At 36.5% G+C, this 288,358-nt stretch overlaps 3 protein-coding genes across 3 annotated transcripts; 1 reads left to right on the forward strand and 2 right to left on the reverse strand.

Moving 5' to 3' along the window:
* Positions 1–52,618: 52,618 nt before the first annotated feature.
* On the reverse strand, positions 52,619–66,169 carry LOC138718736 (protein-glutamine gamma-glutamyltransferase 5-like). Its single transcript, XM_069853260.1, has 13 exons — positions 65,532–66,169; positions 63,003–63,182; positions 62,460–62,702; positions 61,388–61,506; positions 60,762–60,890; positions 60,350–60,527; positions 59,276–59,408; positions 58,740–58,843; positions 58,395–58,637; positions 56,540–56,866; positions 55,966–56,123; positions 55,523–55,656; positions 52,619–54,555 (listed from the first exon to the last, which is right to left on the reverse strand). The coding sequence occupies exons 1-13, from the start codon at positions 65,536–65,538 to the stop codon at positions 52,842–52,844; spliced, it is 3,669 nt and encodes a 1,222-aa protein (XP_069709361.1). The 5' UTR covers positions 65,539–66,169; the 3' UTR covers positions 52,619–52,841.
* A 20,429-nt stretch (positions 66,170–86,598) lies between these two features.
* TMX3 (thioredoxin related transmembrane protein 3) lies at positions 86,599–110,373 on the reverse strand. The gene is made up of 16 exons (XM_069853261.1): positions 110,296–110,373; positions 110,088–110,142; positions 105,447–105,486; positions 104,079–104,202; positions 103,045–103,090; positions 102,276–102,356; positions 101,278–101,377; positions 100,951–101,028; positions 99,857–99,923; positions 98,727–98,825; positions 96,662–96,719; positions 95,767–95,820; positions 95,399–95,455; positions 91,227–91,356; positions 89,216–89,284; positions 86,599–88,035 (listed from the first exon to the last, which is right to left on the reverse strand). The coding sequence occupies exons 1-16, from the start codon at positions 110,342–110,344 to the stop codon at positions 87,769–87,771; spliced, it is 1,374 nt and encodes a 457-aa protein (XP_069709362.1). The 5' UTR covers positions 110,345–110,373; the 3' UTR covers positions 86,599–87,768.
* Positions 110,374–145,332: 34,959 nt separating this feature from the next.
* On the forward strand, positions 145,333–231,509 carry CCDC102B (coiled-coil domain containing 102B). The gene is made up of 5 exons (XM_069853028.1): positions 145,333–145,938; positions 147,401–147,615; positions 151,498–151,606; positions 159,988–160,197; positions 231,283–231,509. The coding sequence occupies exons 1-5, from the start codon at positions 145,333–145,335 to the stop codon at positions 231,370–231,372; spliced, it is 1,230 nt and encodes a 409-aa protein (XP_069709129.1). The 3' UTR covers positions 231,373–231,509.
* The last annotated feature ends 56,849 nt before the right edge of the window (positions 231,510–288,358 follow it).

A 288,358-nucleotide genomic window follows, 5' to 3' on the forward strand; every position in this document is an offset into this window, starting at 1 on the left:
GAAGAAGAAGAAGAAGAAGAAGAAGAAGAAGAAGAAGAAGAAGAAGAAGAAGAAGAAGAAAATAAAAGAACCACAATCACCTGGATGTGCCATATTTAGAATACACTAAGCAGTTGCCAAGACGTTCCCTTTTCCAAGTAAAAAATGTAGTAAATTCAGCATCATCTATGTATTTTAGCTAATTTATAACTGTTAAGCTTCTGTAACTCAGCAAAGAAAGGCTGTTTCATGGAGATTGTTTTTACGAAGCACCCAAGAGCAACATTTTATTTGTGCCTGCTATGGTTGTGATTATTGACAGTGTTCTCCTAAAATAAGCAGCAACTAACAAGGCTTGAAGTTGGATTTGACCAGGGTTTAGGAAGTCTCACCACCTGTCCATTTTGTCATATTCACAGCTTGCTCTGACACGCACTGAAAGTGAATATGCTGAAGAAAAAAATACCAGAACAGTGTCATGTACCCATTTCAGATCCTTAAGGACCAGCAGCAGCACCTTAGACACTAACCTGCTTTTGTCTTAACAGCCATCTAGACCCCTTTTCTGCACTATCTTACATCAAAATCAGTGTTTACTGCACTAACCTAAGACCAGTTTTATCCTGAGATGCAGTAGCCTATCTAATCCTGAAAACTGTAAATAAAAAAAGAAACGAAACCTTTAGGGTATCTTTATAGAATTGGCTTGTTCAAACTCAACAAAACTTGTTTGGCCTGGAAATTCTTAAATATTTCCCTTTGTCCATTCCTAAATTGCTCTATTGCTGTAACTCAAGTTTTAAGTATAACTGGATAAAACAACAATACTTGAATGCTATTTGGTTAAGCATCAGAGTAATAAATAATAGAACTTTGTGCAGGGAAAGTCATGAAAACACCTAAGCTTTTTACTCAGTGTCCTGAGAAAATATGCAGACTGTTTTGAGGGCTTTGAATGACTGATTCTTATTATCTAAATGGTAAGGCACATACACAGGAATCAGGTGAACAAAGTGCTTAGAGTTTTGATGACTTAAAGCTTAACAGTTATAAATTAGCTAAAATACATAGATGATGCTGAATTTACTATATTTTTTACTTTGATGACTTTTGCTGAAATATACAGATTATAGATTTTAAGGGTAAGTTCTGCAGACAATACATCACTGACCATTAAGAAAAGTGCTAGATGGTATTTCAGACAGTATCATACTTGGTCCTGTGCTTTGGTCTACATACTTTTGAAAGCTTAAGGTTCCTGCAAAAAGTAAAGACTTGCCACTGACTGTAAGTCCTGATTAGAGAATTTTCATCTGCATCTCTGCCTGAACACCATTGCATAAGATGGAGAAGCTGTTATGATAGGTTGCTCTCTAGATTCCCTATATTTAAGCCTTAGCTTAAAAATTCATCTCTTCTCTTCTTCAGCTTGGTCCTCCAAATTCCAGTGCTGTTTCTCTCAGTGCTTCATTAGTTCATTAGTTAATAGCAACTGCTATTAACAAGTGTGTTAATAACATGAATATTCTGCAAGGAGATTGAAAACATTTTTTGCTGGCACTAGTCTCTTTCAGATATTTTCTTTCTTTGTATGCTGATGGTATTTCACATTTGTGTTATTCGCAGGAAAAAAGGTTAAATGAAGTACTGTTCACTTTCCTGACATGTACTAGAGAATTGGCTTTTACTGCACTGTGTCTCGGCACTTGTGTAATAAAAAGGCTAGTTTGGGGTTGGCCTATTCAAATTGGCCTTTAGAGCCTCTACATGTGTTCTTGATATTTCTATAGAAATATCAATTATCTATAGATTTTCCATACTTACCTTCTAAATAAAATGTAAAATAAAACTTGTTTAATTTAGCTGAAGCTAAATTTAATGCTGCAAAATCATTGACTTGAGAATTTAAATTTAAAAGCTCTCATCAGAGAAGAAGTACAAGCATTTTAGCAAAATTCTGCCTGTGATTGAAGCATGTGACAAACTGAAAAGTGCTTTCCAGTCACTTTATGTTTTATGTGGATAATAATTCTATATGATCAATTTCCCCTCACTTATCTTGGTCTCCCTAATATATGCATCCTGGCTACTCTTTCTCTTGCACCTTTTGCCTAGAATCTCCATTTTTTCCATGGCATTTGGTTTCAGTATTATTAAAATTAATGGACTATTGAAAAGTATTTCAGACTACACCCTTTCCTCAGTTTGCCACAATGGTATGCATGAATATATATTCAAATGATTTATGCTAAAAGGTTTCCTAAAATATCAAATTATGCTCCCTACTCAGAAACACTGCCTTCCATTAATTTTAAAGATTGCTTTCTGCTGAAGATGCGGCTCTAATGTTTTACTATAGCCAAATTTACAGTATTAAAAAGAAAAGTATTCATTATGGTAATAAGGTTATGGAGACATGGAAGAGAGGTAATCAACATGCTTAGATTTACTGAACTCAAGTACCTGTACCTCCAGTACCATTATTAACTATGGAAGAGAATCATAATTATGTATCTAAACTGATAAATAATAACATTATTATACTTCCATAGAAAATACAGGTCTTCACAAGCTTGCTCATCCTGCATGATCTGTTGCGAATATTTCTACACACGTGAAAGCTGGAGAATATTTTCCTTATATTTATGGTCAAATAAATTAAAGATATCAAAGGAATTTAAATACTCTATCATCCAAGGGCAGCTAACCACCTAGAGTAAGATGCTTACATGAATCGGAGAATAAGGCATATAAATAAGAAATGTTTCATTCCACTTTTTTTCTGACACTTTTTTTCCTTCAAAGTAAGTGCAACCCATCCCAAAACAGAATCATCAGCTTTTATGAGGCTGTGGTCTATTCAACTATCAAACCATTACCTAAAAATACTTGTGGATTTGTCTTTTCCTAGATACACTTAAACTGTATATTAATCTGTTTATAAGATTATGTGTAGTCAGGTTTAAGCAGTCAATCACATCTTGGGGACCCTGAGCACGAGACTTCTTACAAAATTAGTTATACGATGTCACTGAAGTCCCACTCAAACATTACTTGGTGTTTTTTCTGCTCCTGCTAGGAGTAGAAAAAAAATGGGTCATGAATGTCCATAAGTAGTTCAGCAAAGCAAGAACTTGTACTCGCATTAACTAACAAAGCGTTCACCTTCTTGTCTTAGGCCAGGTATAAAGAATGCAATTTACCATTTGTCTTCAGATTTTGATACTCAGTCATGGCTTCAGGATACAAATTATTAGTATAGTAAGTCTCAGGATATATTTAAAGGGCTCTACCAAAAAATGAAAGCAACATTGCTAGGAGGTTGCAGAAAAAACATGAAGAGTTTAGTTTAATGGAGAAATTCTAGTCCAAGTAGAAAACATGTTCATTTTATAAACAGAAAATTATCCTGATTTCTTATTTAAAAAATTAAGCACCCAGTGAGACACAATAGTAACAACAGATGCAATAACATTCAGCAGAATATTCTTTGTAGACTGAATTCATTATGAGTGCTCTGTCCTTATATCACAGCAAAGGAAAGACAAAACAAAACACTTAGATATGAACAACAGTCTGGTGTTTATTTCAAAAATAATTTACTTCAATTAATAGTGGAATTACCTGTGATTCAGAAATTACTTGACTTGAAATGTAATAATTTCATTAGACAGTCAGGACTTCACTAATGTACTTAATAGAGATGCTTCTTTATAGCTTTTAGAAAAGACTTTAAAATTGATAACTTTGTTCAGACCTCTTCCAGTCATTCCAGTGTGCTGCTGCCTTTGGAAATTCTTTCTCCATTATCTTCCACATTGTCAACATTTCATTTAACATCTGATCAATTTTTAAATAGTCTTTTATCACCAATTATATTCAGTACAATTGCATGTTCAGAGAATAATCTCAATTTTTGTTACCTTTATTTAAGTGAGCTACATTACCTTACTTTACGAGCAGGATAGCTGATACGTTTTATTTTTCTGGGGTAAGAATGAAAAATCTAGGCTGAAATGCAATCTTTATTTGGTGAAATTTATTTGTTTATTGCTGTGTCTGTGTGTTTTGGTTTGTATGTTGCTTTTTCTCCTCCATCTGTTAGAGATCATGGTTACCTAAACCCAAGCTTTTTCAGTTGAAATGCAGCTAATTTTCAGTGGCTCAAAAGCAGACGTATGCTCTGTAGTGACACTTAGTTCTCAGTCTTGTTCTTCTTATCACTTGCTACTACAAAAGATATTTTATGAGAGATGAGGGGAAGCTTTTTTCCTCTTCACATAGACTGAAATTTTAAAGCTTCACTTTTGAAACAGCAGCTGTCTCTTTGATCTTGTACTTTGGCAGGTGTTTTCATACTTTGTATTGAGTCAACCTTAGGATTATCTTTCCCTTCAAAGTTTTGAAATTTTAAAGAGAAAGAAGGCAGTCCACTTTTGAAATTTGAATTGGAAGACAGAAAGCAGGAGCAAAACCTCTAAAAATATTATCACTGGGAGGCTGAAAGGAAGACCTTATTCCAATTTCATAAGAATCAATGACATCAAGTAAACATTGCATTTGTTTAGAAAGGCAGATGATGATCAGACATCAAAATGATGATGATTGACATCAAAAGGTTATTTTGTATTTTGCATCAAACAAACTGAAGGTATCTTCAACAGTTATTTAGTTTAAATAGATATAATACTGTTTTCTCATGCAAATGTATTAGTAGTGTGGGTTATTTTTTTGTGTTTAGCTCGTTACACATCTATACCACAAAAGATATATAAATGACAGTAACAATTAGATTTGCAGTGACATAATACTATTTCTAATTGCCTCTGAAAAAAAAATCTGCTTTTAAAATACTTGGTTAAGGTAAGCTTAAGCATCTAAAGTCTTATCCTTGCTGGTTTTTTGGAAAGTATTCTCAATAGAAGGAAGGAAGGAAGGAAGGACACCTTCAAAATCCCAATTTCTAATTTGGTTTTCTACTCTCAGAAAAACTTTTCTTTCCATTATTCATCTCTGTGGGCTCCTGAGACTGCTTTTCAAATTTCCAGAGAAGTAGAGCTGGAATTCAAAAAAAAAAAAAAAAAAAGATGATACAGAATCTACAAATAATAGGAAGCATTCAGTTTTACAGTAATTGCAGTAATTGAGTAACTAGCTTTGTCAGTCTCAATTTAAATGAGATTAATTATGGGTGAGGTTTTTTCCTCACCTTTAGTACTATGAAAATAAGCCCCATGTTTCTTTAAATGAAGCTTACTGATAATACATACCTGTCATGCCATTCCCTTTGAGTGCTTGGGGAAATAAAAATTCATAGCGATTGATTGTCCTGTGTAGCCATGGATCCAGATGCCCTTTCAAATATTCATAAAGATCCTAAAGGAGTCCCTGTGGTTCCTATTTTTCTGCTGTATATTTATATATCACTCCAGTCTTCAGGAAAATTGTCAAACAGAAGTCACTTTTGCAGCTAGATATTATTGACTCTTTCTGTCTTGTATATTTCTTAGGTGCTCGTGCTGTGTGCTGTGGGTGAAAACTAGAACAAAATTAAGAAATGTTTATGAATATCATATACCTAGTCTTAAAATTTCATCATTAAAGCCTGGGATTTAAAAGCTCCTATTGATCATAAATAGATAAAAGAAAAGGACAAAAGTTAAAATTGGCATCAAGTAGAGCAAAATAATAATAAAAATGGGTGAAAATGTCACATTTGCACTCAAAGTCAGACCACTAAGTTCAGAGCTACATGCCTGCTGAGCATTCAAAACCTCTCACTGCGATCAATGTAAAGATTGAGTACAAATATAAAGCAATGTTTTTTATTTAAGTTTAGCTCTCTTTCAGAACATATTTCCATGGTATTAAGTGTGTGGAACGTAGGTTATTGAACTGACAATTTAAAGGAATCTTCATTTGCAGAATCCCAAGAAACTTGGGAACAACTTTTAAGCCCTTCTGTAAATGTTTTTTCTTATCTGTTCCATTCAAAATGTGATGAAATAGAAGGTGTTCAGTCAGTCTCACAGAAAAATCCACAGCAGTTTGCAGGATAAAGTTTTGGCCACATAATGATTTAAGAGTTAGCAGCCAGTTTCCATTTCCAACTTTCATATTTATGGAGATTTTCAGTTTCTATTTTTCTCTATTTTAAGATGATATTTCAAAACAATATTAAAAAAATACTCTAAACAGAAGACAGTGGAAACTCAGAGTGTCCTCTGAACAGTTCCATCCTTACCCAGCTCTGCAACAGCTGCAATTAACTTGAACAAACCACTGCCATTGACACTGCTCCCATATAGAAAGGTTTGGGATGGAAGGGACCTTAAAGATCATTTAATTCCACCCCTCCTGCCATGAGCAGGGGCACCTCCCACTAGACCAGGCTGCTCAAGGCCCCATCCAACCTGGGGGGAATGGCTTTAAATTGGAGAGGGGCAGATTTAGACTAGACATTGGGAGAAATTTTTTCACAATCAGGACTGTGAGACAGTGGAACAGGTTGCCCAGGGAAGTTGTGGATGCCCCCTCCCTAGAAATGTTCAGGTTGGAATTAGATCATCTTTAAGGTCCCTTCAAAAAGACTTCAAAAAAACCTCCATGGGAGGTTACTGTTCTTAATTTTTTTAAACAATGAGAAGAAGTGGTGATTTGGTTTGAATTAAAATGAAATATAATGAAAATAAACAGTGTATATGATTAAGTTATTTGATATTGTGCAAAAGGACTGAATGACACAATCAGTATGTAAAGTGAATGTGCTATGCACTTATTTTACACTTAAGAAGCAGCTGTTTGCCTATGTGGTATCTTTCCCAGTTGAAATCAGAAAACAAACCAGCATGAAGTGAATGTTCATTGTTGGTAGATTTCCTTCTGCTCTCGGTGAACTGGATGAATCCACAACAGCAGGAGGTCAATCATCTCTCACACACTGAAGGAAACTCACAGAAAAATGGAGAAAACAAATGTAACACTATGGGGCTAATTTAAACCTGCAAAATAGAGATGTAAAGATTTTAGTGTCTTCACGTAGTCTATTGAAAAAGAACAGGGGGTAACCACATGGACTGCAAAACATTTTGTAGAAAGATTTAATTAAAATAGAACTAAAATATCTCCTCTAAGTTCTATTGCTTTCGTGAGTTTTGTCCCATAGTCCACATAGTTTTAGCAAAGAAATTTAAGATAAAAGGCTAACAATAAGTGCTAGTCATTATCATTTTATATGTTGAGTATGCTAATATCCCCTTCTATTACCTTAGTGGGTAAAATCCATTTGCTGAAACCAAGGAAGACTTTCTTTCTTAAGGTTAAGCCTATTAAATATGAATGAAGTGAAAGTGGAAAAGCTTGTCTGGAATGTATTGGATAATATCAAGGGCTTTGAAATTCACTTGCAAGGGGTACCTGTAGTACTGAAAATTTCAGTAAAGATTCTGGGATGCATGCTACAGGAGTTAGTCATTATGGTCCAGTTCACAATCCAATGTGAAGTCCAAAGGAAGAATGGGATTGTCCCTTCTTGGTGCAAATTTTAGTGGAGTTATCTCTGTTAGTCTCAACATGTTGTTGATTCTTTGCTATGTGTATTTGCACCTGCAAAATACTTATTTGTTTTCTTATGATAATAATTGTACTGAAAAGATATTTAAGAAATGTCAATAAATTATGAATTTCACCAGACAGAAGAAAATTTACAGTCTTCTGCATTTTAAATCACTGTTCCCCGTTTCTTCTCTCTACTTCTCCTATTTTATACTGCAGAAACAAAAATGCTTCTAATGAAACATTTGTTTCATAATGTGTTGATCTTTTCTGGCTGCCAGGAGCCCACCAAGTGACTCTATCACTTCTTCTTTCTTTACAGGATAGGGGAACATTTTACTATGAAAACCTTGTGGGTTGAGATAAGGACAGCGAGGTTACTTATCAATTACTGTCATGGTAAAACAGACTTGACTTGGGGAATACTTGATGAAACACTGGAACAGATTACCTAGAAAAGTGGTAAATGCCTCCTCCCTGGAAACATTCAAGGTCAGGTTGGATGGGGGTCTAAGCAACCTGACCTAGCTGAAAGTGTCCCTGCTCATTGCAGGGGAAGTTGGACTAGACAACCTTTTCAAAGGTCCCTTCAAACCCAAACCATTTGATGACTGAAAGCATGAGAGAAGACACAGGTAAGGTACCAGGACCAAAGGGATCTGTCATCTTTCCTGCCTAAGGTTGTAGCCAAGGGCTTAAAAGGAGGTTGTGAGTGGAAGCATGTACACCAACAGGGCAAAAAATCAACCCTCTCCTTGCCCACACCACCTCAGGTGTCGCTCCACAACAGATTTGAGGCTCTTGATGTGGAGGATGGAGCAGAGGAAAACAAGGAGGAAGATGCACCCACATCAGAGCAGGGTCAGAGACCAAAACAGAGTAACTGCCACATTGCCATGACTGCCACAAGGACTGATAGAAGAGTCATAGTTGTAGACTTGCTGTTGAAGGGGACAGAGGGTCCAATATGTTGAGCAGACCCCACTCACAGGGAAGTCTGCTGCCTCCCAGGAGCCCGGGTAAGGGATGTGGCCAAGAAACTTCCCATCCGGATGAGATCTACACACTATCACCCATTACAACTGCTCCATGTGGGAAGGGATGAAGCAGAGGTAAGAAGCCCAAGGGGGACTAAAAGAGATTTTAGGGCCTTGGGACAGACACTGAGGGAATCAGGGGCCCAGGTGGCCACCTGAGGAACCTGAACATTTGTAAGTCTATGGGACATGATGAGATGCATCCTAGAGTCCTGAAGGAACTGTGAGATGTGGTTGCCAAGTCACTTGTCATGATATGTAAAAAGTCATGGCAATTGGGAGAAGTTCCTGGTGACTGGAAGAAGGGTAAAATTGTGCCCATTTTTAGAAAGGGCAGAAGGGGATCCAGTGTGGGATACCACCCGTGGGAGATAGCCCTTCCCCTGCTTCAGTGTGGGTCCTCTTCATCAAGTAAGGTCCTTCAGGAAAAGCCTATTCCAGCATGACTCTCATAGAGGGTCAATGGGCCCCTCTCCACGGGCTGCAGTTCCTGCCAGAAGCCTGCTTCAGCAAGGGTTCTGTACCAGTCTGCAGCTTAGGACATACCCACCTGCTCCAGTCCTCCCCAGGCTGCAGGTGGATGTCTGCTCCACCACAGACTTCCACCTGTTGCAGGGGGGCAGTTTGCCTCACCACAGTCTTCACCACAGGCAGCAGGGGAATTTCTGCTACAGTACCTCTAGCACCTACTCCCCTGCTTCTTCACTTACCTTAGTGTCTCCAGGGCTGTTTCTTTCACTCCTCTCTCTCAGCTGCAGTTGCACAGCAGTTTTTACCCTTTCATAGGATCATAGAATCATAGAATCATAGAATAACCAGGTTGGAAGAGACCCACCAGATCATCGAGTCCAACCATTCCTATCAAACTCTAACCCACGTCCCTCAGCACCTCATCCACCCATCCCTTAAACCCCTCCAGGGAAGGTGACTCAACCCCCTCCCTGGGCAGCCTCTGCCAGTGACCAATGATCCTTTCTGTGAAAATTTTTTCCTGATGTCCAGCCTGACCCTCCCCTGGTGGAGCTTGAGGCCATTCCCTCTCGTCCTGTCCCCTGTCACTTGGGAGAAGAGCCCAGCTCCCTCCTCTCCACAACCTCCTTTCAAGTAGTTGTAGAGTTCTTCATTTTTTTATCTCAGAGGCACTATGAGTGTCACTGATGGGCTCGGCTTTGGCCAGCAGCAGGTCCGTCTTGGAGCTGGAACTGTTTAGAACAGGTTCCATCTGATAGGAAGGCAGGTCCTGGTGTCTTTACACTGAAGCCACACCTGCAGATTCCCACCAACAAAAACTTTACCACATAAAACCAATACAGTTAATTTCATGCCACATAGTGACACTCATCAGCTGGAAGGAAACTGAATTTTTATTTGAGGTAAAATATTCAGTCAAAATTTTAACAGGGAATCTTCTGTAGATCAACCAATACATGTGCAAATACACTGCACATGGAAATAAATTCTTATTATATTTCTAAACTTCTGATTTCCAAAACAGAGGCAATGTTTAGATAAAATTTTCTTCAAATAAGTCATGAGATCAAAAAAAAGACTATTAAATTGGACATTCAAATTCTTTTGGTTCTACAAAGAAATTCCAGATTAATCAATATCCTTTGAAATCAAATTTAGTTATTGTATGCTGAAAAATTACTCCATCCAAAAATGAGAGGAAAAAAGAAATTTCTTATATCTTTTATGTAGATAATTAACAGTGTCAAATTGAGCTATTCTAGCATTATCTTGAGATAGTGGGTAGGTAAAAACTACCGTTAAATCAATTTGTGTGGTTTGTTCTCTTTATTTGCGTCACTGATGGTGCTCAACAGCCCTGCTGTCCTGCTGTTGTCATTTTAGATGTGCTCCACAAAACCAATGAAAATTACATAGGTTTATGGTAAGTTCATCAGCAGCCCTCTTAGGCTCCTGGTTTGGTGTGACTCATTCTTTTGTTACTATGCAATTAATTCGGAATGGCGTGTAAAAATCTATTGCTCTGCTAATCAAGATTATTTTAATTATTGCTTAGCAGCGCAATTACCCTATAAGGAAACAAGAGAGAAAAAATGGCTAGAAACTTTTTCTTTTTAAATGCTTTCATAAGAGAAACTGTGTTTGGCTGCATGTGTGTCATGAAAAGATGTGAACTTGAATTTGAGAACTCCTATAACTAACCAAAGACAAAGAACAGGTGTGCTCCTTCATTCCAACCACGATGTTTCAGAGGAAATTTTTAAAAAGCATCTACTTAAGAAGATTGAGAAGTAGAAACATATGCTCAACGCATTTCCTATGCAATCAAAATTAAGTGTACTCTGTTGATACTGATCCCCATTTATCAGCTCACATATTTATTTTCCGGAAGCCACTATTACTGCTTCACTCAACACACAGATTGGGCTGTGCTTTGGAGTGGAATAATTTGTCACCAAAGGTGGCAAGCACATATAGAATCATGCAGGGTTTACAAGAGAAAAGCCATAGTCTTACATATTAGTAAGTTAAGTTTTGCTCAGGAAAACTGCAGGGAAATTTTCCTCTAAGTCTGTTCACAGAGTTACAGTGTGTTATTGCAAAAAAACCACCTAAAATTAAGCATTCCCTGGGTGCCTGGTAATTGTATGCTTCTATATGATGAGAATTCTGAACCTGAGCCCTTAAAATGTTTGTACGATGAGGAGAAAGATGCCCTAAATAGTTAATTTTGAGAAACAGATTTCAGATAATTTAAATTAGCCCAAGTTAGTGGATACTATTGATTTTAATCACTTTTTTTTTTTGCTATTTATAAAAATGGTGAGGTAATAGCAAATACTTGGAAACTGAAAATAAAATCACCAGTCCATGAAGAATAACAATATAATTCAATATATTCCCGTATCTTGTGGGAAATTAATGTTCAATCTTAGACCCATCATTTCCATACTTGATGCCCTTGTGCTTATCACATTGAAGCATTTACTTCCTTGTACAGACAAGCAGACACCTCATTATCATCATCTGACAGCAATAACTTCAGTCTGAAGTATTTCATCGTGCCATTGACAAAACCTTCTGTTTTCTTTTGTTAAGAGGAAAGTGCAATCCTAACAAAAGTACCCACCAAAATTTTATTTGCACCTTCATCCGCTGGCTACTGACATAAAAGAACTATATTTATATCACTGTCTTCTGAGATTTCTGATTTGTGACTTTACAATAACAGCATTCTAAGGGACAGTAGTGGCTAAGGTGATCTGTGCTTCTTGTTGTGTAATAGAGGCTTGTTACTCTGAAGTATTTAAAGCTAAGGTTTTTTTCATCTCAACACTTAAAATCCTTTTGTAATTCATTATATCAATGGAAAGAAAACTACACAGAGAGAGGTGGAAGTGTGCATCTATATTTCATAGGAGACTTCGTAAGAGGTAACATAGAAGAAAAAAGCACAGTTTTTCTTAATTTCAGTAAGAAGAGTCATCTACTACTCACTGCAGTAGCCAGATTTTACTGTCAGTTTTTTCTGTGTGAGTATATAAATCGATTTTGTGCAATCTAGTTGATTTTATTTTTTATTCCATTGTTACTGAAGAATTTTGTACAAATGCTAAAATGCTGTAACAGACTTAGTTTCTGTTCCACTGGTAAATATCTTCTGCAGCATGCCAGGATCTACAGAGCACTTGAAAGCATTAAAAAAAAAAGTCTGACATTGGAGAAAATGAGGTTAATGGGACCTTTTTATTTTCAATAAAAAACTGAAGCAGGAATTGTTGCACTTTGTGAGTGGTGAAATCTACAGACATTTTCCAAACACTTTAACACCTTTGGCATTTTATGTTCCAAATGCCTAAGAAAAAAATAAATTGATTTGGTGTTTTATTACTGCTACCAATCTCTAGGGGATGACATTAAATCTCATTAAAGGCAAAATGAAATTGAAGTAATCTGTTTAAATTGTGTACCACTAAGACCAAAGTGGAAAGAAAAACAAGTCCTAGAAGACCATGATGTCATATACAAATCCTGCACCAGACATTCTACTATAAATATCATATTGATGTAAAATGCTTTCCCAAGCTGTTCAGTTGGAAAATTATGTTTTGGGTCCAATGAGATGGAAGTGTGCTTCTTAGGTAACAATTTCAGTTGAGGAAACAGATACCACATTTCTATTCAGCGCCTGACATACTGATTTCTGCCCACATTGAACAAAGAGAGAACTTGTATTTCTGTATTTGTTACAATACTGTTCACAGGGAAGTAAAATGTCCATTGTAATGACTCACTTTGGGACTATCCTGCCTTTGAATTCATACTTCATGGCTGCACTGATGACGTGTTTTAAGGATAAGTTCATCTGAGATGAAAATTTCCAATCTGATTTTTAATTTCACCATAAAGCCAAAAAGGCCAATATTGACTCCAGTATAAGGTTCTGCTTCTTCATTATAAAAAAAAGACTAAACCAAAGATACCTGGGTGATTTTTTTTCACAGTGTTAAGTATTTTGCTTACTTGGAGGAAGAACCTCAGCTGACCCCCAGTGCCTTAGACTAAGCATTTTCATATACAATCTGCCTTGGACTAGTTCTGTTTAGTGGCTCACAAACAACTTAATGGAATTAAAGTCAGAGTTGGTGTTGTGTGTTGCATCCTTCCCTCCCCCTCTTTTTAAAATATAGTTACTTTTCCATTGCAAATGTCAAAATATTATAGGTAGTCTCTGGCCTGGATAAGCTATAAAATGGTAACTGTAGTAGTATTTTTAAAAGTGAGAAATACAGGTACTTCGTTAATACTGTTTAGGTGACAGAAAGCACACTGTATTACATCATTAATACAACATAAGAAAAGATAGCTTGGATTAGAAGATAACTTCCATTTCTCAGCATACTTACAGTTACTTTTCTGTCAATCAGAAAGCAATACCTATTACAGCGACATCATTTGTGAGATGGCAATTACCTACTGAGTTTTCATTTTCTTTTCCAACCACATATCTCTGAATTCAGTAGGAAAAATGAAAACAAAAACTTGATGCATCAAAAAAAACACCTATTTATGAGACGCTAGAATTATGCGGAGAGATAAGTAAGAAAATAAATTTGCATTAAGGTAGCAGTTTACAGAATTCAAAAAGTTATCAGTCACTGAATGAGGCTTTTAGGATTGTGATCTATAGGATTAGATATATTCAGCGTTCATCAGAAAGTGTTCTTGATACAGCATTTTAACAAAATCTTTACTTAAAGAGACAAAGCTAGACATCAGATTTTGGTTCTGCTAACTTTTGAGGAAAACTTGCATTCTTCCTGAAAAAGGCAGGAGAAGGAGAAGCTCTTAAAACTGAGGTTCTGATTGTGTAAAGATTTGTGCATAGACTAAATAGTATTCATTTGTAAATCAATAGTGTGCCTAGAAGGCATAAATAATAATATATACAAGGCTGGAGTGAGATATGATTGCTTCATGTATATCTTGTACAGAAAATATTCTCATGGCTAAATATGAAGTGTTCTTAGCAAAGAGTTATACCTTTTTCCAGATCTCCAATTCAGCATAGACAAAGTAGCAGTACATACATTTTTCATGATGGTTTTTACTGCAAAACCAAATGCCACTAAATCTTAATTATGTTACAAAGATTATTCCGCTATAGAAATAGACCTCAGACCCAGGAAGTGAGAGACAAAAAGAGATCAGAACTGTTTGCTGGGATGCTATAACAGTTTTTTGCAGTAAAGCAACTGACCAGTATAGTGGCTTTCTATGATGGGGTAACCGCACCAGTGGACGTGGGAAAAACAACGGGTGTAATTCATCTGGACTTCTGTAAAGCCTTTGACATGGTCCCTCCACATCCTTCTCTCTAAATTGGAAAGATATGGATTTGATGGATGGATTGTTCAGCAGATAAGGAATTGGTTGGATGGTCACATTCAGAGGGTAGGACCAGAATATATCTGAACTATCATTGATTAAGATATTATACTATTCAACATATCTCAATGTATACAGTTATGTAGATGCCCTGTCAACTTTGCTAGTCAATACTGATTATTTTCATATACATTTTTTTTCTTCCAGGTTTACTACTGCAGCTCTGACTGTTTTGGGTTCCTGTCCCATGCTCCTGCTCAGTCCTGGACTTCCATATATTCAGGAAGAATAAAATAAGTTATGTTTAAATGATCTGGTAGAGCAGATTATCACTGCATCTACTGAGGTCCAGAGAGGTTTGTCTTTACGCATCACAGATTCAGAATTGTCTTGTCTCTAAATGCAGCCTCTAAAGTAGGAAATAAAATGCTCTACACAGCTACCACTGAGCCCCACTCTCTTCCCAACCCTTCTCAAGAAAAGAGGAGCCCTAACTGATGCCCTAAATGCTGAAAGTAACCAGGCTATTATCAAGAGTGCTGCATTTTTCAGCAGCTTTCAGAATGATCAGAGGTAGCAAGGAAAAGTCACGTAACAACAGGGTGATTGAGGAACATGCCTTCCTTCAAACTACATAAATGATTATCTGTACACGCAAGTCATCTACTTCCTATCACATTTCATTTAGCTAATTAAATGTTTTGGCAGCTTGTCATAGAATTGCAACACAGAACCTACTAACAGAAGATAAATTATTAAATAGTTGGACATTTCAGGACATAACCTGCAAATTGTGTTTAATAGAGGTTTCTTTTGACTGTAATCTCATCTTATTTAAAGTCCGTGAGTTTTATAAATATCTACATGTCATCACTGCTAACTCCTTTATTGACAACAATTTCACTAAGAAACAGCACACATATTTCTTAACTAATTTTCAAAACAGCAAATGCCAAACACCGTGTGGTATTGATACTGTATTGTTATGCAAGCAGAACAAACTGGATTTGTTTAGTAGATTAAAAGCTTGCAGTGATAAGCAACTTCTGCAAACGAGAACTGTAAGTCATGAAAGGTTTAAGGGAAGACAGATCCTATAAAATATGGCCCTTCTAGTGCTTAAATCCATTAAAACAGAAAATGCTTTGATCAAAGGAGAAATGGAGGATTAGTAACCAGAACTACCTGTTCCATTTCTGACTTTCAAACTGATCACTGTATCTGTGAAAGGGTGCATGGGAAGAGGAAAAGCTCTTCAGGGATCAAAAGTAGACTTGCTTCAAGGTTATTCCATGACAGAATGGTGGTAGGTCTTCACATGAAGACTGAATTACCATTTCCTCCTGAACCTCTGCAGTAGGTCAACTCCACTCTTAAATTTGTCCACCCTTTTAGGTGAGGTTTACCAGATTTAACAGTTCCGAAGTGAGGAGTTATATTGACAATCTAATATAAAACAAAGGAGACTTTCAGATAGCCAGTGGATAAAGTGGGCCATGGGGATGGTAGTTGGGAAGTGAAAATTAATCTAGATGTTTTGAATCTTCCTATGGATAAAAATATAATGTCACACTTTTGCACTGAAAATTATTCTGACATGGGCGATTATGCAATGTTTTTGTAGAATCATAGAATCACTGGGTTGGAAGAGACCCACCGGATCATCAGGTCCAATCATTCCTATCAAACACTAACCCATGTCCCTCAGCACCTCGTCCACCCGTCCCTTAAACCCCTCCAGGGAAGGGGACTCAACCACCTCCCTGGGCAGCCTCTGACGGTGCTCAATGACCCTTTCTGTGAAAATTTTTTTCCTAATGTTCAGCCTGACCCTCCCCTGGCAGAGCCTGAGGCCATTCCCTCTCGTCCTGTCCCCTGTCACTGGGGAGAAGAGCCCAGCACCCTCCTCTCCACAACCTCCTTTCAGGGAGTTGGAGAGAGCAATGAGGTCTCCCCTCAGCCTCCTCTTCTCCAGGCTAAACACCCCCAGCTCTCTCAGCCGCTCCTCATAAGGCCTGTTCTCCAGCCCTTTCACCAGCTTTGTTGCTCTTCTCTGGACTCGCTCCAGAGCCTCAACATCCTTCTTGTGGTGAGGGGCCCAGAACTGAACACAGTATTCGAGGAGCGGTCTCACCAGTGCCGAGTCCAGAGGGAGAAGAACCTCCCTGGACCTGCTGGCCACGCCGTTTCTGATCCAAGCCAAGATGCCATTGGCCTTCTTGGCCACCTGGGCCACTGCTGGCTCATGTTCAGTCGCTGTCAACCAACACCCCCAGGTCCCTCTCCTCCAGGCAGTTTCCAGCCAGACTTCTCCTAGTCTGGAGCTGCTCAGGGTTGTTGTGCCCCAAGTGCAGGACCCGGCATTTGGCCTTGTGAAACCTCATCCCATTGGACTCTGCCCAGCGGTCCAGCCTGTTCAGATCCCTTTGGAGCCTCCCGACCCTCCAGCAGATCCACACTGCCACCCAGCTTAGTGTCATCCGCAAACTTGCTCAGGGTGCACTCGATGCCTTCATCCAGGTCATTGATAAAGACACTGAACAGGGCTGGACCCAGCACCGAGCCCTGGGGGACACCACTTGTCACTGGCCTCCAGCTGGGTTTCACACCATTTCCCACCACTCTCTGGGCCCTCCAGCCAACCAGTTTTCCACCCAGAAACCAAAGGGGGAGATGGGTACCTGTACCCAAAGAATGTTTTAATGAACGCTCCTCACCTTTAGAGTTATAAATAATTTTTAAAAAGATCATGATGAAGAGCAGATTGTGCTTTCACATGTCATTTGAATTGCTGGCTATTGTTATCGCTTACATGGGAGGCAGTGAACGCTGAACACTCTGAAATATAGCATTGTGCTTAATATACATTAGCCTAGGTGTTTGATTTCCTCAGCAAAAGAGTTTGAGACTTCCCATCAGCTTTAAAAGCAGTATGCAATGCCTTTTAAAATTCCCAGAACTGAGAAAATGAGGTGAATCTGAGACCAGCATTTGACAACTTTCACCCAGCATTTCTGGAAAATATAATCCAATCTCTCTACTGCCTAAATATAATCCTTGTTATCTACCATGCATTTTACACATCTGTCAATACTATGTATGCCAGGTAAGAACTATGGACAGTATTTTATGCATCAAGAAAGATCCTGCTGTAGTCCTTTGGGAGAATAATACCAATGAAATTACAAAATGCAAACAGAGCTTTACATCTCACAAAAATGTTGTGTCTCTCTGAGGAATCTTAAAACCAAACCAAATCAGCTTCCTGATAAAATTATTCAGGATGTAGTGTATTTTTAAGTATTTCACCCAAGCACATATGCTGAAAACAGGATTTAATCAGCCCCACATTGAAATGTCATTGGTTGTGTTTAGATTTATGTGAGAATTAACCTTGCGTCAACTAATTACATTTTTGAAAAATTGTCTTTTTCAATGGTCAGAATGTTACTGCACAAGGAATTATACAAAAAAAAATATAAAGGGCACTAGTAAGATAATATCTCATTTTGAGGGACACTTCAATGCAGTAAAGATAATCTCTGAGAAAATAAGTGTCCCTGAGTGTCCCAGCATATTTCTAAGGATAATTTTAACATCAGATTTCTTTATTTTTCTGTGCATATTCTCTTTTATTTGGGAGTGTCAGAGATACAAGCAACAAAGTCCAATGCTTCAGGCACTTGTAAGTAACCTTATTCATGACATTATTCCTCTAATATCTCAAGGAACACTCAAGTGAGTATAGTCTTTCAGTATTTTCATTACTTCTGCTACATATTTAAGAACAAAATTTTGGTGTCAGAAAAAGAACTACTTTCATGCTTCTGCTAAGCACATTATTAAGCAGATACTAAAACTGAATTTCTGAGCAAAAGTCAAAGTAATTTTACCAAATATGTGTCCTTAAAACTGTGGTTAATCATTACTTTAGTTGCATAGGCTTTATTATCAAAAGAACAATGAATGCACCTGCCCCCTACAGGGTGGGAGTAAATGCTCTTGCATCTTTTCCAGTTTCCCTGAAAAGTGGAATAGTGCTTGATGCATCTTGTATTTATGCAATAAGTGAAATGTCTCACACAAGCTTAAAATTATCTGTTATGCCTGTAATATCCAAAATATTTTATTAAATCTTCTGATAGTGTTCTTTAAACAAGATGTCAAATGGTGGCAAAAATGAAAAGCAAAATAAAAGAAAAATTGCTAGAGTACTATCAGATAAAGATATGGTACAGTCTATATAATAGGCACTTAAATAAGATTTAATATATCATAACATGTCAGGTACTCCTTAAAATTAGATATTAATGTCCTTCGTGGCCTGGATAACGTGCATTTACACGTGATCGATTTAATGGATGCTGCATATGCAGAAGAATTGAAATTTGCATATAATAAGAATATATTTATAATTGAAAACATATATTGAAATAACTTTTCATTACGTTATTCTATCACTTAAGTGGAATTCAATTATTTCTAAACTGTTAGGGACACTAAATCAGTGTTGCATTGAAATAAGAAGCACGGTCTCATGCAGACTGTCCTTTTATCATCCAGACTCACCACATGGGAATTCAAAAGATCTTGGATGGAATCCAGGTTAAAACTACTGAAGTCTGTGAAGTTTCATTCCCAATGTTGATATTTCAATGTTGATATTATGTTCCTGGGCACTGGAACAGGCTGCCCAGGGAGGTGGTTGAGTCCCCTTCCCTGGAGGTGTTTAAGGCACGGGTGGACGAGGTGCTGAGGGATATGGTTTAGTGTTTGGTAGGAACGGTTGGACTCGGTGATCCGGTGGGTCTCTTCCAACCTGGTTATTCTGTGATTCTGTGATTCTGCGATTTTTCCAAGTGAAGTCTATTGTGATTCTTTTCAGAGTTAAAATCCTTGCCAAGGATGTATGAGCTAAGCCATTATACTCAGCCTTTTGAGTCCAGGACAGATTAGAAAGTTTAATATCAGTTCTAAATTGGCAGCAATAATAAACCTATTCAGAAAAAAAAAATTACATACAATGATTTTGTTCACAGAAGGCATAATTAATTCAGTATGACTGCTAAAGTGAATTAAGATACAGATACAAATAAACACAAATTTAGTAGATTAGATTTGAAAATCATAATCCAATCTATGACTTCACATAAGCTCACATCAATGCCAGGTTTATCCATTAAAGTAGCTGCTGTAGAGGGCACATTCTGGACAGTGTCTCCAGAACAGACACATTTAGGTTACTTTACATACAGTGGTACAAATCCAGCTTCTGCGAAAACAAGTTTGGGATTTATGCACTGAATTATACCTTCTAGGTAAGTCCTGTTATTGAAAATCACAGCTGCTGTTCTCATAGTCATGACTATTTAAAAGAAAGATCTTTTCCCATCTTTCCTGAAGAGCATCATCTTTTTTTAAGTATCAAAAACTGTTATAACCTCGTATTAAGTCAAAGAAAAGCTTTCATTTGATGTATTAGTTTTTTCCTTCATGTGTCACTTCACTTACAAGTTAATTAAAATTTATTTCAAGTAAAAATACTTTTTTTGTTCCAGAAAGAGAAAAATTTTGTATTGTTCATGCAGCGATCCAACTTCTAATACCTTGTAAGATCTCTGCATTCTCAGGCTAAATAGATAGATGGTTCTCCCTACAGGTTACTGAGAAGAGAAAATTAAATTAACTTTAAATTAAAACCAGATTTAGATTTCAAAATACTTTGAAATGTAGATGACTGTCTACCAATCTAAAATACTTTGCCTCATGCAGTCCTGTGAAGTGAATGGTGCTGTCCCACTCTTTCCAGTCAATTGTGTGTAAGAAAATGAAAACAGGGAGTGCTACAGCCATCCAGTCATATTCTGTAATATTTGTAAGGCAACTATTTAAAATTCAACTGATCCTTTTACCAAAAAGTAATCACATGATTTTGAAGTAGTATTTAAAATTTCAAAGACTAAATAAGATTAAAGAAACTTTATTTTTTTTTCCCAGAAATGTATACCACATCTGATTTAACACAGGTTCCAGGAAGTGGGATAAAACATCTAAGAGAACTCTATTAGTATACTGGCAGAACTGCTTGAAGGGCAGTTTGAGAGCATAAAAAAAAATTTTTGGTGGATGTACCTGCAGAAAAATCTGTTCTGTGGTAGAAGCTGATCAAGAAATTGCATTTGGGGCAAAAATTAACAATCTGCAGGTAATTCTACACATAAATAACTATGTGATAAACATTTCAGAGAAATAAAATGCCTTTTGGTGGAGAGGATGACTTTGGACCTACATTCCTTGTAGTGTCTTCTCTATCCCATTCTTTGGTTCAAGAATATTCTACTGTCTTTAGAACTGTATTAACACAGCTGTCTTCTAATCTTAATCAGTTTCAAATGATGGCTTTTTTATCTGTGACAAAAGAAATTAGACATTCCTATAATACCTCAGACTGAGCTAATGAAATTTGATCTAGCTTGACAAACTATATTATTACCTTTGTTACATGATCTATCATTTATTTTAGAATGCTGATATCAAGACATTGTACTTTTTTGACATAACAGTATGATTCTGTCTTCATAAATCAGTAATTCTTTTGTTTATTTAGTGCAATTGTGAAATCAATTCAAGAAAATAAAAGAAATCTTAAGACAACAAGAGTTCTTCATACTTTTAAGACAGCAAACAGGTTTTTGCAAAGTTCGTAATAATTTTTAAGTTTTTTATTTAGGACACAGAAACATCAAAGAAATGCAACCTTGGAATCATTATTGTGTAGCTATGGCCTTAAGCAACCTAATTTAACTTTGAAGTTAGATGCATTTGGACTAGATGATCTACAATGCCTATTTTCCCTTTTTGATCTATTTTTTTCATATGAATGTAAGTAGTTGATAATATAAACAGGGAGGAATGAAAACACTTAAATTTACAACATCTGAAATCATTCCAGTCTTCAATCATCACTTACATTGCATACTCCATACTTAATAGGGTAAGTTTTTTTTTTTAGATGACATAAAATATTTAGTAATATTATTTTATATATATGTCTGTGTATTTAAAGTGAAATCAGAATTTCTAAAATGGATAATAGACATCCAAACTACTGTAGGCTCTAAGGTTTTCAGTCATTTCTCGACAGGAAAAAAGTGTTTCACTGTGAGGAATTTCTGTAAGCATGCAAGGAAGACATACCCCCAAAACTCAAGTGAAATTATGCATCTAACTGATATTTTCATTGCCTTTATGTTATTGCAAAAAATCAAGCTAAAGTTAAATTTATGAATATATACATTTAATGGAGAGATTAATGTAAAATTTGTAGGCTTCTAAAATTACAGTTTTTCCAGATTTTGGGGAGGTTTGTTACATTTTAATTATCTAGGAAATGCCTTCATCTACCTCAGGGTTCCACACATAATCAAATATACCTACAACCGTGGGATAATCACTGGCAGATAATGTTTGTTTAGTTAGTAAAAACTATCACACACTTTATGTTATTCACAACAGACACAATATTGTTTCCTTTTACCAGAAGATGACATGACCTACCCTTTCCTAAGCCATTAGTCTTCCTGCTGCTGAGTACATCAAAATGATTGCACCTTTAAACAAACTATACCTATTACTGTGCACAAGATATGAAGTGTCTCACCTCCCTTAGAGTTTGTAGATTTAAAACCTTTAGATTTTTTGCATTTTAAACCACTTAGAGCTTTTCTTGATTAACATTGATCAGAAAGAAGCATTATCTTCTACGTGATTAGCCCCTTAATTTAGAAACATAAACTGAATTCAGCAGGTTCTCCTTCTGGAAGCTTTCAAGGACATTCATATCTATTAACTACTTATGAAATTTCGCCATTGTTTTAGATGTAATATCAAATTTCACTGGATCCTTGAAATTTACGCTGATATTTCTTTACCTGAGCTACGTAGATTAGATTTTGATTATAATTCCTGAATTGTGTTTTAGAACACTTCCTCTTCTTCCATTTGAGGTAAAGGTGATACACAGAGATTAGCTCTCTAACAAGATTCCTTAAAGTTTGGTAGTGGGTTTCTCTTAATTTCCTTCAGAGTGTCTGTAATCATGATCTAAAATTAATGAGTAATAATCAGTGCCACCTTGTAGCTCATCAAAACTGGGATGGGGAGGGGTAACCCCTCTGATTCTAAAAATACAGACTTTCAAATATTGGAGGAGAACATTTCAGCTATACTTTCTGAGACAGAGACTGGCTCAGCACAGTGTTCAATGTCTGTAAACAAATATGCTGTCCCATACAACTGCAAGCAAACCTTAACTGAAGAAAGAAACTTCATGACATTCAAAATTGTGGGGTTTAGTATGTTTCATGAGTTCTGTCTGCTGAAATACACACTCTGACACAATGTTCTTCACATCTAACTCAAAAGTATTTAAAGCTCCCCTTCTAGATATATATTTTAAACAAAAATTGACCAGGTGGCATTTTTTTTGTGCAATATGACCACAGATGAATAACATATCAGAGTGCTTGGTTGTTAATCACCACCAGATGTCTAGTCAAAGAAAAAGAGAAAACTGTCTTATCAGTCCTGTTGTACTGCAGTTCTGTAAACAACTTACTGCTGTGGCTAATAATACTAGCATCAATCTAAAACAAAAAAAAAGAAATCAAATGAAAGAAAAAAATAGAAATCTAATTTCTAACAGGATCATAACAGTTGTTCAGTCTCACAGGTTTTTTAATTAGGAATAAAATGGAATATTCCAAAGCTGTGCATAAAAGGTATTATATATGTTAGACTCATAATCAGAAACAAATAATTTGAAGTCAGTCTGATGGGTGATGAACCATTGAAAGGGAGAGAATTCAATTTTATTTACTAGTCTTTCCAGACATCCAAGGCATACATGCAATTTTAAACCGACATGTAGATTTCAAAAAACGTAATTTCTTAATTATATGACAAACACAAATATTCTAAAACAATTGTTGATATTCTTATAGAGGATCCAGGTTTTATGGTAATGTTCCAAGAAATACATGAGACACTGAAACATTATGAAAAATAACATAATTCAGATGACAGCTCTTTATTTTGTTTTTCCCACATAGACAGATATAAAAAAGAATAAGATTAAAGTTCATGTTAAATATATTCAGGTTTTCTAAATGTATAGTTATCTAGCTATCAATAGTTAAAATGGTCTTTGAAAACTGATATCCTGAGAAATTACATTTACCTACAGAACCCCAAATTAAATAGTTAGGACAACAGAACAGGGATTTCACAGTAGGCTGGGAACATTGATTTTCCTTTGCAGTTTTCTGTTCATAGACTATTCAAGTAAAACTCTAAAACCCTCTAGAGAAATACCAAAACCTTGTGTTTTACCCTCCTTATCATATAACAGTACTATCTATACTTTAATGCAATGCAGATAGAGGCAGCACTTGAATAGCATCCTCTGAGGAGCTCTGCTCCTTAAAGCAATTATATGTGATCGTAACTGCTGAATAGGGTCAGCTGTGTGGATTTGGTCTGTTTTCCCTGAAAAGGCAGAACTGGAGAATAGCGTCATTGAAGATGAGAAATCATTTGGCTTTCTGTAGCAGAGTCTGTACAACAAAGTTAACCTTTTCTGAAAACAGTATGAAGTAATTTTATTTTCATTGGAAACTTTCTCCGAAGCCAAAGTTAATTAGGCCATTTTTATCAACAGTTACTTTAAATTCCTTTTCGAAAACCTTTTGGATTTACTCAGGAATTCATAACCAAAAAGAAGTAAAAAGTCTTAAGATGACATAGTCTCCAGATGAGCAGCAGGTTAAAAATAATCTTCACATTTTTTTTTCCTGCAGGAAAACAGAATTTGATTAACATTTTAATTTTGTTTTCGTAAATCCAACAGTTTAACTATGGGAGTCAGTGAACTTTATATGAGAGGGATAAGTCAAATGATCCAATATTTTAAATACAATTTATTCCACTAATTAATAAATACTTTCATATTCTAGATAATTAACCGAACTGCAAGCAACAGGAGAGAAATCCACTGTTAAATCATTTTGATAACTTCATAACAAGAAGTGGTAGAATACAGTTTTCTCCCAAATTACAGTTCAGTTCTCAAGCAACTAATGCAGTACTTTTATATCAAGTACTTCATGCTAATGAAGTTAAAAGCCTCCCATAAGCTCAATACTATTTATTCCATACTCGGTTTTGTATTTTCATACCATCATATTCACCTACAATGCACAAGTAATGCAAAGTAAAGTGTATTTTTAGGTTTTCTAGAAACCATCTTCCTCTAAATTGGAATGGCATACATGGAAGCGATTTTTTTTAAAAGGCATTTCTAGAAAAATCATACATTCATAGAATTGTTTGTTGGAAAAGACCTTTGAGATCATCAGGTCCAACTGTACCTGTCCACTACTAAACTATATCACTGAGCACTTCATCTAGCTGTCTTTTAAATGCCTCCATGGATGGTGATTGAACCATCTCCCTGGACAGCCTGTTCCAGTGTTTGATAACCCTGTTGGTGAAAGAAATTTTTCCTGATGTCTAATTGTTATCCTTCACGCAACTGGTCAATTGAAGTACTAGTTTATAGCCAGCCATACAGCACTCCAGTTATGCGACTCATCCCAACATGTTTCTGTGATGGCAATTATAGCCTACAGGCAAGTCATAGGTTATACATCACAATCTTAGTATAATATGTATGTTTAATATAAATCCAAATAATAAGGAAAGAATAGTATGAGAAGAGAAAAAAAATGCAGACCTGGCTTTCACAGTAATGTCACTGAGGCTGAGCACAAGAAAGTTGTTTTAAGCTATTTGTTATGTTCAGTATTCTCTGTTGTATGCAAACTCTGCACTTGGAAGTAACTCTTTTGTAGTGGAGAAGTGATGAAGTACCAAAATCCTGCTGTGGCAAAAAAACTACACTCCCTAAGAAAACCATACTTGTATTACATGTGAATATAGCAGTTAAATAATTAGAAAAACAATGAAAGTAAATCAAGTTAAAATTAACGGATAAAATTCTGTCTTTCCCAGGACTTTTACTTGAAACCAAGTTGAGAATTCAGTGTTATGATTTGGTTTTTACTGTCTCTTCTGCCTGACATTAGTGAAAAGAAGGACCTGTCTTTAAAGACGTAAGTTAAAAAATACCCAGTGGGAGGAAACAAACTCTCTAGAATGGTAAAAATACAATGACTGCAATGTTATATTCAGAAGCAAAATAAAGTATTAACCACAGTGAGAAATAAGAAAGAGATGACACACCAAGGCAGCAGGATTTCTGTCTTCCCCCATCCAAATCCAGTCACGCAAGTGTGGAGAGGAAAACTGACAACAAAGGAAATAGCCTCTTGTAGAATTTAAAAAGAATATCTGTAGCAGACAAACTATATCCAGCCTTATCCAAGCATGAATTACATACAATAAAACCATTTTTCCTCCTGTCTTTTGAGGCTCACTTGAAAGAGAATCTGGACACTACTAAAGGTACATGACCAGCTGCCTAAATTAAAGCAAGTTTGAAACAGAATTGAGTCGTCACTCTTCCCTCTCTTTCTTTGTCTTTTCATACCTAATTTAAAATCTTTCACATAAGTATCTTCTCTTAGTGAACAGTTTGACTTTCACAACTTTATTTTGTTGACTTCAAAGGACTTCACATGCTAACGTGCAAAGTAAATGTTATTTTTATCCCTAAGCTGTTAATGTATCTCAGCATCTGCCTTCTACTGAACTTTTAGGATTTACGCTTCCTTATCTTTTGTTATACATATAGCTGTTTTTTAAATGGAATAAGAGCTACTTTAGATTTATCTAAATGGTGACATTTTTGTTAATTATAGATTAATTTTAAGGGACTTCAAAGGCCCAGTTTCTCAACTGCTTAATGTTTTAGAGATTTTAATGGAAATATGGAAATTTTAAAGGCCGATGGCTGCAGCTACATGTATAATATTTTTTTATTTCACAAAAGTCTGTCTCTAAGGTAGAGTTAGGTACTTTATAAATCTTTTTAAAACAGGCAGTTAAGAGTTCTTATTAGAACAGATAAATGAGATTTATTTTGCAAAATAATTTATAAATTAGAAAATATTTATTTAACATTTATATATGTTTTTATACCACAAACTTTAATTGCATTAGTTTGTTCTCCAGAGTGTTTAAGGTTTATGTTAATTACTAGAACAAACTTCACTAAAATTAAGTTTATGTGGAAATGCTGTAAGCAGTAATAAGCACAAAATTATTTCTTGTCAGTAAGGACTAATTAGACTTGAAAAAATACATTTGGAATTGTTTATTCTCTTTTTCATTTTCAGAATTTTTGCTGTATTCTTTTTTTACAGTCTCCAAAAATTCTGTAAATCAAGGGTAATGCAGTAAGTAGTGTAAAGGACTTGTTTCTATATAGGTTGCTATAACTTTCCATTTTATATCATACTCTTGAAGAAAGACTTTTATATTCCCCGAGACTGTAGACAATAGTTGGCAGAAAACCATGCTATCTAGAGAAAAATACATATAAACAAAAAAGCCTGTATTAGAGAAGCTACCATCAGACCATGGCTATATTTCAGTGTGAATATACATTCCTTGAAAGATAAAATACATCTTTGGTTTAAGATGAGCTAAAATATACTTAAGATTAGAGATTTTCCTAAGCATTGTTTACTATTAGAAAGACTGAGAAATTGTAACTAATAAAGGTTTAATTAAATTACAATCTCTGTTTAATTACATAATGAAGGAAAAGTATGAGAAAATTACTAAGAATAGGGTGAATTACCATTTGAAGTGTTTTAGGGACAGTTTTATCATTGCATTAGAATCACAGAACCACAGAATATCCTAAGATGGAACAGACTCACAAGGATCATTGAGTCCAATTCTGGACGCCACACAGGGCAACCTAAAAGTTAAAACGTATATCTAAGGGCATTGTTCAAGCACTTTTTCAATACTGACAGACTTGAACTCATGGCCACTTCCCTGGGGAGTGTGTTCCAGTGCTTGACCATGATCTCAGCGAAAAACATTTTTCTAATATCCAATATAAACTTTTGCTATGCAGCTTTAACCCATTCCTTCATGTCTGATCATCAGACAACGGAGAGGAGATCAGCACTTCTATCTCCGCTCCCCATCATGAGGAAGCTGTAGACAGCAACAAGGTAACCTCTCAGTCTCCTCTAAGCTGAACAAACCCTATATACTCACTCACTTCTCATAAGTCATGCCCCTACTTCTTTCACTATCTTTGGATACATTCTATTTTTATATCTTGTTTGTATTGTGGAGCCCAGAAATGTACAGAGCACTCCAGTTGAGGCTTCACCAATGTTGAGTTCAGCGGGACAATCACTTCTTTTGATCCATTAGTTCTATTGTGCTTAAAGCACTCCAGGATACAGTTACCACTCTTGTCTGCCAGGGCACATTGTTGGTTCACATTGAATTTGCCACTAATGAAAACCCCCAGATCCCTTTCTGCATGGCTGCATTCCAGCCTCTTGTTCCTCACACTATACTTATATCCAGACATCCAGAATGACGCTGTCCCAGATGAAGAATCCAGCATTTCTCTTTGGTTCATGTGGTTACACTATGATGAATAATTAAGAAGAAACTTAAAAGATAAGTGTTTACAATGACAGGTCATCGAAATCTATTATTAGAGAGCAATTAAAAGTAAATTATTTGAGCTATTTCAAGCACATATTAATGGGAAAACATTTTAGACAGCTCATTTCTCCACTGAAATAAAAACTGAGAGGACTGAAGTATTTTGTCATCCAGACACATTCTTCTCCTAAAGGAAAAATTAGTAGCAGGTAAAAAGTAGGCAATAACAGAGAATAGATAGCTGCTTACCATGGGAAGCCTTCAGAAAAGTTTAAGGGCATTCCTCACATAATGCAAGGAACATTGTGTCATGCACCAAGCCCTCATTACTCCTGTGAATTGGTTAGGGACTTGGTGCATGCTCCACCTAACCATCCCAATTCCTGACAGCAAAGCAACTAAATCAAAAGATATTTTATACTGTTCTCAAGTGATGTTTTAAAGGACTTAGTTAATGAGCTGCCTCATGAAGTGTGGCCAGCAGGTTGAGGGAAGAGATTCTGCCCCTCTATCCCTCCCTTGTGAAAACCCCCAAACCTGTGAGTTATTATATGGAAGAAAAGGAATAGTTTTATAGGAATAATAATAGGAATAATTTAATAGGAATTAGTGTTTGATAGGAACGGTTGGACTCGATGATCCGGTGGGTCTCTTCCAACCTGGTTATTCTGTGATTCTGTGATTCTGTGAATATACATCTGTTCACTCACAAGGCTGAGAACTAGATTCTGGTAGATTATGTCCATATTAGCATGTAGTTTTGTATCAGGGTTGTGACTGCGAAGTGAAATCCTCCACTATCTTACTGTGTTGTGGTTCATGTCCTGAAGCCACTTCTGACACATGAACTGTGTTCCTTTTAGTTCATTCTACAGATCTGCTCCTGTTCTGCTGTGCTGCTTGCTCAATGAAGACATATCCAAATGCAATTCAAAAGTCAGATTAAATATTTATTTGGAGAATAGATTTAATTCCAGCTTGTTAGGGAGGAAATTCCCTTAGAGATAGAAGGTGTGTGTTTGAACTTCTCAGGATGAGGCAGTGCTTAATCTGAATTCCTTTACAACCTTATACACTCTCACATTTTCCTTGTAAAAGGAGAGTAGAACTTCTTCAAAGGAAAACAGTGGTAGATGCTGTGTTTCAGTGGAATTTAATTTTGTTGGTTTGCCCTGCCCAACATCCTTTCCCAAACCGAAGACCATAGTAAATACCTTGGGAAGAGTATAAGACAGATGAATGGTAGTTCTTCCCTCATTTGAAGCTATTTCATACCTTTGATCATTCTTATTGCCCTTCCCTGGACACTTAGTAGGCGTAATATTTTTGAGGACTTAAAAGCAAGAATAGCGCAGAGTATAAAAAGCATAACAGATACCATAACTTTAAATAAAGACATAGGGATAACTCCATCACATTCCTCTTCGTAATAATTTCTAATATCCCATCTGCTGTCAACTTCTACTGTGCATGGTGTTCATATATTTTTTCACACACTGTTTGTTACAACTCCGAGATTTTACTCCTGAAGCACTGGTTAACATACATTGCTGCATAGATAAAGTTAAGTTCTGGGGAGGGAGCTCTCTGTACATCATTTCACATTCATCTACATAGACTTTCTTCTGCCTTTTCAGCTCCATTGGATGCAAGAAGCCCTTTCACAGTTTCTCACAGGTTTTTTTTCTTACTTTGAACATTTTACATTGTTAGGACCCTTTTTCACCTTACTTCCCATACCTTTTCCCAAATTATAACTGAATACTCTAAAAATTACAAGTTCAGTGCAAATCACTGTTGAAAAGTAGAAACATCTATTCCTATATTTTACAGGCTTTTATGCTATTACTTATCCAGGTAATGACCTTCCCTTTTATTCCAAGAAGCTTAGGTTCTTAGCTGTTAGTGGCCCTGTTAGACAACATTTAATTTCTTTAAAACTCTTTTTAGAATGTGTTTTATTTCAGAGAGAAATACAGAGTTTATTTTGACAGGTAATCTTACAGAGCATGCAGATTCATCAGTAGTACAGTCCATTAGTATCTAACTTGCCTGTCAGTCTGTATCATTATCAGCAGTAGCATCTGCTACTAAACCGCATAAAGAGCACTACAAATTTAATGAACAGGTGTTTATTTAATATTGAATTTATTCTAAGATGTTGTGTTATCAATTGATATGCTTCCAGCAACACTAAAAAACACTTCAGGAATAAAAATATCAGATACTAAATGAGAATTCTATCTCTAATGAGTGAAAAGACCGAAACAGGTCAAATTCACTCCTTAGCAACACTGGTTAAAAAAGTTTTCCTAGCAAACACACAAAAACAAGGCAACAAAAGTAGTAGCTACTAATAACAATAACCCTTCATTTCACACTGTCTCAACATAACTCAGACACTAAGAATGCCAGGGGAAAATCTGAACTCTTTTGAGGTTGTAGAACTACAGAAAGCCATTATTAGCCTTTGTGCAACACTTCTTTATGACTGACAGCAAAGAATATGCAAGACCATTAACACAGCTGTATAATTTGATGAAACATGCAGACTAAAGAACTCTAAAATATAAAGAGGAAAAAATATAAATTGTCTACAAGAAATGTGGAGGGAGGTAGTAGCACCAGCAATATTTTTGGGATGTGCATTTTTTCCATCCTACTCTTTTTCTAACAGTATTTCATCCTCAGCTTTTCTTTCCTTCACATCCATTTCCTTATATAAGTTTTCTCAATTCTGGCCCAGAAGATAAACGATGACTAGCTTTCTTGCAACAGGAATGTTGTTCATAATTTATAAAGTATTGACACTGAAAGATATGAGGAGAAAGAGAAGAGCAAGAGAAGAGAATCACAGCAGAATGAGGAGTAGCCTACAATAAAACAGTCATTCTTCTTAAGCTAATGGAAAAAAAAACCACACGATGATGAAATAATGATGTCGCCTATTTGTTGACATTTTGCTATAAGACATAGTAGGAACTAGCAGTGTAATTTAAAATATTAATTGTAAATTGAGGCTTGAAGAAGAGGAAAGGATGGAGGAGAGAGACAAGCTCAGGGCCACCTGGTGGTGCTGACAACTCAGATGGGGACTGGGAACCACTCAACCCCCATCAGTGCAGCCAACTCTGAAATGCCAACTCCTGTCAACTTCACTTCATCTCCACTACTGTCAGCACTGTGCTTCTTCCACTATACAGTAGCCTCCTATTTTCTGTCTCTCTTTTCTGATTGCTGTTGGAGTTTATACTTCAGGGAATAATGCCACATTATTTTTCACTTTGTGGGTAATCACTTGTCTCTTTAAATCAACTTCAGGTGACAGCTCAGGACTTTCACACCAAGAAGCTCCTACTAACTTGGTGGAAAATAAGGCTTATAGCCCAGTGCTTAATTAGGTTTTTCAGGAGCTGCTTCATGAGAGCAGCCTCACAGAAGTCTCCTTGTAAGCACCTGTTTCCCTCATCCTGATACTGTTTTCTGTGTGGAAGCACGCTCCTCTGGCTTGCTTTGCTTTACTTGCACACAGTGCACTGGGGTTTTTACAGTTGTTACTGACTTTTGAAACAATTAATTGCAGTGACAGCGGTGCCATGTTTCTGCAGGGTTTCTTTTTCCCCCTAGGATGTATGGATAATTCAGCTTGGGAAAATCTAAGATCTTATTGTTGAATATGTCCAATCAGAAAAAAAATACAGTAAGGAAAGGCAAAAACCATACAATTCCATTTAAAAAGCACTTGCAGGGCTGTCATTCCTTCTCAGAAGAAGGGAAGATCAGGAAGTTGAAATCTGACAATTGAGGAAATGCAAAATGAAACTCTGTGGATGTAGCTAGGTAATTAGCAGGCAGACAGGAACCAAGTTCTACTGGTTGGAGAGTGTTAAGCTTCCTGCACTGCCCCTGCCTGAGGCCACTCAGTGAGTCCCAGGAACAGGCTGGAGCAAGAAAAGTTCAGCCAAGAAGACAGGTATTCAGGCCAAGTAACTAATCACGGGCAAAATGTTTATTATGATTAGGCAGACAGTGGAACCTCCTCTAGACCTGTACTGCATGTCCTTTTTCCATTTGATGTCATTGAGTGACTGGTATTTTACACATTAAGACCCTTCTAGTCAAGCCTGAAATAGAGTCTCTTCCAACCTGGTTATTCTATGATTCTATGATTCTGAGCAGTAGGTAGTAAAGGTGAAAGTACATGATTCCTGCTTTTATTTCTTTAGAAATCCCAGAGGATCCTCTGGACAAAGCAAAAGAAGGAGTCAAAGAAGGGGTAAGAAACATCACAAATTACTAAGAGCAGGTTCAGTAATTACTGTATCCTTTTCGAATGGCTCATGAAGAGGTGTACTTGTCCTGTTTTTTCAGTTAATGAGTGTTTGAGGCACCTGAGAAGATGAAAGGAGAATGAAAGTCATTTAACAACAACAACAAAAAAGTATCATCATTTCTGCAGATAAAAGAGAGAGAAGAAAGAGAGGAACTGGTGGTAGAGCTGAGAAAGGAGGGAGTAAAAGGGTCATAGCTGGTGTAGATCAAGGGGAAGAAATCTGCAGGTGCAGAAGAGAATTAAGGATAAAATCCATGCAAAGTAAGCAGCACAAGAGGAAATAAACTAACTGGTGAAAGATGAAAAAGGAATAGCAAAATGGGAGGATTATTGAATGATAAGACTTTACTGGAGAGGGAAATATTTGTTGAGTTAATCAGAGCAGTCGCTGGCAGCAGATACCCTTCCTGTGTTAGAGGTGTTGGGCGAGGTCCATGAGGTCTGTGGGGACGGAGAAGGGGCTGGTGAGGGTCAAAGTGCAGAACTTACAGAAAGGACCCTGGATCCCACTTCACTGCATGGGAACAGACATAAGTGAGTAGAGAAGCTAAGTATGATGGTTTTATGGAGAAACTTGGCATCTTCTGTAGGCTTCTTCCTTTGGGCCCTATCTTCTCCTTTTTCTAGGAGGTTGGTGTCCTGGCCAAAAGAGTACCGACTCAGGGGATTCTACTTAATTTAATTTACTGACAGTTAAAACAAACTTTTGATGACTGACATGAGTGACATGAGCTGTCAATGTGCGCTCACAGCCAGAAGGCCAACGGTATCCTGGGCTGCATCAAAACAAGCACGGCCAGCAGTTGAGAGATGTGATTGACCCCCTCTACTCTTCTCTTGGGAGACCCCACCTGGAGTACTGTGTCAAGTTCTGGAATCCCCAACATAAGAAGGATATGAAGCTATTGGAATGGGCCCAGAGGGGAGCCACGAACGTGATCAGATGGCCGGAGCACCTCTGCTATGGGAACAGGCTGAGATAGTTGGGGTTGTTCAGCCTGGAGAAGGCTTCAGGGAGACCTTACAGCAGCCTTCCAGTATCTGAAGGGGATCTGCAAGAAAACCATGGAGGAACTTTTTACAAGGACATGTACTGTTAGGATGAGAAGGAATCACTTTAAATTGGAAGGGGGACATTTAAATTAGACATTAGAAAGAAATTCTTCAGGATGAGGGTGGTGAGACAGTGGCACAGGTTGTCCAGGGAAGTTGTGGCTGCCCTCTTCCTCTAGTGTTCAAGGTCAGGTTGGATGGGACCTTGAGCAGCCTAGTGTAGTGGAAGGTGCCTCTGCCTGTGGCGGGGGGGTTGGGACTAGAAGATCTTTAAGGTCCCTTCCAACCCAAACTATTCTATGAATCTATGATCTCTTGAGAGATATGAAAGTTAACATTATCCTATTTGAACATCTGTAGCCACCCAGCAGTGAAATTCCTCACAGCCTGCATCGATTTCCTCATTCTTACAGTTTGCTCCAGTCCTCTAATTCTCCATTAACAGTGACTTTGACAAACTTAAAATGAAACCACGTTCTGCATATTCATATGTAACAACTTATTTATAATAACATGTTGTCTTCTGCACGAGTCAAAGCCTTTCCTTTCTACTTAGAGTATGATTAACAAAGCTAAACATATACTTTTCAGTGTTTATAGGCAGAACAAAAAGGAAAAGAGTGGGGGAGACACATTCTGTATCACCTGGTTATTACACAAAAAAAAATATGAAAAACAAAACTGAAAACAGATACAAAATATTAAATGTACTTATGAAGAAGAAATAATAAACCTTCTTTTTATTTAGCATAGAAGGTCTTGCAAAGTGAAAGTGTAAAGAGCATTTGAAAAGGCTTTCAGAGTCTGCAGTGCTGTTTTCAGAGAACCTTTGCATGTGTTTCCAGAGACAACCACCACCTAGGCTTCGAATCCTCATCCTTACAGCAGTAGGGAAACTCATAACTCTCGTCAGGCTTCTTTAGCATCTGCATGTCTGACTTTCACAGCGTGGTATATTTTTGAAATTCCAAGTTATAAAAAAGCTAAAATCACACAAAGGAATACTGTGTTCTAGATCTGCCCACTGCATTCCTTCAGTCCACTATGCCTAGTTCTGGCAAATTTTAAAGTTATTGTATTACTTTCAAAGACTACTGAAGATCTTCTTTAAATATTTTCTCAGTGCAGGTTTTCAGCACAAGCACATGCAATGGTAGGAAGGCTTGGTGCATTCACATTTGTGATGAACACTGAAATCTAAATTTTTAAGCAACAAATACCTCTGATTTAGGATTATCATCTTGAGAATCAGGAAACATATTTTTACATTTCTGAATTAAAAACAATTCCTTGAAGTTGTTTAAAGATAAGTAGTCAAATATTTGGAGCTCCAGATAGGCTTCTGAAAATTTAAGCTGTTATTTGTATGATATTTCACATAATATTACACTTCAGCATAATTTTTTCTGATATAGTACATCTTTATATTTCAAAATGATGAAACACTATCTGTTGTCATGGTATGAACACCCTCTAAGCCCATGTATTGACAGAAATAGTGGAGTTCTGAAAGAAACTCATGGAACATAGACTTTTCTCCCTCTTTTAAAGTTAAAAAAATCTGTTTAGTATACCATTTGTTGGGCATTTGTTGTTCTGTTCTGTTCTATATGAATATTTCATTACTTTTAAATAAGTACTAAAAATAAATGAAGAGTAGATTGAAATAATTTTTAAAAATTGTTCCTGCAACTGTGCTGCAATTATAGTAATCTCATTTAATATGCACTTACTTATGTGTAGACATTGAATTTGGACTTTTTAAGCAGAAGAGATCCAGGGAAGATTTAGACAGATTATTGGGGAAAATTGTTCTGCCAAAAGGGTTGACAAGTGTAAGAAGAGGCTGCACAGGGAAGGGTTGAGTCACTGTCCCTGGAAGTTTTTAAAATATGTGTAGATGAGGTGCTTAGGGACATAGTTTAGTGGTGGACTTGGTAGTGTTTGATTACAGTTGGACTCAATGATCTTAAAGATCTTTTCCAATCCAAATGATCCTGTTATTCTGTGATGTATGTGTCTTCTCACACAGAGTTCACGCTTCATCTCATAATAGGTTTATATCTGAGCAGCACAAGGCAAGTTCTAAAATGAGTAAAATTTGTAAATTTCTACTATTTCGTATAATTATGATAAACAAAAACCCCACTATCTTAATTTTTAAGAATGAGCACATTTATATCTGTAATGAACAACTCTAAACCAATGAGTTTGCTTTTATCCAGCATTTTAGTATGAAAGTGCTACACATCTGATACTTCCACTACCGATATTCCTCAGCAGAAAGCTCAGGTCTTGCAAGTCAGTGTGAAAACAAGAAATTAGTGGGTCTGGATTTCAAATCTGAAGCTTCTTAATCAAGTTCTACCTATGCCAAGGAAGGAACAGCTAAGATAGACTCCAGTGACGGAACAAGTCTGTATATAGTTTAAATGATACCAAGTCTGCCTCGATATCCAAACTAAACAGCTGAACACTGAGGTCTGCAAACGTCTTCAATACTAGCCGAAAACTAAAAGTGGTTTGCATTTACAAAGTGGTGTAGCATTTCCTGATCTATATTGATTCATCAAAAGTCATTTCATGATGCCTAAAAATGAAACCTTACTGCTTAAATAGCATTATTATGTGCTCTACCATCTATGTCATTATATGTATATCTCTACTGCCACCTACTTGTGTTAGTGCTGGGAAATTTTCTTCCTGCCTTTGAAAAGCTGTAAAGAGGATATCATGAATTACAGATGACTTTTGTAAAGTTTCTATTTAAATTTAACCTCTATTCTCTAAAAAAAGAAAGAAAATAACAAAACCTATAGAATCAATGGAGACAGTGAAAAAAGAAATGCCAGAAATCTTCCAAAATTGTACAAAAGGGCAATATTTTTCTATTTCCTGCCAGGTAGAAAGCATCTGCATCTAATCATATTGTTGCACAAAAGTTAAGTTATAAGCCTTGGCTTACCACAAGCCTGCAGTGATACGTCTCATCTACTTCTCAGTCTTTCAGCAAAATCATAGCTGTATACGTAGAAAAGATGAGTGACTTATACAGGTAGTTAGTTATGCATATGAGTAAAAGGTAATCTCAAATAGGAATGTAAAATAAAAAAATAAATTCAAAAGCTCTGCAATCAATGATGAATCAGGTGATATGAGTGCATAATACTTCTCATTTCTTAAAACCAGACAACTTGCAAGAACATAGTGAGTTATTATCACAAGGACAACACTGAGAAGGAAGGGATGTGAGAAGATAAAGTAAAATTTAGGAGAGGATTTGGTACACAAGTGGGAACAACACTGTTGACTGGGCCTGATCACCCGGTTCTCTTGCATGTGCTTCATGATAGCACTCAAGATCACCTGCTCCATGACTTTCCCTGGCACTGAGGTCATACTGACAGACCTGGAGTTCCCTGGATCCTCCCTGCGGCCCTTTTTGTAGATGGGCACAACATCAGCCTCCAGTCCAGTGGAACATGCTGTTGAATGTTTTGTCTCTATAAGAACAAAATAGCTGAGCATCTTACAAGGTTTAAAAATCCAGTAAACTTTTAGGTTCAGCTGTTCTTTTAGCTGTGATTTGCCTTTCCCATCCCACTTAAGCTGGTTACTAAATTAGACAGAAAAGACAGAACAGCTAAGGATCAATATTCCAACTTCAGGATACTGTATCAAATACAACAGTAGCTTTGAAAACGGTATTATTCAGTACAAAACTAAAACTCTCGCTTACCATAATATGTTATATAGTCAAGAGTCAGAAATTCTAACTTGAAGGATTTATTAAGACTTCCACAAACCACAGTATTATAAGGCTACCATGTGTCTAATAAGCTAAACCAGCCATTTCAATTCCATTTCTAGCTATAGTGTTCTGCCAAAACGTCCCACTCAAATCAACTGTGCAGAAATCCCAGTACAGTGAACACTGTGCCTGTCTTTCTTTGAAATACTTAACTGAACATTGAATAAAAAACTGAGCAGATGTTCTTGTTTTTTCCACAGTATTTTACTGGACTGAAGCTGCATGGGGCCAGAAAAACAGTTGATTAAGGCAGCTGTGAGTGCCCCAAGCAAGAGGGGGAGTCTTAACAGATGCAGAATAACACATCTGACCTCATCATTTCAAGGACTCATGGGTAATACTACAAGAGTATCAGAATCTGCAAGCACAGAATTCAGATTTCTCTAGCTAGTGAATGATCTCTTGCAGAAGCTGCCAGCTGGCACGAGCTGTGGCAACACGAACCTGGACTGTCGTAAACAGTGATGCAGATCTACTGTCAGAGCTGGGCAGCCACAGTGGATTCCCCAAAGACTTTCTGATGGCTTTTTCTTCATCTTAATTAAATGTTTTCAGAATACAAAAATAAAACTTTCAGTATTTCTCAGAATCCTTTCTATTCTTCTCATCCACAACAATTTGACAAAATCAATTTGTCCTACATTTGGCCAATTGTGCAGTTTTTGGCTAATAGCATAGTAGCTGTGCCTTAAAAAATGAAAAAATCTCCACTACTAATACTGCAGGATAGAAAGTAAATGGACATTATAGAGGAAAGGGTGATGGATGTCATATTAATTAAGATTTTATAGGTGATATTATCAGGAACACAACAAAGATCTCTGAACTTCACAACTCAGGGGATATTTTCAGTGGATTGAATGGTTGGACTCGATGATCCGGTGGGTCTCTTCCAACCTGGTTGTTCTATGATTCTATGATTCTATGATTCTATGTTTATGTATAAGCCAATATTCAGCAAGAAGTCCCTGCCTCACGTCGAGAGGAGTGTGTCCTCCCACCCTGTTGAACAGTTAGATGCATAATATGATGTAGATGGTAGAAAAACATGTGTCCTGATGTCTTTACCTATTCCTTGTTCCAGCCCAACATCTCTTTTCCTTTCTGTGCACATAGCAAGCTTTGTCAGCATGCCAAGATAGAGTGTATGTGAGGAGGAGAAGAGCTGCAGAAGTAAATTTGATCTGTTCTTCCCTCAGAGAAAAAGGAAATTTTAAGGAGCAAAATTATATGAAGAAGAACTGCAAGTTTCCATAGTTAAAAGCTGTATGTTTCTAACCTGACTTTTGCAGGGATCTGTCAGCTAGAGAACTCTTTAAGTCTTTTTGATTTCAGCTAACAGACTTAGGTAACCTTATCCTAAATTCAGATTTACACTTTTTTGTTATTGGGTAAACACAAATATTAAATTCTGTCTGTTTACTAGGTAAAGTTGCATTTCGCTATTAGCTTATATGCTTAAAATGAAACCAACTTATAGCACCTCAAAATCATAGAATAACCAGGTTGCAAGAGACCCACTGGGTCATCGAATCTAACCATAATCGCTCTAAGCAGCCCCCAAAAACACATGAATGGCTTCTGTCCTTCACAAAATAGTACCAGACCTTCAGCTTACAACTTTGGAGACAAAATAGTGCTCCTTCAGAAATGTCCCAGAGTAGCCCAGCCAAGAAAAGCCTAATATTAGTGCATATATCTTACTTGTGTTACACTAGCAGCACTAAAACCCTCTCATACATCAGCAAAGCTTCAGCTCCACCTGCTGAAGCACGTATAGCCAGAATGTTTCCATACAAAATGTACACATAGAGATTGTATGTGGCACTATGAGAACATAAACCCTGTTTCTCACGTACAGCAAGAGAGAAGCCAATTCCAGCTTTCCCAGCTGGGTCCCCAGTCCCTCAGGTGATCTTGTTAGCAGCCTCCCTGCTCCCTAGTCCCTCTCTGTCTGATAAAAATCAGGTATCCTAACAAAGCACCAATTGTCCGTCAGCAGGGAATGTGAAACATTGCTTGTCTTCATTTTATGCTTTAAACACACTGTTTGTTTCATTACTTTCCTTCTCCTTCCCAGTCATTACCTGCTGTCATGTCATCCTGTCTTCCTTCTTCCCTGGTGCTTTATGTTTCGTTGCTTTCCTTTCACCCTCTCTCCATACTCTGCTAAGCGCTTTGGCTGCAACTACCTTAAGAAGATACTTTCTCCTCTTTTGTAGGTTAATAACCATTTTGCCAATCCATTTTCAGTTCCACTGGGTGCATTGGAATTAATAACTATGTGTCATATCTGCATGTTTCTACTCTATCACTGATTTCATGGAGAAAAAAATATTATTTACTTGAGGATAAAAACTACAATAAAATACATATTTTTATGTATATCAAATAAATTTTACTCCACTATCTGCAGAATATATTTTCATATAATCTCACATCTGTGCAAAATGCTCTGTGCGAGTGTGCCTTAAAAGCTACATTGTTCTTAGGCTGAAATATATAGAAAATCACAGAGGAATATGGTAAATGTGCAGACCATTTTGAAAGGATCAGACATACATTTTGCCTGTATACATGGAGAAGCAAAAAAATGAGGCAGTAGTTTGTTTACCACTTATTTTCTTTCCATCTTCACCTTCTCTAGGCAGCACATCACACTCAAAACAGGCCATGCAGCAGGTTCAGTTTCTCTGCAGCTGTTGCTGATCTCCTGTTGGATTCAACTCAGTTACCAGTCTCTTCTCAGTGGTATTTGCGTTCCAAAACAGAAAACTTCTAATGTATGTCATATCCATAAAATGAGAATATTTAGGATGATGCTACACCCTATACTTTCTGATTCTTATAAACTTTCCTAGAATTCAGCCTTGCTGCTGGAGTGCAGAAGGAATTTTGGCAGGTTTTTTTTTATCAGTTGGCAGGGAGCTCCCAGTGGCTTAGATAGCAACACTTAACAGTTTCTTGACCTAATTGTTTAAACAGTTCAAAAAAATAAGCTATATGACTTTTTTGAGGTTTGCAGCAAAATGATGCACCTATGAAGTGCAGCAAAATGATGCACCTATGAAGTTAGGTTATTTCAGGTTCTATCTCTTAAAAAGCAGTTAGAGTAAGGAATTAATCCTGAAAAAAATCATCCAGGTTTGTGGGACTCAGGAATGATTGTGACTGATTGGCCCTTAATCTGACTGAAATCATCTTCTTCTAATCAAGTGTTAGTTCAATGCGGAGCATACGCAGTGTTTCTATCTGAGGAAAGAACATGTTTGCAATGATCTGCTGGCAGGATGCACGATGACGTGGTCGTCTACGTGAATAATTGATAAGCAGCCACAACCAATCCCTTCTGCAATCACAGTCAGAGCAAGAACCTAGGAAGTATTCATGGGAAGATGTTTTACAGTAAGTAAAAGCCCAGCAGTGCAATATCATTGTATGATATTTACACAGATGTTCACAGTATTTTGGGTACATTTGCATAAAAATTATCAGTCAGGGAGGTTATTTGAAAGCTAATCTCTCTAATCTCATTTATGAGGTTTGGTTTATTTCTCGAGGTCCCCTTGGGACATATGAACAACGTTTCTTTTGGGTGAACTTACCTGGAAGATTGGCTCCACCCATTTTTCAAGAACATATTCTTGGGATACTGGATCCTCAGCGTTTACTGTTCTTCCAAGTTAATTCTGTTCACTGGCGTTGCTATGTATATGTAATTTTTAGAGCCAAGGGGAAAGGTAATGGGCAGAAAAAAAATGATCTATATAGACTATACTCGGTGAAGCTTCTTCAGTACTCAGGGAGGTAAGTGTACACCTTAGAAGGCAGCTCCTATTTCCTGGTACCCCGATACAGGTCTAACTGGAATAAGAAGAATGCAAAGCATCTATTGCTTTATAATTTTCATTTATTTTTTTTTAAATCCAGAATTTCATTAACACGTTTCAGCAGAATGGCTCATTTTAGGAGTAATTTTTAACTTGCTGTTATGTTTACTCTTCAAATGTCTTAATTGAAAAATGCATTTTTCCTGTACTGGATGTCTTCAATTTTTCCAAGCTGGAAAGGTTCAAAGATGGGCATACAGACATCTGGACTAAATTCTTAATGGCATGGAGATTCACAAACAAATTTCTTTCTTAAATATTCTGAGGATTAAAAATTGCTTCTACTGTTGGTTTTTTTCTGTATTTATTTGAGAAAAATGGTTGTGAATATTATCGAAGTGACTTAGACTCACTTATTCAAGTAAATATTTGCAAATACTTCCTGCTCTTGCTTGCCTTTCATATTTTATTAGAGAATGCACTCAGATTATTCTGATTACTTGCTTGCACACAGATAAACTAAGCATTTGTGAGGAATATTCTTTGATATTTTTATATGTTCTACAAAGCAAAACAAGCATGTAAGTTTAAAATTATGTTCTCATACTTGCAACAAAAACTCTGGCTGATACCTGCTTAAGGGACAGTAGTTTTGTCTTTCTTATTTTTTGTAATAAAATCTCCTACACTGAGTCAGACTAGAAGGAGTGTTCAAACATACTATGGTAGTAAACACACTCAGACTCTCCAAAGACACAGAACAGGCACCACCAACTAAATTATCTTCATGAAGAGGGACAGTTACTAACTCCATAAGTTTCCTGCTTAAAAATATTAAAGCTCTGACACTGAATGAGAAGTTCTGTTAAACTCACAGATATTCTGAACAAAAACAAGGGTACAATTATTTTCTTGCTGAGCTTCATTTTGTACATCTTCTTGGGTATATGTGTCTATTGACTAAAATCCATTAAAAAATAAATAATACTGGGATTATTTTAGTGGTATCTTTATTTCTCTATAATGCCTTCCCCTACTATTCCTGGCTTCGCTCATTGCTGTTGTGTAAATTATAGAATTTATAAAATTCTATAAATTATAGAAACAGACCCTGCCTGTCATGTTTAAATGGAGTAGAGCTTTAAACTCCAGTTTCATAACCAGTGTAATATGACATAAGCCAGTTCAATCATCATCATCATCCCACCAGCCCCTCATTCCTGGGTTCTTATTTCTCCACCCATAACTGCAGAGATATGCACTCATACAGCCATGCAATGAAATACTTTAGGGAAGTCATCTGAAGTAATTGACATGGAGGAAAAAATCAACAAAATAGAGATTTAAGCCTTCCTGTCCCAGCTGCATGTTGTTTCAAGGAACTCTCTTCAACTCTCTGGGTTTGGGTTTTTTTTTTTTATTTTTTTATTTTGACAGCAGAAGGGAAAACATTTTAGGCAAGAAGAAACATTGCCAAGAATTTCAGGTAGTAGTGCCATCTTATTCATATTTGAACTAACATGAATGACATTGTCACTCAGCCTATTCTGTGTGCTCCAAAGAGCTATTAATGAAAATTGATACGATGCAACTCAAAACAAATAGAAAATAACCTGGCTTACAGTAAACCAATAAATCCAAAGTAAAATATATATATATTACATGGACTGTTTGCCATATAAAAGTAGTGAAATGCAATGTCAGCATTTATATCTATGATTTACAAAAAAAAATAAAACAACACTGGAGCAGCTGGAAATCTGTAAGATTTCATGTATGAAAAAGGAAATTAGCTGTGTGATTTTGAAATCAAACTTCTGTTTCCTGCATAAGTACGGAAATTGAGTCAGGTATCTTCCATCACAGGAATTGTGGAGCCTAAACTGCCAAATCATACTAATTTATATAACTAGTACATAATAATAATAAGTATTATAATAGTAAAAGCAGTAACTTATTCATAATTTAAAAATCTGATCTTTTTTATAGGATAAATTTCTGGAGAGAGAGAACAGAAGATTTCTTTAAGAATTTCTTCCTTTCGAGCAGATAACTGTATTTTTTCAAAAGAAAATATTTGTTGTACCAGCTCAGAACAGTTCAAATATAAAATCAGCTTGTATTTTTGTCTCAAGTTCATTCTTTAAAAAGTTCTATTACACGTATTTTTAGTTTGAGCCATGTTCGCTTTCTCAGTATTTCTTATGAATGAGGCTGTGACTTAATTATTTTTCAGAGGCAAATATCATGGCTGAAAATTTATTGCAGGAAGGGATGCTAACACCTCATTGCCAAAGCTCTATGTTATCCTAATTTTCCAGGGATTTTGTCAGTAATTAGTATATTTCTGTGTCAATAAATCACCTATGTTTTCTTTCTGAAAGATAATTTCAGCCCAAAGATTGATTTTAATAAATACTTTTTAAGTACATGATATATTGCTAATGAAGATTATATATTTCTAATGAAGAAAAAAAAGATGTATTATGAAAACCTTGCTGAAATACAGATAATAAATATTGCACTTAGAATACAATTTTTCAGGTGCTCAAAGATTATTATGAGATTCCATACCCCCTTCACACAAACCAAGCTCATCCTCTACAGTTCCACAGGTTTCTTTATGTTCTACTGAATCCAGTGGAACTTAGGACACTCACCTGTAGGAGCCACATCAGGCTGTGAATTTGAAGGGGAAAGACATCTAACTTGATTTTACATGTCAGCAGGTTGTTCCACATGATGCCAGATCCAAAATAAAAGCAGATTGTCCAAGGAATATTTGGCAGAATTGCTTCTAGTAGAAAATGTAAAACACTGTATGTAGGTCAGTGTGTTTGTGAGGGATCTGCATGAGAGGGGAGCCAAGATTTTAGTCATGTGGTTATAAAATATAAGATAACCTTCTCAGAGTGAGAGGCTAGATATTAAAGCAATTACAGAAGGCCAGATAATTAACATCATGACCTATATATTACACAATTTGAAATTTCCTAGAATCTTACAAAGGAGAAATATTCCCAGTGATCACATGTCAAAGGAAGAATTTGACACTCAGGTCAATAATCATGGAAATAAATAACATAAAATGAAGTAAAACTCACTTCTAATACAAAATCCTTAAGCCAGCAAGTTTAAACCCAAGGATTTTAACATTAATAGCAGTTAGCTGAGGTCAAAAACTGAGGCTGGAGTTCTGCATTTTGCAAAAATGCTCCAGCAGGTTTTCTTAATGGTAAATAAAGTATTTTCAAGCCAAATCTATTCTCTTTAGAGAGTACCTACAATCTATCAGCCATTGAAATATAGACTGCAAAATTCCATTGAAAGAGGCTATTTGAACATTTTTGTATTCTGATCTTGGAAACTAGGTATGTTCATGACAGCATTATTTCCTCCATAGTAACTTAGTTCACTGTTTTGTTGAGTCTTAATGTTTAGGTCTTTCACATTTGAGCTCTAAATACTTTAACATGGTAGTGCTATCCCTCAAAATGATTTTAGAACAAAAATACACATCTTGGTCTTGCCTCTTAAGTCCTTTTGGATTCTGAATCAACACAAAAGATATTTTCTAGTCAGATCACAATAAAAATGCACAAGTGTTACCTTGTTTTCTTTTTAGTAATTATTTCAGTCAGACTTTGTGCCATAAAAATTCTCAATACAAGGAATTTTTGAAACATACTCTATTGGTTTTGAGCAAAAGCAAATAGTATTTTCTTCTAATACAATGTAACAAACCACTTACTAATTTTCTTTTTTTTTTAATATCTGAGACATATGGTTTAGAATTAAAATGCTTTCATTTCACTCTTTCTGTTATTTTTTAGACATAGCCTTCACACATTATTTACCAGGGGTTAATTAAGCCATGTGCTGAATAGTAGCATTGCACCGCAGATGACTCAGTTAAATAATTAAGCAATTGCAGTATTTTAAATACCCCTTTCAGTCCCAGCAAGTCAGATGAAGATAATGCTTACTATCTTACTTAAACATTATCTTACTTAAGTATAGTTAGCATAGGTTTATAAGACAGGTATCCTGATTTGTAATAGCAACTCAACTCCAAATAATTATTTGCCTGATGTAATTATCTTTTTATCAAATATAACATTGTGCTGAATACTGAGGCAGTGCTCAGACCTCTCATTAAGGGAGAGTTCCTTTTTTTCAGAATAAAAAAAGAGTTCCTTTTTTTTCCATCAACTACAAAATTCACTTTAATAATTTCTGACAAAACTATTGTGCTTACATAAAAGCTTGGCAAAAGCACCTTAAAATTTGCAGTCCAAATTAAGTTTGCCTCTTCAGTTTTTCACTTAGTGCAGGGAAGTCTAGCTATGTTAAGTATAGATTGTCAATTTTTGCCTTATTTCTACCTGAGTCATAAGATCACAAAAAATTTGAACTATAAGCAATCTGTGTTGCTGGAAAGTTCCATGTTCTTAGCTATGAAGTGCTTTAAAATGAACTGATAGTAACAAAGAAGTACATTTTCCTTTCCATTATCTGCTTTTATATAACAATTAAAATGTTTATTTTTTTCATTCTTGTTTTCAAGTGTTTGCTGATTCACAAAAACACCAGGTAATTTGGCAATTCTAAATACCCTTTGCAATTTGAAGAAGAGATTAACTGTTGAGTCAGTACTCATGTACTCTTAGTACTGGTAGTTGTTCTACACAAATCAAAAAAAAAAGGAGAAATATGTTAAAGTATTAGTAAAGTATTAAATACGTAGTTCCTCTATATAACCAAAATGATATGAATGTAAACTGTTTTATACTTCCCCTACTCGACCTTGAATACAGATTCCCACTGAATTTTACATCTTATACAGATGGAAATACAGATATATTTTTACTATAAAAAGATATTTCATTCCAAAAGACAGTACCTAGCAGAAATATTTCACAATGATTTTCCTCTTACAGCTTCCTAGAGCTCTATCAGCCAAGCTAGAGAAAGTAAGCATCACATCTAAAAGCAACTCAAAGAATTTACATCTTTGCAAATTAAATCTAGTAGACTGCCTCTCGCTGAAAATCAGCATGAACACCAACCTTTGAAATAAGGCAACTAACACAGATGTATTTGTGACAGAAGAGTATTTACATTTATTTATACTTATTATTTGTATTTGCATGAACACTTCCATTTGCTTGAAGGCTCTTGCTTACTTCATTGACATAAAATCCATTTCAGACATCAAAGCGGTTACCATGCTTATAAAAGTTTAGGTGATAGCTTCATTATTTCAAGGTAGTCATAGCTTATAAGGAAAACTTTCAGTAGTTATGCCAATCCATAATTACAGATTGGGACAACCTTCCACTGTGAACTTAATTTGCTAGAGTGTGAATAGCTCTGTTATCTCATACTACAAGGCTTAGATCAACAAAAAAATTACCTTTCTTTTTCCCACCATAAAAATCATATAAACTTACTTTTTGCCCTTTTGCCTCTATGGAAGAAGGTTTCAGTTCAGTCAGTGTGGGAAGAACTGAACAGGAAACTTCTGCTTCTCAAGTGATGCCTTTTCTACATAATAATCACCATAGCAAATAATGTTCAGGTATTTTCACCCTCTTTTACTAATTTCCCTCTAAAATGAATCAAGAGCATGATGCTATGTGGATAGCAAGAGTGTTAGTGGCCCAGGCAAGATGCCAGTGAACACTGTCAAGTAGCCATAATGTTTTGCCTTCACCTCTCAGGAGAAAGCCAAGAAGAAAAGTTTTAGCAAACAAGCATGTGGAAAACCTTCATGGTATGGAGATTATGTACCTCACTCAGAGCAATAGCCTCATCCATCCCTCTGGGAATCACTGGAACAAGGCTAAGCTTTTCCCTTACAGTACAATGAACATCAAGTGCCTGGAACATTTACATCAAATAGTTTCCTATTCGATTCTTTGCTTACTGAAACTAAGTGTATCCCTTGCCTCCAGAAATGCCCTCCCAATGCAGACAGAGAAATTCACTGTTAGGCTGACTATTTTATAATGAGGAAGAGAAAAACAGTGAACTTCTGCTACAGCTGGAAAAAAAAAAAAATGCATCAGTGGGAAAAAACAGAAAGCCAGTCCTTTGGCATGTTGGTAAGGAACTTACCTTCATGTATAAGTCCCAGATTTTGGGTCTAGCTTAGAACTGTGCTTTTGTTTTACATTAAAGGACAGATGAACATTAAACAGAACACAAAATACAAATAATTAAGGCCATCTCTAACTGTTACAGATATGATTAAGTTCTGTATATTCAGACCACCTCAAGGATTAGACCAATAAAGGAATTTAATCTGGAAATACCTGGCTTCTTGACCTTGATTTAGTCTAAAATAGCAAGGAGCATACCAGGATCAATCCAGCACTGACTGGCAGGAAAATCTATACATATCAGGACACAAATCTAGTCAACTCAAGATTTTAAACAGAAACAGTAAGGCTCTCAGGATTTGAACGTTACTAGGATTATGCAGTATCCATCACAAAATTTTCAGAGTTTTAATTTTGGAAATTGAGAGCCAAAACTTTTGCCTTATGTATCAGATAACCCTTCTACATCATATTTCTATTTTGTTCATAGTCATTAAATAAACTTGTTTTATAGGAGCATATGATTTTCCACCGTGAAGTCGTTATACACCAGATCTCAATGAATACTCTTTGTCATTCCTTCTGCATTGATATTTTCTTTGGCATATGATGCAGTCAGTGATGCAGAAACGTGTGCATGTTAGTATTCAGCTAATGTGCAGTTGGGACCCCTAATGACTCATGCTATTATATAATTGGCTGAGATCACCTAAAGGAATGAAACAAGATCATTACAAAATCCTCAGTATTCTCTCCATCTTGTAATGGTCGTGCTCCAAAGACTGAATTCCTTGTTAGAGGCTTTGAAATGACTGTTGAAGAATGTTGTGGCATTTTTTATGATATTTGAATTTGAACAGCTTCTAGCTGTTCTAATTGTTCCACCTGTACGGAAAAAAAAAAATTTAAAAAAATGATGGCCTAAATAGATCAAAAGGAAATTAAGAGATGAGCAGACATTAGAAGATGAAGTTGCTACATGTATGTTAGCCAGAATTACACTGCATTTTTAGCTCAGGGTTAACATCCAGTGTCTGAGATTTAAACCCAGAAGCTGCTGCAGATAATGGATTAAGTTTAGTGCTATATTTCAATACATTAGAGCAGCAAGGATTCCTGAAGATATGTATCTCAAACATCAAACATCATAGCTTTAATAAAATTTGAAGTTTCATGTTCAGAAAGAGGAATCAGAGAACACTGGAATCATGAAGAAGGTCTTCTAAAAGGAAATGGTATACAGTGATGACAGTTCTTTACACCATAAAGAATTTCCCTCCTTTACACGCAACACTGGGATTTCTAGATATTATTTTGTTTTATTAATTTCTGCAACCAATTCATGTTTATCAATGAATGTTTTTATTCCAACTCTATAGAGCACTGATAGATAGTCTGCCTTAAATATGCGTTATGAAGAAAACACACATGCATCTCAGATGTATGATGGCTGGAAATGAACGTATGAAAAAGAACAGGTTGCTCCAATAGCTAATACAGTCTACCAAGCACCATCAATGGCAAATTTTCTCAGGAGAGAAGAACATGAAAAAATAATATTGTTGGTTAAAAACTTGGACAGGTGTGGCTAATTAGTATATTTTAAGTAAATAGATTTAAAATTCAAATTAACGTGGTAGCAGACTTAATTATTAGTACAAACAAGCAACAGAATAGTAACAAAGGCTCATCTGTGCATGTCCACTGTATTTGATCCTTAGGCTGGGAACACTTTCTGTCTTCAGTCCTGCATTAGTGTCCTGCACAAAAATTTTATTCCAGTGCTAGAGAGTCAGAAAATTAGGCAATACAAATAAGCATATAAGCACATTACATATCATATGTTGCAATCCAAAGACAAAGAATTTTAAAGCTTAAACAAGATCACCCAGAAAGAATATGCAAAGATGTGGAAGAAATTCCTCCCATCTGAGACATCAAAATAAAGAATGAGCCAGGATGCTGTTAAAATATTTGAATAGGTAATCTTTCTACAAATAAAGACCTTCCCCGATAAAAACTGCAAGTGTAGTATGAAAGAACAGTCTTGTAGGCCCCATTTAGGTACTGGAAGGCCTCAATAAGGTCTCCCTGGAGCCTTCTCTTCAGCAGGTTGAACAATCCCACCTCTTTCAGCTTTTCTTCACAGGAGAACCACTCCAGCTTTCTGATTGTCTTTGTGACCCTCCTCTGGACTCTTTCCATCAAGTCCATGAGCTTTTTATGTTGAGGGATTCAGAGCTAAACACAGTACTCCAGGTGGGCTCTCAAGAGGGTAAAATAAAGGGGGAGAATCACCTCCCTTGACCTGCTGGTCACACTTCTGATGCAGCCCAGGATATAGTTGGCTTTCTGGGCTGCAAGCACGCATTGTTGGCTCATGTTGACCTTCTCATCAACTAACACCCCCAAGTCCTTCTCATCAGAGCTGTTCTGAAACCATTTCAATCCCAGCTTGTATTTGTGCTTGGGATTGCCCCGACCCATGTGTAGAACCTTGAACTTGGCCTTGTTGAAATTCATGAGGTTTGCGCGACCCCATCTCTCAAGCCAGTCAAGCTCTCTCTGGATGGCATCCCTTCCCTCTAGTGTGTTGACCACACTACACAGCTTGAGATTGTCAGCAAACTTGCTGAGGGTGCACTCAATCCCACTGTTCATGTCACCAACAAAGATATTAAAAAGCACCAGTGCTGATAGCAGCACCTAAGGAACACCAGTCATCACCAGTCTCCACTTGGACAGTGAGCTATTGTTGACTACAACCATCCAACCAACTCCTTATCCATTAAATGTTCCATCCATCAAATCCATGTCTCAGATTTAGAGGCAAGGAAGACAAATGCCTTGCACAAATCCAGGTAGATGACGTCAGTTGCTCTTCTGTTATCCACCAACAGTGTTGCTCAATTGCAGAAAGCCACCACGTTTGCAAGGCACGATTTGCCCTTAGTGAAACCATGCTGAACGTGACTAATCAAATCCTTGTATTTCATGTGCCTCAGTAGAGTTTCCATGAGGATCTGCTCCATAATCTTACCAGGCACAGAGGTGAGATTGTCTGGCCTGTTGTTCCCCAGGTCCTCCCTTTTTTTTTTCTTTTTCAAAAAAGAGCTTTATCTTTCCTCTTTTCCAGTTGGGGGAAACTTCACTGCCATGACTCCTCAGTGTGATAAAGTGTACCTTAATGACTTCAGCTACCAGTTTCCTCAGTCCTTACGGATAAATGTCATGAGGTCCCATGGACTTGTACATCTTCAGGTTCCTGAGATGGTCTCAAACATGTTCTTTTCCTACAGTGGGCAGTTCTTTGACCTACCAGTCCCTGCCTTTGCCTTCTGTGACTTGAGCAGTGTGTCTTGAGTCCTTGCTGGTGAAAACTGAGGCAAAAAAGTAGTTGAGCACCTCATTCTTCTCCATATCCTGGGTAACTAAGTCTCCTGTTTCCTTCCAGAGAGGTCCCACATTCTCCCTATTCTTCCTCTTATCACGCACATGCCTGTAGAAGCTTTTCTTGTCCTTGACATTCTTGGCTAGATCAAGGCTTTATCTGACTGGCCCTTTCAAACCCCTTCCCTGTGACTGGGGGGACTGATGAAAAAACTTCCTGTGCTCCAGAATCCCTTCCCACTGCTCACAGGGCTCTGTAGTCCCTCTTGTGATGCTCCTCTGACTGCTCCTAGTGAATGCTCCTGGTGCCCTTGTGAAACAAGAGCAGTGGATAATAGACAGTGGCTTGTACGAGGCTTAATAGTCTTTCAGCAACACCCCTAATACAAGCCTTGGGTAAGCAGCACACCTCTCTTGAGAGTGTGCCACATCAGCAAATAGGTGCCTCTAAACCTCTCAGGAGGCCTGCTACTGTCGTTCCTCGACTTTTCATAGTTCTGCTGGTTGTTATAAGGGGAGCAGATTTAGATCAGGTATAAGGAAGGAATTCCATGCTATGAAAGTGGTGAGGCTCTGGAACAAGTTGCCTAGAGAAGCTGCGGATGGAAGAACACTGGAAGGAAGATTTCACGTTCCAATATATCTAGAGAAATATTTTTCCCCAATTTTGAAGAGGCATTAGTGGAAAAAAGGAAGACAAAGCAGAATCACAGTTTTCTTCTAAGTTTTTATTTTCATCGTCATTCAGGCAAAGAAATTCTCAGCAAATATCTGATAGTGATCATTGAAACTGCGTAAAAAAAAAGTCACTGAGTAGTGACCATTCTACTACAATACCCAGGTAAAGATTTCTTCTACCATACTCAGAACTAACATATATCTGACACCACATCTTTTCAAAACCCCCGGAAGGTTACTCAGTCTCATAACAAAGCAAAGACGGGTGAACTACTGTGATACTACTGAAATACTATTGCTACATGACTGAAGATTCTGCAGCATAGGTAAAATTATCTATCTTACCACAAAACCCCACTAACACTTGCTACTAAAAACGATGAAGCACTAGACAAAAATAACGGAGGAACGGGAAGTGTTAGAAAATCCAAAACTTGGCGACAGTTCCATTATGACAATGTATGATTTTGACTCCTAAAACACAGTGAGAAAGTTAGCATTGAAACAGCACCAATTATCTGAAGATAATACATTTCCTTTCACCTCCTTGACCTTTCAGTTGGGAGGTTGAGCATTGGAAAGAAAGAATATCATCATCCTTCCCTCTCTTGTGACAGGGTTTCCTAGCTATGTTGAGTCAAAATGGCATAGCATCTGGAATCACAGCTTTTTCCATTAACCTAAATGCATGCAATATACATGAGGACACTTGCAAAATATCCTACATGAAAAAAAATAATCTGTGAAAGCCAATATATTGGTGTTAATTGCTCGTTGAGTTTTGCAGTCTTTCTAATCTGACCTTTGCATTCCTGACTCTGGAACCACAATACATCAAGAACAGCAATACTAAATTTATTATAATGTCTTTTTTAGAAAAAAAAATATTGATTTGTAATGATTTAGTTACTCCATGACATCCACAGTTTTCATTACCTCATGACTAAAGAAATATGAGTGCATACAAAACTGACCTGAGCCATAATACTGAGGCTCAGGGGCCCAATGTCTGTTAGGTGAGATGTAAAGCAGGTCTGCTGTCACCTATTTCCAGTGTCCCAAGGACAGCACATTTCATGCACGGAGAGAGATTTGCTATTAGTGCTGTAGCCCAGGGAGATCTGAGAAATATGCATAGAAAGAAAACAAGAGAAGAGAGAGTGAAAGCACACTATGTATAAAACAACTTGACCAAGCAAGTAAGACCGGTTACCTGCGCTGTGAAACTATTGTCACTAAGACTCCATGGAGAGCACGTTCATCATAGAATCATAGAATCATAGAATAACCAGGTTGGAAGAGACCCACCGGATCATCGAGTCCAACCATTCATTTGTCACTTCCACTGTGCTGTATCTCAAGACATATGAGCATCCCATCAAATGCATCCCTCAGCAGACAGTGAGCAGCCTGCTTTCTGGCACATCGCAAACGTGGATAAATTCTTAGGACTATGCACACGGCTCTCTGCCATCTTATTCCTAACTTCTTTCAAAGCATCCGCGCACCAGCTTTAATTTACTGGCTTGGCCTTTTCCTCGAAGTTACTTTCCATCACAGGTATTTGCGTTTGAAGTAAGTGGTGCTGCTCCTGCTGGGGCTGAAGGGCGTGCGGGACCCAGCCTGGGACAGGGTGGTGCTGGAGGGTCGCAGCCCGGAGCGGGGCAGGGTGGCGTAGGCAGAGGGAGAGGTGGAGCGGGGTAGGGTGGTGTAGGCCGAGCGGGACAAGGTGTTGTAAGAGGAGCGGGACAAGGAGCTGTAGAGAGGGCGCGTGAGCGAGCCGTAGGCAGTGCGGGATAAGGGAGAATAGCTCGAACGCCCCACGGGGCTCCAGGATGACTGGGAGGCAGGCGCCCAGGTGGTGCGGGAGCCCGAGCGAGTAGTGGTGTCACTGGAGGGGCCCCACTGAGGGCCACACACCGAGCGAGACCCCGCAGTGCCCACGACCCGGGAGACCGAGCGAGAGGTGGGGACGCAGACGGAGCGAGCCGTGGCAGCTGCCAGGGATTGCGGGGATGGGGAGCACGGGAGGCAGGCCGCCGCCGAGTCCTCGGCGTGAGCGGCGGGTGAGCTCGAGGCGCGGGCGGCCGCAGAGCCCAGCGAGACGACGGCCGGGGCGCACAGCGAGTGGGCTGCCGGGGGCCCCACGGGGCGAGGGGCAGGGGAGCACAGCGAGTGGGATGCCGGGGGCCCCACGGGGCGAGGGGCCGGGGAGCACGCGCTGTGGCCCACCGGGCTGCCCCCCATCTGCAGGCCGGCTGGGGTGGCGCTACGGGCAGCAGAGAGGGGCAGCGGGGAAGGTGCCGGGCAAGGGGCTGGAGAGCACACGGCGTGGGCTACCGGGGCGCCCAGCGGCTGCGAGGGCAGGGTGGCCATCGGGCCACACGGGGGCTGGGGGACTGGAGAGGGTGCAGAGCCGCAGACGACGTGCGAGATGGAGGCAGCGGGCACGTGCGAGATGGAGGCAGCGGGCACCGAAATGGGCACAGGGGGTGGCATGGGGCTGCCTGCGGTGTGGGCTCCTGGAGGGCACACAGAGTGGGAAGGCGGAGCAGGCATATGGGTAGGGACGGCCGGGGCTGCCGCCGGGGGACCGGAGCCAGCCATGAAGTGGGTCAGCAGGGCGCTCACCGCGTTATTCGCGGGGACAGAGACAGAGTAGGACAGGGGCCCCCCTCCGCCTCCAGGCTGCTGCGCGGGAGCCTCAAACATCACATGAGGCATCGGGGTGCACACGGGGTTGGATGTCGGGGCAGGCACGGAGGCGTACACGGACGGAGGCATCTGGGCACACATGCCGGGAGGCACAGTCTCGCAGATGACGCGGAGGCCAGGATCACATCCCAGGTCAAAGCCAGGATTCATGCTTGGATTGAAGCCTTGGTTGCAGATGGAGTTGCACAAGGGATGGCCTGCAGGGAGGTACACGAAGTCGTACACCGGCTGGCCCCCTGCGCCGCAGTTTGGGTTGCACACTGGAATACATATATATTCACACATGGAGTTGAACCCAGGATCCGTCACAGGGACAGGCCCAGAGCTGTTCATGGGCACGGAGCCGTTCTCACACACTGGGAGTGACCCGTTCTGGTTGACGGGCACGGTACCGTTCTGGCCCATGGGACTACACACTTCAGCCTTGGCGCATCCCTTGCAGTAGGCGAACTTGTGGCATCCGAAGTTGGCTAGAAGCCGGTGGCAGCCAAGCCTATAAGGTGTGAACTCCACGATGGTCCGTGCCTGTTGGTTGGCTGCCAGTGTTCCCAAACTGGACAGAGAGAAAGAAACTAATTAGCACCCTGGGGAGCTCAGAGACTTAAAGCACTACAAGATGAGTGCACATGATTAGGTTGTTCTGCTATGACAGGTTTCTAGAGACAAACACTTATGAAAAATTTTTAATTATTGCTTTCTTCCAAAAATAACCACATTCTGTGTTGTGAAAAGCATGGTAATAACTTCTGTCCTGAAACAAAATTTGGAAAACTCCCACAGTCAATTCTCTAATTGAAACTGGAAACTCATTCATGACACTCTTGAATTCTTCAAAAAAGTAGCACCTTGATGCTTCAAAGATGTATTTACTGCTTCCCATTTCCAGTAGTCTAAGTGGATCAGGTGGCTTTGTAGAATCTAGTTCATTATTATTCAGCAAGAACAATTCCTAATTGCCTCCCCTCGAATTTAGTCATACTTCTGTCAGTTCTCCTTGTCATGGAGAACCGCAATGCATAGTAATGAACAGCTACTTTTCCTAGGATGTTATAGCATGCTAGAAATTTCTAGCTTCCAGTGATTAATGTGTTATGAGTTTAGAATGCATAGTGTTATTTCTCACTGTCATTTTCTAATTGTTCATGTATGTGGTGACTGCTCATGAATATTTAGAGACGTTCTATTATAAACTCAACAGGATTATAAGGGATGAGGGACTCAGCTAGAATTTATTGTAAAGAAGAGTGCATTTGCTTTCAGACAGAAATTTAAAACGCATCCTTAAATTAAATCTTGAGAAAGATGAAGCAGCAGCATATCTTGCCAGCTCTAAATAATCCATCAGTTTGAAGAGGAGTGAGGCTTTTAAAGGAGTGTCTGAATGATAAGGGGCAAAAAGTCCTGTTCATGTCCTAAACACTAAAAATATCACAACTATCGTCTTCCTGAAAGCCTGCTCTGACTTAGCACACCTCAATCAACCCCAATATTACCCTCATTTAAATAATTTATAAACTTACTCAATGGTCATTGGCTCTTTGAATAAACCACAGCCCTCTAATGTCATTACACAGTTCTTCATATCTTCCTGGAGAGGATTGCAGAAGGAAATCTCTGCAGTACATGGTACCTTTAGCCTAGGCTGGCTCAGTAGCTAGTCAGAAAATAAATAAACACATTTTACAACCTCATAAAATTAAATGAAGTGAATAAATGTGAGAGGAAAAAAAACATCATTCGTATAAGTTTCTTTCTTATTTATTTCTATGATCTCTATGCATAACTGTTAAATCAACTGCTACACATTTAAAATCACACTTATCTTGTTAAAATAAAAAAATACAGTAGAAGAAAAGAGAACAAGAAAGAATTTCAAGTTTATTTGCATTGTACCTAGGAAGAGCCCAATAGGAGTCCTTAGTCTGTTCCTTAGACCATAAATCCCATAATTAAAGTTTTTTACCTTCACAATAACAGGTGGCCTGTTGATCACGATATCTCTGCTAACCATTAGAACTTCTCCACATTCTGGATCTGAGACAGCAACTAATTTCATAATGTTGTGATCACAGAGATGAGGTCCATACTGACTATATGATATACATAGTGGGATTTTTTTCACTGTAAAACAAAATGAATTTCCTTATTTTTTTCTGATTTTTGGCTAATATTTCCACTTTCCTTCCTCACAAAGTTTAAGTGGCACTTACAATGGCTTAATTAAATATTAAGTTATCACAGCGTATTTGAAAACAGACATGAAATTACCTGGCTTAGGCTGACAAATTGAACGTAAGAATCTCTAAGTCTTGAGAAACTAAGGAAAGACTATGATTGACCTGTCACTACACACGCAGTATTGACGTTGTTTTGATTATTTGAGTGGTTATCCTAAAGTGAATTCAGCTGTCAGTATTTAATTTTGTATTCATTTCACTTCCTACTGCTATTAGGAAGCCTCCAGTTATCTTAAAAACCAAACTATCTCCTGAAAAGAAAAGTAGAAAAAAGGGTATTAAACAAATTCACCTTCTTACCTTCCCTTGGACCCAATGTGACATTCACACTGTCTTTCCAAAACTGATCCATTGGGCAGCCACTGTAGGTTATTATTTGCGCGCACAAATTAAACTTAAGGGTTTTGTTTTCACCACGCAAATTTTCAAGCAGCCAGTGCAGTTGGACATCTTCACCATACATTGGGCAATTAGTCATCTTTAGCCTCATGTTAATACCAGAGTCACTCAAAAATGGGTTTTTCAGAGATGATAACTCTCTTTCAATGTGGCAGTTGGAAGCATTGCAGTAGCCTGGGTGAATTCTTCTGTAAGCACGGAAATACGCTTCTTTGTTTTTCACAGAACCTGTTGAAGAAGATACGTGAAGATGAATAAGCTGCAGGCATAATATGTCATATCTACGTAAATCATAAAGATAATTAAATTTCTTCTTCCTGCTTCCTTAAACCTGATATAGTAGCATCGTGTAGAACAAATCCCTCAGATAATGAAATGCAAGACACTGTAGTCTGAATGCACAGAAGAAAATAAATACCTCAGGAAAACATGAAAAAGTGTTTTATTAGTTAAATTTTAAAATGGTCAGGCATATCTCAAAATCTATAGTTAGTGCAAAACTCAAAATATAACTCTTTATAAGGGTTAGGGTGAACGTGAAATGTTACCATGTTTCTCAAAAGGCAAAATGCACCATTCAAAGAAAGAAACTGTCAATGGTTTTCTTTTTGTTCCTGTTCAAAACCCACCAGAGCTTGCAATTTTACAATCAACTTTGATCCACTCTCCATTTCTTTAGGGATTTTTGCTGGTTGAACTCCTCCTTACTACTTGAAGATGAAAATCAGTAATCAGTAGCCCAAAGCAGCAAAATATTCTAATACATTAATTTAGTAAGTAAGCATATTTTCTGAAAGACCTGGTACAAGAAGCAACAAGTAAGTACTTAATCTTGGATTTTAAAGAATTTATAGTTTTTTAGATTATCTACAGTCTGCTAATATTTTAAACTACTATAAAACTGAGACCAAAACCTGTATGTATGAATAGTGACATTAAAAGGGCTGAAAGGCATATCCTGTAAGGAGCAGCTAGGGGCTCTAGGTTTGTCTAGTTTGGAGAAAAGGAGGCTGAGGAGTGACATCATTGCTCCCTGCAGGTTTCTAAGGAGAAGAAGTGGAGAGGGAGGTGTTGATCTCTTCTCCCAGGGATCCAGTGACAGGATGCATAGGTGTGGCTCAAAGTTATGCCAGGGGAAGCTTAGATCAGACATTAGGAAACATTGTTTTATCAAGAGGGTTGTCAAATACTGGAATAAGCTTCCTGAAGAGGTGGTCTATGCTCCACCTGCCAGTGCCTTGAAAAGAGGCAGTTAGACAATGCTCTAATAATATGTTTTAACTTTTTGTCAGCCCTGAAGTTGTCAGTTGGAACAGATGATTGTTGCAGCTGAAACATCCTTTTCTATCCTATCCTATCCTATCCTATCCTATCCTATCCTATCCTATCCTATCCTATCCTATCCTATCCTATCCTATCCTATCCTATCCTATCCTATCCTATCCTACCCTACCCTACCCTATCCTATCCCATCTCATCCCATCCCATCCCATCCCATCCTATCCTATCCTATCCTAATCCCATCCCAATCCCATCCTAAATTGATATCATTACTGTGTGGTTTCTTTGAATCCTCTAAATGTGTTTAGATGTTTAAGAATCAAAATCTTTAAACAGAAAGTCATCTTTCTCTTTCTCAAACAAAAAAGACAACTTCACATTGTTCTACTCTTAACATAGGACAGATTACATTGATAATCTTATATGACTATCATTTAAAATTTCCTCTAACCCATTTAACGAGTTTTTATCGTACCTAGTTCATACTTGTAAGACCCAGTGATATCTTCAAATTGCTCACTGCCAACACTCTTGGTGATTAGATGTTTTCCACATGGCCAAGCATCGCAGAAGAATTTTATTTTTTTGGCATTGTTTTGGGAAAGCCAGCCAACATAGTTTGAATTTACTCGAGAAAACATGTGATGACCGTCATAGTCCAAGTCCAGTTCACCTTCTCTGATGCTTCGAACCCATGTAGGACCACTGCAAGATGAACCTAAGCCAGATAACAAATACGTTATAATACATTGTAACCTAAGAAGTAGAGAAATTCAACAACATAAGCCGAACAAAACAATTACAGTTATAGTACAGTTACCTCTGCCTGTTTCCAGAGGAGTTGGATCCAGACACTGCCAATCACCACAGCATTGATTTAGGTCTCTGCGAGCCATCCAAGATTCATTCCAGCAGTGATATCTCCTGTAGGATGAAGGAATATACAGTTAAATATGTCTGTCATATCATTAAGTTCAATATCTTACGATAGAGGAAAACCATGTCAGAGATAACCTTTTAATCAACAGAAGACTTTCTATGTCTTAACACTGTTAATGATGTTTGGGGAGAGAAACTGGTTTGTTTTATATCACTCAGACTGCAGAACCCTGAAGACCTGATTGCAAAACTTTCCTCTTGTAGCCCTTTTTTTTAATTGATAATATACCAACAGTTCTTTTGTTTAAGTAGTTTATTGTCCTACTATTTTCCTCCTGGTTCTTCAGAGGAAAATCACATACTGTCTTCAGTAGTTTTGTGGGTTTGAAACACATTATTAGGAAACTGAACAGCCTTGCCCCACCAATGAAATTTAATTTAATTTTTGACAAAAGAGCTTGTTTATGTCTTATTTACCATATCTTGTCTTTCCCACACAGGTTTTTTCCAGTAGAGTCAAAAATCTCGTTGACACCAAGAGGGTTCTCAATTGAGCATGGAAAACAGAAGCTTGTGACAACACGGCTTGGAATTCCCAAACATCTCATCACTGTAAGGGAAAAATATTCATGAATCATTAGAAATGCTAATTAATCAAGAAAATCCTTCAATTATTTTATAAATAACCCTCTTAGATTCTACTCTGCAATTACATATACACAATGGATAGAAGGCAATATTTAGCAGACAGTGTTTCCGTCTTCAAAACTTCTTTTTAATGGTTAAAATGTAGTCTGAGAAGAGCCTAGCAGAAAGATACATGGTTTGTTAAGCTTCCAGCAGAAAAAAAAAGAAAAAAAAAAATCCAGATCTGCTGTAAATTCAGAAATAATGATCCTGATTCTGTATTAACAAAATACTGTTGTGTTTGGGGTTTGTTTTGTTATTTGGGGTTTTTTTTTGTAAACAGAGTAAAGTACATATAGCTTCATATATGGAATATCAATTTAATTTTCTTCAAGGTAGAAACAGGTTCAGTAAGCAAATGGTATAAAGCTGGAACTCAAATTTTATCAGTAGAGTTTAGTTCACTATTATCTCATCCTTTGTAGTGAAAGAAGATAGTAGTCTGCTGCCTTCATGTTTTGCAGGAGACATTGCTAGAGGTCTTCCTCCTATTAATAACTTAGTATTTTTTCTCACCCTTCAGACCTCAGTCAAATGATAAATAATTTTGGCTCCACAATGTTGCACTTGCCCCGTGTTTTAATAAAAGCTCCAGTACTGATATCTGCATGGTACAAAGGCCACAGAAAAAACAGTACTGTTTTACTTCTTGCTCTTCACGATGCATAGGAAAGCAATAGGTTGATAGTAAATACTATGTTAGGAGTCATGCCATATCATAAAAAGAGAAAAACCTTCCATTTCTTTTCCAGTTAAATGATTATGAGTAAGAAACTTCAAGTAGCTTTTAGTCTGAAGATTTTTATCCCAGTTTTCTCTCTTCCTTTTTGGATAACTAGATAAGGGCAGACTGAAATATCATACCTGTGCACATGACGGAAGCAAGAGACCCACAGTACCCGTATCTGACTGGCCTGCACCTGCCATTGTACCACTGCTGAAGAATAGGGACACTTCCGTTCCAGGAAAATGGTTTTGTTCCTTTCAGGTAATCATTGTTTTCTGGAATCTTCATGATACTGTTAGTGGTATGGCTGCTTATCTAGAAAGAGAAATGAAAACCAACCTTTTCACAGAGCTAACCATATCATCACATCCTAAGCATATCACAAAATCATCAGAGGTTAGTGTTACAAGTTCAGTTTTCCTATGAATCTGAGCACAGCAAGGATTTTCCTCAGTACTCATACTGTTTTACAGTACAAATTTATCTTTCGACAATACAATGAAGTGTGACCCAATCTATTCAGAGGTCACACACCACTAGATGTCTTACCATGTGATTTACCACCATGCTGACATGCACAGGATCATTGCGCCAACAATGGTCACGATCAGAGCCATGGTGGTAACTTGCACCCATGTCTAGTATCTTCAAGCAGATATCAAGAATCCCATCTTCAAACTGAGAAAAGAGAAGTTGACACAGTCATTATGGTATTCTGACACTGATAAATTTCCTTTCTTGTCAGTAGTTCAGTCTTTTTCATGTATATGAGTTGCCCTCTCTCCTCCCCATCCACCCCCCTTTTTTTTTTAATCAAACACAGGTCCTGAGGTCTGCATGGTTTTCCCAATCTAAGTGAAGGAAAGCAAAAGGGAAAACCACGTTATTTTTAATGTTTGGCAATAGAATAATTTTCCTTCAGAAGCACAATATGCAGTTTCACCTTTTTGAAAAACATTCTGGAATTTCCTTAATTTTACTACAGAAAACTTTCCGTAACTTTCTCACAGTCTGGGCTACAGTGAGATTCTCAAGTATTTTGTTTTGTGCATGTATTGTCTGGACTGGTCTTTAAGACTTTTCACAGTCCATAACATAGCATGGATTTCTGAAAAAAATATGGATTTATCCGTGTATGGATGACATCCACTTCTGAACAAATCTTCAAAAAGTACCTGTCCAAAGTGCCATGGTCGAGATGTAATATGCTTGTGAACTCCTTCATAGAGTATGCCATGTTCATTCAGAACATATTCTTCTCTGTGGAGTTGATTGTCCATATATACAGGGTCATCTGGAAAAGACACAGAGCTATCTGTCAGATATTATGTACATTTCTAGTACTTTTGTATCTTCTTCACTAGATCCTCTTTCTTTCCCTACCTATTTTTGATTTATGCTTTTAAATATGTTCAAGGGTGTGGGCTCTTTAAACATTTACAGGCAATTCATTTCTACTTACAGCTTTATTTAGTCTCTCTTTGCTGTAGTGCATCTGAATCACAGAACCTGCAATTTATCTTCACACTAAACTGTTCTAGGAGTCAAAAAACTGTGCACTTAGAGTTGAGCATCTGACTTTGATGAAATCAAAAACATAGACCATGTGAATATTTGCCATGTAATGATTTGGCAAGGTCTTACAGACTCCAGAACTGCTTGCTATCAGAAACAGACCTAAGGAATTTCATTTTCATTTGTCTTCTATTATTTCATGGGGATAACATAGAATTCACAGAATCATAGAATGGCTGAGATTGGAAAGGGCTTCTGGAGGTAGTCTGGTGCAATCTCTCCTGCTTAAGAACAGACACTAGGAGCCTGTTGCTCAGAACCATATCCCGATGGCTTTTGATTATTTCCAAGGATGGAGACTCCATAACCTCTTTATACAACCTTTGCCAGCGCTTGGTTACCCTCACATTAAAAAAGCGTTTCCTGATTTTCAGACAAAAGCATCTGTATTTCAATTTCTGTCCATTGCTTCTTGTTCTGTCAAGACATTGTGAAAGTAGGGGGAAAAATTACACTACATCCCTACTACCATTAAGAAACCAAATCAAAACACTGGCTTGAATCAGTCTTAAACTTCCAGGAAAAAATGAAACATAAGAAAACAAAATCCCTCTCTGTTTCTCTTTGGTTCTGTGACTCCATCCCTTACTTACTCGCTAATAAATATGTTCAACATTTTTACTCATCGTTAGCAATTTTCTTAAAATATCTGATCATCATTGAAGTTCTTACCTGCACACCAAGGGTTAAAAAGCACATAAAAATCTCCAAGACATCGCTGATATGTATGACCACAAGATGTGATTTGCATATTGAGAATGTAACGGCCGATACAGGCATTGGAGGGAAGAAACACGCTGATATTGATGCATTTTGGTTGATGAATTTTGTAGGAAGCACTCCAGCAGGTCTGATCTAGACATCTGCCCATTGGGAAGGTACATTTTGTCTCATTTGATTCACAGGGTCTGAGACCTTTTCAGGAAAATAAATACAACTTCAATTAGAATAAACAAGGTACATGTAAAATGGGAGCAATTTGCTTAGCCATCATCTGCAATGCAAAGGTCCCAAGGGTGGATTTCTTTTTCACTTGTCACTTCTGTAGCAGGGTGAGAAAACTGTGCATATTAGCAGAATTGCCTGAGTCCAAGGAAGGTAGTTTCTTTGCACAGAAGATGAATGAGTAGATGCTATTTGTAACTGAAGACTATGGGAAATATTTCTTACCAGAAAAGGACTGGGAAAGATTACACAGAGTCTGGGAGTGAATACCTGTCTCCACAGTGAAAATGGCCTGGTCTGCAGAGTCATCCCATTCCCGATTTTGGAAGCAAGCATAAAAGCTGAAGGCTTGTCCTCTCCTTATTATCTGTCTGTCAGTGCCAAAGAAGTGGGTATTATGAATTTGGCAGTTGGAAGGACAGTTCAGGTCGATTTCTCCCAGCTCAATGACTGCAGGATGGAGAAAGGAACACAAAGGAAAAAACAAATAATCGAGTCTCCCTCATTGGCTAGAGGTCAAAATTACATGAAAGAGGAGATAATTATGAAAGACAGAGATAATTGTTTTGGAAAATTCATTCAAGATTTCATTCAAAATTCAGCAACACTGAGATGGTGACATACAGCCATAGAAGTATCCTCACAAGTTCAGCACTTCGTTAGCTTGCAGATAGAAGCTTTTATAACACTTTGATTTATAGAGCTGTGCTACAAGTTTCGTATCTTTTATGCAGTGCCTTCTTTCCTTATATATACCTGATGCTGAGGAAACATATTTGTAGCTCTACTAGAAAAATTGATTTTGCAGTGTAATATTCTCTCTACATTACAACATGTTGTTTACGGTTACTTTTCAACCACAGCTAGAAAGCAAAAGTTTTGCATATGCTGTCAGTTGAGAGCTGTTTTTTTTATGCAAGTAATACAATAATAAACTAAATTGAATAAATACAAGATTTGATAACAATTGTACGTGTTTGAAAATGTAGTCTCCCAAAATGGTAAATATTGTCAAATATGCATGCAAATGTCTCAGCCTGCCTTTCTCAAAGTCATAAAAGGTTTGCAGACATCTTTGAGGAACTTAATGGAGAAGGAAATATTCACTAATTGTGACATTTAAAAAAATGCTGACAATCTATCCTAAATGCTATGATTAGCTTGACAAAAATCTGGGCTGATCCCCCCCTTAGGCATGCCGCCTGATGATCAGACATTTCATAGAGGTAATTACGATCCCAGTGCCAGAAGGATGGGTGGCAACACTCATTTTTGCTTATTTGCATACAACTTTTTATTTTCAGAAGTGCTTCGTTCTAATTGAAGACAATGGGAGCCACAGATTCTCAGCAGTTTTGGAAATTTCGCTTACTGAACTACAAAGACTTCTATATTATTTAAATTCCAAAGGGTTAAACTTGGTCCTGCTAAGCCTGCAGAACAACCAAACAATGCAACGTCTCTAACTATATGGGCACTAAGTTGAATACAGCGTTGCCATTTAGGGGAAACTAATTTTTCCCATCCAGAACCAGGGTTGCACATAAAAGGGGACTCACGGCTAAGCCCATGGGACTGAGACACTTCTAACACAAGTCAGTGGAGTTTCCCAGTATCACATTCTGAAGTAAATCATGACTAAAATTAATTGGGAAGGACGGGTAAGTAGGGGAAAAAAAGAAACACAAGCCCTCCCAAAAATCTAGCTTTTTCTGTTTTGTCTCCTTGAACCAAAATAATTTCATTTTTCACCTAAACTTTGAACTTGGTAATTAGTAGGTCATTCAGCCTTTCAGCAAAGATCAGTAGATAAATGTATACCTGGGAATTACCCATGTTGAAAACATGCACACTATTAATAATGAAAAAATAGAGCAGTGTACTACATCCTTATTACTCATGAATGCATCATATCTGCTGACAAGAAATAATAACAGAATTGAACTGAAAATCTCGTATCTTAATTAGAGTCGTCAATAATAACACAAAATGTTCTGGTTGAACAGAAAAGATTAGAAGTGCTTATAGCACACATAATGAATTCCTGTGGTCAAGAACACTGAAGGAACCTGATAGATCCTCGCCCATCTTCTGGAGGCGTTTATAAACCAAGACAACTACACTTCATCCACTCATTAATCCAGCTGAACTGGAACACCAGGGAGTTGAGATATTACATGTTTCCCAAGGATGTTCTCTAGAGTCAGCCCACAGTTTGCATATCAGAGTTAATTATCACAACTGGGTCACAAAGAAGTTAACAATCACCTTCTTAAGCAAGGCAGCTCAGAGAAAATAAGAAAGGCTAACAAATTTCACACCTCTTACTGTTTTTGTATCTCCGGTAGAAACCTGATCTCCAATACTGGTCGCTGGTTTGTTCTGGGGTTTTTTTGTAAATTCACAGTCTGTCTTCACTTCAGAGCGAATACTTCAGGTATCAATTGTGAAATAATTTCTTCCAGCATGAGAATGCTGAAAACCAGAACCTCATAGCTTATGCTGGAAATAAAATATGTTCTTTTCCATGGTCTTTCTTGTACTCAGAAATGGCTGTTGTGTCACCAATTCTCCTCTTAATTTTTTTTTCTTTTATAAAAAGAAAGGGCTTTTTTTAAAAAAGTATTTTTTCTTTCTCAGTAAGTCAACAAATAATAAAATCTAAACCACAGAAGTAATCGCCAAGCTTGATTCCATACAGCAACATGTACAATTTTCTTTTTGTTCTCAGACCTGAATTTATAATTATCTCTGTTTTCAATACTGAGTCAAGTGATAGTAAAGTTTCAAGAGACTCACCTTCCATCTTTCTTCAACATGGACTAGTATCTGAAGCACAGCACTGGTGGAGGCACCTGCTCCTCAGCAAGACGCACTGCAAGGTCTGGCTGATCTCCTCAGTGAAACAACCTAATTTCCTCTCAGTAACATTTATATTCAGAACTAAAAGGCTGTCACACTTGTTGCATCAACAAAATACCAGTTTACAAAGAGGCCCCACCCATGTGTCTACTGATGCTCATAAATGATTCATTTTAACTCTTGGCATTATTAGGGAGAGCCCTGTGGCTGAAGGGAGGGAGATGTCTTTGTACCTCACCTACAGTACTCACAGTGTCCCACAACTTTCCATGTTTCAAAAATACTTTAAGACTAGGACGAATCTAAACAAATTTCAGCATATGCCATTATTTTTAGCAATTGTAAAGTTCTCTTGAACCCCAGTATCTAATGCTCCCTTCTGGCTAGACATCTTCATCCACCTATGGGAAAACAACAAAGAACGCTAGACTTAGGCTGAAGTTAGACTCTCTGAATATGATCACCAGTAGACACTTTTATTATAATAAAAGCAGAAATTCCAGCTTACAGAAAGTCTGCATAACAATTCCTCTAAGTGGAGGTCAGTTAAAAACATTCCTAACTAAACTGTAACATAAACAAAGGAGATGTATAAATGCATTTGAAGTTGACATCAAAATTTAATCTAAAAATGACAGAATTTATTTATATTTGTCTGCATTTATATTCTAGTACACAACCAGTTATGAAGCTTCTTAACTTATTCCTTCTCTATTCTCCAAAAGTTATGAAAAACATTTGAGACTTTTCAAATAATTTCTGTTAACAGAATACATCTACATATTTTGACACAAAAAAGTACTATTTTATTTTGCTTCCAAGTGTAGTAACAGTGTTCTTTCTGCACACTTACTGATGAGGGCATCAGCCTGAAAATAAGAGGGAGAGATTGAAATTTCCTCTGCCAGAACCGGAATGAACATTTGCTACACTTATCTCCTATCTTTCTTATGCCTTTATGATTCTTATGCTGAAAACCAGCAAGCTTTACTCTGTAAGATATCCTTAGAATCCCTCGAACCTATTCAACTTTGGATAAAAAAACAAACAACAAACAAAAACCCAAAAGCCCCACAACTAAAAAACAACCCAAAATCAAAACCCAAACAAAACCAGAAAAATCATCCATTGATCTAGAAAAAACAGAATGATTGAAGTTCAGCGATTTGGATAACTGCCTTGGTTACTTTTAAGTACATTAAGAAATCATAAAATGAAACAGGTTAACTAAGAGCAAAATAACTTAGTAAGCATAACTTGGCAACTCAGGTATTATGAAATAACTTCACAAAAATTATAGCAAAGAAAAAAATCAGCACATCAACAGTGGGTTTGGAAGAAAGTGATTAAAATAGTTGTATGCCTAATGCATATGGCATTGAACATAATATTCAATGTGTTCGTATTTGAAACTCGTAAATATTTGACCAGTCAGTAGGCAGTCATGAGAATATATGCAAAATCAAAGTATTTCATTCTCTTCTCACATATCTGAAAAGTTTCTTTTTCTTAATATTTGTCAGTTGGTTATTAAAAACCTATTTTCAACCCATTGAAAAAAATGAAAAATTAAAAACAATGCTATTCTGTAAGAAAAAAATTTAGTAAAACCAGAAAATAATACAGCCCTAACACATAATCAACTTTACATTATCCTCTAAAATTGGACTGGTAGTCACCTATCAGAGAACCGCTAAGAATTGTACACCCTACTAGTGTCCAGAGAACAGAAAAATACCAAAGTTGGTGCCAGCTTCAAAGAACAGGTTAAAATCCCCTCAAATACCTCTGGTTCAATCACCTGCCTAAAATATTTTTGTAAATGAAAGCCTGTGACAAATAAAAGAAAACAAATAAGTGTCATTAAGTGGCTGCACCTGTGGGTTCAAAGAGACTTAATTAAGAGTTTAAAATAATAAAGTCCTGAATCAGGAGAAGGACACTTTCTGCCTGAATATGAGTCACTGGCTTGAGTGAGTCTGCTTGCTTAGATTCTTGAAGCTGCTTTGGTGCCTACCTGTCTCTGCAGGATCACTATATAAGTACCCAGTCGCCAAGCAAAACCTTTAAGATACTCAAGTTGCTGCCTATCAGTATTTGCAAAGCCAAAAAGCTGTTGCCAGCTCACAGTTATCAGACTGGTTGGTCCACTCAAGCCTAAGTTCAAGTGCCTACATTAAGAATCTTTAACAAGGCAGAAAGTCATAGTATGCTAACTGTCTAGGTATAATCAATCTATTCTTACCCTTCTTGCCTTCCAAGATGAGCTGGGCTCAGATAGTCCATACAACAGGGCCACCACCACCTGGACAGAAACAATCCTCCTCCTTGCCTGACAGTGACGTACACCAAGCTGAGGCTGATAGCCTGTTGGTCCCAGCTGCTGGTGTTATTCCCCTCTGCCTCCATCTTTTCCCCAAAGACTTGACTCGTTTGTCACTCCAGCCGTCTTCTCCACAATTCCTATAGAATTTTACTTACACATCCAACAGGCCCTGAAAGAAGCAGCAGCCTCATCTAGCGGGATGTGTCCTTGCCCATGGCAGGGGGGTTGGAACTAGATGACCTTTAAAGTCCCTTCCAACCCAAACTATTCCATGATTCTAGGATTCCAGAATTTAAACCATTTAGGTTATTATGTTTTTTAGAAGACCTTGACTTTGGCCCTTACTATATAAGCACATATATAATAATAGTTTAAGAAGCATTTTTTAATTTCTGGAGTAATTGGTACTTAGAATAGCACAAACTACATTCACCTTCTACTACAGTTTGTTTTTTAAAAAACCCCAAAACATTACTTGCACTACAATAGACTGACATATGAATGAGTCAAGTGGTGCGCTTGCTAAGGCCCTGAAATCTTCATAGCTTTCAAATGTTCATTTTGCCACTAGGAATGGGCAAGGACTGAAGAACAGGGCACCTCAATCACAGAAAGAATGTCTGTGAATGGCACTGATGCAGTTGCACAGCACCACTACTATACAAATATTTTGGAACAATAGAGAAGTAGCAGCAATCAAGCATCCAAAGAATACATCCAAGAAAAAGGAACACAAAATAACAGCTCAAAAATGGATAAACGAAAAAAAATCAGAAAATATGTGAATTGTGATTAAAGCCATTTGGTGAAAATTTCCTTTAGAGCAAAGCTGGAGTAACTGCAATGCTTAAAAAACATTTTTGCTACTCAACTCAAGCACGTGTCAATAGGCAGCCCTAAATTTCACTTTTTATACTTGGTCGTATAATCGTGTTCCTTTCATCACTGGACCTGGAGTTCACCTTATTAACAAACTTGCATTTTTGTAGAAATAGCAATGAGTGATGGAGTAAAAAGTTTCCTGTCAAGTTAGGTTATTTGAAGTCATTAACTGACATCACTGTTTGATCCCAAGAGCTCAAAAATATTCATGTCTAGTGAGGAAAGGGGAGGGAGGATGAAAAAAAACGCATGTCATAGGTTACCTCTAAAAGAAGCACAAGTTTGTTAAGTATCCACATCCGATATTTAGAAGCGTCATATTAAAAGGGCAATAGGCTGGAAACTAAAATGAACCCTGTCAATTTGCAATGAAGGTGCCTTTCATTTCAGAACCTTAAAGCATAGGCAGTTACACTCTTGAGTGTAAGCAAGTATTACAACACCCTATTTACAGATAATTAGGACAAAGAAATACTTCAAATGAAATCTTAAACAAGAAACCTGTGTGTGTTATGCAGTACATGACAGCTTTGTCTTTCTAGAAGCTGAAGGAAATTAGTAGCATTAAATAATCATAGGTGGTTTCTGACAAAACAAAACCACCGGTCTTCATACAAAGAAACCAAAACCCACTTAAAGGGAGCTCCCATCCAAGCTGGCCCATAAGATTTGCTTTGCATTCTGATGGAGATACTTCCTCTCTTGTCTTTTAGCCTTTTACTCCAATTACATTAACTGTGTAAGCCACTTTTTCTTCCATTTAATAGGATATTTTTCCCAATGTCCACAGTGCTGATGAAAGACACGCACCTACAATGTTGCAGCATATGCAAAATGGAGAAAGGTCAAACAATTATAGGATGTGTACCTAATAAAAGCAAGCAAAGCAACAACATCATTTGTACTTATGACATATTGTCATCATATTTATAAAAGAATTCAGGCAAAATGCTGTGCTGGTTTTGACTGGGGAGGAATTAATTTTCTTCATTGTAGCTGGTATGAGGCTGCGTTTCGGATTGATGCTGAAAACACTGTTGATAATACAGGGATGGGTTTTTTTGCCTTCACAAGTAACCATCACATCTGATGGAGTCCTGCTTTCCTGGAGATGGCTGAGCACCCGCCTACCAATAGGAAGAAGCAAATGAATTCCTTGGTTTGGAAGCTTTTGCTTTACCTATTAGACAGTCTTTGTGTCAATCCATGAGCTTTCTTCCTTTTAGTCTTCTGATTCTCTCCCTGATCCCACACTTATGTACTTCACCTTTGCTTTATACCAATTCCATAGTTGTTGCTTTTTTTTTTTTAATTGGCCTTTTTTTTTTCATGTACCTTAACAACAGTAGCAACGGTGACTGGGTTAACTTAATAGAATAAAACAATAAACTTTGCAATCAATAAGATTTAATAAGAAGAAAAATTTGATTTGTCGACCAAAAAAACCCCAACCAAAACCACAACCATTTTTCCCAGCTGAATCTAGAATTTATAGCGGAGTAATTGTCCAGTAACCTACTGCGAGCACTGCAAGTTCACTTTCAAATGAGCTTGTTCACAACTGTATTTAAAAATATAAGTGGTATAAGGTAGCAGTACTCTAAATTCAAACCTCAGCTCATTGAGCAGTGACTTTCACGCACAGGGAAATCCATAAATCACCAAGCCTGTGATTATAACCCACCAGTGTAACTGCTCAAGCAATGGAGAAGATACCATGGATCTTCTACCCCGACAGGGATTGCTAATTGGAAAAGATTCAGCATTAGTTGTGTGAGTTGAAACAATAAATGAAAGAGGGACATTTACTGGCTTAGATCACAGAAGCTTTGAGGGTCTCTGGAAGAATGCAAGTTGGCTCCTATTCTGTTCCTTAATTTAAAGCTTGAACTTCTAATGAACCCTGCTTGTTGTCTTTTTTTTAAAAAAACTTCATTTTCTCCACTAATGCTTTTTTGTAAATGTTAATTAAAATTTATTTACATAACAGTAGAGCTCAGAATCTTTAGGCACAGATCTAAACTACCAATCACCATACCAAGAAAAAGAATAAGTGTCTCAAGTACTGCTATTTACAACAAAAAGACCTCTTGCTTTTACCTGGGAATTGTATAAAGTTAACAAAAGGGACAAAGAAATATTTGGTTCTGACAAGCTGCTTTCAATACCTGCCTGATGTCACCTTTTTAAAGACTTCTAAAATTTCCTGCGCGTTGCTTATTTTGAAGTTTTAAAAAATACGTGGTTGTATTTTTATTTTAAGCAGTTTATTTTAAGCAGTTATTTTATTTTAAGCAGTAAATTTTAATCATAGATTCTTAAAATTCTTGGCTGTTTCCGATCTCTATAGTAGATATCTTACAGATATGCACTAGAGTACATATAGAAGTTAGTATTGTTTATGAAGAGCAAAGACAACCTCATGTAGCAGATGCAAACCTCAATTATTATTCTTTCAAATACATATACAGACACACTCTTTCTTCAATAAGAAATAGCATAGTAACTCAGTTTTAGGCTCCATTGTCACAAAGATTTTTGCAGGGGGAAATAACCAAATACATTTCAACTGATTTACAATAATTTTTTTTGTTTGTTTTGTTGGTTTTATTTTTATTTTGATTACAAAAACCTACAGCTAGTGATTTCTCTGCTCATTCAGGAATGATTAGATGACAGGCTGGGCAAACAAACTAACAAATTTGCTGGAATGTCAGGCAATGACATTGCTCTGACACTATTTGCCTCAGCTTTCAGAGCCTTCCCAATAGCAGAGGATTAGCAATTGATTTCAGTGAAACCTGAAGCTCTGTTTTCAGCAGTATAAATACAGAACAAGACATGGAATGAAAGGTGTTAAAGAGGGATAGGGAGCTGGATGTGCTGGTTTAGATGGAGGCAGATAGTGCAAGTCAAAAATACATATACTGTTAGAAGTATCTTCATGATTTAGTTTTAGATGTGTAATAGGCTCCATTACACTTCTGATTGCTCATCAGAAAGTCAAACTCTGTTTCTTCAACAGATTTTTATCTCTAGTCCTTTACTGACAGTTTGCTCAGCTCAAACTCTAATGGCAATATGTGAAAGGAGGTCCAAACATAGGCCAGGACGCGCATGGAGACAGCTGATGTCTCTCAATATGAATCAATAAATATTTCCAGCTTCTGTACAAGCATGATGTACAAACGTAATCTTAGAATGATGCAGCAAATACTTCAGACTCCTGTACAAACATAGTTGCACAAACACAGTTATAAATGCCAACGCTGTTCTTTGAAGGCCCTTGTCTCAAAGAACCTGAGTCAGGTTTTCCTTACTTCATTAAACATCCTTGGCTTGCTTTGAGATCTCTGCCTTTTGGCAAGATGATCCTTGATGTGTCATTTAGCACCTCAATATAAAGCAGCCTCAGTTGGATTTTTAATAAGACCATTTCATAGTATTTTATTTTTTTTTACAATGCTGTTCAATACACACTACCACTTGTATTTATTAAGTTCTACTAAGCAAAATGCCCATTAAAATGTTCTAGGAAAGGTGCTACCATCTTCAAAAAGAAAATGTATTGTAACAAAACTTAACTTAAATGCAATATACAGCTTTTATCCAGTAAGGATTAGACATAGGAAAGCTGTAATTCACAGTGCAAGTGTTTTGACAATACATTGTGGCAAAAAAATCTGTAGCTATTCTTGATTTAGCATCAATTTATACTATCAAAGGATATTAGAGAGTTCAAAAGAAGATTGTTGTCTTGGTTGTTTGGTGGGTTGGTTTTTTTAGCAGATGCAGTATATAACGTCATTATGATCACTGGACTGAATTTAAAGTAAGTTATTGAACTAGGTTAAGACAAGCATGAGCTGCTAGTTTCATCTAGCCATGCTTTGGTTTGTTCTGAAAATTGGCATGGACAACTTGTTAATGAACTCTTAATGAAATTTCCTCACACATTATAGAAAAAAAAAAGCATATGACTGAATATGCATCCTTTTATACCAAGATGACCAATAATTCAGATATGATTGGCTAAGTACTGTTCCCCATTATACATAGGCAACTTTTTCACCTAACGCATCTGAGCAAAAATCCATTATGTTGTATTTTTTGTGTATGGAATTATTTTCAGTAGAAAAATCAGAGTAAGATTCTGCTTTCAGTGACTTTTATAGCTCCTTTAATACATTCCTAAGTGCATAAATCTTCCAAATTTCAGCTGATACACAAAAAGAATATCCAGCTCACACCTTTTCTCTTGGCACATCACTATCAGAACAGTGAAAAATACTGCATTAACTTAGTAAAAAAATGGAATGACAACTTGGTTGCATCATGAAAATAAGCAGGGAGACATCTACACACCCAGGTATCACATATTTCGAGCAGCACCTTCCAGTTTTTCTAGTCAGCTTTTAAACAGGACTATATTTTAAGGACATATTAAAATGCTTTGGACTAGTTTACTACAGACAAACACGGATTCCCTGCACACTGAGGTTACAGTAACCACAGCCATGGTTTCCTGACTTTTTAACTAATCTTGTCATCTTCAATAGTGTCTTTGTCAAATCCTGCTTTCAAATATGTTTCAAATTTTTTTTAACATAATTTCTCGGTTTCTGTGCAAAAAACCCTGAATATTCATGACATCTACTCCAAATAACTTTGCTATGCTTAGAAATCAATATGAATATCAAGTCTATTCTTTGCTGGTTTTGAACACCACACATTACTGAGAGCCATCCTACCATCCCATACAATAATCTGAAATGAGTTCTTTTTTCATAAGCATGCATACAGCTGAGCAATAATTACAGTGAAATGTGCTGTCATCTTTCCAAAGAATAGTAATTAGGGATATGAGCCTGGATGTTTCGTATGTTTATGGAAATATTTTTTTTTTCTTTCCAGCTAATGATCATTCAAATAGTAAATCATTAAAAGGAAAATGCGAAGGGTGTGGATAGTGGCTGTCATCAGCCTTGTGCACCAGCTCCAGACTCTGTCTCCTCCCTTTGGAAGAGAAAGCACGATGATGCAAATGCTAAAATTCTTCGTGCTTCATTGGATAACAAAACAAGTACAGGTAATTCATCTTGCTATTTATTATTGGTAATACTTAAAGACAAATATCCCATTTTTGTCTTTATATTGATCAGGCAAAATATCTTTATATTTGATTATCCTTATTTTATGGGGCAAAGAGTCAACGACCATGTATCTATGATATTATAATAATTTAGATTAACACCTAAGAGCATAGGCATGTGAGTATCTCTCTGTCTGAAACATTAGAATCATCACCAGCTTTCCTTTCTCTGATCAAACCAGGTTATATTACTTACATACTAGCGTGGATTGATTGAAGAGAGAAATGAAAAAGATGAAGGAGACAGGATTGAGAGACTATTATTTATTCCAAAAACGCTCCCTTCTTTTCCAAATATTTTGACAAACGTTTTTAAAACAAGTAAATGTTGGTAAATCTATTCAAAATTATTCTCCTTTCAAGTGTTTGGCTTTCTTCCTCCAAGCAATAATATATTTAAGGTTTTGCATTTGTTAACCACCGTATTACATACAAACCACAGGCATGTTAAGACACAAAACAACACATTATATTTCATCAACCTCACTGTGATGAAGCAGGTCTGTATGTTTTCCTGAAATATTATTGCTTACTTTGAAGAAAATCCAAAGGTATGATGGCTGCTACTCACGCTCAGGATATAAAGTTTTAAAACTGATAACACTCCACTGCAATATAATTTTGACAAAACCCCAGTAAAATATTATAAAAGATAGGACACAATGTTAAAACAATAAAGTTAGGGCATTATGCAAGACTTACAAACACTTTAGTTACAAGCTGCATATAACACTACAAGCGAGCTAATAACACAGCTCATGGTTTAATCCCAACACAATAACCAGAGATATATATTTTTTTAAGTGTTTGATGTTTGACATACAGAACTGTAATTAGAGGGATATTTGCATTTAGCTGTGTGTAAATAATTGTGAACCTTTTATAAAAGCCTCATGCACAGAAACAACAGGCCCAGCAGCGCCTTAACGAGGATGTCTATCTAACATTTGTCATTTACGATGGTCAACGAACCATCTTGCAGAGCAGGTTACACATTTGTACTGAAATTTCACTGTCTTCCTTGTGACATCAAAGAGCTTCCAATCTAGGAAAACAGCAGCGCAGATCTGGATCTGAGAACTGGTTTGTCATTGCAATAGTATTTTTCTTTAACCATTTTTCTTTTCTGGACAAATATTTATCATATATTAAATGCTACATGTAATACCAGCGTAGATACACAGTTTACCAGTATGTCCTGAAGCTGAATGTATGCCTATCACCCCCAGTTTTCTTTTTTGTGTAAAAAGGTCTCAAAAGATTTTCCACATAGAGAACCAGAGGTTTATTAGATCTTTTAATTGATTATATCAAACACATCCTCAAACTGCCTATATCCCTGACCAAAATAAATTCTTTCCATGATTCTCCTCATACACTATCAATTAATATTTATGATTTGGGAGGAATCATGATGGAGTTAAGTTAAAGTTATGAACCAGGCTAATTTGCTTTGGAGTTATCTATAATCTGCTGGAAAATCAGATAATGCTTTCCTATGATACAGCATGTATTGATACCAATAAATGTTGCTTATATATAAAAAAAAATAGAAGACAGTTCTAAAAGTTTCATTTTAGTAGAAAATATGATGCAAGTTTCCCAGAAATTCAGTTATGTGACAACTTCATAATGGATCACATTACAAATATTTCTAAAACATGGCAGAGTATCTTCATACTAGAAATGCATAAATTCATAAACTATAGTTGAGTAGAATTGTATAAGGAGAAAAATACTGAAACTAATAGGCAGTTAAATATAATTCATTTTGGTTTGCTGCCTTTCTCCTAAAGTTGGACAAATGAAGAGTATCCCAGCATGGAGAAAAATAGCATGTTGATGAATGGGCCACAAGAGCAAAACCGAATGAATTGAGTTACAGTAGTCAAACACTCCAGAAAAAAAAAATTAGAGTTGGTTTTGTGTTCCTTATTTTCAGTTTAGAAATGGCATCATCCTCAACATTCTGCAAGCCCACTTGGAGCAGCACAGCAGAGTAATTTTCAAGCAAATTCACGATTATAGGTGCACTCATTAGCTGTCTATAGTAAAATTTTCTTTTGGATCACTCAAAAACCAGCTCAAGATTAAAGCAATTTAGAAAACTTGTTAATAAATATCAAGCAAATAGTTTGCGGAAGATAACTTAGCTCTCCGGCTTAAATTACAATTTTAATTTAAACCTTAACATACCTTAAAAACCTTCAAACCTAGAATGTACCAAACTATTTTAGAATTGAACTGGAATGATGATTCATTGTAGTAATGTAGTCTCTCTTTTGATCAGCAGGGTTTTTTTAACTGACATTTGTCTTTTCCTCAGATACATATGTCAGAAGTTTAAACTGCGTTGACCAATTATTTTAAAATATAAAGCATTAAAATCCACTTCTGGGTATTGTGAGTCAGTTGAGACTGATGAGTCACAAAGCATTTTATGAGTGGTGGGGATCACAAGGGGAACATGTTAGTACACTTGCAAAGTTGAAAGCATTAAAAGAAGAGACTTGAAAACCTACTTTTTGAAAATCCTTTTGAAAAACTCATTTTTTTTTCCACTGAATCCTTTCTAAACATGTAATTATATTTCAGAGACATCCAGTGACCTTGAACTAGGAGGACTGGATTAAGCTGCCAGTAATTAAGATCCTACATTAACACACAAAGACAGATTCAGAGACTTGGCATTTACTAATATTACCAATATTAATAGAGATGCAATACTGGAAGATTAAGACTTGAAATTCCCGTTAAATTCCATGGTCTGTTTTCATAAGCAACTGTCCAGAACTGTCTTAGTTTTTGTTGAATAATGCATAGTGATAACTACAGAGATGTTTTTTAATTTTCTGTGTAACACATCGCCCATGGTATCCCAAGTCTGTTTTTCAGGAAGGACAATTACATTTACTCTATTAACCTCCCCAGTAACTGAGTTACATGCTGTTAAAAAATTGACTTATACAAACGATCAACAGTTATAATCTTTCTATTTGCCAGTTAATTCATCAGTGTGATTTTTTTTCCTGAATCTCATAAGACTTAAAGAATGGATAATTAAACAATCTTTAAATATCACCCTAATGTGGATATATAAAATAGAAAAGGTGAATATTAATTTAAATAAGCATATTATCCTTGTTATCTGCATGATCTAGTAACACCAGTGTGATCAAGGTATGAAAATCTTATTAATGATAAATTTATTTTTAATTTTTAAATCACTTTTCATTGAGATTCCCTGTTTTAGAGACAGTTCAATTGTTTCACTGTCCACATCTGAAGATGTTCCACAGTGACTGTGTAGACAGGTGGAGTCTATGAAATTATAAATTCAGATTATTTACCATTATGCAGAAAGCTACTGTAGTAGAGCATAAAGGTGCTGAACCTGTTAGTCAATGGAATGCAAAAGCTTTCAGACAGAGGGAAATTACCTTAAAATTCAGGTTCTTACAGCTGTGTTTCTGGGAGTTTACAGCTATAGATTGGCTCCTGTTAAAGTTAAGTATTGCATTAGCGTTTCATCTCCAGAAACCATAGTTCAAATATTTAAATGAACTACAGTTTACCAGACCTCAACTATGGTGCTTCAGGACCAGACTAATACATTTTTTTTTTCTGGGAGACTTGAGTTGTGGCACAACCTAAACACCTTCATAGAAAAGTCAAACATTTCAGCTCATTGTAGCAGACACAGGTCATAGACTTACAGTAACTAGTAGTCTTAATGCTTAAATGATCACAGACAAATTAACATGCAATTTGTAATGCTTGGTGGTTGCATCGTACGAGAGAGAGAGAGTTTGCTGAATCATTGTTTTTCCTGTTCCAGCTCTGTAGGCCATACAGAAATTTAGAACTTGCACATCTAGAAGTTTGGTATTGACAAACAAGCAATTCACAAAAAAATTACCTTGCAAAAAAGTAATAAACTACAATGGCAGAAAGCTTTGAAGAATCCATAGAGGTTTTCTGGTTGTGTTCAAGCATAAACTAATTGGGGATTATTCCTGCAAATATTGCAGATGCATTGGTCGTATCTAAAACAAGGAAAACTAGATATTTTCATTATAAGAAGCGCCACACAGCTTATCAGTAGCACAGGTCCGAGTAGTTTGTCTCTATGCTGATATTTACATTAACAAAGAAAGGGAAAAAGAAAAGCATCTCCATGAACACACTTTGGGCTGGATGAGAATCAAAGCGCTGTTATAGCTTTCTGGAAAAACAAGGGGCATTAGTTCTGCTACGTTAATAGTTCTGCCAAGAGAACAAAAGTATCAACTGCTCTTTGGCAGTAACCATTGTGTTTTCTGCATAAACTGTGCCTTTGCATTAAAATTACTCACTTCTAGATCGCGTTATTATCTGATTTCACTCACAATTATAAGAACAGGAGACTGGGAGAAAAGAAAAGCTCTATAAAAAAAATATATGTTCTGCATCAATACTCTAATAAACTAGATGCCAATTGCTGATCCAAAGCTTAACTATATGAACAATAGGACTAGCAAATAGGTTTGTATCTACAATATTTTAACCACAGAAATTAATAATTGACTAGAGGAAAAGAAGTAAATTGCAAGACCATGTTTATTGTTTGAGGTCAAGACAAAATTAATCAGTAAATGCTTGTCTATATGGTCTTCATTGAAAGGAAGCCTTAAAATCTTAGTTAACTGTAATAAAAAATTAAAAGAAGAAAATCTAAGATTCTCCTGCTTTCTAAATACAGGAGTAAAATGTAACAACCTCCAAGAGGAAGGCTGAAAGACAAGATGTTTTACATACTACACATAAATATTTTAAATCTCAAATCTGTAAGTCATCTGCAACAAATTTTCCCTTTATTTAAACAATGAAATATCCTATTAATTTCAACTCAGCCAACCAAAATTAATGAACAAAACTATGCAAGATACCAGAATATTGAGCATGTTGGGCAACTAAGGAAACAAGCCATTATGAAACAGCCTGAAAGGTCAAGCAGTGGCCTAAATAAAGAATTTGAATTACAAATTGTTTCATCATTGTCTAGTATTTTCTGTATATTTCTAACTGCTAATAAACAGAGAGGAAAAGTAAAGAGAACTAAAAAAAAATTTGGAAAAGAGCAAGGAAAATTGAGATGGTAAGAGATAGATGTCACAATAGAAAAGGAAGAGAGAAAATAAAAGTTAGAGGGAAGCAGAAAAGAGGAGAAACAAACCTGAATGAATTAACAGATATAATAGGCAAGTGACCAACTGGTTGAAGAAAGCAGCCAAGAGGAATGGTCAAGGCTGTCCCTAAGTTGTTAGCAAACATCTCTGGCCACTGCTGGTTAAAAGCACCTTTTGCTTTTCTGTTGAGTTACTAGGAAAGTAATAAATTTTGTACTATAGCCTCTGTTTCCCCAAGGTTACAATCAATTGTTCCCATCTAACTTGGGAAAAGTGCTTCCAAAAGAAAGCATTGCAGACATTTGAGATTTCCATCTGACCTTCTTTTGCAACAGGTCTTAAATCTCCCCACCTCTCAAAGCTCTTAGATTGTAATACAGAAAACCAGACAAAAAAAAATCAGTTGCTGTATACCGATGCATTTATGCAGTTATCTTTATTCATTAAATAAATTTCTCTTCTAAATGCAAGCCTGAAAACTCTCTACCTTTCTATAATGTAGCTCCTATTTCTCTTGGTTATTTGCATAGATACTAATGCACAAATGAAAAGGATTGCTGAGTCTGGACTCAAGAGTTCAAGCATTCTGTGGTTTTCATTGTACATGCAGAACTGTAAAGGAGAATTTATGTACAAATATATAACCTAGTGAGTCACACTAACACTACGACAGTGACTGCCTACAGTTCCACTCTGAGAAGTGCTACCTTCCCACTCTTCCCTAGTTATATCTTGTGCAAGATGCATTTTACCTAACATGACAAGACTCAAGATTTTGCCTCTTCGATGCTGTCTCCTAGCAAGGAGAGGTTAAGGTTGAGTCACCTTCCCTGGAGGGGCTTAAGGGGCATGTGGATGAGGTGCTGAGGGACATGGTTTAGTGTTTGATAGGAATGGTTGGACTCGATGATCCGGTGGGTCTCTTCCCACCTGGTTATTCTAAGATTCTATGATTACAAATAATTTTACTGCATTACTGAGAGATCGTGGATTAGCAACCCACAGTTTCTTCACTGTAAGGACTGAGTCAAATCACCTTTATTTTCTGAATGAAACAAACAGAGGATAAAAACAACACTGAAGTCAGCGTAGCCGGCAGATCATTAAATATTCTTAACAAGTTCCCCACTGTGCTGCTGCCTCCAGACCCTCGTTACTGTCTCACACCCTGGCAGAGCTGCATTCACCTGGATTAGTCCATTTATCCGCTTGCTGTGTTGCTTTTCCAAAAGCTCGTGTGCTCATAATTTCATAGAATCATAGAATCACCAGGTTGGAAAAGACCCACTGGATCATCAAGTCCAACCATTCCCATCAATCACTAACCCATGTCCCTCAGCACCTCGTCCACCCGTGCCTTAAACCCCTCCAGGGAAGGGGACTCAACCCCCTCCCTGGGCAGCCTCTGCCAGGGACCAATGACCCTTTCTGTGAAATATTTTTCCTAATGTCCAGCCTGACCCTCCCCTGGTGGAGCTTGAGGCCATTCCCTCTCGTCCTGTCCCCTGTCCCTTGGGAGAAGAGCCCAGCTCCCTCCTCTCCACAACCTCCTCTCAGGTAGTTGTAGAGAGCAATGAGGTCTCCCCTCAGCCTCCTCTTCTCCAGGTTAAACACCCCCAGCTCTCTCAGCCGCTCCTCGTAAGCAGCATAGAAAGGCACGAGGGCAGAAACTCCTTAAGCCGGCACAGTCATTAAACTCGCAGTGCAATTAAACCGCGGCCTAAAACTGCACGTCAAAGGAAGGTTGCCAGGAACTGAACTTGAGGCTCCGCGGCATGTCTACGCTCTAATTTAAATTAAACATGACAGGGCAGGTTCACTGCCCAGGAACCAACAGGCAGAGGCCAAGCTGCACCTGTGATCACGAACTCGCTGTCCCCAAGAGAGGGTTGCCCTGTCCTGGCTTCAAACCAGCCCGCACAGGCCTGAGCAGAGGAAATACCCCGTGGGCTTTTGTGCCTGCTCACCTCCACACCTCGCGTGTTCTTCCTTACCTTGTAATACATCATCGCAGCAAATGCCATGATAACTTTTTGAAGTGTTTAGAGTCCTTTTCCCTGTGGATTCAGTCATTAAAGCCCCTCAGAGCCGCACGCATCCTGCATGTCGAAGTTGAGACTCCTGCAGTCTCTGCTGCTGCCCTTTCCCAGGCTCATGGTGGCCAATTTCCAGCTTTTTCTGAAAGCCACTGGGGCCAACACAGAGGCCAACAGAGCCACCACTCACCAGAGACACCGTCCTGTGCAGCTGAGCTCTTGCTTTGGGTAAATGGTGTAGGAAAAGAAATTGGTGCGTGAGCTCCTCTGTGCTAATTCCCACCGAAGGGCTGCACCGAGGCAGACTCCCACCTCACAACTATTATTTACAAAACTAAAGCACTGCTTGCAGCTTCTTTCCTGGGATTGTTTAAGCCATAGATAATCACACTCCTTTAGCTAACACGCAGCACCCGTGTTTGGTTAATTTTACATACGTGGCTTGAGTCTTCGGAAAGCTACAGGGGCAACTCCAGGTCTAGCACGTTACAGCAGCTTTCAGATTTTTGACACCTGAAGCTGACACAGAGTTACAGCCCATTGAAAAAACCTTGTGCTTCTGCGTTAGTCTTGAGTTCCAGGTGTTCTCTGGAGACTGAAATCCAACACAGATTCACATAAATGCACTGCTAGCTCTTCTCTTGAAGACACATCACTTAAATTATAACAAAGTGTTAAAATATATTTCAGAGTAAGATTCATATCTGCATTTAAATCCTGTTCTAAAAGTCAAATATTACTTACCCTCAATCTGCTAGAAATCTTGTGATACATCTCTCTGCCAGAGGCACTTAACACAGAACACTTTTGTCTAGCTTTTGGAAAATAGTTCCTGTTTTCCTTCAATCCACTTTGAAAGCCTTTTAGTACTTCCTAATTCCAAGTAGGATCCCATAGATTTTTTTTTTAAGTTAACACCACAATATATTACATCGTCTCTTGCAAACATTGGCATTTGGGATGTGATTGAAGCATTGTGGGATTTCATAAATGAGCTACGGGGAATAAAAAAGTGCATTCCTTCTGCATTTGAGATGGGGGGAAAAAGGGGGAAAATATGCATCATATTATTGCCATCTCAAGGTTTAATTCCATTTTCAAGTATTTTTTATTTGTATAAAGCATAAATTTGCATGAAGGCACAGCATAATTTATAGTTATTTTCTCCACTGAGACTGGGACACAAGTACTAAATGATAAATCTGCTGAAAGCAATTAATCTCTTTCTCCAGCAGCAGAGCAACTAATGCATTGGAAAGCACTTGTCTGCCTTTCTGTATACCAGGAAGCACCTTCAAATTTAATTTTCATAGCGATTGAAGAGAATGAAACCTTAGCTTTCTTCTACTCTACATAATAGGACATCTGCTGCTTCAAGAGGGAGTTCTATTCCTAGAAACAAAGTTCTATACAGACCCTGTACACGTCTTCCCCTACTTCAGATGCAGTCTACCACTGACTTTTTTTTTTTCCTCTAATTCTTCCTGTTCTGTTTAGTGACAGGCAAGTTATTCTGATACTAGAAGACTTAAATATTTGTTGACAGAAAGTATCTCCAGAAACATCTTTCTATTTTGATAGCTTCTATGTGGTACCCTTTCTTTCTCCCCCTCCACTTCTCTGCATCTGTTTGTAGAAAATGATACCTAATAAATTTTAACATGCACCTGACAACAACACTGTATGTTGGGTGAGGTCTGTGGTCTTGCAAGAAGCACTAAGCAGAAGCAGTTCAATTGTCTTGATACGCACAGGCAAGATCAAAAAGACATTTATAAAAGCAAAGAGGAAATAAACAAGATTAGTCAGTAGTCAACTGAAACACCAGTCTGCATTTCAGTTTTTAATGTACTGGATGCTGCGAGGATATCTGGAAAAATCCTTTTAGAGAAACATACTAAGAAAAAAAAAAAGACTAACCAAAATGTTACAGTTAGTCAAAATGACTCTATCATAAAAGGGAATTACTTTGGAAGGGGATTAAAAACTTAGGTATTAAAGTCCTAAGGTACTTTTCTTTTATTATTGAGTCACTTAGAGCTTATACAATCTGTAATCAAATTAAATAGAATATTTTCAGTGTGTTATTATGAGTGACTTGAAGTGTATGTTTCTGCTGAGAAATAGCAAAAAATCCATAAATAATCTTTATTTGGTAGTAATGCTACTCACTATATGTCAGGCAAACTTATCCAGACAAAGGCTCTTTGTAGTATGCAGAGATACAACAGGTTTTTTGGAAGGACTTGAATTCCCACTAGCTATGTACACTAAATGTAGCTCATCCATAGAAACCTTCAGACAGAGATACGAGAATATATGACTCTGGTCCATTCTTTTCTCCCATCCCCATTTCTCCTGTCCATGCATTTTCATCCTTAAGGCTACAGCCTTAGTACTTAACAAAGTTTCAATCTCTTAACTCAAGACATCTTAAAACCACCATTTTAGGTCAGGACAGTCATTAACCCAGCTGAGACTACATCAACCTAATGAGAGGGGCTACTGATTACTAGAAGTGACACAATGCAAATGAAGTGACAGAAGCACAAGGGAAAAGTAATACCAGCGTCAGTATAAATAAGCTGTCAAGTTATACATTCATTCTGTGATGTTTTCTCTCTTCTCCAATCTAAACTTGTAGGAAAACTCATCTACAAAGCAATACTATTCCCCTCATTATTTATCACCCTGAAAGTTTCCTTGCTTTTTTTCAAAGGACCTTCTAGAGCTTTGAAGTTTTTAATAGTAAAAGTCACAATGTTCCACTATAAAACACTATGTAAAATACTTAGAGACTATTTATCCATTGAGACCATTTATATATTCCTTGGTGTATAAGCTAAATGAAGTATGCTAGCAACAGGAGAGTTCAGAGCAGCTGATAAATAGGGCTTTAAATCAGTACATTGATATATGGGTTAGTAACAGCTTAAAATGGTTAAGGTTTCGGAAATCAGAAAAAGAGTATTTCAAGGAATGCCTACACTGCCTAGGCAGACAACAAAAACTTTGTGAGTTAAGAGTTCAACAAAGCATTCAACAACACTGTCAAAATTGTCTTTGCCAGTTACAGCAATAACAGGTAACAGCTTCATACGGTTCAACCTGTTAGCAATATACTCGGTGATAAGAACAAAACAGTAGAAATCTGAGATCTGGGAGCAAGAACCACTGTCACAGTATAATACAACCTGAGACACCTGCAGTCTCATGAGATTTTAACAGCTTAAAGGCTGTATGGCTTCACACCCTTTACAACAATTTGAGCTCTTGGATGTCATCAGAACTATTTTGCACCCTCCCACCTCTCCAAGAAAAACCACTTCGTCAAACATGCTGACAAAGAAGGAACAGGTAAATCAGTTCAGTGCAAGCAGAGAGCAAGCTAAACCTTTTACCTAAGCACTTCATGAAAATTAGTAACTTGTGCGCAGTCTTCAGCTTATCAGATCTAGTAGTGAGATCATTCCATCCTTTAAGCCATGAGCACCACAGTGTGGACAGTAGCTGTTAAAACAGCCCAAGTAAATGATGCAGTAAGAGACTCGAAACCTCCAAGTGTCAAGGCTACTCAAAACTAAGTTCTTCAGAAAGATGTATAAGAGAAGTCTGCCTCATGTTCCCTTTGCTGCTGAAACTCTGGAAAGAATTCCAGAGTATGCTAATGGAATGAACCAGTGTTTTAAAATTTTTTTTTCAGAAATTCATTCATTTTATACTGTTGCAATAGTCACTGAATAAAAGGCAAGTCAATATTAACACCTACTTCTAGAGAGTATTTTCAAAATATTGAAGAGACATTACCAGACAGGATGAACTATTTTTTCTCTTTAAAAGCTACCAGCTGCATTGCTGCTTTGTGCTCCTCGAGGCCTACAGAAGGCTTACAGTGAGTGTCCCAGCAAAAATACCCTCCTATACAATGTGTAATATCTAAGCTTAACACAGGGTAATTAAACAAAGCAAGCAAGCTCCTTTGGATTTTTTTTTTATTACAGAAAAACAAAGGCTTACACTTGACTTAAAAAAGCAGCATTGTTTCATGAATTCAACGTTATTACAGTGAAATTGCTTTAAGAAACCTGTAGAGACTGAAGAAAACAGTAAATTGCTAAATGCCCCCGACGACAGCATTCTCAGCATTCTTGATTACCTCCATGACCACAGCAAAACACTTAACCACCCATCCCTTCTGACACCCATTATATGACTCACATGCTTCTCTTCTTTTGCAGTTTTGTTGAATATAGCGAGGAGGATTTGGTGAAAACGGGAAAACATTTCAAGTTTAACTTTCAACAGTTCAGTAAACATCTAACTGATATTACATTTCAGAAGTGATTGACACATATACTTTCCCTCTAAAACCAGCAATAATGTTAGTGTGACTTCTTTATTACACAGCATTTATCATATTCAGGCCCATACCTCAGAAGACTTCTCAAAAAGTTATTTGGCTACTACCAATTATAAACACAAACAAAAATAACCACCAAAATGAAGGCTAATAGTTGAACAGTTCTTAGCAGTGCAGCAGCATTCAGAATTTTTTCTTTTCATTACATAACATAGAAGGAACAGCAGTGTTCCAGAGACCACTTTGGGTTTTTTATGTCAAATGCTGCAGGTTCCCAGCCCGAGTCAAAATTAAATATGTAATTGATCTATATTTTAAATCTTAAGAGACAAATCAGGAAAACGTATTACTGCCTAAATAGTCCTACTTTTTAACTGTCAGCACTGAGATGTGCTAAAGTCCAAACAAATTTACAGGTTTGTCATTAACTGATTCTTTTAAAGCAATTCAAGAGCTCTCCACAATGCTAAAAAAAATTCTAAACACATTTTTAAACTACTCAATCTTCATATATGTGCTAAAACTACACCTCAAAAATTCTGCTTCCCTCCCCCCCGCCAAAAAGGCAACTGTACAGCTAGTTATAACAACAATAAAAAAAGAAAAAAGGCAATTTGGCAAAATGGAAAAAGGTAAAACAAAAAGGGAAAAAACCCATACCAGACATCTGCCACACTATATTCTATGAACTAATTTTTTTCTTTCCTCCCAAAAGTAAAAAGGTTGGATTCAAAATCAAACATGGAATTTTTCTGGAAAAAAATTCCTAATCTCCTTACTGTACTCCGCACTGCAACATGAAGTCAGTTGTTAGCAAGCTACTTAAAAGAAACAAGTTTCTTTCCTACAAGGAAAAAGGATGTAATACATTTTCCCTGGTTATGATATATATCATCATCAGGTTTACTCAAGCACAGACCTTGTCTATTTAAGCTTACCCATTTTAAAAAAAAATTCTTTAATTTAGTGCTATAGCATAGTAATTTCTTATGTGATCAAGCTGCCTTACAAGGAGAATATTACAATCTGTATTACACAGTAATATAGCCTTAAATACAAAACAAAACCCCAGCATGAATACTAAGAGGAAGAGCAATTAAAGTTTTGTTTCTGTGATACTCTCCGTAACATTGATGCCAAAGGCTGCTGTATAGCTTATACTTGGGGATTTTAACCCTGGACACAAATTAGCCCTTTTCAGTCACAGGGCTGTATTAAAAGTGATTTTTATGATTAATCAGGTCATAAAAAAGCATTATCCTAACCAATCCTACGAATGTTTAATATTATGCTTTAGTAACTCCCTCCTTCAGTGCACATAACAGTCTCAGACATAAGAATCGACACCAAATAATCCAAAGATATATAACAATCTGCATTAAACTCTGTAAACTAAATTTACACTGTTCAACTGTCAACAGAGTTATGCAAAATAATCAATAGCGTGCTTATATTTATGTCTTTATCAAGTTGTGCTGTGGATTCAGAAAACTTAAAGATCATTTGCTCTACAAGTTTGTATAAGCATTCATACAAAACAATTTAACAGGCAATCACATTCTAAATGGTTTCATGTAGTTTTCCAATATTTTTACCTGCTAAATTGCTAATAAAGCATACAACTGCCACATCCAATATCAAGTAAACATTCTTGACTGCCAATAGTTATATTATTACATGGTAAAATGTTGCTTTAATTCCTAGCAAATTTAACTTGAGAAATTCCTAACAATATTTAGAAAAATTTGTTGGGTTTTTTGTTTTTTCTAAAATATCACACAACACATAAAACACGTGACTTCTTGGAAAACTCAAAGCTGTCTTTAGCTATCAGGCTCTGAAAGACTTTACAGATCTTAAACTCCCTTAGTTTTTAGCATTCATATTACATGAATGAGTGTTTAGCTGGGCTTCATAGGTAGTAGTTGATCACATACACTAAGGTCAAGTAACACCTTTATCTCTCTGTTCTGGAAATGAACAAGTCAAAACTCGCCAAAAAAATAGTGTAGAATTGTACCCGCAAACTTCTTTAGTTTAAATTGCTCCTTGTTTATTTATTGAAGACAATGAAGAGAACATTCATATTTTTATTTTCTGTCAATTACTGAGAAAATTTGAATACATGCAAGTCAAAACTACCATAATGCAAACAAAAAGGTCCTCTTTCATGAAGATCATCACTAAATGACTTCCTGCAATAAATAAGTCTATTTGGAAATTCTAGAGATTTTCTTTTTTGCTAAAAAGTTAGTCTTTTTTCTTTTCCATTATGTCTTTCTGTGTAAGTTCTCCATCTGAAAGTTCTGTATATTTTCCGTTCTTTTCCTCCTCTTGTTCTTCCTCACTACCTTCATCTGTGAACTCCCGATCACCATCTTCCCTTTTAGCTCCCTCACGTTCATCTACCCCTCCATCTGTGTCAGCTGTGCAGATTCCATAACACATAATGCTGATGACCCCCAGGGGCAACCCAAAGACAAAGCATCCCAGAAGTGGTGAACTCTTGAACACAGACTGTTGAAACACAAATTTGAAGCAAAAAAGCACTTTCAGTGAATACACAAAATTTCCACATTACTTCTTTTATTACAGAATCACAGAATCATTTAGGTTGGAAAAGACCTTTAAGATCAAGTCCAAATGTAACGTGAACACTGCTAATAAAATACTTCGTGTATTCAGAACTGTCCAAAATGACAGAGTCAGGGGCTTGTTTGTCAGAGAGGAGGAGTCATCCTTATTTTAACAATTCATACTAAAGTCCATTAAAAAAGTCTTAGAACCTCAAATATTACAATGTTGCATTGGCATAGTTAATGTTAATATGCCAAATGTATATCCTATTCATTGTTTAAAGCTTAAGAAACAACTGTTCTATCAGTATTAAATAACACTTTGAAGCAACCAAATTCATATCTTACATGTGTCTCATTTTCAAAAATTAGTTTGAGTAATAAGGGGTCTGCAGAGACATTCTGTTATTAGACAGTCTTCCACTGGAAAACAGTTTAATGACACTGGAGGAAGGACTTTTGGTTTCTGAAACTGATGGCTAAATTTTGCACACTCACAGGTATCTGGAAGGCACTCATACATAAACATGCGTGTTCCAATTTAAATTCACAGCACAGGTTTTGTTTGCTTATGAGGGACAAGTGAAGAAATAGGTTTGCGTACAGCTTCCTAACAAAATTCTATTAAACATAATTATCCTACAAAACAGATGATTAAAGTCTTTGCTCTAAAACCATAGCAAATGTAGTATTTAATCCCCTCATGCTCTAAATAATTAGACTGAAACCATAACATTTTTAAGAATGTGAATGTGCCATCAATTTCAGTGAAAGAATGTCAAAAGGGTCAAGAAAATTCTACCTGTTAAAACACGTCAGATTAATACAGAAAAAGGAGTGAAAAATAAAGAAACTAACGTATACTGAGTCTGTGCCCATAGCAGGGGGCTAGAACTAGATGATCTTTAAGGTCCCTTCCAACCCAAACTATTCTAGGATTCTAGGATTAAAAACTTTAATCAATAAGTTCATTTGGCTTAAATCTAATGTATATCTACCTATGACATATACACAATATATAATATAAGCAAACACACATGAAAATATTTCTGAGCTCTCTAGAACTATTTGCTTCTTAATTGACAAGTGCATCATCTGGTTTAACTAAAAGTAACACTTACCACTACAGTAGACTTGGCATCATAGATTATTCTCTTGATCCGTTGCAGAAGTCCATCACCACCTTGTGCCTGAAATTTCAAATGGAACCATGTCAAAAATGCTGATACTTTTCACTTATGATTCCAAAAGTTCATTCTTCAGACCTCTTAAGTCCTTTTAGGAGGAAATGAAGAGTAATTATTCTTGCACCTCAGGATGCCCAGATACTCCAAGTTCCAAATCATGGGTAAACATTTCAATAGTCTACTGAACAATTCTCTCACAGTTGTTTTAAATAATCAGTGCAAACTAACAGTGGACCAGCACTCCGCTATATTACAATGGAGACACACTAACAGAAACTACCAACTGTCCTAATGGAACAATTACACAATTCCAGAGATCATCTTAACTTTCCTGCAGCTGTTTGATATCTCTTTATGGTTATAAAAGAAGCAGTTATAAAAATCTAAGAACTATGTAACAAGAAGATATGAAGGTGTAATAACGAAAACTTGTGTTGAGCAATGACAGACTATACATACATTACCACCTTATTTGGCAACCTTCAAAGTAACTACAAGAATCCAAATGCAATTTCTCTGTAGAACAGGAACAGTTTTAACCCGTCTTGAGCTGCCAGAAGGGGAAGAAACCCCACATTTTGCAAGTCAACTGATCAGCACTTGACCCTAACCAAAAGCCCTCAAATTACAACCCCCTCGAACAAACTCACAGAAGGCTACTCACAGGGCCTTACAAAAAACAAGACAGTCAAGGTGAATAATCTAACACTTCCCAAAGAAGGGAGGATGAGACTGTTATAATTCTCAGAAATTTCACTGTGTTTCAGAAAGTCTGTATCCTACTACTTGTTTACGAGCATACTCTAAAGACTGTCATTCTTCAACAGTTGCACAATTTCTTGGGCCTGAACACAGCCAAAGTAGTGCTGTTTCATGTCTATAGACAACATTTACCTTAAATGAAGCCACATCCTGTATCATCTGTCTTGTAGTGGCACTCTCAAAGAGATGTGCAAATCCTCCTATTTTATACTGCTATACCAATTTGCCAGATTAAATAAACCAAGTACCCCATACAATTGAAATGATCGGCAGTGTTACCCGTTGCCACCACTCAATGACCTAAAACGGCTAGTGTAGCATAAAGTGGGATTCAAGTAATACAGTGAATTGGAGCTTAAACCAACATAGGCATTTCCCAGGTGACAGCCAAATGATTTGTTAGCACTGGCCCCTTTCAATGAAAAGCCTTCTTGCCCTATAAGTGCAAATGAAATGATCGTTAAGGTCCTTTCCAACACAAACCATGCTACAATTCTACGACCGCATGAAAGCCCTGGCCCATTCTCTCTTTCCTCATTCACACAGCACAGCCTTCTGCACAGCTTAGAGGATACTGAGGGAATAACTAAACCTGAGTTTGTTTTGCCAACATTAAAAAATTGTCCCAAGCCATCAATTCCAGATGGATTTTTTTTTTTTTAATACCAAAAGACAGGTCATTTTCAGTTTTAGAGCAGATGGGTAAGCTTGTGCCTAATATGCAAAGCAAGTACAGCACTGTTTTTTTTTAATCTGAACCTATCATTCACTGAGCTATTGGATTTATTGATTTACGACTCAAAAGAAAGGGTAGAGACGAACTATGCTCCAATTATGCTCTTTATGCATAAAAAGAGAAATTTTAAACAACTGCATTTAAAACAAAACGGGAGAGGAATAAAGAGCTCTCCATTTAGCAGTGACACCAATAAAATGAATATCAAGAGAAACAAAAAGAAAAGCTTCCTTTCTACAAGAAGTTCTGCAGCCAGAACAGTGAGCAACAGCATACCTCAAGAATCCAGAATCACATATTCACTGACAGCACGCAAGACAGGAAGACAGACAGAACAGGAAGATAAAGAGCATGGCATAACAATAAGAGTAGCCAATTTTTTCCCTACTTTAGCATTTAAGGGAATAAACAGCGACCAACATATTCCATGTCAAAATGAAGACTTACTGCAGCTGTACCATCCAAGATGCTGTTAATGAACCGAACCATATCTTCTGTGTTCTCAATGTGCCTATCCGGCAAAAAATACTGCTGATTGGAGGTATTCAATACAACAATAGTAGGGATTGTCAAGTCACTGGAAACATAAAACAGATAGTTTAAACATTAAAAGAATTACCATGCAAAACACTGCAGTTCAACTAATTCCTATAGCATTTAAAAGGTTATCCATTTATCCTCACTTTGTGTGTGTTCCTTATAGCAGTTCCTTAAAGGCAAGAGGGAAGGGGGAAGAGAATCACAGAATGGTAAAAGCATGTTTCTCATTAATATTCTTTCCTTCACATCTGCATCAGCTACACTCTTGAAGCTTACTGCATTTCGCACATCCATAGTGACTGCACATCAAGTACCTTGTGACTTCCCAACTAGCAAGAGATCAGGAGAAAGCCATCCCCGTGGTCCGGAAAAAAAGCCGGCAGGGGAGAAAGCCAGCTTGGTTGAATAGAGAGATCTTGAGGGATATCAAGAAGAAAAGAAATGTTTATGGCCTCTGGAAGAAGGGACAGGCCTCTTGGGTGGACTACAGGAGGGAAGTGAGATTGTGTAGGGAAAAAATCAGAAGGGCTAAGGCTCAGCTAGAAATTGGATTGGCCAAGTCAGTGAAAGATAACAAAAAATCTTTCTACAAATATATAAATAATAAAAGGCGGACTAGGGAGACCATACAGTCCCTATTGGACACAGAAGGGACAACAGTAACAGGGGATGAGGAAAAGGCTGAGGTACTTAATGCCTTCTTTGCCTCAGTCTTTAGTCGTAAGGAGGGTCGTTCCGCCTGTGTACAAACCCAGGAGCTAGAGGAGCAAAATGAGGCTCCCATGATCCAAGAGGAGGTGGTCAGAGCCTTGCTAGCCCGACTGGACAGTCACAAGTCTATGGGGCCGGACGGGATTCACCCTAGGGTACTGAAGGAGCTGGCGGATGTGCTGGCCAAACCCCTTTCCATCATCTTCCAACAGTCCTGGAAGACTGGGGAAGTCCCACTGGACTGGAGGCTGGCTGATGTTGTGCCCATCTACAAAAAGGGCCGCAGGGAGGACCCAGGAAACTACAGGCCTGTCAGTCTGACCTCAGTGCCAGGGAAAGTCATGGAACAGGTGATCTTGAGTGCTATCATGAAGCACATGCAAGAGAACCGGGTGATCAGGCCCAGTCAACATGGGTTCACTAAAGGCAGGTCTTGCCAGACTAACCTGATCGCCTTCTATGACAAAGTGACCCGGCTACTGGATGAGGGAAAGGCTGTGGATGTGGTCTTCCTGGACTTCAGCAAAGCCTTTGACACAGTTTCTCACAGCGTTCTGCTTGAGAAACTGTCAGCCTCTGGGCTGGACAGGCGCACACTCTCCTGGGTGGAAAACTGGTTGGATGGCCGGGCCCAGAGAGTGGTGGTAAATGGTGTGAAATCCAGCTGGAGGCCAGTGACAAGTGGGGTTCCCCAGGGCTCAGTGCTGGGTCCAGCCCTGTTCAATGTCTTCATCAATGACCTGGATGAAGGCATCGAATGCACCCTTAGCAAGTTTGCGGATGACACTAAGCTGGGTGGAAGTGTCGATCTGCTGGAGGGTCGGGAGGCTCTGCAAAGGGATCTGAACAGGCTGGACCGCTGGGCAGAGTCCAATGGCATGAGGTTTAACAAGGCCAAATGCCGGGTCCTGCACTTGGGGCACAACAACCCTATGCAGTGCTACAGACTGGGAGAAGTCTGTCTAGAAAGCTGCCTGGAGGAGAGGGACCTGGGGGTGTTGGTTGACAGCCGACTGAATATGAGCCAGCAGTGTGCCCAGGTGGCCAAGAAGGCCAATGGCATCTTGGCTTGTATCAGAAACGGCGTGACCAGCAGGTCCAGGGAGGTTATCCTCCCTCTGTACTCGGCACTGGTGAGACCGCTCCTCGAATCCTGTGTTCAGTTCTGGGCCCCTCACCACAAGAAGGATGTTGAGGCTCTGGAGAGAGTCCAGAGAAGAGCAACAAAGCTGGTGAAAGGGCTGGAGAACAGGCCTTATGAGGAGCGGCTGAGAGAGCTGGGGTTGTTTAGCCTGGAGAAGAGGAGGCTGAGGGGTGACCTCATTGCTCTCTACAACTACCTGAAAGGACGTTGTAGAGAGGAGGGTGCTGGCCTCTTCTCCCAAGTGACAGGGGACAGGACAAGAGGGAATGGCCTCAAGCTCCGACAGGGGAGGTTTAGGCTAGACGTTAGGAAAAAATTCTTTACAGAAAGGGTCATTGGGCACTGGAACAGGCTGCCCAGGGAGGTGGTTGAGTCACCTTCCCTGGAGGTGTTTAAGGCACGGGTGGACGAGGTGCTGAGGGATATGGTTTAGTGTTTGGTAGGAACGGTTGGACTCGGTGATCCGGTGGGTCTCTTCCAACCTGGTTATTCTGTGATTCTGTGATCACACACAGTAGCATTGAATTTGAAATGTACTATTAGCAAAACACATTACGTGTTTTAGTGCATAAAGGCAATAGTATAATCCAAAAATCCAATCCCATACAGCCATCGTTCAACTGATAAGTTATAATGCCTACTATAACAGAGTTACAGCCAGGTTTATAAGTGTACTTCTGTCAGGGGCCACTACTACTACCCTCATGAATCATAGAGTATTTGGTCTTTTGTTGAAGAAACAGAATTTGTTCCTGTGTAACTGTAGCACATTAAAAATGTGTTCTGCAATAGACTTCTCACGGTTCATGAAGCTATTTCTATTTCCATTTGCTGCCTTCTAGTGACAACCTGAAGCATTACAATGTGGCTTTACCCTATAGAAGTAGCCACATGGAGAGCAGATACTTACATAGCCGCATTGTTTTGCTGCTTTTTTTTGCTGCTGGAAACGTATACACTCTGTCTAGAAACTAATTAAAAGCCTGTGAGTACTTTAACAGCAACTTCCCATTTACTGAACATCATAATCTGGAATACGCCCAATTTTAGGTTAAATAAAACAGTCAAACAAATCTTGCCGTGACTACCACATCATTACAGCTCTAAGGGCCAGCTCTGTCTTTTGTCCCTTCATTTTCTTCCTCCTAGAGACTTCACCTCCCTCTCCTATATCTTTGCACATCAGTTCCGGTACTCCGCAGAAAACACTGGAAGACATTTAAGGGGTTTGCTGGATCAGCAAAATAACTTCCCTACTTACCTATCCAAAAAAGAAAACACTTCTTGGCAGATAAACAGTCTGAAAAAGCTCAGCAGACAGTCAGACATAAGAGTCTGCACAGGAGAAGCAGGAATGAAGTGAGGAAAATCTCACTTTTGGCAGCTATAAAGTACAAGATCAATCACCACCTAACTTCAATTGAGAGACAGCTGTTTTTAAATTAATTGTATCAGGTGTTACTCTACAGGCATTCACAGAAATACAGACCTTGTGTCTCACATGAAGTTCCCAGAACATTTAGGGGCATGAACACATGGTCTGTTTATGCTCTGATGCTCAAGAAAATGGTTCAGAAAACTTAAAGGTGACAAATAATCCATGTTTTTCCATTTTATTCAAAAGGCCAGAGAGAACAAGTAGTCATCTGTAAACGTCACGCAACTTAACTCCCTAATTATGCATTTTTAGACAAGGAACATAAAAAGAGCAAATGTCAAGCATCTTGTTAAACTACTTGCGTATTTTGATATCTACCATGTACATATCAAGTGCAAACAGCATCTTTCAAGAATTCTGGTTTTTCTCTGAAGCACATTTCCATGCATCAGTCTTAAAATTGCCTAAGGAATGAAATGTGCCCCTCCAGAAAAGTCATAGATAGGCATAACTATTACATTTCCTGCTACAAAGTGATATACGTTTAGTCTAGTGCTTTGTAAATTTAACAAAGGAAAAAAACCCACAGTTCTAATACAGTAATTAATTTAACAAAGCAGACCTAAAAGGTAAACTTTGTCAGTCAGTATCATCAGTAAGCTAAACTTTTAACATTAAATTACGCAGTTTAATTCAACAAACAACTGACACTGTGTTATATGCTGAATTCTGAGGACAGAAATTTTGTTTTTTAACTCAGGAATTCTTCAGGAGATTGTTTTCAATTAAATATACTTAGCAACAAATATGAGAAAGAAAAGAATATTCGAACAAGAATTTACTTACTCCATTAGCAAACTATTAATGTAATCATTTCCATCCATATGGCCAAACTGGAAGTCTCTGCAAGAGAAGCAGTGGAAAGAAAAATGATGGAAAAGTAAACAGAGGAATAGTTTTCAGCAGAAGTTCTTCCTTAAATATTGTACCTATAACTAAATATGAGCGCGCACACTCAGCAATGTAATTCAAAAATAGACTATCCACAGGACAGTCAGCATCCCAACACACGCTCTAGTAAAGGAATGGTCTTATAAAACATCACTGTATGAGCATAAAAGCAGGCATCATAACATTTTTCATGTAGAAACAAAAAATGACTGCTGTCAAAGTTTAAGACAGTTCATTTAAGATGTAGTACCACAAGTGCTTACCTGTGAAAGTGATCTCGATAATCTCTAGCCACTTCCTGAATAATAGATTTTAGTCTGGGGAGAAAAAAGAAGTTACATTAGATAATCCAGAAAATATTCTATCAAAATACAAACAAACACTGAGATTTCTCCAGCAAGCATCAATGAGGGTTCCCTACTCCATTAACAAAAACCACCTCACTCATCTTGCTTCATTTTTAAGTGTTGAAAAGCTATCTGCCACATCATCTCAACACAAAAAAAAACCCAACACAGTAAGACTGCTTCACTCCATCTACTGCCTTCTCAACATGCAGCACTGTGACTCTGAAGAAAATCCAAAGAGGTCTGGGAAAATAGCGTAGACAGTACTTGAACAATATTTTCTTAATCTAATTATTTATGCAATCAGAAAGGAACAGTGGAGGGTCTCGTTGCTCTCGGTCTCTTCAGCAAACTGCAACTCAACTGAAAATGTCCATTCTTAATTTAAGCTCCACAGACAATTAATATATAAGCATCACTAAACTAATTTTTAATGCAACCGAGCTGATGAACAGTCACTTACTAAGTTTATCTCAAAGTCACCTGAACTCAAGTACTCTCATCTATGTTTATAAGGTGACACAACAGCTTTAAAAAGCTATACAATCACTATTTGGTCATCTGACCTCATTAAAAAATGGTAGAAGAGTGATACAGGAATTTCCATCACCTCACTGAACTCACATATGCTTCAACAAAGCCATAAATTAGGTAAATTCAGTAGGCTGAAGTCATAAATTAAAGAATATCCACAGGTTAAAACCATTAATTTAACCCAGCCTTTCTAACTATTTAAGAAACTTCTGAATTTCTTTATGTCATATCAGAAAGCACATTTCTCCCATGGTGTCACCAATGCTCATTTCTGTACCTGGTATGTTCCACTGAAGAGTTTTTATCATCAATGACTGCAATAGCCACAAGTTTTCCTAAAATAAGGAATAAAATACTTGAAACCATTTTAAAAAAAAATACATACATTTTCAAATGGAAAACATTCCAACCTAGAAGATCAGAAACTCTCCAGGGACAGGAATTAGTTTTAAGTATAAACTAACCTTGATGCCTAATAGCCTCTTTTATCTGATCAAACTCTATTTTCTTAAAGCTATTGAAAATAAAGATGTGGCTTAATGCTGCAGCACTAGTGTTCTACAAACACCCTATTCATAAAAACAAGTTAAAAGGAGAAAAAGCACAGATTAAATTAATTCCCTACTCAAGCTGCATGTTAGCATATACCTAAAAGTGAGGCTAAGAAAAACATTATTATAGAATAAGCTTGTAATTGCCATTATAAGAGACTCAATAACTATTGCACAGATTCAGTACTGGGTATTTTTCACACTATTAAAAATATGGAGTATTAACCTTGCAGGGAAAAAAACAACATGGAAAATTTAATGATAGAGCCTAGAAATCATTACAGCAGAAAAACAAACTTAGTTCACAGACCTCTACCAGCGGAGCTTTAAAGACCAAACACTAGAATACACTGATCTTTTCAGGATTGACTTCATAGTTTCTCTTGATTAAAAAATAAAAATAAAAAAAAAATGAAGCCTCCCAAGGTGAACCAGATCAAAACATGTTTAGAAAGCTGGTCCAAGGTTTCCCAGATCAAGCACTTCCTGTTAGGAAAACAGATCTGTTAAGAAAGTAATCAGGACTTGGATTAACTAAAGCCTCTAGAGTGCACAGAAACAGTTTAATACTCTCAAGACACTATGATTCACTCAAAATTGACTCACCAAGCCAAGTGCTCAATTCATACCTATCACCATCCTACAGGAAGCATTCTCCTCAAAAAAAAGAAACTCGCTATTCTTCAAGTAATATTGCAGTCTTGAGGCTAAGAACAATGACTCATTCCCAGGCTTTCTTGTGAAATAGTAATAGCTTTTCCCCTCCTAATTCTTCCACAGGTCACTCCTCAGTTTTCCCCATTTCTTTCCACACCCTAAGACACTACTCTTGTGAATGCACTAGGACACAAGTTCTTTTTAGAGTGGAAAAGATGTAGATAAATTACAGGTACTGTGTATTTCTACATAAAGCTCTTAAAAATGAAAGATGGCTTCTCTATTGTATTAATGAAATTGTTATTTATTTTTTGTAATATGAGGAATTACAAAATGTAACAGGAAGAAATATACTACATGTAACCAATTTGCAAGGGTAGTTCTGCAAATTACCTTGTGAAACTAATATTAAAAACTAATATTTAAAACCTAGATGCTTCATAATCTTTAAAACTTGAAAGAACTCAATGTTACATCGAATATAAAGTTCTTTCTTTCAAAATGGAACATAGATTATAAGGTATCCTGGCCCAGAAACATCAACACTTAAAGCATTTCTTCTGATACTTCAGAGAACGTATACTTCGAGCAGTATGACTGATATGCCCATTTAGGCAGTCAGTTGGCTGCAAAGTTTTCAGCTGGTCCGCAAATTATTTTACTGGAGAAAAGCTGAAGTATTCCAAAACAGCTCCCTTTTGGTACATGCTCTCCTCTCTTCCATGCTATATCTACTTTAAAGATACCTTAATCCAGTTTATAGAAGACATGCCTAAACACAACCATATTTAATACTTCTAAATCCAGTCATAACGTTTCTTTTAAATGTTCTTAAAATGCAATATACGCAAAACACCTAAGCTGCTCTTAAATTAAAAGTCGTACTAATTTTTTGTACTACATAATTAGACACACTGATTTTTATGTTGTGAGGAAAGGACTAGTGTAGGCTTTGGATGAAGCCTCTAGTCAACAGAGAAGGTCTCACCAACATCAAAAGAAAATTGGCACTCTCAACACTGACTGAGATTAATTTATTTCTTAGGCTTAAAAATCACATTTTTTGTGCTTTTTATTTTTTCTTATTGTTAAGAACAAGAGATGCCAAAGAGTTCAGTCGTAGCAGCATCTCACCTGTATCTCCAAGTTCATACAGCGTAAAGCCATCTACGTTAAGATAACCTTGAAATCTTTCTCTGTTTATCCAGGATGACAAATCACCATCTTCATACTCTAAAAAGAAACAAACAACAAAAGAATGCTGAAAGTTAAACAAACAACACACTTATACATAAGGATATACACTCTGTACATAAATGGCAGGTGTACTGCTGTCAGTGGCATTATTACTAGTCCCAGGCCACTCTACAATCTACATGCTAAACAAGCCACAGCAGTTTTTCCAGCCTAAAATTGCAAATCAACTGCTCCAGTGATGACCGCCCACATTTCCTTAACCTCTTTTTAAGAGGGATACGTTCAGGAAGAGAGAAACAGACAGAAGGTACATTCTGTCAGTTATGTAGGGAGAGGCTATGCTGCCTCATCCTTCCCTACTACCATTATCCAAGTGATACAAATATTTAAGTGACATATACCCTAAGCTGTCAGTTAAGACCATCCAAATTTTAATACAAGGAATAAAGGCAGAATCAGTTTCTTCTTCCTTGTCAGCTTTTGAAGGAAGACTTGCTGTACTAAGAAAACATACAGTATTGCCAAAGCACAAAAAGCTCAAACTGGACACTTTTACCCAACCTCTGAGCTGAGTACACATCTGAAAAAAATCAAGTTAGTTCTCTCTCAAGAGAGAGAGAGCTCACTGTCAGGAAGAGCACCTAGAGAGAATCTGATTAACTGTTTGGAACTGTAAATTCATCTTATGAGTGACTCCTCCCCAGCAAGAGTCTTCTTCTGTTTTGCATATGATGAATCTACACAGTAAGTGAAGGCTGATGGGATAACTTAAATGCATTAACACTAGCAAATCAGTAATTAGAAGCTATATCTTACTGATGGCACAAAGCAAACATCATCACTTCTACTTCACTATTGCTAAAACCAGTTCCTCCTCAAATGCACTTTGTTCCACAAGAACTAAGTAATTTTTTTCTCTTCTTCTTCATGAAGGAGCTATTGTTTATCATAGAACTAGGGAATTTCCCCAGCACCTCAAGACAACTTCCAAAAAAATCTTAACTGTCCCACTTTCTCCGTATATATTTTAAATATGTTGCCTTAAGGTAAATTCCACTTTTACTTACCATCATAGACAAAGTAAGTTCCATCTTTAAAGACCACAACAGCAGGCAATTCAGGCAACGTCACATACTGAAAGAGAGGTGGTTTTCAATGAATCCAGGGAAGAATTAAGCATCGCTATTTCAGATTAAATGACATCTGTGGGAAATTACATTTGGTGGAAAAACCAACTTGCTGCTTCAATCACTGTGATGGCACAATCCCAGATTTCCAGCTTTTTACGCTCTTTCCACAGCATGTGTGAACAGTACTTTTCTTGCTCACATGGGGCAGAAGTGCAAATTCAAAGCAATATTCAAATTGAGGTGGTTTTTTTGATAAAAAGCTTGTGAAATTTAACAATACACTATTTATTATGAGATCAGTCCTACTTATTATGTTGTAAAATTCAAGCACCTAGAAAAACTAAGTTATGCTAGTTCTCACTCTACTAATCCCAAACTGATTTCAAAGTCATGTGTTATCAGGCTTGAGGTTATCAGACTTGGGTACCACCTGAGATAACAATAAATGAAAAAGCCTTTTCATTTTGCTTCAACGTGTAATCAACTATGGTTAGACTACCAACAGGAGTTGGTCTTAGTCACCCTTGTGACTAAGTTATTTGTCATTACAGAATTCTCCAAAGAGCCACATGAGATCTCTGCAACCAGTAGATAGGATCAGTTGATCCCTGGGCAGCCTAATATTTTGATCAGCTCTATTGCACAAGGTGGAAATAACTTACCTTTTCTCTTCTCCAATTATTAGGGTACCAGTGGCACTCCAAGACACAGATCCCTGAACCAGTTATAAATTAAAGCCTTCTTGACCAGGTCATACATCCACACTACATTCTGGATACCTTCTGTTTAATTTTATTAACATGACTGAACAAGTAATTTGGTCAATGCAAAGAAATGGCTAACTGAAAATTAGTTTGTATTCTTTAACCATATAGATTAAAAAATTAACTGTTTCAGTGTAATTAGTTTGAATTTCATTAAAGCCAAATATACAGGAAAAAGTAATTTCTGTACAATCAAAAGAGCAAAACTGCATGTATGAGTAGAACTATACCATTTCTGAGAAAACAGTAGGAACTAAAACAGCTTACCTCAGGCAGCACATCTTCTGAGGCAGAAAAAAAGTATGTATAAACTATTAGTTCTGAAGCAACTTCAATGTACTTTTCCTGCAAAAATACAAACAATGGTTTTTGATTTCTGAACTTTTAGTATACTTCAAATGAAGTTTGATGACATATCTTCAAATAGTAATTAGAATACCATTCTGACACAAGACTGTAAAAGCACTTCAATAAACAAAAAAGATACTAATTTATTGCAATCATACACTTCAATCATTGAACTTTACAGCAGACATCTTAAACTATATCTGCGAATAGCCAAAAGAAGTAACTTTATTTAATCAAGCTTCAAACCTTTAAAGTGGATTCACCACCAACATACACAAAAAGTACACGATGCCTCTTTTGCACATGCTCGAACATATGCTGGCTAGGAAGCGGTCTGATAAGAGGTCTGGGAGGAGAAAAAAAGAGAAAGAAAAATCTCAGTTTCTGCAGGCTGCAAAACTCAAATAATAAATAAATAAAAGTCCCCAAGAAAAAGCCACAAAGGTTTTCAGGTGGGTTTTTTTTGTTGTTTGGTTTTTTTGGTTTTGAGGGTTTTGTTTTGTTTTTTTTTTTTTAAACTAAATTCACCAATGCAAGTTAATTTCATTTTTCAATTTGTTTCAGCAAAATACACTAATAATTCCCCCCAATAAACCTGTTATGTTCCTCAAACAGCACACTGAAATTTGAAATTACTATCTTAAAAACAAATGTTGCTATGATATAAATATGCATGCCATTTACTGGCCACAGGATGACGGATGGGTTGGGTTGGAATGAAGTTTGAAGACTGTCTACTAGTCCAACCCTCCTGCCATGGAAGAAAGAAAAAAACAACCGGAATACTTATAAACAATTCTGTAAAAGCAATTTCCTTATGTTGCCAATGGCCATAACTTTTCAGTTGCATATATTCAGATGCATTTATCAAAGTGACATGTTTCACACAACTTTTGAGTATTAAACGGATTCTGCCTTAGTAACGATGTCAATCTATCAGCCAACATTTGGGCAAGTATTCTTGTTTCTGGCTTCCAAAAGCTTCAATTGTTCACCATTTCTACTACCTTGAAAGCTCCTAGTTCTTGCACTGTAAAGAAGGGATTATAACTAGCCAGTCTCTACAGACTTTCTCCACACCACTTACCATCAGCTTTACATGTGAACGTACATATAGTACCCACAGCTTTTAACTTCATGCCAACGTCTTGTTCTTTATTTAACTAGATTTAATTTTGGCCCACCTAAAAATCCTACAGAACTTATAAGTCACCAGAACCAGTCTCACAGAAGAATATACTTACCCTGCTACTCTATTAGCAAATTCAATTATATCATCTTTAGTTCTAGGTCCTCTATAGTTGTATGCCAAGTCACCTTTTAAGCTAGATAAGCACAGGGGGTGAGAAAGAACAGAATTTAAATCAATTAAACTTATCTGCATATGTAAAATTACTCAAGCTTCACGTGTTTATCACAGCAAGTGAGATAAGCATGATAACTTTTCAAATAGCTAGACTTAAGTAGTCAGCAAAAAAAAGAAAAAATCAATAATGCAATACAACACAATTATAGAGTAAAAACTTACTTATACAATATCTGACGCACTGACATTTAAAAATAGTTAACTTTCTTATAATTATTTTTTTCCTAGTGCACAGAAATCACTTTGTAAACACACAGGTCACTTGGAACACTTGCTTCTGATCACATTCAAACCCCAAACATTTAGAGTTTTTAAGACCTGGGGATTAGTCTTTCTAAAAGACAAACATAGAAATTTCTTCAACGCTTTTTATAATTGAAAAGTATCAAATAGCACCAGTCAGTTTACTGTACTCTGCTGACAGGACACTTGCATTACAGCAACACCCAACCAAGTTTTACTGATTCTGACAGGCTTTCCTTGAATCCACATACGTTTAGAAAGCTATAAAGATAATGTCAAAATGAAAAGGTGGAATATTTGCTTGTTTTGTTTTGCACTTGTGACTTCTCTGTTGTTTCTTTGTTTAAATTTCTAAGCAGAGAGCACTATTTTTGAACCAAATTCAATGGGAAGCTTTAACTTACAGCTTAATTGTTGGATAGCCTCGCACTCCAAATTCAGATGCAGTACCTGAAAGAAATGGTGTTAATGCCAAAGTGAACCGAGACTTTTTTGCTCTCCTACATTTAGGGCACAAAGGTATTCCTGCAGTTTTCAGTAACTTTTAAATATGCAAACCTGAATTTTAGAACAAAAAGTATCAATTCCGTTCTAGGTATCAATACAAAAATTTAGTATCAGGATGACAGATGCAATTATTTCAGAGTACAAGTATGTAACCTACATGATTTAGAATTTGATACGTGACTGGAATGTTAGAGATCAACAGTTTAACACATTATACAAAATCATTATATACATTAACAGTTATATCACATGGAGATCTCACTTGGGCTCCACTACTCCCTATGTCTTCCCTCTTAAATATCCTCCTGGTTTAAAACAGATTTAAGTGAAATGAAAATTTAAAAAAAGCACACTAAAACTAAGAAAACAGCATTAAGCATGCAACAATCCTCTCCGGTCTACCCAACAACTTCTCCGAATACTTAAGGTTTTGGGTTTTCTCCGAGGTCACTAGATATGAAAGGCATCATCAAAAAATGGAGCTGTAAGAATAGCTGAAATCAATTGTTCAAGAAGACATTTACAGAGAAACCTATGGAAAAACTGGATCAAGACTGATGCAATGATTTCAGCAGACTTCTGGTGTAACATCTTAAGGACTGATTACCCAAAAAAAGTAACAGGCAGAGCACAAACACTTGTCCAACAGTAATACGGAAAAAGCAAAATCGGATGCTGTCAAGAGAAGTACCACAAAGATATTTCTATAATGGTACTCTTAGAAGCAGATCAAAAGCATATCTTTGAAATGCTTTCACCTTCCCTTGGTCAGAAAGAATTCCATACACAAGCATATCAAAAGCATATCTTTGCAAAGCTTTTACCTATCATTTGCTATCACACAGAACAGAAGAATGACTAATGAAAAAAATTAAGAACAGTTTCAAAACAGAGGCTGTCATGAAATTACTCCTAACCAAACCATACTTACTAGAAAAGGAAGTTGCATCCATCTTCCCAACTTTCACTGGAGAGCCCATGTTTTTCATTTCCATACCCACTTCATTCCACACAGGCTCCAGTTTCTTGCAGTGGCCACACCAAGGTGCATAAAACTGAGAAATAAATAAATTTTATTTTAAAAAAAAACCCAAGCAAACAAACAAAAAGAGAAGTCAGTGAAGAGAAATAATTAACAGAGTTGATTCTATTAATCCAAGGCTCATTTTCCAGTCACAGTGCTCTTAAGTCTTAATAAGACTGAAAGTTGATTAGAAAACTGAGCTTTTCTGATTCGGTGCTACTTCTAATGTGACCATGCAAGTTTGGAAAAAAATACATTCAACTGCTATACTATTATACAATTTCTTATTTAAAATAGACTGTGTGGTAACATTTAAATAAACTATTTTTTAATATTTTCCTTTGTTTTTTTAAAGTTAGAAGATCATGTAATTAATCTATCCATGCATATTAATTTCTCTGTTCACAGAGGAACATTATATATCGCCCTTCTTTTCAAGGAATATCTACATATACGTCCCAAACCTGCCCTCTGGGTTTCAGTTCTTCAGCAACTACTCTCACACAACCACACTGTAAAACTAAACCTGTTTCCTCAGGGCCAAGCAGCGCTGAGAGACTTCACTTCATCTTTCTACCCATGTCTTGCTTCAACACCGCAGTGAAATTAATAGGGAAGATACCAATGGTTTGGTTTGATAAGATTGGGTTACAACTTGCTAAAGATGAATTTTGGTTTCCTATACATTATGGATCAATTCAGAATCAGCATATGTAGTTTTCCCACTCGAAAATCACAGATTTATAAGATTTGGGAATACTGTTCATATTTGGGTGAGCTGAAAATAATTTTATCTTATTCCAAAAAAAGTGCAATCTTTTTAATAATTCCTTGCCTCTGAAATAAGGAGCACTGAATCTTTCCAAATACTTTAGAAAGCAAAAGCAGCCTCTCATGTAGTTAATGTTGTAGTCCTAAATATCTAGAACACAAATTAGCAGGTATAATTAAAGATCAAAACTGTAAAAATTCTGAACAGAGTTTATCACCTCCTGACTGCAAGTGTTAGGTAATTTGCCTTCCTCTTTTAAGGACAGCATAATACAGTATAAGGCCTGTCTGCATCCAGTACTTAGCCTTATTCCTGGTTCATTCTGAACAATACAGATAGACTGCTTATCCACCCTGTCAGAATAATTACTGTCACGCAGTTTTTCTGCACCACGTACAATCGATTTTCCAAATGATGAAACAGCCTTACTACAGAGTGTAGCATTGTACAGTCTCTGTTTTGACTTCCTCTAGCAGGTATTCCCATTTTTCTCATATACTCACATCTATAAGCCAAATATCATCTTTGCGGTTTTCTTTAAACCTAGGAGGACAAAAAATGAAATCAATATATATAGTATTTGGGGGGAGAAAAAAAAAGTAAAGTGCATGCGTGAAAAAGTCTACAACTAAGTTGTATAAACCCATATATACCAGAATTCTGTTTTGTTTCTTTCTTTTGGGGAAGCAGAGAGGGAGGAAATAGTTACCTTTCATTATTAAGATTGCCCCTGTACACAATACTACATACACAGTTGTACCATTTTGGTTTCTGTAACCATTTGCCAAGAGAGAAAAAAAAAAACAACAACCAAAACCCAGAAAAATAGTAAGAAATCAGAAAACACACCAAAACATTCTGGTTAGGGCATGTCTTTTAAGGCGAAAAGTATTTTTCAAGCTTCTAGTTATTTAGAATACTGGTGTTGACTTAAGAAAATAGTGGATTTTTGTAGATCAACTAATACTCTCTCAGAGCACTGGTTTATGCTGTTAGTCTACAAACAATAAAGGTAAGATTAACTAAATTATCTGCATAGCAATTTTAGCTCAACCTCCTTCAACATTCTACTATAGCTGTGTCAGTTTATGTTTTCATCAGGGGTGCACAGAAGAAACAAACTAATTGGAGTAAAAATGTTCAAGTTACTGAGAAAAAGAGATACACAGGTACTATTGAATAAACTCAATGCTACAAAATCTCTCAATAAATGTTAAAACCTCTATAATAGAAATAGAACATCATAAATGAAAGTTCCTTGGTATCTCTTGAAGCATTGCTTACACATTTCACTAAACTGCTGTCATTACTACAAGGTCACAGAAGTTATCACATTACTTAACTGTTTCTACCTTGAGAACTAAATAACCCAGAATTTTACTGTAAGGTTTATTTTTGCAAAAATTGGATTTTGCAAAAATTGTATTTCGTAAAAATGACTACAACTGCAAGTAGTGTCAGATGCTATAAAATACATTATACAACATCCTTACTGTCGCACTCTTACTGTGAAAGAAGACAAGTGCATATATAATTACCCAATAAGTGTGTTTTACACTCTAAGTTAAGATCTAATTAATAGATGTTATAGCCCAACTCATCAATTCCCAATATGCAGCATGCCTATAAATGGCTCATTGGCAGCATGCAGAATCAGAGAACAGTTATAATATTTTATTTAGAGTTGAACAGATTTCTAATTGCCTCCAATAGTCTTAAAGAAATACTAATGCTGAAGCTTGCCTGCTGCTTCCAAAGAAATAAATCAGAAATCATTACTCTAATTAGACTGCTGAATGTTTGAAACTTAGAATTGCAGCATTTCACTGGTAAATTCAAGCCTTTTTTGTTTTCTTGGCAGCCTATCAAGGTTGCAATACTTGTAAAGCAGGAAAGGTATTTGCAGCAACTAACATAAAACCGTTACAGGAGAGCAGCATTCGTAAGTCACAAAATTGCTTAGTCAACCACCTCACTAAAAGTTCGCTTCACTACCTTAAGTGCTACAGAGTTAATGAAAGAACTAATTAGAGTCTAGCATCTCTGAAGAAATCTAATGAAGCTCCAGCTAACTTCCAATTACAAAATCATATATAATTGGTTATGATGCAAGAGGCAGAAAGCACCTACTGAATCATCAGATCCTAGGCCGTGCTTCAATTTATAATATCACGCTTGGTTTGCCAAAGAATTTACAGTGAAATGTTCTCCTCCACCTGCCACAGTACAACTGTTCTGGGAGACTGCAAGAAGCATTAAAGCATCAGAAAAAGTAGACTGAAATCTTATAAAACCCGTAGACAGCAAGGAAAAGAGGAAAAGAACGGAATTGTCTAGAAGCAGAATATTACAACAGAATTTAATACCTTCGGTATTTTTTATAATATTTTAGGCCATAGTTTTTCTGAAAGTAAATTTCAAGTTGTACTGTTCATTTATAAACACCTATTTAATTAAAAGATTAGCTTCCACAGAAACTAAAACCTGAAATGCGTCAAAAAAAAAAAAATCAACTATCTAAACTCATTCAAGTTTTGGTAATAGTAAAACTGTCAGCTGACACAAGCACAATCATACTCGTGGAAAGACAACATAGGTGTCGTGTGTCCTTGAAGCAAAATTATTTTTCCCCAATTATACACACAATTTCCCAACATTTAGCACCACATGATCAAAAATGTTCCCTCGGCCTCCATTTAATCTATGCACCCCACTTAATCACTAATGATTAAACGAGATCCACATGAAGCAAAACTGAAGACTAAGGCCACAATCCCAAGGTCTTTAAACCAACCCAACTGGTGCTTTTGTTCCTCTCCATCTCTCTCCTCACACTCCTTGCACCATTTCTGATGCTTCTGATCCTGAGCAGAGACACCAAAGCATCCTCACAGACAGAAAAACATCTCCTTTTTTAGGTAGGTTATTTATCTGCTCCACGACCACACTGGAACAACTCTGCAAATATAGCAGGATGAGTGCTGACTGATCCGAGGCACCCATCAGTTACATCAGCATAAGCTGACAGAAACCATAGCACTTTGTATCTCTTTCACAGCCCAGCTGGGTCATGCTGGGTAACCTGCACCTCTGTTAACTCATCTCTGCTACTTGTTTTCCTATATCCTGTAAGGCTGTGATCTGTCCTAAACTGCTCGTTTAATTCTTAGTCCCAATTGCAAATATAGGCATCTGTTCAGCTTTCTAGTTGAAAAATCCAAGTGTTTTAAAATAGGATTTTCTTTTATCAGCTATTTATAAAAAGTTTATGACTACAGAATTATGTTTCTTCACTCCAAAACAGCAATTACATTTAAATTTACACCTGTGGAAACACAATATGGGAAAGTGATGCAGGAGCACAGATACACACCATTTTATTCACTTAACCTCTTCAGTCTTCAAAAAGACAAAGCACATTTCAAAAACAAGCTTTGAAAATCAAGTCCAAGAAATTCTTGGTCTTCAGATACTTTTCAACACCTTAAACAGCAGTCAGAGATGCTGTGATGTATCTCTCTTCAGTACCCCTTCCCGCCTCCATAATTCCACTGTACTTCATTTGATCCTGCGATTAACCGTTCCAGCTGAATAAGCAATACAGTAAAAAAACTGAATATTTTCTGACCATTCAGCTCTATGATGCAGTTTATCACCGACTGATCTCTCATGAAAACACCACCTTTGATAGGCTTAGATTTATCATAAAGTAGCCATCTAACGCTATCTTCTCCTCCCCTGGAAGCTATGATTTTCTATGCCTTCGGTTTCGACTCTAATAATCGTGCTGCTTTGTAGTGCTTTAGATTAACCTGCTGATATGACCAAAAAACTTAATTTCTTTTTTGGAAAGTTGGTTTTAACTGGGAACAGCAAGTATGTAACCAACAAACTACCAAAGCAAAGCAGTATGTGAACAATGACAACAGAACAGTTAGGGTTGGAAGGTACCTTAAAGATCATCCAGATCCAACCCCTCTGGCATGAGCAGGGACACCTCCCACTGGATCAGGCTGCCCAAGGCCCATCCAATCTGGCCTTGAACACCTCCAGGAATGGGGCAGCCAGAACTTCTCTGGGCAACCTGTTCCAGTGTCTCACCACTCTCGTAATGAAGAAATTCCTCCTTACATTAAGCCTAAATCTGCCCCCTCCAGTTTATATCTATTCCCTCTCATCCTATCACCACAAGCCTTTATAAACAGTCCCTCTCCAGCTTTCTGGTTAGGCCCCTTTCAGGTACTAGAATCAAGTTAAAGGCAGGACTACCTTTCAACATTCCAACACCTTCACAGTTTCAGGGCTAAACCTGTTGTAAAAGCACATTTTTAAGCTGGAATATTATTGGCACTTCAAGCAGCCATGAACTAGTCCTACAGGCTTTCTCTCCTCCATTTCTGGCCATGCATGAATGCACTTCTCTTGTTTTCCCAACTCCTTAAGGTAGCTACGCAGCAAGCTCAAATGAAGACTCAGGTTAAATGCAAACAGCTTTTATTTGAAGCAAGCATCAATACACCAGTATATTTACTCCATCAAAAAGGAAAGGTTAAGTAAGCCCAAGAACACTTCTAGTAACAGGTGATGACAGGTTTAAAAAAAAACTTGCTGAATCAAAGCATTCTTCAGCTTCATTAGGCAAATCATAGAATAGTTTGAGTTGGAAGGGACCTTAAAGATCATCCAGTTCCAACTCCCCTTCCATGGGCAGGGATATCCCAGTACATCAGATTAACCAAGGCCCCATCCAACCTGGCCTTGAACACCTCCAGGGACGGGGCAGCCACAGCTTCCCTAGTCTACCTGTTCCAGTGCCTCAACACTCTCACTGTGAAGAAATTCTTCCTCGTGTCTAGTCAATCTACCCATCTCCAGTTTTCACCATTGCCTCTAGTCCTATCACTACAAGCCTTCGTAAACAGCCCCTCCACAGCTTTCTTGCAGGCCCCTTCAGGTACGGGAAGGTTGCTATAAGGTTGCACCAACTTCATACGGGCCGCAATCTCTCTGTCTCTCTATCCCACTAAGACCAACAGTCGTACTGTAGCTTCCTGACAACCACACTCCGCTCAAAGCTGCCAGCCCGGGGCCACCCTTCCCCCGCGACGCTTCCAAGTAACAAGGCGAGATACCCCAGCACTTACGACTCATCCAGATCCTCCACAAAACCCGCACCTGCCGCCACCACCTGTGCGACCACTGCGAGGGAAGGAAAAGCGAACCGTGAGCCACCTCCGCACCCAGCCGGGGGCTCTCACCCCCGCCTCCGCCGCTCGTCCCGCAGCCCCAGCCCTCCCCCCGCCCCCAAAGCGCGCTGCCTCCCCGCTCCCCCCGGCAGCCCGGAGCTCCTACCCGCCGCCCAGAGCGCCCAGCGCCGCCGCCGCCCGCCCGCCGCCGCCATGTTGACAGGAGCCTCCGCGCGGCCGGAAGCGGAAGTAGAAGCGGCGCCGGGAGGGGCGGGGCCTCCCGCCCTGCGCAGGCGCCGAGGAGGCGGCGGCGCCTCTGGCTGCGGGAGCCCCGCGCCGGGGAGGGGGCTGAGGCGGCTCCCCTGGATCAGGCCGCCTAGGGCTACCCCCAACCTGGCCTTGAACCCCTCCTGGGATGGGGCAGCCACAGCTTCCCTGGGCAACCTGGGCCAGGGCCGCCCCACTATCATCGTGCCGGCGGAGCGCGGGCCCACGGGGACCGTTATGGACCCTGGTGGCGCTCCCAGGGCCTCCACCTTACGGGAGCCTTGCTGTCTCCTACAAGGCTGTCTGTCACCTCTAGCGAACGCTGCCGTCACCTACTGGGACCCTGCTGGCGCCCCCAGGGCCTGCTGGTTTCCCCTCACCACAAGAAGGATGGTGAGGCTCTGGAGCGAGTCCAGAGAAGAGCAACAAAGCTGCTGAGGGGGTTGGAGAACAAGAGGAGCAGCTGAGAGAGCTGGAGTTGTTTAGCCTGGAGAAGAGGAGGCTGAGGGGAGACCTCATTGCTCTCTCCAACTACCTGAAAGGAGGTTGTGGAGAGGAGGGAGCTGGGCTCTTCTCCCAAGTGACAGGGGACAGGATGAGAGGGAATGGCCTCAAGCTCCGCCAGGGGAGGTTTAGGCTGGACATTAGAAAAAAAAATTTCATGGAAAGGGTGATTGGTCCCTGGCAGAGGCTGCCCAGGGAGGGGGTTGAGTCACCTTCCCTGGAGGGGTTTAAGGGACAGGTAGATGAAGCGCTGAGGGGCATGGTTTAGTGTTGTTAGGAATGGTTGGACTCGATGATCTGCTGGGTCTTTTCCAACCTGGTGATTCTATGGTTGTGAAGAAATTCTTCCTTATGTCCAGCTTAAGTCTGCCCCTCTCCAGTTTATGCCTACTGCCTCTTGTCCTCTTACCACAAGCCTTTGTGAACAGTCCCTTCCCAGCTTTCTTGTAGCTCCTTCAGGTATTGGAACGTCACTATAAGGTCTCCTTGGGGTTGACATTGTCATCGTCCCAGTGGTTCCCGTATTTGGGGCCATCCGGGCTCTCACATTAAGTAAGACCAGTGCTCTCATTTCTTGGAAAGTGAGTTTCAGCAGAAAAACATGTTCTGCCTACATAGAATCATGGAATGGTTAGAGTTGGAAGGGACCGTAAAGATTATCCAGTTCCAGCCCCCATGTGCCGTGGGCACTTCTCACCAGACCAGGCTGCCCAAGGCCCCATCCAGGCTGGCCTTGAACACATCCAGGTGTGGGATATCCACAACTTCCCTGGGCAACCTGTGCCAGCGCCTCACCACTCTCATCGTGAACAAATTTCTCCTGATGTCCAGTCTAAATCTGCCCCTCTCCAGTTTATAGCTATTATTGCGTGTTGCCATCTGTGTTCTATGGGTAGAGCTCATCCCCTGTTACTAACTAATACTGCAGCATCAGCAACCGCCTTTCACAGGCTTGCACTCTGCTGCTTAGTGTGTGTATTGTTCTCTTTAGCTTTCCTCATTCTTTCAAACCTGTTACAGTCATCCCTGTTTTCAACTAGCTTGTATTTCCGTACGGATCTGCGGGTCTTGGGGGGGCATGTAATGTAGCTGACAAACCTCTTTCAGTTAAAGCAGGTCTGGGACTGTTCATCCTGAGGAAGAGAAGGCTCAATACATACAAGTATCTGAAGTAAGGGTGCAAAGAGGACAGAGACAGGTTTTTCCAGTGGTGCGCAGCAACAAGACCAGAGACAACAGGCACATGCTGAAACACAGGAAATTCTCTCTGAACCTTGGGAAACACTTTTACTGTGAGGTTGATGGAGCACTACCTGCCAGTCTCCCACTTTCAAGATATTGAAAAACTGCCTGGACCAAGTCCTGAACAACCAGCTCTAAGTGACCATGCTAGAGCAGGGGGTTTGGACCAGATGACCTCCAGAGGTCCTTTCCAACCTCAACCATTTTGTGATTCCATAATTGATTCCTTTCAATTTTGACTCCATCGGTGTAAGTTCTTGCATATGCCTTTCTGACCTATATTGAAGTTACTTTTTGCAGCTGTACATGCAAATGTTTGAGGTCTTTGTTGGAGAAGGATAGATTCTTCCAGTGAAAATTTAATTCCTCTGACCTCAGTGTTCAAGTGTCTTCTTTTAATAATAGGGTCTACGAGCAGCAAACATTTAAGTTGCCTCATTTTGGGGCTCCTCTGTGTGTGTTCTCATGTATATATCTACACAGACATAGATACACATTCTCCCTCTCTAGCATAACAATGAATTAGCATGTTTGATTCATCAAATGACCTCCAGAGTTGTCCAGCCCTTTGGAAAAGTCAGCTACCATATCAAAGATTTATTGGCTGAGAAATAGGTCAAGACCTGAGAGCGTACGGCATAGCTCACACAGAATTCAAAAGTATCTGGCTCTGGCCTGTGGTGGATTCATCTTTTTCTTACCCACATTTGACTGAAAGGTATGCAGCATTATTATCAAGATTTTCACTTCCCCCCTCTCTCCCCTCCCCACCAGTAGGAGAACTAATAAGTTGCAAACGTCTGTACTAGGAAAACTATGAGAATTGTTCGCTGAATGCAGAGAATTTCTGTTCCACATAATTTCACTTTCTATATAATGTAGTTAGTGAAGTGATTTCTGTATGCCTGACCAAATGACAGCTGGCATCTGTTTTGATCCTAATCTAACTGCTGTCTAGACTGAGACAATGAAAACAATTTACCCCATCAATCCTTTAGTGGAAAATTCATAAGGGAGAAAATGGGAATAGCCAAGTAACTATTAAATTAGTATAATCCTATTCTCTTGCTCAGACAGTTCACAGTCAGCTTTAAATAACTTTTAAAGTATAAGGAACATTTTGTATTGTTCTGTAGAAGTTTGAATGAAGCTATTTGCACATCCTTTAAATCCTTTTTGTCAGCTTTGGTGTTTATTCTCTATGCAGATAAAGAAACAGAAGAAGATAGAAGAGCATTCTTAGATGGATGAAATTATGATGGGGGGATAGAAGTTATGAGTTAAGAAAAGAAGATGAGCTGCTGCGGAGAGAAAAGTCCTTTTTAGTGAAGAAGGAAAACCAAGATATTCACATGCCTTCTAATTTTGCCACCATTAGTATCACTCGATGCTACTGTTTTTGTTTGTATTTTACTACTTATTTTATATAACTTCTGCTTTATATTTTTACTTCTTTGTATATTATTTGCTAAATATATTTGCTAATATATAACATGAAAAGTGTGGACATTAAAATGAAGTTCACAAAATAATATTTCTGAACATTTACACAAAGATTTTATACAAAGTGTTTTTCAGCTATTCATTTTTTCCTTGCTGTTATGTGAAATATGGGAATGTATGGAAAAATATATATTTTCACTTTCATGGAAGTAGTTCTACAGTTAACTCAGGAGTATCAAAATGAAAATATAGTTCTTTCTGAAAATACAGAAAATTATTTTTCTTATTCCTTAATAAGGTACAGGTGTTCTGTATTTTGAGAATAGTCACCTGCTTGGTATTCACCTTTTGTTGAACAGTTACAATTTCAGTGCTTGCAATTAAGAACTGCTATCAAAGACATTAAGCAAAACAAAAATCTAAATAAATACTATTCAAGTAGCTTTTCACATAAACCAAATAGACTGTAGCAATGAAGGTAAAGGGAGGATATGTACTTTAATTTGAGGGTGATAAGTGCACATTTGAGTACAAACTGTTCTTGTGTTGTTAGATTTTTACAAAATACATCCATGTACTCTTAAAACTACACGCCAGCTACAGAATTGTTTGTCTTCATGTGTAATACAAGCACAGTTACAAACAAGAATATCAGTAACTATATTATTCATTATTGAATTTTGTAATAGACAATATGCAAAGTTGAGCTTACATAAATAGTTTGTATTAATGCTGTTTATTTCTATTCCATTACAGGAATAAGCTGTACTGATATGTAGTATTTTCCCATAGTGACTACATCTATGATAGTGGGTTTGTACCACTTGAACTGTGTCAGTACCTTCCTATACATACAGCCTGAGTCTGTTTCATTAAATGAACTAAACCAGTAATACAGTTGTCATTAATCATAGTTAAATGCAAAGTAGTGATAAACTTGTAGTGAAATAATTTAATATCTAATTAGAAGAACATGTATTTGTGCATGTTCTGGTACACTTTGGGGATTTTTTTACATGTTTTGCATGAGAATACTTGCAGTTTTTGCAAGACACAACATGAAGTAGAATCTGAATTAAAATCACGATTGTGATGAAATTAATACCGTTGACAATGGCAGCAGAATTAAGTTGATCTTATATTAACAATTCATTTTTCCATATAACTTTAGTTTTTAGAACACCTTGGACTGATGCTTAGAGATGTTTCTTGTGGGCTGCAGATTGATTTTTTTTTTTAATTTAAAAATAAACAACATTGCATTTTTACGTTTCTTTTATTACAGAGACACCTGGTGGGCTTTGGGTGTATTTGCAAAAAAAAACCCATTTCCCCTTCTTTTCATCTGAGTTTACTTTAAAGTTTGCATTATCATTTATAGTTTACCACTTATATTTAGAACCTCCTGCATTATGGTACTACATAATTTTAAAAACAAATTAAGAATATTTATGTATTATCCACTCTGTACTCCTTATTGATTATTATAGTTGATGGTGGGTATTTTTCCTGCATCTTTCCTGTCAGAGCTGTCTGGAGGAGAGATTCGAGCATATTATAGGTAAAGTGAAGTAAAAATATATTTCTTGTAAGATTTAGTATTAGAGTAATAGTTATTTGGTTTTTATATTTTCACCATTCAGTTTGTGTGTCTTGTTCCTGATTTGTCTGTTTTAAGATTCTGAAATGTGACCAAAAAATTATGTCAGGCCAGTTTAATGTTAGTACATAAAGGAAGTGCTTTCTGCACTAGAAACACTGACAAGAACAGGAGTATTATACTGTAGAAAAGGTTAATAATACTCCATGCGTGTGGCATTTTATAAATAATAGGTAATTACAGAGCATAATAGGTAATTACACAAGATCCTAAATGTTAAATCTCTTCTCAAACCAGATGGTCAGGCAGACAGAGTCCATGAGATCCTGGATCAGCCCCTCTGATCAACCGTTGGGCAGCTTCTTCTAGTTTCCTTTGCTGTAACCATCCTGCCACAGCAGCTTTTGTCACCCACCCACAAGTAAGGAATACAAGTAAGATAGAAACATTCTTATTAAAATTTAGAATGTGGCTTTACAGCTTTTACCCTATTGAAACAAAACTGGTATTGCAGCTGTTTTTCTTGGAAATTATCTTTGTGAGTTGCTTTTTATTTTTACTTTTTTTGTTTGGCAGTTACCAGACCTGTGTCCACAATGTCATTTGACTGTCATTAAGGGGGCTAATTAACGCAGTCTTTTTTTTTTTTTTAATTTTATTTTTAAGAAACAAAGACTTTGAAATGATTTTTGCAATGCTTACAATTGCATTTCCATTGAGGAGTGGTTTTCACATCTGAATTTCTGTTATGCTTAGATGCTTAATGCAGTATTTTTCTGTATCTTGCAACACTGATTTACTGTGGTTTGAAATGCCAAGAGAATAATTCATGGAAAAAAAAAATGTATGAAACTCTAGGGAGCTGTCCTATGCAAGATTTGTATTCAGCTTTATTAAACTTTAATTTTCAGTCTTCTGCTGGCTGCCAGAAAACTTGCCCATCACTCTGAATATAGGAACTAGAAGAGATTAATAGTATTTTGGGGAGATCCAGAGGAAGTGTAGAGGGTCATTCAATGGTATTTTCTCTCCAGCTTAGCCACATCATTTTGTAGCAAAAAATATTCAGCATATAGGAGGAAAAAAAGAAAATATGCTTTAAATTAATGTTAGTTAACATAGCGGGTGGCATAATTTAAGTCAAAACATATTGGTAATCGTGTGATCTGATAAATTTAGAAGCATTCTTGGTGTGCAGCAGATGCTGCCTGGCAAATACATACTTTGTAGTTTTGGTCAGGAGACAGGCAAAAAGCTGAAATGACACACATACTACACAAACACATATTAGTAAATTCTTAATGACCTGATTCAGAGGAACTAAAACAAAGTTTACTCACACATCTGGATGATCTTTATACCTGGTCTAGAAAACTGAATGCCTGTATTTACAAGTTTTGTTTTTCTTTTACAGCCAGAGAAATAATGCGTTTGGAATTTACATCAACTAGTTCAGCAAGAAGCTCCTCTTTAACTTGATTGAACTGTGCAGAATCCAGGATCTGAGAGCAAGCTTCCATTATTGTCACTCGCTTAATAAGGGAATGGGTCCCAACGGTACAGACTTACATGTCCCATATACCCACACTAGATGTAAAGTTAAATTAGAATACATTTTCCTATAAGATTTTCTAAGTTATAAAAGGGAAAAAAATAAAGTTTCATTATTTCTTAGCACTGGTAAGTAGAATTTCAAGACTTCTCATTGTGTCAGTATTTGACATAATAGAGTTACTAAAGCAATGGTTCCTTGTAAATAAACAGTGTTTTGATAAACAGGGTTTGGTAGTGTTGTGTAAGTGATGACACTTGGATAGCAAAACAGTTGCAAATTTGCAGGTGGAGCAGGAACCCTCCTCTGAGTGCTGAAACAGGGAATAAACCAGCAGAAGCCAACAGAGGCATTCAATAACTTCAAAACATGGAGATGTTGTCAGGAGCACCTGATGCCCAGGCTGGAGCTGTGCATCTGTGCTTCAGTGAGAAAGGAGATGTTACAAATGACCATCAGCTCTGGGCACAGGGGTTCTCTCTGCCTGGCCCAGTGTGCCCAGACAGACGAGGATCTTTTTCCCAGGCCAGTGGATGTGGCTGCTGCTTTCCTATTTGCATGTTCAACCAAAAGCAAAGCTGAAAGTATGTCCCAGAGACACATACAGATGCACAAAGGACACTGATGTGGTTGGCTACACAGACTCCCACAAGAAGGTGCTACCTTCAACAACACCTGCAAACAGCAGTAATATAAAACATTATGTTTCTTAGGCTGGTCAAGACAGAATTTCAGTAATGGAAGCTCACACCAATCAAAATTCAGAAGCACATGTACCATCATAGTTCCCTTAAGCATCAGCACACTCCCTCTGTCTTACTGATACCACTGCTTGGTTCCCAGGTCACCTTATCCACTCCAAAGGTCTCATGATTGCCAAGTAGTCCGTCTCTATTCTCACTAGGAAACACGCATGCACTCACAGAGACACCTCACGGGGACACCCCACTCGTGGGTTCCCTCTTGAACACCAGCACAGACCCTCTGTCCAACCCTGGGTTGTTCTACTCAGCAGCTGGTCCAGCCAGAGGTTTGCTAGTGGATTAGACACACGCTCCCATGCACACCAGGTGTGGGGAAGGTGTAAATACTCCAGCCAACACCAGAAGCCAGCACCAGGCACATGGGTTGTGATGTGCAGTCTGGCTCCAGCTGCTGTTACTGAGCTTTTCACTCACGTGGCTCACCCCAGTCCCCCCAGTAGCAGCACCTGGGACACCCACCAGTCCCATCCTAGTGGCAGGAGCAGAGAGTGCTCACTCCAGCTTCTGACACCACAGGCCAGGGGTGTGTGCACTCTCACTTTGACTCCAGTTGCTGGCTCTGTTTACACTTACTGGTACTTCCAGTCCTGGTCCACCAGGACCTCAGGTGTGTCTGGCACACCAGACACGAAGTCTATGGGACCCAGAGAGATAATCCCAAGAGCTACGGCTTCCCTCTGGCTGCTTATGCAAAGACCCTCATATGCTCCAGTAGCTAGCAACAAACCCACTGACACTCTCACCTGTAGCTGTCATCTAGCCCTTACAGCACTCACAGGCATGAGATAGTGAGATTCCACAGAAAGATAGATTAGAAAGGGTTTAATTAAAGAATAGGACAAGTGCATTGGCCAGCCATGTCTTACATGTGACTGACACCTTTTATAGCTCTTTCTGTCTCTTTCCCACCTTGTCCCTCCCCAATCGCTTTCCCCTAAACATTTCTTCAAAAGTTTTGTATGGTCCAACAGGCTGCCTTTGCATATCCCAAATCCTCACGTTCCCCTCGTTTTCTGCTTCTTACGATTTAGTCCAGGTTAGCCCTCTCCAAAGCTGTGACTGCAGTTCCTTGGTGCCCGATCAGTTAGCAGCTGGAGGCTTCTTGTCCATTGCATTGTCTCTGTTATCCATTGTTTACGTCCACGATTATGTCTCTGAGGGCTCTTGGTTATTATTTACTCATTATTGAGTAAATAATGATCAATGCTTTGAAAAGCTGCTCTACCAAATTATGACCTCGCGGCAGCAGGTGCTTTCTCTCTCCATGTACCCTTACACCTACTAATTTCTCATCATCTCTGATGCTACATAGCCTTGTGATCTCCTCCTGCACGTCCTTTTCTTGATTACAAGATGAGCAGGCACGCAAGGAGCTCACCTGCCCCAGCCTCAACAAGAGGTCTCAGGAATCCCTACCCCAGCCGCAGCCCTGCAGAGCTGCAGCTCCTCTGGGATCTTGCTCTGGGTCGAGCCTTCTGCTGTGCATTGGTATTTTCTCCAGTGAAGGTAGGGGCTGTGCCCTGTGGGACGTCACCACCATGGCTGAGCACAGAGATGCTCTTCTCAGCAGAGCATCTCACCCTTTCTGTGTGTCCTTTGGTACCAACTGCTGCATCTGCTGGCTGCCTTTTACGGGCTGTGCCCTGTGTCTGCACGTGTCCCTCACCAGTCACACCAGAGTAGATCTGTGACTGTTGTTTATGAAGTCAAGAAGTGGAGAGACTGGATTTGATGCACTGCAGGTTACGTAAAGATTCCAGTGGTGGCCTAGGGATAAACCAGGTAGGCAGAGTTACCTGACTAGTGCCATCAAGGGACTAGGAATTCCCTCTGGGCTTAATCACGTTCTAGCCAGCTAACACATGGTAATACAGTAACAAGCAGGTAGTGTTGAGATACAGCCTTTACAGAAAAGGCATACATGTGCAGACCATCCTTATTTTTAGGACCTCCATCTAACAGTTTCATTAGTGAAAACATAGCTGCCCTCTGATGATGAGGGACATGGTTTAGTGTTCGATAGGAATGGTTAGACTCGATGATCTGGTGGGTCTCTTCCAACCTGGTGATTCTATGATTCTATGAAATAAAGCTTGCATGTTTACCCAATTCTTTAGATGCAGAGAATATGTCAGATTTTCTATTTCCATGCTTCCTTGTACTCCTTGTTCCCATATAAGTGGCAATATGTAGATTCTATAAAGCAAAATTCTCAGTCCTGAAGCATTTTCCTGTTTTGGAGATGGGAAAACTGAGACATGCAAGAAAAAGAGAGAAAGTGACATGTTTATGCATTGCAGCTTGAAGAGAAAGCCCAGAGTCCTGTAATAAAACCACGTAAAAAGCCAAAACTGGCACCTAGAATGCAGAATCACTAATTCTAGCAAGTATCCATTCAGCTACGTGTTTGGGTAATTACCCTGTATTGGTCAAGAAAAGATAAACACAAATGAGCCAGGGGTGTTTACTTGACAGGGAGCATTTACAAAATGATGCAAAAGATCTTTTCTCCTGTGATAAGTTACTACCTGGAAAATACTCACAGCAGATGCTTGGAACTTCCCTTCACATATGGGACAAATATATATGACGTGGAGTAGTTTGAAATACTGCCATTTACTAATATGTCTTTGTTCTTGTTGCATCTATTCTGTAACAAGGACATTTTGCTTGTGAAAAGGCTTGTGAACTTACTTTATATAATGTACATATGAATAAATTACTTATGCCTGTGCAATCAGGGAGGCAGCTTTAGTACAGCTAGTAGAATTCTCTAATTATTTGATTGTTACATACAGTATTTCCTATAGGGTGAATAATGAGATGCTAAAAGTTTCCACTTTTAATCAGTTTGCTTAAAATATTAGAATGATGTGCCCAATTTAATTTTCATAATTAGTCATCAGTAAGCAAAACTACATAAATATCACAGCTATTGACATAAAATGTAATAAACTACAATTTGTATTAGAACTTGGATCTTAATTTTATTTGATCCTTCTAGCCAAAGCAGTGAATTACTATTCACAATTGACTCCATGCAAACTAGAAATTGCATGGGTATAATTTGCCAGTTACATAAAGGACAAATGAATCGAAGTATTTTGAAGGATACAATTGTAAACAAAAGTAAAGCAAGAAAGAAGATTAATTTTGCCCCTCATTAAGTCCTATTTCATGTATGCAGGAAACATTATCAATGAGACTTTATGCAACATCTTCAGGAGAAACAAGGACAAAATGTAAGTATAGTTGTTCTGTAGCTACCTTAGTCTTTCTTTGATGGCTCCACAGTTAGACTTTGCTATGGTTAAAATAGAAAATTATTTTGCAATTTCAGGCTGAGGTGCCAGATCAGATTAAATGTAAGTAAAAGAACTTCTTAATACTGAGCACTGTAATTTCAGTACCTATAGACCTCATTAACCACACAAGAATAGTCCCATTTAGTTTACTAAAGTTATGTGCCACTATATGTATGATGACCATTACCCTTCTTGAATTTGAAAAGGTTAATTTGTTAGTCTTGGTCTGCACAAGTCCATGTATCACTAGATACCTAAGTATTTTCTTTCTCTCCTTCTAATGGAGGGATTTTATAGACATACATAATCTGTAATAGTCTGTAATATTCTTGCATGGTGAAAAAACATAAAGAAAAATATTATTTTTTTTGTTTAATAAGAAGAATGTGATACTGTTTTAGATGGACATGCAAGCAGATTATTTTTTTTTAATGATTCTTACATTTTTGCTTCTTCAAGGGCCCTTTGACAAAGAGGATGATTAATTCCCAGGGTTTTTTTTCTTTGGTGAAATAGTTTCTAAATTGTGGATAATGGCAAACATCTGCAGAGCTCTATTTGTGGAGCCCACAGGATGCAAGTAGATTGTGGAGTGCTAATGTAATAGCTGTGATAAAAAACAGACACTGTATTAAAGAAAACTAGCCCCTTTGGCTGGTAACTATTATGATTTCTGCGTTGTATCCCTCTCTGTATGCTTTCCACATAAGAAAAGTTGCCTTCTTTTTAAAGAGAGTCACTGCAATATGTTACACAGAACTTAAAACCACGTTGCCTTCATCATCTTTTATGCAGGGAATCTTTCCACGGTTGCAGAAGAGCTGAAGAGTGTGTGACGGGGGCTTCCATCAACAGCCTGAGCTCCTGACACTGCAGAACAGGCAGGGATAAACCACCAGGCTTCTGCAAGAACTGGTGTCCCCTGAGGCTGGGAGGGCAGGAGAGACTCTCCACAGCTCCATCAGGGTAGCCAGAGCCAGTTGACTGTCCCAGACCCGGGCACTGGCACCTCCCAGGGCTGTGGGAGCTGGCGGCTGGTCCTGCTGGGATGTTGCTTGGGCAGAGGCTACAGAATGCAAGTGGGATTGTTCTCTTTAAGTGAAAGGGTGCAGCAGAGCTCACAAAGATCATTCTTGGTATTCTAAACATCCAAGTGAACATAACAGTACAGCATATTTTCCTTCAGTGCCAGACTTCTCCTGTCAGTGAGACATTCAGTGATGCACTGAGATGACCTTCACTCTGTCCTGGCTTTGTAGTCTCCTATTGTCCTGAGTTTAGAGGCTTAGAATTAAGGTTAATGCTTTCCCATGGTTCAAAAGTAAGATTTATTTTCTTTAAAGTAGTCAGAAATTATTGATGTACTATTCATCCTTTCTGAGTTTTGAGATACAAGTACACATGCAAAAACTCATCATTTGCCAGAAAAGAGTTGCAATAGCAACTTGAGAGATTTTTAGGATGCCAACCAAGCTCATGTAATTGACAGAAGTTTAGTTACAGAAGAATTTTGTAAATGCTCTCCTGAAATACCAAAATTTCACACACACTAATCCTGTCGGGAAAACAACTACACGAGATACAGAAATTAGATAGACAATGCAATATACATGAATAAAATGTTATTGTTTCACATAACTGGTAGTGCACAAAAATGACACGCAGCTGGACTGGGCTGAGGCCCCTGAGAAATACTTTCTCAGCCTATTTTTTACAGCCTGTGCAGCAAACACTCTGTTGCCAGATGCTTTGCTGAAGTTAGTTTTGTGATATCCCCTCTGGATTGATGGCCAACATCTTTATAAGGAACAGCTTAGCTTATGCCTTAGCTTTCCAGCATCCCACTGATTCTCACAGAACTCTGTGTCCTCCTTTTGGGCTTTGAAGCTGCAAAAGAAAGTGCTGTTTTGTTGGCTTGTGAACCACTCTGTCAACATCTCAGAACTGTAAATTGCAGCGTGCTAACTACAGTTTGCTTGGGTTGGCAGAAACTAGTTATACACATGTCAGCATCCTGCGATTATTAGCAGCAGCAGAACCTGAAAGAACTAACATAATAAGGGACTAAATGAGATGTATGGTAAAAAATATTTTTGCAAGTTGGTGTGATTTTGCTCTGATTCTTCCATCCATGCGAGAAATTATTCTTTTATCTATCTGGAAACATTATGTTCTTGTAGGAAATAGTACATCTTGTTTAAATTTTAAAAAAAAAATAACTCCCAGCATTTTTATTTGTATGCTTTCAAATTTATTTGCTTGTTTTGGCACTCTCTTCTTCTCTTACATATAAAAAAAATGAGTTTGTGCACAATGTTTTTAAAGATTCTAATCTGAAAAAGTCTAGGAGTCTGAATTCCATGTCATCAATGTCATTTACTTCCTGTGTGACATACATTGTATGCATTTACTTCATCTGCAAATACACAAATTATTACCATAATTTTTTGTGGGATATAATGTTTGTAAAGCACACTCTAATCCCTTCCTTTCGGAAGTCTTATGAGAGAAACTTTATATTGTTCAGAACATTAGCTCCACACATATAATACACATATAATTAAAAATTTCACTCGTGAAATATTTACTTTGACTTTAAGTTAAATAAGTCAATATTATTATTGACTTACATGTTTATACCAATGCTGTTATACCAATACCAATGTGAGGAAAAATAAAAGGAAGTATTAAGTAGTTAAAGCTCTTTTGCAGTGAAAAGGTAATGTGGGAGAAGTTGACACATTACATAAAATAGTTTTTGTAATTTCTGTCATTTCTTTATCCCAGACATTAAATTTTCCCTGATATAATTGCTTATAAAGTATAGTTTAACATTTTTATTTGGTATTTACTAATAGCATGTGGGTTAATAAGAATAGCTTTAGCATTAAATTTCATAGTACAATATGGATTAATCTGAAATATCCATGAACATCAATGAAAATCTTCTGAGAAGTCACGGTCACTGTGTCTGGTGTCTTAGTTGTAATGAAGGGAAATAGTGTGCTAACATAAATTTACAATAATTTAGATGTTCTGAGGATCTTATGCTTCCAGATACCTGCAGAAAAATCTCAACAAGATTTCATCAGGATTGTGTGTGTCACTCAGTGCTGATTTAGATGTACCTTCAACAGCTGCTTACATTGAGAACATGAGTCCCAGTAACTGAAGATTAATTTCTATAGGGATTCTTCCACAGCATTGTTACAGCATTGTTAGATGAATATGCTGTTTCTAAAAAAGCCAGTTTTCTAGAGCTATCACACCTTAGTCTGCTTTATTTCACACCAAATCCAAGAGAAAGAACCAGGCAGGAATTTTCAGCAAAATGTTTTTCATTGAAAATGCAAATCAGCAACGAAACTGTTGATGCAAAAGTGATTTCTTCAGTAAGAATTTCATGGATGCAAATAAAAGGAGGGCTAAACTCTAAAAGTGCCACTACTTTGAAAATTAATTAAATATCTTTACTTTTTCAGTCACTAATTTGTAATTTTGAGGTGACTGCATGAAGACATGCTCTCATTTTATCCTTTCTAAATATTTCTAAATATTTCTTTCTAAATATAGGAGGGTGCTGGGCTCTTCTCCCAAGTGACAGGGGACAGGACAAGAGGGAATGGCCTCAAGCTCCGCCAGGGGAGGTTTAGGCTGGACATTAGGGAAAAATTGTTCACAGAAAGGGTCATTGGTCCCTGGCAGAGGCTGCCCAGGGAGGGGGTTGATTCACGTTCCCTGGAGGGGTTTAAGGGACGGGTGGACGAGGTGCTGAGGGACATGGGTTAGTGATTGATGGGAATGGTTGGACTCGATGATCCGGTGGGTCTCTTCCAACCTGGTGATTCTATGATTCTATGATTTCCTCTATATTTTTTACAGTTGATCGTTAAAAATTTCTTGATAATAAGCACTTTTTATTCTAAATTCTCATAGGGCAGGAAAATGTTTGCTAGCTGTACGATGGACAGTGTCCTTTCTTAGAAGCTGTGCTAGGACTAGCAAGCTCCTAGGTTAAATATTAATGAGCTCACCACCCCTTTTGGACCACCTGAGTCGTTGTGGGCCAGACAAGCTGTCAGCTGGCTGAGGAAGGACCAGACTCCTCCAAATTGCCTGGCTGTTACTGTCTTCCAGTTTCCTGGAGCTGGCAGGAGGGAACTGTCGTACAGTTTTACGTCAGTAATTTTCCCTTCGAGTCCTGGAGCTGTTAACTGTTGCTGCTTCAATGCTTGCGATTCCATCTGGTTTTACGTTCCTTATCGTACAATCATAACAGAATGGTTTGGGTTGAATGTGAGCTTTAAAGGGCATCAGTTCAACTCCTCTGCTGTAGGCAGGGACATCTTAAACTAGATGAGGTTGCTCATAACCCCACCCAATGTGACCTTGAATGTTTCCAGGGATGGGCATCTACCACCTCTCTGGGTAACCTGTTCCAGCGTTTCACCAACCTCAGCAGAAAAAATTTCTTCCTAATAGCTAGTCTAAATCTACTTTCTTTTAGTTTGAAACCATTACCCCTTGTCCTGTTGCAACAGGCCCTGCTAAAAAGTTTGTCTTCATCATTCTTGTCATTGATGAAGACACTAAACAGTACTTGTCCCTATACAGACCCCTGAGGGACACCACTTGTCACCAATGTCCATCTGGACATCAAGCCGTTGACCACTATAGTCTCGATGCAACCATCCAACCAATTCTTCATCCACCAAAAAGTCTAACCATCAGATCCTTATCTCTCTGATTTATCTTGCCTAATTTTAGCTCACTTGCTTTCTCACACCTAAACAAGAGTTTTTCTCAGTGAAGTGGAGCCAAGGTTGGATGAAGGGGCTGTACAAACTGGGGGCACAGATCTTGGGGCAGCTGAACTCCACAGCAGAGGGTCACACAGCAATTAACCAGAGAAGTTACGGAGAGAAAAGTGTGGGTCGAGGAGCCAAGAAGGCAGTGAAACAAAAATCAGAAGCCAGATACGGGGAAAAGGGGCAAAAGAGCATAGCACAGACGCTTTAAGATACTAGATTCATTGTGTAAGTATGAGCCTTTCAAAGTCTGACTTTGAATTTCATGTTCCTGAATGCAAGGGTGCGGACATGGTTATGCATCATTAATGATGACGAGAGATAACTCTCAAAGATATCAAAGACAATTACATCATTTCAAATTCATATATGTAATTAAGTTGACTTCTGTAATATATTTTTGTTTCATATTGATATGTTTTAAAATATCTGTTATTGACTGAATTGGGAAAAAAGACATTGTTAGATGTCCTCAGGCACCACCATCCCTGCCTGGTCCTGCCCCACCTCCTCGTAGCCTTCCCAGGGCCCTGTGGATGGAGCCGTAGAGAGTCTCTGCTGCCCTCCTGGCATCCATGGTACCCTGATACCTTGCACAAAACTGTATTCAGAGAATATCAGCACTAAAAAGTCCCCACACACCTATTTGTCAAGGCACAGGATCTCCATAAGAAATCATAGAATCATAGAATAATAGAATAACCCGGTTGGAAGAGACCCATTGGATCATCAAGTCCAACCATTCCTATCAAAGGAACAACAGGGAACTAATATGGCATCTGCATAACTTATCAGAGGAGGCAGGTTAATCCTGGAAAAGGAAGGAATTCAAGTGATATCTTTTCATCAATACCTTGTTTTTCAATTCATAATGAAAAACAAGGTATTGATGAAAAGATATCACTTGAATTCCTTCCTTTTCCAAGATTCAAAAAGCAGGTGAAATTTCACCATGAGGAAACATACAGGCTGGTTAGTATTTCTGCTTGGGTACTCAGGACATTATTTCCTTTTTTTTATGGTTCAGTTATCGAGATACTCCCAGGTGTGATAAAGTTGAATAACTTTCCACCTAATTTTTCCATGGGAAGATAAGAAGAATGATACTTCTGCTTTTTGCTGAAATTTGCTCTGTAGAGATTGGAGGATTGGGTGAGAGGGATTGTTGCTGAGATCTGTGGAAGAAAATAAAGATATGCAGTATTTCATACGCATGATATTCTCTAGCCAAAATCTGCTGAAACAGTTTCAGTAACTCTTGTGCTTTACAGCACAAGGGGTGAATTGCTCCTCAGATACCTCTGGATTGTCCCAGTCTCACAGCAGGTTCAGGCTGGATGGAATTTGGTGAATAGGGCTGCTCATATTCACTCTGCAGGGTCTGCTCACAGCGTTCGTTTCTGGAAACAAACCAGGAGAGACCTCTGTGTTCTTCATTATACATTCTTTGATTTTTAAGCTTATTTTAACAGCGTAAAAGCTTTATATGATAGTTTTGCGTGTGGATACTATAGTCTGGTTCACAGTACGTAGTGTTCCACAGAACAGCAAAACATTGTTTTTAATTTTTAAGTCTTATAAACACCATTATGGATAAATGATTTGCAGAGTTACTTAACTCTTTATCAATATTTCCTTGGTACTGTTCATTTGAGACAGGTTGTTCTTAAGCACACTAGCCTCTAGCATTGTTTCAGCTTCACTTGTCAGCTCCAATCAGAATAACCTACCATTAAGGAATCTCTTAACTAAATCATAAAATGCTTTAATAAAACTGATACAGGAGCTGATTTAATCTCTTCCTCTGCAGGAGCCAGTGGGAGTAAAGTTGAAACAGAGTGTATTTCTAACTACCTCAAAGTACGTGTCCCTCACAGAATGTACCTCTATAACTGAGAAGAAAAACATCTGAAAACACAAATGTGTGTGTGTGTCCAGTCTTCAAAAAGTGGCAGAACTGATATTTTTTTCATGTTTGAAAATGATGGCACAGTGCTGAGAATTATCCCAGAACATTTATGCTGCTAAGTCACTTTTATTAGGATGTTAAAAAATTTTCCATTTACATTTTTTTTCTCTTTGTGTTTTGCCATGGTGATAAGAGCCATCAATTTAGTGTAATTATAGCCTAAGTTTCATTGTCAAAATCTGTAGTTTCATATCTTATTAGATTTATGAATAATCACTTCTGCAGCACAACTATTGCTCCAGAAGCAAGTATTTCCTAAAGGAAGTTTGGTTAGTATCAGAAGAAACAGATAAACAGATGGAAAAATAGTAGTTTTACATATTATATACACAATAATGGAAGTACAGAAATATTCTCAAAATTATAGTTGTTTCCATAATTCAGTACCATTCAGATTTGCAAGTTTGCTTATTATTTGTATCATAGTATATGCAGACTTTATTTAAGCAATGATTTTCTTGATTCAGCACAATTTTGTGTAGATAACAAATTTCTTTAAACTATTTAAGTTTCTATCAAAAATTTCCATTTTTTCTATTTTAAAATATCAATATTGTGAGTAAAATGTGAGTAACTGTGGATGTTCACAGGAGAACAGACAAACAAACAAAAAAAAAGATAACTTCTAACTTTAGTTGTAGTTTACTTCAGGAAAAACATGAAGACTGATTATAATCTTACGCCGTTTAGTATTAGATAATCTCTTTTTTTGTTTTATTCTTCTGAGTTTTACCATTCTCAGTTTGTTTTTTTTTATTTAGTTATGTTAGGATGGCAATTGACACATCATAGATATATTAGAGGAATTAAAAAATACAAAAAAAGCATAAATATTAAGTAAGAAAACCAATATTTTCACAGGTAGTTAACATTTTCCATTAGAAATTTTTACATCGTTGCAAAAATAGGTCATATTTTTGGGCAAGCTTTTCTAAGACATGTTACCTCTTCCAAAAATCTTGTTGTTTTCATATATTTAGGTGATCTTGTGTCTAACAAGGCTTTGAAGAAGACTTGAACAGGAAACATAATAGGGAAAAAGCAAAATTGTTCATTGTCTTCAAACACTAAAAAAATTATACTTAGGCAAAGTAGGAGCAAGTTATTACTACTTCTTTGTTCCATAAATTATCAGTTTTCCTGAAGTGAACAGGCATACTTTAAGGTGACAAACTACATCAGTTCTACTTTCAGGTTGCAGCTGTTGACAATGACACATTTGCAGCATAAAACATCATCATAGTCATAATCTTTTCTTCTTTTCAGTGCTAGAAGTTAAATGGTTCCTATCAATGTTTTTCTGACTTCACTTAAATCTAATTTTCAGCTGACAAAGAAAGTAGTTTTGGTTTAATCAAACATACATCCAATGAAATATTATATGCTAAAAAACCCATTTTAATACAAATTAACTATGTGCTCAGCCTTATATAAAAAGCATGGAATTTAAGGTGGAAATGGTATAAGTCGGCCTCGGAGGGCACAAGCCACCTGTACACATATAAGTTATATTCTAACTATATGTGATCTTGAAACTGGGCAAAGTAATAACTGAGGGCTAACAGGTCAAAATACAATTTCATTTAGATTTATAAAACAGAACTAATGGATAATTAGCCAGAAGTCAGATCTTGGTGCACATAAAGAACAGTTTAAGGTCAAAACCATGTGGCTGTTCTTAAATAATCTAATGTCATGTGTCTCCTCCTAGGATTTAATGTTTCCTAAAGCCTACAAGAAAGAAAAAGCTTATGCCAAAGATAAGGTGGATTTATTATTTCATGACTGCTTTTTTTGAGGATGAAAGCATATTAGTATCAGGATTATGAATCTTTTTGATTATTTTGAATTATCTTTGCCTTTCCTTTAACTATTCCAAATATTAGAATAAGGAAATTAGTTGCTAATATTTTAGATTTTTTAAAACAGTCCTTGTAGCTGCTCACGTTATCTGTCTGAATTGCATTAATGAGCAAAGTTTCTACAGAAGAGGTTTTTATTCGGGTTCTTGCTTTCTATTTCCTAACAATAGAAATTATTAGGTTAAGCAAAATATATTAGTGAGAGGATACTGGGAAGCAGTACAAGATTGGACTGAACAATTTGCTGTTGAAAAAGGTGAAGAAGGTAAAATGTAAAAGAAAGTGTTAAGTAAGAAAGTAAATATTTTAATGTAAATATATAAAAGAATAAATAGTCTTAATGTGTACACATTCATCTGTAGTAATCCTTTAGAAATGGCAAGGACATGAGACCTTGACAAGCCCAGAATGCAGGTAATAAGCAGAGTTCTTTTCCATTTCAGTAATAAATGTCATAAAACAACAAGACCAAAGCTCTAGTCTCATTAATAAGGGAAATAAAGTTTAAATTGGACTCAGTATTCCCATGGATATGTTCCCATTGAACCTAACCATACAAAATAAAACTCAATCACCTCAGCAGTGATCTTAATAATTTTCTGGGAAATGAATGTACTTCTCAGGCTAATCCATAGCTGCTACTTTCTTATGTGTCAGCTTTAGGGCTCTCAGGGGTACGGTTGGAATGGCTTGGTTTACCATGAGGATCCTCATTACTAAGGGATTATGTGGAAGAGGTTTTTTGAAAAAAAGATGCACTGTAAGGAGTGTGGTTTGTCTTAGGTGTGAACCATTTGTGACAATCTTGGGCATGGTTTAGTGTTTGATAGGAATAGTTGGACTTGATGATCCGGTGGGTCTCTTCCAACCTGGTTATTCTATGATTCTGTGATTCTAATCTTGACCCTCAGGTGTGCAATGCTGTCTTCATGAGTATTCATCTTTTCAGACTATTGCTGACAGGTAAACTCTAAATGTTGATAGAGATGGCTCTGAGACTGTATTGAAAGAACCAGATAATTCTAGCAGAAGTACTTCTAATGAAAGGGTATTTTTAAACTATAGTGAAGATTCATGTCTTTAGATTAACGTCAACTCTTTTACAAGCACTTGTAGTACAGGGTAGTGCTTGCAGCTTATTTGCCATACACAAGTACATCCACAAATTCTGTTCCTACTGTCATAACTGAAAAGTGATTTGCACCACAGCTTTAATTCAAGACACTTGCCTGACACTCTGCTCAAACCAATAAATTATCTCTTTTTTTCATATTCTTCAGTAATACTGTTGGAAGCAGTTTGTATATCTCTTCATGGTACTGTATTCTGCTGCATATTTTAGTCTTAGGTGATGAAGAATGTTCGTTTTGAAGCTATGTTTAATTTTTACAACAATAACATGTAGATTAACAAATGATAAAGTAAAAGCCTGCAAGAAGAAATTCCTGTGTTTCTCATTAGGCTGCTGAGAAATTACTTATTAACTGAAACTAGTTATTGAATTATTTAAAAGCAGTACCTTTTTGATTATGCTTTAGTGGTGCAGAATGGCCTTGAGTAAAGAAAACTCCACAAAGGTAGAAGTATTCTATTGCTGTAATTACTGTGTGTATAGGAAAAAAACCAACAAAAATATTACGTTGATCCTATCGAAACCCAAACCCAAACCAATGCTTGACTTTGTGTGCATAAAGGTGATGTGGATTCTGGTTTTTGTTTAATCCTGGGTAAGGACAACTGATCTAATCAAAGTCATGACAGCAGTGTAGAACAAGGTATTAAATACATTCATAGTTGTTATGGCCTCCTTAACTGCTGTTGACCTCTAAGAAGTGCTAAGACACTAACTTTCAACATCTGTACACAGCTGATGTTCCTCTTCATCTTGGGCTATGGAGAAAAAATCAGGAACACATCTTCCTTGGGATGTTCTTTATAATCTGCTGATTTAAAGACCTAATTATTCCTTCTTTTCTGAAATAGATACAGATTAAATTCAGATATTCGGAAACCTAAATGAAAACATTCATTTTATTAATAACATAGAACATTAAATCTTGCCAAATTTTGTCACTTAAAATGCTGGAGATGCAAGATGTTTTCATTATTGAGAATGACAGCCCTACATCTAGAGAAATACTGTTGTTTGTAAAAGTGAACAAACCATAACTTTTCTCTGTAACTGTACTTGCAGTGATGAAAGTTTTTGTAGCAGTTGCTATTGCTGTTTGAATATTGAGTACCTGCAGTAATGCCAGCCTAGTAAAAGAAATTACTACTTTTAGATCAAAAAGGGAAATGGTGAATTTTCATTTAATGTGAAAAATTGGAAAGAATTGGTTTTCCAGAACGGGATAGGTGGTGTATTTGTAATACAAATTTAGACATCTTTCTGCTTTAGGTATGATCTGATGGAGCACTAGTCATTGCGTTGCTGTTAGAATACCCCTGTGCAGCAGGGATATTTTTGTGGAAGATGCTATTATTCTTAGGTTATAGGAGGAGGAAAAAAGGTTCTTTGTAAAACTGTACTTATTAACAGCAATCACATTCTAAGGATGCAAAGTAGCATCCCTCCCTGCAGCCCTCCCAATGTGATTTTAGATGATCCCATACTTCTTGTACACTTCATTGTAGTAGTTGTCAACTTTTTCTGAAAAAATACATTTATTTTATATCTGATATCTGAGGAAAACAAACTGGGATATCTGAGCATGTGATTAATCAAGAAATACATTTTCTTTGAAAATTTGAGGCTTCATGGCCTTTATTATAATACAGGAACTTTCACATTTTTCATCACAAATATATATACAGAGATTACTTGACTGCTGTGTCTTCTTCCTAGTTTCTGTACCAAGGAAACAGAACTGTACTATGTTTTTTCACACTGACTAGTCCGTGCATGAGTTTTGGTGATGTCTCTGTTCTGGTGGTTTTGGTTGCTGACTTATTCCTCTGTAACTAATTTTATCTTCACAGGTTTGCTTTTTAGTTATGTGAGTTTGGGCTTCGCTGCTCCTGCAGAGATGAGATTAAAAATTATGACTGTCTCCCCTTTCAAGGTAACTTCTGCTGTCAAATTGTCTTCTATTTATTTTCATCTTCTAAAGGAGCATGTCTGGGGCTGAGGTGCCTTTTGTCCTTACATTTTCAAATGCATCGTGATTTTTATTGCTTCATTACTATGAAATTGTGTGGAATAATACGAAATATTAATAATAAATTAATTAATAATATGAAAAGAAGTTGCATCAAAGAAGAACTGGAGTAATTGTGCATGTTTTAGGAATACTTGAGGAAGACTGTTTTCAAAAGGTTACAATTTTAGTGCTTTACACCCCTCTCTTTTTTCCAGTTTAGTTAATAGGAATGTTCCGATATGTTGCTGTGTCTGCTTTTAGTGCTTTATTGGTTTTGGCTTGAACAGTCATGTGATTTAATTTCTTCTGTCCACTAAGGAAATGGCATCAATATAGCAAATATCATTAACTTCTATGTTTTGAAAAAACATTGCTCTAACTTTCTCCTCTGAGACTCATCGAATAATCTTCTTCACTGGCCCAGTAATCCTGAAAAGGATCAGGTCTCTTCCTTTGTGACCACAAAGGGATGGGTCTTGACAGTTAAAAATTCAAAATTTGGCAATTATATTCTGTAAACGCCTCTCTGTGGACCTTGAAAAAGCAGATCAGGCATATTGCCAAAGTTCAAATTTACGCAATGTGAAGAGAGTCCGTCCCACGCTAGCAAGAGGTGCAATAGTCCATTTGACAGCTAATATAGTACAAGTATTTATTTACTAAAAATGCTTTGCATACCTGGGGATTTCTAGGAAAACAATTCAGGTTGCTATGTGAAGGTCATGTGTTCACAAGCTTGTATGTTGGCAATGTCTGTTCTGTAATTATTATAATAATAGGCCTGATATCAGAGTCAAATAAGACTGAAAAGGAAAAAATGTATTTTCAAGTAAAAATATGAAAAAAGAGCTGACTGTCAAAGTAGATGATATATTTCATCAAAGCTTATAGAACGTGTAAGTTGCATACTTTGGTCCACACAATTTCACATGGTACATCTGCAAATTTGCAGTGTAATTTTTAAATTAAATTTGAATGCTTTTCTTGCAATGGTATAAAACCAAGATTCCTCAAAGAACTGGCGGTTACTACAGAGTGTAACAGAACAAAACATAAGGTTTGATTACAGTTATACTGTTGGTCTATTATGCATAATTCTTATTTTTGTGCCTTTTTTCCTGAAGAGTATGATTTTCTTCCCCAAAAAGTAGTTAATGACAGTGCTCCATGTTTTTAAAAAAATGAATATCCAGGAGAAAAGAATTGAAAAAGAAATTTAGGGATTTTTAAGAATGGCAAATTATTCAACATATATTTAGTAGAAATTCCAACAGTACCACTTCATTCACATCATGCACGGACTTTTTTTTTCTTTTTGAATGATAAATTCTCTCTTACAGATGTTTACTTGTGAAGATATTTTCAGTTGTGATCCAAGTTATTAAACTTCCTCCTACGTAAAGCAAATGTACATCAATTTCCATAGAAGCTGAGAATTTATTTGGCAATGGGAAGGTCTTCTTGGACACATTCAGAGATTGCAGCAAGCAATGAACGGTGGGAAGTGAGTTCAATGTATCTTGTGGATATGTTGAAATGTGATTAGTTTCAAAGGAATAACAAACCACATAAGTTATGATGTTTACATAACTGGATTTTTGAAATGTGAATTGATTTCCTACAGTAGGGTTAATGCACTGTAACTAGAGAATATTCTAATAGGAGATGGGATATGTGCAGTAACTACAGAGGATGCATAATGTAGCTCTCGTATTATTTTATTGCTTGGAATTTCTTTGGTTTTAATTTAATATAGACTTGGGATTTGATTTTGTTGTGGGGTTTGTGTTGTGGGTTGTTGGTGGTTTGTTATGGTGGTTTGTTTCTTTTATCTTTGGGGTTGTTTTGGTTTTTTTTCACTTTCTCGTTTGTTTTGGAGCTTTTTTCTTGCTTTGTTTTGGTTTTTGGTGGAGGCTTCTTGTATGTTGGTTTGGGTTTGGTGTTTTATTTGGTTTTTTGGGGTTCTTTTCAGTATGTCTAGGGGTCTTTTCACGTTTTTTTACTGAATGTCTTTTCTCTCTGGGCACTGGAATAGATTTTGTGAGTCACAGAAGTCAAATAATGCCCATGTAATTGATGGGACTGGGAGGTTTTGCTTGTTCATTTCCTTAAAATAAATAATAAAATTTAAAAAGACTAGTATCAGAAAATTATCTTAATTGAAGAGTCCTGCAGCTGTAACTGCTACTCATGATAAGAAGACTACCTGTTATACTACTGTTAAAAGGTGGTGGGATGTTAGTAGGGAAGTAGAGGTATCTTCCTTAGAGCTATGAGTGAGGAAACCTGGTTTCTCAGTCTGAGATTGTGACATACGAATTGTCAGCATTCTGTCCATGATGAGTTTCTTTTAAAATAAGAAATACTTCGCTCCTCAGAGCTATAGCAAATAATTTCAGTTGTGTCTAATTTCATCAGACCACGCAATGGTGTTATGCTTTGTCACGTCAGTTACAAAAATGTTTGAGCTTATATTCGTCAGAAATATTTCTTACTTCATATTTTAATACTGTAGTATAAATTTAATACAAAGGTATTTCATGTTTTGGATATGAGCTTTTTGAAATTTGTTTTGGTTTGTTTTTTTTTACCTCTCCTCACCATGTTCTTTTTGTATCTCTGATAATCTGAAATACAACCGTTTTTCATAATAATGTCCAACAAACTCTGGCTATTTACTTAGTTAATTAGGAAAATACAAATAGTAGCCAGATGATATACAAACATATGGCGGGGAAAACTGACCTTATTATAGGATTTTTAAAACTCGGGAGATATACTAAGAGCAAGCAGTTGCATAAGAATCCATCCAACTTGGAAAATATTAGTACTTGTGCTTAACTACTGCGATTAGAATAATTAATTTAAGCTTATACATAATATTGTGGAGACTGGGGTCAGAGCCTTCAGGTTAGAAAGGGAGAAATGAAAACTGAATAAAGCCATATTTAGAGAGGAACAATATAACAAAAAATTTATTTTTGGTAAATAGCTAGTATTTAGAAGAAAAATGTTTCAGTTTTAGTTTTGATAAAGCCTGACCAATGGGATTTTTTTTTTCAAGTTACTGTGGAGTGGCCTTAATGCTGTGAATAATTCTGTTGGCTAAGACCCAGTACTGTGCAGATGAGAAAAGGATGCAGGAAATTCTGTTGTTTACACGTGTCTCAAAACTGAGAAGCAAGAGGAGCCCAACAAACCCAGAGGATAAGAGGTCTTAAGCTTGTGAGTTTGCTATTTATTTTTTATATTTCTCTTCAGGGACACAGTCTGAGTTACTATCATGCTGGTCATAAGGAGGAAAGTAGTCTGAAATACCCAGAAAAACTTTCAATGTTCAGAAAATGGATATTTTTTAAGTGTGTGGCTAAATTAGATCTAGCTAGATTTTTTTTCTCTTCTTTCCGTTTTACTACTATCAGGAAACCTTAATTCTAGCACTCCATTAAAATTGCTTGGTTTTCAGATACAGTAGAATACTTATTAACCAAAACCAGGTAAGTTTTCAAATTTTCAAAAGTTTTCAAAGTGACAGTTTGTTAAATAGTTATTTCTTATTTTTGTTTAGAAATCAGTACTAATGCAGAAAGTAACTTTTAATCATTATTAGTGTTATGAACATAAGTGTAATGAGAATACTGTTATGAATTTGCAGCAGTTCATACTACATTTTGTTGATAGGAAACAGTTTCCAGTGTTTCTATTTTCATAAATTCTATGAATGTGTTGTATAGCCTTTCTGATTTCTTTCAGAATATATCTGATGACAGGATAAGAAGAAAGTATGTTTTTAACTTAATATAATACTTTTTTAACTTAATATAATATTTTTAAATAATGGTTTTAATTCTATGTAATACTATTCTAATTGACTGTAATAGGATTTGTTGATACTATGATTTGTTGATGATAGAGAAAGTTTGTCATTATTAAAAAGGCAAGTAGCATATATGGTATAAGACTTTATGGATGATCCATCACCAATGAGAACCAAGGGTCAAATTTCAAAAGTAATGCTGATGAATTTAATAACTATATATAGCAAATAGTACTAAAGGACCTTCTACTGAATATCCAGATAGCTGCATTTTATCCATCCCAATTCTCACTGATTCCTACAACAATTTTTAGGCAGACTTTATTATAAATAATTCTATTCCTAGAAGCCTAGGTTTCTTTTTAGATTACTTATGTTAGAAAATGTATATTTTTCTTAGTTTCTTAATGCTTTTTTTTTTTGCATAATAAAGCGAAGGCAGAAGGATTTCCCTGATATTTTCCAGGTATTGTTAATAGAACTAGTCATATCTTTCTATATCATTAAATAATGCAGAGTATTCAACAAAAAACTTAGTGAAAAATGTGAATTAAGATGTCTCTCATTTTTATATATTCTTTTATTGTTGTTAATAGTCCATTCCATTTGTAGGCATCCTAACTAAGCTTTTCTTTTCCAAGTTGTTATTTAGTAATAAGATATGAACAGGACTGTACAACTGAGATTTAGTTTTTGCTTAACTGTCTTCACGTAAAGGTGTATCAATACATATAAACTATATTATCCTGGTATTAATTTCCTGTTGAAGCACACTAGAAACTATACTTCACAATCACTTGGAAAAGAAGCAAAGAACACTTTTACTCCTATTGCCTTTACAATCCGTACAATCTTTCATTGGCTGGTTTATTGTGAAAATGATCTGCCCTGAAAAGGTTGATTCTCTGCTCATGCTATTTTGAGTGAACTAGGTCTGATCTATATTGGGTTAAATGAGACTAGATTTATGCTAAAAGGGAGTTGTGGTAAACGGAGTTAATTCCAGCTGGAGGCCAGTGACAAGTGGTGTCCCCAGGGCTCAGTGCTGGGTCCAGCCCTGTTCAGTGTCTTTATCAATGACCTGGATGAAGGCATCGAGTGCACCCTTAGCAAGTTTGCAGGTGACACTAAGCTGGGTGGAAGTGTCGATCTGCTGGAGGGTCGGGAGGCTCCAAAGGGATCTGAACAGGCTGGATCCATGGGCTGAGACCAATGGGATGAGGTTTAACAAGGCCAAATGCCGGGTCCTGCACTTGGGGCACAACAACCCTGAGCAGCTACAGACTAGGAGAAGTCTGGTTGGAAACTGCCTGGAGGAGAGGGACCTGGGGGTGTTGGTTGACAGCGACTGAACATGAGCCAGCAGGGGCCCAGGTGGCCAAGAAGGCCAATGGCATCTTGGCTTGGATCAGAAACGGCGTGACCAGCAGGTCCAGGGAGGTTCTTCTCCCTCTGGACTCGGCCCTGTTGAGACCGCTCCTCGAATCCTGTGTTCAGTTCTGGGCCCCTCACCACAAGAAGGATGTTGAGGCTCTGGAGCGAGTCCAGAGAAGAGCAACGAAGCTGGTGAAGGGGCTGGAGAACAGGCCTTATGAGGACTATATGTATTATTTCTTAAGTACACTTTCCTCAAAGAAGACTTAGAGGAGTTGGGGTCATCACAGCATGTTATCTCATGGTATTAAATCCAACAAAGGAGTCTTTGAGCTGTTGAAAGACATGAGACTGTGTTAAAGCACTACAGTGGTGCGGTTAAGAATAGTTAAGAATGGTTACATATAAATGTCCAAGAAGTCATTTTCTTTCAAGAATAATCTTTAAATATTTGATTATAAATTAAATGGTCTCTGAAAGTATTCTGATAAAATTGAGTGTGTCTTCACAGAAGAGTTGTTAATTATGATACAAGTATATCACAGGAGCTGCGCAAGCAGAAGGGATGGGCTGTGACCCAGAGAAAACAAAATATTCATGAGCATTCATAGTTGTCTGCTTATGTGGGTGGGAAAATAGTTTGTTTCCAGATTGACTCTGAGCAGTGTTTTGATGAAAAATTAGGTTTTGCCCTAATAAACATTGGAATGTTTTATGTCTTGGTCTGAAACAATGCATCAGATATCTGTGATTAATTTTCCCTACTCCCAGTGTTATGAAATTGCTTTTGAAGGTAGGTCATGTTTTGAATTGAAAAATATCATAAATTATATACAGTTATAATAAGGCAATTCTTCATCTCTCATATTATATAGCATATGCCGAGAATTTTTAAAACTTGAAGAATTTCTCTGAATATTTGTTTCAGAGATATGCCTTTACATCTTCACAATTTAAAAAGAAAAAAAACTCAGTGTTTTTTTTGTTTGGTTTTTTTTTATCAATAAGTGAAAAAATCCTGTAAAACTGGAAGCTGTTCAGTTTAAAGCCACATTCCAACTGAGTAACATACAAAAAATTGTTGGAAATGTGCTATAAACACTAGAAAACAAACTTGTAGTCATTTTATTTAAATAATGAAGCTCCTCTATACATTTAAGGGACCTCTACTCTTTGACTAGACAGATTTCAGTATTGTGTCTGACCTAAATCTTGCTCAGTAAAGTGCTGTTCCCAATGGTTAAAGAAATCAGTCTTCAGTTGCCTTTTTCAGATTCCACTTGAAACTGAAAGGAGCCCGCCTCCCCTGGTCTATAGCTAATCCCATTTTAACAGAGCCAGGGAGGGCAGGGAACAATTTGCTTAGGCTGCCAAGTCCCTCTCAGCAGCATCACCAGGACAAATACAATTTGCCCAGTCTGCCAGACCTCCATTGACAGCATCACTGGGACAAAACTTTTTTATCCCTTAAATCAGTTTTTAAAGTTTCTGGAAGCTTGTATGTGCCCACAAATAAATTTTATTATATAATCTTGTGACAGGTTATGGGTTCAGTGGTAGCTGGTGATAAGACACTGGCTCTAAAAATAAGACTTATAAGCAATATACAGTTAAAATAATAATAATAAATAGTTAAAAATAAGCAATATACAGTTAAAATCCAAATATAGCTAGAAGTGATATGCAGTTAAACACTAGGTATAGATGGACACTATCAGCTAGTGCAATGTTAGTAAATAAGCACTTATAACACGGGGTCCTTACCCAATAGGTGTCCCTATGGAGGGGGAAGATAGGGTCCAACCATCAGCTGATCCTGGACAGTTTCAATGAAATTTTCCCCAAAAACTTTTCCCCTTGTGTTTAATTTTTATGAGGTTTATATAGTTTGAGGGGGAGAGTCATAGAATCATAGAATCACCAGGTTGGAAGAGACCCGCCGGCTCATCAAGTCCAACCATTCCCATCAATCACTAACCCATGTCCCTCAGCACCTCGTCCACCCGTGCCTTAAACCCCTCCAGGGAAGGGGACTCAACCCCCTCCCTGGGCAGCCTCTGCCAGTGCCCAATGACCTTTCTGATATCTAAGATAAATTGGCAAATATTTTGAAGGAGATAGTCTGGCTTTACTTTTCAATCATTATAGTGAAAAACATTTAAATGGGAGTATGGTTAAGAGAAAAACTTTTCCGTATGTCACTGAATTCTCAAGGAGATGCAATTTGTTTATTTTTTCTATAATTATGTGAGGGAATTCTGATGGTAATATGTGTAATTGAATATCAACATTTTGTTATTTAAGCATGTATAAATAACAAATCATAATTTACATATGCAACATTGAAAACAATACTTTTTTCACATAACCTCGTGATGTTTTTTAAAAGGTGAAGAATCAAGCTGGTTAGAACAGAGTTCTAGAGCATGAGTGTGCTAACGTGAAAAACAATCAAATATTTATATATTCTATTAAAATTCATATGGATTATAAAATTACTTGATTTTTAAAACCAATCAGCTGGAATTGCTGCAGAAGTCAAAAATTTGTGTATACTATATGGTTCTTTACAATGCAGAAATGCTGCTTCTAAGGCTGTTTGGTGTTGTTACAAAAAAAGGCTTATTTCTTTCAAAGATTCAAAATTCAATACCTTCGTTTCTTCTTGTTTCTTGGCTGTTATGGCAATGTTGTTAAAACATGAAGAAGCAGGCAGGCACAGCTCTTCAGAAACCACACTGCTTAGAGAAACATGGAATGCCTGAGGTTAGAGAGACCCTCTAAAAATCATCTAATCCAGCCACCCTGCTCAAAGCAGATTACTCAGGACTTCTATATAACATGTCTTTGTTTCAAAAGAATTGCTGCCAGAGTGCAGATTTTATTTTCTCTAAAATGGGTGACACCACTTCTACCTGGAATTGTAAATCTTATTTCAACGGATTGGAGGAGGTTATGGGGAGGGATAAGAAATGAGAATAAACTGGCAATGTGACTGGTGTGGCCAGCTTGAGGGCCTCTCAGGGCTACTTCACATTTCTTTTTGTGCAGTTATAAACTTTATAGATATAAATTTTACCCTACGTGTTTTCATATGAAATATGAAAACCTTCAGGAGAAGCAAACTGCTGTTAACGGTAGAAAGAATTCCTCCTCTGGGGTCAGAGAATTTTTGTTTCTTACCATGAATACTGGAATATTAAGTAGCAGTATACTTAATATTGTTCTATAAAGTAAAATGCTTATTTCAGCTTTGTGATAACTACTTTATTTTCCTTTGGTTTCTAGATTGTCCTGCCTTGTTTCTAACTAAATCAATAAAAGATTCAGCTGTTCCCAAGTACTCCTTTCACATGCCAATCCATTTATGGCTTATTGCCTTTCAGTCATCATCTTTAATGTGCTCATCCTTTACCTTTCCCCTTTAGGGAATTTAGCTATAAATGGACTGCTAAAATAATAATATACTTTCTAGTGGCACTTCAGAAATACCTTGTCTGTCACAATGTTTTATATGGTACTAAAATGCAATTTTCCCTACTGAACTTTCCTGAAATTTGTTTCTGGTTTTGAACTTTTTAGGCTTCATACAGTAGTTGACAAACTACTTTGTCTCTGGGGTTTTTTGTTTTGGTTTTGGTTTTGTTTTTTGATAGAAGAGTAAGCTGAAATTCCAGTTTTTGGGTTTTTTTTGTCTTCTTTCCATCCATCATATTCCCTCTCATCATCTAGTGGTGATCAACCCAGAAGTGGGATCTAAGTAATTTTGCACACGTTCTCCTAACAAGTGCTTGATAACATTTGGTCCTAGTCCTTTTACTACTTCAGGAATTTTTTAGCCTCTCCTGTGATTGAATTTATTTATTTATTTTCAAGACAAAGGTGTTTGTACCATAAGGAAATAATGAGGAAAATAGTGACATTCCATTTTCCCAAGATTTTATATTTTTGCCAGACCTATAGGAAATGCAGAAGACTTTATGCAGCACTTCTGTCTTTACTCTTTCTTCCTAACCAGTCTAAATATTTTGAGTTTATTTTAACTCAGTTTTATCTTTGGGTTTGTTTGTTTGTTTCTAAAAATATGAATTTTATTTCCTTCCTTTAGGAACTCTGAAAATAAAGGAACTTTGAAATTAAGATTTAGGCCTGACGTTGACTATAAGATACAAAAATTCCACATTACTTTGAGGTTGATACAGTAGGAGGAGAATTCATTGTACAGCATTTGAACCTCACCAAGCTTGTACTGCTTTATTCTTAAAATATTATCCATTATGCATTTATCTGGGTAAGAGAAAAGCAGCAAACCATTTGCTTAAAGGAGCAACAGTTGTAAGAGCAGTGGTAGCTTAGGCAGAGTGCACATTCCCAGTACTGCTGTTCTACTTATGTAAGGATGTTCATTCTAAGAGACCAATATAATCTACACATCAAGTTTCCTAGATTAATTTATCTTGCGTGATATGAGTAAAATGTTGGTGACATGTCCTGTACCATTTCTTGGCTAAAATAGCACCAATCTATGATTAGTTTTGCGAAAGCTTATGCCGTGGGACATCCTCTCCACACAAAATTTAAGTTCCAGTGTGTGTCCAAACCAGGCACTTGCTCTGCCTCAGAGTTTTGAAATACATTTATTCTAGCCAAGTGATCAGCCACCTGACTCTGTGATGCTGAGTAGGTACATGATCTATGGATATATTCTTAGATTGAGCTTTCCAGAGTGGTGGGTTTCCCCGCCATACATTTCTACTGCTTGCTAGCTAAAATCAGTTTTACAACAGGAGTAGGGACACCTAACTTGATCTCCTTTCCTTTATCTTTTCTTGATGGTTCAGTAGTTAACAGCCCTTTGTAAACAGCCCTTTGTAAACAGACTGACAGTCAAACACTCCCTCTATTCTTCCCATGATGAGCCCATCACATCTGCCCATCTTCTCAAAGCCTTCTTCCTTTGTAGGGTTTTTTTGATTGAAGGGGCAGTTGCAGCAATATCATGAAAAGTCCTGACTTTCCACTAGCACTTAAGAAAGCACACGTGCAGTTTTAATGGTTCATTTTTTTCCTATTATATTTACAGATCAGACAAAAGAATTAACTGGCTTAACCTGAAATAGACATTTTCTCTAAAGTTATAGGATCCCTTTAAAAGTATTTGGCTAACGTCTTCATAATGAAAAGGCATGTAACTAAGGATTAGGTCATGCAATTAGTAAAAGGATATTGAAATACTATCCTCAAGTTGCTGACTTAGCTACTGAACTCACTGGAAAAACACTGAGCTCAGTGAGCAGATATTAACATAGGGGAAGTGTAATAATTCTTTCTCACCTGGTGATTTTGTTATCTGTGCCAACAGGTATTAATATATTTCTTTGTGCTCATAACAATTATAACCTGTAATAATAAATCAAGACCTCTTCTTACTGGTGTTTATAGTCATTAGGCAAATTAGCAAGGCTTCAATATTATGCAGTATGGTTTAGAGCTATATTACTTGTAGTTTTTGCCAAATGTCTGCACCTTTTTTTTTACCTCTGGGAACAACTGGATCTCTCTCCCTCTCTTTCTCTCAAAGTGTCCTCACCTTATTCACATGATACAATGAATGTTGCTTCCTATACCTTGTGTATACTTATTTTCAGCTTCAAGGGAAGCTATTATTCCTGATTAAATGAAAATGTTCTCTTTCAGTTTCATACAATATTCTCACAGAAGTCAAATACCATGCTTTAAGTATAATCTTGTATACAATATATAGATTATTTTTTTGCTGTTGTTCACAAGCTCTTGGCTGTTGCTCCCTGGATATTATTTATGTAATTTTACAAGATCTATAAATTGAATGCAGTTCTGTGATGGTATTCAAAAAGACAGTCCTTCTTTCCTTCCATATGATGTTTCCATGCCACATTTTGTGGAAACACTAGGTTTCATGTTGCCACTAGTGAAATAGGAGGGTATTGAAGAAGCTTAAAAATTACTGTTTGCCAGTGTTGTAGATCTGTCTTATGTGATTTGATCTGATTATTTCACTACTTGTACTAAGAGGAAACACCACCCAGCCAAGAACATGTAGATGCACGTCTAAGAAAGGAGGTGCTGTCTTTTCAGCAGCAGTATATTTGTGCTGGATTACACTAGTCATGACAGTACAGCATTTCTGCAACCTACTTTCATTAATGCTCATAGGAAAACACATTTTGCTTCAGCTAAACCAGGGCTGTATGCAGAAGACTTGTGATTTTTTCACCATAGAATGAAAGGAAATTCAATAAAGTAAAAACAGCAATTTCCTGAGATTATTATTAAATTAATAAAATCAGAACAAGTAATGAATCATGCCTCCCACGCTCTATATACTCTTGTTCTCTCTTGTGTTAAATGCAATGTTAAATTACACAGTATGTGATATAAGAGGCCACTGCTGCACCTTGTTCACTAAGTAAAACATAAATCCAAAAGACTTCAAAGAAACATTGCTTTTTTGTACGCACCTGTTGTTTTAGTAGGTTATAAAACTTCGAAGAAAAAATGCATAGAAAAAAATCCCATGGATGAAACAGAGATCTGAAAAGCTTTCAGTGAATCCTGAGCCCTAGTTACATTTATTCTTTTACTTTTGAGAATTTGGCTTCATCAGTTCCTTTGTGCTTCAGCGACAGTATTTAGATTCACAGAATCATAGAATCAGCCATGATCAATTCTAAAATAAATGAATTCATAAATAGAAGGGATGTGTGACTAGTCTGTGCAGATTGTCCACATCAACATTTTCTCAGCACTGGAGTGGGAAAGCAACTTCTGACACATTGGTTTTCCTCTGGGCTGAATGACTAATAGCAGATAAATAACGGAAAGGAACACAACAAGATTTACTAGCAGAATCATTTCATCATGAGGTAGGTTATACAGTACAGTAGGATAGCGCTACCCTTTCAAGAACAGTAAAAGAATATGCTTCTTTGACAGCTTCTAGAATTTAGACAACAAAATAAAGCCCTCTATAAAAACGCTTAATTTTTCTCATGAAACAAAGAAAATCCAAAGGTCAGTTCCTTTCTTGATTTTGCTTTTCCTTCAGTAGGAAAATGATGAGGTAAGTTTTGCCTCCTATGAAGTTTCACAGTTTGGGAAAGAACATGAAAGAATCTTTGACTGTGGTTCTAGACAAATACCTTTTTCTTACTAGATATTTCAAACATGTATTGATTCAAATTAATCTTGTCTTGAAGGATGAAAGCTTTTGCCTAGTTTCTGTAGACTCAAAAAGTTTTGAGAGGACTATGACTACTTAATTATACTTCCTTTGGCAGCAATTCCTAATGAAGTAATAGGTGTGTCTGTTTATGCTACTTGCAAAGTATTACATAAATATATTTTAATAGCAATTTGTTGTTGACAAAGCATTTTTCTAAAACATGGGCAGTATTACTAGGAATATCTCATTATTGTAGTAGCAAAATAAACTACTGCTTGAGGTTATTCATGTAATTTAATTGAGGGAAGCTAAATTTTGTCTTTGTCTTTTCTAGGAGTGAAATTAGATCATGAATCAAAACATGAATTTAGGCTCTGTTCAGAAACTAATGGAAGAGACACAGGTTTTTGGGACCCAACCAAGACAACCTTATAAATTAGCTGGAAGTTGCCAACCAGGTGGCCATCTGTGTAATTCAAATCTGCCATCTCAAAGTTTCTACCCATTTTCATCTCATTATTCATATTTGCATATGAATTACAGCAGTGATTGGGAAATTTCTGAAGCAGTAAGAATTCATGAACTGGAAGAAGTCAGAGCCAGAGCTGCCCAAATGGAGAAGACGATGCGCTGGTGGTCAGATTGTACTGCTAACTGGAGGGAGAAATGGAGCAAAGTTAGAGCAGAAAGAAATAAAGCCCGAGAGGAAGCACGACAATTGAGAATCACATTAGACAATGTTGTAAAAGAACTGAGTATGCTTAAAAAAATAAATCAAGATTTAGTAAATGAGAAGGAAAACTTAGAAAATGTTACTGTTTGGAAAACAGAATACAGTTGCTCAGAAATACCTTGTACTAAAAAAGACCTAAACAAGTTAACATTTCTGGAACAAGAACCTGTGAAAGAACTAAACAAAACCAACAAGATTCCTGTGGCAGAAGACACAAAGAAGGTAAAGAATATGAGATTTTTTTTTAGTTCATGAAGAAACAGAAGATTATGGATATATATCTAGAAATGGGATTTTTCAAGGATTTTGACCTAAACACTACTTGATCCATTCAATAGCAACCCCTTTTTTTCACCCACCTAATATTCCTAATTTAGAGAAATATGGCAAACAATTCCAACTCTTCAACAATGGCTAAACATTTAAGTAACATGTAGACAGTTATTTTCAATAACTTAGAGTATTGTTCTGACTCTTCTGTTTTAAGGTAATAGATTACCTCTGTTACCTGATTACTCTGTGTTTTGTGTACTTCCATTTGTATTTTTTTTTACGTCCAAAAAAGCAACTTAATTTCTTGGTTTCTGAAATTTAATTCTCCCTTGACATAACTTCTAAAATGTAAGAAGACGTGAGGCAAATTGTTCTGCAAAGTAAGGAGAGCAATTAAGTTGTTATACAAAAATAAACAATCAAGTATGGACATGGTTTAATACAGCTCCTGGTTCTAGACAAAAGAACTGGTTATATTCATCAAAATGGAACTATTTGTTCATGTTTTACCAGTTTTAGTTCTGTGCCTTAGCATATATTATATAGTCTTCATAGGCAACACCATGTGAAAACTAGACTTGTGATTTGTCTGGTAGCAGTGACTTCAGTTCAATGAGAATTGTCCAGATCTTAGCCTTGAATATCTTACATGCAGAATAAAAACTCAAAAGAAGAGAGTGGTATGAAATAGGACTGTTGGTAATCTGTTAAAATGAGGTTAGCTTTTAAAAACAGCTCGTCAGAAGTAATAATACTTAAATACATTTTTAAATGAAACTTGTTTATAAGAGACATTCAATCTTCCTAATAAATACGTAATTTATATTTAATTACTTTTACCTTCTTGTTATGAGTTTTGCTTATGTTTTCTATTCAAAGCATCTTCAAAATAGATACTACAGTGCTTTGAGTTTGTGAATGGGATTCAAATCGGTATGTTGCACAGGTAACCTTCGTCCTAATACAAAACTTGTGTAAGTCCATCACCTGCTTCAACATGATTTACATTAGATGTGTGAGAGTTCTTAATGTCGAGTTTCTCAATATATCATTTGTATGTATAAATTATATTCCTGGTTTTGTTAGTTAAAGGATTCTGTCTTCACCATAGTTATAGCCAAGTAATGATAACTACATTAGAAGCTACATTAGAAATATTTTGGATATGGAGCTTGTTATAACAGAATCAGTGACAGATAAAGCTTGTTGTAACAGAAGATGACAGTGCCCAAGCACAATAACGGCACAGTCTAGCCATATACAACCGTACAAGACATTACTTATTTCCTGGTTTTTTTTCCTGTGTGATTTACATGTCTGGAAGAGCCTTAGTAGACCTTGAAGAAGTTGTGTTAGAGCTTTATCTTTGTTGATGGGGATTTTTAGATGTCATATTTTTCTGTTTTCTCAGGATTTAGAGGAAATACAAAACCAAACCAATCACAATAAAAAAATCACTCTAAAGAATCCTGATTCCTTTAGCAATGGAGTTCCCGGCGTCTGTTTGGAGGAAACTAAGAAAAGTCTGGACAATACAGCTAAGACAACACGGAATGATTTAATACATTTTTCTGCCTTACATTTGCATTTGACTGAGATGCAGAAAATCTCACAGAAGGAAAGAGAGTAAGTGCAAAATACATCCTAATTAGGGAAATTGCTATTTAAAATAAAGGTATTTAAGATACTTTCTAAAACAGTTATGGTGACATTTGCATTTATAGCTCATACGTTCTCACTTCTAAGCTTTATTAATTGTTATTTACCAGACTTTGATATGAATTTAGAAAACTCAGCGTAAGATTTTTTTTCTTTAATAGTATTCAAAATCCAAGTTTCCATGTTTTGTAAACATTTCACAGTAGTATGTTTATTGTTTTCTTTGGCTTGCCTGTCATTTAAATAAGAAGTCTTCCATACAAAACTGTTAAGGATGTACAGCTAATTAAAAAATTATACTTACTACTGATTTGGTTTCAATGCAGAGATATCTAATGTATGTTGTGCCCAATTATTGGAGTTCTTTGTGCGTAGTAACAAATTTTCATGTACTCTATCAGCAGACTTTGAAAGAGTCTAACTGCAGAATGACTGAGGCCATTTTCAAATTAAAAGTACCTGAATACAGCTGCAAAACGCTGTTAATCTTAATCTCTTCACCTGTAGTGTGGTTTATGTCAAGAACAGATAACAGAGAGAGAGTAACACATTTATTTCATGCTTATTGTATCACAACAAATTTACCTGACATAAATAGTAAATGTGCATTTTAGTGGTCTAACAGAATTCATTACACAATATATGCCAGCATGTGAGTCTCTGTGTTGGCAGGAATTCCTTGATGTTTCATAGAGCCAAAATGGCTTTCTGAGGAAACATTCAGTATATCGTGTATGATGGATATAGCAGGACTTATCAGGCACTATATGACTGTAATTTCAAAATCAGATGAAGTCAATTTGCAAATGAAGAAAATTCCCCATCTATTGCAAACTCATTCAACAGTTTCAGTTCAGAAAGTCTGTACTGCTAAGCTGTGATGAAGGATTTATTTCATGTCAGTTAAATTCCTAACTAGTATTTACTGTTGTATGAATTAGATAGTTGTTGAAAACACACAGTAATTCTTTATTCGAGTCATATTGCAGCAGATTATCAGAATTAAGTTCTATCTCATTAAAGAGGATTTAGTTTCTTGTGGAAGCAAAAATCCCAGGATGCCTAAATTTTCCAGCTTGTCATGGTATTTTTATATGTGAGTTAAGAGACTGATGCTTCACCTACCCTTTTGCCTCTGGTTGAAATATTTAGGGTCCTAGCCCCTTCATTTTTCAACAGCAATCTCAGTGTACATACATGTATACATAAAACTTTGACTTTAGAAAAAGGATAAATTTTCTACTGTTATTTTTTAATATTTTCTTAGACAAAATTTTAATAAACCTTGTTTCTACCTCCTAGTTATGGGGTTTTTTTTGTTCACATGCCTTTCTAGCCACTTTGTACTTCAATGGTACAGATTTTGCCATTTTTCTCTAGATATACAGTGACTGTGTATATTGTAATAAATTTACTGGCACATGGTAAGAACTGGGGCAGGTCTACACGTTGCAAAATTTGGCAGCTCCATCCTCAGGCAGCAAATGCTCACAGATCAGTGAGTTCACTGGAACAGTGGGCACTGGTATGACAACTCCCTCTCTCGGTCACCTTGGGCAACAATTCCTTTGTGTAAAAATGTTCTGTAAGCAGAATATAGGCAGCTTTAAAGTGAGAAGCAATTATTTTTGGCAAAGCATACAATAAATAGCTAGGAATAATGTTACTAGTGTAAGCATTAACATAGCCACGAGTCTCTTGAGGCATCCTGTGAGTCTTTGATGGCCAGGCTATCATCTGCCAGCCCAGAAAGAATTGGTTTGCACTATTTACTGGACTGGTCGTATTTTGCTGTCTCTACTTTCAGACTTTTCAGGGCTTCATACCTGTTCACGTCAGTAATTTTGATCTTGGATCCCGGAGCTGCTAGTAATGACTGTCTCAACCAGCTCACCTTTGTTTGCATTTGTACTTTTCTTATCTTGCACGGCTCTAGCTTTAGTACTTTCTCACAGCTTCTTCCTCACAACAGCAATTTTCTCAGTAAACTTGGGCCAAGAATGCACAGCTGTGCTTCATCAAAAGCAAACTTGGATCACAGACAGCTTGGACCCCAAGTTCAAAGGTTATCTTGGCAGTCAGTATGATCTTACTCATACAGCACAGGACTTCTCAGCAGAGTTTTCTGGCTTACATGCAGTACTCTCGAACCGTGGCTGCATTCTTTGTAGAGTCAAGTTAGCTCATGCACATTCCATGTTTGGACTTGCCCCTAGTCTCCTGGCTAATGTCTCCATAAGATGTACTGCTGCTTCACCCTGAGAGAACCTGTGCTTTTTGGATTCTGGTTAGAGCTAGCTTCTGGTTAGTAGCTAGAGTTCAAAGTTTATGTTTTGACTTTCAAAGAACTTCAAGGTAGGGTTTACTATGTAAAAATCACACACCTGAATCCTCTACTACATACTCTGGCTGATATCAAATGCACATTTGAGGTCCTATGACATAAATGGGAATTAAAGACCTTATGAGTTGTTCAGCATTTTAAAGAGTCATTTACCTAAAACTGCTGTCTTTATAGTCTCCTTTTGATCAGTGTTCTTATCTGAATGTCTTCTAGTTACAAGATTTCAGTTTGTTCCACTTCAAACTTAAAAATGTTTGTTTGGTCTAAAACCAAAAGCCCACCAGCTACACTGGTATTTGATAATATTGAAGAGGAATTACTTAGGGTTGCATGGGTAGATGTAGGCAACACACATTGTAGGCTTTTTTTTTTTTAACTCAGGATAACCAAACATTAGCACAGGTTGCCCAGAGAAGCTGCTGACTCTACATCCTCGAAATCATTCAAAATCCATCTGCCACAGTCCTAAGCAACCATATCTAGGCAACCCTGCTTGAGCAGTGCAGGGTGGACCAGATGACCCCCAGAGGTCCTTTCCAACTTCAAGCATTCTATGTTATTTCATGATTTAATAAGATAACAAGGAGATAATATAGGTGCGTTAAAGATCTATCAAAAATCAAAGAATCACAGAATCATTTAGGTTGGAAAAGACCTTTAAGATCCTTAAGTTCAACTGTAAACCTAAAATTACCAAGTCGACCACTAAACCATGCCCCTAAGCACCACTTCTACACATCTTTTTAATACTTCCAGGGATGGTGACTCAAACACTTCCCTGGGCAGCCTCTTGCAATGCTTGACAACACATTTGGTGAGGAAATTTTTTGTGATATATAATCTAAACCTCCCTTGATGTAACTTGAGGCCATAGCCTCTTGTTCTATCACTTGTTACTTGGGAAAACAAACCAACATCCACTCGCTACAACCTCCTTTCCGGCAGCTGTAGAGAATAAGGTCTCTCCACAGCCTCCTTTTCTCTAGACTAAACGACCTCACTTCCCTCAGCTGCATCTCATAAGCCCTGTGCTTCAGCCCCTTCTCTGGCTTTGTTGCCCTTCTTTGCACATGCTCTGATCTCAATCTTTTATTTAAGTAGCAGGAAGCGGCTTCACTGATCTTTGCTATGTTATTTCTTCTATTCTTTGCAGAGTATCAGTAAAATTTTTTCTCTGAGCATCTCCACTATTTCACCATGAATTAGGTGATCTGAATCATTAACTGAAGTTCATTTCCAAATTTTCTTCGGTTAATCCTGAAATCCTATTTAATTTAAAATTTTGTTTCTATACTACTGGATTTCTTTTTTCTCTTTAGCTATTATTTTTGGTAAGTCTCTTGGAATTATTATATGATGATAATATAGATTTTTAAATTAAAAAGGCTATATAATTGACAAAGGTAGCAAAATATAACTCAAGCTATGAAAAGGAAATTCAAAGTAATTTGTTTGCTGCCAACATCAAACAGACGTAATGCTGACCTTTAAAATATTTTTTTCAGAATGAACATGTTTCTGGAAAAAGAAATTGAAAAGAGAGAAAATGAATTATTTCTTTGGAAACTGAAATATGAAGAACTAAGGGAAACCAAGCTGGAAAGCCTGAAACAGGTATGTTAGTATATCGTTATCACATGGAGTAAGAAATAAACCTGAGATTTCTCAATTCCTGTGTTGTAACTAGGAGTAAAAACATATCTAGTGTTTATGAAAGTAATAAACCAACCATTTAACCTCATAGCTTTTGGGAGGGACCTGTATAGGGTGTGTGGAGAATTGGAACCGCACAGGAGGCACAGAGACTGCCATCAGTTGTGAGGTAGAGTCCCGTGGTAGGAAGATGGGAAACTTATGATCTCCGGCAACTGGAGGATGGCTCTTCTTCCACATGCAGCTCTCCAGTTGCAGAAGTGGTTCAAAAGCCTGGTAGCAGAGCAGGAGAAGAAAGCCATGATTAGGAAGGTATCAGAGCCAGCTTTAACCTGAACTCTGCATTCAGGAAGAAGCAGTGAGTGGCAATGGTAGGAGACACTCTCATGTGGGGTAGATGCATCAGCAAATGGATTTAATTTAGTAGAGAACTCCTGATGCAGTTCTGATTCCAGAAAATATCAGATATATGAAGGAGATAAGCCTACAAAGGAGTAATTCAAGAACATTGGTTGTGTAGGAATAGTGTTAGGAAAGAAGTGTTCATTTTGATCCAAATTCATGAGTAAAATGTCAAGGAATATTTGTGTTGCAATTTTCAGGATTTAGCATTTAAAATTATGTGTTGAGGACCTCTTGGATCTAACAAAATTAAAAATGTCTATCTATGTAACTAAATACAGATACAGAATTTAAAATTTCCTATATATTTAGCATCTCAGATTTGGAATAATCCAGGCAAATTAGCTTTGTTTTCATACTTTGGAAAAGACTGCAAGCACATTACTAAATCCAAATTTAGTTTACAGGGCGGTGCATCTGTAAATGGAATTTCCTTAGCAGATGAACATCCACCGCAACAGATTAACATCTATGTCGCATTTGAGCTCGTTCAGATTTTAGTTCTTTATTTTCTGCTTTCTCATTAAGTAAGATTTTAGCTTTTCGTACTTCTGTACATGCAAGGAAGTCTAGATTTAGTTAATTGTGTTGCTTAAGAAATGTAGTCTTTATGTTTTATGGCACTGTCAACAGCAACAGAACAGCAAGAAGTAAAAACTTGCCGAGAAGGGATTTGAGGCTGATTCCAATTTTTATATAAATTTATGCATATACCCTTATATATGTGTTGCAGCTTTTTCATTGGGAACATACTTAACTGCTTTAATTGTTAATAGGAAATGATATTTTGAGCATTCCATTTGTCTTCCAAGATGAGTTAGACTTACATATCTAGTGTTTATATTAGAGGAAAGCATTTGTTTTGATTAGTCCTACTAATGTCAGTCAAATTACTTACACTTGTCAGGGTTTTTGTAAATGGAGATTCATTCTTTATTTAAAAAAAACAGACCTTGTATGTTGACGATGTGTGTGTGAATATCACTTACTATATATTACTGTTGAGAAATGGTTGCTGGAACACTGTACAAGGTTTGTGAAAAATTTGAAAATTTGTTGAAAGTCTTTGTAATTTCTACAGGACGTGCTTTTCTGGTGGTTTAAAAGTTAATTACGATGTAATATTTACAAAGCAATTTTACATTCTACTGAAAACAGCAAAAAAATGCATATACAGCTATATTCCACTGGTGTGCACTGTAGACTTAAAAATGCCACTATAGGCAGTTACTCCTGTGTTGTTTAAAATAATTTTCTTCTTGCTGACGTTCAGAATGTGTCCTTACTGTACTTGGTCGAGTGTGTTGGTAACTGAGGGAAACTCATAGTCCAGTTTGTGACATAAGAGGCAAAACTTACAGTAATTGGTACCTAAAGTCTATTGAAGCATCAATATCAGAAGAAGTAGCCTTAGATAAAAAAGGAACACAGGCTAAATTAGCATTTTGTATCTTTAGGCAGTGACATTTCTGTTCTTCCTTTTTTCTACACAGAGTTGAAGGTAAGTCACCAGTGCTGTTCATTTTGCACTAGAGACAGAGAAATATCTTTAAAGATCTTTTAAAACAAATATTTTCTGTTTTCTTGCAATATATAGATGGTTTACATTGTGTATTATAGAAATCTATGTATTGTTAATTAGATGCACTACTTCTTTTAAGAAAACCCAAAACAGTAACAGTTCCCTACCTGTTGTTTCCTGGGAAGAAACTGCACTGAGGTGAGTGAGGCTTCTAGATATGTCAAGTCTTCTTCTCTTACTGTAGACATTTAAATGATGTTTAAAACATAACAACCTTTTTGGAGACACAGGTTGTTAATAGCTAGTCTTGTTAAAGATTCTGCATTATTTCCACCTTTTCCAGAAATCTTTATTCTAACATTAGTTCACAGGGTGAAGATGCAGCAAAGCTGCTTACCTATAATTGCTTTCGTTCACTTAGTGTGTGTGTATATATATATATATGAACTACAAATAGTGATCCTCTAATAATCTCACAGGAAATTTAGATACATGTAGTAGAACCATCTATTCTGTCATGATGCCAAAAATGCTTTCTGATTGTCCCCTGAATCATGCAGAAAATATAATATAATCACTATAATGGCTTTTGTGACTTATTCTGTTTAATTCTCATCTGAGATGCACAGAAATATTGCATGTTATGCATAACATCTTAGGAATAAAATTATGTCCCAAAAATTAAATTTGTGATCATTTTGAGTGCTACAGAATAGCCAGTAGTCTGTTTGAGTGAGTTTAAAGAATCTTTATTGTATTTGATACTATAATCCTCAAGGCTGATTTTTAAAATATATACCTTTGCGCAATATTCTGAAAAAAAGTCTGAATTATTTGACAACTCAAATGACTTTATAGAGTGGGAACTCAATGCAGTTAATTTTCCTGTGGTAAAATCTCATTATTTTAGACTAGATCGAAAATTCAGTGATCCTTATTGTCTCAGTCCTTCATATTTTTAGAGGTTGGTGTGATTTTGAGACTGATTGAGTGAAATGTGATGATGATGTTATGGCAGATCTGACTTGTGATGTGATAAAAGTACTTAAACAATTACTTCAGGCAGTTTGCAGGTGGGTGGTGTTCAGACACACCAGCTCCAGGTGCTGCTGAGTTAGTGAGAGGGCCCTGCTCCACTGGGCTATCTCCCTCTCACACTCCCTGATGGCCCTCAGCCTCTTCACCTCCTCCCTTAGCTCCTCCACCATGTGAAGGAGTTCCCCGACTCGAGTGGATGACACTAAGCTGGGTGGAAGTGTGGATCTGCTGGAGGGTCGGGAGGCTCTGCAAAGGGATCTGAACAGGCTGGACCGCTGGGCTGAGACCAATGGCATGAGGTTTAACAAGGCCAAATGCCGGGTCCTGCACTTGGGGCACAACAACCCTGAGCAGCTCCAGACTAGGAGAAGTCTGGCTAGAAAGCTGCCTGGAGGAGAAGGACCTGGGGGTGTTGGTTGACAGCGACTGAACATGAGCCAGCAGTGGCCCAGGTGGCCAAGAAGGCCAATGGCATCTTGGCTTGGATCAGAAACGGCGTGACCAGCAGGTCCAGGGAGGTTCTTCTCCCTCTGTACTCGGCACTGGTGAGACCGCTCCTCGAATCCTGTGTTCAGTTCTGGGCCCCTCACCACAAGAAGGATGTTGAGGCTCTGGAGCGAGTCCAGAGAAGAGCAACAAAGCTGGTGAGGGGGCTGGAGAACAGGCCTTATGAGGAACGGCTGAGAGAGCTGGGGGTGTTTAGCCTGGAGAAGAGGAGGCTGAGGGGAGACCTCATTGCTCTCTACAACTACCTGAAAGGAGGTTGTGGAGAGGAGGGTGCTGGCCTCTTCTCCCAAGTGACAGGGGACAGGACAAGAGGGAATGGCCTCAAGCTCCGCCAGGGGAGGGTCAGGCTGGACATTAGGAAAAAATTTTTCACAGAAAGGGTCACTGGGCACTGGCAGAGGCTGCCCAGGGAGGGGGCTGAGTCCCCTTCCCTGGAGGTGTTTAAGGTGTGGGTGGATGAGGTGCTGAGGGACATGGTTTAGTGTTTGATAGGAACGGTTGGACTCGATGATCTGGTGGGTCTCTTCCAACCTGGTTATTCTATGATTCTATGAGCGCAGCTTTCACCAGTGGGGCCAGTCCCAGAGGCTCGAGCCGGTGTGGGAGGGGGCCCTGCCTGCAGCCCAGGGGCTGGGGAGCTGCTGCACCCCCTGTGGCTCTGGCTGGGTGGCAGCATCCACCCTGCCTGCTGCAGCACCCGGAGCAGCTTTAACCTTCTGCCGGGTGGCCACCATGGTCCTGCCCCTCTCCTCCTCGCGGGGCTCCCACGGGACTGTTTACATCTCCCACCGGGGCCGCCCCCTCCCGTCAGGCCCCGCGGGACCGGCGGGTGGGGCCGGCAGGGCCCCCCGGGTGTGTCTGGGATTCTCCCGGCTCCGGGGAGCTCCCAGCGCCTCCAAAAGTCCTCAACTCACCCCAGAACTCCCCGTCCTGCTGCCGGAGAAGACGCACACTTGTTTACAAGTGTGTATTGCTGAATTTGTGTGTTTATATACATGAAACTGCCTTTCTCCTAGAGGTTAGCACTGCAGTTGTAGCCAAATCAGAGCTTAGACTAAGAATTCCAAACTAATAACAAAATTACTTAATAGTAACGTGTTAGTGTGGCTATTTCACTATATGGTTCTGTATAAGAAATGAGCTTTTTATAGAATATCGTTTTAAAAATATCGTGCCTAAAAATGTTCTATGAAATTTTTAAATATTCTGAATTTGCTTTTCAGGACTATATTTTAGTATTAATTTAGCTTCTTGCTTAAGTAAATATTTCTGCCACTGCGCTTATTTGTTACTCATTCGCATAAAATGAACTTGGGCTGAAATAAGCACCTCCTTTTTTTAAAAAAAAATAACAAACCAAACCACTGATAACATAGATGGAATCAGTGGTAGAATGTACAAAATTGAATTTAATGCTTGTCACCTTAAAGACACTTACTTAAAGGAATAAGTATTTTGTACTTAATGATGTAGTTGCTTTTTGTCTGCCCTCATCCAGATAAGCAAAGAAACTGCACTATTCTGAGGGAAAGTTTCAATAGAAAAAGAGCCCTAGAACATTTTCTGTCTTTTTTTTTTTTTTAAAATAAAATGCCCTTTTCTTTTTTAGGCATGACAAATATTTGACAAATTCCTCTCTCTTGTGGGTTTTTGGTTTGGTATTTTTTCCCATCAAAACTAATCCTTTCACCTTGCAAGCTCTTGTCATAATGTTAATAAAAATGTGTTAAGTGGTACTTTATTTATCCAGGATTTAACACCTTTGTACTTGTGAACTGTTTCTTTTGTGGACTCAGCAGGACTGTTAGGAATAAATCCCTATGCTCAGTCAAGTCTGTGCAACACGTGAAGACTTGTGAAATCCATTGCTGGGTAGTAATCTGAAGTTTCAGGTTTACTATATGTATTGTTGGTGTGATTCATTAGAAGTCATGTTAAAAAAATGTATGGTAAACTGAGATAAAGTTTCTTAGTATTTTCTTTTCAAATAGCATTCTTCTTACATCCTTAGTATTATTAATTCAACAATTTCTGGCAACACATCACATCAATACAGAGTAATAAATTATAGAGACTGATGACAATTTGAACTTGCTTTGAGTTGTTGATGTACTTTTTTCTTACAGTTACTTATTTATCTCTAAATTAGGCTCAATACAACAGTATAAAGTCAGGCTGGAATGGAACGTCAGCTTAGAAATTGGTTGGAAACAGAGAGGTGTTGACTTTCTGTATGGCAAATGGTAATAAAACATAAAAACTAAAAAAAAAGAGAAAGAGGAAAGCGATTACACATTGTACTGTTTACTTTTGTTTTCAGGTAATTTTCTGCATGCCTACATTTATCATCTTGTGATAAAACCTTTTATTTTTGAGTAAGGGTTATTATCTGCCTTTTACAGTGCTTATTAGAATGTCTCATGGTGTATTCTAGCCCTTGAATTAGTTACTAATAATAATTAATAGTGTTTCTAAACACATAGCAAGAGATAACTACATGAAGCAAAATGAGGCGGGCTGTTGTAGTCTGGACTACAATTAAATTTTTATGCCTTTTATCTGTATAAATTCCATTTTTTAAACTCTCTTTGCTATATTGTAGATAAGTTATCATTGTACTGAGCGTTGAGACTAAGAATTTGGTCAGTCATCCTTCCACATAGAATAGCAGCTTATTTTTTCTTTCATGAGTAAGCAGTAAGCCATTAATATGTTCTAGTTCCTAAGTAAGTTAAGAGAGTGAAGATAATTCATGGAACAAGTAGCTGAATTTGAATGGGAAATATTTCTCATTCCTCATAAATGCAGTACTCATACTGCTTAAAAAGTCAGCAATTGCTTAAATTGTTTTGAAAAATATGACTGAGTAGCAGATGATAAGTAAGTTCAGATTCACGTATGTCATTAGAAAAATATTTTAAGCAGCACATATACTTGGGAAAATTCTAATGAATAACAAATCAACCCTGATTACTAACACTCTGTAAATCAGTATTTCAGAAAGTATGGGTACTAATAATTTGCTGGACAGTGACTTATAGTAAATTAAATTATACTAAAATCGTCTGCTCATGATTTTGTATAAGTTAGTATTTTTTTCTGACTTTAATATGGAGTTCTTTATGTATATTGTTAATTTTTAAATCTATCATTATTGGAGCTTGTAGACATTTGGATGCAATTAATTGAAATTTTACAGACTCAGAGATAAGTAAATTTATCTTTGACATCAGATCTTGGGTTTGTAGTCATCTTGTGCTTAATTGCCTGACTGAAGTTCAACCTTGGATGGCTTTGTGATTTCTCTTTACTTAAAGTCTGCCAGAAATGAATTGGTATTGATTAGTGTCATTGCTGTGAAAAGGTGAACTTTAAGGCTTAGAATTTGAGTCACGTCTTTTGGAGGGTGGTTTGCAAGAATATAGTGCTCTCTTATGTTCCAGATCTTTCATGGGTACTTGGTACATTATGCCTGCATATTTATTTAGAAAAAATACATAATTTGTGATTTTAGTCTAGCAGATAGTATTTAAACAACTATAAATGTACAATTTGAGGAGGGGTGTGGGGACGAAAAATATTTGGTGCTAAATAGATATGTTTGATCCCTTGATTTCCAGACACTGTACAGAAGTTCAGTGGATAGACTTTAAAGACCTCATTAGGAACATGCAAGCACCTAGAATTGTCTTATGCATTGAAGTTAACCTCTTGTACTCTATGGATAAACAGTGGGTAGACCATGGCAATAAAACCTGCAAACTTAAAACCAAGGGTACAGAATGATCCTTCTAAGGAATTTCAGTTGGTAAATCACCTCTAGACACTGTGAGATATGTAAAACACACGGTCCTTTCACTTGTTTATTTTACCCCGATGAACCATTCCCCAGAACTAGTAATTTTATAGTTGTGTAAAGTCTTTTCAGCATTACAAGAACAAGTCCATAATGTAAAGAAAACTGCTGAACAGCATCATTGTTTAAAAAGTGAAAATTAGTTCCCAGTTAGTTTGCTAATACGATGCAACGCATGAAAGGAATATAAACCTTTCTTCCTTACTTGCTAGTTTGCCTAATCCTAGATCAAAGGCCTATTTTAGTTTAAGAACTGTTTCAGAGTTCTCTCCAAAAGTACCCTCCAACAGTGTATCACAATGTTAAGACTGGCCAAGGTTTTAGGAATTCTGTTGGCATATGTGGAGAGTTTTTAATTTTTTGTTGTTCATGCTTTCTTTCTTAAGGGAAGCAAATATGTAATCCATGATAAGAAGAAACAGCCTGAGGAAGTGCCTTTTGTTGGTAGAATAAAATACCTTTAAACATAATCCTTTCAGGTTTTAACTCCCACAACTGATTTTTCTAAGTGAAATAGCCAATACTCGTCCTCTGTATTTAGAAGCATAGAATATCTCAAGTCTGAAGAGAGCCATAAAATCACTAAATCCAACTCACTGCTTCTTGCTGGACTACCTAAATCTAAACCATATGACTAGAATTATTGTCTATAAAAGCTTTGAACTCTGACAGGCTTGGTGCTGTGACCACTTCCCTGGGGTGCCTGTTCCATTCACCAACCCCCCCCCTCAGTGAAGAGCCTTTTCTTAATGTCCGATCCAAACTTCTACTAAGACATTACCAAAGCCATACTTATGTAAAGGTAACATTAATGAAACAATTACTTTCTTGCTCTTTTTTCTTTTCAAATTCAAGTATTTAACTTTATGAAACATGGAAAACATATCTTGGTCTAATTTACAAGATGCTTATCTTACGCTGAGGTGAGGCCATTAGCCTCCCTAGCAAAGAACAGGTTTTTTTAAATCTCTCTTTCTCTCTTTCTGTTGTTCTTCTTCCCACCCTAACCCTCCACAGCTGGAAAGATTGCAGTTTGAGAATACCTCTGAATGGGAAAAAAGAGAGAGACTTAAAGCAGAAAAACAAAGTTTGGAAGAAGAGAACAGAAGATTGAAGTTGCAGGTAAAAGAAATTCAAGAATTTCTGGAGATGAAAAATAAAGCAACACTAACCACATCTAATTGTGATCATCAAAATGCACAAAGTAAGCCGGTGGTTAAAGATAAGGTATGTTCATTGCTTAATTTCATCACCTGGGGAGCTTTGCCCCAAAAAATCATTGTTTCATAATGTCCAAATATGTCCTTAAAATAAGGGTTGTGCAAGACAGAACAGCTGTGTCTGCATCTCGAACATGGACAATTAGAACTCAATGACTTTGAATTTCTGTAGAATACAGAAGCAGAAAGAAATATCTTTACATTTTTAAAAGGAGCAGGGAAAAATGTCAAGTTTGACAAGACTAGGGTGCAAAAATGAAGACTGGGAGGAACAAAAGAGATTAAATAAGCTCTGGTAGCTATAGAGTCTTGATGAAGGTCAAAGCGAAAAAAGCTGTGAGACAAATAATTTCTCTATGTTGCTGAATATTGAATCTCTTTTAAGGGAAGAGGGAACTGAAAGAAGAGCCTCAGTTCTTATTTTTTATTCTTCTAAAGATCTTTTAAACCTTATTGTACTGCTAGAAATGATGTGATAAATTATTCAGAGACTTTTAGCTTTTGCTATTTCCTTTATTTTAGTTTTCTATGCCAATAACTAAGTACTAACCCCGAAGGCTCACACTTTCATTGAGACTCTGAAAGCTGTGTAAGAGAAAGCAAAAAACCCAGGCCAATCAAACAGTAAATGTACGTCCTCGGTCTTACAAGTTAGGCAGTGAGAAAAAATAAGACCCTTATCTGCCGAATTGAGAAATATTTTAATGTCATTTTATTTTATTTTTTTATTTTATTTTAATGTGCATTTACTGTTGAATAATGGCTGAGTAACAAGGATGAGATTTGGGGTGTAATTGCAATGGGAGACTTCTCTTGGGAGAGATTATGACAGAGAGGATCTGCTCAGGGTCTGCTTTTAAATGAAATTCCATGATTAGTCTATATTTCTCTGATGACTCAGGTGCATCAAGTTGCAATTCACGTGTATAGCTTACCTTTATAAAATGTCTTACATAACAAATACCTGTTTTGGATTTTCCGTTACTAGTATTTATCATATCATATCACACCATATTATATTAGCATTTTCATGATTTCTGTGTAATGCGTGTAATTTGAGGTTGGAGATGTGACCAGAAAGGTACTCACCTGCTGAGTCTTGTTGTTGTATTTCAATTATCTTTCAGTTACAAGGCTGTGCCGAGTTGTTTGTTTGTTTGTTTTAAAATGTTACTTACATAGTATATTATATGCCTATGATGGGCTCTGTCAGTAACACACCTCTAACTGACAAAACTTCACAACTTTTTGTGAAAGTTAAAAGGCAAAGATGGAATTCAGTTATCTTTGTTTCCTCATCATCAAAGTGAATGTCCCTGCAGCATTTTCCTTTTCATAGCTGATGATTTTAGAGTAAGATTGTCTTGATTATAAGTTTAAAGGAGAAAATTAAAAATTAAATATTTATATCAATTGTAACATAGTAATCCATCATCTGGTGGATTGGTAGCACTTATCATACAAAGACTAGGTTGGGAACTGATTTGTTTGCAGCTATTTGTATTTCTGATTTACAAGAACTGCAGTTCATGGAAGTCAGGCTGGAATGGACCTGTGAAGATTTTCAATTCAACCTCCTGCTCAAAGCAAGGTCAGGGTGGAGGTCAGACGAGGTTGCTCAAGGCTTTGTCCAGTGGGGTCTCAAAAACCTCCAGGACTGCACAACCTCTCTAGGCAGCATATTTGGGGTTGGTTGACGCCAGCTAGCAGGTTAGTTCCCACTCAGTCCTCATTCATTTACCAGCAGTGGGATGGGAGAGAGAATTGGAAGGGCACAGTTGTGGGTTAGATTAAAACAGTTTAAATAAGTGATGGGCAAAAGGAGGAAGAAAAGAATAAATAGAAGCGATGCAAAAACAGTCACACATCACTAGCAGACTGATGCACAACCAGTCTTCATGAAACAGCTGCTTTAGAAAAAACTACAACCGTTCTGTTTTTGCAAGGGGCAGGGCTTTGTCATTTATGAATTTCACACAGTTCCAGCTATTTTTCATCTCTAGTTAAGAACAGCCTGCTTTTTAGAGATCACTGTATATATCAGACCTCTTTGTATGTGTCATGTTTTAACAGATTACCACTGTTTACATCCACTCTATAGATGAGACACTATTGGATCATATCACATCTTATACCATATAAAATATATGCTACTACGAAGCACATATTTTTTTAATAAAAGCAAAATCTCAGTTACAGTTTTGGTAAATGAAATATGAAATCCTTATCTATTTTGCTAAGGAAAAAGAATATAAAATGTTCAATCCAGGCAGCTAAAAAGATTGTTCAGGCTGTATTTTATTCTTCTCAGAAGTATTTTAATAATTTTAAAACTTAGTCATTTTTATTTGTTCCAACCGTTTACCATTTACTTGAATGTAGATGTACTGGTTCTGGCTGGGATGGAGTTAACTTTCCTCATAGTAGTTCATGCAGTGTTTTGCTTTGCACTTGTAGCAGGAACAGGTTTGATAATGAACTGATGTTTTTGCTGTTGTTAAGCAGCTCCTGCACAGCACCAAGACTTTTTTCCAAGTGCTCCTGCAAAGGCCACTATGCTGGGAGTGAGAAGAAGTTAGATGGGAAACAACTGGCCCTAACAGGTCAAAGGAATATTCCAAACCATATAATGTTATGCTCAGCAATGAAAGTGGAGAGAACTGGTTGTGGGGGTATTTGTTGTTAGGTGTTTATCTTCAGAAGCAACTTCTCTATGTACTGAAGCCTTTCTTCCCAAGAAGTGGCTGGATGCTGTTGGGAAGTAGAGGATGCATCTCCATTTACGGGTTGTTGCATTATTTTGTTCTTCTGGGTTTTTGTTTGGTTTTGTGTTTTGTTTTGTTTTTTTTTGATTTGTTTCCGCATGTGGTGTTTGTTTTTTTCATTAAACTACCTTTATCTTGACCCATGAGGTTTCTCATCTTGTTTTCTCTCCATGTCCTGCTGAGGTAGGGGAGCAAGAGCAGTTTGGTGAGCATCTGGCAGCCAGCCAAGGTTAATCCACCACAGTAGAACACTTTCAATGAGAGACAGTCTTATTACTCTAAACTCTATAAAAACTTAACACAAGTTGTTAACTAGAACAGTATTTGCAAGTAAAATCATGAATTAAAATTTAAGAAGTGGTTGAAAAAAATAAATGGAATAAGATAAGGTGATAAATGCTGCAGCTGTATTAATGTACCTTTGCATTTTGATTCAAAGAAATAATCTGGCTTTAAGGCTGATCCTGCTATCATTCCCCCTTGAATTAGTATGGCTTTAGTTCAGAGCGATTTTGTGCACATATAGTTCTCTGTGAAAGAAACTATGTGGGTATCTCTGCTTCAGATATTCACAGTTCTTGCTCCAAACCCTAAGGGGCTGGACAGGACTGGACCAATGACAGTTTTTAGGTTGGCCTCACGTTGCATGTGGATTAAGGACCATAGGCAAAAACTAGCCTCTCGTGTTTATGCAGGTACCTCAGCATCTACTACTATAGTCTACTTCAGCATTTCTGCTGTGCTGATGTACTGATGTAAATATAGTCAAATACAGAAATAGATGCAAGTTGCTTCCTCATCGACAGTAGAGAGTGATCTGTCTACCTGCTGTCTAAATGCACATAATCTGCCAGAGGTGTTTCAAGGAGGCACCACAGTAAAGAGGAGCAATTTTTTAATTACTGTGAGAGAAGTTTGAGTAGTAAGGGTTTATACTAATTCCCATGTGTTTCATGCCTGGGTTTTGTGTCTTTTGAACTGAGATTTTAATCTATTTTTTACTCTTCATCACAGCAAACCTCAAGAGAAGATGTAGTTACGCTATTATTGTTAAACGCTTTGATATTTCACCTAGCACTGTTCATCCAATGGAGAATTATCTTTGCTTCAATGCAAAACTCTTATGCTGGTTATTGTGATAGTAAAGCAGTACTGGCTGTACAATTTCCCTGTTAGCAGATTTTTAAAAAGCATTTAAAAATGTTTTGTCAGAATTACCACTTGGAATTCAGTTCATTTCACACAATTTTTTTCCTAAATCCTTTTCTGGTGAAAAGGATTTTTTTTGTCATCTCATGAGTAAGTTGTCAGTTGGTAAAGGGGGATGCATGCATCAACATGTGTTGATGCTTGGGTCGAGTTTCATTTCTTTAAATTCAGCCTGTCAAATCTGACAGGTTCAGTGATTAATCTTTCAAATTAGGTAGAGACTTTAGCTCAATGTGGAATACGTGTAACCTTGTCCCAGTTGGTCAGGTACTTCATACAGCTTCTGCATATTTGAAATGAGTTCTTCTGATTAACTTCTGTCTTGTGACTTCTTTGAAGTAGCAGGCTTCCAAATTCACTTGTTGACATGCTCCCTCCTAAGAAAAGTAAAATAATTTTTTTTTTAAAAAATACCAACAGAGAGGCTAACTGTTGAGGATTAGAATAACTTTACTTATAGAATGTTGGAATTAATTGTGTAGTTGCTTTGGGCTAATTTAAGTTGCAACTCATGTCACTTAGCATAGGTGGGTCTTGTTCAAGACTCAGCAGAACTGAACTTGTTTGTTCATGTTTGTTAGCAGGAATGACTAAGCAGGAGAGAAACTCGACAGTGAGAGAGCGTGTATGTTGAAAAGAGAGACAATAAGGGGTATCTGTTCATTTGCTGGAGACACCTGCTACGTATTTACCTTGGTCCTGCATATTTACCTTGATCTCAAGTGGTGTGAACGTAGCTCTCTGTGTGGTGTGTGGTGTGCAAAAGTCAAAAAAGGGTACTCCTAGGTTCTGTGGAAGCACGCGCTCTGTATGTACTTTGGTCCCATGTTGTGTCTCAAGCCAGGTCATCCAGGGGCCACTGGGATGAGACCCAGGGCCACCCTGTAAAATTTATGAGTTCGGTGCCCACTGGGCTAATTGAAGGCAAAACAACGCCAAACAATTGATTTTAAAAGGAATTGATTTGTACAGGCAATCTTAGAAATAAGATAGGTATTGCCTTGCTAAATCTGTGGTAAGAGGAAAGAAAGACAGACAGAAAGGGAGGAAAGAGAGAAAAATGCAAGGACACACCTGGGCTCCAGCACTGCCGTCAAGCTCCCAGGAGCTGCCTGACTCATTTTACGAATGTTATTTGTAGGTTGAGGTCCCAAGGAGAGGGATTCCCTGTAGACTTTGTGCAGTGTTCCATCTGGAAGTGTCTGGATCTGAGTGCAGGGGGCTCTTAGGGAGATACCTGGAGCCTTTGGGGAGCCCTAGGTATAGTTTGTCCCTTGCTCTCCCCACAGGCAGGGTTGCAGCATGACCTTGGTGATATTTCTTACCGACTCTGGAAATTTCATTTCTTTAAACAGCCAGCAGGAGGTGTTTGGAGTATTTTGTGCTTCTCCTTGCTGGGCTATGCATACTTTCTTGCTTTCAGGACAGCTGTTTTGGGGTATTATGTTCATTCAGGAGACTGTGGGCTCAGTTCTCTCTGAACTGCCCTTTCATTTTCTAACCCTTTTATCCAAGTTAGTGTAGAAGATGCCTTTGTGTAAAAACACATAACAGTTCTTATTCCTTTTTTTTGTTGTTGTTATTTTTGTGCATTTTATCCCAGTACACAGAAGAAGTAATCTAATTAGAAGTAGTCTTATTTTGGCCAACACTTACATTTTTGTTCATTTGAGTTAGTGTTAGAGTCACTTAGCCTATGTAACTCTGGTTCACTTTTTTCTTACAGAGAATTGTCTTTTCATTAAACTGCTGGTTTTGTTTCTATGCTCTTCAGAGCATATATTCCTTCACTGAATCCTTATTTAAAAAAACAAAACACCACATAGCTTCACAATTACATAAAAAAATAAGTCTTGTGCCCAAAGAGGTAATAGAATTAACAGCTTTTATTTTTTTATTAAATATTTTGTCAAGAGATTGCTTAAAAAAATTCTTGCAATTTGTGTAAGTTGGAGCCAGATAGTTCCCAAATGGCATAAGTATTGATTTATAGAGCTGAACACCTCTTGTCTGACCCCATCACTTCCTGTATGCTTTGCTTTTCTCAGTTTAGGGATATTGACCTCTCTTGTCTTTCTCCATTTCAGATGCTTTGTGAGGAAGAAAAATGATAGTTGATGTAAGATAGCTGAGGTTATTTCTCTATCTGAAGTGAAATCTGAAGTAAAAAAAAAAATTGTTTTAATATATTTTCTTTTTTTTCTTAAAATGCTTTGTCCAGGTTTTTATTTAAAACTTAATGATGATAAAGGTCATTCCTTAAAAGAGAATGTTCTACCCCACTTTAGCCCTTCTTAATGTCTTAATGCATAAACAAAGGGAAATAAATAATCTTCATTATTTTACTTTTGTCTACAATCAGAAGTATCAGTTAAGAAATCCTTTCACAGGAACTGGTTTATCTAGTTTCTAATTCTATGATTCTACGATCAAATGGCTGTATTGGCATTAGGCTAAGAGGCTACAAAGCAGCGGAATAGGGAGAGTCTAACCCAGTCTAGTCTAATTCCTTTTGCCTTCAGATTGATTAAATACGATCTGTTTTTTAATGTAGTTTTTTGATTGTTGGTTGTTCTGATAAGTTCATTGATTCACAGCTCTTATGTCCCCTTGAAGGTCAACACTGGTGACTGCTGACCTGCAAGTAGATGCGACTGTAATGGTCTTTTGTATTTTTAAGTGGAAATATCTTTTACGAAGTCTAGTGGTGTAGAGCTAAATAAGTTTAAATTTGCACTCTTGAGGTTTTCTTATATGATTACGATCTGCGATTCTGAATTGTCTTAGTCATTTAAATCTCATCACATCACTTATAAAAGCTAAATATCATGATTAAAGAAGGTGGGGTTTTTTTTGTGAGAATTTATATTTCCAGCTAACTAAGTGGAAGTGAATGCTTTTGGCAGTTCTGCATTCCTGGCTCCAGTGGTATAAGATGGATCAATTTACATGAAGAATATTGTTGATAAAATCTGAAAGGTCATGGTACTCACACATACATAATAGTCTGCCTTCTAAAAAATCAATCTGGCTGAAATGATTAGGTGAAGAATGCTATTGATCCTTCAGTTTGTTTCAGAAACTGATGGTTGTATTGACAGTAAATTTTTTCCATTGGCATTACTGAATCTAATAAAGAAGTTCCTTTATTTTTACATACAAGAATAATCTTTACAATTTAGAAAATATCAACTCCATAAATCTGAAGTTTGGAGGAAAACGTGCTATTGAAATATAGAAAAATAGCTTAAAGTTCTAGAATTAAATAACTAGAGAAAGAGGATATCTAAGCTATTATCTATTCTATGGCAGATCCTCTTAAAACTATTTCAGTGCTGATCTTCCACATGTAATAAGTCATTGCAAATGTGATTGAGGTGTTCAGTTCCTATCCAGCCTGATCAGTCCAACAGCTAAACTACTATGATGATCATGTTTATCTTATTTTTGTTTTTCTTTCATTGCATAGCTTTTCACATTCACAGGCATATAAGCATCACCACACACAAGTCCTTGCACTTATTCCAACATAAACAGGTAATTTTGGGTCTTTCACTTTCATGGGTGGGGAGGCTTTGGATACTTTATTCCAGGAATGCCAAGCCCCTCGAAAGAAATAGTTTAATCTTACAGATTTGAAAGCAACATTAACCTGAAACATGATAAATAATGTGTGAAAAGGAGCACTCAGTATTTGGAATCAAGGAGTTTTATTTCCATTCTCTCTGCTTAGTGTATACAACTGGACTCTTTTTTTCCTACTTTGAACTATTCGGAAAACAAAGGTTTAGATTAGAATCACAGAATCATAGAATGGTTCTATGGAATCATAGAATCATAGAAGAGATCACCTCTGCCAACCCCTCTGCCATGGGCAGGGGCACCTCCCACCACACCAGGCTGCTCAAGGCTCCATCCCACCTGGCCTTGAACCCCTCCAGCGAAGGGGCATCCACAGCTTCCTTGGGCAACCTGTGCCAGTGTCTCACCTTCCTCATTGTGAAGAATTTCTTCCTAATGTCTAGTCTAAAACTTCCCCCTTCCAATTTAAAGCCATCAGATTCTTGATGGATATTGCATCTGCATCTCAACCTGAGGATTATTTTTTTTGCCTTTAAAGATGCTTTTGCAGTAAAGAGTTGAAAGTGGCTTCAGGTGTAAATTAATTTGTAGAGGTAATGAAGGACTTTTGACTTCTACATTTAGATTATTTTTTTTAATTAAAGAAGATAAAGCCATTAAGTCCAAAAGTTTGATTTTGAGGTCAATAGCTGGACTGTGTCAAGTGTTACTGGTAGAACAGAGGCAATTGTACACCTTTTTAGCAATACTTGGAACATAAACATAGTGTTATGTTTCAATTCACGAAAGCCTTTTTATTATTTTATACTGCATGAAGAAACTTCAGCACTTTATTTCAGTTCAGTTCTGATATTGGTGTATATAATAACTAATACTTAAATTTGTTTGTCAGAGTAAGATTTAATTAGTGGATTTTTTTTTTTCCCATTGAGACTTTTTAAGTTGGCATAACTATGATATCTTTCTTGTACGAGTTATTTATTTATGCTGGTGCATAATAGATCATACTGTCAAGGTACTCCGGCTTTCATACTTGAAAGAAATGGCTTCAAAATTTGTATCTTATTAATACACCTGAATCCACCCGAATGAGTGCAGTAATTAAAAAAATGCAGAAATTATTTGGCTGCCCAATCAGTTTATTAAAGGTGAAGAAAATGGGAAGTTATTTGCTAACTTGGTATTAGACTATTAACTTTTGTATGACAGGCTCTATACCTTTTCTTTTTATTTGGAAGATTTATGTATTTGCAAAATTGGTGTGCGTTCATAAGGACACAAGTAATTACAACAATGCTGTTGGCTCTGTTAGCTGAAGACTTCATATCAGGGCTCTCGGTAAGACCTAACCTACTAGATTTCTATCACAGTTGCTGCCTCTGTACATAACAAGAGTTTGAGTGCTAAATAATATATAAATAAATCTGTATAAACATATTTATTCTGCACAAACAAATTTATTCTTCCCATGACATGCTAGTAAAAATTACAGCGTTCTGCAGCCAAGGACACAAGAATAAACATATTATTTAGCAAAGTACAGAACATAAAAAAAACCCTGAACACCTCAGTTTTGATGATGAGATCGTCAACAGTTTCATGATTCCCTTGATTTGAAATAAATATATTGATTATTTGAAGTGCTCTGTGGACACTCTAAAGCTCTCCTGGAATTCTTGGTGTTACTTTTTATTGATACAAGCTTTTAAGAGTTTGTTAGTGTAAGAAAAAGTTATACTGAAAGTATGATTATAAATATCCATGCTTGTTAAAGGAAAAAAAGTAAAATATTTACACTTGAAATTGAAAGTTGAATGCTTGCTGTTTACTAAAACAAAAGGAATCGTATTGTCAAAAGTAAGTGTTCTGTCGTCATAGAAATTTGCAATTTAAATTGGGATGAAAAGTCAGTTTTCTTTCATTGTTTCATACAGCTGCAGGTTTTAAACTCATCTTAGCATCTTTTTCCTCATCCTGCATTCAGTATTATACTCTGAGGTAACAGCTGAATGTTTTATTTAGATTATTACATTGTTAAAATACTTTTCAGTAATAAATTATTTTAGAAGTGAATCTGTAATGAATATGTATATGGCAAAAATTGTGATAGCTGGCTTCGATCTAGTGATATACTATTTATCTGAAACATTAATAAAAGGATTAGGTAAAAAATATTTAAAAGTCACTAGGGTAAGGTTTCAAAAGCAGAAATAAATCAGGAATTTTAGCACATTTGCACTTGTTTTTGTTCAATACTCTTAAGAAAAATCCCAAACAAACAAAGAAGTCTGAGGTTCAAAATGGCTGTAAACCTGTTTGGCTTGTAAGCATATTCCAAAATGCAACTGAGCTGTTTTACGAGGATTAAAGAGTTGTTAGCTGATGTGTTGGAAAGATATGTTGTATTTCAAATATACTTTTTCTTGTTAGGATTGTTCCTAAACAGAAGGTGAAAAAAAAAACAAACCCTTCATATCTTTTCTGAACTTGGGTGAGACGTGGGAAATACAAAACCTTGAGGGTTTTTTTTAACCTAAAATGCTTGATATGAATGACAGAGAAAGCAGTAGAAAAAATATAGCCTTATTAAATACTCCTAAGTAGTATATATAGTGTATTGATAGTAAATAGAAATATAAACATAGATATAAACATAAACAATATAGATATAAATGTAGAGATAGATATAAATATAGATATAGATATTCTGTAGTCATGGGCAATCACAGAAAAGTGTGAATCATCCAATTCATAGCATGTTCCAAAACTCAGGTACATTGATGTGAATACACTTTCTTACAGCTCCAAGCAGTAAATCAGCATAATAGTAGAATCATTAATAAGAAATACTTGACAGCTACTGTTTATGAACTCTGAAATAGATACTGTGCAATTTCTTACTCTACATGGTGTATATTTCTTCTAACACGAGAATTACTATAAGTTCTGATATTCAGTATCTGAAATAAAATAAGTTCTCTGTGCATAAACTCCTAAACTATAGTTTTGGACCAGTAAGGGTAGGCTGATAAAGTCTAGCTTGAATGTGTATGTAGATTGGAGTATTTAATATCCATCTCTGAACTGTGGACAGAACTATAAAACTTAGTATTTTTCTTATTCTTAAACAATGCTGCTGGGCTGATTTTCTTTTGCACTAGAGTGTTGCTTCAGTCTAACACTAGAGAAATAGAAGCTGTTTCATTAAATCGGCTAAATTGATATTTAGAAATGTCACACCTGATATGGTGGCATTTTCTGATATAGCCAAAAGTAAATATAACCTTTCACTCAAAATTTTTGTTGTTGAAATTATGTGGTTGTATAGCTGGTTTCTTATTTGTAGTCTTTGTTATTTAAATCCTATTTTTTAAAAGAATGGATTTCCAAACAGATTTATCTTTTTAGAGACGTTTTATGCAGTAGTCACCCATGACTTATCTTTCATTATGCCAGATAATAACAGGTAGTATGAATTATTTGAATATAAATATGCTGTAAATGGCCTCCAGAGAGAGAAAAACTGATTTATCAGTATTATTTTCACAACGCTTTGTGTTAAGGTCATCAGCATCTGTGTGCTATCATTATACTTCATTTCAGACAAAAGAAGCAAACAAAAATGTTATTATTGTTTTAGGCTAAGGTGTTCATATCTCTTCATGGTTTAGCGATTGATGGGAATGGTTGGACTGGGAATGGATGATCCAGTGGGTCTCTTCCAACCTGGTTGTTCTATGATTCTATGATTCTTCCCTTCCACCCAAATATACTTGTATTCGAGTGGCGTTCAAAGATCTTGTTTATAGATGTTTGGGAGCAGTTATTTTCAAGGGATGAGTCTTGAATGGATTAAAAAATTTAATTACTGAAAATTTAGGGACCCACGTCCATGATGCAGATCAGCTTATAAGACCTGTGCAGTGATGCCCTGGTTTGGGGGAATGCAGCAGTTGTATTGCAGATGCATCATTGATCCAACCACACACGGTAAATTTGGCAGGAGAAAAATGTGTTGGATTTCCTGAATGTGTTGATGCCATCTGTGCGCATCATACCCGATAGATCTAACTTCCTGGAAATGTTGATTCACTGTACTCGTTTGCTAAATAGGACACGTGCACATTGCTAAACACTAGAGCAATGTAGTATGACTACCGAAGAAAGACAAATGGTGATTAAAAATTTTTTATTTTCTAGCTTTCCTACAAATTCAAGGTGTGATACAATGGATGATTTCAATTATTTCCCTACCATGGTTCTGTTACCTTAAATACATGTAGCTCTTTGTTAATAGCACCAAATCATGCTCCAAGGAACAGAGCTTGAGGAACAACCAAAACACAGTTGATTTCATAACATGCCTGAGAAGTACTTGGTGAGGTGATGCATGGATGTTTGTTAAAGTAGTTCTGCATTTTTTTCCTTCCTTTCTCTTCATGCTGAGCATTAAGCTCATGATTGTTATTTACCTTCTTTTTCTATGCAGTCTTGCTTCTTGATACTATGGCTAGAACCTAAATATTACCTTAGTTATCCAATTATACTTGCTGTGGTTTAATCCAGGTAGTCACTTCAGCCTCACGTGGCTGCTCTTGCTTCCCCCCCCAGTGAGATGAGGAAGAGAATCAGAAGGGTAAAAGTGAGAAAATTCATTAATTGAGATAAAGACAGTTTAATAGGGAAAGGAAAAATACAGCGTGATATGAGCTGCTGTAAAAAAAACTGGTTCTATCTCAACCAAAACCTGTACGTCCATGAAAGATTCCTTCAGGTTACTTTTTTTCTCCTTTTTAAAAGACAAGCTTAAACAGTATTACATGAACAGGTTTGTGGCTTGGACAGGACCAAATTAGAAAATGGCTTCTATAATGATTCTAACCAGTGCAGTGTTAATAAAGCCAAACTAAAGGAAAGAGACCAGTAAATACATATGTTGCAATTTAAATAGTAAAATGCACAAGAACCATTATTTGATTTATTTTTAATCTATTTAAAGAGAAATCCTATCTCGTGGTTCCTGATTCACCCAAGAGCCCTTTTTCAGCATACCAGAAATTGTGTGCTCCTAATAAAAATATGAAGCGCCTCGATTGCCGCTTCAGTTTAACCAAATTTTGTATTTAGCATATAGCATAATCAAAGTTTAAAATATTGGTGATATGAGTGTGATACTGGGGAGGGGGCATAAGTGAAATTCCACTTGAATGTCAGCAAAAATGACTTTTTATCTTTCTAGAGTTTGTATTTTGAAAGTCTAACAAATCAACCTCAGAAGGGTAAAGATGGAATTTACATTATAAGTCAAAATGAGCTGCTTGGTTATTTGTTAATTGGCTTTTCCTGTTTAACAATTTCTCTGCAATAAACTTTGTCTTTAAAAAATAATTATTATGTCTAACTACTTAAACATCCTTGAATATTCACTTTTTCAAGGAAATTCTTTTTTCTGCATTGTTCAAGCTTAGCTGCAATGTCAGCATTTGATTAGAGGTGCTTACTTCTTAAGAACATCTTTTCTGTTGACAGGGTAGAAGAAGAAAACCACTGCCAATTACTGTTCCCTTGTGGTGTTTTAGATTGTTCTTTAAAATCTTTTTTGCCTGTATACCATCAATGTAAAAAGATCATATAAAATACTAGTAATTAGTGTTCATCTCTGTTATTTCAGTTGCTACTTCATTATCTATCAACAGCATTTGGAATACTTAATGGTATTTATTCTTAGCAATTGCACTCTGCAAAGGCATTAAAACCCACCTTTTCCTGTTCTTTGAAGGACATGCAACTGCCATGCAAGGCACTTCTTCTAGAGATACGCAAAGCTGTTCGCATCTCAAAATAAAAAAATTGAAATAAAGCAGAAAACATTTGATTAGATCAGCCGTCTGTTTTGTAAAATTATTAGCTTAATAAATAGAATGTGCATCCCCAAAAATTGTTGTTTTTTTCTTGCACACCATAAATGGACATTTTTATTAAAACCAATGAGGACATTAATTTTCAAATTTCATTTGCTTCTTGATCCACAGCAATAAATGCTACATAGCAGTTTTTTCTAGTTAGTCTGGTTTTTCTCTTCTACTAAGAAGGAGTTGAAGGAGAGCAAAGAATATTACTGATGGTGGTAGGGATTTTTGCTTGAATTTGGTAAGAATTTTGTCACTAGGTGATGTTACAGCTATTACTATATGTCTAGAGAGCATTCAGGTCCTCCTGGATCTGAAGAATACCTGTCCTGATAGAGGAAATAAAAAAATCCAAGGAAAAGAAGTCTCTTCAGACTGCTGATTGGTTTTGTTTGGTTGGTTGGTTTGGGTTTGATTTTTGGTTTTGTTTTAGAGAAGAAATCATTAATTTAATGGTATCTTGCCACGTTCTAAAGTGAAAATTAACTGTCATTCTGTTTAAGATCTGGACTTCACTACTACTGGTAAATCATAGTTTGTTGGTATTAGTTTGAGCATAATGAAGTTTGAACTTGTCCGAAATTTATTTCTGTTTCTTTTTGGAGTGATTGATGAATGTTGTGGAGTGGTAGTTGTATCAGAAAAAGACAAAGAAAAGAAACTGAAGAAAAAGGATTCCATAGTGAGGATGATTTTAATTTTGGGGGTGCATATGATGGTGGTACTAATTTAGGAAGTTTATCTGCACTTTAGATTGTTATAATACTTCTGGAAAATGTTGCATATCTGGAGGCTTAACATCCAAAAGTTACCAAAGAGATTTCAGTAGGAGTCAGGATAGATCCTCAGCATAAAACTGCATATTTTTATGCACAGTATTCATCATCTTGCCTGTACTTTGAACACTGCATTTAAAAATACATATGAGATCAAAATGTTTTATAAAGGAATATATTCTCAGCTTTACTGCAGAAATTGCAGGCTTTATTTAGATATTCCTAGGAGGCAAGGATTGTAGGAGAATATAAGTTAGTTTTCAGGCAACTTTTTTTTTTTTTACATGAAAAGTAAGCACTTCTTTAAAATGTCTAATCCCTCTTTATATCTCCTGTCTATTACGGAACACAATGGGCGTTTTTATCTTGAAGGAATAAATGTAGTTGTCTTTGATGCAGGAGTAGTAGGCAGGGAGATGAACAGAGTGGTCTCACTTCCCGAAGGGCTCCGTTTGCTAGAACTCCTGCTTTCCATTTAACCATCTTTATCCCTTACACATTGTATATGCAGAGACAATACCTTTTCTCTGATTTTTCTTTCAGCTTTCTGGTAACACTCCACTATCTAAGGTTGGTAGTTATGGTCAAGAGGTGTGAGATGAGGGGGAGCATAACAGAAAGTTTATATCCTGAGTTCACTGCATGGAGGAATATATGATTCGTGGTGACCATTCCTTTCTTGTCTGACTTGAGTCTGACTTGGGATCAATTGTTTGTATTTTCAAATGCCATTTTATTTTTCTTCAGTTTCTTCCTACCTGAAGTGTGACTGTCTTCACCTCTATGCTATTACTTTAGGTTCTATGATAACCTCCTTCAACCTCATTTTACATAAAGGAGTACTGTTTGTTTGTTATTCATCAGCTTTATACATTTATTAGACCTTTGCCATAGATAGTATTCACAGGCAATAGTTTCACTTGATTGCTAGAATTCCAATTAAAATAGACTATTTGCAGTCTTTTTAAAGGACCTTAAAAATTTACTATTCTTTATTTGCTCCTGACCAAGTATGAAAGCAGTGATAGTACTCAACAGGAAACATTAGTGAGAGGTCACAACAGTATTTACCACAAATATCTGCATGGCATAAATGTGACATAATTCTTTGTATATAATTGTGAAAGACAGCAACTCATTGCACAGGTGTCTCCAAACTTCTGAAGTTATGTAAAATTTAAGAGGAGAACTCCCAGCTGAGCTCTGAAAAGGTACATCTCTGCCTCCCTGATGCAGTGATCTTACTGAGGGAATTGTCCCTTAGAGCTGCTGGATGTTGAATATCATTACTTGTTAAGCATTAATGCAATGGTCATTTAGAAAAGAAGTTTTGGATTAAGGTTTAACAATGTATAAATTCTGCTTCCATGTCTTTTTGCAAAAGTTAGTGAATTGCCTAGCGGATCAACAGAGACTGTTTGCTCTATCTAAAGCACATCATTCATTCAGCTCAACTTTATCTTTCGTAATACCTTAAATTCTGGTGATTGAATATGTGTCGTGAAATTGACTACAGAGTCAAATTTAACTCCTTCCAATTTAGATTTAGGTTTTTCTAGATCTTCAGTGATCTTCTTGGGCTTAAGTAAACAAAGTCTCCCTCAATAATCTTGTAGCAGGGATAAGCAGGGAGTCCACCACTGAGCAGGATAGAAATTACTATATTTTGGGGTTTACATTTTTGCTTCGCTAGACTTCACCAATAATTCTCCTAAGAAGAGAGGAATTTTTTTAAAACCTTGATTCTTAACTGAATTTTACTTGTGAAGATATCTCCGTATTTTCATTATGTTAATTTAAAACCAGCATTTAGATACTTAAAGTGAGTTATAAAAATAATTGAAGTATTAATAAAACTGCAGATCTTTGGCTTTTAACACATAAGAACTTTACTGAATTCAGTAGGATTCTGCATGTTGATCATACTTAGAATATCAAAATTTTGATAAAGTGGAAAAGATTGCAATTTGAACAGGGGAAAATAAGATGAAAAAGTAAACAAGTCTCCAGACTAATATCAGTAAACGAATTCTTAAAATTTATCCACATTCTAAAATTTGTTTAGTTTCATGTAAACTGTATAGCATTAAAGATGGAAATGAATCTAATCTTCTGCGAGTATTAAGGATTAATTATTAATATTGTTCATATTGAAAAATAGTCTACACCTAAGTACAGTTACTAAGATCAAAGAACAGGGAGAGATTTTCAACTTCTATATTACAATAATTAAAAAAAACCCAAACAGATAGGGTAGTGATATCGCATTCCATGATATTTAACTTGGATGTAATTCAGAGACTCTGGACATTTTCAGGAGCTATACAGAGCAGTATTATAACAAAACTTTTAACAGATTTGAAAGTGAAAGATAACATCGTTAGAGTTGCAAAAGCCTGAAAAATACTCCCTTACTAAGATATGACTGACTTCCCTTGGTCAGAAATAAGGTTTTTGGCTTTGCTAAGTAGCAGCAGAGATGCTGCTGGTAAGTAAGCATTGCCATCCCACAAGAAGATAAATTGTTCTGTGCTGCTTTACTGTTTTACCACCACCATTAATCTATCCTGGGTGTACATGCTTCTCCCTAGACCCTAGTACATTTGTATCACCTGTACAATCTGCTGACTTTTTAATTTATTCACTGCACATTCGTTTGTTGCAATGGTATTTTCTTTCTTTTTGGTTTTGTTTTGCCAAGTAATGGCAATAAGGATACATGTATCTACCCTTTCCTTTCCATAACTTTTGAACCTGTTAGTAAATAGCAGTTGAACAATTAAATCAAATGATAAACGCTTCCTGATAACTAGATTACTGCAAACTTTGTGAAAATCATCCTGCTTGTAAGAGGAAAAAGATCCAAATTAGTGTTCTGTGAGAGAGGGTAAGGAAAACAGATAAAATGTCACTGGTTTTGGTTATCTGTGGCAGCGGGTGACCAGCCAGTCAGCATTGCATATGAATTCTGAATTAGTCATAGTATATGCTGTTTGTTAGCCAGTATGTCTCCTATGGAAGATAAGAGAGGTTAAAGAGCAAATTACACATATGACAGTGGACTAATTCTACTATTCATAGAAACATGTTTGATCCTCAAAATACCTGTGTAATGATAATTAATACAACCATAACTTCAGACCTTGAAAAATGCAATCTGGTTTTATCTCCTCATTATTTTCATGTCAAAGTTTCCAATTATTAAAAAATATTTTATTTATACAGAGTAGGTTTCTGTGAATTTAAAAAGGAGGGACTATAGAGGATGAAACGTAAAAAGCTTCATAGTTTGGTGACGATGTGTGATGGTGCTCTGTGTATGTGGATGAGAACTATATCCATAGCATTTATTTTGCTGTGGACATTGTGGTTGAGGGAGAAAACATGAACCCCTTGCTCCAAACGCCTCTTAATGCTTGTATGATAAAATAGAAACATTTGATTCCAATAAAAAACTCAATAGTGCTTCATTGTCCATCTCCTGCTCTTAGGTGAAGATTATTTGAGGAGTCAACTGCAGAAAACAGCTCTTAAAATGCTAAAAGTTCTTTTTAACCTCAGTCAATTAAGTTTTAGATATCAGTTGAATAAAGAAATGTATGTAATGCACTAGGATTCTGTTGCCAAAAGATAGCAGCAGAATATCAACAGTTCTTTTATTTTGTTGGTTACCTTGGAAACAATCAAATATAAGATGTTGCTGACAAAACTGCAGACTGCAGCAGAAATCATTTACTTTAGAAAGGGTGTGCTTTGTGTTTGCTATGTATGAAAAGTAACAGTGGGTATTTTTTCTTGCATTTGGTTGCCTGTTCTTTCAAATGGAATAAACAGGCACTAAAAAGGGGAATGCTTGAAGTGTGGATTGCTGGGTGTTCAGGCTCTGGCCACAGAAGTACAAATGGTTATTTTTCACTTTTTCTGCAGGTGTGGACATGTTTGCATGTGGTCAGATTTACTTGGCCGAAGCTTAAAAAACTGTAACAATGCAAAATTTTTATGTGAAAAGAAATGAAAACAAGATTTTGACATGGTTCTCATGATTGATGAGATTTGTAAAATCAGAGTCCAATTACTAAACAGTGTTTCAGGCAAAAAGATCACTGATTTTCTCAGTCGCCGTTGACTACCAATCAATTTGTTGAGTGATGATTAAAATGTTTTGCTCTGACTTATTATAGGCCAGCAGTTTGAGTCCTAGCTAAATGACTCTGATAAGGAACCACATTCTTCTTCTGTCTATAATCTCTCAGTTCCCTGTTTTAGTAAAAAAAATTGTGAGTCGATTATTTAGGATTTTATAATTCCCTCCGTTTTCACCTTATTCAAAACAGAATTTTTTGTCTTCCTAATACATAAATCATCTTTTGTTCATGTAGGAAAAGAGGATGAAATATGTCAGAGATGAAGATGATGCTGATGGTTTAGAAATATTTTATTAAGATCTTCCTTCTTAACATTTTGACATACTCATTTTCTTGGTTTATATATGGTTGTGGGGACAAGGATACAAAAAGTTCATATCTATAAGCAGGCAACTTCATGTTCTATTCTAGATGTGAAAAGCATCTTCATTAGATAATTGAATAATGATAAAAAAAAACTAAACTGGAAGCTTTAGAATTCTTTTTTATAAGAAAGATTCCATGAAGGATTTTCAGAATATTTCTATGGGTTTGTCTGCATTATTTATATATTATTAGCAAATGATTGTACAGTGATTGCATAGTTACACAACTTCCATTAAAAAAGAAAATGCTAATAGGGTGATATTTCATGTGCACGTAGTCTAGATTCAGTGCAGCTCTTCAGATGCATACAGGTGATGCATGGGTTCAATCCAGTTAAAATTCTGTAGAACAGAAGCATCATTCCTTGTAGCCTTGGTAATACTTTTGTAAGATTTATGTAACAGTCAGATAAGATCATACCAAATTTAACTTGTTTGGTCTGAAAAAAAAATGCTGGTTTATCAAAATGTCAAGGTAACTGATAACATTGAAGATAATAAACCTGTCCCTTATAGTAACATATATAACACCTTATCCTGTCACTTTCCAAAGTAGATTTATAGTCTAAAATCTTTGTGCAGGAGTCATGTAGAATTCAAACACACAATTTTGGTTGAAGTCTCAGCTTAAAAACTGTAGCATTAAATCTGTTACTGATATAAAATCCAGGCTTCTCATCAGTGCCTGTACTGTTTGTGAAATCATTCAAAACCAAAAAAAGCTCTTAGTACTCCTAAGCAGGTTTATTCAGGCAAAAGTTTACTTTCCTTTAATTTTTATTTTGAGGAACTGTTAGCCTAAACAAATCAGAATATTTGCCAATTAGAGATTTAATATATGCTAACTTAGAGAACTGAAACATCTTTGAAGAGCTCTAAAAAAATTTTTTGATAATTTTTTACTAGTCTGTATTTTACTATCAAAATCACACAGAGTACATTTGCACTGAATTTGTAGAATTCTTATTTTGGAGTCGATTTCCTTTTGGATTGATCATGTTTAAAAGAGTGGATACTCTAACTCAGGGCATATGGAAATCAATAAGATTCAATCTTTCACGTATTAAGAGAAAAAGATATATTCCGTGTATCTCGTTGGTTTGTTTTTCTCTTTCTGGATCTAACTAAAATCTTAAAGCTCCTTAAATATACCATTAAAATAAGATATAGACATACACATGCAGAAAGTAGCTTCAAGTCTTTAACTGTGTATGGACGTCTATGAGAACAGAACGTGTAACAAACTTCATTGAAAAGTGCAAAGTGAGGAAAAGCTGAATTAGCTTATCCACCATCTACTAGCAGAATCAAGCTGTTCTTTGGAATAGTTTGCTTAGCCTGCAGGCAGAAGTAGTGCCAGTGTTTCTCTCTCCACGTCTACTCTAAGTAGCAAAGAGTTTTTTGGGAAGCCACTCTAAACAATGCTAAGCAGAATGTTGGAATTGCAGCACAAGCAGGCTGTTTGCTCGTGGTGAAGTGACAATCTGGCTGTGCTTCGAGAAGCAGCATCTTACTTTAGCAAGATTTATTGCAGTTTCAACATGAAACAAGTTTCTTGATAAAAAAAGAAAAAAAAAGAGGATGTGGTGGTCTTGGTCTTGATCAAAGCACTGTCCTAATGATTAATTGATCTGTGCTGTATGCTCAGTTTGAATAAGACAGGGTAGTTCCCTGCTTCAGATTCCTCATCAATCAAAAGAGATGATACTTTTATATTTTGTTAGCTTGCTATGGACAAAAATTATTACTCATAAGGCTTCTAGATAGTGTGGGTCACTCTGCCAGAGAGAAACTTAAAATACTAATATCCAATTTAGTGTTTGATAGGAATGGTTGGACTTGATGACCCGGTGGGTCTCTTCCAACATGGTGATTCTAATATTCTATGATTTTATGCCTACTTGCATACTAATACTTCTTCATTGTGTTGTGATCTCTGACACCTGATTGTCCAGCTGGTTCCTTTGGTTTTTATGCAGTTTAGCTGTGACACATAACTGGTTGAGGGTTACCTTTCATTTCTATGTGGATACATGGAGATGAACTTTGCAGCTTGATTTTAGCTATGCATCATTCATATACATAATTATATGAAAGCTTTTGCCTTTTAATACTGCAAAATATTAAAAAAAGGGGGGGGGAATGGGTTAGGCTTAGTTGGCCATAGATACTTAATAAACTTCACAAATGAATCTGTAATGAATATGAGAAAAATAGCTGTATTCATTGCATGATGAGTCATGTCTCCTTTTGCATATTACCAAATATTTATAATTTTCCAGTTTTCCATGATACCCTTTCTACAGAGAAGTGATGTAGTTTGTAGATCTAGAGAAAAACCCAGGTGATCTAACAGCAGAGAATTACTTTTTTAATGAATAAGCCCTTTAATTATATTCTCGTTCTGCTATATGCTCCAGATTGTAAAATTGCTGAAGAGAGGAGTAAGTAATTGAATAGCAATTTAGGTGTGAATTTATTAAATCAATTAGATTTACAAAAGTAATTTGAGACACGGTGCTACTATATCGAGCACACCAAGTATATAAAAATTTAAAATAGATGCTTGTAAGTGTAGCATAGTTTCTAATGGGAATTTGTCTTGGTTATAATAGTAAAAATGATTGATTCTACGTGTCTTGTAAAGCTTATTCTGTAAGTTATTCTTATCCTAATAGCACCTCAGAGGTAGGCCATTTCATTTCAGATTGCTGGGGAATCTAGACATAATAAAAGATTTCATAAACTGATGGAAATTTATAACAGAAATTCAAATAGTTCTGTGCTTTTCCTCTAAAACGGTGTGTTCTGTATTGATTAGTTTGATAAAGCTAGTGACTTCTCTACACTGTGACTTTCCATGTACATAACGTTAATTTTTTTTCCAATGTATTATGCAGTGTTTTACATGGTATTTGAGAAAACTGAAGGAAAATGAATATGTGCAATTTGGTGGGTCTTATTGGTCACATGAGTTGATCTTATCTGAGGACATGAACTCAAACCATGGTGTTATGTGCATTGTATCAGAGTGTAAGAAATATTGCTGGGTATCAAAACCCTCAGGCACTGAGTCTAAGATGAGGAGTGTGACTACCTATTAATTTCTTACCTTTACTACTTTCCAAACAGTGGGAGAGGGTATGTCTGTTCAAACTTTCCTTAGTGTGATAAAATAAGATGTAATACACACAGACTTTTTTGTCTCTTAATAAAGCAGGACTTTATGGTACAGTTTTCATTGTCCCTTAATTTTATAGCTGTAATACTTAATTGCCAATTTCCACTTTTCTGTTGTGTTTTCAGTTTTATCTTGTATTTTAATTTCTGTTGTATTTTCCATTTCATACATAGGTGAGAATGCTTATTAAGGTACTTAATAGGTAATCAAAAAGGACAGTTGCTGACTAGAGAAAGGTGAAACAAAGATGTACTTGCAAATGTGTATTTATTTTTATTGCTGCAATAGCTAAGCTCTCAGTCAGGGATCATTTGTCCATAGTGTTCGTCACTTGTAAAACCACAGTTTATCGAATTCACTCCTACAGCTGTTTTAAAAAATGTGACTTTTTTCAGTCTATTGCTCTTTCCTCTTTTGGGGGACTCTTCCAGATGAAGCACAACTTCTGGTATCATAGAGTATTCTGACCTCTGTAGAGATGACTTAGAAAGTAGAATCTCCACTGCAACAGGAGTGGTGGCTAGTACATAGAATTAGGAGAAATACTGCAAGTGTGCTGATATTGACCTTCAGTGACTCTATGTTAGCTCATTATACTAGTACCCTTAATGTAGTACAAGTGACTTGAGAGGACTTAGCACTTTTTCCTGAATCCTTTAAGCTCACAAACTAGCATAAAAGTTCAAATTTTCACCAACTTCATCAATAATTATGATTTGAATTGGAGGAGTCAAACATAGGCATGTAATTCATTCTTCAGATTTCTTTGTAGGGGTAGAAACCAAAAGATGAGTGGGTCAGGGGTTGTAGAAACTTCTTCCAGCATTATAGCTAAAAACACCAGAGCTGAACTATTGATGCTGATATTTGATAGTTTTTGGGTACTAATTTATTTGAATTTAAATGTATCTGTATGCAGATTTGCACTCGCTTTTAAAAAAGAATTGTACTTTTAAAAAAGAAATCACTCTAATGTGAGTAAACATGTCACTGCATGCCAATACTCAACTCCTTCCCCATCTCTGACAGGTTTGACTTAGAAAGGAGAGATCATGTTGCCTTCAGAAAGATATCTTTATTTTCAATATACCAAGAGTAAACAGTGTGTTTTAGCTATAAAGGAAATTCAAATATATTTAATTTTCTCAGAAGTTATGGTCTTCTGAGGGTGATGTTTTCTTGTGATTCTTCAAGAGCTCATAAAGTTCACAGCATCAATGTAATACAAATTTCTAGTTCACGTCATAAGTAACAACAGCTATCCCCATCTAGTCTATATTCTTGCATCAATTGATATGGAATGCAGAACTGGGAGACCAAAGGCTATAATCTCGGTTGGACATATTAATGCATGTTTAGAGCAGCTGAGGTAATTTGCAGCAGATAAATATAGACATATAGAGGACCTAGAGCAATTTTTGTTATGTGCCTGTTAACATTCAAAATTCAAGACTGAAGTTTTGTATGCTAGTTTTCTGCAAGTCTCTTTACTTAGTCTCAACTTTTTACAGACACTGCTTCCTTTAGAGTGCTTTTTAGTTCTGTCAATAACTGGACATAAGAACTTCTAAGTATCTGGAGTGTCTTGTCTGCTTTGAAAGTTATAGATGCAGTAACTGATTTAAGTCATAGTTCTTAAATTATTCCAACCATTTTTACTGATAGTACTGTCTATCCATATTATCTGTGTGCAAGAAGGGAAGGAATTAAGCATGGGTAATACCAAATAACCATAGAATTCTAATTTGTATTTGTAGCTAGCTAAATTTAAATGATAAGGGTGTAGTCTCTGGAAGAGGGTGAATGTTTTTGCACCCTAGCTCAGAAAGGATGCAGGTTTTATAACCCTGGTCATCTGAATGTGGGTAGGTTACAGAGCAATTAGCTGAAAAAAATAGTCTATTTAGTAAAGCCCTTTACTACGTTACATCACAAAAGTAATATTTCTCGGTTGCTTTTAGCTGACTAGAAATATTAATTTTCTCTTTCTTCCTGTTTGCAAATTCTCTGCCTGCATCATGAATACAGCTCAGGCTTCAACTTTGGATGCAAATAATGAAACTCATTTAACTCAATTTAGTGGAATGGTCTATTTAAAATACAGTTCATTTCATCCCAAAGTGGATGTCTCTCTGGAAATTTCTGTTATCTAACAAGTCACACACGCAACATAAACATAGTGGATGAGGTATGAGTGTTCAAGGTCTAGAAATGACTAGTTCACTGCACTTAAAGGCTTAAAACAAATTATATTCAGTTCAGTCATTGCAAGTGTCATTCTGACATATTGTTGACCATTTGGGAACTACAGAAGCTGAAAATTACAGTAATGGATGGTGAAGATGGGAATTACGGGCTGTTTCTTTTATATAACTATTGATATGCTTTTTTAAATACTAAAAAAAATTAACAGTATGGTAGTCGATAATGGTTCAACTTTGTAGCTGATGCACCAGATTTCTTTAAATTTTACTTGCAGTCAGGTTTTATTTTATTTATATTTCCGTTGTTTAGAGTAATGATTACTTTTTGTGTTTGCTTTTTCCAGAGTGTAATGGTACTGCAGTTTACTTGAATGGTGCCAAGCAAACAGGATAAGAAACAGCTTTTGTTCTTACGTTTTTTTCACACATTTATAGGCTGCGTAACTTTTGTTTTAAAATTTGGTTCTATTCTCTCCCTAAATAAAAATATAAAATAAGCCTTGCTGTCATTTTCCTACCTGCACTGGTTTTAGTGTTTCTGACCAAGCTTTATCACAAGGGAGGTACAATATAGTCTCAGTGCATATATATATATATATATATATTCTCTAGTGCTTAGGAGAAAATAGCAGGCTGTGCACAAGATTCATAGGAAAGTACAGGATGATAGATATAGCCAGATAATTCTGTAATCTTTCTGCTGAAAGAACTATTCTTTCTTTGTCAACATCTGGAGCAAGAGAATCATCAGGCTATGATAAACTGTTGCAGTGACCTTTGACAATTTGCACCAGATAAAAGTACGTTGCACTAGTTTTGTTTTAAATCCAATTCTCTTTTCCAAATAATCTCTGCCATTGCTTACTGTCCACATACAGAAACATACTTTTTACAGTAAATAAAGTAGGAATCTTTTCAATAAACATTAAATAAGTTGTTTTCTCTGAAAAGCTTACCCTAGGAACCTAATTAATATAGCAAAAGTGCTCAGATACAGGTTTAAAAAAACGCAATATATGTTCTAGTTATGTGCCATTATACAATGTCTTTACCCATACATACTAGGAAATGTTATAATGCTTTTTTCACATCAATAGTCATATTTTTTAGACATAACTCTAGATAAGATCTTGAGGTTTCAATTGTATATTTTTCTGTTATTAATTAAAAGATAAAAAAGGAGTGTCAAGGAAAAGTAGCAGAACTGATGTATGCAAACGAAGAAGTAGAACAGCATGAAACTAAAGTTAAAATAATAACAATTCTTATGAAATCTTAAGTGGCTAAAAAAGTCAAAAGTTGAGGTAGTTCAAAGTAGAAATGATCAGTAGTACAATATTTTCTCAAAAGCGCATGACTGGCATATGAAAAAGTAATATGATTAATTTTGCAAAATTATGTCTTTATCGGATATATTTTGAGACTTATGCTTTGAATTTAGAAAAGGATCAGTCTAATCCATCATGGATACTGTTCTTTCTCTCTCTCTCCTCTATACAAATATTTGCTTTCCAACCTCCTTGTGTGCTTGCATGTTTTAGCAATGTTTGTCATTGGTTTTATGTGTCATTGAGACTATGAGAGGCTAATTCATAAAGCACTGGACTGCTTGACGGTGAAACATTAATATGTGTTTTAAAATGTAATTAAATAAATTTGCACATAGAATAAATTAAATAAATATATTTTTGCTCATATCTCAGAATGATTTACTTTCAAGCAAACTGAAGGTGTTATAAATTAAAATAGTTAACGAGATGTGAATTAAACTTAAGTTTGGTATCTAGACAATTTTATTGGACGGAAACAATGCACCTTTGTTAATTAACTGTAATTGTAAATAATTTTTAGCAGTTTATTTAAATTCAGGTTTAAGATAATCATGATTATTTAATTTATACTTCCCGCAAAAGAGACATGAGAAAGAAAGATCGATCTTTGCCTTTAAAACTGTATGTGCAAGGTATGCATTCTGCTTTCTGCCTTCTTTCTCTGAAAACAGTGTGTTTTAAAAATTGCTTTCTTGTCAGACTCAGAGTAAAGAAATCTTTCCTTTTTTTCTTTCCTTTGTTGTGAGTAAAGTATTCGTAGTTGATGAAAGTATGTGCCTTTCTCATTCTCTGCAAAAATGGCTGGACTGACCTTATATCACACTTCTTTTCAAGGATCATTCTTCCTTTAGAATTGTGTGGAAGTCACATATTCTGTCTTTTCTGAATTTATGGAAAGGAGCAAACAGAGGTGAATCACTAGCTGCATTTTGAAACCTAGAAGTCCTTTCTGTAATCATAGTCAATGTGCAGCGTAAAGAAGACCTATTGTTACCACTCAAGTTTTGAGTTTTTCTCTCTAGTGTAGAAGGTTGTAAGGTTAAACATTCTCTTAAGTAACAATATGACCACTGTAAAATAACACATGTATAAATTCAAGTGGATATGAACCAAAAATAATTCTTCTGTTACCCTAAACAATAAGCCTGTTTTTTTTCCTCGAGCTTTTGTTGAAAGGTTTTTCATTTCCTGTGGTAGACTTTCTGATAGTCAAATACACTAAAGACCAGACTCAAGCAATCAGATCTCAAAGAAAAGAAAGAAATAGTAGGATTAATATGAAAACTCAAGGTAGTGGTTATTGATAAGATTTTTGTGTTTGTTTTGTGGGTTTTTTTGTTTGGTTTATTGGCTTTTTATTTGGGGGGGTGGGATGTACTTTGTGTTGTTTTTAAGTTCAAACTCTTCCTATATATATTCCTGTTCAAAAAAAATTCAATTACCCGCCCTAGCTGGAAAAACTGCTGTTTTGATTTGAACTTCACCTCTGATTTAAGAGGTGACCCAACAGCTTGCTTATAGATTAGCTGCATGCATGCAACTGCTCATTACTTTAACTGGCATAAACTCCAAGTTATTTAAACATCTGGGTAGCATATCAAGAATCACAAACCATTGAGATATAGTCAGTAGGGTTTTCTTTCCAGAGAAAAAGCGCTGACTGCACAATTCATTACAAACAATGTCACTATACATTTTATCAATGCTTTCTCTATGTTATCAATAATGTCCAGTTGTATGCTATAAATAAATATACATATATTAGTGTGCTCAAACTTTATTTACTGATTAGGGTGCTTGGTTTAAGTGTTTTTAAGACTTGCTTTCCAACCACAGCACTTCTGTGACTCTGTGATTCTGAAATTGGTTAGCGCATTGTTAGAAGTGTCAGCAAAGGGTTTATGTAAGGAGTTCATACAAAATAATTTAACTTCCTTTATAAAATATACAAGTTACAGTGCCGCAAGGAGATTTTCATAGAATCATAGAATAGTTTGGGTTGGAAGGGACCTTAAAGATCATCTAGCTCCAACCCCCCTGCCACAGGCAGGGACATTTTATAAAACTAGATCTCATCTTTAATTTTTTGTTGTTGTTTTAAAGGCAGATTTCAAGTTCAATATGTTGTTTACCAACTGAATTCCCTTATACTCAGTAAAAGTCATCTCTCTGAGAAATTCCTTATATTTTTAGAGAAGGTATCACATTTATACTTCTGTTCTTTTCCCCAATGCAGCAATTTATCAGTGATTTAACAAAAGTATGAAGATACTCATTTTAGTTTAAATCTGAGTGGTAGGAATTAAGGAAGACTACTAAATGCTAATTTAAGTTTCTTTAGACAGTACTTAACTACAGTATACTCACTGTTTATATACAGTGCACAAAAGAGTTGTACTTAACACTGCAGGCAATATATCCTTAACACATCACTAAAAGTTGTTGTTTTCTCTGTTTCATTGCCAGAAAATTATCTTGTGTATACAGATGAAATGTGCAGTGTGATTATATGTATTCTCCGGCTCACAGGAAGAAGGAAAGTTCTCAGTCTTTGTTACTCTGCTTCTTTTTATTTTACTATACATTCCATATTAATTTTCACTCGCCCCCTGAGGAGCACATTTATATAGCCATAGCCCAACCTAGCAGATTTTGAAGAGATATTTGACATGCAGTTAATAATCAATCTGATATATGCAGATTAATGCAGCAATCTGAGGTGCTGTCAGATTTTCTCATTACTTTATGCACTGTTTTGGACATAAATCATTGAAGTGATCAAGGCTTTTCTGGGGTAAGTGTGATCACAATCACTACTGTCAGTGAATTGATAGTAAACTCTCCAGTTTCAAGGATAAAGAGGTTAATTATTTTTACATTCATTATTCTCAAGTGAAATAAATTTTGCCATGTGTGGCAACAATATATAGAACGTAAGTTTTGTATGTGAAATTATGTTTATGTACAGCTCTAAATATTACTGAAAAGAGTAATATTACCTTGTTTCAAACAAGCTAATTGCTCATTATTGTAATATCTTCCTGTACAATGGGGTCTGTTGTCTTTTTTTCCTGTGGTTGCAAATGCTTAGATACTATTCATGAGATTCTAGATGAACTTCTTTATGATGAGTTTGGAAACCTGTATTTTTCTCATGAGAGATGAGAAAGAGGTGCTTTCTTAGATTTGCATAAAATACTTTTTTCTAAATAACATCACACATATCAAACTAGAGGATATGTGCTGAACAAGGTGTAAACAATACTGGTTTTCTATAAACAGAATGCTTTATCTCCAAAATAACATAATATGGAACTGATTAGAAATTAAGATAATTTTGCTGCAGAAAACTTTTCTGTCAATAATTACAATAAGAAACACTTAGATTTTATAATACTGCTAGGACATTATAGAATGCTACTTAACTAATTAATTTCTTTTGTTAGCATGAATTCTCATTTGGTCTCTACTCTTTAAAATGGTTTGTGATCTGACTTCTTAATGAGAAAATAATTGGAACATTTTATTGACATAGTTATTTTAGAATTCTATTTATATTATTCCAAAAATTTTTTTGTTAACTATTTTATGTTTTTACTTTAACAAGAAAAAAATTAATAATGAAAATGTGAAGAGTAATGGTGAGTCTGTCTCATGTATTTTTTGACAGTAATCTGCAGTTAAGGATGCAGTGAGATTTGTGCTTCACAGAAGTAGCTGAACCAATATAAGACAGGAAGTATGCTTAAGCATCATCTTTACTGAGCTTAATCTTGGTAAAGAATGAGACTCTTTACACTTAACTTGAAAACTGGCAGTCAGAATGGTAGAGAAAAGAGAGGAAAGAGTCACCATCCTTGGAGGTGTTTAAAGGACAGGTGGACGAGGTGCTGAGGGACACGGTTTAGTGATTGATGGGAATGGTTGGACTTGATGATCCAGTGGGTCTTTTCCAACCTAGTGATTCTGTGATATTGCAGAGAAAGTGTGTAGGACTCTAAACTAAGAAGCAATAGGATAAGAACAATAAATCTATCGATGGAAAACAAGATCTGTAAGTTCTTTCAGGGATAATAGATGAAATGTCTTTTATATACAGCTAGAAGCAGCCTCATGTTCATTGGCCCTAGTCCTCACGGACCTCAGTATCTGCTGGAGGGGTAGCACAAGACAGCATAAGCAATCCAGGAGGTTCCTGGAGAGCGTCAGTGACAAACTCCTGTCCCAAGAAATAGAGGAGGCAGTGAGGAGAGGTGGACCTCTGCTGTATCTCATACTCACAAACAAGGAGGGACTCATTGGGGATATGAAGGTTGAAGTTAGACTTGGCTGCAGTGACCATGAGCTGATGGAGTTCAGGATCCTGAGGGGAGGACACAAAGCAAGGTCATAACACTGGATTTCAGGAAAGCAGACCTCGGCCTCTTCAAGGATCTTCTTGGCAGAGTCCCACGGGATCAGGCTGTGGAGGGAAGAGAGGGCCAAAAAGCTGGTTAATATTCAATAATATCGTCCTCTGCAATCAGTAAGTCAGGCAAAACTGCCAGGAGGCCTACATGGATAAACAAGGGGTAAAGAACAAGGGAGAGAGACTTATAGGCTGGGGAAAAAAACAGTAAAGCAGATTTAATGAAACAGTAACAATAAAAAGGAAAAATAATTATTTCTAAGGTAATTATAAAGTGTATAGAAATATATAGAAAATCAAAAGCACGTTCCTCCGATGATGATCACATAACCAGTGGCACTGGAGGGCAGACACTGGGAAAGTCCTGGACTGAACTCAGAGGCAGATGGGAGCTGGATTCAGGAACTAGATTCAGGAACGCAAAGATAGGGATCAAAAGCAGAACAGTGCCTTTCTAGGATGCCAGCCATAGAAGTAGAGAGCTTGACACTCATTATCCCTCAGCTTTATAATGAATACGACATACATGGAATGGAATACTTTCTTGGTCAGTTTTGGGTCACTTGCCCTGTTTACTCCTCTCTGCGGATGCAACCCTTTTGCGCCCTTTGACTTAGGGAATACCACTGACTTCAGCAATGGCCTTGGTTTCTGTAGAAGCAAGTATAAGCAGGGGCTTCTTTGCATACCAGCCATCCCATTACTTGGCAAGAACTATAAATATTAAACGTTATCAATTCTAGAAGCAGACACTGTCTGACAAGCTTGTTCTTCAGAAAATGCAGTCTCTTAGAAAATGTTTCAATGAAAAGTTAGAGACTCGGTTCTGGTTTAGCTCAAACTGGGACCGATGGTTTGACCTCCAGAAGTCCCTTCCAACTTCAACCATTCTGTGATTCCGCAAAGACAAATTCCACGGTGACTGTGACCAGGGCCAGAACGTTAAACACTTACTTGTTTTGCAGAATGTTTTGAGTATTTCGCAAGGATTAGGAAAAGACAGTCTAGTAATATAGAGCAAAATAATGTGTTAACATTCATACACTAAAACAGAGTGATGAGGTGCACTACAAAGGCATCACAGTTATAAAGTTTAATTTTGAGGATATGAAATATCTCTTAAATTAACTTCTCAGCTAACATATTATGTCCTTAATAGGGCAAAGTAGAGTGATTGAAAGAGGAGTTATATCCAGTTGACAGTCCATGAAGAAGATGAGAAGCAGTCCGATAAAACTAGCTGCTCCAACTCGGGCAGGCAGAACCTGTCAAACATATTATGGTTCTGAGAAATATGCAATGCATATGCAATAACAAGGCTGTCTTCATATAAAAAAAATATTTGAGAAAAGAGAGTGGATTACATAAGGAATATTTATTTGTGGGTCTTATTTAATTCAGGAATGTCTTTGATGGGGCATTCACTTTCTTACTTTCAGCCATTTTTTTTTCAAATGCCGTTCACACAAGCTGCAATCGTTAAACTGGCTTGTGCCTTTTCTTTTTATAGATTTGCAGTTTTTCTTAATGGTTTTTCAATTTGATGATCACATGAAACATTTCAAGAAAAAATCCTGTTAGCCTTTCAATGAAAAACAGAAAATCTACACTATGACTGTTGTATTTCCAAGCTTTATTTGCCTGATTTTGCTTTCAGTTCTGCTCCTTTCTTGGCTAGACTCATTTTTCCTCTCCTACACACTTTATCTTACACTATACTGATGTTTTTGTAATGTATTGTTAAAACAGTCTGTTTATTTTAATTTGCATCAAACCTATACCACTCTTAAATGACATCAGTTTGCACAGACTACTGATGCAAATTTTATTCGTTCAGTTCAATGGGAATTATTAAAATCTCTTTAGACTGCCACACTGAAGAACTACCAGAATCAGGTCATTCTCATGCATTTATTCAATAACACCAGAAAACTCTCTACTACATATTCTAGAATATAGGTTAAAAAATTCTGTAGAAATCCTGATTTGTAAAACATTCACTTAGGTATAAAAGAATCTCGTATGATAGTATATATGTTTCTTTTAAGCAAAGTTGGTACAATCTACTGTGAAATAGTAGAAAATAATTGTAAAAATAATGGGCTTACCTCTCCATGTTGACATCACTCGAGTGAAAAAACAAGCAAGAAAAGGTTTGGTTTCTTGGGGGGAAAAACTGTAACAAAACATGAGTTGAAGACTAGATGATCTTAACGGTCTTTTCCAACATAAACGATTCCATGACAATGGAAACAGAAGGAACAGAGAATACCTGAAAGCTTATTCTTTTCCAGGAACTTTTCTTGATTTACTTGATCTATCTTCAGTGAAATGAAAGGGAACACAGACTTAGGTAAATGTAGTCTCCTTCTTTTGATGCAGTAGACATCAACAAATCAAGAGAGATTTGCAAATGACAGAATGGCAGGGTAGTATCAGGACTAAACATATACCTAAACCAGCACATTGTGATAACTAATGCATTTCAGTAGTCATTTTAGATGAGAAGTATATGGAAATCGTTTGGTTTAAACATTTTAGCCCAGATGAAGGCTAAAATCAATGAAATACATACATTTTGTTGTATGGTCAGCACAGAATTAAATTTTAAAAAGTACTTGAACTGCAAGTGGCATCAATATTTAGTGATTTGTTTTAAAACCATATGGTGTACAGCAACACAGAAACAGCTGACACAGAGTGCATTTCAGATTGATAAGGTGCTCAAAGGCAAAGCCTTGGAGCCTACAATTGCAAATGAGATAACAAAATCCTATTAGGCAGGATCATAATTCATGCTTTTCAGACATTAGTATTAATTACAGTTTGCTTGATAGGTACAATGGCTCTAAAAGGTAAACGAGAAAGGAAAGACACGCTAAAGGTAAAAAAGAGAATGAAATGCACTTGACAGAGTGAACAAGACCTTTAAGAGGGAAATGAAAATGTAGAGATGCATTAAAATTTAAGATTAATCAAATATTTTCATTAAATTATGCTTTAGATATATGTCTGAAAAACTTCTAAGAGACATTTTCAGATCATGGAAGTCACTGGTATGCAACTGTGTTTGGTTTTGTGCCATGGTTTGTAGTCAGTTGCAGTCAGTTGAAATGGTACACTAGTAAAATAACAGGTCCTGCCAATAGAAGTTTCTAGCTGGGAGGGTTTCTGTGAGAGTCAGTTGTTTAAAGATAATCTGTCAAACATCTACTCCTTCTTTAAAAGAGGCACATATCCAAGGTCTTGCCCACTTGCAGTGATTAAGTCCCATGACTCAAAGTGTTTAACCAGTGTTCAGCCAAACACTGCCTATCGATTTTAGTGAGATTATATGACTGCAACAGATGGCAGAATATGTCTTGTGTTTCTCTGGACTCCTTCCAAATTGAGTAATTACATTCTACATAAGTACAGTTATGTACAGTTTCAGTTCAGCTCTGTATTTTTTATCTTCTGCATTGATTCCTCTCATAAGCGGATGCGTGATGGTTTGTTTCATTTCTTATCTCAGAGTGCAAAGGAAAAAGCAATAATTCAACCAGTCAAGGGAGTTAAATTTCAGTCCAAACTGGAACTTTATTAATTGTGCCCATAAAGTGGCTTGTGATAGAAAAAGAAAGAATAAGGAGAAAGATGGAGAGAAAAGGGAAGAAAAAGGGGTTTATAGCTACCACCACAGGTCCATAGACGTACGGCATCTCTGGGGTTCCCGGTCCAGGAGGCATTCCACTGCTTCTGTCTTGATTGAGGTGATCTCACGGCGGGGAAGATGATCCTCTTCTCTTCTTCTGTCTTCTTCATTCAGCAGCTCCAGAGCTGTCTTTTTATGCCAGTCAATGCACCTGCAACCTGCCTTTGCCTGTGGAGATGTGCCAATCTCCACCTCGCAGGCCACACATGCCAAGAGAGGAGTGTCTGAGGCATCTTTGGAGGCAAATCTCCTCTTGTTCGTGCGCTCCTCTTGGTGGCAGTGGTTGACCTGAGGTCTCCCGATGAAGGCCAGTAGTCATCATCACCATGCGTGCATGCTGTGTTGGCTATGGGTCTGTGGTAAGTCCCATCGTTAATTTTCCTGTCTTCCTCCTTGCTTCATGGATCTTTCACAATGGTAGGGAGCAGGGAGGCTTGGAGAGAGGTACAAAACATTTTTGAGATGAGGAGGTAGTACGGGTAGATAGGTACAAAGCATTCATTCTGTACCAGCTTTGGCCGTTTTCATAAGGCTGCATCTGTGATTTATACAGTCAAGTTCTGAGACTTAAAATGAGAAAATTTCTGATGAGAAAATGTTGAAGCAGAAATCAATCCTCCTTGGGGAGCTCTGCTGCCCCACCGCCTCCGCGATGTGCTGCTGGTGCCACAAAACGAACACAGACTTCAGACAACATGTTTAAGGCAAAGAAAGGAGCAAAGTTGGGCTTTACATGTGCTTTGTGGAGGAACTTAAGTAAATCATCTCACCATCAAGTAGCGTTTATTCCATCTGAAAAAAATCCAACACAGAACAAGGTAAAACAAAAAATGTTTATTAAGAAAATAGCATTATGCTCCAAAATACAATACTGTTGGTTTTCTTCACTCCTTTCATAACTGTGGTTAGGAATAGCAGATGCAAGATTAGAAAATTCCACCGTTAGGTATGCCCTAAAATGTAATGCGCAAACAATATCCAGAATAAATAATGTAAAGAAATGGGAGTACAGGAAATTTATTTCTCCATGTGCAGAAATATTTATACATTTAAGCACAAGCTAAAAAAGTACTTGCAAAAGTAGTTAAAATGATTGCAAATCTTACTAGAACTTCTAGACCTTGATCTCACAGCTATTAATGCCTTCTTAGAAACATCCTTTTCAGAATTTTTGAAGAACTCCCTCCTTTAATTTCTGTCACAGGTGTAAAAAAAAAAATTACACTAATAGGTGCAGATTTTTACCAGACATTAGGTTACTGATACTGTTTTGAGGTATTTAATAATTAGTTTTCATTATGTGACTGTAAACATAACCTTAGTTTTAAATTAAATTCAGCAACAGTAAGATTCCCGAATTCTCAGCTTTCTGTGTTCTCATGAAGGCACAGTAAGATCTAAGAGTTTGGATTTGAAGGCTTACACTTCCAGTAAATATTCCAAGTGATTTGGAGTCCATAACATTGGAGTACTTACCAGTTTTTCCATTTTTTATGTTTTTTTAAAATTCTTAGCCTCTTAACATCATCCACCATTATAAATCGTAGATTATATACCCCACCAAAAGTCCCCAGGTTTAACTTTTACATTTAGTAGATGCAATCAATGCAAATTTGTCTAGTTTTACACATGATCAGATGGAGATATCGAGAGTGACTCCTTTTCTGGCAGCTCACCATTCATTGTAGTAAGGAATTAAGTTGTGTGTAGCATATGCATTGAACTGATTTATCTAAAACCACTCAGAAATTCACGGTATATCTGCAGGGATTTGAGAGGTCAAGATTAGGAAAGATAGTTACATATCTTTAGCTTTCTCAATTACTCCACTTTTAAAGAGCTTTATTCTCTTGACTCCTTTACTGTGACTAAACCATCTGGCTGGGACATGTTTTCTTATTTCTTGGGGACTATGCTAACACAGCTCATTTTTGTGGGTTTTGTTCACAATAAACTTTCTGTAATGATAGTTAGATCCTCCTAGATAAGATGATAATGTTATTGCACTGTGAATAGAACTTACAGGGAATGACGCAGGCATATTTTGAATAAAATAAGCTATTTGATATATTTTGTATAGAGTGAAACTCCCTACATGCTCTATGTGTAGGAGGAACTCTCTTGTACACCACAAACTCATAAAGAGAAGGCAATGATTGACTTCTCCCTCCATTAGCATTACTATTGTCACTAGTGTTGCTAGTTATTGCCAGTAACATCATGCGGACTTGGAAAGGCAGATGAATCACGCTGCTAATTGTTGGGACATTTGTAAGATGAGCATATCATCTTTTAAACCAAAAACTTGTCCATTACATCTAGACAAGAAATTTAATTGCTACATTATAGTCACTTCTTTTTTTCTTGAGTCCACAGTCCATCAATAATTTTCTGCAAGTGCACAAAGACATGATGCATTGAAATCAGCTCAAGCTCAGCAGAACTTCTTTGATGAAGCCTTCACAAAAATGTTTATTTATCAAAAAAAAAAAAGAAAAAAAGAAAAAAGAAAGAGTTCGAACTATTATCCATTTTCATTGTAGAGGCTTCGTAGGTCTCAAATTACAGTTCTGGAATGAAAGTTGTCTGTGGCCCATTTGTAAACCACCTCTGCACTCTATTGCTTTTCCAGTTCAATGACATATAGTTTATTGGCAGTGACAAACAAACTGCAGAAATAGATTAAGATAAAGAAATGTCTTTTTCTGCAATTAGAAGGAAAGTTGTGTGTGATGTTCTGTTGTCCATGAAGTGTCACATAACGTTTTAATAGAAGACTTCCAAGGTAGTTATGACAACAGGATTTCTGTGTACAGCCTAGAATATACAGTAAAATGCTATATATGCAATAAAATCTGACAACTTTACTTTAAGGAATGCAAAGCAGAATACTAATCTTTGAAGTTAAAATTTAAAAATTTAACACCTCCCTATATAGAGAACAGCTTCAAATATTCTGGGCTGTTACTTTTCATTATACCTAACGTAAAATTAAAAATATGCTTTATTGTAGTGTGATTTCTTCACGTAAACGTGACTTGGCCACATTGAATAACACTGTTCCAATTTACTCCAGACTTTGGTATCCTTTGTGTTATCACATTCAGAATTAATTTCAATCTATTGCATACAATGTAAAGGTCAACTGCTGTGTTCTTAAGTAACGTTTTATTTCATATTATTTTTCCTGTGGATGATCTCTATGAAGTCCAAGTGTCCACCTTTTAATGCCACATCTTCTTAATAAACATGGCAGTATGTTTTTAACAGAGGTGAACAAGAAGAGTAAGCAATGAAAGGTCATAGAAGTAGTAGCACAAATATATTTGTGACACAGCAAAAAGATTAGCTGCTCTTTTCTTTTTAACAGCATGTTTATGAACTTTGCATCTATAACAAAGTCTGAACGCTATAGACCACTAAAGATTAAACCTTCTAAATGAAACCTGCTTTCTTAGGGAGACAAACAGCAATGTGTTAAATCAAAAATATTTAACATATATTCCAATTGTAAATATCCTTTTAGTTATTTGCCTCTGGCTATGTGTGGCTTTTTAATGTCAATGCAGCTACAGAAACTGGTTACTATAACTAGACAGGCGAGCTCTTAGATAGAATATTCTTGTTGCTTTTGTGGTGTTACCTTCTTAGAACACTTGAAGGCTTATGGATTTAATAAACCATATTCATATACTAAAATTGACAGACATCTCTGTAGGGTTTGAGTATACTTCTGACAGAGTCTCCAAGTATTGGAAAAGCTCCAAACCACATAGGAGACTTCTATGTCCATGTCAGCAGATGGGGTTGTGTTCGAAATTGCAGGGTTGCAATAAAAATTTGGGCTACTGCTGGAGTTGTTCAGTTCCATGAGCTTTAAATGACCAGATGTTTTCTGTATCCATGGCTACCCTGAACGTAAAAAATTCTTTTCTAAACAACTTATGTGTATATTACTGTTTATTTGGTTTGCAGTGCTACGTGTCACTATGAAACAATGTTAAAGAAAGGTGTGCAATGGTGCAGTACCAGTTTTACACAGAAATACACTAGCTACATCTAAATGAAAGAAAGATTTATTTCTTTATGGTTCTTTTCTTCTACTGATTAATGCACATAGGGAAACCACTCACTGTATAATTTAATAATAGTCTTTCATAAAAAACTATGATCGTAGAAGAGAATTTGCCACTTCAAGAAAAGGAATCACATTTTATTTAGGTACTGAAAAAAACCCAAATATTGCACACTGCTTTTTCAAACCTTTGAGAATTTTTTCTACAATACTGATTCTTTAGCCTTCGAGATGCATTTTTTTTGTGTGATGTTACTGAGTATCAATAGAATAGCCACAATCAGAGAATATACATTCCTGCTAATGTAAGTTTCATAAGACAGGGTTATGAGGTCCTAAGAGACAATAATGAAATTTACAGGATTAATTATCATAGGACATTATGTAGCTATTAATATACATCAAGATTTTTATGACTAGGACTACCCCAGCCTTTGTGCACAGCTTCAAATCACATGATCCCAGAAGAATTAAGTATGTTTTTAAAATAAAGAATTTTTCTTTAAGCATATTTTCATAGGATTTGTAGAATATTAGTTATATTGCATTATGCTTATAAACAGAACTGTTACAGTGAAGCAGTATGTTTAATACTTTTCTGCACCTTCCAATAAACACAATGATTTCAATTTTTTATATATATCTCTCTACACTGCCAACCAGTCCGAGATATTTTCCAAGTTTTTCTACTGAAAATGTCCTCTTGTTGCCATGCATGAATTAAAAGCTACTAAGCATATTAAATTGATCTAATAGTGAGAAGATGATATTGTGTCACGAAGGAATCTGAATATTTAAATAAATATGAAACAGTGTTCTTAATTTAAAAACGCTGTCATGTTGAATATGCTTCTCTCTGAGTCTTAAGGACAACCAAGAGAACAATGATCATGCATTTCAGGAGGAGAATTTTCTGAAGCCCATTTGATAGCAACATTTTTATTTTTTGATTCCTGGATAATAAATTTCACCTAATACTGTAAACCTGATTTACAGTATGTAAGAAATACAGATATGATTCATATTAGGAGTGTGAGTCTTCTTTTTTTTTTTGTACGAATCAAAATCGTTTCAGAAGTGTAGTTTAGATATCTTTTCAGCTTTCTCTGATCATTTTAAACTTTTTGTACGTTATATTTAAAACGTATTAAAATTACTGATACATTTACAAGACAAAATTCAAGAATATTACTGTATTGTAATACCAAATTTACAAAGAGTCTAGGAAGTACACGCAGGTTAGATTATATTTGATAATTGCATAGTGGCTCAGTTTCTCTGTATGGATGAATTTTCTGTGTGTCCTTTCTTTGGTATAACTCCGTTCACTTGATTAAGAAGTGAAAAATGCATGTGTTTAAAGTTTAGGATTACTTTTCACTAACAACTAGAAGCCTTCTTTGTACGATTAACTCAACTATGGGTTAAATATATCAATAATTCTTGGTGTAGTATGGCCTTACTAACTTCCCCAGATACTTTTATTCACAGAGTAGGATGGTAACACTAGCTAACCATTTTTCTAGTACATGAAGTCAAGTAAATCATAACTATGTTATTTGTTTTCTTTGAGACTGTGCTTTGTGGATCTGCTTTTCTTATGACATATTTCAGCAAGGTCAGGAAGTAGGCTGTGTATCTCTCCAGGCAATTTATCTCATTTTAGAAAGGATGCTGATAATAAATCACGCAGAAGCACTTTTATTCCCATTTTCTCATTAGGACACTGTTCTGCCAACTAGTCTATTTTTTAATAGCTGACCGTTTATATATTTTTATGTGTGTACTGAAATATTTTTCTTCCTTGAGCTTGGAGTCAGAGTCCATGAAACACCTTTGAGCACTGACTTACATGCTGCTTCCTCTGCAAGATAACTCTGAATTTCAGTATAATTTACTGTTTCTATTTGATGTATTCTTACTCTCTCAGGAGATTGTTACCCCTTTGTCATCATATATTTTGATCTGACTTTTAAAATCCTGCCCATATAGCCATTTGTACTGTGTAGAATTTTAAGATGAATCATAAAATAATGATTCTACTTGCTGTGTTTCACATTCACTTCTGCGCAATAAATGCTATAATCAAGTTTAGTATTCTTTTCTCAAGTTCCTACAAAGGTAGCGTTTGTGACTTGGAGTCAGACTCCAGAAATAGGATTTATATTTTCACAGACAGAAAATTTAGAAGAGAAAAATCAAGACATGATTTATGAAAAGTTATTTTCTTATAGAAGTCACTCAGTATGCAATTACTTTTATGAAGTAACTTACTTTTAAATAATTTTATAGATAAACTGGAATAATTTAGTTAGAAACTGCAAAAATATTTATTTTGATAGGTGAAAATGACAGGTTTCTCTATGAAAATGCTAAATTCCTCAATGAAGAAAGATTTTACTTGAAATTATTATTTTTCCAGTTATGCTGACTACCCCATTCTTCCCATTATGCTAAATAGTGTCTCCTTGTATAACGTTTATGTAGCGTTTGAAATCAAAGAAAAAATAGCAGATCTTCAAATACACAGTGCTGCATTTCAATAAACATGGTAATCTGTACTACCTTGAAGTAGTAATATGTATTAGAATGTTTGAAAGCTGTGGACTTTCCTATTTCCTTTAACTTCTATATTCATTCTGAATCTCATTCTTAGGGGGTTTTTTTAAGAAAGAAATTGCTATGCAAATGCTATTTAACTTATCCTGACAGACAAAAGTTTTTAAATTTAGTGTAAATCTTGTAATATGTTGTCAAGACATGTGATAAAGTCTTGGTGTTTAATTGTAATTAAAGTTGTAGTAAAAAATGGGAACATGCTGTGCATTGGTGTTATGGGACATCATGGGTGTAGGAAGACCTCTCATGAAATCACCTAAGAGAGAATTAGAGTAGAATAATAAGAAACAAAAGACTCAGGAAATAAATCAATCAAGTTTGTCTTTGCACATTCAATAGGCTGTTACGAGTCTGTGGCTGCTAATTATTTCAGGTCTTGAATAGCTTGTCTTTCAAAGTTCTTTGTCTTTAATGCTAGCATGGGGTAGAGGAGATTTTAACTGAGTATGTTCGATCTTCAGAGTGTATGGCAGTGTTTGGTAGATGAGCACAGATTTAGATATATGCATGGGGGGTTTGTTTAGTATTTGTTACAAATCTCTGCCTGCAGACGCAGATTTATGACTAACAGGGTTTGAAACCAGGAGTCTCATCGAGGAAGAAACTTCTATTATTTTGTAAAATGTGTTAGGGGTTGGACTTTCTATTTGTTTGTATTTTGGGGGGTTTAATAAACATTTTTCCAGATTTATTGCATGAATTGGCTGGGAAGAGCACATAAAAACCCCTCCATTATCAACTGGCTAAATTCTTTGTGTCACATAGTAATTAAAATAAAGATTGGATCTAATCAAGCCTCATGAATGAATAATCAAGTTGCACATTAAATCTTAGGTGCTTTTTCTAAACTATAACAGAATTATTTGAAATAATTGTTGCAGTGAGTCAGTGTTTACATTAGCGCTACTCAGTCTCATAATGACATTTCATATTCTCTAATACAGTTAATGAGTGCCCTTTTTAATTCCTTTTTATGATTTCATTATCTTTTATATATCAAAGTGTTTACATGTTTTTGTTTTGGTTTGGTTTTTTTCTAGTTGCATGGAGAAAAAATATTTCAAAAGCTCATAGACTTAGGCTCCTTTGTGTTTCCATGAACCAGGCAGCAACACAATGATCAAGCTGGATCATTTCAGTAATTTTTTAGTTTGGTGTTATTCTACACTTGGAGTTATTTCTTGTGTCTGATTCTACAAAAGCTGCATGTTCTTTGCAATTGCTCAAGAAAGCTTTTAGCAGCTTTGAAAAAGCAACATTCTTCTGATTAGTTATGAAGATTAATACAGGTGTTCTAGCTTGAAAAAAGTAATTTTATATATTTTTTTTTAAGATTTAAAATTTAAGATTTAAAATCAAATGTCTGAAACTGAAGGAAAACTTTAAGAGTTCTTATTTATCCTGCAAATACACCATGTAAATTTTAGAGGAAAATAAGCACTTTGATGCTTGTAAATGACAGAGTATGCCAGCTTAAAGCAAGTAAGAGTAATAATGTGAATGTTTGATAACAGAAGTTGAAGGTTGCTTTATTTGGAACTTATACATTATTTTTTAATCATGTTTTGCAGGGAGCATGTTTCCCAGAATATAGTAATGTTCGATTTAAAGAGGGTTGAATCTAGCCTCTACAGAGAATTATTTTTTTTAAAAAAAGTCTCTTCTCACATTACTAAGCATCTCTAAATGAATACCAGCTGTCTCCTGATTGAAACTGACAAAGTAACTAGCAGTTGTCCAACTGATAATAAGAAGTTGCATTTTTATTGTTGAACTGAACACAAGTATTCTCACATATACAAAAAAAATTAAGAAAAACAGAGGCATTACTTGACTATGCTGTCAAACATAACTACAAATTTACCAATCTAGTCAAAGAGGATATTTGTGCCGTGCCTACAGATGAACATTTTTTCCTGTTACTGTTGAGATGTAAATATTAATGGTTATAATGATGTAGAAGACTGAATCACTTGAAGAAGAAGTTAATGTTTACCTACTAGAAACACTTTCTGATAAACATATTTTTAGAAAGTATACCAGTTGTAATTGATTCAAAGTGTACTTTAAGTACGCCTACTGAAATATTTCTGATCAAATGTAGGAACAGATGAATACTTTTCCTTTTTTTCTGTTCTTAAGAATATCTGGATAATTGTGAGAATCAGAAAGAAAAAGGTAAAACTTGTGGATTAGGATAAAGATAGTTAAATAGAACAGTAAAGGAAGACAAAAGCAATGAGAGTAATAGCATTCAAAACAACGTATAAAGCACATAACGCATAGTGCAATTCCTCACTATCTGGAAACTGCTGCCCAGCCCATTCCCAAGCAGCAATCCCTCTATCCCTGGCAATTTCCATATTTATATAATGAACATGACATCATACATCATGCAGCTTCCCATGCACTCCCAACCGTTTTGTAGGCAGGATGGTATGAGACGCTGAAGAAAATAACTGTCACAGGTGAACCCAGGACAATAATTCTGTCTGAGAAAAGAAAAATATAATTATCCTCTAAGTTTGTGGAGAAGCCTATAGTGCATATACATAGTATTTATTCTGTCCAAGCCACTGAAGTGATTTGTGAATACCTTTTCCCAGGGACTTTTAATCTCATCCATTAATAAAGCTAATTTTTAAACTATTAGCATAACTTTTAAGCATAGCCTGTATTCTTATTCCTAATTTTCCTGCCACAAGCGTTTTGATAAGAAACATTTAGTACAGTAGGTACTACTGCCTAATTTGCATCAAACTAACTGAAGCATTTGGTTTACCAAATATAGTCCGGTATATTAGTAACAAAAAAATATTTTTTAAAATGGACTTTGTGAAAAGAATGAGCAGACTTGAAGTTCTTGACCCATTTCTGTTTGTTTAGATTAATGTAAAAAAAATTCATGTAAAGTAGTGAGACAGTCCTTCTCATGAAAGACAGAATCAAAGAATCTGTCCTTTTAGACAGGTAGCATTGGCCATGAAGTTCCTTTCTACTCTTGCCTTGGATTTTAATTAATTCATTACAGAATCAAACTCTTCTGATACGTGGTCTATCAAGTTTACTTTGCACAGACAGCTACTTTATAACTTTGAGTTCCACTAAATGGAAAATGTGGGTTCAAATCCACTTAGACAGAGAAGGAATTGAATCTAGGGGTTTTATAACCTGAATTTAACCTCCAAAATAATTCATCTGACTTTCCAGGCATATAATATTTTGTTATATATTGTTATCAGTATACTTCAGGGTGCTTTTGCATTCCAGTTGAAGTTCTTAGGATAAAGAAAAGTTTAGACCTCAGTAACCATTTTTTTTCATCATATTATGCATTTAAAACATTGTTTCATTTAATACAATAATGTTTTATTCTCACTTAACAATGGTGATTTCTGCTTGAGAATTATTACGTTTGTTTGTTTGTTTTTTATCACATCCCTCATAAAGCATTAAATACTGCGGGTTTAGTTGCCAAGACTCAGCTGTAGTTCACACTGTCCTAGCTTTCCAACCTCAATTTTTGTAGATCATTAGTTTCATGTAAATCTGTTCATTGCAAATAAAGTCAATGTTGCTTTGCAGTTTATAGCATAACAATTCAAACATAATCCATCTAAACTGTCACAAGTTCATTCTTCTCTTACTTTTATGTTTAATATTTCCAAGTCCAATATTTGTTCTGTACAGTACAGCTTGATTATCAGTAGGTTTTTCTCTTTTCTTTGTGCTAGGAGACAATGAATGGATTTTGGTCTCGTTGCTCTAACGCATCAATTTGTTAGTTCACTGATAAATTACTTTTGCTGTTTCTGTCTATTGTGAAGATAAAGTGGTTGTAAGCACTTTGTCTATTGCAATATACTAGTTCATGACTCTGTAAGTTCAAAATTTAGCAGTTTAAGCCTGTAAATTTAGGTTCATCTGCAGTAATATAATCTTTAATTGTGTTTCTTTTCACTAGAACTTCTGTATTTTGCTGTTATGACATAAAATAGTTTTGGATTTTGATATTTTCTTTTTCTGAAAAGCCTAATTCATCACTTCTAAACACAGCAAATTCGAGTGGCTTTTATAGTCAATTAATTAGACCCAAACCACTTCCAACAATAATGTACAGTCTGGAACCAAATCAGAAAGGTTTTCTTGGGATCCAGTTCAAGGCCAAGCTTATACATGAAAGCACTGATAATACAGATTTATTTCTTCTCAGGCCTTTCCATTGACTTTGCTCTAGCTTCCTGTATGTCACTCCCTCCAGGAATCAGCATTGTTATCAGAGCATATTTTCAGTTAGTCAAAAAAGAGAACTCTGATCCTTTCATTCATTTAATTTGTGTATTAATATTTTTTCATCAGCATATTTTTGCCTGTATTTTTATGGCAGGAATCAAAATAGTCTCTATTATAGTAAGGGTAGCACCAGATAATCTGTTTGCACTGGAATGCAAAATGCATCGAATCAGTAATTTCACTTGTTTACTTTATTTTTGGGGTTTTTTTTCTCGTATTTGGGGAGAGGTGTTGTTTGGTTAGGTTTGGATTTTTCTGTTTTCAACAGGGAGCCTAGGGTTAGCACTCTTATCAGAAGATATGACATATGGGGAAATGGTAGCAGAGAATTTTTGAGAAAATGCTTTTATTGCTGCCATTATATGGCTAAATAAAGACTGTTAAATACAGTTCTATCTAAAAGGGATTATTTAAATGTGACACTGTCATATGCTGTATATATTATCCCTCTGAGAAGAAACTGTTAAATCCTACTTATTGGATGACATCTTTTATATAAGCGGTCCCTTTCAGTTATTAATCCAGTGATCAAGATGATTGATCATTGTTTATCAATCATTTATTTTACTCAACACACATAGGCAATTTTTTGTTTGGTTTTTTGTTTTGTTTTTTTTCTCCCTCCTCAGACTCCATCCTTATTGGACTGAAATTGCTGGTTAGGGAAAACAGGAAAAATGGGTGTTTCGGGCTAGACTCATCAGAATATTCCAGTGCCCTCTGATTCTCCAAGAATTCTGGACATGGGAGTTCTATGTCTGCAGCAGAATTTGAAGCACATTGTGTTTACGTTACTCTTTCGTTATTGTTACTCTCGGAATTTACCAAAGTCTACAGGATTTTTTGGTAAATATAAATAAGTCTATTTAAAGAAGGCAATTTTGTGAACACAAGTCTCAAAAGACCAATCAATTGTCACATAGAAGTAAATTTAGTTCACAATACTCAGGAGAAGACTAAGAATGATTTTAGACTTAGTTTCGGAGGGAGAAAAAGAGAAAGACTATGTTTTTATAGATGCTGATAGAAGATTATTAAATTTATAATTTTAATTGTATATCACACTTCTTTTCTGTTTAATTTATGTTTATATAGCAATTTATCTTTAGCACAAAGTAAAGATACTGTAAAGTTTATAACATCAAACAGAAACATAAAATAACAGATTGTCAGTTTTTACAATAGAAGATCTGATTGTTATTAGTAAGCTATAGCTGTTACCGAGGCAAATTCATATTTATGCCTTGTGTCTTTGGAAACCTAAATCCTCTTTCCTTCAGAAATTAATAAGGAAGGTAATTGAAGTTCTGGAAGTCATACAGATTTTAGATAATGAAATCATGTTTTCAGGATTTTTCACACTAAATTAATTACAACTGATACAAATCTTGGCTCCTGTCTGAGAGGTTTTGATCTCCCTCATATTTAAGCTGCAGTCTTTAGCAGTGACTATCTGCAAATGGCTAATCATCCACATTTCTTTTTTATTATCAATCCAGTATATTTTCTTAAATCAGACAGGACAAGAGGGAATGGCCTCAAGCTCCACCAGGGGAGATTTAGGCTGGACATTAGGAAAAAATTGCCTGAAAACTAGTATCGGTTATGAATTCTACTTGTATTGGTTATACTGAAAGTATAAATCATAATCAGACTTCAAACTCCAGTTTGATAAAAGATGAAGGCAAGTCTTTGATAAAGTCAGAGGTGACTTTTTATTTCCACAATATGGGAGAATAAAATATAAATACCTGGTACCATGTGGGTATTAACTCTAATACTATTTCTATTAGAGTCAGGGAGGAAGATGTCTTTTGTATTTAGGGAAATGGCAAGATAGATATTTGTCTGGACTAGAGCTAGAAAAAGTGTCTGGATATGCAATATCATTTTATAAACTTTTCTATATTCAATATAGATTCTTGGTGCATGCCAAAGTGATTTTTTTTCTCTCAGGACAGAGAGGGCAGGGGTGGGGTGAGCAGGAGGGGATGCATCCTGGAGTTTATATTCTGGATAAAACGGTTACCTTACAGTCAAAATAAACACACATCCTTCCTGGAGCCATCCAGATCATGGATGCTTACAGTACCATTTTTCCCTGTGTTCTGAGACTAAATACTCCATCTGCAAAATTAATTTCATGGGTAAACACATTTACCATTCCACTTTTATGGAGTTGCCCTTCATTAGAGGCTGTCATTCAAAATTAATGTGAGAAGCTATTACTGAGATGTTTAAAATGAAGACTTGAACGACATAGCATTCATTTTTCAGAAGTTTGGAAATTTTTGAAAAGGGAATTGAACACTGATTGCAGATTGATGTGATACTTAGTTACATTTTTATGCCAATTGCTCCTGTCAGTCAATGTGTGGCAAACTAAAGGAGAAAATACAACATACGACGCATTCAAAGCAACAAGTACAGAAAAAGAATGTTCTCTCTTGACTGCATTGCTTATAACATTTCCGTAAGCAGAGAAGAAGTTTTGGGGTTCATTTTTGTGGGTTTGGGGCTTTGATTTTTTTTTTTATAAATAATAATAATTCAAATGATTGACTATTCAATTCATTCAAATTTTGAGAGAGTCAATGGACTCTCTAGACTCAGCTAATTCACTGCTGTCCCCCTCATATGCTCTTTCTTCTGCCAGTTCTGTTACCTACCAAATGGATCCTGCAGCACTGTCATGAGGTACTGTGTATGTTCGTGTTTTTCCGTGAGCTGAGCTTCAAAGCCGTGACACTCCCCGTTCCATATTCAACTGTTCTGTTGCAACTTTTTGTTCCTTTTCCAACTGCTTTTTCTGAGCTTTTTCCAAATCGTGTATTGAGTGAATTGCTTCACCTACAGATTGATGAGTAATGGTTCAGTTTTGCTGTGCGGCTTTATGTTCAACCAGCTATCAACCAGCACCTTCAGGTCCTTTTCCAGTGGGCAGCTTTACAGCTATTTGTCCTCAAGCCTGTAGCATTGCGTGGGGTTGTTTTACTTCAGTGGAGGACCTGGCACTTGGCCTTTTTGAAACTTTTGACCTGGGCTCAATCATCCAGCCTGTTCAGATCCCTCAGTTGAGCCTTCCCACCCTCCAGCAGGTCAACACTCCCTCCCAGTTTGGTGTCATCTGCAAACTTGCTAAGGGTGCACTTGATTCCCTCATTCAGATCATTGATAAAGATGTTAAACAAGACTGACTCTAACACAGAGCCCTGGGGAACATCACTTGTGACCAGACACCAGCTGGATTTATCTCTGTTAACTACAACTCTCTGTGCTTGCCCATCCAGGCTTTTTTTTACCCAGTGGAGAGTACACTCTTCTAAGCCATGTTTGTTAAAGGAAGGAATTATTTCTTAGAGCTGCTATCCTACAAATTCAGTTTGTACTTTGTCACATCTGGACACTATCAAAATCTGTATATAATAATTAGTATTGTTTAGTTTGATTATAGCATGCATCTGCTCCTGAAAATTGTGATGCTTCAGTTTTACTTTACCATTTACTTTCATTTCAATGACAACCCATTGCCAGTAATGAGATTATTGGTTACTTCAAGACCTGAAACTAAGCAGTAGTCATCTGCCTTCAGCGGCATCTCTATGCACCTACCATCTGTTCTTCTCATGTGGTCAAGAATTATTATCTATAAAAATATCTTCTTTTCACTTCATTCTTAATGTTTTCTAAGTTAACTAGGAATTTTCTTATGTTTAGAGTTAACAAGACATAATATAGCCTCTCTTATATATATATCTCAGGTAAAATTATTTTTCATTACTGCTTTAGAATTTTATAGTTTCTATAGGAAAAATTTGTTGTAAAAGTTAGATGGCAATAAACTGAAGCCTTCTTTAAGTTTAACATTTACTCCAGTATCAGTAAAATTTAGTAAACTTTTCATCATAACAACCTGTTGCAAGGTATATAAGATCACATTTAAACTATTGATGCATTAAGTAGACCTATTTTTTTTACCTTTAGGTAGTAAATAATAAAATAAGGGCAGTTTAATTGTGCATTTCATATTGTTGCAAAAATCATGTGTGCTGGGAGAATTTTTATTAATTCTGGAACATGGCTCATAGCCGTGCTTGACATTTATATGGTAGAAAGGAATAACCCATAATTTCCACATTTAAAATTTATTTCATCCCAGTTTTTAAATGTCTTTAAAATGATTTTTATGGTGTTGAATCCCTTGCTATTATCACGAAATGCAAGGCAGAACTTAGTATAACTTCTCTATGTAGTCTGAGTTCTTTTCTGTCACTGTGACCTAATAAGAAGTGAGGTTAGTGATGGAAGAGTTTATAAGCCTGGCTTTATGGCAGACCAGTTTGGCAACTATAAGCACTTCGTATATTCACTGAACTGGCAACATTTTGCATTTTAGGTATTAGTTTGCTTTCAATTGCAAAATGTTCATGTATTTTGTTTGTAATTAAAGGATATGTATATCCTTCAATTATATAATGTTTTATATTTTAGCTTATTCCTCCTCTTCCCCTCCCCTGACTCAGAATATAGCAGGATCTAAGGAGTACAGAGAGGGAAGAACATGTCTATGTATAATGAAATCTACATTTCATTATTTGGTAATGGCTTCTAGCTTCACACAAGCATAAAATTGACATTAACTATTCTTAACTAATCTGCAGTTCTTAATCTAAGTGCAAGGTTGATAATAAAACAAACGATGGAGAAATGGACATGACTACATTGACCATTCTGCTTAGTCTTAATGTATTGTCAAAGGTTTTTTTTTCCTTACCTCGCTTTTAAAAAATACGCAAGTAAAGAACTGTGTAAACCCTCAGCAATGTTTTCATGGGAACTTAAATTTACATTATTAAAATGTTGATCCTTCCTAATTCTAGGCAGTATTCATCAGAATAAGTGAAGATTGATCTAGTACCCAATGTAAGCTTTGTTCCAGGAAATTTAAAAGATGAAAAATGTCCACTTAATACATGCAATGGACTGGATATTTAAGTAAGTTCTGTTGGTTTCATAAAGCTGAAACCACACATTCATATCAGCATTCAATGAGAATATATAACTAATGAGTAAAAATGCTACATCCATTAAGGGTTCTTAATAAACCATAAAGGGTAGTTAGGAAAAATAATGGTTGTCCAATTTTAGCACAAATAAAGGAAAAGTGTGTAAAAATTAAAGTAATCCAATAATCTTTTATATAGAAAAATCAATGTTTTGAAAAATTTCCAGGAAGAAATATTAATATTTTGCTGATAAGCTGTAATTTTCTGTTTAATAATTATCTTTTAGGGAACAGTGACATTTTATTAATATGTCTAATTAACTCACTGTACTGCCATGCTAATGTTGAAGGAAGCACAATAGCTAAATATTGATAGTATGTGCTTTTAATAAGAGAAAAAAGTTAAATAGTAATGAGCTCCCTATATCCTATAGCAGTAATTTAAATGCAAATGTGCAATACAAAAAGGACTTCCATTTTCCTCCTACATGGAAGCAATGTACGTATTCTGGTAAGACACATTTTTATTCAGGAACCAGCATGAGAGAAGAGACAAGATAATGGGGAATATCATAAAGGAGGACTACATAGAACATAAAGTAATAGCATGAAACTTGGGCTGATGGAAATTTTTGCTGAGAAAGAGAACCTGGGATGAATAGTAAAATAAAAGTATAATGGAAATGTTCATCAATTAATGTTTTCCCATGTCTAGTCAGAAAGTGGTTGAGCTTGTGCATGGACCTATATCAGTTCTGTAGTCAAATAAAAGCTCACACTAAAGAGGAAGCTTGGAGTTATGGGGTACTTCAAGGCACATGTGAACAACAGATTAGAAGTGTTCTATACATTGTTTCCAGCAAGCAATATTAATTTCCAGAACAGCCCTTACCTTCTGTAGAGAAAGACCTGACATTCAAATTTTACATCCAACCAGATATTTCAAACCTGCTATCATATTTATAGCTCAATAACCTTATTTTGCTTTGGCATTTCTAATTTATAACAAGGCAATCATCTAAATAATTCAGAGTGGATGTTTGCACTTGCAAAATACAGAAAGTTGTGAAAGGCTGTGAAAGAAAAGCCTACAGTCTTTTTCAGTACCTTCAAATTATACTTCCAGAAAGATGAACGGAAAAATATATATCAAATGTCGTTTGGACATATTAAACAGATTCAGTGCTACATTGCATATCAATACAAGATTTAACCCCACAGTATTAGTTGTGTCATTGTATAAAGCTGTTAACAAAGAGCTTCCTAGCATGGAAATCTACTATGGAAGCACTTGCATTGGAAGATAAGCAAAATACAAAAAAATATTGTCTGTGCCATTAATCACTTTCTTTCTCACATTGTGTCCGGCTCTCTAGTTTAGAGGAATTCTTTCTCTTTTCTTTTGTGTCTCGTTTGATTTTGCTTGCTCTTGTTACCCTCTAACCAGAGGTGGCCAAGAATGTGAAAACTATGATTTCTCTGTATGAATTGAAGAAAAGATTGAGGGAGGGACTCTCACCCTGAATTTACAATGGGAATTATAATAAACAGTCTCTTCACAATGTTGCATTTTAGTTTAACAGTTCATAGACACAAGTACTGCCAAAAGTAGAATAAAAGATTAATCTCAGAAGTACAGAAAGTGAAGAAAGCCACAATTTTACTTTCACACAGAACTGTAACCCAGGACTAGGTCCTCTAGAAAAATGGGGGGTGGGCAGGGTGGAAATTAACACTACAAACCAAAAAGTTTTATGAACTTTTCCCAGAGCTAGAGGAGATATGATTAAATGCAACACTTCAGTTAAATAATACTCATAATCAAATGTAATCTTTTAATAGCAGCCTCAGCCAGGATCATGTTAGACATAGTGTGCTTTTGAATACTCTATTCCAGCCAGTCAGTCCCATATCATTATTCAAATAAGAGTTGTATCTTTACAAACATATCTGTAAAGAAGTTTTTAACTGGAATATTTTTCTTAATACCTTTCAATGAGGGGCTGCTCCTGTTCTTAAAAAGTACTTGTTCCTTACATAAGTATTATTCTCTGAAATTTCCTATGTGTTCCTGTCACCTTGCAGTAGCTCAGTGAGAATCCCCATTAGGAGACCACAGATTGTATTCTTGCTTTGCTTCACTCAGATTAGCAATTTTCTGTTTCAGCTATGAAACTGAAAGGCAAAGATTGGAGCTCCTTCTCCGTGCATTTCTCCAGTCTTGGTCATGTGATAAGCTTTCCTGTCTGTAAAATCATATTCAGTGTAAGTCTTCAAGTACAGAAGATGTCTTATTTGGCAAAAAGTGATTGTAGTAGTATTCCAGATATTAAAAGTGCTCTTTTCTAGAACTATTAGTCGTATGCTTTAATCACAAAAGAGTACAAATTTCTTTTTGAATTATCTCTACTGCAGTGGAGTTACTTGGCAGCAAATTAATTGCATAAAAACCAGACACATCAATGAAAAGCAGTTCATCAGAAGTTTGACTGTAGTTTATAAATTAACTCACGGCATGATTTTTAGAGATACTGTGATGGCTGAGAAAAAAACAAGAAATACATATTATGGCAGCCTGTAACCTTTCTTCAGTGAACAATTAATTTGTTGTCTCCTTTTTGATTTTGCTGTTTTCTTGCAGCAGGTCTTCCTCAAAGCTTCAATTACGTTCAGTTAGCATTGGCTTTTGTCCTGTGACTTTCCATTATTTAAACTTCAGAGTGACATCCTTTCGTATGCTGGAGTTTATCATCAAACCCTGAGGACTAAGGAAAAAAAAAATAACAAAACAACAAAAAAACCCTATGCATAACTAAAGTTACTTTACTGAATCTTTTGTTGTGCCTTTTTTTTTAATTAAATTTTGATGACTAGGGATGTAGTGTATGCAGTTCTTTAAAATTAATATGAGCTGCAAATGCTTGAAGTAAACAATGATTAAAATGTATGACTCAGAACTACGGCTGCTGGGTTGGCTTTTTTGTAATTTACAAATACCAGCTAAACACAAAATTATGTGCTGTATGTAACAGAGCACCATATAATTACTGTCAGGAGTGACACCACTCAGCCTGCTGACTGAGAAGGCTGGGCTTGAGTCGTTCCTTTTTTTATTTACTCTACTACAATAGTTTTGGTTCTGTATTAAACTGCCTGATTGATGACGTTGTTATTGTTGACATTGCCTTCTTCAAAGCTAAATTATTTTGGGATAGTTGGGATGCTGGCTTCATTTTGTCTCAATATTGTTATGGGGTTTTTGTAACACTGAGAATAATGATAAAATCCCAATTCTTTCAATTTCTGATGTTATTAAAGCATGTTTGTATCAAATAATATGAAAATATATTTGTATTTGTTGGATTGTTTTATCTTAAAAGAACATAAGAGAATATATTGCAGGCTACTTGACTTACTTCCACTATTGCCATCCTCTAGTGATGTTTTATCCTCCTATTTTAAATTTCTTGAGTTTTTAATCTAATGTGAATATTAATGTGACTTATGTGAATAATGATGTGTTCCTTTTTAGAGGAAATAATTTTAACTGGTTATTCACTTTTTAGTATTTCCAAAGGGTTTGGTTGTTTTTGGTATGAATAATGTCCAAGAATTTCTACTAGAAATTTTCAAAAAAAAGTTAACTATTTTTTTTCTGTATAATAGTGCTCGAAAGTTAATGGAGTTTATGAGTAAAAGCTCTTTCACTCTCACATCCAGAAGTGTTTTTTCAAAGAACCTTAGGAAATTGCATCTTCTAAACTCATTTATTTGTTTTCTTGTATAAAGTGTCAAAACTTTTAAAATTTTATCACTTAAGATAATTAAACAAAAAGGAAAAAAATGCGCATAATAGCATGTAGTACTTATGTGTACCTTATATATTTAGATCTCGTCCCTTGTAATTCCGCATGAGATCTGAAATTATCTCAGGAGCTAATGAAGGGCAAAATTCTCTGGCAGGACTGCGTCAGTATGACAAGTACTGCTTATTTTTACACAAAGAATTAAAATACTGTCCTTCTTGCCTGCAGTATTTTCCATAGCACTGCTGACTACTCCTGATTATCATAGATTGTCTGACCAAAATGAGATATTTATTCACTTGTTGGCTTAGAACATTCAGCAGTCTTTTGCTTCTCCAAAATTGGCATTAATATTGCCCATTGGCTTTGATAATTAAATTGTACACCTGTTCAAAAATAAGCACCAGATTGTTAATGATTCTTGGCAATCATACTGTCAGTACTTTTCCAACAACATTTCTCCTCAAATTATCAGGCCGTTTGTGTATTCCTCTAATTGTGACGTGAACCACTCCAAGTCTTCCATGCAATATATCAGTAAAACCTTAAGTATCTTTATTTTAAATCAATAACACTGTAGCTGAAGTGGGAAACCTGCTGAAGAGAGGGTCATTCTTATTAAGGGTTTCTTTAATTAGTCAGCTCTTGCTTACTCTTAATAAGACATAATTTGTTTTGCTTATTTCTAAAGATATAACAACTCTATGTATAAATAAATCACTGTAGGTTAAGTAATTATGCTAAATTGATATTCATCATACTATATTCTCTGAGAAAAATAACTTGCTTAGTATATTTAAAATTGGAGATCATTGAGGAGCTTTGAAAAGAATAGCAGAAACAGGGAATATTGAGTATTGATAAACTATCCCATATATACATGTTACTACTTGGTATCTTTTTTCCTTAATTATATGTGATTTTACACTATCACTGTTAACAGGTTAGAGCTTTATGAATAACCTTTTTTTGCATATTCCTTTACTAGATGCTTCATTACAAGATCTATGAGCTTTGTGTTTCATGTAGGACCTTTACACTAGGTCAAAACTTCATTGCTCAAATTGTTGAAAGAACAACATAGAAAAGAGACTAACGCAGTATCTTAGAGCTTTTCCTTATGCTCATTCTTTGGCTTTATTGTATTATTATAGTCTGATTCATATATTTCTAGAGGCCAGGAGGGCAGAAGGCCAATGGCATCTTGGCTTGGATCAGAAACGGCGTGACCAGCAGGTCCAGGGAGGTTCTTCTCCCTCTGGACTCGGCACTGGTGAGACCGCTCCTCAAATCCTGTGTTCAGTTCTGGGCCCCTCACCACAAGAAGGATGTTGAGGCTCTGGAGCGAGTCCAGAGAAGAGCAACAAAGCTGGTGAAGGGTCTGGAGAGCAGGTCTCATGAGGAACGGCTGAGAGAGCTGGGGGTGTTCAGCCTGGAGAAGAGGAGGCTGAGGGGAGACCTCATTGCTCTCTACAACTACCTGAAAGGAGGTTGTGGAGAGGAGGGAGCTGGGCTCTTCTCCCAAGTGACAGGGGACAGGACAAGGGGCAATGGCCTCAAGCTCCGCCAAGGGAGGTTCAGGCTGGACATTAGGAAAAAATTTTTCACAGAAAGGGTCCTTGGTCCCTGGCAGAGGCTGCCCAGGGAGGTGGTTGAGTCACCTTCCCTGGAGGGGTTTAAGGCACAGGTGGACAAGGTGCTGAGGGACATGGTTTAGTGTTTGATAGGAATGGTTGGACTCGATGATCTGGTGGGTCTTTTGCAACCTGATGATTCTATGATTCTGTGATTCTATAATCATTGAGCAGTTCCTGAGTATTACACAAATTAAGGTGTTGTTTTCTGTCATTCACTCTTTTGAAATGTTCTTTTTCCCCTTCTCTTCCCTTCCCTGAACAGAGGTATGGAAACATTTAAGCATATCTTTTCTGTTCCAAAGAGCTACCTGTGTGGCACTCTGGATATGATTACTGCATCTGGTACCAGTACTGCTTTTCCTCAGTCTCACCTTGCAGAGCTAGGATCTCAAATGCTGGCACTGCAGTCAGGTGAGCATCGTGTTCCATTGGTCCATCTTCATGATATATTCTAACAGCTCCTGCTCAGACAGGCACATCTGCTGTGTGGCCAAAGGCAAACTGATGGAACAGACCATGCAGCATCACTGGCACGCTGCTTAGACATCTTTCTGTAACGTCCTGAGAGGTCATTGTTTTTAAGGGAAGGCTTATTATATGACATGCTGCACCAGCCGAGTGTCTTTCTGTTTTGGAGCTGTGCTTCACTTCACCTGAACTAAAAATCCTTCATAATCTGGAGAAGAGATAGAAATTCTGTACAGAGACACAAGCGTAATGCTGCGGGGTGTAGAGTCAGTACAGTTTTATTTTATTTCTGTGTTAGTAGATTAGAAAAGAACCTCCTAGTAACAAAGAGGTTATCACAACTTCCCCGTGGACGTAAGTAAAACTGTACCCATAAATGTTGAAAAGCTCTACTCCAGCAGGATAGCATGTATGAACTTCTTGTTGACAACAGGAGAGGCCAATCTTGATATCCTGAATGTTTGCTGGATCAGACTCTGATAAGGTAGACTCCTTTATTTTTTAAATCCCCTAAGGTTGCTTCTATACTGGAAAAAAACACATTATTTTTGTATTTGCTTACTTAAAAATTATTTATGCTCATAGTAGTCTTTGTGCCTGTATATGATAATACTACTAACAATTAAAACTCTTTTCCTGTCATCTGCTTATAAGTTTGGCAGACTTCTATGATAGAGCATTACCCTGCCCTGGATGGCCTGAAGCTACACGTGTGTGCATCTCTGTGTGTATTTATAGCTATATAAAGCTACTATAGTAGGGGTTTGCTGCCTCCAGGAAAATGCAATGTTATGTTGAAATAATTCTTAAGTTTAAATTTTTCACTTATAGTGCTTTGGAGTAAAGACTTTAAATTAGGCAGCTTGATGATCCTCCTGTCAGGCAAAATCAGGTCTTTGGCCTCCCGCATGAAAACTTGAATATTTTCATGAAGCCTGTAGAAATCTATTTCTCATATTCATTGGAAACTTGTTAGAGTTTTGCAGCAAAATGTTTCATAGCATCTTGGAGTACTTGGCATGCATCAATCCTCACAAGTTAATGTAATATTTGCTACAACTGTTCCTTCAAGCCACAGAGGACATATGGAAGCTGCAGTGTTTCATGCAGGTTCTGGTCTCTATTTTTAACAATCGTACTCTGAGTGTTACGACTCTGAAGAAGAGCAGCATGGCTGAGACAGCAAAGGGCAGCAGACCTGGGACAGTTGTGGTGTGGGGAGGAGGAACTGGGGGCAGAGGCAAAAATAAGAAGTGAAAAAAAAAAATCAGACAGGAGGAGAGGGGACAGAGGTAGTGTAGGAGCAGAAAGGTTGATTAAAAGGGAGGATGGGAACAGGGAAACAGCCCTCAACCACGCATGTGATGGGCTGCATTATAAGTAAAATTTGAGTGTACCAAAATGTTAAGGATTTTAACACTGTAAGTTTTATCCTTTGAGATGTTTGATTTTGCAACCACACACCTCTAAAGGTTTTGTAGCAACAGGCAAGAGGACAGCTTAGCTATGTCATGCTTTCCCATAATGCATTTCCTTAACCATTTGAAATATTCCTTTTTTCCCTGTGCTGAAGAGATGATATAAACTGCCGTTCTGTATTGATTCCCTCTAACCAAAATGGCTGTGGAGAGAAATTCTTGCTCTGTCTTTTTGCCAGTAACAGTTTGTCTTCCAAGAGCAAGAGACTTACATTTTCAGAATGACTGATCTGATTAAACTGATCAATATCTCCATCTTTACTGAAAAAAGCCCTCTTTTTGTTATGTAGGATTGAAAGAACTTTTTTATTTGTTTTTGATTGAAACAAAAGGGGTTGAAGGAACTGGGGTTGTTTACTCTGGGGAAAAGGAGGCTCAAGGGAGACATTATCACTCTTCACAGCTACCTGAAACGGTGTTGTAGCAAGGCAGGTATTAGTTTCTTCTCCCAAGTAATAAGAGACAGGACAAGAGGAAATGGCCTCAAGTTGCACCAGGGAAGAAAAAATGCTTCACAGAAAAGATTGTCGAGAATCAGAACAGCCTGCCTAGAGGAGTGGTTGAGTCACCATCCCTGGAGGGATTTAAAACACATGTAAGATGTGGTGCTTAAGGACGTGATTTAGTGTTGAACTTGGCAGTGTTAGTTTTATAGTTGGACTTGATGATCTTAAAGGTCTTTTCCAATCTAAATAATTTTATGATTCTGTGATTCGGTGATGTGTAATTTTTTATTTTATTTTTTAATGGTCATATGTATTTATTTATCAAAGAACTCTGAATCAGTAGGTGGTGGAAAATGAGACACTTCATGGGGATTGATTGATTCTAAATTCACGGTACCATAGCAACTGTCCCTCTAATCTAGAGATCAAAATATTCACATTTTTGACCTACCAAGTTGGCAGTCAGGAATCACAAGGATAGTATTTCTATCTGAACATGAGAGGTTATATATGTCATGCAATATGAATGTGAGAAAAGCCCATTGAGTGATATATAACAGTCTTGTAAAGACAAGATGTTGCATACTTATTCTACTAGATAAAAATCCAAGACTAAGGAGAAACTAACTATACAGCATCCTGGTGCTATTAAATTCTGAAAAATAAGGAAATACTAACACTAATAATCCTCTGTAGCTTTAAATGGGCCTTCTTGAATATTTAAATACATAATTAAATACATTTTGTTTAGCCTTTATTCTCAAAATTGAACATATTTTCTAAATTGACATCAGCAATGAGTTTCTTTCAAGACCATGGATAACTTGTTTTCATTTATAGAGTTTATGGGGAATTATCTGTCAGGTGCAGATGGAGAAATGCATTTCCCTAGGTCCTTAATTCAATTAAGAAATCAGCTAAGGAAAAGAAATTATAAATTTTGCTTCATTTCAGTTCTTTTTTTATTCTTTTTAATTAGAAAGTATGTGACCTAAGTTGCCATTCTTTTCAAATGCTTTCACCTATAGCTCTTTGAAAATGAGAATGACATTTGTGTAAAATGTTTTTGTGTGATACTTGTACGAAAATTTAAAAATGTAGGCTGATTTTGAGCAGACTTTTTGTAAGATATTGCTGTGCTGTTTGCATGCATACAGTCTCATAAAAAAAAAGAAACTCATTATTGCTAATGTTTAGTTTTCTCATGTTTAATACAGCCTATATAGAAGCAAATGTAAGGAGACGGTGGATGCAGTATTTATGAACATTTAAAGGAACATAACAGAACTAGTTTCCATCCTCTCTGAGCTGTACAGAACACTCCATAATTGTATTTGCACCATCTATGAAACTGGAAAGCTAAACAATAGTTTTGATCGATGATCTGTTAAAATTGTAGCCCTCCACTTAGTACCTCTTATATCAAATTTTCATCAGTTTCTTTAAAACTTAAAAAGTTATTAAGCTGTTCATGATTTAATGTCAGCACAGAAGCAGCTTTCTATATTAGAAAAAAAAAGATTTAGTAATACAATAAATCAAGACAGCTTTTTTTTCATTGTTATTGACAATGTAGTATTGCCCACAGCATCACCCATATTACTGCTTATAGGTTTGATAACTTTAGTATATAAGCATATTTTTGTGTAATGCTAATTATCTCCAATATAAGCAGTACATATGTTATTGTCTACTTCTCTGAAAAGACTATTTTTGTTAATATTATTTTCTTTTGCATTTGTTATCTTAAGTAAATATCCACCCCAGTAAACATAGGAAACTAGACATCATTCTTCAAGTGATCAAGAAGGAAAAACCTAACACATGATCCCATGAACACATCCATTCTTTCTGTTCGACTTTATTATTTAGAAGTTATCAGGTCACTAGTGGAGCAAGTATTGGGTAAGATTACTAATGTTTTTCAAGGTGACAAACAATTAGTTCCAATATGTGATTTTTTTTTCCTTAGGCTTCTTATTGATTGGAATAACCTTTTTTTTTTCAATGGGATTGAATGAATCCAATATTTATTATATAAAGCAGAGATAACTAATGTATTATTCTGAAAGCTAACTTGAAGTAGTGGATAATTTTTTTAAATATAGGATTCAAATGCTGGTAGAGTATCGCAAGATTGTTCTTAAAATGAGTCATTGATCTTTCCTGAAATTATTCTGTCAATAAACACAAACACCATTTGTAAAATGATTAATAGAATGAGTAGGTTGCATAGCAGTTATAAAAGAAATACAGGTCCGTTTACAAATAATTTCAAATTTCAGCTTTTCTGAATGCACCTAAGTAAGTGGATAACCTCATACTGAACATTATAAATGTGTATCATGGTTCAGATCAGCTAATTGCCCTCAGTAAGAGTGTAACATTTTCTGTAGTCAGATATATATTTTCTGGTTCTTAAAGATTCTTCAACAGATAGTTTGTCATGAGAGTTTCTGTGTCGGTAGCTCTCTTCTTTATTCCTGACAGCTTTAATTAAATCTTTTAAATGTGCTTATCACTTCTCAGCACATATTGCAGTTATATTTTATTCTGGAGACCAGAAGAGTCACTTTCTTTTAGTTTTCAGATAGCAATGTGAAGTATTTTTCTGAGATAGCTTCTTTCAACAGTATTTCCAAAAAGTTGAAGCTTACATTGCATACTTTTTTTTTTTAGGGTAACGTGTTTGTCATCCATCAGCTCCATCCTTAAAAGTCTCCTGCTGTGATTTGTATTTACTGTCACTTGCAAAAAATATTAGTGTATGTTACTTATTTTTCTTGAAAGAAATTTCTGGGATGCTTTTACATAGTTGATTTTGTCTGCTTGCCCATACTGCAGACATGTTTAAAGATATAGTAATAAATGAAAAACATGGAAGATCTCTGAAGGACGATTGCAGATTTGTACTGACCACTATTGCAAATTAAAATTTCATGACAAGTATTTCACGATACAAAATGAGAAAATTCTCCAGTGTATAGTATCATCCCATCACAGCTGAAGCTGTAGTAATGTTACTTTTCAGTAAAACATCTGTATATGTGATTACTGGTCTAAATGTAAGGAAGTAAGATGAGTAATATTTCAGTTTTAAAGAAGTAAAAAATGTCAAAATTTAAGCCAGACTCTTTACTTTACACAAGCATTAACCAGTTTTTGATGATATGTTATTTCATTTAAGAGCCAGCCAGCCAGTAAATCCAAGTTTATAATTTTTATTGCGTTGTAGTTTTCAATAGACAAACTGGAAATACTCAGAAGCAAAAAATTTTGTGTTTGAGAGCTAAAAATTAGTACTTCTACCCAGAACTGAGCTACCAGAAAGCTTGTCATTTTCTTGGAAAGTACATGAATTCAGAATAATAAAGAAATTAATTGATATAGTTGCAACAAAGAGACAATCAAAAAAGTGGGAATGGAAAAAACAGTGTGAAAGAGGTACACTAATTAGAAAGTGATGTATGGCCAACTGCTGGGATTTATAAGCAATAATGTACTTTGCAGAAGGTTCTGGAAACTTGTCATTTGAATGATTATTTTCGTAAGTACCTAGAAATCTACTTCCATATTCTAGTGACATGGTCCCTTTTATGGAGGAAGCTTGGTTCTGTAAGATATGGAAAATGATTTGTTTTCTGATGGGACAATGGGAAACTGTAGAGCTAGAGAAGTAATATTGCAAAATATTACTTTTTTTGGGTGTATATTCTTTCCCCAAAATACAGATCTTTTAAACCAAACAGCATCTCAGACATGGAGAATGCAAGAGTATTCCTCTTGGAGCCACTTTGAAGTGCTTCATTCTGAAGGTGACACTTCCACTAAGGACATTCTTTCCCTTCCAGGTACAGTGACATTTGTCACAAAAATTCCCAAGTGATAGCAGCTGTCAAACTGAAAGACTGTAAAGTAGAATTCAAGCTAAGACTATTCATATTATTTGTATATTTTTTCTAAATTTCTAGGTTGCAAGGAGGGAAGACAGAGAAACTTGTTAATTTTTACTAATACTAAAAAAGTTGCTTTATGGAAATGATTTATGGATACTCTGAATTTGTTTCATGAAAACAAATCAATGAATGCTAAAGACACATCGGTGTGGAGCTTCTTTGACAATTTTATGGGGAAAAATATTTCTCATATCAGATTTCGGAATAATTAAATGCTATGTCTCCTTATTCAGAGGCAGACTAACTTATTCACATACATGTATGCGTAACAAATAGCTGTCTATATTTTCATATATCATTACATTAGCCTCAGTATTCAATCTAATATAACTTGCAAGAGATGAGCTGGGTACTTTGTCAAAATGACATGGCCATCCATTACTAGAATCTGACAACATTTCTAATACCCTTCTTGAATCAGTTTATGAAGTTATTAGAATTATACTCATGCAAAATTGATCAAATCCAGCAATGGCAATGCAACATATCAATAGAGAACCATATGATGAAAATATTAGCATTTTCAGTTTGTTTGTTTTTCTTAAATGTAGCAAGGACAATGCATGCACCTCTGACTATTACGTATTCTATGTATTTACTTTCTAATGATCTGTGGATTCTGTATCTTCTATGAAATCCTGTAAAAGTTCCTAACATCTAAGAACATCTGCCATGAGGACAATTTTCTCTATCTGTTTTTATTATTTCTGATCCCAGCACAATCATGCTCACTCTAAATCACTTGCTGTGATTCATAATTTTCAGGAAATAAAGAAAATATATTGAATCAGTTATGCCTTGTTTAACAACACAACAAAAAGCTCGATTCTGTTTCTAGTCACACAAGAACTTCATAACATGTCAGTCCAATATTCTATTAATTTTTGATGCTGTAAATAGACAGATAAACATCTTTTTTTTATTGCAACAATATTCTTCAAAAGTAGAGGGTTTCAGGCATCTAAAGAGTATTGTGACAGATTCAGTCTTTGGAATTCTTGAAAGTTTTAGAGGTATGAAAAAAACAAGGAATTGCAAACAATAGCTGGAAAGAAAATCTCAACAGTAATAAAACTAATCTGTCTAGACAAAAAATAAGAAAAAACACAAGCTTTCTGTATTGATACGGAAAGAATGTTCAACATATAAGATATTTTCTTTTACTGAAAGCTATAAAATTGCAGAGAATGTGAAATTAACCTCAAGTACATATAATTTGAACTGCTGATATTCCATCTTAATAAATACATGCCTTTTTTTTTTCCTCTTTTGAACATAAATTTGCAAGGAAGCCACAGCTGCAGATGCTCAACTTCTAAATGAGTCAAATGGATGGATGGGTTGCTTTCAGGGAAAGAGTCTTGTAGTCTTGCATTTGAAGAGAGGAGAGAGGAGTATAAATGAGATTTACAGAATAGCGAGGGCAGTGGATAAACCCAGCATGACGCAGTTGTTAACCAAATATGAGAACTAGGTAGCACTGAAGACAGGAGGAGAGCATAAATGACAGAGGCAGCAAAAAGGCACAGCAGTTTGTACAACCTTTTGTGCAGAAAGGGACAGAAGGTGGAAATGGGAAATCATGGACCAGTCAGCCTCACCTTGATCCCTGGGAATGCAATGGAACAGCTAAGCCTGGGAACATTTCCAAGAATGTCGAGGACAAGAAGATGACTCTAAACATAAATTTATAAAGGGGAAATTACGCCTGGTCAACCTGATAGCTTTCTACTATGAAATGTCTAGCTTTGTGGATGACAGGAGAGCACTGAATGTTATTTATCTTGATATTAGCAATACTTCCAGTGCTGCTTCCTATAACATAGCTATAGACTGTCTGATGCAGTACAAATTAAATAAATGAACAGTGAGGTAGACTGAAAATTATGTGAACTACCAGGCTAAAATATTTGTGGTCAATCAAATCGAGTCCAATTGGAAGGCAGTTACTGGTAGTGTACCTCAGTGGTCAATACTGGGACAAGTACTGTTTAACTTCATTAATCATCTGGAGAATGGAACAGAGCGCACCCTCAGCAAGTTTTCAGATAATGCAAAACAGAAGAGTCATTAAAAAAAACAAGTAGCTGTGCATCATTCAGAGAGAACATAAGAAGATGGAGAAATGGGCAAAGAGTAACCTCATAAAGTTCAAAGAGAAATGCCAAATTTTGCACTTGTGTAGTAGCAATCCCTTGAATTAAGGAAGACTTGAGGGCAACTGGACAGAAAGCAGCTGTGCTAAAAGTGACTCTGAGTCAGCAAAGCGCTCTCAAGGCCAATACCACTAGGATGAGCATGGACAGCAGGTTGAGGGAGGTGATCCTTTCCCTCTACTCAGCACTGCACTTGTGAGATCGCATCAGGAGTTCTAGGTTCAATTCCAGTCACCTAATATAAGAAAGATGTGGACATGCTGGAGGGAGTCTATAAAGGGTCATAGAAATGATTGAGGACTTCATTGCTGTAAATCTGCCCTAATAGATTACTCAAGCAGAGCGTATTCGCTCATTCCAAAAGGGATTACCTGAAACGCTGGGCAACAGGTCAATAAAAGCATCTCGAAAGCACTAAACAGGTATGTATCCCCAAACATTTCTGGTACAATGATTCTGGATGATAGAGAAGTATGAGAAAAATAGACAGTAGAAATATAACCAGCTCATCTCCTGGCAGAGACATTAAAATTAGACTTTTCAGAGGAGTTTGCAGATAGGAGGTCGGCTTGTCTGAACCGTCTTGAGAATTAGGGCATTATAAATGTAATTGAGATGTAGAAAATTTCAGGTATCTTTTCTTACCAAAACATTCAGACAATATATTGGTTTTTTTCCAATATGAAACCCAAACTATGAATGGTAATTAACAAATACGAGTTTGTTGTTCTAGCATATTGATACATAAAACATTGTTGCAAATAATGGATAAGGTAAAAAGGAAGAGCGCTCTGTATCTTATCTAAGTATGTTTTACCTCTTGTCTCAAACTGCTTTACTCTTTAACTGCTTTTGTCTTTGTCTGCTTTACTGCTGTTTAGGGATTAGTGCTTTCCCCCCGCTGTTTGCGTACTTAAGATAATTTTACTGGTCCTGAGAGCACTTGTAACATTTTATCAGACATCCTAAGATAATGAAACCTTCACATCACCAGATTGCTATCAGCATTTGTTGCTTTTCACTTCAGCACCCACCTGATTTCAGCAGTCAAAACACTAGCAACCACAGAGCTAGAGATTAGTGCTTTGTGATATTTGAAAGCCAGGGTTCAAACTTCCAGTTAGATAATTTTTCTAGCTGCATGCTATCTTTAACGGGCTGTGAGATAGCAGCTAATATCATGTCAGAATTTGAAGCTGGGAGGAATGGAAAGGAGTAGAATAAGTAACTGTAATGCGCACATTCATAGTCTGTCTCTCAGCCTTACAAATTTCAAAAGAAATGCTTTCACTGTTGCACATGTTGTAATCACAGCACTGCAGCGATGCATGGTGTTCGTCTCTCCTTCAGTCAGTTCAAGAGACACTAGACTTTAATACTATCAATAATGAACAGAGTTTGGGTCAATGATTCAGGGCAGAACATGGTGTATGGCAGAACTCTCCAGTGCTTCCCAGAACTCTTATCTAATTTTCATTTATTAACTATAACTAGGAAGCATAATATTGTCTGATATCGCAGCAGAGCAATTTATTATTTTATTTGTTTTGAGTGTACATGGCTTTTTCCTTACTGAAGAGAACTCCATTTTCAGTTTAAACATTACTGTAGTGTTTTCAGTGGGAATAAAAACCCAGTATATAACAAAGAACCTACTTGTCATGATTCTGAAGATAACCCACTTAGTTTCCAGACAAATTTGGATGGAGAATAGGAAGTGGAGTGGGGGAAATTTAATGTATGCTACAGAGCTGAATACCTTTCATACCTAGAATAAGAGAAACTTAATGAAGATGCATGTTGAGCAACTGTTAGAAGTTATGAATTCTGAAAGGATAAATGGAACTAAATTGAAGCTGGCAACCATGTAATTACTGGGAAGGGCAATGATCATGATTTTTATTGGCCTGGAGATTACGTAGGTGAAGATGTTACCGTAAAAAGTGAATCTTAATATATAAAAAAGGAATGAGAAAAAAAAGCTTGTGCCAACTCTACTTTCTTATCCCTTTTTCAGCTGCATAAAAAACCTTCCATGCGAATCACTCTTCTTAAAACAGAAAGGAGTGAATATGTTATTGAAATCTTCCTTCTTTAGGACTTGGGAACTGTGCCTGTATTCAGAAATAAGAAGGCATTTTGTAAAGAAATATTAAAGTTCATTACAGAAATAATTCTTACACAATCCACTTACAAGTCTGAAAACAGCCACTTATAGTATCTACTTTCCCAGGCAGAATTTTGATGGTTTAACAATAAGTAATTTAGCTAAAAGTTCATGGATTGGTTTTGGGTAGTTTTTTCTATTTTAATGTGAACATATAGGAAAAAAAATGTTGATTGTACTGCATTGGTCACTATTCAATATTTCTGACATCTCCTTTTCAATTTTTACTTTTAAATTTATTTAAATTTTGAGTATTTGCTATATGAATGTCAAACACGATGATCTGCAAAATATAATGGTAATACCACTTTGTATTATAGCCTTCATGTATGCTTAGCAATAGCAAAAGAGCTGAAGTGTGTTTCATACTTGAATATAAGAGCATTTGTTGTTCCCTTATTTTAATGTGCAAGGAATTACAGATTTATTGGCACAATTGCATGAGACTGTTCTATAATAATAGATATGGGAAAAAAAATGTATATTCAGTCAAGACCTGAAAAGCCTACGTTTTTCTGCATTCTTTTCCTGCAGCAACAGATGATATGGATATTCTGGTTCATTCCAGTTGGTTCAGTCTTTTAAAAATGAAAGCTGGAAAAGCCATTTCTCTAAAAGCAGAAATTATTTATTTATTGTGTTCATTTTGTTGGAGAGATTGGGTAGATTTTTTATTCTCTCATATAGTTGAAAGGAAATATTCAGACAAGTGATTTTATATTAGAGTTGAAGAAACAAGTCATTATGCAAAGTAAACCAAGCTGAAACATATAATTATCTGAGAATTGAGGAAGAACAATTTGAGAAAAAAAAAAACAGACCTTTTTAAAAGGTCAACTTCATTCTTATTACATGCTAGAACACTGAAACTGTTATGTTGTAAACAGGTATTATTCTTTTTTTGGAAAAATTCACTGTTAACAAGACCTCAACTTATGAATGGGTGCTTGGAGGAGTCCTTCTCTATTTGGTAGCCATTGCATAATGTTCATTTTCATTCATTCCTAAAGTGCTTGCTGGGTGACTTGCTCAAATCATTTAGTCTCCAAAAATAATAATAACAGGTTCTTATCTGTACAACTACAGTAATGCAGTTGCAAAATGTTCTTCCTAGGTTGCAGCAGCAAAAGATTGCTTAAATTTGTAATTTTGTCGTATTTGATACTACAGAAAATACTAAATGTCATTGTTTAGTAAATTTCAGTAGTAGTTGTTGTAGCACACTCTGACCAGAAATTCTCATTCTGGTAGGAATTTTGAAGTTAAAAGGGAATATATTTATATGGCAAAGCACAAACCTTTTCTTCTAGCAAAAACCAAAATACATAGTTCTGCATGAATTCCAAGGAAGCAAAAATAATTGAATGAGAATTACTGGAAAACATAACTTGGTGTCTTGTGATTCTCAAAGGAAACACAATGTTTACAGAAGAAGTCATACTTTGAGAGTTTATATAACATTTTTAAAGACTGGAATTGCATAGTAGACGAGTTTCCACTGGGTCTAAGCAATTTCTGCCTTGTAAAGATATTTCTGCCTTGTAAAGATATGAAGCCTTATTCAATATACATATGTTCATTCACGGTCTGTAACAGTCCCCTAATGCTACACGGCAAATGTGTTTTAATTAAATCAGAAGCTAACACAATTCTATGTTACTACAATTTAGGTAGGAACCTATAATTCCACTCTGAATATTATTTGTATTAGGCACTAATAAATGCTTAAAACTGAGGCATAGTTTATACCAGTGAAGATACTAACTCAAGCTTGTAATTATTTACTTTTTTTCATTCTGATTTGGATTCATACCAGAGATCTCTTCCTTCTCCACTCATGCTTGGAAATATAGTATGCATGGTTTTTTGAATAGTGCTGCATAGCACCACTCTCATGGATGAGACAGTATATGGCAACTATTATTTATTATTATTAAGTGAACTCTCACCCTTTACTTCTTTTAAATTAAATATTAAAAGAAACTAGTTATTTAGTCTAATAAGTTATTTGGTTAAACATTTCTGAGGCAAGCATTTAACAAGTTGAGGGGGTATTTTTACTCTGATTTCATTATCTATATGAAACTCATGAAACAGTACATGAATCTCTTAGAAAGGCAGATCAGATAATTAACAATATTCCTTTGAGAAGAGAACTTTTTTTCCCATAAGGAGTTCTGAAAGCAAATAGGAACCTCAGTAATATTAAGCAAGTGTGGGAAAGTTCAGCTCCTCTAGGAAGCATGCAGAATCTGTAAATACCAAAGACACAAACTATGTGTCCCACAATTAGTATCTTTCTGCAGGAAATCCTGAGATTTCTTAATCTTCTTTAGGTTTTTGAGAATAAATACCCATGAAGGAGAAGACTCTTTCAGACATGCTGGCTTCCCTCTCTTTTCCAGATATACAAGGGGCATTTATCAGTATATAGACCCCTTATATTTCTTGTTGTATATTCTTTCACACTTTTACATCAGTCCCTTACCATTTTGCCTCTAATCTATGCTCTTGACACATACCCATATCTACACTTGTGGAGTCTTTGTTGAGCAAAACAAACAGAAACCTTGATATGTATCTGTAGCATGATTATAGCAAATTGTGTGAGGACTTAAGAAGATAATAATAATTTAAGTATCATGTATAGCTTCCTTAGAAAAATTACATCTAGCTCTTCCATTTAATTAAGGTATGGAAAAAAGACTACCTTATGTTCATACTTACTGTGCACTTGCACTAAAAAAAAAGATTGATTTTAAGCAGTAACAGAGAATTTTAAAATATTCTGTAGAGAAATACGCGAAGTATATTAACTGAGCTTTAAATTAGTGATGCTAAACAACAAAAGCAAGGAAGCACACAGTGAAGCAGGAAATGTACCATATGTTATAGTATACCTGGGCACAATGGGGACACTGTCTTAATAGCTTTCTTAATGTTCTTCTTGTACTAGATATCGGTGGACATATGGCATGCTGCCTTTTTATGTGCCTGTGCATTTTCATGATTCTGTTAGCTCACTTTGATAGTATTTTCTCTTTGTCTGCTGCCAGGAGGAGATCTTTAAAATGTCTTCCTTGTTTATCTGAAGGTTAAAATCCATGCCTTTTATTTTGTTTATTCATCTGTACCCCTTTTTTGTTGTTTGCTTTTTTTTTTTGTATGTAGAGCATTTGTATACTACTCTTAGTATTAGACTTTCCACAGTTATAGTCCCTGTCTGACAAAGATTTGTGGAGCAGTTGTGTTGTCCTCCCACATACAGAGGGGTTTTGACTCCGTCAGCTAAAACAACAGAAGCAGCTGCAGAGCTGACCGGGCTTTGCGTTACCAGAATGGGCACTTGTGCAATCTGCTGCTCCCCTGCTTGCGCTGAGGAACCCCAGCTCGCTTCAGCTGGAAGCAGACATGGTTCCCATTTCAGTGGGCTCCCTAGTGCTCTTCCACCATGTGGCTGATGGACACAATAGAACAACTTAGAATCATAGAGTCACCAGGTTGGAAGAGACCCACCCGATGATCGAGTCCAACCATTCCTATCAAACACTAACCCATTCCTATCAAACACTAACCCATGTCCCTCAGCGCCTTGTCCATTGGCCTTCTTGGCCACCTGGGCCACTGCTGGCTCATGTTCAGTCACTGTCAACCAACCCCCCCAGGTCCTTCTCCTCCAGGCAGCTTCCAGCCAGACTTCTAGTCTGTAGCACTGCGTAGTTTGTGACATATGCCAGTTATACCTTCACAAAAATTCCCTTACGTAAAGCAATGATCTCAGGGGTTCTTTCAGGACTATTTTAAACCAATGGGGAATTGAAATTAAGTTGTTGGACGTTAGCTTGCCAACAGGAATTCTTTAAGTTTTGTGATTCATCACAAATTGGGATTAGTCTTTGAAACAAGTTTGTCTATATGTTAGTGATTTCTGGCAAACATATATGTTTTTGTATAAATATTCAAAGTTGATCATTCTGTGTATCCATGTACTGGTTTTACTGGTAGCTCATTATAGCTGCAACTGCATTAATTTCATTATGAAACAGAAGTCAGAATGAAAAGCTCCTACTCTTTTATAGATGTTAGATACACTAATATTGCATCCAGAAGCAGCAGAATATGTGTTTCTAAAATGTTTATGCAAGAAATATTTTAAAAACAAGTAACTTGATTTGTCTTGAAAATGTTCTGTGTCTACTCCTAGGGGAACAAGATGCAGTTTAAGCCCATATCCACCGGTTACAGCAAATATTTTTTCAGATATTTTTGTTTCTTTTCTTGAAATTCAATTTTAAAATATGTCAGTTGCTGGTTTTAGAGATTTTCTTTGTTGTTTATCTTTATAATTTCATAGATTTGCAACAGGAATAGAAAAGGAAAAAACCATAAGTGATATTACACTAATATACTCAAGCAAGCATTTTTAATAACAAGGAATCACTATTACAAGTTATCTAGAATTTTTAATAAGGCAAAGTTAGTACTGGAAATCTCTAAATAAGTAATTAAAAAGGAAACAGCCGTCTGTTTAAAAATAAGTCAGGTGAAATTCAGTAATGACAGCTAAGTTTTGGATCAGCCTAGTCTTTTGTATCGAGCAGGGTGAGAAATTTGCCAGTTTATTCATTCTTATTGACGTAGGGATTGACAACCAGTCTCTATCTGGAGCAATTAGCAGGCACGTTCATCAGTAGACAGGAGCATCATGAAGTCTGTGATGCTGTAAGCAATCACATTGCTATGTTAGCTCAAAGGCTTCAACACTTTGTTAGCTTATGTACCCCAGAGTGATTTTGATGTGTGATACTGGTTTTTAATAAGAATAATGGACTAACTTTTTTCTAAATAATAAATTAGATTAGATGTTTATGCTTAATGGCATGAATGACCCATTCACGCTGCCAGGAGTTGGGTTAAAGATAGGAAGAAGCAACTGGGAACCACTTTGTTCCACAGCTTGCTAAAAACTCTCAGGTTCGTTAACTTATTTTTCAAACACTGTTCCCAAGACTTATAGGCTCCGAGAGCCAGCGCAAGATATATAACAGACAAGAGACTCAGGAGGTGCACTGGACTTTAAATGCATCTTGAACAGCAATAGTACCAGAGCTCAGAACTGTCAATTAATGAATAATGGCTCCTGGTTATCAAAAGTGAAGCAAGGAAGTGTAGCCTGCTTCCCTAAGTAATTTCTCTGAAACCCTATACCTTTTTCTTGTTTATTAAGGAATCAGGTGGATAAGCATCTTATGTGTACTATAAAGTTCGTAACACTGAAAGATTGTATCATTTAAATTCTACTGTCTCCTAACAAAATATTTTTCCTAGAAAAAATACTTGATCTGCAATTGTTCTAAACTTAAATTGGCTTTCCTGATTAGTGTTGTGGTCACACTTTCTTAAAAATTTTGTTTCAGAGTAAAGAGACAGAAGAAAGCAAACGTAGGATTTTGGACCAGACAAAGTTCCTTGTATGTTGCTGGAGATTCTACCAAGACAGTGAGTGAAGATGCGGGAGATCATCAAGTAGCCCTTCAGCAAGGCTTGCAGTAAAGAGGAGGCACAAAGAACTTACACTCTTCATAAAGACTTAGAGGATAACCGTATGCATTGTTTCTGTGTATTTTGGAATTTTGACAAGAACCAAGGGAAAATGCTAGAGTCAGTGTGTACCAGCTTAGAATTTTTGTTGGCAGTTGTCTATCCTCCCTTTACAGTTGTCTTAGTTGCTGTCCTCTAAAGCATGGCCCATACTTTACCTCTGGGAAAAAATACTTTAGAATGTAAATGGCATAGGAGACATATTCACTTTCAGTCCTGAGATCACAATGAGTCTAAAACAGAAGTCTATTGTCTGTTTCTTGCTTTGTTTCTGTCTTTTTTTTCAAACACCAAATAATTCTATTTCTCAGTTTCCCCTGTTCTATCAGGGTGACATGCATGTGACACCTCTCTTTCATAAAAAAACCCAAACCATAATATTTAGAAGAGATAAATTCTTTTACTTAAGATACCTAGATGTTATCACTTATACATTTAGATTTAAAAAGTACTGCTTCTTTTTGTGTTTCTTATAGTGAAAACATAATGGGAACACACAGAAATTATGCATCTCAAGTTTATCATAATGTATATATCACAGTTCTATTTAAATATGAGTTTATTAATTCTCCAAGTAAAAACTGTTTGTCACATAAGATGTAACACGAATTTATTAAGATAAACTGCAAAAGCAGATTTTGAAAATTTTAGAAAACTCATGAGTTATAAAAATACCTGCAACTTCCAGCTATCAAGTCAGACACAATCAATAATGGGTTGCACTTGGCCATAAACTGTTGTTAATGAGTATATGCAGATTCTGTTTCACCAGGATCCCGTGAATTTGCTCTAGTTCCTCAGCAATGTTTCTTTCATACCTTGTATCCCTATAAACTGAAAACTGCTAAGAGAATTCTAGTTGTTTCTAAATCCATCAATGCTTCTCCTGCCTAATATACTGTATTCTCCTCCTAAGTGTACTGCAGAGATTGTGTGATCTCTTCTTGATTTCTCTAGTACTTCACCTAAGATAGTTCATAAAATAAGCAATAGTCAAACTTTGCTTACATTCAACTGCAGGTTGCTTGGGTTCAGGAATGGCAAACATTAAAGATTATTAGTTACACAGGAATCATTTTTTTTCCCAGGAATTCTCCGAGCTGCAAATGATAGGGGCTGGGATCAGCCTGTGGGTTCTGCCTGTTTTTATGGCCCTTCCTGAGCACCAGCTTTTGGCCACTGATGGAGACAGGATGCTCGAATAGAAAGATCTGTTTGTTAATTGCCATCTTATATTCTTAACTTTCTTTCTTGTTCACAAATGCTGACCTAATGCCAGCCACTACCTCTCAGGATACAGGATAGGGAGATGGAATCTTTCCCTGTTGCCAGTAGCTCACACACAAGTTTGCCAACAAGGTACAGCAATACAGTGAGATAATTCATTTTTAAATGAAGTTTAGACATTTAAAACTTATAGCAAGTGGCAATAAAATAAGATTAATAATAGTTACTTCCACCTTTCTTAGCTTATTGGTTCAAGGTTTTATATTAAGCAAAAGAACTCTGGCGTTGTTCCATGTGAAATGACACACTGGCTTTCTCTAAAATTCCATCTGCTTTTCCAATGCCAGCATCTTCACAACCCCCCAGTGTGCAACAGAGCCAGATTGAAAATGTCTGTGTGCAAAACAGAAATCGAAGACGCATCATTATTGATTCTCAAATGCTGTAACATTACACTGAAGCACTTGTAAATACAGTAATGCCACACAACAGTTTACCAATAAAAGCTTGTATGTTTAGATAGGCTTAGATACAAGCCCTTTTTGTACTCTGAAAAGCCATTAGAAATATAGGTCTTATAGGTATAAAGTTTCTGGAACTCAGCAAAATCTCTTCAAGTTCCAGGGTCTCTTTTCAGGGATATCTGTGGCTAAAAATGAAGTTGAATAATTTTATGAATTACTGGGGGAACTAGGATTCTTTCGTTCCCCCTCTGTATCTCCAAATATGTAAGACAAAAAAATAATGTTTAATTGCTGCTGGAGAACATTTCTATCCTAACAGCTTAGTAGTGTAACATGTATATTGGTGTAAATCAACAGCTAGAAGCTAGTTCTGCTGCTTTGTCTAACTACCACACAAACCTTTAGTACACATTTGTTGTATTGTAATATCTTGCAGGTGTGATACACCTGACTCATCTAAAGGCCATGGTGGCAATAAACAGATTGTCAGATGATGCTCATTTTAAAATTTATATTTCAGAACATCAGTGCAGTGTTTTTTCTTTCTTATGAGGAAATAGTATTTTCTCAAGGAGTTGTTAATATCCACATTTATTCCACACACTTTTTTTAATATCATTTTATTGATCATATTTTACTTTCAAGTGCCTCCTTCTTAGCAGTGCTAAGTTGATTGACTGTGATAGATCACACACGATGCTTTCGTTTTTCATAATTTCTCCCTATTCCCTGGGTAAAAGAAAACTCAGCTACTTCCATTAAATGCATAAGATATTTATTTCAGCAACCACGTACACAGAGAACCCCAGAGGTGAAGAAGAAAATCCATAAATTAATCACTTGAAAGTAAGCCAAAAATAAGATGATATGTAATTTTCCTGACTGCAGTTGAGGATGTCAGAAAAAGTTAATTTATGACCTTTTCATCACAATACTACAAAGTCTCATGATGAATATATGTCTATTATATTTGCTATATACCAGTATTCCTATGAATTCCTCCTCAAATTTTACTCATGAGCGGTGAATGCACACAGATCTGTGCAGTATAAGAGTGACTCACTCAAGGTCACTAAGGATAAATATAGGAAAGTCAGGAAAACTCATAATCCTAAATCTAGTTGCAAATCATTGAGTTGTTCTTCATCTCTGGAGATGAATGGTGCCTAAAAGAGTGAATCACCTCTAGAAAATTGTCACAAATTCTAGTCTTTTTTGTTTTACTTTTTAAGATGATAAACAGCATGGATGTTTTATGTGGATCCATTTTACAAGCTAATTGTAAATGCAGGAACTGAAAGACATGCAAATGATTTTAACAAATGGGAAGTTCCATTAAGCCCCTTTAAGTACCATAAATATATGTATTATTTAATATTGGTATGAATGCACAAAGATAGAAAAGAATGATTTATGTGGCCTGGTGGTCATTGAGTAATTGATTGCGATATTGTGATTCTCAGTGTGTTATACTTTGTCTTTCCTAAGTAAAACACAACTTTTCGGAGAGAAGTCTCAATCTCCCTCTACGGTACTTTTGAAAACACTTTTCAAAATACACGTCAAAACAATCTGTTCTTTTTTCAGTGTTCACATGGTAAGCAGTGGAGAAAAACTATGAAGAGCATATGACCAGTTCTAATCTTTGCCTCCAGTAAAGTGGGAGTTATCATGATGAGTTTAATTAAAACTGGTAACATTTTCTTACTGAAATATCTAGCCTTTTATTCCCCAAGTCCCATTGCCTCCATGACTTCTATGCCTAAATCTTACCACAGCTGAAAGGTTATCTCAGAGTACCCCAAATCTATTTTCCACACTTTAAAGGGGGAAAAATATCTTTAAATACTAAATTTAAAATATGTCAGTAAGCATTCATTTCTCAGGAATTACAAAGAATCTTGGATATCTTTTACCATTACAGACCTTTTATCACTTGGCTTCAAAAAGAAGGCAACCAATTTTATCCAATTGAAATCAAAAAGGTATATTCATATATTTGTACAATCTAAATTGAAATTATCTAAAAATCAAGCACTAATTTCAAGGGATATTCTCAATGCGTTCAACAAATATAACTATGTAAGGCTACAAATGTGATTCAGATGCCTGGTTTAATCATGAACAGAATATTTTCTAGGCAATGTCATTTCAGGTGCCAATTGATTGTAATTAGAAAAGGCCCATCAATAGCTGCTTATGCTAAGACTGAATGAAAAAATTCTTAATGTTATTAACGTTTGAAGGAAATAAAAGCAGATAAAAAAGAACAAAGAAAACCATGCTACTTATCATTTAAGCTTTAGGTTTTTTACTTTGTAAGAGAGGCTAAAATGAGGAAGCATTAGCATGTCATCAGTTAGTGAATGCATCAAAATATAGAAGTGGATTTGCTAATCCCATTGCCCTGGTGCACATACAATAGACTGTATTTCTGTTAATAAATGGATACTTTTCTTCTAGTCAGATAATCAATAAAAATACAAATGGATTATTGGTAAAGTCTGCACAAACAGACTCTAAAAGGCAAAGATCTGAGAGATTTGAAATAGCAGCAAATTTCTGAAGGCCACTGTAGATGTTCTCTAATGTCCTGTTAGCATTGATTAGAGCTCAATGAAACCACAAAAGGGTCTCCAAGAAAAAAAAAAAAGAAAAACATGAAAAAAATCTGTGAAGTAGTAAGTGCCATAGTATAATTCCCTAGGAAAATAGATCAGAATAAGGAAGAATTTCTGACTCCAAGGTGTCGGCCCTTAAAAGAAATAACAAAGAAACACAATACCCTTGATGTCTTTTAATGCATCTTAGACAGGTATTTTGAAACATTCACCTTTAAAAATAACAAAAAAATCCTCAAAGTTTTTTTTATATAAAACCATAAATTTATATGATTAATCACATATTTTATTCTTTCCTTTCTCTACATTAATTCTGCAACTTATTTTGCTCTTGTTTTGTATTGTCAGATGCATTGTTAAAAATCGTATTGAGTGGAACAGGAAGTTTAAAGGCATTTACTACATTTAATGGAACAATGGCTTGTTTTCCAGCTTAAATGCCTTATGAAAGCTTATATCCAATGAGGCATAATGAATGATTAATAATAGTCTCTTATTGCAGCGCTGGCTGATGCCCTCTGATCTGCTTTATCACTCATCTACAGATGAGGGGAAGAAAATAAGATGAAAGAGCTCAGGGATCAAGATAAGGACGGGGAGTTGCTTTACCAGTTACTGTTGTAAGCAAAGCAGATTGACCAGGGGAGGTTTAGGCTGAACATTAGGAAAAAATTTTTCACAGAAAGGGTCATTGGGCACTGGGATAGGCTGCCCAGGGAGGGGGTTGAGTCACCTTCCCTGGAGGGGTTTAAGGGACGGGTGGATGAGGTGCTGAGGGACATGGGTTAGTGATTGATGGGAATGGTTGGACTCGATGATCCGGTGGGTCTCTTCCAACTTGGTGATTCTATGATTCTATGACTTGAGAAAGTTTAATTTATTGCAAATTAAAAACACAGCAAGACAGTGAGAAATAAAACAAAACTAAAACCACACTTTCCCCATCTCAATCTTCCTTCTCAGGCTGAACACTCCTGACTCCTCTGCCTCCTCTGTTCGAGCAACACGGGGTGTGGGAAGCGGGGTTGCAGTCAGTTGGTAACAGCTATTCTCTGCTACCCTTTTCTCCTCACACTGCTCCCCCGCTGAAGCATGAGTTCCCTCTCACATAATACAGTCCTTCATGAACTGATCCAAGATGAGTTCTCCCCGTAGGGTAGAACTGATGGACTCCAATTTGACCAGGGCAGGTCTGCTTAGGAGCCACCCGGAAAGGGCTCTGTCTGACACGGGGACAGCTTCTGGTGTCTTCTCACAGCAGCCACTCCTGCAGCCTCCTGCCTGTTACCAAGACCTTGTCACACAAACCCAATTGGAGTGTCTTTATTCCAATAGTAAGACAGTTTTTCCTGGAGTAATTTGAAAAGCGGATAAAACATAAGTTAAAGTCAACTTAGCCCATTGTCTTAAACAGATTTGTACTACCATTATAACTGTGAACTCTTCCTCTTGCTCCTCTTCATCACTTTCTGTCTTTGATCTTTCTCTCAGCTTGTTATCATGTAAATAGAGCACTAGAGCTTTTTGAGATTTTGCTGCTCACTACATATTTATTCTACTTCTGCTTTTGCCTTGCTCATAAAATGACAACTTTGCAGCCTCTGTCTCAAAATTTAATGCATTGATTTTAATAGATTTTTAAATTCTACACGTTATTGTTTTCCTGCACAGTTAAGAAACCCATTCCTGTGTGTAAAAAATATGTATTTTTAGTGTATATTAACTCATACTGTCTCCTTTATGCTCAATTATGCACCATGTACTTGTATGTATTTTAACTGCTTTGGTTTATTTCTCCTGAGTCAAGCTTTGTAACCCTTTTCTGTTTGTATAAGACAACTCAGAAGTATCTCCTTATAAAATTCTAGATATGTCCTGTGTATCCATGGAGGTAGTAATGTCACACAGGGTTTTTTTTTATTTTTTATTGTTAATTTCTAACTTCTCAATTTTTTATATTAAATTTAATTTTTTAAGCTAATTTTAGGGTTTTTTAACATTTTCACAAGATCCAAAGATGCTTACAGTAGTTTTATCAGTCCTACAAATAGATGCACTTTGTTGCACCCAAACAAGCTGAAGATGTAATTTGTTGTCATCAGCAAGAAATGTCCAGAATTTCTTTTTTAGAGATACTGAATATCACCTGCACATTTTTCCATCAAGAGGCACAGTGTCAATCTTCTGATTTTGCTGCATTGTGGTTCAGAGTACTGCCTTTGCTTTATCTCATTATTCAAACCTTGTATTATTTAATATGCAAACAGCAGCACTAACTTAGAAAATATTGAATATGAAAGACGCTAAGTGTTACATATGCATTAAGGGAAAACATGAAATCTTAAAACTTACTGTAAATTCCTAGGGTCAACATTTGATTGTTCATCATGATCAGAATACACGTCTGTATTAATTTTTAAAAAAAATGAAAAGAAGCACAAGTTAGGATGGAAGTGTAGTAAATAAGGACAATCTATTGCTTGTTAGCCCTTTGAATCTGCTACTGTTGCTTTTCTTCATTTGTGTTTGTCACAGACATACTTCTCTGCATATTTTGGGTTGAAAGCAAAAAAAAGTTGTTAAATGTATGAGAAAATGCAGAAATGTTTCTGGAACATAAACAAGACTGTCTGTAATGAGAATGAGAATGAGAATGAGAATGAGAATGAGGATAAGATATATAACTCAGCAGGTTCCATGCAGCTGGGAGCTAAAAGCTAAAAATCACCATGATCCTCAATGATAATGGATTAAATGTTCTATTTTTATTAATTCAAGCCACTAAAATTCTCACAGTTTGCATCAATCTGCATTTGAACACATAGCAGAGGCAAAATAATTTTTAGCTGTGTGTTGGATGAGTCTTCTAATGAATTCAGGGGAAAAAAAGGAACCTTATGAGTTGCATGGCTTTCAGAAGTCTAGCATATTTTAAATTTCTTTAAAAATGTATGTGTTTGAAAAATATAACCAGTCTGCCCTGTTATTCTTTCCCTTAGTCTGAAAATGCTGCCCATAAAGCCAGAAATATCTTAACAAGGAGACTCCACTTCCACAGTCTTTTTTAACTGAAGATCACTATAGACTTTTCAAAGAAAAAAATCCAAAGATAATTGGGTACAAGACTGATACAAAGGTCATAATGAAGATGTATTTTAGTTATGGATTTTCTTTTCATTCTTACATTTGTTCACATTGTTTGTGTATATGGAACCGCAAACATAATGCTTTGATCCTTCCACCTGTATCAGTATGATAAGGTTCATTCCTTCAAGACTTTAGAGTTTCCAGACTCAGAAATTGTAGTTCTGAAAACCTATATAGTGCCTTTGTGTCCACATAACATCTTGAGCAACCATATCTAGACAGGGAAGTCAGATTCAGTTTCCCATGTGTTTTTTTCTAAAAATGTCAAGTTTTTCTGTGTATTGTATTACTAAGTAATTATTTGCAAACTAATCTGAGTCATGCAGAAAGTGCTTCTTTTGTGTTTAATGTCAGCACCATCCATGCTTTCTGTTCCAGATGTTTCAATATATTTCTTTTTAGAGAAAAAAAATAGTAAGTCAAAAGAAAAAATAATTTTAGAATTAGAGATAGCAAGACTTTGCATGTTGTCATTAAATGGCAGGAAATACGTTTCAAACTCTTATATGGAGTATTTAAACCGTAAAAAAAGGGAGAAAAATTCAGGATGATAGAGAGAAAAAACCAAACTCCTGACTAAGTCAGTTACATTTTCCTGTATCTCTATTTATGCTGCTTTCTAACAGCATAAATACATTGGGAAAGGTGTTTAGGATCACATGGAAAAGGCTGCCCAAACACCATGGTCACCATCACGTGAAAAAAAAAAAAAGCCTTTCACTGTTGCAAGTATCACTCTGTTGAAGTTGATCCTAGAGGGGGAAAAAATGATCCATTTTGCCTTAGAACTAATGCAGAGTATAACTCATAGTCCTCTTTAATTGCCATTTCTTCAAGCCTGACTTCCCACAGTAAAACATTTCACCCATGAGAAAAGATATATGGCTGCTGAAGATTTAACTGTTTTCTTCAGACAGTTCCCTGCGGGAGACACAAGGAAAAGAAAGTCTAATTTTTTAACTCCTAACTAATTTTCAGACAGGAAAAATTAGATATTACAGCTCAAAAGATAGGCTTGTCTTGCTAAATATTTTTTATTTTCACAGCAGAATTTGCTGAAGCACTGCTGAGTGGGTATACTTCATCCATTTGGCCAAATGTAAACTGGTCCAATAATAATTTAAAATTAAAGATTCTCATTAAGGTTATTTTCTAATTAAGCCTTGATGTGTCCTCATTCTAGAAGCATAAAGTATCAACTGTATCATGGCCAATGGCAAATTTACACTTTGCTTCTTGGACAACAGCTGAAGAATTGATCTCTATGTGTTAACAGCTGAAATGGTGCTCTCTGGGAGTTGTTCAACATATTCTTACTCACTGAAATGTTCTGCATGTTACCTAAGTAATAGAGGCTGGACCTCAGTCATCTACAAAGCAGATTACAGCCATAAATATCAGGGCATGACCCTCATTTTAAATACAGGCTTTTCTTAGGATTACTGTTCTCCTCCCTCTCCAGAAAAGAACTTGTTTTCTAAACATAATTTTTTTAAATGAAATATAATTCCTCTTTTCTGGATAAATATGGTAAATATTCATATAATTTTCACTTTAAATGGGAAATTAATCTGCTTTTTGACACAATACTCCTTTTTTGATTCACAAACAGGAAATTATCATAACAGAATAAATTGGATTATTGCTTAAAATTTTGACATATCCTTCCTTTTTGACACTAGTATCACTACTGGATTCAAAATCTAAATTGATTTTCATGCTTGTATTTCTTCAAATATCATCCTTTTCATCCACTCCTCCTCCTTTTACAATAACAGATTCGCTTTGCATGTTAGAGAACCGCAGCCTGATCCATATATTTTTTTAAGCTCCATAGCTTTACAGAAATCCTGAGTAAAACTCATTTTTTCCCCAAAATAATCTTTAAGTGATAGCATTGTTCTGACTATGATAACATTTTATATTCAGTTTATGGATCTATAACATTGAGATACCAACCAGTGTTAAAAGCAGTGGGGTATGTCAGTGAGGCTGGAACTTCTTATACTGGCTGCAGAACATCCATAAAACAATAGATGGTTATATTTTCACTGTTAATTACAAACTTGAAAGGTTTTATTAATATTTGAGGATCCCACAGACCTTTTCTTTGCAAAGATGGACATTCATTTGTTGGTCCTGTGTCTAAGAGTACAGTGGATTGATACAGCAGAAACAAATTCTCCTCCAGAAAGATAAAAACAGTAGTCTCAACTCGGCATTTAAAGCCTATTTTAGCCTTTAAAATCAGAGGAAATTTGGGGAAGAGAATGAGAGTCATGGATGCAGAAAGCAACAGAAAGTAAACATTATCATAAATCACATCTAGTAGAGGTGTAATAGAGTGAGTGAGAATGAATCTCAAGCCCAAATCAATAGGAGCAAACTAACCACATAACAGATTTTTTACTTAGCACTGTGTGAAGTTTTGAATTGACTTTAAGTTTGTAAAGTTATTCCTCACAGAAATAAGTTATTAGTCAGATTTTACGTTTATTAATATGTGTAGAAAAAGTGTAAATGATCATTGTAGAAAAAGTGTAAATGATCATTGAAGAAACTTGGTTGATTTTTTTATGTTTTGTTTCACAGTGAATAAAGAGTTGCCAAGTCTATTTGTTGTTAAATCTAATAACTAGAATCCAGCTGAGATAACAAAAAAAAACCTATGGCCCATGAGGGTTTGGAACAAGACCAAGAAAACATAAAGAACTGCCCTGTAAGGAAAATATTGCTTACTTTTTAAAAAAAATATGAGTGGCTAAGCATCGCTCTTTTTTTTTGAATACCAGTTCAGAGGCATTTCAAGAGACAGTCACAATCTAAGTCCTAAATTGTCATGTGGAAATCTCCTAAAAGGTCAAGGAAAGATAAAAGAACTATTTTTATTCTAGATTCATGACCAATGTAAAATCATCGTAGAGAATTTTTTTTCTTACAGCTTTCTCTGGACTCAGTTTAGTCTCTATTGTGGCAACTACCCCGATGTGTGCTGGAGGGAAACACAGCAGGGCGTCAGCAGGGACCCCGAATGCAGTGCTGGCAGCTTGCTTTTCCCAGAGATACAGGAGCCGATGAGGAGCAGTGCGATGCTGGACTTTGGTCTCAGCAGAAAGGAGGGGCTGGTGGGTAACGTGAAGCTCAAGGGCAGCCTTGGCTGCACTGAACATGAAATGGTGGAGTTCAAGATGCTAAAGGCAGTGAGGAGGGTGCGCAGGCCAGTCACAACTGCTACCCCCAGGGCTCAGTGCAGGCTCCAGCCCTGTTCAATGTCTTTATCAATGACCTGGATGAAGGCATCGAGTGCACCCTTAGCAAGTTTGCGGACGACACTAAGCTGGGTGGCAGTGTGGATCTGCTGGAGGGTCAGGAGGCTCCAAAGGGATCTGAACAGGCTGGACCGCTGGGCAGAGTCCAATGGCATGAGGTTTAACAAGGCCAAATGCCGGGTCCTGCACTTGGGGCACAACAACCCTGAGCAGCTCCAGACTAGGAGAAGTCTGGCTGGAAACTGCCTGGAAACTGATTTCCATCCTCTCCTTTCCCTCTTGCTTAAGCTTAGACAATGTTCTGTCTTCAGAAGTGGAAATCCTTTTGCAACAAAGAGCTTGTAAATTAGGACCGTGCAGGCATAAAATGTGAGAATATCCCTGTAGAGTGTGGTACAGGATAACAATTCTAGCAAAGAAAAATTAATTGTGGTATTGTATAACTCCTTGCAGTGAAATCATGACTGCAAATTTGAAAAGTGGAAAAAGAAAACAAAGCAAGTCTGACTTAAAATATAGGATGTAAGCAATGATGAAACCGGCAGAAATCGTAGTGTTTCCTGCAACTTTCTAGAACAGCTTCTTTGATAGTTTGGTGACATATCCAAGGAGATGTTACGAGCTTGTTTTTTTATTCTGACAAAGAAACAATGAAATAGTTCATGGGAAAATCTCTGGAAGACAGAGCTTCCTTGAAGTCCTGTAATCTAAATGCTAGGCTGAATCATATGACCTAATTAATGATTGATAATATTTATGTATTTGCAGGCAGCAGACTTGCTCTATGATGATTTTGCATGAAGTCCAGGAAAATCTTGTACAGAAGTCAATGCAATTATCCTTTCCTAGATCCCATCATTATATCACACGTACAGGTCTGACTTTATCCTGGTAATAGTTAACCATATAATTTGATCTGAGGTGGGCAGGGTCCCCTTTGCAATCAGAATATCTAGAACTCATAGCAAATATTTAATGCCATTTAATGGGCTATAAATGGGATATGCGTAAAGAAAAAGAAAATCCTCATTTCTATGATACACTTTGACCCATTTGATAATATTCATAACCAGAATAAATATACCTAAGTTCAAACAATAGTAAAAATTCAATATCATTTCCAAACATTATGAAAACATAATTTTCCTCAGATAAAAATGTAAATAGGAGCATGAATGGAATAATTGTACTTTTTAGCATATTCCTAATACTAATCATTACTATTATAGCACCTAAAAGTTCCAACCTATCTCTTTCACCTAAGGGTGTCAGAGCTCATTACTGGTTTAAGAGCCAGATATTCCTGTAAGGTGAAGAAATGTTATCTTCATTTTGCAATAGGAATATTAAGAGAAAATTATCTTCTAGGAATGCCACTGAAAACTGTTCCAGGCTCTGTTCCTCCTCTCCCTATTTTATAATTTTGCATATTTTAACTATCCCTGTACTATTGCTTCAAAATTGGAAATGTTTCAGCCAGTCAGAATTCAGGAATGCTGTTATATTTTTACTTGATTCACCCTTACTGCTCTGTATGCATACTGCTCTCTTAGTCATTCATTTTCTTGCACTTATTTTTGCATAATGATAGTACAGTACTATCTCAGAAAATCAGCATAGCATGCAAATACCCATACTCTGAATTGCAAGCAGCCATTGTTAGCCAAGCAAAGTCAGGAAGTTACATTAATCAGTGTATTGCTTTCTCAGTTACTATATTTCAGCTATCTAAATCTCATAGTTCTGATTATCTAAGGGAATAAAGAAATACTTTTTTGAGCTGGAGTGAACTGAAGTTTTGAAATTGCCAATGTTTATATTGACCATGGTTTTGTGGACTATGTGGTCTCATAGCTTTTATCATAAAGGTTATACAGGTGAGAAAAATCATAATGCTATATTGTTGTTCTCTGCAATATTTTTCTTTTAAGCCTTCCCCATGCTACATATACATAAAACCACACATACACACATCTACTGCAAAATTTTCTGTTAAAATTCATATCAGCTGAAAAGCATTAGAGCTGCCACTGTTTCATGAATTAGAGGTCTATAAAGGATTATTTTGCACACTTCTGAGGAAACCTTGAATGAGTCTTTAAGGTGACTCCCTAGCAGCTGTTTTGAAGCTATGCAAAGGAGCTAGAACCAGGACCCACAACTGTTTTCAGTGGTTTTACTTTAATACACCATTCCCAAAACTAGGAGTTGTAAATATTTGTAATTGCCTGCAAGTTTTCAGCAGCTGAAACAAAGCACTTGTTAAACTCAGTCTTCCATTCTAGTTATCTTTGTTTTTTTCTTTCCCTCAGGATTCTATTTTTTCTTGACTAATGCAAATAGTGCTAATTTTTGCAAGACAATTGCTATATAAAATGTAGATACATTCAATATTAATTTCCTAGCTTCTCCACAAGTTATTAGGAGTGCTATGAAAGTTATTTTCTGTTTTCCTATGGAAAGATAATTTTATAGTATTAATATATGTTAATATGAAGCAATAGAGACCCAAATTTAGAACTGCTCATGCATGTTTCTTTTTTTTAAGTATAAGTATATCCCTGAAGCTCAAGTATAATCAAATATAGAAACATGATAAGATTTTGTTCTAAAATTAATTTTTCAAGCCTCTGAAATTACAATACACGCTATAAATCAACATATTCTTAACCTCAAATTTGCAGATGTAGGACAACTACTTAACGATCTCTGGAGAACAACCAAGAAGGGCATAAAGAAGTAGCACAGATTTTTCTTTCTTCATTATAATGGAAAAGGTAAAATATGAAGTTTCTGAGAACTGCATGATTAAAACTTATACCCCCAAAGATATTTGCATATCTCCAAAGTCTGGCAGCTACTGAGATGGGCTTTTTAAATCCACAGTTCTAAAGTAACTGAAATCCATTTATGTGGCTTTATGGATCTAATTCCTCTTTATGTTCACCAGGGTCTCAACTGAGCATTTCTTTAAAAGCTTTGACTAAATTAATTACTAAGAAGAAAACTAGTGTTTCTGTTTACCCTTACAAATGGGATTATGTTTGACTGAATTGGTAGTCGTAGAGATTTGGTCAAGAATAAAAGACAATTAAATCTATCAGGGAAATCTAATAAATAATTCACTGGAAAAGCTGGGTAATGCACAATATTTTTTCTTGTGACAGAAAGATTTTTTTTTTTGTCTTCTGAAGCTGAACAAAGCTAGAATAAAAGTGGACACCAGCAGAGCACCAGCACTTCTAATGCTAGTCAGCTCCTCATGGCTAAGATTTTGCCCAGAGCCTCTGTTAGCTCTTTCTTCCTGGGCTTCAGGAATACTATTTGTATTTTCTGTCACAGTCTTTGAACAGAAGTGTACAAAGTCTTCAATATAAAACTTGGATTGATTTTTATATTAGAAGAAGCTACACAGCGATCAATCACAGAATCACTGATTGAGTCGGGGTCTGTAATAGATGCACAGTTTGTATGGCAGTCAGCTAATAGTCAGGTTTTTGTGCAAGTATATCATTATTCCAATCCAGGTACAGACCTCAGGGGTACAAACTCAACTGGATCAGACTTTAATAAAACAAAAGACCCGAACCAAACAAAATCCTTTCCCACAAGTAGGAAAAGAAAAATATGCTGCAATTACATTAGTCGGCAAAAACACAGGGTTTTGCAAATATCTGTGAAAAATAGAACAGACTAGTATTTAATGACAATCTACTTGGCGATTTAATTAAAAGCCACAATGTTGTTGATGATGTTACAATGATAGCAAACTATTTTGTTTGCCAAATAAAATGAGGAAGCAAAGAGACAGATTGCTAAAACAGCAGCAAAAGTGATTTGGGGTGCAATAATGCTTTCATCAGGGAAATAATCCAAAACATTGCTATGTCTCTGGAGTGTTTGTCTGTCTGTGTAGGTTTTGCAAGCACATTAACATTATAAAAACATCATGGCATAGTTCTTTGTAGAGAAGAAGGTTTCCTCTTCAGGTCTCTTGCCTAATGGCAAATATTTGCAGTTTCATCAGACTACTCAAAGATTTGTGTTCCCTTGAGTTTTCACACACCAAACTATTAATCTGGAGTAAATCAGAAACACTATATATAGCAGTTATGAAGATTTTATAGTTTTAATAATTTGCCTTTTTGGACTTTTTAAACACACAAATCAGAATTATATTCATTTCAGTTGAAACCGAAAAAGTGTCTGTCTATACAGAGGTATATTTAAATTGTTACCAATTAAGACTGTCCATAGATTTCATACCTTGATTTTTGTGTAATTTAAAGGTGAAGATTCACCCGATGTTTCCAAAGGAGACAGGATGTGAAAGAGCTGGAGGCCAGCAAGATGGGCTTGCATTTTATTAAGGCAGAAAGCGAAATGGTAGAGTTGCAACAGCAAAAATATTTAAGGATGATCATGCAAGAATTTTAAGATTGCATATGGGATCAATTTCTGATAAAGTGATATTAAATTAATCCAAATGACAACAAGATGCACAGAGCAGTGATAAGGTTCTTCTTTTAGTTTTTCTGAGGAACACAGTTCTTTTTATGTTAGGTAAATACAGACATGGCTTTTGACTTGCAGAACTGAGGGTCTACTCAAAACAGCTTCAGATTTTGTATGACGTTTCTTGATAATCAGAGAACAGCAACGGTGGCTTAAAGCTATTATGCTTTCTGTTTAGCTAAATTTCTTTCTGATATAACTGGCATTCTACTTGAATTCACTGTTTTATAACTTCTGAAGGAGACATATGTTATTAGAAGTATGCTGTAGTTATTTTCCCATTCTGCAGCTGCTCAGAATGCTGCCCTCTGTCTAGTTGCCAGTTATCCAAATGAACAAAATAAGTGAAAATTTAGGGTTTGAATTTGTATGCAGATGTCACTATTGGTTTTGATTTCTGTGTTCTTTATTTGTGTTTTTAAAGAGATGTGTTTGGATTTTCATTTTAGTTTTTATTTTCTCTTCTTTCTTAATATCATTTCAAGACACATGAATTACAGAGAGAATGTATTTTATGTCTGATTTTTAAAGTTTTCCATATTTCTAAAGAAGACTTTTTGGTTTCTGATAAATTATCTTGTTTTGGCCTGTATATTTGCTTGTTAGACATCACACATTGCAGTTGGCAACACTTCTTCCACAAAATTTTTCTTCACTTTGATGTGATCCACATTTTAGTCAGTTATATTTCCCAACCCAGAAACCATTAGCCTATTACACACAGATGTTAATAGAGACATTCTCATTTGCTTCCGTAAAAGCTGTTGAAGTAGAGAACTTTTGCAAAGTCAGTATACAATCTCCAGCTATGCTTCAGCTCCATGAGTCAGTAGAATCACTCCAACTTGTTTCACGGGCAGCCTGGCCAGGCTGCACGTCATTGGAATTGATTTTTCAGAACCAGCATTATTTAGACCAGTCTCAAGGATGTTACAAGCCCATAAAGTTTGTTAACAGCACCTAGAATAGGATCTTTGATACAATTTCTGATTAGAAGTTCTTCTTTGAATAGGAAAAAACAAAATTAACCTCGAATGAATTCTGATTGTTCATTGACGAGTATTTTTTAACTGTCAAGATCTCAAAGAAGAAGGGGAAAAATATATTAAAAATAATTTATATCTCATAAAAGTGTGTAAAATGGTCAGACATAATTATACCGCAGAAGATATGTTTCAGGTGCTTCATTTACTTGGAGAAATCCATTCTTCTTATATAATGAAACGCAATGGTGCCACAGTAGATATGATGGATAGAAACATCAAAAGAAAAGTTCTCTTTCTTTTCTCCACAAGAAATGTTAACACATTATATACATTAGTGTATACAAAATCATAGAATTTAAAAAACATTAGCTGCAAAAAAGCTGCTTCAAGACACAGCATTCTACTCAGAAAAAAAACCAAAAAAACCATAATAGAAAATATAATAATTAACATTCTTTTCCTAGAGTATGTTTATATTCTGATTTTGCACTTAATATACTTATCTCAGTTACCGCTTTTATACATTATTGCTCTATATAAAAAATATAGATCTTACCAATCCTTCTCATCAGCTATTTGGTCTCTATACTTCTCTTCCTGCCCTATATTGTTTTTTGTCTTAATTTTACATAAATCTTGGTCCTTTCAATCTACATTTTTATTCAATATCAATTTTGAAAGAAAATAACTAACCACATAAACCAAAAGAGCCATGCACACACACTCACGTACCTGTATGCACAGTGGGAACTACAGTTGTACAACACAAAATGGACTTCTGGGAATAATTCACACGATTCTTATTTCTAGTTTTGATGAGTCATTTCAGCTTTTTTCCTCTCATTAAGAAAAACTAATCTCTGCTTTTTATTGATTATACCTGGCTGAAACTAGCCGCATGCGCTTTACAGTTTTTGTGACACTGGCACAACTTGGAAAATGTTCAAATGAATCTCCACTGGCAGAAGAAATGGTCACTTAAAATTTTGCTGTCCTTACTATTTTGCTGCCCTAGGCGACTACCAGCTCTGCCTGCATGGTAGAAGTGGTTCTAGGAATCACTAATGCCTCACATGTTTCTTTTTACACGGTTTTCATGTTTGTCTCTGCACACCGTAGCTGACATCCCCTAAAAGAGCTGATCCAGCTGACCATCCAACTCCAAAGGTGGATCCCTTCCCAAATGTTTTGAGTAGCACAAAATCTCTTGTCTTCTATTCACTCAGTTTCATGTTATTGCCTAGCTTTCTACTGGACTTTTGGAGTTTTAGTAGTGAACTCATTATTTAGCCTCTTCATTTCTGTCACTGTGACAAATTACCATTTTTAATCCACTCATAAGTTCTTTATTTCACTATATTCTCACTCTTTCTTTTCCTTTCACCCTCTGGCAGGCTACCCTTTCTTGTCACTTTAATTGCCCTGCAATAGATTGTGTGCACTCTGATAGCCCTGGAGCTACTGATAACTACTGCATTTCTTTTACCATGTAGCAGGAAGCCACAGACTTAAACATGTAATAAATAAATATTAGAATAAGTATTGTAAAACTGCAAGTATTAATATTCTTCCTTTCTTGCTTTCAGCTCTACACTAATCTCTAAAGCAAGACTGTTATGCTTTTACATCTTAAGAAAAACTATGCAGTAATGAAACCCTCAATGTCTACTTTAAACCATTAGTTTATTTCATAGCCAGTGTCAATAATTTTGCAAAGGAAAATAATTTAATTTCAGTATATTTACTGCTGTCGCTGCTGTCAATTCTGAAATATTCCTGGATGCTATCTCTTCTCCTCAGCACTTTCTCTTTGTGCTGCAAACTGCTGCCTCCTTGAATTACCTCTTTCTGTCTTAAATTCTGCAGTCTCAAACACTGTTCCTGTGAGTTTGTTCAGTTTCTTCCAGGAGAGGGCAAATCTCCACCTTTTTAGGAAGTTCCACTGAAGAGAGTTTCTCTCTTTTTAAAGGAACATGGAAGTGTAGAATAGACACAGAGCTACTGTCCATCCTAAATTATAAAATCACAGATGCGTATATAGCACTCACAGAAAGTTTGAAAAGGCTAAAAGGTGACATTTTAGTCTTGAGGCTTTCTTCATATTGTTGCAATAGAAAATTCTCTTCCTTATTGCCTGAAGAAAAATTTCTGAATGGCAAGGACAAAAGCAACATTTCCAGTTCTACTGATCTCTATAGAGGAACAGGCTGCCTTGGTTCACAGTGGGCACCAGCATGGTCTACAGCCATTGGTATGTTGAGTTCATCCAGTGCACGTCCAGGCTCTGTGCTCATGGTGTGATTTAGTAGATGCCTTTCTACTTGTTTGGAACTTCCTCAGTTATTTTTCATTTGAAAGAACAGCAGCTAATGCCCCTCATCCTCATGAATTGCTGTTAGATATTTAATCATAGCTGCAGGTGTATTGTCCTCACCTCTCCTCTGCTCACCTCTCCCTAAATATATAGTCTCACCCTCCTCCTTCTCTATCCTTTTTAAATTTTCTGTATTTTAGTTATACTCACTTGTATGTACTCAAAAACAAGTTACTACTCCCAGTTCAGAGCTGAAAGAAGAAAAACATTGTAACAGAAAATAAGTAAGAGATTTATAGACATTTACAACATTTATTCCACTGGTGTAAGGTCCCAAGGGCCCAAAATTGTTCAGCAGAAGTTGAAAAGTTTCATTAATATGTCATCTGGCTACTGCAACCAGCTAACAGAAACAACAGATTCTGAGGAGCTGATGTAAATGCGAATAGACAAATTACCTTAATCTACCTCCCTATTGTGTACTTCCTTGAGAGAACTGCTGAATTTTCACTTCTAGGGCAAAGTTCCTTCCCATCCAGTGTTATGTATGGTTTATAGAATCCCTTGAAGAAACTAGGCTGGGGATGGGGCTGAGGGTGATGTTAATTCCTTCTCTGTTATTCCCCTTTATGCAGCTTCTTTTTCACTGTTCTGATGTGACAAATTGTTACTCCAGAAAGAACTGGTAGAATAATTTATATAAATACATATATATTTCTGGTTTTAAGGCACTGATGAAAAAATGCAGACAATTATCCAGAAGAATCATGCTGTAGCATAAAATCAAATCTTAAAGAGTAATCAAGGCTCCATACCTATTTTGTGAGTATCTACAAATTGGATGCCAGCCTGAATCCTAATAAGGTTTCAGATAAATAGACAGTAAATTCAATTTACTATAAGGTTACATTGCTTTATTTGTAATGTCTTCCAAATTTGTAATATTTGAAGGCAACTTTCAACAAAACATGATGGTGTTGCTACCTTTTACTTCATCAGATTGTTCCATGATAGACTTAAGATCGTCTTGTCTGAACCATGAGAATAATGACGAGTGTAATTAAGGTTCCTCTTCTACTGCCCAAGGACAGCAATCTCTGCCTTGCGCTGCATTGCATATGTATGGCATGACAACTATAACAGCAATTATGGCAGTGGCCCCTACACCAGTACTAAAACCCTTCTTTTAAACTATCTTTGCTCACCAGCAAAAAGAAGTTGTTTTCACGCTTTGTTCAAAAGTAGATAGCAATGGACGTCATAAATTGCAGATGGTTAGCTATATAATTTTATTATATATAACAATAATATAATATAATATAAATAATATATAATATATGATATATGATATATACTATATACTATATACTATATACTATATACTATATACTATATACTATATACTATAATATATAATATATAATATATAATATATAATATATAATATATAATATATAATATATAATATAAATATATACAATTTTTTACTCTTTCAAATATACCTTAAGCCTGCATATTATCAGTCTGGCTGCCTTCATTTCCCTTAACTATGGATCTGTACATTTTTACCACTAATTAAATGAGGAGATGCATTACACTCTCTTTTTACAAAATTGTTAACTTTTCTGGTGCGTATAAACTTCCCACACACGTCTCCTCCAGGACCTTATGAACAACAAAGCCATTAAAATTACTAGAAGATAGGTTCTGAATAGACTACTAGTGTATTGTTTTCACAATAAGCAGCACATAGCATAAAACCATAAAAGAGTAAGCTCTCTGCTTTACTTTTCCCCAGAAAGCTTTCTAACGTTCCCTTTAGCCCACTTATTTCCATCTTAATACTGAAGTGAGCAGATTGCTCACTGCAATATCTGTCTATGTTCTCTGTCATCAGTTATGCTTAGTGTTTTCCTTCCCCCTTGCTACCTAGAATTGTACATTTCCTGCTCAGTTTGTACTTGTATTCCAAGTTTAATCTTGGAAAACGCAGACTTCCCTAGCACAGAGGCTACCAATCTGGAGCTGGGCATCCCACTGTTCCCCCAGAGCCTCAGCACCACTGATCTCAGCTTCTTCACTGTTGCAGCTGTTCTATTTCTTGCTGATTTCTGTAGAACTGCCTCTGCCAGTCTAACTTTGGACACGCAGCAGGATATTATCACTATGTTAAACTAAGGAGCACATAGAGGTTCTACCATGCTATGGCAATCTTAAATGATAAATTAATTTAGATACAACTGAAGTGAATCTTCATTCTTAGCATATATCTGTATGAACATGTGTCTGTAAACATGCATATTTTAAGGATTTTTTTTTTAAGCTGTCCAATTTTTATTTTGGGGTAATTAGAAAGCAATTGTTTCCCAAAACACTTTCTGATTTTTTTCCCTAGATAAATGCCTGAATATATACTCATCAGTGAAAAAATAATAGTACTTCCACTGCATAAAATTTGTCATGAAATACTACATAAAATCACATAGTTCTGGAAAGGATTTAATTAGAGCTTTTAAAATTTGTGTTTTCATTGAAGAATGATGTTTTGTTGAATAGATCTTCAAAAGTTACTAGTATCAATGGTAGTTTCTTTGGTTTGTTTTCTCAGATCTGAATGAGACTAAAAAAAATAATCTATCCTCTCTTTCCCTTCTATTTATTTATTTTTTATTTTTGTAAATAAGAGCAATTGGCTGAAATCTGGGGTCAAAGTTCAGAGCTTTGTTCTGTATTAGATGAAGACAAGCCTTAAATCAGATGCCCCAGAGACAATCATCGTATCCAGGTTAAAGATTTTTAGGTCTCCTTGATTTGGTGTGAATTTCAAAAACACTGACCACTGAAAAGAAGATACAACTGCTGTTTTCTAACCAGCAGCTCATAGGAAATTGGCAGTGTCATGTTTAGTTACCAGTATAACATAAATGTTTGTCCACCAGCCTTTGATAAGGGGAAATTAAATATCGAGGACCTGAATATAATAAAGTGTCTATTTAGTTATTATTTTTCAAGTTGTTGCTACAGGACTGTGCTTGAAACAAAAATGGGTAGTAAGTTTTCCCTCGGGATCAAGCCAGCAAGCCACCATCAAATTAAGAAACAACCACCACACACCATTCCAAACACATCCATATGTGGGACTCATATGCAATACCTACTGATGCTAATGCCACTTGCTTCCTTGAAACTGATCCCTGCTGGGAGATGCTTTCCATTCCTGGTCATAGAAAATATCACAATTCATTTCAAAATAGATTTCCAGATATGGAGAATCCACATTGAGCCACCCAAGAGGAGCCAGTGAAGCAGAAGTTGTTAATTCTTGTTACTGTCCCAAAACTCCTCCCACAAAAAAAAAACAAACTCAAACCTCAGATTCCTAGGCTTAAGTTATGTCCATGTATCCAAGGTACTTGGATAGTTTTCCTTTTTTCCTGTTTGATTAGCATTATGAAAACATTGCTCATGCTTATACCAAGTGGCTCAGAGGAGATAATAAAGTGTTAAACTGGTGTTCAACTTGTAATAAACAAAAGAAAGCTGAGGGAAAAACTCATATAATGCAAGCAGTAATCTTATTTTCCATCACATTTTTTCCAGAATCCAAATAATTTTTTAGGCATTCCCAAGCATCCCAAATACTTAGCTCTGAGCAGCTAGTACAGATATACGAATGTTATGGGGTTTAACTACAAGACAATCAAATCTAAGACTTACTGAAAATCAATAAGCTGTCAAAATCATAGAAACTAAAAATTGATTTTAAGTGTTTTAAATGCTAAAATTCAGAAAGATGTCATCTTCCTTCTTTCCTCAAGAAGGAAAGTCATGAATTAAAAAGTGATTAAGGAAGATGAATATTGCAGTGTTTCTTTTCTTCACTGGAATTAAAGTTCTGTTAAACCCATTTTTGTTCTGATACACAATAGCAACAAATGACAACATAAATTTCAAATTTAACTATTAAGGTTAGCCAATAATAACTGACTTCTTCAGAAGAGGAAAAAAATCCAATATTCTAGTGCTCGCTATGAATATATTTAACCTTATCTGCTGCTCTCGTAGTAATAAATTAACAGAAAAATAATATAAATAATTCCATTGAAGAATAGTCACTTACCATTTTAGTTATAAAGGAGGTCTGGAATTCTTTTCAGGATTTCAACCCTAATTTTCAATATACACTCTCAGTGGAGTTCAGTTTAGAACTGATAATTGAATTTTTCTCAAAGTGTTAGTCATTGACATTGCATCAATGATAGGAAAATTAGTACTCTTTCTTAACACTGTATTCATCACATCGTTAAGAGTCTTGCTGATATAAATGCTACTCACTCCAGCTACATGACATTATATTAAAATGCTTGAAGTTCTATTTGCACTGTTGTTAACTCTGGGATAGACAAACTATGACTGAAGAATGGGTATTAAAATTAGTACAATAGATAAAGCCACAACTTGAAAATTATGGGCATCTTGCTGTAAATGCAATTCTATTTTAAATATTCATGCCTCTCCTTTTCAATTCTAGATGCCATTACGATTCTTTGAATTTTTCCTGATATAAATGATTCTTGCTTTCTTCATAGATGTAGCTGTAATTCATTTATTGTTTGAAGAGCAACCAAACGGGAGGCAAGTATTTCAACTGCTGCTGTTACAGGCAGCCTAAGACTTTATTCACCAATCAGTCAATTAAGAGTATTTAAGAAATGGCAACATTCTGTATGCTATGCTGAAAAATAAACTCATTTTCTGTTTAAACTGTTCATTCATCAGATTATTTACTTTTCACACCAGATCCCACAGACAATGGAATACCAGTCTCTGTCTACACTGATTTGCTCACACAGAACACTCTCCAGAGTACAGAAATGACTTTTGGATGACAAACAATTATTTCCCTGATCCTTTAATAGTTACCTCACCCAGCCCTTTTGAAAAGGAGTATGACTCTTACTCCCATCTGAATTCAAAAGATTCAGGTTTGGTTTCTGCTTTTTTCCAATCCAGGCTGAATAGTAAACTCTAATTAATGAAACAATGGCAATACTGCGCATTTTACAAGACAGTTTCTAGGAAAATCCTGAATTCCCAGAGCAATAAGTTTGATATTTACACTTTCACACATCTTTGTTTCGCATAGAAGGAATCTCTACACATACATACTTATGCATGTACCAATATGTATATATATAGAAAAAGAAATTATAAAATATATGTTTTTATTATTGTCTGCTATCCCTGGGTGATCTCAGATGACTGGCAAGGTGCCATAAATGTTGGAGAAAGAAAACCTGGAAATTTCTTCAGACTAACAGACTTAGGAGTCTAATGCACATTTTATGCCTCCATCTCTTTATGTCACCACAGTTCACATTAATGCAGCGACTGTAAAGAATGTGTGCCAGGGAAAGTCATGGAGCAGGTGATCTTGAGTGCTATCATGAAGCACATGCAAGAGAACCGGGTGATCAGGCCCAGTCAACACGGGTTCACAAAAGGCAGGTCTTGCCAGACTAACCTGATCGCCTTCTATGACAAAGTGACTCGGCTGCGGGATGAGGGAAAGGCTGTGGATGTGGTCTTCCTGGACTTCAGCAAAACCTTTGACACAGTTTCTCACAGCGTTCTGCTTCAGAAACTGTCACCTCTGGGCTGGACAGGCGCACACTCTCCTGGGTGGAAAACTGGTTGGATGGCCGGGCCCAGAGAGTGGTGGGAAATGGTGTGAAATCCAGCTGGAGGCCAGTGACAAGTGGGGTTCCCCAGGGCTCAGTGCTGGGTCCAGCCCTGTTCAATGTCTTCATCAATGACCTGGATGAAGGCATCGAGTGCACTTTTAGCGAGTTTGCGGACGACACTAAGCTGGGTGGAAGTGTCGATCTGCTGGAGGGTCGGGAGGCTCTGCAAAGGGATCTGAACAGGCTGGACCGCTGGGCTGAGTCCAATGGGATGAGGTTTAACAAGGCCAAATGCCGGGTCCTGCACTTGGGGCACAACAACCCTGTGCAGCTACAGACTAGGAGAAGTCTGTCTAGAAAGCTGCCTGGAGGAGAGGGACCTGGGGGTGTTGGTTGACAGCGACTGAACATGAGCCAGCAGTGGCCCAGGTGGCCAAGAAGGCCAATGGCATCTTGGCTTGGATCAGAAACGGTGTGACCAGCAGGGCCAGGGAGGTTCTTCTCCCTCTGGACTCGGCACTGGTGAGACCGCTCCTCGAATCCTGTGTTCAGTTCTGGGCCCCTCACCACAAGAAGGATGTTGAGGCTCTGGAGAGAGTCCAGAGAAGAGCAACAAAGCTGGTGAGGGGGCTGGAGAACAGGCCTTATGAGGAGCGGCTGAGAGAGCTGGGGGTGTTCGGCCTGGAGAAGAGGAGGCTGAGGGGAGACCTCATTGCTCTCTACAACTACCTGAAAGGACGTTGTAGAGAGGAGGGTGCTGGCCTCTTCTCCCAAGTGACAGGGGACAGGACAAGAGGGAATGGCCTCAAGCTCCGCCAGGGGAGGTTTAGGCTAGACGTTAGGAAAAAATTCTTTACAGAAAGGGTCACTGGGCACTGGAACAGGCTGCCCAGGGAGGTGGTTGAGTCACCTTCCCTGGAGGTGTTTAAGGCACGGGTGGACGAGGTGCTGAGGGATATGGTTTAGTGTTTGCTAGGAACGGTTGGACTCGATGATCCGGTGGGTCTCTTCCAACCTGGTTATTCTGTGATTCTGTGATTCTGTGAATGATCTTTACCATAGCTGAATGTCTGTCTGTACTGTTACCTGCTCAGAAAATATTTGAACTTTCATTTTTTTCCTCATTAAAAGCAGCTTTCCCTGCACTTAAGTTGTTGTGATTGAACACATTCTGTCCTTCGAATGTCATCTCTGTTTATCTGCAGCAGAAAAATCAGAACTTCTCTAGCAGCAAGAAAATACTGGAGTTTAGCATTAGTGTAAGACTTCTGGTGCTTCTGTCTTAAAAGAAATTAAGGATATTGCTGGGCATGTTACAGCAATTTTTACTTATTGTATTTAAGGGAATATGCTTCAATCAGCACATGCATATTAAATTCCTAAGTGACCTGTAACAGAATCTAATTTTTACAATCTGGTAACTATGATGAAAACTGATCATTTGGGTGTTTGGGGATTTTTATAAGGATTTTTTTTTCCTTGATTTTTATGGTAATAAATTCTAAATGTGACATTTTGACGTAGAAAGGCCTAATGATCTAATGAGTAGATGCATAACACAGTGCACACTTATTATATGTTACAGAAAGATCCTTTAGGATATGACAAAACAAACTTGTAATTTTTTACAGTAATTTTTTGTGTTATATTTTCATCGGAACATTATCAATTTGACCTGAAATATACTTGAAAGTTAGACTGACTTAAGGTTTCAGCTTAGCAGAAGTGAACTTTTACATTTTCTGTTGAAGATACAGCTTAGGCTGGTTAGTTAAATATATAGCTGTGCACAACACAAAGTGGTACTTTAAAAGATACTCCTCAGTATTCATAAAATTTCACTCGTGCCTTTCAGAGCCACAACCTGCCATCATGATATTTGCTATTAACAGACTATTTCAGGTTGTTTGTTTAGAGGGATAATGACTTTTAAGGTTACGCATTCATCTTGTTGCATGCAAATCAGTCTTGTAATTCCCAATAATATTCTTGCAAACTACTCATATAAATCCTTAACTAATTAAGAATAAAGAAAGAGGAGCATGAATGGAATAACATTGAAGGCGATTAAATTTTTTAGTATAAAAGACTAAAAGCCAGATTTTGGTTCCGAGTATCCAGTTAGTTAGTTTAGTAGCAACTCAGTTTATGCACACATAAAATAATCATGATTTGCACTAGTATTTCATCTTGGATCCAAGCCTACAGGACTGTTAAAACCAGAATTAAAATAATTTTAGAACAATGCATGGACCACATTACCAAAAGGTCACTGGCAGAGTTTATTTGTTGTTTAGACACTTCTTACTTTTTCACCTCTGGAAATACATTCCTAATAATCCTACTGTTTTCTCTACAAAACATAAAGAGAAATCAAGTGACCTTTCAGCTACTGTAAATGTCATTATGAGTGGTGATATGAACAAGAGGGAAGTGAAAGTTTATTGATTCAATCCTATAAATGTCTATCTAACATCCAATGCAAATAAAAGAGGGGTGGAATTTCAAAAGCTCTTCACAGTGACCTGACTTTTACTCCTGTCAGTTAAACAGATGCATGACCTGCCCAAAGTAATTAGTAGACACAGCATCTTACTTGTCTCACAACCAACCTTAATTTCTTTAAATATTTTTAATTTATATATCTTAACAAGAAAAAAGTTTCTATATACGATAGCTACAACAACACTGCACCAGAACTATTCTAGTTTTAGGTGGTCATTTTTGTAGATGTGTCTTGGCATCACCAAATAGGGGACAAATTATAAATAAAAACGCTAAGTAAGTGATTCATTATCTCTGGGGAAAAAAAGAAAAAAAACAGAAAGAGATTTTTTCACCCTGTCTAATCATCTACTGGACTTCAACCAAAAAAAAAAAAAAAAAAGAGTGCCTCTCTGTTGTGTCTGTAACCTGCGTGGATGATATGGAATTCATGATATTATACCAACCACTAACATAATAAGAATTTAGCTGATATTAAAATATGTTTGGGCAAAAGAGAGAGGTGCTGGCAAATTTCCTCAACATGTTCAGACTGGCATATATAATTTCATCCCATGAATTGCGTGTGACAAATATTTCCATTCCATCAGGATCTTTACATCTCTTTTTCATTTAATTGTTGTTAAACACTAATTGGATCTATGAGAAAACCCATTATCATGTTTCATTTGTCAAGGGCAGCAATGAAATTTATGTATTAACACTATCAAATCCAAGAAGAGGAAGTTATTAATGCTTTATCTTAATTAAAACACAATTTCAGTGCTTTAGAATTCAGCATGCTACTTCTTATATCAGTGGTATTACAGACAGTAGCATCTTCTTGTTTCCCATTTGCTCTGCAGCTGAGATAAAGATTGACTGTGAAAGGTACAGGATGCCACAGGCTTTATGTGGTTATAAATCTAATTGATGTCAAAATGGTTAAAGTGTTGGATAATGACTTTGGAATACTAATGAATATCTCATTAGAAAGATTAATAGCACATAAACTAGATTTTCATTTTTGTTCTAATGTTGACACAGAGTACTACAGTGAAAGCACACAGAGATATGCTTAATTATGGTACTACTCTTCACTAGAAAATCAATTTCAGAGGAAAAAATAACAGTGTTGTTTCTGTGCAGTAGATAACTCATCTGGGTTAAACATCATCCCAAATACAAGAGGGAAGGGATTGAACTTAGTAAAATTATTACTGAGGCGGTTCTTGGTAAGGAGAAGAAAAAAGGTTACCTGGCAGTAAACAGGTAAAAAGAGAAGACAAAGGATACTCAAAGAAAAATGCATAAACACAGCTTTAAAAGCATAATTTTGAATAATAAGAAAAAAACTTTAAGGTGTTTGAATGTAAAGACTTTAATTTTGATGTGATAATGATAGTATTATGTGAAATGATGGCTTCATTGGAATTGATGGGAGAAACCTGGTTTAGCAAAGGCAGTTTAGATACCTAGGAAGTAAACAACTTAAGAGTTCAAAAGCATCGAATAAAGAAGGAACCGAAGTTGTAAATCTGAATCCAACTTGCACCAACGCAGAACTGACGAGAGGACTGACCCCCTGCTGCTGCCATTCATGGGCAACAACTCAGGTAACAGACTGGGCAGGTCCTCTGCCTCGGTCAAGGGTCACAAGCTGCTTCTGGTTGAGAAACAGAGAAGAAATTCAGGTAATACATCATTCCAGCAATGAAGCGGGTGACGGAAATCAAACAAAGATATAGTAATATTCCCAGCTGATGCACTGGACACTTCAAAAAGAAAGTGTAACTCTATGTAGTTGTGATAGGAAACGGAAAAGAAATCTCTTGTAAGAGATGCTGCGTAGATTAGAGAAGATAGTACAGATCTTTTCAAAATTAAAAGGCCCTCCCTTTCAAATCTATATTACTGAAGTGAAAGTGCTAGCTTTAAGAAAGAACCTAAATCCAGAAACACCACCCAGACTACAAGATAAGTGGATCCAATTTAAAAGATGTTTCATAAACCAGCATTTTCACAGATTGTGAGAATACCTTGCTCATGATGTCAAATTATGGCTTAATCCTCTTGAAAGAAAGGGATGTGATAGCATGTCGTTAACAAATTGCATTCACATTCAATTGTTGCATCTAAGTCACATTTAAGTAAATGAGTTAATTAATGAGGCTGGGGAAGCAACAAACACAAAACATACCACCAATGAAAGTTAATTGATGATTTGTGCATATAAAAATATAAATCCTTGGAATGCACAATGATTAACACGTATGAAGCTTTTGGAAACTCTTTCTGCATAAGTATTATGCATGTTATTCTCTTTTTTGCTGGCTCATGAGATTTTAGTCCAAAAAGTACTCACTATGTCTGTATATCTCCAATTGCTTCTTGCTCCCAAGAGGCTATTTTATCACTTTAATTCCAATTCTGAGCAGAGAAGTACTTTATGAAGTCAGTACTAACACCGCCTTTTTATGTGTATAAGCAGCATCACATTCAGTGTTATGGAGTAACGGAAGTGGCATCCATCACTTTGGAGTCCGAGGTTATGATTCAGAACCCTCAATACGCAATAACAGTATCAGAAAGATTAGAGAATTTTCTTTACTGCAAATACTGCAGTCAATTATTTGACCACGTGAAGTTACTCTGCAGATCAAATTGCTTATTTCCAAGGTTTAGTTCTAAGCTAACTTCTTTCTATGGTTATTATTTTCCTTATCACAATCCACAATTACTGTGAAAACATTCTTCTGAAATTGGTTTCTGTGCTGCAAAATAAATGAAATAGTAAGCAGTTCAATTATTTTGAATAATGATGAACTTTTTCTGAGGAAAACTTGCCACCTTTTGTGCAAAAATTAAAATCTGTAAGTTTTCCAAAGTAGAATTAACTTGAAATGGAGTTATTCTACATGCAATCTAAGATGCGATCTGCATGTTTTTTTCTTGCTAAAAAGCAAGTTACAAATTTCAACATAATTTATGTTACTCATTGCAAAGAAAGTCAATTGGATTATAGTTAGAAAAGTCTGTCGTGCATTTTCAACATGGCCAGTCTTCCATGAAGAAGTAGATTTTCTTCTGAGAAATAAAAGTTAATAATATGCAACTGGAAGTGCTTGTTAGTCAAGGAGTCATAAAAGTTTTAGATTCTCATTAGAAAGTGAGCTCAGTCCAGAAATATTGGTGCCTTGATTGCGCTTTCTCCTTCGCTAACAGAACTGAGAACTTTTCATAGTTAAAGCAGCAGCTAGAACCCATGGCAGGTTATAAGTTCATCCTGGCCCATCAAAAAATTTTTTTCCAAGGTACGACTGTAGTGTTACCTATTGCTCTAAAAACACCCATTCCTCAAGCCTGATTTCTGAAAAGTAGTTTCTCTAACAGTTTACATCATCACTCTAGCTATATAAACACACACATATATGTATACTAAAATAAATCTTGAGCTGCTTCCTTAGAAAATCTGTATCTGCAAAAGGTGCCAACATTAAATACTTGCAATGAAGGTGCAAGTCAGGTCTATCTACTGACTGATTCTACATAAGAATGAAGGTAGATGCTGGAAAAAATGTTCAAAATACGAACCACTTACTCCTTCTCTGAGGTAATTATCCACATTGTTTGAAAAAAGATGCCTGGAGGCTTTTCAACCATGAACTTTCACTCTCTGCTTAACTTATATTAATAACAAACCGTGGCAGGTTCGTTGGTTCACATTTCTCTATGATGCTATAAAGAAATGGAAAAGTTCAGAGTGTTTCTCTCATAGTTTTTCCTTTCCCAGGAAAAGCAATGACAGGTGGTACTTACATGAGTCCCTCCTGGTGTGGATTCCAGGGACGACCTAAGAGCTTTCCTTTCAAGACCAGTGTTTGGTAGACCTGAAGCTCTCCTAAAGTAACAGCTTCTTTTTCTTATCATGCTCTCAGAGCAGTATTAGATTCTCAAAAAATCACAAGGTTAAAACACTTCAAGAAGATCTCTCATTACTACTATCAGTTTACAGTTAACAATAAAAACTGGTTGAAATAATTGTTAGTTTTATACACAATCTACAATTATAATTAGCACTGCAGAACTTCACTCTGTATTATAAGTTGTTATGAAAGTTAAAACTTCAATGATTTTCTGTCCATGTAGACAATAGCCTATTTTGTGTATTTCTTAAAAATATTCACTACAACATTATACCTGCCAGATTCTGAGTTCCCCATTGGTTGTTATAACACATTTTGTTATTAAAAGCTTATTGTTTTTCTTTTTTTTGTACAAGTATGTCTTGTTATCCAGGACCCAAACTTTTAAGTCTGTGTGTCATCTGCATATTAATCAGGTCATACATATTCTGTACATTTGTCTTGGACAACTACCACAGCCCTAGCAATTATTAAAGCTGAAAGGAAAAGGTCTTTCCAAGATGAAATCTCAGGATATTACAGTCTCCTCCCATTGATAAGCACTTTTCATCAGTCATACTTATGGGTCAACTGGACATAAATTTCTGAAGAGTCATTTCACATCTTAGTGTCTGGCATGCTTCTTCAGATGTGGTGAAAATACTCTTTACATCCTAAGTTTACAAAGCTGTTAAATGGAATTTTGACTTTTACTTGCAGTTCATGTGATTTTTGTAAGAGTGTAACTACTAATGACACTTGTCTTTAGTATTTCAAGGAAATATTATTCAGAATGTGACTACTGTAATTTATTCTTTCTGATTCCTCCCCTGCATCGATATACTGCAACTCCTTTTCCATAAATATGCCTTTCTCCTCTATAGAGATGTTTGACTGACAACTACCTACCTGATGGACCTGCAGACAGTGGTGGTTTTTCTCATTGTATCCGACATCACAGCTCAGCTGCACTTTTGGAATGAAGTGTTGCAGTCATTTGGATGCACCCAGCAGCTCCATCTTCCTTCTGATGGCTTATATTTGCTTGTTTGAGTGTGTGTGCCTAGTGATCCTATGGTGATTTAGGCATTCCACACAGCAAAGAAATTAATTCCTCTTGCACTATAAGTGTTGCTCCTACTAAAAGCTGCTGGCATCGTATTATTCACACCTGAATTGTCTTCCAGAGCACCACATTGCAAACTTGAATTATTGTTGTTTTCCTTTTTCCCTTGCACTGAGAATATCCTGGCCTTGTAAGGCAATTAAATATTTGCTACTCAGTAATGGCTCTTGCTACTCAGTAATGGGTGATAGTGCTCTGTGTTAATTGCTCCACAAAGTGAGCGATAATTTCTTTTGTTTCACATCTTTCTCACTGGCAGCCTGCACTCACCCAGTTGTAATTGTGACAGTTGAAAGAATGGTGGCTCATTTCCCTACAAAATATACCCTGAGATTCATGAGAGAGATTACAAACTTGTACAAATATCTTATATAACTGGAAATTATACATATATATATATAACTGGAAATTTCTGCTTCCATCTCTGCAAGTACTGAATCTCTTTTTTAGTTCTTCCTGCTGTATTTTCAGCATAGGAAAAATAGCATTCCAGTTTCTTGCGCTTTCTCTTTGGCATTATCATTTGGTCTGTCTTTGTCCTGTGGTCTGAATTCCTTCAATTTCATTATGATTAATTGTAGAGAATTTTTGATTCTCAGTTTTCCTTCCCTTTTATGGATAAACCAGCTGCTCTATTTAAACTGGGTGCATGATATGTGAGTTAAGCCTCTGTCTTTCAATAAACAAATAATTAAAAATTAAAATTTTAATTACAGGATTTTTTTTCACCATCCACAAAGTTACATAATTCTGATCTCTGTAGCAAAAGCACTTTTCTGCTTCTCGGTATCAGAGAAAAATATCTTCCTAGTGCTTCATTTTCTAAGGATAACTTATTTGTCTTATGATTTCTTTGGCCCATGTTTCAGACAATTGTTGACAGTGTTTATGTGTCAAACACAATATTGATTCATGTGACTGTTCTAAGTTACTCACAGCTCCTATCTTATGCCTTTGTAACATGCACATGCTCAATATTTTCCTACAGCTATATACCAGGTGACCTAGAGCCACTTCTCAGCTTTTCTCTTTAAAATACTAAAAAAACCCTCTACCTTTTCCAGTATTTAATGCTGTCTGAGCTCAATAAGCACTAATACACACCTAGTTTTATTTTTTCTTTTTTTTTTGTCTGGAAGTCCAGCATTCTGGTTTTCTCTATCCTTCTCTGATATCCTTTTCCCAGCACTTCTTATTATTGCGTTTTTTGCTTATTGATCAAATTCCTTTGCTCTGAGTGTCCCTTGCCTGATCACTTCCATTGTGTTTCATGGATTTCTTGCTGGAGAATAAGAAAAGGTGAAGTGTGCTCATGAGAATTTTGAACTTTATTAAGAAAGCCTTTTATCTAAATGCTAAAAGCAGATCTAACACTGTGTTCTCCATAGCTTTATTCTCTGGAGCATTACCCAGATAGCTCCCTCTAATTCGTATTCCTTCATCCAGCCCTTTCCATGTTATTAAAATTAATATTAAAGTAGGCTGGACTTGCCAGCAATGGAGAGGTCAGAGGGGCAGGGTGTAAGAGAACAGGAGTGTCTGAGGTGTGTCTGAGGAGCCCTGGGTACCCCACTGATCATTTAGAGTTTCAGGAAGATCTAAGTGGGATGCAGAAACTGTGGGAAGATATGGATGTTTGAGGGGAAGCTCTTTCCTTATACTCCCTTATACTGCTCTGATCTCTGAGTAAGGCTCTCATAGACCTTCTCCTAGGTCTCTCTCTTCCCTCACCTAAGCCCCTATGTTCAACCACCCTCTCCTCCCCACAGCATTTATCTACCTCCCTGTGTGTGTGGTTGTTGTTTTTCACTAAGTCTAGCTTTTCCAATTTTTCTTTTGCAAAAGCTAAGCTTTAAGACGCAGTAAATTATTACGTATAAGGATACTGATTTCTGTATAAATGCATTTTGAAAATGGTGTAGAGGAATTTTGCAAGAAGCAAGTAATAACCAAAACACACACAATAAAACATCAGGTTTTTATTTTCTCCTCAATTCCCAATTGGACAATAACCTTTTTCCCCTTGGAAGTTGCTGTGTGAAGTCTGAATGGAAACCTAGGCATATTGCCTCTTCTGTGTACTAAATCACACAAAATGTGAAAGGTAGTATATATAGTACTAGTAGGAAGATCATTTGTTGGGCAGATTAGGTTAGTGGTAATTAAATTCTAACAGTATTTTCTATTATTGCCACTAGAGTATAAATAGAGCTGCACAACCTAACAGTGTGTGTCTGATTCTGTTAGCTCAGAATGACGGTGCAGATAGAATCTCCGTAAGAGAATGACATTTATATTTCAGTGAGAAAATGCACAGAAGTAGTTGCCATCCTGTTGCCCTTGCAACAGCTGATGTGATGTGGAAAGATCTGCTCGTCAGCCAGGAGGCATGTTCCTTCACCAGGTTTGCTTGAAAAATTGCCCCTAGAGCCTGCATGCAAGGGTGCTGAGAAGTTCTACCAGGAGGATTAAATAAACAACACATGAAACAAAACAAATCAGCACATCCACATCAGTGGCAAAAACAAGAAGGCATGAAAACAATAAAAGTGGTCATGAGGAGCTTGGAAGGAGAAGAACATGCTGTGGAGATTTTTATGAAGGACTTGCCGGACCATTGTTGACATTTTCACTAAGGTATAAATAAGAGTTTGTAATAGTAAACTTGGTCTTAGCTTGAAATGAAAGGTGAGTCCGTGCCTGTTAATACACCACACGTTTAGGTAATTTTTCCAATTGTGAAACGTCTGCATCGGGGTCAAATCTTCCAACAGTGAATGGAAGTATTGGTCACCTCACTAACGTTCACAGCTTATGACAATATACCAGCTTGTTCATTAATAGAAAGTCTGTCAATTAAATCCAGATGTCTCAAATCAGTCATGAAGTAACTAAGGTAATAAAAATCGCTAGATGTTTTTAACAATTTTGATAGATTTAAAATCAAGTTTCAGTTTTCCAGCAGTCTAGCCTTTTTATTACATTCTCTGTCTCTCTGTCTCCTGACATATTTATCAAAGACCATATTTATAGAAACACTGGCAAAAGTTAAGGATAGCTTTCTCTGTGTCCCTACTATAATCATATTAAATGTTAGAGTGTATAATAGTGACAGATAAAATAGTGCTTCAAAAAATAAACACCAAACTATATGCCACTACTAAATGGGCAGAAGTTCCTGATGGAAAATGAAGCAGTGTTTTCAGGGTTATATTAGATTTGATCTTTATGATGTATAAGATGAATAAAATATATTAAAATGAACATATTTTAAAGTGTTGGCTTGCTTATCTGGCTGGTTTTTCTCTTTCTAATATATACATGCAAGTTGAGGTAAGTAATTTTTTTATGTACCCATCTGGAACCAAAGCCCTTAGTGATTCAAGAACAAAGCAGATTTGATGCACTATTGATTTTCTGCCTTAGCAGTAGGAAAACAATTGCTCTATGCAAAGATCTGTTTTTCTGGACCTCTGCCATCCATCTCTTTAATGTAACATTTACGTAGAAAAAGAAACTCATACAAGGTTAAAAAGGGGAAAAAAATAGCCTTTCATAAAAATTTAGGCAAGTCTTCATACTGCAAAATAACTTTTGAAAGGTATTTAATACACTTTCCTCTATTAAATACCTCTCCTAGACAAACTTGAATACCGAGTTTTGGCCTTAAACTTTTTTGGATCAAACTGTGGTTTCTGTAGGAGGAATCAGCAGGCACCAGTTTGGAAAATCAATCCTGATGTCTCTCTGGAAGCACAACAGGAACTACGTGCAGGAACCTCCTGTTCAGGATCTGGTTGCAATTCATCTGAGATCAAAATTAATTTCTGTCTATTGGAAGATTTCTTTGCCTGTGATCTGCAGACACTTTGGATCTCCTCACAAGTGGAGAAGAAATCACAGGGGCTGAGTTACGGCGTAACCTTGTGATATATTGTGCTATAAGGGCTATTTCACAGCAGTATTCACAAGTTACTAAAAAATCTGAGACAAACCAGTAATTTATGTGTTTATCAACCACAGACAACAGAACATTTAAGGCAACAATCCCATCAGTTCATAAATCATTAAAGATGAAAGTACCTTCAGCACATTACAAAGTTCAAGAAGAATATTTTGTAGAAATCATCTCTGATATCTAGACAGAAAACTGAAGCGTTTACGCATTCTGAAAAAATAAAACCTTCCTTCAAAATTTCTGTCATAAACTTCCTAGAAGATCTGTCATTGCATTTTTCTGTTGGGTCTAATCCTGTATCATCTAGTATGAATAGTAAATAGAAATCCTTTTCTATAAAAGGCTGATCAAAATTCAGATTGAACATTTTCCATCCATAAAATGAGTGTTTTATGGAAATGCTAATAGCCATCAAGACAGAGGGGGAAAAAAAAGAAGAAAAAAAGGAACTGTAAGGATTGCACAGAAATCTAAGTGAAATATATTGCCTAGGGCTGCACCAAAACTAATGACTGTGTTGTGTGATGTTCTCTCCTGCTATTGTCATTAGGATCCCAGATCAGCATCTCTCATGCTGCAACATGATCCCCAGATATTTTAAGATGAAAGCAATTATTAGAAAACCTCTGCTTTGCATGGAGGAACTGCTGCCTTCAACCTCCTTTTGTAGTCTGAACACTCCCTCATAATTCTGATTCAGCCCTTCAGTGGCAGCCTCATCTACTCAAGGAATGTTCCCATCTCATAGTCTAAAATTATGTTTTTCACAGCAATAATGACTTTTACTGCCACTTTTTCCTCTTTTTCTATTTTGTCACATTGTACTTCTGTTATGCCTGATGGATGTTTTCTTCTCTCAATCTCATCTCTTCCTCTGTTCTCTACCATTTTCACCATGTCTCCTCTCCATGCTTTCTGTCTGCATAGACAGTGCAAGATAATTTGGAAACCACTTTAGTTTAGAATGCTTTTTCAGAAATATTAACACAGGGCTAAGCAAAACCAAAACAGTACATACGTTCCTGTGGGAAAGTATACTTAGGAAATTTTTGTCTTCTTTAATATCGAATTTATTTCAAATCCTATAGATGATATTGACCCTCATTCTGTTTACTCCCATATGCCTTGGTTCCAACATGTGTGACTCCTATTAATAAAATTTGTATCTTATATGTGCAATGTGAAGAAACAAACTGAAAAATAAGGAATGTTGAGGACAGGCAAATGGTGCAAAACAGCATTATTCCATTGGTTTCAGTGGAGCTGCTGATTTATACATCCCATCTTGAAAAGAAAAGAAATTAACTTACATCAAAGATCAGTATCCCACAGAATAAATTTGCCACCTGTTGCTGCCATCTTAAGGAACAGATGGCTTTGAGGAAGGGATGGCACTCAAACAAGTGATGATGAGAGCCAATACTCATAATTTTACTGATGGACCAAGTAATTGCTTCTTTCCAACCCATTTTAGGATTTTTGTATTTACCTTGCCACTTGGATTGTCAGATTCTGGACCATATGAATTAGATGAGACCAGCTGCTAAGATTTTCCTCAGTTCCATATTCACATATTTTTATATTTTCGCTCCTTCTGGTTAATTTTGTTTTGCAGAACTGTGGATGGGTCCTACAGAGAATCGTAAAGTTTCTTATTTCTAATTGCACTCTGGTTTTACCTAGTATTATTGTCTCCTTTAAAGCACCAGAGGAGTAAAATTTACTTGCGGACTGAATTTCATGTTTACTTTATTCCAACAACAGATCTCATATTGTGCCTGCCAAGGTAAATTTTTATGATTCTGATAGATTACTTTCACTGTAAAGAAACAAAGCAGCTTTAGAAAGCACAGAAACAATCAAATGAAAAAAAAAAGAGTGTGAAGTATACTTATGCAGAGCGTGCAAGAGACAGATTGACTAAAAAGACAAAATGTTACTGTTAACAGGTTTTTTCCTGATTTTATATAAAACTATAGAAACTTTTTCTGTTTTTATACTACTAAGCTTCAGTCAGATTCCAAAAGCAAACACTTTTCCTTTCTCACCCGAAAGAATTGAGTAAGATTTTGTCAAGAAGAGCAAAAATTGTGAATGAACCATAAGAATTGTCTGTCCAAGTCTGTAGTTTACTGTTTAGGTGTTATCAGAGGTTATGGACAAGTTTCATAGTATGAAATGAGATGACATCCTTTCTTTCCATCTTTTTGAAACATAACAGTTCTGTGGAGTCCTCCAAGGTTTCAGCACTTTTGGCAGGACTGTTGTAATTTGTGTCTGTCTAAGTAAGTGAGACTAAAGTAACTGAAGCCACAGTCAATTGAAAGAACCAGCTGAGATATCATTGAGCAACGTACAAATAGAAAGCTACAGACAGAGAAAACTCTAATGAATCTGTATTTAATGCATAGTAATTAATTAGATTAAACAAATATCTTTACTAACATAAAGAAGGCAAGATATGAACTTATTAGACATAAGGTAATCGGAAATCAGTCTCAGCTGTTGAGTGTGAACAATACAGAATATATATAAAAAAATATATATGATATATGATATATGATATATGATATATGATATATGATATATGATATATGATATATGTATTTTATATATAATTATATATATGAATATATATATAATATTTGAAACAAATATAGCAAATACAGAAATCATTATAGAACACATGTTTGTATCTCTCTAAGTTCTAAACTTGAAGAATGAAAAAGATGTCTAATGTGCTTCTTCAATTCTAACAACATGGAGTTCTCCATGAGTCAGTCTTGTTTCATTGTGACTACGTATCATAGAATCATAGAATCACAGAATGGTTTGAGTAGGAAGGGACCTTAAAGATCATCTAATTCCAACCCCCTCCCATGGGAAGGGACACCTCCCACTAGATGAGGCTGCTCAAGGCCCCATCCAGCCTGACCTTGAACAATTCCAGGGATATTGCCTTGAAATGTATATGGTAAATATATATTTGCCCCAGTATAAAAACCAGGCATGGATCTCTGGTCAAAATCTGCCTCAAAACTTTTAGTATAAATTTGTGTAATCTGAACAGCATTGTTCGTTTGGTGCTATGGAGTCAAAATTGCATGTCTGCATTTTTTAGTAATCACTCATTGTTGTCTTGCACTGTTCTCTGTGCCTTCCACTTCATTAATCACAGGGCAGAGGCAGGCTAGGTGGAATGTAATGGGGGCACCTAAACTACAAGTAGTGAATTTTGTGCTTCTGCTCAAAATTGTGTAGTAAGCTGCTCATCTAACATTCTTTTTTTACAAGAATTTCTATATGCAAACATCTTGTAAGTGGGGATTGAGCTATTTTCAAGTCATAGTGATAGGCACAATATTATGGTAGCTGCATAAGTTTCATTATTATCTATTGAAGGCACATTATGGTTACAATCTTTCATCACATAAATTTAACACTATGAAAACTTTATAGACTATATGTGGGAAACAGATAAATTAACGAGTAGCATATGTGCAACTTGGTTTTATTGTCTGTTCGTTGTTTTCTAAATACTAGTAAAAGTAATCAAACAGGTGCATGGGTGAACTGGGCACAGCTGGATGCAGGATGCCCTGTGCAGGGTGAGCTGCCCTGTGTAACTCACAGATGTTTCCAACACTGATAGAAACAACACTTGAGGTCTGTAAGGAAATAAAAGGGACCAAAAAGCCTATTTCTGGAGACTCTGTGAAGGATACGACACGTGCCAGAGCAGTGATGACAGAGAGACCATGACTGTGGATGATCCACACTGGGGCAGGAACAACCCTCAGGGACCGAGGCTTTCGCTGAAGGTCTTGGGAAGTTAACCAGGGGAAATGAGGATGAAAGATGCTTCCTAAGTGTTTAACTGATTATGTTTTTCCTCAGTATCTGAATCAGTAATCAAATGGTTGTGTTATCTGTCAGTCAATTAAACAAAATTAGGTAAATTTACCCAGATGGAGACTATTTTGCCCACAGAAATGACTTAACATGATTCCTTTTCTCAGTATTTGAAGATATTTTATGGCCACAGACGTTTTAGAATCATAGAATCATAGAATAACCAGGTTGGAAGAGACCCACCGGATCAAGTCCAACCAGTTTTGATGTAAATTAACCTGACTTTGCCCCTCTCCTAATAATCTGACCATTTATTTTGCTGACCATTTTCATATAACTAGAACCCTTATCTATTGTATTTGAACTGAAGAACAAAGCACTGAGGATAAATAAGACAGTAACTTACTTTCCATCTCTGCTATTTCCTGCAGGGACGTATGCATGAAAACAACATTCTGAATTAAAACTTGTGCTTTCCTCAAATCAGCATTCTCTTCCTACTTGGGAGAACTTTTTAACATATTCAATGTGTTATTTAAGTGTATAGACACTTTATTTCTCGTAGAAAACTAATTCCTAGAGTAAGAAAAGGGAGAAAACTGCTTAGCTCCTGATTTCCCTGATCGAAAAATTAAACATTCTGTGCAATGTGTGCAAAGGACTGAATTTTCATTACTTAATTACTACAGCCAGTTGCCATCTGTTCTTTGAATTCTGACCTTTCTTTCTAACTTGAGACTACATGGAGTGTCTCCAGGCAAGCCAATTATATCATGGATGCTTCACGCTGACATTACAACAGGCTTTATGTCCACCTGCAGAACCATGGTTGATAAATTTAATAGTGATGACACAGTGGCCTCCTGCAACCTTCATCCAGCAAACATATAATAGTTTATTACACTTGGCATTGTTCTTTAAATTGTGGCACAACAAGCAGCAGTAAAATCACATTTTGATTTGTTTCTTTAGCCCATGACATGAATCATACACTGTCAAAAGCTTCTCATGCTACAGTTTCTCACAAAGATAACGCAGGTTAACTCATAAAAACAACCTCATAAAACTATCCTTCTCTAGGTTAAGAGGAATAGTCACAGACTGAAATAGCACGGAGCTTTAAGACACCTAAATTCTCATACAGCCAAGGCTGAACTTCGTAGGAAATCCATCACTCTGCTCTAATGCCACCCGCCCTCTGCTTATGAAAATGATTGAATGTAGACAGAGTTCTTTCATTGGCAACATGAATAAATACAGAATATCAGCATGTGTCTAACAGCACTCATGTTAACAGATGATTATCTACCAATGTACAACAGGGATACAATAGTAAGTGGGACCAATAACATATTCAATTTTACTTCCACCTCTAATGAGGACTTGATTAGTTGTGCAAACTTAAAATTGTTAAAATTTGTGAATGTAATATTATCATCGAAAAGTATACAGCTATAGGATTTAATATCTAAAAGTTTATTTCCAAAGACTCTTCTAGAAAAATACATAGATTCAGATTTATTAAGTGTCTGGAAAAAATAAAATGAAAGAATTAAGCTCTTTCTTGAGGAATGTTTTGAAGATGACTCTAAGTGCAAAGATGAGCTGGAAGGCATGATGTGAAGCCTATTAATGTCAATGAGAGTCAGCTCTTTTATTGATTTTAATGGTCTTTGAATCAGGTCCTAAGTGTGAGATTTTGATAACTCATTAAAGCTTCCACATTTTAAAACTGAATTTCTGTTGATCCATTAACTCAAAGACAGAAAATAAATGTTACATGAAGAAGCTCAAGTCCTTATCACTGTATGGAAAGGCAGCTTCCTGTGCTTACAGTGCTGAGCCAGACGGCAGTACACAAAAAGCACTATTTTGCAGAGTTTCAGAAGCAATTTTTCTGAGTTTCAAAGAGATTAATCTCTTAAAAGAACCAGGCGTTCTCTGTTTGCTCTTAATAGGAATCTTTTATTCCTCTCTCCACTTCTTCAGTGCTGAAAAGTTCAATAAAACAAACAGCATTTGCACTGAACTAAATTCACTCTATTTCAGTGCTAAGTAGTGATGAAATTTCTAATGAGCCACTTTGCTCATTCTGTTTATTTGGCAGCATCAAACAGAAAACTCGTGCATCAGGAAAAAGAAAAAAAAAATCAGGAGATTACATCAGCTTGACAAGTCTATCCCCCTAAAAAGAACATTTTCAAAACTCTGGATAGAGAACTAGATGTTGTTTGAGCTTAACAAATGAGTCCAAGTACTGAATTGTTTCTATACAGATACTGAGACGCTTCAACCTTTCCACAATAACGTCTGAAAAAAGGGAAAATGAAACTGATTTAGATAAACGTTTCATATAAAACATCTTTCTTAAAGACAACAAAGGCATTACATTCAAAGTATCACACAGAAATTATACTTTTAAAATTATCTGTTACGCATATAAGTAAATATCAAGCTTTTCAGTTGACACAAATAGGCACAAAAATGTACTATTTTTTCACTGAAGACTACAAACCATATCAAAACTAAATGTGTCAGTCCTTAATTTGCTATTACATATAATTTACCTCTCTGATCTCTTCTTTATTGCCATTAAAACATGTCTGTGGCAAGACATTCTAAAGACTAGGCATGATATTCTTTTAATGCTTTCTACCATCACTGCCTACAAACTTTTTCCCAATTAAATGGGTGAAGTGAAGAGGGTGGTTAGCAAGACGGTAACATTAAATTTCCAGAGGGCAGACTTTGATCTCTTCAGCAGGCTGGTTGGTGAAGTCTCATGGGAGACAGTACTCAAGGGCAAGGGAGCCCAGGAGGGCTGGGAGCTCTTCAAAGGGGTGGTCCTAGCAGCTCAGGAGAAAGCCATCCCCGTGGTCCGGAAAAAAAGCCGGCAGGGGAGAAAGCCAGCTTGGTTGAATAGAGAGATCTTGAGGGATATCAAGAAGAAAAGAAATGTTTATGACCTCTGGAAGAAGGGACAGGCCTCTTGGGTGGACTACAGGAGGGAAGTGAGATTGTGTAGGGAAAAAATCAGAAGGGCTAAGGCTCAGCTAGAAATTGGATTGGCCAAGTCAGTGAAAGATAACAAAAAATCTTTCTACAAATATATAAATAATAAAAGGCGGACTAGGGAGACCATACAGTCCCTATTGGACACAGAAGGGACAACAGTAACAGGGGATGAGGAAAAGGCTGAGGTACTTAATGCCTTCTTTGCCTCAGTCTTTAGTCGTAAGGAGGGTCGTTCCGTCTGTGTACAAACCCAGGAGCTAGAGGAGCATAATGAGGCTCCCGTGATCCAAGAGGAGGTGGTCAGAGCCTTTCTAGCCCGACTGGACAGTCACAAGTCTATGGGGCCGGACGGGATTCACCCTAGGGTACTGAAGGAGCTGGCGGATGTGCTGGCCAAACCCCTTTCCATCATCTTCCAACAGTCCTGGAAGACTGGGGAAGTCCCACTGGACTGGAGGCTGGCTGATGTTGTGCCCATCTACAAGAAGGGCCGCAGGGAGGACCCAGGAAACTACAGGCCTGTCAGTCTGACCTCAGTGCCAGGGAAAGTCATGGAACAGGTGATCTTGAGTGCTATCATGAAGCACATGCAAGAGAACCGGGTGATCAGGCCCAGTCAACATGGGTTCACAAAAGGCAGGTCTTGCCAGACTAACCTGATCGCCTTCTATGACAAAGTGACCCGGCTACTGGATGAGGGAAAGGCTGTGGATGTATCTTCCTGGACTTCAGCAAAGCCTTTGACACAGTTTCTCACAGCGTTCTGCTTGAGAAACTGTCAGCCTCTGGGCTGGACAGGCACACACTCTCCTGGGTGGAAAACTGGTTGGATGGCCGGGCCCAGAGAGTGGTGGTAAATGGTGTGAAATCCAGCTGGAGGCCAGTGACAAGTGGGGTTCCCCAGGGCTCAGTGCTGGGTCCAGCCCTGTTCAATGTCTTCATCAATGACCTGGATGAAGGCATCGGATGCACCCTTAGCAAGTTTGCGGACGACACTAAGCTGGGTGGAAGTGTCGATCTGCTGGAGGGTCGGGAGGCTCTGCAAAGGGATCTGAACAGGCTGGACCGCTGGGCAGAGTCCAATGGCATGAGGTTTAACAAGGCCAAATGCCGGGTCCTGCACTTGGGGCACAACAACCCTATGCAGTGCTACAGACTGGGAGAAGTCTGTCTAGAAAGCTGCCTGGAGGAGAGGGACCTGGGGGTGTTGGTTGACAGCCGACTGAATATGAGCCAGCAGTGTGCCCAGGTGGCCAAGAAGGCCAATGGCATCTTGGCTTGTATCAGAAACGGCGTGACCAGCAGGTCCAGGGAGGTTATCCTCCCTCTGTACTCGGCACTGGTGAGACCGCTCCTCGAATCCTGTGTTCAGTTCTGGGCCCCTCACCACAAGAAGGATGTTGAGGCTCTGGAGAGAGTACAGAGAAGAGCAACAAAGCTGGTGAAAGGGCTGGAGAACAGGCCTTATGAGGAGCGGCTGAGAGAGCTGGGGGTGTTTAGCCTGGAGAAGAGGAGGCTGAGGGGTGACCTCATTGCTCTCTACAACTACCTGAAAGGACGTTGTAGAGAGGAGGGTGCTGGCCTCTTCTCCCAAGTGACAGGGGACAGGACAAGAGGGAATGGCCTCAAGCTCCGCCAGGGGAGGTTTAGGCTAGACGTTAGGAAAAAATTCTTTACAGAAAGGGTCATTGGGCACTGGAACAGGCTGCCCAGGGAGGTGGTTGAGTCACCTTCCCTGGAGGTGTTTAAGGCACGGGTGGACGAGGTGCTGAGGGATATGGTTTAGTGTTTGGTAGGAACGGTTGGACTCGGTGATCCGGTGGGTCTCTTCCAACCTGGTTATTCTGTGATTCTGTGATTCTGTGAAATTTGGCCTAAGAAAGAGTAGTACCAGTGGATGATCATATATAAAAAATATTATCCTCCATGCCTTGTGATTCTTTTGGTTCCTTGTCACAAATAATATTTAAACATGGATTTCAGTCCTCATCAAATCTAGAATCATAGAATCATAGAATAACCAGGTTGGAAGAGACCCACCGGATCATCGAGTACAACCATTCCTATCAAACACTAAACCTCTAGATGAGGTTTATTTGACCCTCAAAGGCAAAGAAAGTCTACCTTACTCCTGAATTTAAGACCAATGAATTCAGGCCTAAAAGTTTTCCATATTTCTCTTGCTTATACGTTGTTTTTGTTACAAATAACTTTTGAAAATGAACATTTATATAAAGAAGAGCATATATAAACTATTTCTTCAGAGGAAAAAAATGAAAATAGCTAGCCAAAGCAACATCTCTGTCAACTCAGTATGTCACCCTACAACAGGACAGAGAAAACGTGCTGCATGGAGACAGCTACTTCCCTTCTGCTCAGTCCACGTGTCATCACACATGCTCTTCTGATTCACTCATACCTCCCCTTGTCAGGCTGCTACGGGACTGGCAGTACTGCAATACCACGATCAGGGAAGGCTTCAGTCCCTAGAGTTCAGAAGTCTCTTTTTCCAGACTGTGCCATCTCATTTTCATCTGTTCACTTGCTGGTTTTGGAAGGGATTATTTAAGTTTAATTAGAACGCGACAAGGAAGCATTTGGCCTCCATGGTTCAGGGCCAAATTCATGCCACATTTATAAATATTTTATCACAGTCCTCTTGAATTCAGGATAACATTACAAAGTGAATTGCTTTTAAGCAATTATGGATCCAATGAAGCTAATGCATTTGGTGTTTACATCTTTGGTAAAAAGAAATAAAGAACCAGTGATCATGTAGAACAAACCATTTTCAGGAAAAGATTAGCACCTCATTAGCAAACAGCTTGTACTGTAGAGTATTAGAACATTCTTGCTCTCTATCCAGATTAGGCAATCATGGAGATGGAGTTCATTGCTCACTGGCAATATGAGCTATTTCATTAGTTCTGAAGTCAGTTCATCAATTGCAGTGATGATGACAATGGAAACTACTGAAGAAAAAAATTATACATCATCTTTTAAGGAAATCAAAACAAATCAAAGCATCAAAAAATAAGCTGTCTGTATTCTAGTAGCAGCTATGCAGCTCGTGCCAAAATACTGTAATGCATTGATATACACTGGTATTAGTTGTACCACCTAACAATAAAGGGAGACGCTGAGACAGAAGGAAGAGGCTGCTGTCCCAAGCAATAGCATCAAGAAATAAGAAGAAATGCTTTACTGACATTATAAATGATATATTTTGATGGAAAGTAGTTTGAAAAAGAAGAAAAAGGAAATTGAGTTCATGTTACTGCATTAAAGAGCTAACAAAATTTTATGCTCAATGAGGGCTAAGAGAATTATTGGTTATATGGGCAACAGCTGAACACTTAGTAAAATTACAATAGTGTCTCTCAGTCTTGGTCCTAAAATCAAGTTGACGTGGGCGTATCTATTCCATTCCTGTAAATCATCCATCATTATTTTAATCAGTAAGAAAAGAGCTTGTATGGTACTCACTGTCGTTCCGGCTGAGCTACAGATTTAATATTTGTATACCTTATATGTAGTATGTAAATGTTACCAGTGACTGCTGGGATTTAGGAGGAAACTGAGCACTCTGCAAGAACAAAGCCCTAAATAATCATTTGTATTCTTTTTGAGTAGGATGTGAAGCAGAAGTTGATTCACATTTGCTCATTGATTGAGTTAAAATGCACAAAAAGAATCCAGTCAAAAATAGCAAAAATACTTTATTTCTCAGCTTTTTTATTTAACCAGCAGATTAAACAAGAACTGCAAAGCCATTTCCCTTATTTTTAATGTCTGTGATCCTTTCAAACTTTGGAAGAAATTGATCATGCCTTTGCTTCCTTGAATTCAAGATTATTTTTGCCCTTGATGAAAGCAGTTAATGTTGCCAATTATTTCCTTTCATGCATGCTTGAAGCATTTTAATGAGAAAAATTCATCCTGGTGACATTTTTAAGTAGTGGATTAATGCATTCTTAGTATAATACTATTCTTTACATAGATTAAAGAAACTGGGTAGTTGTTAATATTGCCAAATATTTAAGACACATACTTCAATCTAAGGCGTTAAAGCTAACAATCTAAGAGAAAAGATTAAGCAGATAAATTTTACTCTCATAAAATCTGCAAGTTATCCACACCACAATAAATTATGTGAAGCATTTGTTGAAACAATGGAAATAATATATATATTAAGGAATATAATACGAATACTCAAAAAGACTATCTTAAATTAATGACTTTGAGAGATTAAGTAAGTTTATGGTGATAATGCATTTTTTCAATTGAAAATACGTTGTGCTGCATTTCGAACGGCAATTTGGGTCTACCATTAAAATATGGACTGCTGCTATCTCCATTTCAGTGGATTCCTGGATCTTCTAATATGTTTCCCACTTTATGAAGCAACTACTTTCACCTTACATATTCCAGTGATGAGGACTTTACCTCATCACTGAAATGATGAGGTAAACAGGTGCAGAAGAAGGCTAGAGCTGAACCAACTTAGGCGTTGGATCTAACTAGAAAGTCAGATCAGGTTGTTTAGGACCTCACCCAGCAGCATTTTGAGCTTCTTCAAGGAAATAATATGAGTTGTCATGTTTTCTGAAGGCTTCCTCTCTAGTTCCAACAAGTCCACTCAGTGAAGCTCTTTAGGTTCAAAAGATTCAGATGGTGCTTTTGAAGCATTTATTTCAAGAATGGACATATTAATGTGAATTCTTTAGTGGCAAGTTCACATGCAGGACCTAGGTTACCAGCTGGCTGAAAGACACGTAGCTACGGCTGAACAGCACTGGAGTTCCCAAACCTTCCTGGTATTACAAGAACCAATATATGTTGCACTGAGACATCTCAGAATGAGAGCAGAGGTGTCTCATGTCTGTCTGTAAAATGGACTTCACAGACTGGATATCCCCAGTACAGCATATCTTATTTGCTTAAGGAGCCTGAAAGAACCATCTGGTCGGTTTTGATCCCCATAGTTACTGTGATGAGAAACTCATTCAGGCAATTCTTCTGCAGCTGCAAAAAAGTGGTGAGACAGGCTGTATTTGGGAGAGGAAAAAAAGATTTCAAATGCTGCTAAATATGTTTCAGGGTAATGGCCTCAATAGCACATCTGATGAGTATTTAGAATCAGTGAATGCTGAATGCCTTATCAGTGATAACACAGACAAACGTTATCGGTATGTGCCACACATCAAACATTGATCTCACTGTAATTAATTTAAGTGAAAAATTGTCTCCATCAGCAAATGCTTTTGCACCACATCAAAGTCTGGTTCTTTGTTGTTTCTATTCTTTTTAATGGGAAACTTCGACTTGTCCAAGCAAGTTAGAAATCTTTGTTTCTTTTAATTTATTGGTTTTCTGTGCTGTGTAATTAACCTCCCAACCTTGCAGCCTGAGTGTGGTAGAAATTTTTATTGATGTTTTGATAACAGATTTTTTTTTTCACCTTCTGGGATTATTTTTATACAAATGTACGCATTGTAATACAAATATGACCCAAATCACCTGCACCATATTAAGATACCTTCTACTGAGTCTGTTTTTCAGTATAGGATTACTCAAAACCTGTTTAAAAGAATTTTAATACTCACCAGAATACTGAATATATGTCGACATTGCTATTAGAATGGCTACCAAGGCTAGATTCTGAAATACAGCAAAAACACCTGAAAACAATGACAGCAACCTAAATATTGCACACAGGTAGGGCCAGTGCGTGACTTTGCACAGACAGTGAAGAAAAGAAATTCTCTTATGGAAGAATAGAAAAAGTTCTGCCAGCAGTTTCTTGGACACAAATGGAAATGATGGACTATGTTAGATATTTATTTAAAGATATAGAATCATAGAATCATAGAATAACCAGGTTGGAAGAGACCCACCGGATCTTCGAGTCCAACCACAAGATGCGCAAAATAAGGACAACAATTAGAACACAGAGAAGCTGCATTGTGCTCAAAAGAGACCTAAGGCAAATTGTTTGGACAATCGTTATGGGCATAATAAATCAATTCTAGAGGTCACTAGCAATGAACAGTGCGAATGCAAAGCCACACTTTGCATTTTACTCTGCCCGAGCCACATCGTGGACCTGATTAACTATGGTCAACACTAAAGGACTCACTGCAGAAGAACTATGGCAACATGTGCATTAAGTAACTTGCTGAGCAGAAGTACGACCAGAGACTCCGGTTTGTTTCTGGATACCACACATTATACTTTCACTTGTTTGTAAATAATGCCAAAAGAATGATTATTATAAATGAAATTCTGGCTGACCTTTCAAAAGAGCAAGACAAAAAAGTATGAATAGAGGGCCATCAGTAAAGTTATTATATGGCATGCAAAATTATAGATGAAATAAGTAATAATGCAGCACCACTGTAATTGTTCTTATTCATTTAACATTTAATTTGCAAAAGAAGATAAACTCTTTGAAGAAAAAAGTTTTTTGAAATTGATTTTTCATTTTCTAACTATTCAATGCCTATATTTATGCCTTATCTATTTAATTGATTAAGATACGCTCTGCGTGAAAAGACTGATCATATTATTGTAAATTAATATGCTATTTTCTAAGTGTTCACTGGAAGAAGGAACCTTTCATTTAAGTTTGTTTACTTTTACCTTAACTTATAAGAAATCATACAAACTACTGAGGTGTACAAGAGTGTCTGTACTTGAGGCTGTAGTGAGGCAAATCTTGGTCTCTTCTCTCAAGTCACAAGAGAGAAGACAAGAGAAAATGGCCTTAAATTGTCTAAGGGGAGGTTTAAACTAGGTATTAAGAAATATTACTTTACCGAGAGGGTTGTCAAGAATTGGAATAGGTTGACCAGGGACGTGGTTGGGTCACTATTCCTGAAGGTACTTAAAAGACATGTGATGATACTCAGGGAAATGGTTTAGTGGAGGAGCTGGCAGTGCTAAGTTTACAGTTGGACTTAATGATCTCAAAGGTCTTGAGCAATTTAAATGATTCTATAACTTTGTGATACTGCGATTCCGCGATTCTGATACATACTCTGGAGTTGTTATATATTTTAGTAGTGTTTTCTTTATTATTATTGTTATTGATGTTGTTTTATTGTTATTATTGCTGTTAGTAGTAGTAGTAGTAGTAGTAGTAGTAGTAGTAGTATTTTAAGGCTGTTTTAGTTTTAGTTTTCAACCCACAAGTCTTTTTCCTCTCATTCCCTTTCCCTAGGAGCAGGGGGAAGGGAATTGGGATCACAACTGCTTGTGTTTTAGCAGCCAAATTTGTTGGGCCGGGGTTAAACCGTGATGGACCGTTTATTGGAAGATTATAATTTTGGTAGAAAATAAATGTTCTTACTGTCTTGAATACTGTAGCTCCTTTGCAATCACAGCAGATACAGAGAAGAGAGCAAGTTCTATAGAGAGCAAGGACAGAGGAGGCGAACAGGGTAAATGGGAAGAATGATTTAAATACAGGCAGATACCTGCATCCAATAACTACTTGCCTGACAACAAGAACAACTGAAGATTCCTTCACATTTCTGCAGTCTGCAAACTTAGAAAGAAATCTCACTGTTTCCATTTTGTCCAGTTTTCTAATTTTTCCCTATACTAAGTTTCAGAAGCCCTAACTAAGGACCAGCAGTCACATATTTGCCCTGTGGTTTTGTATCCTTCAATAGTGCTCTGAATACTGCAGAAGTGTTGCCAAATCATTAGCTATATGGCACTTATATTCTAAGTTACACTTTTCTTATATCGTTTGCTAATATAGACCATAGGAACTCCAGAGATGGTGTCTGTTCTGTATTTACACCACCTCTCTTCAAATTTCTAGATCACAAGTAAGAGCCAATTTTGAAAGATTTACAGTAAGATTCACAAGTCAGAGCTAAGTGGCAGAGCAATAGTTTTCCAGACTTTCTATCAGAGTCTACAAACTGTAGAGCTACTAAATTCCTGTCAGTTCCTAACATCAGTTATTCGCCTTAGCATAAAATTAAAGCATCTGACTCATTTTCACAATAACCCACAACTTTTCTCTACCTCAAGCTTACTTATCTTTAGAAGCCAAAATAGTTTAATATCTTTAAATCAGAAGCAGTAAAAGCATTTATTTATTTCCAGATGTGAGAGGAAAGTCTTCCGCCTTTTGAAACAACTGTATTTAACTACTAATAGCAACATACTGTAATCTTAATATGACACAAAAATTTAAGTCAGTCACCTGATGTTGCATTTGCAAATGCGCATTTCCACGAAGAGGCACAAACTGGATTTATCTGGGGCAATATATGACATTAACTCATCTCAAATCAGAGCTAGGATGAAATATACAATTTAAATATTAAGTATAAAAATATAAATATTTAAGGGTCTAAAGTTTCTGATAACTTCTCATGGAGAAGTTTCCTTTTGCAAAGGAAAATATTGCCCAGCCAGTTTGTCAATGAGCTATCTCTATAGAGCTAAGTATTAGTTCTCTTAATTAGTTTGCTTGGGTTTGGATACACTAGTCATTATGCATGACCAGCTTGGAAGTCCAATAATGCTGACCCACAGTACAGAAGAAGTGTAATATCTAAAGTAAGCTGAATCTTAACGCATGAGCTCTAGTGATAGATGACTCTGGTCTATGAAAATACCAAATATTTACCATTTTTAATCGTGAAATAATGGAGCAAATAGAGAACACGACTGTCATATACTCATGTATCATGTAAAATATAATGTGACAACCCAATTTAGAATTTATTCTTAGTACTTTTTCTTTAAACCATTTCTGAAACGAATGGGGAAAGATTTTTATCCTTTTTTTGTGTAACGGCATCATGCCATCCAGAGGCCGACTGAGCTCATTACAAGGTTTGGTTGACAGGGTTATACAAAAGCCAGCCACCTTCTGGTCAACATTAGGTTTGATCCCTATTTCATCACTAGGCAATATATTTTTTTCCTATAAGAAGTCCTGGCTTTTGGCTGAAGTAATATTTGTGTCTTCCATGACCCTCAACATCTTCAAAGTTCTCTGTACAACAGGACAGTTCGTTACGGCATTAAAAATGAATCACAGAATCATAGAATAATCAGGTTGGAAGAGACCCACCGGGTCATCGAGTCCAACCATTCCTATCAAAAATGAAGCTTGAGAAGAACAAGTAATACAAGTAGAGCATATTAGTAGGACAGAAGTTAGACATTTGATAGCTTTAATTTATTAAGGTTTGTAGCTTCCTAAAATTCTCAGTTCCCTCATCTACTTTCTGTCATGCGAATCCCAGCCACTGAGCGTTATAAAGTGGATGCACAATGTCCTCTTTTCAGTGGCAATGGCAGAAAGTTTATGTATATATTTGCAATGCCTTAAGGGTTCATTCTCAAAGAAAAATCTGCAGATTTAAAGGTGAAACCAAAACAAATAAACAAACTTTAATTTTGTTGTTCCCAGATTATTTATCTTTGGATCTAAAATTAAATATCAAAATGGAGTATAATTCTGGGGTGTCATTTCCTACCTTACAGTGTATATTCATTAGAAAAAAATATTTTCATGTTCTATCTAGAAAAAAACCTTAAAAATTATTCACTTCCTTTTACTTAAACATGAGATTATTTACACTTGTAAGATTTTGTTTCTAATAAACCTTTTCTGGTTTTCCTCCAAAAAATACAAATGTTGGCAAGACTTATGCTTCTTTACATGGCAGCAAAATAATTGTTTACACATTATATAATTATTTCTAATATTAAAAAATTGCATTATGACAAAAATACATTAAAATATTAAATTCATATTTTAAAGGTTAGAGAAAAATCAGGACCTGAAAATAATTAATAATTAAATGGGAGAATAATAATAAAATTAATTCAATATTTTACCTCTTAGAACGACAATATTAGTCTCAGTTCACTTTATTTATAAACTGTAAGTTAAGACTAACACTTGATTCCCCCTAATTAATTAGGTACGTTCGCAAAACTGGAAAAGTTATCCCCAAAGATTTTTTTAAGATGTGAGAGAACTTGACAGAAAATGTTATGACTGTGCACCAGTCAGCTCCTATTCATAGGCTTGTTGGAAATCACCAGGTTGATTCTTTAACTATAGCTTATGAAGTAAGTAATGATTAGCAATAAATGAGCAAGGAGGGGCTCAACTGGAATTCTTAGACATGGTGCATATCTTCAGATGCTTCAGTTTCTGAAGAGGAAAGACTTTCCTTGCAGCCAATAAGTATAGTTTCACTATCCTGGCTCACATGAATCTTTAGACACTCTGTTCCTCCTCTGTAGAAAGTTGTAGTGAAAAAAAAGCTTTAAAAGTAATGTGCTCATTTCTGGTAGGATAACATAAAGACCAAGTGTTTAACAACAGTTGCCATATAGCACATTATTTCTTCATGAAACAAGGAGCAGTGGCCTACAGTATTTATTTCTTCTTGAACAAGACGGGGATACTCATGTAATCATAAGCCATTACAGAATTTACAAGCTATTTTCTCTACGATGTTTGAGGTTTTCCACCCTCTGGTATAACAAGTTTTGAGCAGTGATGTCAAAGAAATCTAGATCATTGACGCACTTACACTAAGGCTGAAGTTTTCAAGACAGAAGTTTTTCCTTTTTAAAAAAGGTAGGTTTGAAGAGAGAAAATATTTTATCTGATTCAGGTAGATAGCAATTACCTTGACAGGAAATCTATAGCCCCTAAGTTATGCGTTTTTTAATGCTGTAACAGATTCATGAGTGAACACAAGAAGAAAATTTTGTTATGGATAGATTAACATTATTGCAAACTATGTTCAGTCATTACATTTTTCCCTGTATGTTATTCTATGAACTGGAAGACTTTATTGTGAAAATATCACTGAGCTAAGCATAATTTATAACTTCATTAAGTTAGTCTTCCATTACTAAAATGAAATTAGAATTCAAGATGAGTTGTTAGATTTTTAACACCACCTATAATTAACCTCAATCAAGCATGATTCATTGTAATTTAAGTACTAAGTTAATACCGCAGTTGTTTTAGTAAGAGTACAGAAAACATTTACCCAAATCACCAAATAACAAAATTCATATTATAAAAATTCCACATTGTCCTTCTGTCTCTGCATGCAATCAGTGTTTTTCAGTAACTCATTACTATTCTTGCTGTCCCTTATTGTATTCTTGTCAACTTGTTTAAGGAAGGTGTTACTTAAAAAGGTTCGTGTTCTAAAGTAAGTTCACTCTTTATAGAGAATCCATGTGAAAAATAAATCCAAAGAAATGTTATTCAGAGTTTATTTTAATAAATAAATAAAGTGGGATTTAACTTTTCAAATACCTTAAAAGGGCAGGAATGTGTTATTGTGTTTAGTAGTCTCTGGGTTATTGTAGCAACCTCACTTTTGCAAAGATTTATTCATCATCTTAACTGTAAACAATACAACCAACCATACAAAAGTAGATTTCAATTGAATTATGGAACATTTAAGGTTGAGGTTCTGGCTATCTTTTTGAAAGTTAGAATATATATATTTAAAAGCGTATCATTGAGCAGTAGAACAAAAGCACTCTGAACTTCAAATGATCATATCTACAATTTTTATTATTTGTGGTTTCATCTGTACCTCCCTTCCCATTCTGCAAGGTGTATTTCAGCTCACAGGCAGGTCAAATCGGCAAACCACAACACATTCTGCATCTGGATAAGAACAAGACATGGGAAACTTAGGGGTTGGGAAGAAAACATTAACAGAAGCATGTTTAGGCACTATAGATAATAGGTTACTATAGATAATAACACAAACATTGTGGTACGCAACATGCACTACAAAAATGGAATTAGGATGCAGTCTTTCTCAGCCTGTACTTTCTGTTCACTATTGCAAATGATGTATCGGTCTTTTTATTAATGACCTGGGAGGGGGGAGGGTGTTCCCCCAAATCTAATTGTACTGTTGATTACTTTAAGCAATATTAAGAAAACTGGAAGTTGCTTTACATGTGAGAGCTGAGCTGCTTTCAATTATGCAGGGAATGTTAGTTTTCCTTAGCAGGGTAATCAGACTATGATGTTCCACTGAAATCCTGACTTCACTTGCAGTAAGATGCAGTTAATTACCTTGAAGAAGCGTAAAAGTTCATGTTGAAGAGTCATTGCAATTGAGTGAAAAAGTAAACTCAATTGAAAATCAAAAGATAAAAATGATCTTTTTATCCCATGTTTTGACTAGCTCCAAAAATCCCAGATCTCCTGAATGCTTTATTACCTTCTTTTAATTTTTTTTTCTGCCTCTCTTCAGTCTCTCACCTTATATATTTTTTTATCAGGTCAACTGTGCTTAAGACATTTTAATTGTTAATTTGGATCAGTTAGAGTAGATCAAATGGAAATCTGTCAGTGAATCCCCGAGTGCCACAGCACCTCAGCTTCTGTCTCATGTTTCCAGTCTTTTCTATGAGCTAATATTTGCATTTGAAATGTATTTTCTGTGATGCATCAGCCTCCCCCTTTCTTGATCTAAATGCTAAATCATGGCATTTCCATCTGGTTGCCTCATCTCCTGAGAATGAAAACCAAGCAAATTGACATCTCTGAATTTATCTTACCATTGGATAAAAAAAGTTCAACAAGTTAAGCTAAGGTGAACGGAATTTTCTTTCTAAAAATTAAAAAAATCAGTATTTGGCTTTGTACACTTCTCTGAAAATGAACATTTTAATATTTGATGATTATATTTTTTGAAATCTGGGCAATGACAAATTTCAATACTGATTCAGGACAAAAATAAGCATTGAAGTTTTTGATTTTACTTCAGAGTAGAAATCAAAAATTTTCATCAGATTAATTCATAAAAGATGGTCCAGCCGCCCCCTTTTTTATAATAGAATAATATCTGTCTTCTAACTAAAAGCTGAAAAGGCCAATCCTAATTTATTCTAACAACTAATTTCTATATGACAAAATGTTTCCCTGTCTCATTGGCTTTCACTGTTCAGTGAACTCTAACATATTTCAAAATTAATTTAAAGGCTGCAATTCATTTGGAGAAACTTGCAGCCTGGAAATTAGTTCAGTTTTCACATCTTCCTTATTCTTAAATTAAAATTTCATTAGAAATAGTGATTTTGTCTAACAAAAGATTTTGATTTCTCAGAGTTCAATTTAAAGTTTCACAATCTGAGGGGAAGTTCAACCACACGAATCACCATAGTTTGAACTTTGAAACATTTTTTTCACAACATTTCTCATTACCATCTCAGTAAAAAATGGAAGGGGCATTTTTATATTCTTTACCTATAGCTGTAATACTTGGATAAAAGCTAATTTTGACTCAGATGTAAAAACAGGAGTAAGTCTGATGCTAGAGCACAGTATAGGACAGGTATAGTAGAACCATAGAATCATGGAGTGGTTAATGTCAGAAGGTCATCTCTCTGCAGGTCATCTGGTCCAAATCCCTTGTTCAAGCAGGGTCACCTACAGCTGGTTGCCTAAGACCATGTCCAGATGGCTTTTTAATATCTCCTATCTCCAAAGTAGGAGACTCCACAACCTTCCTAGGCAACCTGTGCCACTGCTTGGTTGCCTTCATAACAAAAATGTTTTTTCCCATGTTCAGCGGGAACCTCCTGTTTCAGCATGTGCCCATTGCCTCTGTCCTGTCGTGGGGCACCACTGAAAAGAACCTGTCTACGTCTTTGCACCCTTCCTTCATCTATGCACCTTATAAACATTAGTTCATGCGTGTTTTCACCAGTACTAAGCACAGGAGAAGTATCACTCCCCTTAACCTGCTGGCAACACTCCTCTTGATGCAGGTCAGAAAACCATTAGCCTTTCTTGGCTGTGAGCACACATTGCTGGCTCATGTTCAACAGGGTGTCCACCAGGAATTCCAGGGTCCTTTTCTGCAAAGCTGCTTTCCAGCCAGTCGTTCCTCTGCACGCCTTAGCGCCTGGGGTTGTTCCTCAGGTGCAGGACTTTGCACTTCCCCTTGTTGAGCTGCGTAACATTCCCGTCAGGTCATTTCTCCATCCTCTTGAGGTCCCTCTGGATGGCACCACAACCCTGCAGGGTATCAGCCACCTCTCCCAGTTTTGTGTTGCCAGCAGATTTACTCAGAGCACACTCCTCTCCATCATCCAGATCATTAACAAAGATGTTGAAGAAGACTGGACCCAGTACTGAAACCTGGGGTACATCACTGGTCTCCAACTAGACTTCATGCCACTGGTCACCACTCTCTCAGACCATCCATTCAGGCAGTTTTCAATCCACCTCGCTGAAACAGGCTGCTCAGCCAGCACATACTTCATCAGCTTCTCTATGAGGATCTGATG

This window comes from Phaenicophaeus curvirostris, chromosome 3, assembly GCF_032191515.1.
Source record: "Phaenicophaeus curvirostris isolate KB17595 chromosome 3, BPBGC_Pcur_1.0, whole genome shotgun sequence".
In the NCBI taxonomy this organism is placed as follows: Eukaryota; Metazoa; Chordata; class Aves; order Cuculiformes; family Cuculidae; genus Phaenicophaeus; species Phaenicophaeus curvirostris.

Coding starts and splice junctions, on each gene's coding strand:
- CCDC102B (XM_069853028.1), top strand. CDS start 145,333: ATGAATCAAAACATGAATTTAGGCTCTGTTCAGAAACTAATGGAAGAG. Junction 145,939..147,400: donor TGGCAGAAGACACAAAGAAG/GTAAAGAATATG, acceptor CTGTTTTCTCAG/GATTTAGAGGAAATACAAAA. Junction 147,616..151,497: donor ATCTCACAGAAGGAAAGAGA/GTAAGTGCAAAA, acceptor TATTTTTTTCAG/AATGAACATGTTTCTGGAAA.
- TMX3 (XM_069853261.1), bottom strand. CDS start 110,344: ATGGCGGCGGCGGGCGGGCGGCGGCGGCGCTGGGCGCTCTGGGCGGCG. Junction 91,357..95,398: donor ATTAATAGTTTGCTAATGGA/GTAAGTAAATTC, acceptor TTATGTTTCCAG/TGACTTGACAATCCCTACTA. Junction 89,285..91,226: donor TCTTGGATGGTACAGCTGCA/GTAAGTCTTCAT, acceptor TTGAAATTTCAG/GCACAAGGTGGTGATGGACT.
- LOC138718736 (XM_069853260.1), bottom strand. Junction 60,528..60,761: donor GCATGGTGGTAAATCACATG/GTAAGACATCTA, acceptor TTCTCTTTCTAG/ATAAGCAGCCATACCACTAA. Junction 56,867..58,394: donor GTCTTACAAGTATGAACTAG/GTACGATAAAAA, acceptor CTTCTTCAACAG/GTTCTGTGAAAAACAAAGAA.